The sequence below is a fragment of the Calonectris borealis genome, chromosome 1 (assembly GCF_964195595.1).
Source record: "Calonectris borealis chromosome 1, bCalBor7.hap1.2, whole genome shotgun sequence".
NCBI lineage: Eukaryota > Metazoa > Chordata > Aves > Procellariiformes > Procellariidae > Calonectris > Calonectris borealis.
In genome coordinates this window covers 200,179,066-200,398,861 of record NC_134312.1, presented here as the reverse complement: position 1 = coordinate 200,398,861, position 219,796 = coordinate 200,179,066, and the positions used below count along the sequence as shown (strand labels likewise).

Below are 219,796 nucleotides of genomic sequence, written 5' to 3'. Positions count from 1 at the left end.
CCTCAGCCAGGGGCAGAAGAGGAAAGGACAGGCTCACATCAGGTAAGCGGGTGTAGAAAAACATGGCTTTTTGCTTTTCGGGGCATGAGGCATTCTTTCTAAAAGCACGCAGGTGGGTGCTCTGTTAAGCAGCTTTCCTGCGGAGGCTGGCGTGCAGGAGCAGCAGCGTGGCCCCCGAGGGTGGCGAGCAGAGGTCTGCGCTCAGGCACTCCGGTTAATGAACTGAAAACGTTATTACCTAAGCCAATACCAGCCTAATGGGAAATCTGTCTCCACATATGTTGCATAACTTTCATATTATTGAACTGACAAGGAATTGTTTAATCAACAAAGCCAGCAGGAAACCTTCAAAGAGCAGGAGAGTGAAGAGACATGCACTTGTTTGCCAACTAATTTTGTGCATGCTGACGCCTCTCGGGTTTCCTGTCCTGAACAGGGCTTTCCACTTCTTGTTGGGCGACATCTTCAGTTTCTCGAGGAGGGGTTTCTGTGGTCAGCTGGGGGCTAACTGTGTGTGTCTGCATCCACCACTTCCATCTTCATGCTTCCCTTGTGACCAGCTGCGTGACAGGAGCTGTTGCTCGGTCAGCTTGGATCTCACTAATAATGACCACATCATCATTTGGACACACATTTTCTGTTCAGAAGGACTGAAGATTTTTTCTGCATTGGAATAGTTTCCTGAACCAGCTGTGACTTTTATAGGAAAGATTAAATCTGAAGGCACGAGACATGCTTGCACTCTCCCATGAGAACTCTTGCATGAGAAGAAAACTCTATTTTTAAATACCGATGTACATTTATTGATCCATTTCTATGCTTAAGTCAAAGTATGGTCAATATGCCTGAATTTTAAAATACTTCCTCTAAATACCTGGGTTTCTAGCCCTTTACTGGGCAGTGATCCTTTTTTGTTGTATGCGCTGGACATGTGAAGTGCCATGAAACCGCAATCCATGGCCTGGCTTGTTTATCTTATTGTCTCATCTCTGCTTTCTAGATAATTCAAGTGTAAACTCCTAAAGTGTAAACTTCCTAAAATTATAAAAACCTTACGTATTCTCCACTGAGAGTTTGAAATTAGGAATGAACATATTGTTCACCCTTTTAATAATACCTGGTTCAACAGACAAGCCAACACATCCTGATGACACCTGAATTCAGATCAGGCGCTGGCCTGTTTCCAGGCACCATCAGTGGCAACCTGCCTGAACCCTGAAAGGAGACAATACACTGGAGGAGATGGAGTAAATCAGAGATTTGCTTCTGACGCAGCCATAAAACATCAAGATAAAACTTTTTTCAGTTCTTATATGCAGAATATATACTCCTCATTGTGGCATATTTTGTTAAAACCCACCAACTCGGTTTGATTCCAGAGGGAGTTTTGCTTTTAGAAAGAGGCTTGCATAAATCGAGACACAAAAATTAATTTTAGAAACAACCAATGAGTTTCTCTTAGTTCTAGTATATCACACTGCATTTTTGCCTTTGCTTCTTTTAGAAATGAAGAATGAATGTTCTTAAACAATGATCTTAAACTAAACAAACTGAAAGAAATGTTAAAAGTGTTGTTATGGGGATACAACTAAAATTCCGTGAGTTATATGCTGTAAATGACTTGTACTCACCCTTGTGTATCCTTTTGAAATAAGTTAAATCAATCTTTGAGACTTCTGCAATGTGCAATGTATTCACCTTCATTCCACATAACATTCAGACACAATGTTGGAGATTTTTAAAAAATTAATTTTATTTAGTTTTTCTATATATTCAGAGGAAGAGTTCCTAACATTAAAAAAGTCATAATTGATAAGTTTAACTGATAGATTGGCAGCTGGCATAAACTTTTAACTAAATTGTGTTGAGTAATACTGACTGACAGGTTGCAAATGCCATACAGCTACTAAAAAGGAACTAAAACATCTAATGCTAAAACTACGATGAATTCCTTAGAAGACAAGGTCAATCTAAGCACTTACGTAAACAGCTCTTTCAACCTAAGATTATGAGAAATGAGAACATGAGAAGAGAACATGAGAAATTATTTTAAGATGGTTTGGTAAAGCCTTTTAGTTAAGACAAACAAAAATAAACTATAAAATTGAACAGAGTCTGATTCTTCAAGCCTAATGGACAAGCCTTCCCTGGCCTTCAAAGGAGTTCCTTCCTGGCTGTACTTTCAGAATAACTTCTGAAAAATGTTTTGTAACTGTATTTTAACTCCTAATCAATAATTTAATTTCTTTTTTTACTACAGAGACAAAGTTCATTTAAAAATAAGCATCTGTTCTCTTTTGCCTCTGAACTTGAGCTTTTTCTAAAAAATAAAACTTGAAATCCCATTTTTAGTAACTTGCTGCCGAAAGCAGATACTGCTGATTGCACAAACCCAGATACAAATGAGCAATGAGGAATTAAACTTCTAGATACACTAAAGCTAAATGAATTAATTTTTCCAAAAGAAAACCAAACAGCTTGTAGGAAGCAAGTCACTGGTAAACAAAAGAAACCACAAAAACAATAAAGAACGTAATAAACCTATTAACATTACACAGAATAAAATGTTAAAATAATAATCTCCATTCCAAAGTAAAAATGATTTGCCAAAATATTAACAGCAACAAGTAAAAGGCATCCTTGCATTAAAGGCAGGCTGGAACAAAGCACGCTTTGGGTGAACACACACACTTTTGTGAACCAGACGTGTCTTGCACAATTGCGTCCTTTACTATTTGGTGATGTGAAGCTGGCCGCGGTACTTTGATGCCCGTCCCACTACCTCACCTTTGCTCCCGTTAGCTATCTCTTTCTCGTAGCTCCCATCACCAGAAGCAGCAAGCAACTTCCAAACACACAACGTACACCAGCTACCTAACTTACTGTTGCGCCCAGAGCAGTGCATGAGTTCAGTTTGAGGGGGGGAGGCTGAGGCGTTTACGGCATTGCATTTTATTCTGATGGTTTCCTGGGGAACTAAAGGGATCCTTGGTGGTCACTGGTGCCTGATCTTCTAGACGGGTCACAGGACACCCACATAGGCATGCTCTTGTTCTGGTGGGTGACTCTGGGTGCATGTCCACAGATGACACGAATACAAGTGTTTTCGCTTTAACACAATTTAAATTAAAGCTCCAAGTGAAGGCCGTGGAGGGAAGAGAGGCACACTGCTGCTTGGCTAGCTTCTCACTCTATCTCCCTACATGAGACCACTGCACCAAGGCTCAGGTGGGAGGACACCTCCTCAGCACAAGCTTGCGTGACAGCTACAGACATACCAAATACATTCTCTGTAATGTCAGTACTCCTTAGGTGGCATCTTTGTGGTTTCCTAATGCAGTGTCTTCTGTCCCTCATTTGAGTGAGGGCTGCTCTGGTATCTATCATGGAAGGTTCCCCCCTTCTCAAGGCTCCCCCCATAAAGCCCCAAAGAAATTACAACAGAACACCTCCTGTTGAGCTTATATACAACTTTGAGAATTACATAGCTAGTGTAATCCTTAAAAGGGATGGATACCTCCCCACAGAGTGGTGAGATTTCTTGGTTGTTTTCTTGAGACATTTCCCCAGTCCATCTTTTGAGTCTGTTATCACAAACGTGTCTTGAAAGGTTAAGCTTTCACCCCAGCCAAGACAAGTCAAGACAACTGGTAGGGGGAAAGAGGAAGAACCTTGAAAGCTTTACAGATAAGTCTATCTCCTATATATAGTGGCCAACCAGGAAGACTGATCTGGACCTGGGACTATCAGCTCCTAAGGCTGTAAGAAAGAAAAAACATGCAACACGCACACCTGTGTATACACAGATGCACACTATGTTGTAGCTAAAAATGTTCATCTATAATTGCTAAATGTTAATTTTGATGTGTTCCTTGTTTTACTCTTTAAGCTCTTACGTCTAAATTTGCATTTTGGAATAATAAGCATTTTTATTTACTTTTTCATTGGACTTATTTTTCCCCCAACACTTGCTTATTATAACCTTGAATTCCTGAGATACTGCAGCATTCCCTGTCACAACCTTTACTAAGATAAAGCAACAATTTGTTACACATTTACCTTCTGCAATACAATTAAAGCAAGATAGCTATGACTCAAATTGTAGCTACTGCTGTTCATGATAGCATGAGGATTTTTGCTTCTCATTTATACTATTTGTTGAAGAGGTCTGAGAGACTCAATGCACATTCATAGATCAATGTACAGCTTTTAAAGCCTGTATCAACAGGCTTGTATTTCCAGTTAATATTATCATCATGAACGTAGACAAATCAGACATCCACACAGGATCTGTTGGAATCATCCACCAGAACTAGCACACGAGCAGTTCACAGTAATGAGGGCATGAACCACGTGAATTTTCCTTTTTGATTTAGGATAACTTGATTTGCATGGATTGTGCAAGTGGTTTCGCCTTTTGGACCTCTATCCTTGCCAGGGAAAGAGAACTGCTGTGTTGGTGGCTAACTGAGATGATGTCCACTCTTCCAACAGGAGATGATATTGCTGTGACGCTCCTGTCAGTGGCCACTATTAAATCCTGCCTATCCTGTATGCTACAGTGCAGGGTCAGATTCCACCGAGGAGTAAACACCACTATTCCCTAGAACAAGAGTACTTCCATATGGAGGTCAAAAGTGATAACAGTTCTGTAAACCAAACTGATTGCACTAGAACGATATAAAATTATTGCATTAGAAACTGGGTTAATTAAAGTTTAACTATAGTAAAAAAAAGAGTATTTTTGATTCAGCTATTTTTGATTTTTGATTCAGCTATTATGTAAACAGGACAGACAACCTCCCCTAAATAACAACATTTATAGCAAAAGAACAATGGACTGTTTTAGAAAGGACTTTTCCCAGTTTGCTTCCACACTTCTTTGGCTCCTTTAATGCTTTCTCTTTTCACACACTTCCAGTAACCTTGAATGCCTTGCTGTTGCGGTACCTGTTAATAAAGTTAAAGTATGTTTAGTATTTACACAAAAAAGACTCTTATTCACAGACTGTGTAAATATAATATGTAATGCAATGCTGCTGCTCCCATAGTTCACATGCATAGTAACAAGTTCTTGGTGGCAGCACTCCTCCCAGATTCATAAGCAGTAAGGAATCTTCAGTTTAAAATATAACTTCTTTCTATTCGCTATCTCTACTTGTGTTTCTACAAGCGTTAATGAGAAAGTTGTAGCAATCATCTGTGGTATTTAGAAACAATGATGTCAGCTTGTTACCCTCAAACCTCGATGAATTCGGTTCCTCAGGACTCCAAGAAACTCGCCATGGCTCAGGCAGTCATCTCCATCTAGATCAAAAATCTTGAAGATGGTATCCAAAACATTATCTGAGAGCTCCTGTCCTGTTGCCACCTTCACTGCTCTCTTGAACTCAGCTAGTAAAGACATAATATTACATCATAAGTGAATGTGAACTTGTAAAGAAATTGGAAAGCACATAAATAGCAGGATTCTGTACAATTTACAATGTCTCACGAGTATCCTAACTGGAGAATTTGGGTTGTGTGAACTAGTAAACTATTAGGAGACCTCAGTTCATGCGTTCTTGAGCTTGCTTCATCTTTCATAACACGATCTTTATTAATTGTATGACAAACTTTCGAAATGTACTACTTCTCAAGCAACAGTAAGAGTGATAATTTTTGCTAGAAATAGCTGCATGCTGAAAACTTACGTATTTTTGGCTGATCCCTGTGCATATGGATTATAAGTGTTTGCCTCACTACGGTCTCATAAAAAATACTACCATTTTATCTCAAACCAGTTTCATGCCAATTCATTCTGCAAGAAAACTCTTCTCAGAGAACAGTATTTTACGATATGCCACTTCAATCAACAATCTCCTCAGCAACTCTGTAGAAACACAGACCATCAAATACTCAACGCACTGTTTACAGCACATAGCTTCATATACCTGTAGTTCTCCTTTTTAAAGAAGTAGGCTGCCTTCTCTTAAATTACGATGGAAGAGTTTATGAGGATTTATGGCAGAAAAAGCTGTCATACCGCTCTGGAGATCTACCTTCCTCTTCAGCTTTTTGGCCTTCTCTCCTTACAGTACCATGTGCATTACAGTAATACCTACTATCCCCACTTTTGGTCTTGTGGTGTAAAGAATTTGGAGTTTTGACTCAAAGAAGATGAGGAAATGTGTGGAGTTGCCGTAAAACAGCAGATAGTAAGAGTGAAATGATTATTGTTTATTACAGCAAGCACAATCACAACACATGAATTGGATGCATTTTTGAAGGCATCATGGAAGTGTGAATTTCAAAGAGGAACTGGAGGTTATTAAAGTATAGCAGTATTGTAGATTGTTACAGCAAGTTGTCCAACTAAGTCATCAATATAGTAATAACGTGGTTTTGCTTTCATAAACAAGTGCTGTTTATAAATAGTGCTATAAATGTGATTAGTTCTGACACTTACTAGAGGAAAGAGCACTCCTGACTTAGCTCTCATCTTTGCCTCTTTCAACAATAAATGCAGTTGATTAATCTACAGTTGGTTTAAATATAATTAAGTTGAAAATCCTTCTGTAAAATCCTTCAATATACCACAATTTGAAAAGGACATGAAATATGGGATGCTTATAGTAGAGTCTTAATTTTGTCTTTAAAAAGATGTTAACTGTTTCAGCTCTTGAAGCTCAATATAAATCCAGAGATGGCACTGCACTTTTTTGAACAGAACATGAAGAAAAGGAGAAAGATCTTCTAAAATCGTGGAGCATAATAATCTTCGAACTAAGAAGGGCCACCTTATCAGAGACAAAAGATGAGCTGCTAACTTAGAAGAAAAAAAAGTCTAAAATAAAGGGAAGGACTAAAGGACTGTCTTATTTTTAGATAAATATTCATGTGTGTGATTACACACATGTACAGACATGCAAACAGCAAGACAAAGAACTTAGTGAGATTCAGGAAAGGATTAGACATGTATACATGTAAGACCAGTGAGTTACCTCAGGAGCTGACGGTTTTCGATCACAGTATGGTTCAGTGCATGAACACAGTCACAACTGCCTGTTGGTTAGGAATGAGTTTTTACATGGAAATATTACCAGAGTCAACACCAACTGTTGGCCTCATCATCCTTTGGCACTTAAAAATGGGATACTTAATAGAGAAGTGAGCTAAACTCTCGTATCTCACTTATGACTATTATTTCACCATCAATTCATCCTCTTTCCTCTCCACTCTTTGTACACCTTGTGCAAATAAAATCTGTCTCTCCCCACAGAAGAAAGATGTTGTCAAACCAGACAGAGGAGGGCCACGAACCCAGCTGGGAACTGGAGCACATGATGGAAGAAGAGAAGCTGAGGGAGCTGGGGACAACAGAAGTAAGGGAGGATCTCGCTGCAGCCTTCAACCACCTAAAAGGGGTTATAGAGAAGAGAGCGCCATATTTTTCTCAAAGGTGCATGGAGGTAAGACACAACCGTTGTAAGTTACAGCAAGGGTTTGACACAGAAAAGTCTTGATGATGCGAGTGGTTAAGCACTAGAGCAGCCGCCCGGAGAGGCTGTGGAAAAGAAACTCTTCCTGAAAGCTGGATTAACTAGTGATGAAAGTCACAAGTTGTAAACCCCCCCAGTTTTGGCCTTCCTTGGTTCAAACAATCTTCACATTTCTCTCTCAAGAATACTGAATTCTCCTCCTATCTTCTCACACCTCTCTCACCTTTTTCACATGAGCCCATCAAATATTTATTTCAATGAATGTTAATGTCTCATCAAATTTCCTTAGAAACTTTTTATTATTTTCAAATAACTTACGAGAGCTGTCTTTCAAGCATAACAAGCAAGTAACAACCTCAGGATTATAACAAAAAGCATTTGTATGTCCATGAAACTTCTGTTGCATTGCTCCTATTTCTACTACATGGAAAAGAAGCAACTTCCCTCCTCCAAATCTTTATTTTAAAAACCACTTTACTACATTGCTTGTTTTTCATAGCCATGATTGCGTAACGCTACGTAAGCACATGGAGAAGGCAGTATGGAGGCACAAGCAAAACACAGCAAGATGCTACAGACTCTGCAAAAGAAGAGATTTCTATTGCTTAGTTTGCTCAGAAAACTAGTTTCACTATGAGGAAAAAGCTTTGTTACCATGAACATCTACTGAAGCACGTATTGTTTCAATAAATACTTCCTAATCTAGAATTTAGATTGGACTGAGAGTAGCCCTATGGAGAAGAACTTGGGCGTACTGCTGGATGAAAAATTGGCTATGAGCCAGCAATGTGCACTTGCAGCCCAGAAGACCAACAGTATCCTGGCCTGCACAAAAACAAGGGTCGCCAGCAGGTCAAGGGAGGTGATTCTGCCCCTCTAGTCTGCTCTGGTGAGACCCCACCTGGAGTACTGCGTCCAGCTCTGGCGCCCTCAGCACAGGAAAGACATGGACCTGTTGGAGCGGGTCCAGAGGAGGGCCATGGAAATGATCAGGGGGATGGAACACCTCTCCTATGAAGACAGGCTGAGAGAGTTGGGGTTGTTCAGCCTGGAGAAGAGAAGGCTCCGGGCAGACCTTATTGCAGCCTTTCAGTACTTAAAGGGGGCTTATAAGAAAGACGGAGAGAGACTTTTTGCCAAGGCCTGTAGTGACAGGACAAAGCGAAATGGTTTCAAACTGAAAGAGAGTAGATTTAGACTGGACACAAGGAAGAAACTTTTTACCATGAGGGTGGTGAGACACTGGAACAGGTTGCCCAGAGAAGCTGTGGATGTCACATCATTGGAAGTGTTCAAGGTCAGGTTGGATCGGGCTTTGAGCAACTAGTGAAAGTTGGACTAGATGATCTTTAAAGGTCCCTTCCAACCCAAACCATTCTATGATTCTACGGTTCAGTCTGCTGTGAGCAGTTCAGCATATGATAGCACATTGGAACTTACAAATCAAAATATTTTGGGAACTTTATATTATTATTTTTTCATGAAATAGGATTAATTCAGAATAAAGAGCAGTATACTGTTTTTGGACTTCATAGTGCTACTTTGGGATAACTTATTTACATTAATTCTGTAACAAAAATACATTTTTTCTTTAAAAAAAAACCCATACAAAAGCTGTGCAGTACTTACCCCGTTTAACAGGACGATTGGCTACAGTAAACATCTGCATGGCAATAGAAAAGTCTTCCAGGTTGTTTGTAAACTTGCAAAAAGTCTTGAATTCTTCCAAACTGATATTCTAGAGTACCACAGAATTCAGATGATATATAATGAGTAACACATTCCAACCCCAGTAAATCTATTTCAGTAAATCTGGTGGGATCTAGTGTTTAGGTGTGATTGCTTACTCATCGTCAGTATTTGTATTTCTCAGCTGGCAAATTATCATTGTTCTTATTTGCATAAAATTCAAAAGCTGGAATAATTCACTTGGAAACTAGTTACATTATTAGATGCTTATATTCAAATGAAAACCTGTACATACAAATAAAGAAGTAAAGCAAAGCATGCTTTATGTACCAACCTCTCCTGCCTCAATTCTGTCTTTCACATTCTGCCAGTAAATTTCATTGTTTTCCTCATCGGTGAAGTACAGTAACCATTCTGCAAAGTCTTCTTTTCTCATGACATTCAAACCCTTTGAAAAGTTTATGAATTCCATTTCTTGGACTTCTGTTTGCAGATTTTCCATGAATCTAAGTGTAAACAGATATTATCCAACAGTTGATACTTGCATCACTGTATCACTACTACTACTTTAGCTACTAAATGCAGTAGACACTAACCCTTAATCACAGATACTATCGACATCATTGTTTAAAATGTCACTGGTTTAATTTTACCTGTGTGTGCAGATGTTTCCACGGCTGCATTTCAATAATGACACCAGTAGGGTGCTCTCTAAGTCTGCATTCATAGATTGCTGCTGCTAAGATAATTTACAGATACACTTGGCATATAGTTTTTACTAATGTTTAAAAATGTGCAAATAATGAGATAAAATGATTGGTAAGGCAGTATTATAATGAATGAATGAGAAAGGACATGGTAACTAAAGGCCTGACACATGATTTATGAAATTTCATATTAATAAGAGAGGAATGACAAGGTTGGAAAGTGCCTAGAAAGATGAGGCCCTAATAATCACAAAGGTGAAAGAAAAGAGGAAACTTGAAATCATCACTGCAGGAAAAGATGACTAAAAGCCTCAAAGATTATAACTGCAAAGAGGGGTTTGGCAAATCAGTTCTGCACTCACTAGAGGATGGATTAGGGAGGATTACAATTGACACGTACAGAGTTCGGAAGAGCACAGAGAATGATGTTGCAGGTGTTCAGAAAGGTATGAAGAGAGCTATCTGAAAAGGGGAGAGGTGAACAGCAAGTTTTTTAGGAGACACCCATTTTTTTAGGAAAAAAAAAAAAGTAGCACAAGAAGCAAGTAACAACCCGCACGTACAGAGCTAGAACTGTAAGCTTTGAGTTTCCCCAGTTTTGTCTATGTGGCCATTATCACAACAGAGAAAGCCCCTGAGACATCTGATGCTTCCACCCAGATGGAACTGGTAAGGAAGGAGACTTCAGTACAGACAATAGGTTGCAAGGACTGCCCAGACCCTTCTCCTGGAGAAAAGGTAAGTACCTGCAAAAGGTGTGCACAGGTTGATGATCTGTTGTGTCAGATGGCCGAATTGCAGGAAACAATTAAAAGGCTGACCAGAGATGTCAAAAACTACAAGAAAAAGTTTTTCAGGTACATAAAAAACAGGCAGAAGCAGAAGGAAAACATTGGCCCGCTGTGAAACAGGAGAGGTGAATTAGTCACCCACAATGCTGAAAAGGCAGAGGTCCTCAACACTTTCTTCACCTCTGCCTTTACCAGCACTGTTGGGCCCCAGGCCTTGGGAACAAAAATCCAGGTTGATGCAAACACAGACCCGCCGTCAGTGAAGGAAGAGTTGGTACGTGAACCATTACAGGAGCCTGACCCTTACAAATCGATGGGCCCTGACGTTATCCACCCGAGGGTGTTAAGAGAGCCGGCTGACCTCGTTGCGAGGCCGCTCTCCATAATCTTTGAGATCGGGGGACATCCCAGAAGACTGGAAGAAGGCTAATGTCACCCCCATCTACAAGAAGGGCTTAAAGGAAGATCCAGGAAATTATAGGCCCATCATTACTTCAGTCCCTGGGAAAGTTACGGAACAAATGCCCCTGGGGCTATCACAGGTCAAATGAAGCACGTGGTTGGGAAAAGCCAGCGCGGATTCACCAAGGGCCAATCGTGCTTGACAAACCTGATCGCCTTCTACGACAAAGTAACCTGCTCGGTTGATGTGGGACGAGCAGCGGACATTGCCTACCTGGGTTTCTCCAAAGCTTTCAATACGGCTTCCCACAGCCTCCTCCCAGAGAAACTGATGTGTTACAGTCTAGGCGAGTGGTCCGTGCGGTGGGTGGGGAGCTGGCTGACGGGCCGCGCCCAGGGGTTGGTGGTAAATAGCTGCTTTTCAAACTGGCAACCTGTCACAAGTGGGGTCCCCCAGGGATTGATATTGGGCCCAACGCTGTTTAATGTCTTCATAAGTGATCTGGATGATGGGATCTAGTGTACTCTGATGAAGTTTGCTGATAAGACCAAACTGAGTGGGGAAGTGGACCCTTCAGAAGGGAGAGCCACTCTGCAGGAAGACCTGGATAGGCTGGAAGAGCGGGCTAACAAGAACCTTGTGAAGTTCAACAAGGACAAGTGTAAAGTCTTGCACCTGAGAAAACATAATCCAGAGTGCAGCACAGGCTGGGATCTACCTAGGTGGGGAGCAGCTCTGTGGAAAGGGACCTGGGGGTCCTGATGGACAACAAGTTCAATATGAGTGAACAGCTTGCTGCTGTGGCAAGAAAGCCAACATGATGCTGGGTTGCATCAAAAAGGGCATCACCAGCAGAGATAAATAAGTTGTCATCTCACTCTACCCAGCGCTTGTCAGGCCACATTTGGAATACTGTGTTCAGTTTTGGTCCCCGCTACACAAAAAAGATGTGGACAGGCTGGAGAGGGTCCAGAGAGAGGCCACAAAGATGATCAAAGGCCTGGGAAGGCTGCCATAGGAGAAAAGGCTGAGAGAACTGGGTTTGTTCAGCCTTGAGAAAAGAAGGCTTAGGGGAGTCCTTCTCACCATGTTCCAGTATTTAAAGGGTGGCTACAACGAAGATGGAGACTCCCTTTTGACAAGGAGTCACATGGAACAGATGAGGGGTAATGGGTACAAGTTACTCCTAGGGAGATTCTGATTGCACACAAGAGGAAATTTTTTCACAATGAGAACCATCAGCCATTGGAATAATCTCCCCAAGGAAGTGGTGGATTCCCCAACACTGGACACTTTTAAGATTCAGCTGGACAGGGTGCTGGGCCATCTTGTCTAGACCGTGCTTTTGCCATGAAAGGTTGGACCAGATGATCCTTGAGGTCCCTTCCAACCTGGTATTCTATGATTCTATGATTATTGGGACAAAGCAGTTAGTTGGAGAAGAGGACAGCTAAGGGTCTATGTAGCAAATATCAGTAGAGGCTCATTTGCTCATCAGTGTTTGCATGGCCTCACTGGGTTTGAATTCTTTCCCCTGAAATTACGGCATTTTAGTCTGCACAGCTATCTTTAGTTCTTTAATGAGATCACTTGGACAATTAGTAGCTCAAAGCTCTGTGAAGTCTATGAGGGGTTAGCTGAAGACTGCTGTTGCAGCATAAGCTCTTTCTTGTATTTTTTCCTCTAATAATTAGAGCTGCACTTGCAAATAAAGAGCTAACAAATGCTTCATGGCTCAGGACAAGCAGGTAAATGAAAGCCTAACAGTGGAAGTGATTTTAAGTTTCAGGCTAGAGTTTTATTAGGGTAATACTGAGGAGTATGATATGCTCTCGTATTTTGTATGGGCATTTTTCTGGTCTAGTAAAGGGGGTTACAAGGCTTCCACAGCATAGTCAAACACTGAGGTGTCTTCCTCCACAGTCCACCTTAAGACCTGGCTCACTTTAAAGTCCCCCAATTCTCCCCCTCACAAGGGGATGAAACACCAAAGGACCTGTTTGTGCCACCAGTGTCAAGGGGAGGCCCCTTGTGTTACAGACCAGCGAGAGCTTACTTGCACAGCTTGCAAACCACTCTTCAGTTTTCAGATGCAGCTCCTGTCCGTGTAACTCGTGAGGTGACTGCTGCCTCTGGACAGCCCAGCAGTCAGCATGTGCCGGGGAAACCGGCCAGCACGGGCTGGCAGAAGCAGTCCTGCCGCACCGCCTGCAAGAGCCTCCCCAAATCCTGGGAAAGGAGGTCGAGCTGTGGGGGGAGAGGATGGCATGGACCAGGCATGTAGACCAGGCATGGACTAGGACCCCTTGGCTGCATTTTGGGTGTCCATCAATGGCAAGCAGTAGGTGGTATCTGGGATGTGTGGCTTGTCCTTGGCTGGAAGTCACAGCACAGACCATGCCGAACAGTAACTGCATCTTTGGCTGTCGTTTCCAACCCTTGTAACATCTGGTCTGGGGGAGGAAAAGCTGCTGAAAATGAGGTCATTTTTAGAAATATGCCTAAAATGTGGATGCAGGGAAATGAGACACCATGTGTTTTATTTTCTTGGCTTTTAATCTATGAAAGGTGGACACATTTTGCAACAGACTTAAGGTCTGTTATTGAAAGCATGAGTTATTTATCTTGGGGAGCTAATGCTCAGTCATTTGCTGTACTGGTCAGTAGCCACAGGTGATGACAAACTACATATTCTTCCATCTTTTCTAAATATTGCATTTCCTTAAGCAGAAAACCCGCAGTGACCTGTCCTCTAGCCATACCCAATAAAGGCAGGACAGCTGAAAGACGAAGCATTTCTACATGCTGAGGAAGGAGCGGGTGGCCCACCTAGCCACACATATCAGCCAGCTGAAAGGTGCAGCAAAGCCAAAGAGGAAAGTGAAGGGTTTGGCTGTGGCATTTGTGATGTGTTCTTGCTTCCACATCCTCTTCTAGTCGGACAGCAAATGAAGCGTTGTATTTCCCCAGCCCCACTGTGGGTTTTCCACTGCCTTTTCTCAGGCCTAGGTTCTTGCCCTCTCCAGTTGCTCTGGGGCAATGATACTGCATCCCTCCTGTGGCACAAGAGCTGTGCATCTTGCTGCACTGCACAGATTAGGGAGGGGAGCGGGAATTACTTATTTAGGTACAAAAAACCTAACGGCTATTTCATCTCAACTTGTAGGCTAGCTCCTGGCAAGCCAGAGTGGGAAGATTTCCTACTGTACCAAATGCTACTTGGAGCAGCAGCTGAAATGTGCAATTTAAAATTTATATGCGATAGTCTTCCATATTACAAAAATTAAAATACTATGAATCATCGCATCAGCATTCTAGGTCACTCTTATTCCCAGATGTGAGAGTTAAAAATCCTAATGAGGTTTTTTTTTTAAGTGAAAGTTATTAAAAGTTATTAAAAATAACTTTCTGGTTAGGAAGTAAAACTTGATACTTAAATGCCAAGATACCACTAGGGATACTTGCTTTTGTATCTTCTGGATCACGGTGTGATGAGTTTCAGCTGGAAATTCCTTAAAAATTTCTCCAGATATTAGGAAAAACAAGCATAGGAATGAAATTCCTGCTCTCCCAAAGTCAGTGGGAGCTTGGCCGGGGACTTTGCAGGGAGACATAATTCAACTATGGGAACAGGATTCTGATTGTAGATGTGCTTTACAATTCAAAAATAATTACACGGGGAATACTCTTATGCTATAGTAGCTTGAGAATAAGCCCTAAGTTTCCAAGTAACAGAAACGAAAGGTAAATCATAAATTTATAAGATGGGGAAAAGGCTGGGAACAGACAGTACTTTCTTTAAGATAGCCTGTTTTATCCACACTCTCTAAAACACCCACGTTGAGGGCTAATGGCCAAATTCGTTATCGTGTTACAACAGCATCCAGAAACCTTATCAGGATTTATCCCTCATTTATCCTTCATGTGCTTTACAGATCTATAGAAAGAGGGAGTCTCTCAAGACTTTTTGGCAACTCAGCTTTAATAGAAGTGAAAATGTAATAAAAGTGGGGAGACCTCAGGAATGCAGCTATTTCCCCTCCAACCTGAGATGTTGCAATGAAGTGCTAGGAACACAAAGCAGTAGAATGAAACACAAAAGGAAAGGTTAGGGAAAGTTTTCCTTCCTATACCTCTTGACCTGAAAGTCTGTGTAGAGCTTTAATACGCTAACACAGAACTGACTAGTTCTTGATGCACTGATTTATAGGAAGGAAACTTAACAACAAAGATAGTGGTGGATATACCACCCCGGCATTTGTACTCTGCTTCAGCTCCTCTTTGGACACTGAAGTCCTTTTGAAGACTTGATAACCCTCTCTGCACCAGAGGACTGTTGCAAACCAGCTGCAAGGTTGCCTTTCTGCAAATCTGACTTTCAAAACAAAAATACAGAAAATCTAGTGAAGGCTTGACCATTAACCTTTAGAGAACATTTAGATCTATGCTTGTAAATTCAGTTTTGCAAGTGGTAAGACAGTTAATCAATCTCACCATTTTCAGAATTGCAGGCAAAACCCCCTTTGATTTACTGTCCTCAATGTTTCCAAACCAAACATAACAAAACTACTCACTTTCATTTATAAGCATTCTGTAGAAACTAATCAAGCCATTCCTTTGCTAAGTATATAGGAAAGGAATAAACAGAGATTCTTCTCAACATCATTACTAAGTATTTGGGAAATATTCAGATTCAGTTATGACAGGAATATACAATCACGAAGCCAGACTTTGTTCCCACCTCCACTTCCTCACTGTTTGATCCTGCTTGCACGAGATGTAATCTCTACCTGTATTAGGGGTCTATATATATATACATACACATAGATACAAGAGACAAATAAGGAGGCAATCATACTCTATTTCTGCAAAGCACTTCCAAATCCCTAGATGAAAATCACTGAAAACGTACAAGCTATCATCACAGCACAAGCACTACTGGCTGATGATGCTACCTGAAAGAGATCCTGCATCCATGCATTGGCACAAACACAGAACAGCACCAGACAAATGTCAGCACTAGCAGTGTGGTTCAGCCTGGATCATTCTGGTTTCTTAAATGAAAGGTTTCAAATGAAATGTACCAAGGAATTCAAAATACTGCAGGACAGAAACAGGACAGGTAGGGAAAAGGCATGTTTTATGTATGGTTATACAATTTGTGGCCTTCAAGCTAAAGCAGAAAATAAAAAAGAAACCATGATTAAAGAATATTTCCATTGCAAAATTCTATTAACTGATGAGAAATTTGGAAGCAACAAATCAGATAAGAAAATGCCATAAACTGGATTTGAAATGTTAATTTTGCTTGTATGATTAAAAGATGCCCATTGTTTAACCATAGTGGGAAGTACTTTTTTTATAAGCTGTCCCAGAAAAGAAATATAACAATCAGAAAGTTTTTTGAATATTCTTTCCATACTCTCTGCACTTTTTCTTTTTTCTTCTTTCAAGCAGATTGCGAGAGATTTAAGCTTGCTTGGGGACAGATTACAGAAAAAAATAATAGCAGTCGTAAACTGTTTAGGGAGTGAAGTGCTGTCTCCTCTTTTATTTGGGATTAGACATACTTAAACAAGATCAGTAAGGGACTTTTTCAGGGAAAAAAAACAGTGGCTGTCAAGAAGAAATATTTGCTATACCTAGAAAACTAAGTAGTTTTCTACTCAGAATAAAAAATAGTACATACAATATAGCTAGAAATTAAAGCACAAGTGAAATATTTTTTGGAAGGAAAAGACCAAAAATTATTTATGTCTCAAAAACCAGGGGAAACTGCTATGCATAAGAAAAAAAAGCCTGGAATCCCAAAGAACTTCTCACTTCATGTTTGAAATCTGACATTCTATAACATGGGCCCTGGTATTAGAAGATGACATTATTGTTGAGGTGTAAAACTGAGTGGTGGTCATCTGAAACACAAATTTGTTCAGGTCTTCTGAGAAGAAAGTCTCACCTGGTTACAGCTTCTTGTATTAAATTTACCCTTCTTTGTTACATGATTTTAGGTTTGCTGCATACTGTTTTATGTTTTTTTAAACTGATACAGGAAAATAACGATTCCAGCTGCATTTGACCAGAAGGCACCACCTTTACTAGTGATGTACATAAATAATTTAGATTTAAATTTCCTAAGTTCTGCCAGGGAAACAGGCTGTCGCTTTTGAAGTTGTGAATTATTATTAATAATTATCATGTTGTCCTTATGTTAAGGACAATACAACTGGCAAGAAATCATGTAGCAGTCTCGAGCTGAACATGCGTGCCTTGAGTCCTACCTTAAGATCTCTGAAACCACCTTGTTACTATGGGAAAGACATAGGATGGTGGGCTTCCTGGATTGCTTCCACTACTTCTACGCAGTCCCTGCAGAACGAAGCGGGAGTCCCACCATCGCTGCTCAGGAGAGAATGAAAAGGAGCAGCTTTGGTTGCCGTTTCGACTATGTTCTGGAGGACAGTGAGAAGAGAGCTTGACTGGTGTAATGAAATACCTATGAAAAGGTTACTTCATTACTTTCATCCTCCCAGCAGCCCAAGAAAGGTTGAAAAGCGATCTGATATTCTGTTTCATGGTCTCATTCCTTATGTCCAGTGAAAAACAGACTGAGAAAAACAGTCCTTGTGTGTATCGCCTACCTATGATTTCCAAAGAACCATGCACCAGGTGGAAACAAATGGAGCACAGCATGCTTAACCATTTTCCCTCCCTATAATCAGTGTCCCTCCTGTGTTTGGGGCAGTAGGAAGGGAGGCACAAGAGCTGGTTTACATCAGCTCCACATTGCCTGAAGAGATGTAGACGGTTTCCATTTTCTGTGTGCAGAATGCAAAGAAAGGAGAACAAGGCAAATTAATTGCCCTGATACATTGACTGTGGCTGTCCAACATGTTTTAAATGTTTCGACTGTGGGCTAAAAGGGTCGGACATCACTGGTGTACATGTAGACACAGATGATTGCACACTTACAAAAGGATTTTTTTAACGTCAGCCAAACTGAAAAGGAGGAAGCATGAGGAAAACATATGTAAGTAATGAGGTGAGAACACTAGTCTCAGCTTTCTAAATGCCCATGTAAGCACAGTGAAATTTCACAAAGAAAGCATTCCTGCTCTTTTTTTTTTTTTAGTTTCAAGGACTCTACAGCACAGCAATATCTGTGTATTTAACTAATGTGACAAGTTTTAGTGTGTCCTAATCAAACCTAATCACCCCTACTTTCTACTAGGTACTACACTGATCAATGGAAAAGCTTTCTAGGCAAGAACTTGGAAAATGATAAAAGCATTTGCCATCATTATTTTCTGCTTTCGACAATGATCTATGTCTGTACAGCTCATCAGTCATCTCTTGTAAAAACAGCGTGGCACTTTGATCAAACAGCCAACAATAGCTTCCCGCGTAAGGTAAAATGTTATGAGAGGCCATCAGATAGAAATCACATTTTCTCTGAACAATAGGAACCCAGAAATGATGTGCTTGATTTACTTGCAAATAAAATCATGTGAAAGGTGATACCTTCACACAGGTTAAAAAGACAGCGATCCTTTTATTCACCTTTCTGCGTGTTAAACAAACTTCACTGTCATGTTGCAACTGAGATAGAGTGTCTACACAGTGATAAACATTCCAGCTCTACGAAACATAACTGCCACTGTTGAAAAATTACCTGCATTAAACCTTACACTTATCCCACAAATTTTAAGAGCAAGATGTGGGAGTTTGATTTTGATTACAAGCCTCTATCTGTGTGGTAGGCAAAGGTCTTCAACCTACACGTTCTGAATGTACTAGGTACATAGTTTCATCAATGTCATGCCTCTTTGGGTCAATGTAGGATTTTATCTAAAACCTGAGGCTTTTCAGTTTACACTGTATATGCAAACACAACCCTTTACTGATGCTCTCTGCCTTTTGTTTCATTGAGAGGATCTATGGTATTTACAGAAAAGGGGGCTGGAGACATCTTAAACTTATTTTACTCACTTAGATTCCTATTGAGTCGAGGTCTTCAAAAGAGAAATTTTGTTTATTGAAGACTGATGTGTGCCAGAGCCAGTGGAGCTGAACACTTTTTAGAGTTAGAAAAATTGCCACTCTTCCTTTTCTACTCTGGATTTCCCCAAACCTCTACTAATTGCAAGAACATTCATTTTTAAGAGGGCTGACACAGATTCCCCTGCTTCTGAACATAAATTGAAGTAAAACATATTATTATATTTTTGCGGTCTGTAAATGACTGATTATTTTTGTAGAAAAGGCAATACTGAGGTAATACTGATGTAGATAATCTTCTCTTGATGTTGTGCTACAAGACGTGTGTCAAGATTCACACAGGTATTTAGGCACTTAACTTCCATTTGTCTCAAAGAAAGATTGTGCATTTGGATTCTGGGCCCAAGTTCACATAGCAAGATGTGTCTGGAGTTCATACTAACAGAAGAAATTGATCTCCCAAGTAACAGAGAGTTTTAACCAGTTAAGTTGTGACGCTGTGTAGATGGTGGTCATCATTACTGATTGAAATAAACATTGGAAGAAAGAATCTCATCCAATTAAAATACTAACAGCTGATACCTGGTTGGGTTTTCAAGTCGAAAGCAATCACAGCAGAACTTCCTACTCTGATGTAGACAAGGATTACACCATCTTTCTGACATGTATATGATGTATAAACTGAATGATTCCCTACACCAGTCTCAGAACTTTCTATTAACTTCTGATTTTGCAAAGCTTACAGTGAAATACACGAGTATACAATGCTACGTTTCCAGGAGTAATGGCCACTTGGTATTCTGCTGCAGTTTCAGTCTGATGTGGTGTTTGCCATGACTTAATTCTCAGTTCTGACGTAAGTGCCACGAAGTATCTCATAGTCCCGTTGCAAAAGCAGTTCAAAGGGTAAAGGAAAACGCACAGGTAAAGTTTCAACAGAAGCCGGAATTTGAAACAAGCAGAGAAGTTGCCTGTAGCCTCCCATGACAGTTGTAATGGGGAGGGGGCTGTCTCAGGTCAGAAGAGTTTTTTTAATTGATTAGCAGTCACTTTTTTTGTGATTTAATCAAGAAAAAGAAAAATACTCATGAATCGTATTGTCTAAAGGTATGCTATCGCACAGCTGCCAAGAATGGTGGTCTCAACCCTCATGGCTTCCAGGCCCATTGCTGCTTTGGAGTTATCATGGTGCTCAACTCCTCCTGCAGACAGCAGACTAGGAGCTAAACTAGAAATTTAAACATGCAAAATCATGAATAATCTCCTGCTTGATTACCTGCTTAACTTTCTAAATCAGCTCAGTGTGAGGTCAGATCAATGCCAGTGTTGGTGCAAAGTAGAGGGGGTAGGAACAGGACTGGTTGTTGTTAGGCTTGCCTAGCTGAGAAAAATACCTGAAAAACTCAGTATAGCGAAGTTTTTCCTTTCCTTCTTTTCCAAAGAAATGTACCAGCAACATGGTATTAACACCAGAGCTTTCCAGTTCTGCTCCCTATAAAACAAAAAACTCTATGATTAATTATTATGCATTGTATGATTATTAATATCTATTCACCACAAATCTGGAAATATTTATTTTAACTAGAATTTCACAAGAGATACTTGCAATTTCATTACTGTTCCCAAAGCTATCACACAAGATCTCAGAGCTGAATCTCAGAGCTGAATAATTCTTTCACATCAACTGGTAACAGTATTATATGTTCTGCTTCTAAATATTCTGTATGAAAGACGAGTACAATTTACAACCACCTTCAGTGTATTTTATTATTAGAACTGAGAAGGTTGCTAGTTAAATCTTTAAAAACCTTTACGCTTCGGTGAATAGAGGCTTTAAATAAAGTTATCTTCATAAAAAAGTTTTTAGTCAGATATTTCTAATTTGATACAGCCATTTAAAAACATTCATGATAGTTTAAGAAACAAAACTAGAAAAATACGAACATTCAAAGTGCTCTATTACAATATTGTCCTACAAGGCTTCTTGCCAATTTTCAATGTTAGTGACTTTTCTATATATTTTTTAAATCTGATTAAGAGATTTCTGCAGAAAAAGGATGCACATTATTTCAACTCAACAGCATCTTTAACAAGCCTAAAACCACACATAATGCTGGATTTCTGTTCTATTCTTCTTTCAGCACTAGCGTACTGGCATTTCTTTGAACACAACAAAACACTAAGCAACATGAAGAGAGATTTTTTTTTTTGTAAGTCCGGAGGGATTTCAACAAACTATTCTTATGACATCTAAATAGCCTCTGTGTCTTTTATCTGGTTGAAGAAGTAAGATGAAAGACAAGAGTCTATTCATAAGATTTAATACTAATGGTTATTTAGCTTTCAGCATCATCAATAACAGGTCCCATTAGTCCACTGTGTGTTTCATGCTTACTGCATATGTGACACGGTTATTTTATAGTTAAAGAGGTAACATTCCTCATTTCTACTGCAAGCTGCAATTCACTAAATGCCAGTGATATGAGTTATGTATGAGTGAACCTAGAAAAAAAACTTTTCAAGCCATATGCAAACTGTACTTATTGAACTTTATCATTTAACTGCAGGCAAAGAATATTTAAATACCCACAAGATCCATCCTTCTAAAGTTTAAACACTTCAGATTACTGTGAAGACTGATGCATAAACATTGGTATATGCTTTTTTGAAAGTCAAAAGTCAAACATTCATCTATGCTTATTTGAAATTCAAACCCAAACTATTTATGTCAGAATGCAAAGTTTTTTAAGAAGAAACAGAAGAATCCACATTTCTTACTGCAGTGAGATTCTAATCTGCTTTTTGTGTTTTTTGCTTACATGTTTAAAAGACACTTGAAAAATGCAATAAATAAATTTTCTGATGTAATTTTAAAAACTGAACTCATGATTACACAATTTAAGGCTTCCGATTTAATTAATCCATATTAAAATCAGTGTTGTATTGAAAACAAACTGAAAAATTAGGTTTAAAATAACCTTTTAAAAACTAAGTCTGTGACGGAAAAAGTTTTTTTTCTTCTATTCATGTCTCTCTAGTGCTAGAAGATGACATACAAACAATACCTATCTCATCTTATCTAAGATGACAAAGCCTACCTCTGGATTTATAACAAATATGCACCTACTTGTTGGCTACCCTCTTTATCAGTTAAAATTCCAAAATGGAATTGGCAGATGTCCAAACACCATGTTCGTGAGAGTTAAATGTATTTTAAAACTACAAAACAGTACATTTCTTTAAAACAGAATATGCAACAGTGGACAACAGAGACTACAGCTTAAGGGTAAAATTTCAAAAAATTGCTTTTCCTAGAGTTAATGCTATTAAATTAAAGTACATGTTAGTACATAATTCCTTTTTGTCCACAGAATTATTAGGAGTTTTTGCTGCTGAACTGTATAAATTAGTACTGACATGACAAATCTTTGTTAGAAGATAATGAGAGCTCTATTAATATTTCCAACACCTCACCCTCCTGAGCTTAGGTAAAAGAATAACTTACGTTTGGAATGTCTCTCTTGGCCATGAGAAAGAAATGGTAACCTAATCCTGGAGCTGTAAAAAGGACCAGACTGGTAGCTTTGAGTCACAGAGCTACTATCTAAATTGAATGAAAGTTTGTATTCTGGTGTATCTAGTGGCTTCAGCCTGGGGGAGGGTGCAGCACAGCACCCTTTTGGGCTGTGTGCTTTACAGAAAGCTGAGGCACAGAGTGAAGAAGGGATGGTGATGTTCTGAGTCTCATCTTGATACAAGCACAGGATGGGGCGGGGACATGTATCTCAACTGGGGAGCTCAGACATGTTCCTGGGACTGTTGGTTCACACAAAGAATCCCAAGCTCTGATGGCCAAGCTCTGATGCCACACAAGTCTATACGAACTAATGAACGTGTGTACATATTACAAACATAAGCTTATGTTCCTAGAGTAATGTTAACACCTTGTACACTTTTCAAAAGCACCACGAACTGCTGAATTATGCAATTATTCCTTTTTAAGCAAGATCAGATAACACAACATTTATTTCCTTATTACATTACACAGACTGTTAACATAGAAGCCTGGTGCTGCAAACACTGAGTCACAGGCACAGACCTACCTAATCCTGTAGCTCCCCACTGAGCTTTTGACATTTAGGACCTGATACTGCAGCAAGTAGCAACAAGTGCCACTGAGAAGAAACTTATCACACAGTGAGACAGGATTTTTGGAATAATGTACCTAACAGATTTTCAAAACTCATCTGAAATGTTAATAGACTTACTGTCTCTAGATTCTTACCACCTTTCATTGCAGAATTTGCCTGAGGCATGACTGGAAAGCATTCATCATGATTAAAATCTGTAATACGTTCCTTGTTCTCTTACTTGCTTCCTGGGAGATGGTATTTGCTGTGCAATGTCTTGTTTCAATAGAAATTAAAAATAATACATATTTTGGGAAATTTTTTTTCGTTAAGATAGAAGAAGAATGAATAGATGAAGAAGAGGTGCGGAAAAGAGAGAAGGGTCAAGGAGAACAATATCTTAGTTTCTGTCTGCTAGGATGTCCCAAATCTTTCCAAAGGTAAGACTAAATCTTTGCAAATTTTTCTGAGTCCACTTCTCTGAAATGCTCTTTATTTTTCAGCTACTAGGTCAGTCAATTCATCATGCCAGGCTCCTATCCCTGGAGGTAATGTAGACTTCAACCTAAGCAGACTAGCCTCAAACACTGCTCAAGAGCATCAACCTTTCTGTAATTTTGAAAGTCTCCAAGATGTTGGGATATATCCTACAACTCAGTTCTGGGAAGAAGGTTTAAAAGATGTATCCATTTATGAAATCAATCCTGCCAGGTACAGCTAGTCAAAAGAACTGTGAACAGGCAAGCTAGTGAGACCAGGAGATCTAGATCTCCAAAAGCAGTCTCTTTTGGCAAAGCCCAGACAGCCTCAAGTGGATGCCAGAATGAACAATACATCATTTTATGATGAATCATCTTTAATCATGTAAATCCATACTAAAGTTTTTAATGTTTTGCAAGGCACTTTCTTACGAGGTACAATTCAAGAATACATCAGGTCTGATACAGACAGAGTAAACCGTGCACATTTTTTTTCTACAGAGGGTGTAGCAGACATCATCTGAGAAGAAATCCGATGGAGCATTTTCTAAGCAATAAACAGCTTATATCCAGCATTCAACAGCACCCAGCATTCCCATTACCTGGGGATTAGTTGTTTTTTAACAACAACTAATGCCATGGCATTGCTATGCTGTACCGTTAGTGCCTTTAGCAAGGAAGAAGATGCAACTTCATGGGCGTCCGCAGCTTTCAGTGCGTCACCCATGGTTCTGCATCAGTTCACGAGGAGGTACAAAATAAAAACGGTTTCCAGCCAAGTAGGCTAAAGCTAACCTGGGAGCAGACATTGTAGGAGATACTTTATGAAAAAAATAGGAACAGGTTGAAACTAGTCTTGTTGCCAGCAGGTTGAGAGGGACCAAATCCTGCTGTGTCAAGCAGCCGGGGAATGGCACTGTTGCACTGTGAAGGCTGAGGCTGCCTGACCGGTGCACTGCTGGCAGCTGGGAAAAGCAGCTTCTATACACAGTTGGGGACAGCCCCTCACAAGAATTCAGGCCCTGCCTCCCTGTCACACCATACTTTAAAAATATTAATTTCCGTGAGAGGTAGAGAATCCGTGGCGAGGGCCCCCCTCAGGAGGTATGATGTTCAGTGAAGCACGCTCTTTCGATTAACGTGGACTTGGCCTCAAAGGCAGAGCGCACCCGTTCTCAGCATGTGTAAACCTCCTTGCTCTCGGCGCTCAAACCGACTCCTGATGGACTGTGTCCAATTCCTTCACCCCACTCTCCGAACGCATCCCCAGGTAGTCCACGTTCAGGCTGCCATCCCAAGTTTCAGTTATCACAAAAAGCCAAGTGAGCATGCTTACGTGCACCATTTCCAGTTTATTCCAATTAATTTTACAAGCAAATGCACTAGGTAGGCTTCAGAGATTATGACCAGATTCTTACTGTTTTGCATCAAGGACTAGAGCTGTTAGTGCAAAGCCAAATCGTGTGTTTTCCCTGGCCTGTCAGGAGCCCACACTGCTATCTGGCTTCTCTAGCTATATAATTTAAAGCGCTTCAGACTAGGTTAAGTAGCAGAGATTAAAGGGGTAGCCTTGCCTCACACACCTGCGCAATGGAAAGCAATGCTATGGTGACAACAACAGGCTTCCAGATTAATTCCTTGTGGGAGGAATTTTTGGTCTCCAAGCCAAATTCAATGTACTAGCAAAACAGGTACCTAGAAAGATGTCAAAAAGCATGTTTCTTTGTCTCTCTTGAGGTTATAATGTCATCAGATCATGTGGAAAAATAAAACAATTTCCTCGTCCCTGAGGTAAACAATGACCCAGCAGTTTTTTAATAGCTTAATACTTTGATGCCATACAGCTTGGTTCTTTATGGGGTTTACCTCCTGGAAGAGTTTCCTTTAAAGCATGCAGAAACATTGCAATACTCCTTGGTTTAAAGTAACTAAAAGCTTTTCAACAGAATTCAGTGTTAATCTGCTGATACAAAACATACACATTTATGTTGGAGAAGACAGCTCAAGAAAAAAATGTGCATTCCATATGAACTGAGAGGTGACAAGATTAATGACACTCTTTTGGGAGGGATATTAATTTTAATCTTGGACCAGATTCTGGCAAAATTCAATATGCTGCACAGATATGCTGTTACAGAGTATTACTGCACTAGAAGAGCATAGCTGTCAACCACCATCTTTCTCCATTCAGTTTAGGCAGTCTTTAGTTATTCTGGGCCCAGGGCTTTACGGACTTTGAAGCTATGGGCAGAAAACTTTAAATTAATTAGAAATTCTAGGGAGCAGATGGGCAGATTACGATGGCCCGCACAGTCTCTGCGGGCATTACAATGCTGCAATGTCTGAAGGTCCAAGTATAAAACCTTGTGCTGATCAGCTAAGTGGTGATAAATGTGTGAATGAATAATGAAGAAAGAAAAGTAGACAGGTTAAAACAACTGATACACAATCCATAGGAAAATATCCATGGGTGGATCTAAAAGTATACTGCTTCTAGTCAGACTGAATTTTAGTTCAAAAGTTTTCTCTTTAAAAGAGATTAATAGCTGTGTTCCCAACTACTAGTTAAATGTTTTAAAAAAAACAACGTAAATGAGATACTTTGTATGGAAATGTGTTCATTATGGAATCCAGAAGCATATGTTTAATCATTTGGAAATGCGACAACGCACATATTATTTCCCAACATGAATTCCATTTTAAGAACAAATATAGAACAATCTGTATTGTCATTCCTTTCCTAACAATAGCTAAAATTAACTTTTAAGTTTAGCCATTACACAAAACATATTAAATTAGAGGTATTGAAACTACTTGATAACGCACTAATCTAAATTGAAGGGCCCAAGAGCAAAGTCCCTGGTCTAGATGACTGGGCTGTACAGTAGATATCTGCAACCATTAGCATTGTTTTAACTACCAGAACGCTAATGCTCGTACCACTATTCGAGTATCCTTTTAAGGAACTCAGGGCATTAATACAGAAGCAACTAGTGCTGTTCAGTGGGCAACACCGTTTCCAAAATACACCAAACTCTTCTAGCTCGTGCCCTTTCCTATAACACTCTCACCACTTCCAGGCAAGGAGTCTGCTTCTCCTCTTCTGCGAAGCATGGTCAAATGCTCAGCTGGATGTCTCACGTGGAGCAGAACAGTTGTGCTAGGAAGCCAGGTGCGGCATTTCCTTTGGCCTATGGGAAGGTGGGTGAGGTGAGACAGTCACTGCCTCTGTTGACTTCCGCACCATTTTCTCCAGTCCAGTTAGGAAGAACCAGATTGGCAGTCTTGTAAGTCTGCCTGCATCTCTCCTTCACTGTGTGCATGCATGCCTGTGCTAAGAGTAAATCAGACTGCCTGCTCTGCAAAAGTCAGCAAGGAACTTCCCAAAAGACTGGGCCGGTTAAGGCTGGGCAGATTTTTTGGCTTTTCTCCCAGCATCAATTATAATATTAGAAAAAGAAAATCCCTCAATTGAAATATATTTATCTGGATAACAAAGTCCACTGCAATTCCATTCAAGGACCATTACTAAGTGGTGGAATTCTGAATTTTAGATGTGTAAGTCAAAGTCTCAGTAAAAGAGGCAGAGATACAAGCACGCTGGGAGCACACCAAACGAACTGCTTTTTCTTTTCCTAATACAGTATCTCAATGAGTATTAAAGTGGTATCTCCATACAGTAAATGAATGACTAGGACCTCTGTCTACATACTGGACAGGGAACATACCTGGATATACCTGGTGGTTAAATAAAATTGCAGACTACCATTTATACCTTATTTTCATAAGTCAGTGACATTTTCCATCTGATATCAGAGACTGGGATTACTCTGAAAAACCAGCAAACACATATGCAAATTGTGAAAGTGTTGGGGAAATAAAGAACTATCCCAAACACCAAACTTCTGTTGCAGTATCTCAGCTTTCAAAGAACATAGTCAATTTAAAAAACATATTTTATGCTTTATCTGCTTTGCCTGAAAGTAATAATATGACTGCCATAATTATTAAAAATAAGGGGTAAAAAGATATGCACTGACTACATTGTATAGTCAGATTCACTGCTTATAATCAACTTCTTTTGTGAGAGACAGAGACAGGAAAGAAAATAAAAATTAGAAGAAAAGCGATAATTTGGACTTTGCCAAGTAGAAATACAGAGACCAAAGAATTTCAAGATAGCTGAAACTCCCCCCAAAGCTATTTAATTCTTCTTTTGAACAGACTATAATTCCATTTATAATCTGCTAAGAAACTCTATTAAATAATATTTTCTGGTAACAATAACTTCAGATTTTTCTCAATGGAGAATTCTGAAGACAAAATTTGAAGCAAGACAAAAAACAAAATAGAGACATTCAGGCTCAGGTATTTAATTAGCTCCCAATAAGCTTATGTGTTTATAACTAAATCTGTCCAACTGTATCAAAGTTTCTCTGGAAATATTATACTATAGCTGTGCATTCATGCAGAATAAAGATCCTTTTTCTTTCACTGTCATGGCAGTTAAGTCTCAATTGAGATTGGTTTTGAGGAGCAGACAACCCTATTAATCCTAGCTATTTTAATCTGGTGACTGATGAAAAGATTCAAGAAAGGTGATGGTTGTTAGTGAGTCAATTTTTAACTGAACTCTGGATGCATACTGAGGGAGCAAAACCTTTATGCATCAGAAGACAGTTTTTGTTTATGCCTAGTAAATATTAAAGGTGTTAGCAATACTGCCACTTCCATTTTTTCCCCAGGCAGGTGAAAAAGTAAAGAATATGAGCTGGATCAACTCTTTGTAGAAAGTGCTGATGCATGATAGGTTTATAAAGCAGAGCCCTGTATAAACTTCTTATTGAATGCTTCCAACACGAGCAGTTGCTGCCCCACGCCTGATTACCCATTTTCAGTTTACAACTGAAAGCAAGTTTGTGGTGAGAAAAATATCCTTCAGCTACACCATCCAATTTAAGCATGCAACAAAAGTAGTGCTGCTGATGCAAGCAGCACCTTATAGTAATAGCTGGAGATAACCCATCTGTACTGTCCCCCTCCTTCGCCCCGGTTCATCAGCTTCTGAGGTGTTTTCAGTATGCTCAGGACTTCCCCCTCTCTGTTTTCAGTCTCATTCAGTCTCATCTGGGCTACAGAATATCTTGTCTCTGTGCTAACTAGAGACTGAAAAAGAGATGGCAGCTAGCAAAGACTCCACTCGGGGAAGAAGGTAGGTTACACTGGCAGGATTCAGGGGAAAACAGCCAGAAGAGAGCAGGAATTTACCTGCTCCTTTCATTGACGAGCTGTATTTGCCATTTGCTAATGGTCTGCAATCCAGTGAAACTTCTAACACAGTTGGAAGATCATACTCTAAGGTTGTTTCTTCTTCTGGTCTGCATCTAAGCCATTTCTTTCTGGAAGTGGACCTAAATAAAGTAATCCTTGCCTTTGTCACCTCAATGACAGCAATTACATTTCAAACCAACTCAGAATAAGCTGATATTACTGCAACAGCACCATTTAGGTAAGTTTAAGGTATCAATTTCTATTTGGAAAGCCATCTTTTCTCATATGGTGATACAGAATATTTTCTGAGTTTTTCATAAATAGAAGAGAGTTACTTTGAAACAGAGGCTTACAGAAACTAAATAACGGCGTGATCACACAGTAATAAAATACATTAATTGCATACTTTTCATCAGGAGATTCAGAAATGACATTTTTCTTTCCCAGTTAGAAAGCAGTCAACAAATCATGCACTTTCATTTAATTAAAGCACTAATACTGATCCTTATATACTTATCTAAAAACTCTGAAAAAAAATAACAAAGTTCACAGGAAATATGACAATGCTTTTGTAAAGAAAAATGTATCTCTATTTCATACCTGAAATATTGTTTCGTCTCCAGCTGTTTTCAAATCATCTTCCTTCCCAATGATTCTCTGTAGCTGTATTTGTAAAACATGAAAAAAACACAGGAAAATTACAAATTTGGTCTTACAAGAGTCTCCTTTTTCAGAAATGTCCTGGTTTTGGCTGGGATGGAGTTGATTTTCTTCCTATTAACTGGTATAGTGCTGTGTTTTGGATGTAGTGTGAGAATAATGTTGATGACACGCTGATGTTTTGGTTGTTACTAGGTATTGTTTACGCTAGTCAAGGACTTTTCATCTTCCCATGCCCTGCCAGATGTGCAGGGGGCTGGGAGGGAGTGTGGCCAGGGCGGCTGGCCCAGCTGGCCAATAGGCTATTCCATACCACATGACGTCATGCTCAGCATATAAGGCTGGGTGAAGAAGAAGGAGGGAGGGCGTTCGGAGTGATGGCGTGTGTCTTCCCAAGTAACCGTTACACGTGATGGAGCCCTGCTTTCCTGGCGATGGCTGAACACCTGCCTGCCGATGGGAAGTGGTGAATGAATTCCTTGTTTTGCTTTGCTTGCGTGCGCGGCTTTTGCTTTCCCTATTAAACTGTCTTTATCTCAACCCACGAGTTTTTCTTACTTTCACCCTTCCGATTCGCTCCCCGTCCCGCTGGGGGTGGGGGGAGTGAGTGAGCGGCTGCGTGGTATTTGGCTGCTGCCAGGTTAAACCACGACAGTCCTTTTTGGGGCTGCAATCTCTAATTTTCATTTTCATTTTCATTTCAATTTTCATGCTGTCCTCCTAGACAGCTTTACATAGTTCTGCTACAGATGTGATCTTCTAGACATGAAAAACATACCTGTTCAAATGAGGCACTATACAACTAACAACAAAGAATAGTTTAATTAAATAAGCAAACGTATTTTCAGAAATGGCATTAAGCAGAATGTGGCTTGAGTTTCCCCTCCACCCCACAAATAAATGAGTCTTGAATGTGTTAGCTGAGAAGACTTTTAGAAGTACTGAAATGACTCACATTTAAAAACATAATTTCCACTGCCCCAAGTAGAGCTTTAAGGTAATATAGAAAGTGCATTAATTTGCAGCACCTCAAGTATATCTCAGCTGCGAGGTTTCTTTGACTGTATCTCAGCTTGGGAGGTCAACACTGCCACAAGAATGAGTGATTTAACATAGCACAAGGTATACCTACCTTTCACAGACATTTGCATGAATCCTCAAAAGGACAGCAAAAATGAAAGAATAAGGGACTTATTACATTTCAGGTATAGATATGGACTTCCACTGAGCACTCTGGATTTGGAGACTTTAGGAAAGATGCTTTTAAAGCTCAGGATTTTCGAAGCTGCTGGTTTGCTTCTCAAACATTTCTGAGTGATTCCTCAGCCTGCCCATTAAAACTGGGAAAAAAAATCCATGACCAGATTTGCATAGCCATTATTTTGTGGGGTTTTGAAATATCTTCTTAGAGCTTTATTTTTTTCCTTTTTTTTGTTATGTCGTTCAGAGAAGCAATATGGGCTTGTAAGTAGTGAGTAGGAAAAAACGGCTAACTGTTCCTGTCACCAAAGGTCTTCCCTTGGCGTTCAAATTTTGACTAATTCACCTGTTCTGTTTTTTTTTTATAGCCTCAGTTTTTGAGTTCCTCAGGATAATTACTTTCTATTATTTTTAAATGGCATGCCTTGATGGTATTTATCAAAATAAATACTGTAACAAGACAATTAAACAGTACCAGTTCTTCCAAGTTTCTCCAAATTCCTTCTATTTTTGATCACTTAAAGAACAATTGACTAGTACAGTAAAAGCATTATGAATTTCTTCATGGCAAAATAGCAATATAGAGCTCTGGATAAAAACACAACTGCTCGACCATATTCTCACTGAAAAATTAAATTTTTTCTTACCTGAAAAATCCATCTTTTGCTCACACACAAGAAATATAACAGCAAATACTTTCCAAACAAGAGAAAATATGATTTTTTTCTTTTGGATTTTATTTTTAAATGACTCTTAAAAAATCTGCAGAGACTACTAAAGAACACAGACATACACATATATAGTTCTTTTTCACAAGTGTTCTGGAAGATTTAGTTTATTGTTTTCTTACACTGTGTGTAAATCCTTATAGTGCTTGAAACTACTTCCAGTAGTTTGTAGATTTTTTTCCAGCACAGTGCAGCAACTACTCACAGAGGGAGAAGAATTCTGCCCTCAAGAAACGGACTCTAATACTCAACTGCTCCATGTAACATTTATCTGTATTTAATATTTATATCTATTCATCACTGGAAGATACTAATGGCTAATTCAAAGATAATGAGACCTATTATGCACAACTGATGTCTCTTTACTACAGACATACTAAGAAGTAATCTTTTCTGAAGCAGACAAGAGCTGGCAGAAAGGCTATGACAGTCCTAAAAAAAAAAAAAAAGGTTATTTTGCATCTTGCTGTTGTTTAAGAGAAGTTAGTGCTTGTGGATATTCTGGGACTGCAGAGGTGTTCTGTATCAAACCATCACAGCTGCTGACAGTGTTGGGTGCTGGTTCATTCAGCCCTAGATGAACCTCTACAAGTTTTTTGTGTATCTGCTGTCCAGGACAAGTATATAAAGACAGTCTATTTAGAAAGTTTAAACCACATAGCTCTTGCATGTGCCATCAGAATCACCCTACCTCCATTCCCAACAGTTTTGAACTGTCATTAATTTTACTTAGAAATCTTTCATCAGGACAGCGTTAGGGAAATTCCTCACTTGCTGGGGATTTTGGAATCTTTGGTAGCCTTATTCTTGATGGGAGGTCTCAGATTAATGTGCATGGGTTATTAAGTGCATGTCTGGAAACCCCCCTCACCAAGTCTCATGTGAATGTCTTGGAAGTGCAGAGTTCACAGAAGTAGCTCACTGTCCTCACAAAGGTGCAGATAATATGGTTCTGAGAAACAATTCTTTGCACTCTGGCAGGGGCTGATTATAGGATGGCAACTAACATCTGTGAACATGCCATTTCTACCATGTCTTCTTCACCCTGGAGTTGCAGGGCAAAGCAACAAATCCTTGTGGATGTCCACCTCAAAATATAGACTGCTGTGATTCTGGGCCCTAATACTGAAATGTCTTTTGTATTGTCAATGTTTACCATTGAAACATGGATGAAGCAGAAATTAAAAATAGACTGGCTTGATTACAAAGAAGTAGAGAGGAGAGAGAACAAGAGTCTGTCCCTGGGAAGGGACAGACTTTTAACTCCTACTGGAAAGGAGGAAAATGTGCATAGAAATGGAAACGCTATGGAGGACAAGATAAATTCTCTCCTTCAAAACACGGAATTGCATTCAAGATCTCCTTTCCTGAACATTCATTTATGTTAGCGAAGAGCACTGAATCTACTGGGAAATCCTGCATCTCGCACTCCTTCAGTGTCTGATCCGTACAGATCTGAACAGCCTGTCTCCATCATGTGCTGCAGGCACTCAGGACTTGGGTTGTAGAGTCTGCTTGTCACCCTTCTCCCTTTCCTGAATGATTGACGTGACACATCTTGTGCCTGTTTATCCAGTAACACGTGAGAGTTGAGATATACGCAATTCAAAGAACGATGGACATTTTGCAAACAAAAAGGCAAAGTTCTTACCTCAAAGAATTTACAGTCTAGATCAACAGATAATGTAGATGTACATAGATGTCTAACCAGTAGAGGTGACAAAGCAAGAGAATGAAGTAGCACTGGAATTTCTCTTCCCATCACATCCTGCCTTACAGTAACTGCCTCCTAATGACTGCTTCTTTGCTACTCTTTTCCACTGCCCTTTCCTTACATATGTTTCCTGATATTATTGTCAAATATAGTGTGGAAATAACTAATAGAATAGTTCAGACAAATTTTTCTGAGATGCCAACTGGGACAAGACAAGTGGCAAATTAGCCACACAGCTGACCGATTTATTAGATATACAGAAGCTTTCTATGATGCATACAGAACTAGAGTATACAGAGATTAATGCACACACATTTTTCCAGATTCTTACATTCTAGAAGTTTTATTTTTAAAATAACCTATAAAAATCAAGTTTTGCTTTGAAATAGTCACCGCTTATAAATGTTATGTAAACAGTCATGTGAGAAAACTCATCTTTTGACTAGCTTGCATCCTGTGGGACTTCTTTGAATTTAATAATTCTTGTGAGTTGACATTACAATTACAGCCCATAAAGGAAATGCAAAGTAACAATTTAACTAGAATAATTTTCATTTAATTTGATTGCCTCTACAGGAATCAAATTATTTGTAATGATTTGTATAATGTTTTCACCTCTACTTTTGATGACTTTCTGTTGTTCATACTGGCTGATTCAATCAGAATTACCTGAAATGGGTAACGGATATTAAATATATGACATACTGTACATCTCCCAAAGAGCGTTGTGCTGTATTTCTGCAAGAATCTCCTTATTTGCTTAACTGACACAGTACCTACTTAAAGGAAGTACTGCTAACATGGCATTTTGGTGCAGAGGCACTACAGGCTGAATATGTTCACTTGTGTTCATGGACTTACTTTCCCCTGTAACATACTGTTTTGTAGATGAACAAAACAGCCGTAACAGACATATTTCGGTGATCGGGGAACTGCTACTCTGATAACAATTCACTAGGATTGTACAAGATTTAGTAGGTTAAAAATAAAGGCTTTACTTAGAATTTGATTTCTTTTTAACCAGCAGAATAATTAACATTTTAACAGAGCAAATTCTTCAAGCTTAAAAGATTTTTTGTAGCAACAAATGAGTGCAGGGTATCCACAGGCTCAGTTAGGGGCTTCTGGGAACACCGTCTTGGGAAATGGTCTAATTTCAAGTATTATTTTCAAATAGTACTACTAAGTCGAAAAGTATTTAAAAATATTTTAAAATATATTTAAGTACAACTCATCCATTGTAATCTTGCTAAGGGACAATTCACTGAAAAAATGGTTATCAGTGCAAAATACATGCTATTGTATCATTAATTCAGAGTTTAAGGCTAAGTACACGTAAATAATTTTTGGTAATTCCTCTATCAACAGATGCATCTTTATGAGTTTTAGATTCTATGGTTCTCTAGAGTTGTTGCATTAACGACTATTTTTAACTTTATCCTAGTGACAGAAAATAATTTGCATTGTAGTAGCCATTTCAGCTTCCTATAAAATTCACCTCCAATACGGATGAAGGATCTGAATTAAGCTGAGGGAGTCTATTAAAAACTATGTTTGTTAATTTTACATTTTGACTTTTGACAAGAAGTATTTAGTTAACAGTCTCCTGTTAAATACTTAAAAGTTGAATAAGCTATATAATTAAGCCTATTCTTCTTTGAAACATCAGAGCAAGATTTGCTTTGTTTTTTAAGCATCTGCTTTTCTCCTCCATATTTTATACAAAATATGAGAAAAACTGCTGTTACTCTTCAAAGTGTGAATTGGTAAAAAACCTGTGCAACAGCAAACTAAATTAATAAAAACCAAGAGAGGATGGTGAATTAAAAAAAAATATTAAAAATATTTAGAAAATAAAAGACTTCTCCAGATGATTATTTAAATTAGCTCATGGGATTAAGGGATGCATACCAACTCCTACCTTCCCAGTAACAGATTTTTAGATACAAGTCAAAGGTAACATTTATAAAAGTTGATTCAAATATAAGAAGTACTTCTATAGCAATGCTTCGGTAGTGCTACTTTCACATAAAGTATTTTAGTAAGTATGTGATCATAGACTGGACTGAAAAATAGACTTGAAGATTTTAATGAATCTTCATTTAGCAAATATAACCCATGGAACTATTTAAATGCTTTAAAATTAATATGCACATAAATCCACATACCTTAAAGAATTCTTTCTTTTCGACTTGTTCATTGCCATCTGTATCCAACATTTTAAAGGCAATCTGAAATCCAGTCTGGGGTTCTGCAATAAATTGCGAAAGAACTTTATTGTACACACACACACACACACACGTCCTTAAATATTTAATGCAAAAGGAACATTGCCTATGGTTCAGTTCTCCATTGTTATGCATGTCCATGATATTTCCAGTAAGCCATATGTACCTCCTCCAATATAAGCAAACTTTTAAAACACCTTTTTACTACCATTTCAAGGGATAATTAATGCAATGGCAAAGCAGGAAATGCCAGCAGTGCCTAAGTACAGCCACGAATGTCCCTCTGATCCCAATGACTGTGAAAATGTTGTATGTCTTACTGTCCTGGTCTTAGATATTCTCTATACAGGTCTCCATAATTCCATGTGTCACTTCTGAAGTCTAGCTCTGCCTTGTTTATTAGAGCTCCTTTCAGGTGGGAAGACTGGAAAGTGCCTTGAGAAACCAATAATTACTCCCAAATTGCGTGAAAGAGCTAGTGTACTCCTCAGGTACTTCTTGCATGCATTACTGTAGGCCAGTATTTGCAGTCTTCCCTAGTCTTCCCTTAGCAAACAGACTGACCTTGTAATCGCGGCCAGCTCGCTCGGCTCCTGCTCCCGCTGCGTTAGCCCCAGGCCTTTTTGTTCTTCTCTTCTCCTCCCTCCCTAAACAATGTACTCAAATGTTACTGAGAAGTAATAAACCACTCTTTCTGGCCTTTTTGGACAAAAGCATGTTTTGTATGACTCCCATCAAGCTGATTTTTTCAGGAATTTTATACAATTTTACCCTGCATTTCCTTGACCGAGTGGATGTTTCTTTTCAACACAAAAAATGTAATGAGTTCTGAGTCTTGCAGGCGCTATAAAACCACAGTCTGTTTTGAGCTCCTTCCCACAATTTCCTGATCTTACTTTGCTTACAGGAGGTGGCCTTGCTCATTAGCAAGCCCACACAGGAGCAGCATGCCACTGAAATGTAGTTACAGTTCACTGCAGTAGCAAGCACTTATGCCAGTAATTTCTGGAGCAGGTGAATTAATTCCACAACCCAGTCAAGTCATTAATATGAAAGCCACGGATTTATCGTCTCTAGAATACGTTCATGTTTCCAAGAACAATGTTGGACTCACGAGGCCAGTGAAGCAGTATCTCTAAAAAACCCTAATGTCTTTAGAGTTTTTCTTTTGGAAATATATTCTTCCAGCTCCAGCCTGTAAAGTTTTAAGTCTTGCTTTTTTTTAAGAGAATCTTTCTGCAAGGGAACAAGTTAAAGAAATATCCTGTTCCTTTTAAGTGATAACAAGATGGTTAAAGAAAGTACTATTTTTACATTTTAGAAATAACTACATCTTCAGCAGCCAACTAACGTTCTCTATGGAGCAACCTTGTGATGCAGGGATATTTTATAAATACCGTTGCAATCTGCATAGCAGGGCCCTTCCCCAGCAACTAGGTTGTAATAATCAAAACTGGCTTCCTTTCCATGGAGATGCCACACACTAGATCTGTGTTACTAGTACAAAAGCAAGAAGAGCCTACCCTATAACATATTTAGAGAATGAAAGTAATTGACATATTTAATAGTAAATTCATACCATCTGTATTGCAATTTTCAGATAAGAGAGCTGTTACTGAAAATATAGGACCTAAAGCTGCTTATACTGTTCAGAGATGACATACTTATCTGATATGATGTAACCGCAAAGGTATGTGTTCGTAAAATAAGCATAGTTCAAAGACTACCTCAGATATATTTGTATTTAATTAGAATCAGGCAAAATTCCAAAATCTGAACAGAAGAGCTTCATCCTAGCTGTGAGTGCAGGTTAGACTTAGGTGCTTCCCCTGCAACCATTCCTATGTTGACCAAGCTGTCAACTTGTGTGACTGGCTAATTGAAACGAAGCTCTGAGTCAAGGTGATAATTTCAGTTCCTGGGCTCCTTCACCAGAAGCTCCATTAACCAATTGCTGGAAATGAAATTCAGTACAGCACTGGAAGAAAAAAGGTAACCATGACACAAGGCACACAGAAAAGAGAAAAGGGGATCACAGGGGGCAAAATAAAGCCATTGTCTGCTGCAAAATTACATTTTCAAGTCCAGTGTTGTTACAGATGGTGCTTTTGTATGACAGGCAGCATGGTCTGGTCAGCAGTGTCCTGGAACCAGGACTCTGGAAACCTGGTGACTCTTTTCATGTTTCCCTATTGCTCTGTTGGTGACTTAGAAGAAGTCATTTAAATATTAATGGCTGCTTTAAGAAATTTCACATTAATTCTCACTAGCGAGAGAGACAGGTTGTGTCACTGGGGGCTGACTGACATGGGATGCTTGTTAGGCAAAGATAGAGGAACTAACACTTGTTGACATTTGCTTTCAAATTGATTGGTATGATAACACTCTGTGTAACCAAAGCCGTTGTTTTTGCAGTTCAATACATTCCTATATAAATTCCGTAAAAAATAGTGTTACTTATTTGTCTGGAGAAGTGGAACAACTTTGTCTGACACTGCTTCAACTTTCTAATTGTTTCAGCCAATAAATCAGCATGAATTTACTTTCCACTGCCACAGATTTTTAAAGAAATAGAATCTTTGGCACCTATTTCTGCAACTTTAATTAACGTATTCTTCTGAAGTTATAACGTGGTTGTGCTTTTTTTTTTTTTAAAAAAATCCCTCTTCTTTGAGTTGCAACAAGTATTTTTAAATCAGCTTTCTAACTGGGCTAGACTCCTACATTATTTCTGGTTTTAAAAAGCACTTGAACACATGGTATAACTCATGTTCAAGTTGTGTGTAGCACTGGACAGTCACTACTGGTGAAACAGTACATTTGCATGGTAAATAGGTTATTTATATATACTAAGTAATAGTGTACTAGTTGAAGTTCCTAGTAGGAACCGATGCAGTTCTGCTGAGAAATGACGTAAGCTGTAAAAGGCCTACCTAAACTGTGCGAGAGGTGTGTACTGACAGCCGTTGTCTGTGAAGACTGGACTCTGGAGTCCAACACTACTTGTTCTTACTACACTGTGACAGAGTGGATTTCTAGAGCAAGGAAAATTTGACAATTTGTTTAAGCCCTGGCCATGGACCTCGCAGCCACGGAAGTGATGAGGCTCAAGCATCTACAGTCCATTGGGATAAGAACGATTGCTTCCTTCTCACCTTTCCCCATCCACTGATACTATGAGATCTAGTATGCCTGGTTTTGTCCCTTGCTTAAAATGTTAGACCTGTGTAAGTCAGTCAAACAAGAGTGCATGTAGACCATTACATGGACATGCACGTGGACTACTTCACTACTAGTCTATGGGTCTCACTGCATAATGCTCACTGCACACATCTTATCTCAAATCTCGGTATTTTCCAGCATCACCTACACTTCATCAGAACAGCACAGGGAAGTGGCAAGTGTGGCACAGAGTACATATGGGTGAGGAAAGCCAGAAATCCAAGATCACTTCCACGCACAATCAAAAAATGCCTGCTCCTTGCAGATACAGCAAGTACCAAATAAAAAATTTTATTAAAAAAGTGTCTGATAGAGAAAAAGGAAGGACGCAAAGGAGGGGGCAGAAATACATGCAAAATACTTGGAAGAAATAACGTCAAAAGGAATGGGGGGGGGGGGAAGCATTAAAAAGTCAAACAAAAAGACACTGCAGAAGTCTGCTGTTTATGTATATCATCCATTGCAAATGTGAACACATGAGTAATAGGCAACAACCTTTCAGACACCACAACAGCTTTTTACACCACTGCATGAGCTATAATGTTAATGTCTCATTGTTCAAAATGACTAAAACTACTATCCAGAAATCAAATTATTTATCCTCCCCCACTGTTCTTCTTCCCCTTATTATGTGGTCCTGTAACCAATGTCTCCCCTCTCTCAAAGTCTCTTGAAAGACTTTACTGATGCTATGGTGCAGGGACTATCATGATTTTTGAAGTACTGCTATGGACCAATGATGATGCTATGGAAGTAAGTTGCAATCTGTTAAGGCTATATCCATTTATATTAATGCTTTATCACTCTATATACAATAGTTCTTTATGTTTTACTATAATGTAGAAATTTAGAAGTTAAAAACTATCAGAAAAAGTTCCTGGAAAGCTGTTAGTAGCTGAGTATTTATGCATATGTATTTTAAACATATAATACTTACTTGTGAGGATTGTCAGCAAAAATAGGTACTCTGCATAAGATATCAACCCTGAAATAAAAGAGTTAAAAAATGACTTGCAAAAAGAAAATAGACTTATAGCAAGACTTGAAAGATCGAATCTTAGAAATATAAAAAATGTAGTTTAACATCGTATTAAATAGGTTATTAAAGTAAGCCACATTATTATTTAATAAAGTTTTTACTTTTGTTTTTAGTGCTCTGAAGGTAAAATTCCCTATCCAGAGACTCATCAATGTTCATGTCTAATCAAGAAATTAAAGTTTATTTGGTATTAATAAAAGGCCTACACTAAATCTTCGGATTCTCACTGAAAACATTCAATGTTTATATAAAAGGCAAATAAATTAAATGTGCTTTGTCACATTTAGTACCTGGGAGGAGAACTACTCTAACGTTACCCTGAAGGATCAAAGTCCTCCATCCTTTGGCAGGCTCGCGAAGGCGGAGAATAGCTTCCCTCTAATTCTCAAGGGGAACATGGCAACATGCAAAGCTGCCAAGCTGCTAGATTGTGCTGATAGTACTGCTGGGCCGCGTGCCAAGAGGAGGCTTCTATTTTTTTTTTACATAGGAACATGTCCTTTCTACAAGGTGAAAGTATTTTCCCCCCTTTTGAAGGAAAATTCCAGTGTTTTCCTTTGAAATACCGCCTTAAGTGAAAAGCCTGAACAAACACAAAGACGTGATAGCGTCAAAATAGACCGAATGAGCTAAAGATAGAGAGCGCATAACAAGGGTGGTTAAACAACAGAATCTGAACCATCTGCCCTGCAATAATATTTGGAGAAAAAATGTAAAGGGCTTTTTTATAAATCACTTTTCAAAATAACTGAGCTACTTTTAACTTGTGAGCTAAACATTGTATAATGCTGAAGCTGCTTAAAATAATGAAGTTCAAATATGCCTATCTGTGCAAAGATGAACTATTTTTTATAATTTATATTTAGTTAATTGATAGATAAGGAATCCACTTAAGCTTCAGTGATAAACAATTAACTTCTGATAAATTACTGTGGAGAGCCAACAGCATTTGTATTTGACCTCAGATAGTGACTTAACACTTTAAGTACCAGAGTTTAGAAACATGAAATTGCTGAATATAAGAACAAGTCTTAGCTAAAGACAGTTCTAATGCTGATCCTGTTGCCAACTCACTCTGGTTCCATATCTCAGTTTTTCTCTCCATCAAAATAGGGCTATTCACCCTATTATCCAGCATGCATCATGTGTAAATCAGCACAGTACTACAGTCATACAATACATTGTGGAAATAAAAAATACTTTCATCTCAAAGATTTAGTTTTGCGTATAAGTTTTAGGGTTACTGCCATTGCAAGAATGTAAATTATTATTTGCATTGCTGTAAAACTTGGAATTGTATTCCTAGACAAAGTGTCCAGGATTTCTACAAATTCGAAACCAAACAAACAGAGAAAGAACTCCTACCCCAGTTTTTTAGCTTATACGCCTAAGTATAAGACAAGATAAAAAATGGATAGAAACAAATAGGGGAGGAAAAGAAATCAAGCAAACAGTGTTATGGGCAATGACCAAGATTCCTGCTCCCTAGTTTTGTTGTGTGTGTGTCACAACAAAAGAATGTTTAAAGGAAGAATATAAAGAAAGACAAACTCTGTATAGAAAACACCTCCCAGCTGTGAACTGCAATGGTATCAGCACAAAAATCCCTGCCTGGGAATTTAACCAGCAAGTGATGAAGGCCAGCATCACTGGCCAGGGAGAAGCGGGAGTCTGCCTCTCAGCTCTCTGGAGATGTCCTGCACAGGGATAGCCTAGGGAAGACCTGGAAGGTGAAGACAAACAGCTTATGCTAGATGAAACAGAACAAGGAGAGCCCAGTGCTGGGATGCAAAAGAAGAGATGACACACTCAAAGGAATCATGTAGCAAAAACATCTTCATCAAAGCATTTGAAAGGATATTAACATGGCAGATTGTGTTTGTCAAAGTCACAGAAAAAAAAAAGTTGTAATAATTGAGATTCAAAATGCTGAGTGCCTGGAGAGTTTTAGCTATATAGGTAGACGGGGAACATTATACCTTGTAAAATTTTGCAGGAAGAATCTGCAAAATTTATATGGAAATGGTAGGATGTAAAGAAAAGACCCATTTAAAGACAATACCCTGCTTATTGGCTCAAGGGAGAAGCACAATGGCTCTATTCCCTCAAACTGCAGAGGGCTGGAAAGAAACGCCTTGCAAGAAATGGCAGGGGCAAGACACAGACTGTGTTTCATCATCTTATCGTAAGCTGATTGAAAAGACACTATAGTGAAATAGGTAAAAAGGTAAATATAATAAAAATATGTAAAAAAAATTCTTAATTGTACTTTAAAATCTCTCTCAGTGTCTTAAAGCAAATCCACAGCCTGTCTGACATTTTCTGGCAGACTGATTATACTACAATAATTTGAGATAAGATTTTTTTTAACTTGTGGACTCATTTCCATAAAAATTCTTCTTTTAATTTTATTGTCCTTTTACTACCTGTAGTGAATGGCCAATTTACCTTATCCATAAAGTAAATTAAATATTTTGGTAATTTTCTTTTTATTCTACAGTAATCATTACAAAGTTACTCAAATTTAAAGACGTAATGCAACAAATTTAAAAAAAAAAAGAAAAACAAACCATAGAAAATTATATTCATGACCAAGCAAATTTTAAAAGATAAAAGCTTCACATACTGTTGAATAACTCAGCCAAGTATCTGTAGTTAGCATGGGCAAAATACTGTGATTTTCTAACACTAAATAAGCCTTCCTTATCCCTCCCTGGAAATCTCTACCATCAAACTTTATAGCAAATGCTGACAGTACAATATTCTTATTGCTGAATAAATCCTAAGCATACCCATAAAATATGACATGAATTTTACAACTGCCCACTAGAAGGCAGAATTCCCTAGCATTACATTTTACAAACTGGACTGATGACAGTTTTCCCTTTACTTGATATTTAAATAACAACTTGAAGGTAGTTAAAATAATCTCAGCTGAACAGTGGAACAGGTATAGATTCATTATTCTGGTACTTGTAAAAGGAGTATTTAATACATGAATATTTACATTTTTAAAATGTAATAATAATGCATCTCAAAGCAAAAGCATCAAAGTCACTAAAGAGGCATCACGACCAAAAACTAAAAACTGTGTGCTGTGGAGCCATATGGATGACTGCACTGAATGTTTCTACACCATCTCAAACTCCTGCCTGACCTTTGAAGGACAGAGTATACGGACTCACAGTCCTAAGCAAGGGGAGATCAATGCCTTGTCCAGAATGCAAAAGATGTCAGGCTGAGCATATCACCGAGCCACTTTCTGCCAAGCAGTCAGCTGGGAGAGGTGCAGTAAAAGGAGGCTGTGCTGATTTGCTCTGTTTTCACTTTCTGGTGGTGGATTCCCTGTTTGCCCAGGCACAGTGCTTTGGAGATTTGCAGTGTTAACCACTAGAAACAGATAGGCTCTAAAAAAGCAGGGATAGAGAAAGAATGTCCAAGAATTAAAGACTGGGAATCCTTTAAACCCTAACCTGGGAAAGCACATGATGATTAGTAATTTGAAAAGCCAGGGAATGACTATTCAATACAAAATCCAGACCTCCCTAGGATAGGAAAAAACTGTTCAATCTGTTCAGAGATGTTTCAGGGCTGCTGGGGTATGCTGGGGCTTGCAGGAGTGGACTGAAAAGCAAGGCACCCAGCTGAAGACCCCTCCATGTCTGCACAAGGGTGCAAGAAAGGAGCTGTACGCAGAAGAGGCCATGAGGCCAAAGGGCAGGTGAAACGCTGCAGGCTGAGATCGAGGGTTGCTCTCTTGCACAAGCTGCCGGCCATGCCTAGGGATTTGCTGTGCATGGAGAGAGCGTGGCTCATGCCTGCCAAGGAACTGCAGCACTGCAAAAGTAGCTTTATTTTCCAGAAATGTCCACGGCATGAAGGATTCAGGCTGAACTTTACGACACAGAAAGTTTGTGAATAGATGCTGTTGGTCTTTCTCATTAGTTTGGGGATTTCAGTCTTTGTTACTGGTGAAATGGTTAATTACTCATCTATTTGGTTTCCTTGATCCTCTTGTTTGTTTTTCTCCCTTCAATTAATTTATGCTAACGAGGTGTTTATTTGGTGTTCTTTAATTCCCTGTTGTTATACAAACAATATCCCAGCTCTCAGAGTTTTCTCTTTATGTAGCCCGAAATAAGGTGGAAATGCTGGGTGAAAAGAAACCGAAGCACATTGATGCTGTGAAGGGCCACCGAGCTCCTGAAGAGGGAGAAATAAGTTCATCTGCTTTTGGAATCAGGGATGCCACTTTACATAACTAGATATAAATTTTATTTTTATTCTTAGTTGCCATGCATTTAAGTTATATAGTGAAACAGCAGCTTATCAACAAGAAGTCTTAAAAGTCCATTTTGTGCTGGAGTCATCCCTTTAGCCCCCTTCTCTTCTCCAAGTACACTTTCCGATTTCTTTCATGTCTCCTCCTGCACCTCAGAAAGCTTTCAATTCCCAGCCCTGCCTCTTTACTGTCTCTTGCATAACTGAGGGATTTGCCAAGGTGGCAGCTACTGGCTAGATGGGGATGAAGTCAAATCCATGAAACCCTCTTTAAAAATACACTGAATTCATACCATATAATGAAATAAAAAGCAAGATGTATTTTTAAGTTATCAAAAGTGCTCATTACCTTTATCACCAAGCTCTCTAAAAAAGGTCGGTCCTGGTTTAGCTTTGGCAACACACAGCAGTGCAGCATCTACCTCCTTCAAAGACACAAACAAGAAAATATAAAGCCAGTTTTGAAAGAGACGTCTGTTTAGCTGAGTAACAGAAAGAATGCAAGTTCTTTTGAAGAAGGAAAGGAACATTTTGCTTACCTTTTTTGTCAGTTTCTTGGCTGAGGCTTTACCTATAATAAAAAAAATCATCATCATTCAATAACAAACTGACTTTAAGCTTTGATCAGGTTCTGTGGCATTTCTTCAGATTTTTATGGGAAAATGCTAAGTAATATGAAACAGAGTATTTTGCAACAGGCAGTTTGTTTCTAATTCCCACAACGATCAAGAAAGGACAACATTTAAAAATAATATGAGCAGTCTGTTCAAATGTTCTTCCAACCTAGATGAAACCACAGACCACTTTAGTATCTATGACTGACTTACTACTGTGATTTTGCATACTGTGAGATACAAATGTAGTACAGATTCCAAAGCAAAATTATACAGAATTGTAAGAAACAACTGTAGTATTTACAAAGGGATTTGCATGCACACATAATAATCCTTCAAGTGCAGGCTGAGTATGCAAAAGCTAAGAAATATGAAAAAAGAGAAAAAAGAATGAAAATGTTGATGTTTCTATTAAGCAGAAGTAAATTGAACAACTCTGCCTCCCGAAACAGCAACAAAACCATGCAAACTCCTAAGTGTTTATTAGTTGGTTCAAGTTTGTACATTCGAATAGGGGAACCACTGGCAGCAGTGTAAGTTGTATTCCTGTGTAAATCACCCATTTGAGGAGCTGCGATCTATTATCAGTGCAACGGTTCAGCTGGTTAGGCAGGGACCACAGAAATCCTGTGGTCATGGACTGGCAGGAGCTGTGCTCCATCCTTTCTCAGTCTATCTGCCCTATCATACCAGTCTGCCTCCTCAGCATTTCTCCTCATACAGTTCTTAAAACCCTGTGTCCTTCACTAGCACCACTCTCAGCCCATCGCTCCCCTCCTTCATCACCAGTTCCTCTGGATTCCAGCCAGCCATTCCCTCCTATTTATTCACGCTGTGTAAGCACAAGCCGAGCTGCTTGCATTTGCTCTGAGGACTGGTGCCCCTGTGTGCAGCAGCCTGCTTTGCTCCGTGCTCAGACTCCAAGGTTTACTCTGCTGCTTCACGGGAATCTTGCATCCGAAGGCTCACCAGTGCAGCACGGCTGTTTGGAAACGGACGTGATGGAGGCAGCCTGGTAGGCAGCTGTCAACAAACATCTACCAAGCATCTTCACAGGCCCATAATTTAGCCAGAGAGAGGTGCATTCTCAGTAAAACAGTGAATTTCCATAATGCTGGCAAAAGACATGCCCAGCTGCAGGGGGTCTCCACTGGCAACTTTTGGCTTCTGAAGAGGGAAGCTACTGGAACCTCTCAACCAGCAATAGTTCATTTTTCAGCACAGGCAACCAGTGCCCTGGCTTCTGCCTCATGAACTGGCAGTAACAGTTTTGCTGATAAATTCCTCTCCCCACCCTCCTCCCCCAAATCAGCCTAAGGCAGACACCTGGCACATAACATTGCAACCCAAATGTTTAAGTTTGACAAAAGTTATAAGCAACTAAAATTAGGGTTTTAATACTGGAGTGTTGAGTGACCCCAACAACAGGTGTTGCCAGCACCACCTGTTACTGCGGATGAATACATTTTTGTGCAGTGCGTGTACATATATTTACACACATACACACACATATATAAAGCTACACAGATAGATACCTACTAGCTCAAAGGAAGTATGAAATCCGCTACTTTGCCTCATTTGAGATAAAAGAAGTCAGACTCTCTGGGAGAGCAAGTGAAAATCCCTACCTCCAGCAAGGCCCGAGTCCTGAGCAAGGCGATGTAACACGACAGTTCAACACTGTTCACTGCTGCAGAGCATATTAATGAATGGCTGTTTAGCAAATTAAGTGATTCAGATCTCAGCTTTGAAATTTCACCTCCTCTGTACAGCTCATTTCAATGTGGAATTAAACTACAGCAGCTCTTTTGGCTCTGGAAGACCCACATGGCGAGAAGCCTTACAAGAGGGAATGAATCAGGCTGTAGGTCTGCGAAAAAAAGTATCTGAAAGAAAAAAGGGAAAACCACCCTGCAGTGATTTTCACTGTAAATGCTCTCCATAGTTGTCTGTTTTGAAGCCAGCCATGCACTCATATTTGGTTAACAGTGGCTCCACTCATTCCTTTCCCCTGATGGCCCCAAGAGCATCACATCTGGGACAGCAACTGCTACCGCAACAGTGTACTGGGCAGTAGCCTTTTGCCAGCATCCAGGAGGATAATGAAGGGAGACAAGCTGAACTCTGCAAGCTGGAACAGCAAAGGCATGAATAATTGATGCAAAGTAAGGAGAAAGCACTGGGAGGTACAGTTGAGACGCTAGTTGCCCAAGTTTGTGAGGCTCTACACTTGGTTAAGTCCACGTTTCTGTTCTTCGTGTTGTATTCAGCACTTCAGCTAGCCAGTTTTAGGGAACATATCCTCAATGAGAATTACCCTACTGTGATAAAAATAAAGAAAAGGAAGGACAATCTGTTGCAGACATGGGGACCCTCTTTTCACCAGCCCGCAGTCACAACTGGAACTGCCTAGAGCTCATACAAATGGCTGCGGCAGCCATCAACATCTGCCCTCTTGCATTCAGCTATGGCCACCCTCCAGAGGACGCTGAAGATGTTGACATGCCGACTGACCTGTTTCAGAGATGAAAAGACAGTAACAACAATGATACAGAGATGCTCATGCTATCCTTGACTGGGGAATCTTGGCATGGGTGAAAGTACTAGTGGAGGAGAGGAAGCCTTTGCTGCGAGGCAGAAGAAGAGGACAGTCACATCACCCCAGGGACGTGGCGAAGGGCAGAACAAGGTGGGTGAGAGTCAGTCCCTACCACGGCTGACTGCACAAGGGGCTGCTGCTACAATAAAAAAGGAAAAAGGCAGGAGGGAAAGGGATAGATTGAGAGATAAACAAAGACATTTCTACTTTTCAAAGTAGTAAATACAGCAGAGAAATAAATGTTGAGCTTTTTAATGGTGCTCTTCTCAAATGGGCTTCAAAATCAAAAGATTTAATAACCTAGCCAAATGAAAATGGCATACAGATGTCAGCAAGCTTGTGTACCGGTAGGCCAGTAATTTTTTTGAAAAAACATGACATTTGGGACACTAGTGTTATTTTTCATATTGCCGTTTGTGTAAAGTACCAGAATACAATCTTATAATGATGTAATAATTTAAACTGCAGAAGAGTTTCCTCCAATAATTATTTGAATATTTTCTAAGAATGAAATCCAGTTACATTCTATTGGTACTGTCACCATATAAAATCATCTGTGAAAACTCAAATCTCAGTTTTCACTTGGAAACATTAGCTACTTTTACTGCAGCAATCATAATATTCCTTGAATACTAATTTAGCACTTGGTGCTTATTCTCTCCATTTATCCACTTCCTAACAATGAGATCCCTTTAAACACCGACAAGGAAAGCGCTGTTAATATCGCACACTACCGTATCAAATGTGCAGCCCTCTGAGGAACTAGGTCTTTTCAGGCCTTGTCTACAACAATTACGGAAAGAAGGTTAACTCCTCTTTGCAGAAAATGCACTGCAAAGGTATGAACAGTTTTCTTAGCCAGTTTGGACACTGAAAAAAAAGCCTCTTCCTTTCCATCAATTAAATCTTGGTGCTGTCATTCCTGATACATGTCTACAAATATATCAGGATCTAAGTCTCTCTCCGAGGAATACAGGCAATGTATTATACAATGCATATGCAATATATAATTATTAGGAACCATTTAATCTAATAAGTAAAAGATCTGTACGATGCACTTTTCTATAGTTTTATTCTTTTCCCTTGATAGATTCTCACTTATAGGTAAATTGATGACATATTAGAAAACTTGTTTGCAGCAGTAACAGTTTTACTTTCGTATCAGAAAAACAAACTTGGAATTTTTATTGTTTTGAACTTGAATGAATGAGAAGAAAAACAACTTTTTTTTTTTCCTACAGACCTGCCAAGACTGTGATGGAATTCTGGCTTAAAGGACAATGAGTATTTTCAAGGGTCTCTACATATTTTACAGATGCTATCATCTAATTTTTGCCATCTATAGCGGATCCATGAAACAACAACGAGGTACAGACACACCTTTCATGGACAAAAAGCCATTTTAGCTTTTTAAGTTGAATGAATACCAAGTCTACTTAGAAGCACACAAATTCTGTGCTGTTAGCCAAGAAAGTTAGCTGACAACTGTAATTAAGAAAACACTGCCAAGAGCAGCTACATCAGCCTTAATTTGCCCTCGGCAAACCTGGGTATTTTGTCACATACATTTCTTACAACAGAAGTGTTTCCATCACCTATCAGTTTTTTACACTAAGATGTAGAATGGACCCAACATCAATGTTAGGATTAACATCAGGAAAGGGCTGAATTAAACAAGTACCCACTTGCACTCAGTAACACCCATTTACACCTGTATAGCTAAGGAAAAGCTTACATCTGACAAAAGACGTTTAGAGCCAAAGAATGAACAAAACCACTAGGATCAGCCATTATAACAACAATAATCAAATGCCAAAGCAAAAGTAGAGAAGTTACTACTATCTGCAAAAAAGCATAATTTTACATGTCAGCAAGATTGCTCTATTTTTGTAATATGGAAATGAAAATTAATTTTTGAAACAACCCTTCTCCACAGCCTTAACTTCAAATGAGAACAGTATAAAATAGCTATCTTTTCCTAGGAGGACAACAAACTCCTGTCCTTTTTATCAGCAAAGTCACTGAGATGGTTTGACCAGGATCTCTTTTTAGCTCAATTTCAGACAGACACAGTGATAGACAAGTAAAAAAAAAGGCAATTGTCCTCCCGTTTTTTTAATTTTAGATGGCAATTATTGCTATCTTTGCTGAAGCTTGGTAAGTTCAAAGTCATACTGGGGTAGTAGGAAACCATTTTTTTCCCCCTGAAAAATTAAGAAGAGAACTGCATTAACTATGTTACAATTCAACCAAACTCTGATTCTGCAAAATGATGAGTGAAATGAACCTCTTAAGCTGGGAGGGATTTCAGCACAGTTGTAATCTGACGATCAGGGCATTTAAAAACCCAAACCCACTGTGCGCAGCTTATGCTGTGGCCTTTAGAGCAGAGTCCACCCTGCAAGCCTTGCCTGCCATGGGAACAAGAATTTGTATTTCTCCCTTTTAGGCAGCTGCCAGCTTTCACACAAGCTGAACTCCGGGAGTCCTGCCCCTGCGCCCTGGCGAGCTGGGTTAGATAAGAATCGTGTATGTTGATTTCCTTGGAGAGACCCCGTTAAAATTTTTGTTTAGATTAGCCTAAAATAGACAATCATTGAAATTCAATAGCTTGTATTTCATTCCCAGCTCTCTCTCAAATATTTTTTACGATACTGGACAAGTACCTTATCTCAACAAGGTGTCCTTTGTTTACGTTCTGATTTACGTTCTCGGCTCTTTAAAGCTCTTCTATGCATTTATAAAGTACTTATTGCTAATGAAACCAATAATGTAAAGGGCAAAAATTCAAACCAGTAATTAGTTCTTCAAGGCCTCCTTTGAAATATTGGTGATAGTGGAGATAAATCAAGGACAGCAAAAAAAATTAAAGCTTTTTGAAAGCATGACAAACCAAGTGGTCAGATTCCTATGATAGCTCCTGGCAAACCAATATCTGAATAATAAATTAGTGTGCCATTTAAATAAATTAAGAATCCATGTCAGCTAGAAAGCTTTTACTGAACTAGTGCATTGCTCCATTGAAAGATAATTGATAAAAGTCATTTCAATCACACGAATTAGTGAATTGAACCACCTGAATTAAAATCCACGTATACCCAGTGGAAAAGGCAATTTGCAATAATAGAAGCTTCTGATATGCTTTACAAAACAAGCTTTGCATCTGTCCTTCTTTATTTAGAGCAATCGTTCCTCTGAGGAAACGAGAAATATACAGTCCTGGGCCGAGGCCAGCGCTGGCAAATCTCCACTTCAGAAGAGCAGTTGCATCAGAGCCAGTCAATACCGTAAGGTTTCTCTGTGAGTAAGGCAGCCTGGGGTAAAAAGGGTGGGATGCTGATGTAGGGAGAAAACATCAAAGGATGACACAGTCTTTTAGGAAACTGAAACAGACTGAAAAATTAAGATAAGCCAGTTTTCAAAAACTGTTAAGGAGACAGTGGCACTGAGTTACCAGTGGTGCCGGGAGTTCCAGAACAACCAAACGCATCAGGGTAAAAGCAGATTTTGTGGTGCTCGCTACAGAGCACACGAGCAGCTCAGTCCTCGCTGGGACTATAGCAGGAGTCTGTGGGGATGGCACGGAGAGCAGGGGAACAACTTTTCCTTAGGTATTATCCAGATCTGCTGTCCTTCTAATAACATATCCAAACTGCAGATAGGAAAAGCTGAGAACAGGTTCAAACTTCCAAGCTTACCGCAAGACTTGCACGGCAATGATATATAGCATACAGGAAGTTATTTCTTCCAAAACACCAGAAACGTCTAACAGGCGTGTAACGGCAGCCCTTGGCTGCAAAAGGAGCATGTGATGCGAGTTAAGACTTCACGTGTAACACGCAAGCAGCAAGAAGCCAAGCAGAGAGCACAATCGCAGATGAGCATCTCCCCAGCAGGAGAGGCTGCCAGCCCTCTGGGCTGGTTCTGAGCTCAGGCCTGGAGGGAGCATCCAGAGGAAAAATGTGTCACGTGAAATCCAAGTCCTCAAACTCCCAAATAAGCACCTCGTGCTTGGTTCCTCTGGCTTCATTTAGATGTCTAAAAATTAGATGCCTAAATCTGAGTTAGTGATTGCTATGGTGCTTTGCTGTAACTATGATGGTGTAAGGACATACGTAGAAGAGGGTTTATAATTAACTTTGAAATCTGCTGCTCCTATTTCAGATCCAAAGAAGAGCTCATATGCCCAAAAGCTTGTCTAATTTTTCCAACTTACAGCAGCTGGTCTAATAAAAGATATTATCTCTGTCTACAAACCTCATCCTGACTAAATGACCCCAGGCTCCCTTTATAGTCAAGGGAGAGAAACAGACACAGCAAAAGAGGAATTTATTCCAGGTTTAGATAGGTGTCTAATACAGGCCTTGGACCTACCTGTTTCCTTCCATTAACTTTAAAGAGATGCTATAATCACTCGCTCTGACCTGACATTCAGCTTTCATATATCTAAACTGAGTAGATGAATCCTTCTGCACGCAACCAGATAACTCACACTATGACTGCTTTTTGTATTTGTTATATCTGTAATCTGGTTTTTCCAAACTCCTATCTATCAGCCCCATGCTAGCAGTGCTAAGGGCATGTATTATCTGTACTCAGACACAAGGGCAAAGTACACTACAGTTCAAGAGTGGCTGCATAATTGGAGCAATAAAGTATTACAAGGGACAATTAAGATTACCTGGAAGGAGCTGTATCCATAATACATGTTTCTGAGACCAGAAAGGTGGAGAATGACTCCTGCCAACCTACAGAGAACATTATGCAGTTCAGACTTCTGGGATGGATGGCATCTCCTGAATCTGCACAAAACCATGGACCTTCCACAAAGAGCAGGCAGGCAGCGCCTCAACTCAAGAAAAATTCTTAGTATTAGGCTTGAGATGGTAGTCAGTCTCATCTAGCAAAGAGAACAGCATAAGCTAGACTAAGCCTTCAAGAAGACTCAAGTAATGAACTTTGAACCTACCCTGAAATAAAGAAGAGATGATTTCTGTAGCATTGCTATGCTTTATGTTGTCATCTCCTATTGCTAACAAAGATTTTTTAAATACTGTGGTGCTGGAGCACATGCCAGGTTAAGATAGTAACAACAGATGAAGACAAACTATTATGATTATGATAGCCTCACAGCACTAGAGGTTTAATTCTGTTCCTCTACTAGACAGTGTTAGAAGTCATGATCCCTGGCCTAGGGGCTCTGTAATCTACTTTATGGCTAGAGAAGATAGGTATAACAAAAATTAGAAGAACAAATAAAGTAGGATAAGAACAACAATAATGAAATGCCACAGTTAAAAATCTAACTACATGCACAACTTGAGCAAATTGCATCTTAATTGTAAGCAGACATTAATTTGGATTCAGAACGAAAATGTGTGCAAATTAATTGTCCCACAACCAAAATGAAGGAAGAAAAAGACAACACCTTAGCAGCACCAGAAATTGATTCTTGACTGTGTAAGACTTGATTTAAGCTTATGTGCTCAATATAAAGCCACCATCACCACTGTAGCAACTATCCCTGTCGTACCCCATTCAGCCACTTCCCTTACAATTTGTATTCTTCCATATATATGAAGATCTTCCCTATCATGACAAACTGTTACTTTTCACATGGATCTTACAAAATATAAAAAAAAAAATAGTTAAAGACTAAGCAGAAGAATATTAAAGACCGTTAATTATTACGAATTGGATTCACTTGCTGGCAAGCATAACTGAGGTGCCAGGTGAAGAATTCATCCTTTGTGTGGGAATTTATCACTAGCATAAAGCTACCTTATTAACCCTAGAATAAGGAAAAAGAGGGCATGTGTCAGAGAGGACTGTCTTTTTCATCTTCTTGCTTTGATGCAATTTATTCCCTACGCAGGAACTGCAAATCATATCGAACTGTGTCAAGTTATATGAAGTAACTGTATGGTTTATTTATTGCACTTTGATATGTAACGAACACTCCAGCATGCAAGAATTGCAGATAACGAGGCCAGAAACGACCACGTGGGTCACCTACTTTGTCCTATTGCTCCCAAAAGACTTTTGCTCATGCATTATCTCATCAGTTTATGTGCACACAAATACATGTTCGCACATTTGAAAGATAGGATTAATACTAAACTGTAGTTTGGGGTTCAAAAGAAAATAGTTAAGATAACTGTCTAATGACAATTAATGTCAAAAGATATTAATTCAACTGCTTTTTTTATGAAATAGTTTGCTTTTTCTTAAACTTACTCATCCAAGTACAAACTTCAGGGTACTGTTGATATTGCTTATTCCTAGTGGAACAGAAAAAAATAAAATGTAGTAACTTGATATAATTTAAAAATTAAAACTGGAAATATTTTGTGAAAAAATTGAAGTTATTCATGGTATCAGCATGAAAAATGCAGTGCTGTTACCATAATTCTGGTCAGATGTAGGGCATTTATAGCACTTGTGTCCAAGCAGTAAATAGCTAACGTATTAGTGCATCAAGCCAATTTAAATTACTGCAGTGGGTAAGTAACCGGGAGCACTGACATTTCACATAAATTGAGTGGGTTCTCAAGAGTCCTGTAAATATAAAAAGCTATTTAGATCCAGTTTATATAGTACCTCACTTTTTTTCCTGTTTCACCCTATCACATATCAAAATTATTTACACCATCATTAATGCTTTCTTTTTTGTTAAAACAGTATTTTTCTTCTAAAGAGTAATTTACTTCCACAGCAACATGCAGTAAAAGTTCTTAGAAATATTGCAAAAAATGTTCCAAGAGGTGACAGCTGATTGGAAAAGTACAATGGAATTTTGCTAGAGGTATCAGTTTGGGAAACTTTTGCTCATCATATCCCAGCAACCCCTAGCCAGATCTTGGGGGGAAAAAAAAAAAAAGAGAGATGGCTGATGTCCTTCTGCACTGCTATTGTGAAATCTGGACATCTCATCAGCAGGATGCCCGATTTCTATTGCTGCACTCTTCTAATGTTGGTGGTAATCATTGCTCCTGTTTCATTCTCCTAGTGCCTTGTCCTTCCATCAAATATCTAGAATTTGACTCCTTCGGGGCTGCCCTACATCCTCCACACACTAAACACATCCTTTCCAACATCTTATTGTTCTTATTTCCTTCCCAGTAGGAACAAATCTAGGGAATATAGCACAAACAGCACCTTTTTGGTGATTGCGAAAGATGGTCTCAGGAGTTTCAGAGAAGCTTGCGGGAAGACCCATGAAGTGGGGCTCCCCTGTGGTTAAGGGAAACTGCCTCATTCGCAGAATAGCTGAAGTTGGAAGGGAGCTCTGGAGATCACTGTGGTAATTAGAATGTCCTTATCTTCTCATGGTGACAACTGGAAAAAGCTCAAAGCAGGGTCAGTCAGGGCAGGTTGCCCAAGACCATGTCCAGTTGGGTTTTGAATATGCTTGCAGACATTTATTTCTAGAAAGGCTATAAATACAAGGCATCTCTCTAATTTAATACAGTCACGTGACCAATTCTACAATAAATATCAGTTTAGGTGCTTTTGTAACCTACACTAATACCAAATACAAGCAATAGTTGGTAGGTTTCATATGGAGTTTTAGGATTTTTCCCCCTTGCTTATACCAAACGCAACAACATTCTTATGCAGTTGAAGACTGTATCCTGGCTTCAATTCTCACCAATGACCTATAAAGGAAGAGACAGCATTTTTGCCTTATTTGTCAAGACATGAGAGCACTAAGCACTGGATTTAACAGCGAATTTGGGTATTTTATTGAAAGGAAACAATTCTATGTTGGTAATTTCATTAATGAGAGCTCTGTTTTTAAGCTCAAGGCCTGGGACATTTTGTCTTGCTGTCCAGAGCACGGTAAATGCCAAAAAAATTCAGAACCTTATTATCCTTATCTTCCAGAACATAAGCCCCATTCGTGAAGACGCAATTTACAGTGACTAGATGTCTGAGGGCATTGCTATTGAGTTTACAGAATAGTTAATTTGTAAATTATAACCAATATAAATTCTGCTTAGGAATGAAAGGATTAAGTGAACACCCACTAGATGGTGTTCCGTTACTGCATGGGGTGACCTGGGCTAGTTACAGCTCTAGTTCCTATTCATCTCTGCTTTGCAGCAGACTTTTCTTGAAGAAACAACAAATACATTTGTGTAAGAGGACAGAAAGGGATGAAATCCCCCTCCTTACTAGAAATTTGGAAATGCTGTAGTAAATTAATTATCACCTGTGTTGAATGTGGGTAAGTGGAACTTCTAAAACATATGACAAATCTAAACAAAAGAAAGTACACAAGATTGTTTTGGACTTGCTAATACTCTATGGTTTTACTCAAGATACTTGTATTTTTGCAATTGTGGTGGTATTATCCATCTGTTCCTCATCCTCCCAAACTCTCCTGACATCATCCATTGAAAGAAAAGGGTGAATAAACACTCACCAAAGAAACGTATCCATTTTGCAATTAGTTTTATTAAAAGGATGAACTGAATTACCAGATGTCTATTCTAGTAGATCCTAATGCATCACTTTCTTTTTCAGCAGAATAGTAATAATTGCAACTAATTCCCATTAGTGATTAGTGAATCAGCATAAGGGAAAAAAAAAAAGAATAAAAGTACTATTTTAGGGGAAAAGACTTTTGGCATAGGTCAGTACTGTAGCACTTAACTTCAGATATTTTAGATTCCTGGAGATTACAAGGATGACTAGTGATAAAGGGAATTGCTATTCAGAGCTGAATTAAGCTGATCCTGACATGTCAGAATTTCCAGAAGGAACCTTTTCCCTTTATAAGGCTCTGAAGTGCAACCTTACATGAAAATTTTAGGAAGGCCATTTTAATGCAGATGACCCCAGTGATGACATTACTTTTTCCAATTGCCACCGTGAGAAGATAAGGACATTCTAATGACCATGTTTGGGAATTTTCCTACAGAAGACTCTGCCTACTGCTTTGGGCATTATACTGATCCTGCGCAGTCCTACTCCATTATTTCCACAACTCTCCAGGTTCAGACATTATTGCAATCTCCGGCTTTTCTTTCTTTCTTCCTTCTCATGCTTAATCGGAGTTCATTTCACTAGCTGACTTGCTTTCCTTCAGTTGGTGGTCCACGTCATTCTCACTTTTACCTTTAAATTAGCCAGGAGTTTATTTCTACTTCTAAGATTAGCTCATTCTGTTATTAGCACATACAGAAGCTCTGAGCAAACCAGTAACAGCCCCTGCTGAATCTGACTTGTTTATACATCATTAACATCTGTCACATAGCAATTAACAGATGTTTGGGAAGTTTTCCTACAGCAGGGGCTCCACGGGTATGTAAGTGATAACAGAATGCTCCTGTATTTTAAGATAAGAAAGGTTTATCCTATTTTTGCCACACAAAAAGACTACTGGAGCAATCTAGTTTTGGCTAGTTTCTGAGAGTACCAGAATGGAGAAAGTTAGATAAAACTAATTTGAAACGTTGTCTTTATTCAGAAGATAAGGTGGTAATGGAAAGAGGAGCAGGATCATGAAAAGTCTGAGAACTCCCCTAAAAGATTAGAGACAACTAAAGTAATGAGAAATCATAGAGAGCTTAAAAACAGATGTTAATCATGCCTTATTGCAGTGACCAAAACAGTTTGGTTAATTTGCAAGTTAGAAGAAAAAAAAAAAGCTGCCAATAGTATGTTTAATAATAAATTACTGACACAATGTCCATCAGCCTTCCCTATGAATAGAAAAGAAAGTCTCATGCACCAACTAGAACACCTCCTCCGCTCTAAGGGTGAACTTTGGAGACTGAGTAAGAGAAGCAAACATAAGCCGTCTCTTGACCCTGTAACTTCAAACTCCTCACATTCTAAAGAAAAAAGTTTGGCAGAAAGAAAAAAATCTAGACAAAGAAGATCAATAGTCTTTTTCAAAAAAATGAAGTTATTCTTTTCTAAAATTGTCTTATTTCCCGAGGGAAAAAAGCTTTCTCCCCCTGAATTCAAATCATCTGATGAAGCAAACCTCAAAACGACATTTGGCTTTACCCTGGCTTTAATTTTATATTCAGATTTTCTAAAGAATTCTGATCTTGTTAAGCACCAGAGGAAACACTGTATTAGGTCTGTCAAAACAGAAATAGAACAGAAATATTTGTTCAGTAAAGATAATGCAGGAGACAAATCTAAAAGCATAAATACTCTTTACATCAAAATTCCCACTAACATCTCATTTAACTTGGAGCAGCCTTCAGTATACTGGGCTTGTGTGTCCACTGCCTCTAATTATCCTTGCATTGTCTCCTTCCTGCCATACTCAGCTTCTCTGACAAAATTCATTGCTCCTCCAAGAGCAATCTTGGACTGAAAAAATGAACAATTTTTCCTGTTCCTGTGCAAAGGTGTATATTACCTGGGGGCATCAAGACCTTAACCTCCCAAAAGGATATTCTTTCCCAGATCTCTTTTTTGTCTTAATCACGATTCCGTGATTACATGAAAACTTTCTTCACCTAAGAACACAGGAAATAATTTGCTCTACTGTACTACCTGCAGCCTAGCAGACACATGGAGCTACAAATGAGGATCAAAGCACCTATGGTGCTGGAAGCTGTTCTGCATGTAGCAACTGTGAGTAAAGCACAGGCTAAACGAGTTTAAGTGTTTTGCTCTAGTGAGCATTGGTTTGTACCATTTTTCTCCTTGACTGAATCTGAACATTCAGATGTTTCAGCAACAGTATTAGTTTAGGAAGTTCCTGACTTCAATCCTTGTTCCATCCCTTAGGCCATAGAGATTGCTAGTGGATTGTACTGTGAGCCAGGGAACCAAGCTGGCTTTATAAAAAGAAAACAAATTCAGAAAAGCATGGAACAAAGCTACCTACATGAAGCCATGGAACTGATGGCCTCACCCAGCCAGAGGAGATAAAAATGAGCTTGGGTTTGCTTAACCTAACAAGTGCTGAGTGGTAATATAATTATCTATAATGCATCATGGGGTTAAGATTCAAAAGAAAAAAAAAACTATTTTAGGTAATGGGAAATGTTGGCACAAGAGCAAGTGGGTTTAAACAGATAGTGATTAATTTTAGGTTGGATATCAGAAGAGTTTTCAAGCAACAGAGGAGATGCTGTGTCACCATTTTCCAATATAAGCAGTGGTTATAGATGATTTTAAATTGAGCATGAAAAATGTATAAAAGGTCTATATTTTAAGTTTTTAAACTGCTAAAATAGGAGCTTTTAGAATACATATGATAAATTTTGACATAGTTAGCCATGAAATGCTAAAAACAAGTGCTAAGCCATTACTTATCACCCTAATAGAGGATACAAGTCCTTAAAAACACATTACAAGATATTACACGTTAACTTAGGTGAGCTGTGGTAATAAATACAAGTGTTCTTACAATGGTGTGACTAAGCAGATATCCTTTTTCCTCCTTACAGCAGTACTGGCCATAAAGAATAGGGACTGTCCTCCTGAAATGAGCATTTATTTTAGCTGCAGTGGAAAGAGAATGAATTGAAATTTGAATCAAATTTTAAGTAGGCTTTTTACAATTCCCAAAGCATGTGCAAATGAAAAGCAAACAATAGATCTCTTTCTTTTAGTGAAAGAGTAAAGTAATTTTATGTTGCCCACTGTACTTCTAAATTGACCATACTGGTTTAAAAGCCCCTCTTACTTTTTCAACAGCAGAGACTGCCTTTACCACCATACACATCTCAAAAAACGTTGCTCTTTTCTGCTAAATAGTTGCTCTCTTTTGCCAATTCAAACAAAGCCAGAGACGCAGATGAAATTTTTGAACATTAGGTTTTATATTTTCTCCCAAGAAAGTGACAGCAAAACAGAAGTGAGCTCTCACATTCTCTATCACCAAAAAATCCACAGAGAAGACATAATTGCTATGTCAGGGTGTGGGTGACTGTTCAGAAGTTGTCAGACACAGTAAATAAATACAGTCCCAATGGAAAAGCAGATGTCCATCCACATGAGACAAAATGACTAATTTTAGTATTCTCTATTATAAGAATCTGCTCTGTCAGGCTCACAACTGTTTGGATCCAGTCCACAGTTAAGAACAAATACACCTCACTCTTCCCCAGGAAAAACAAAAACAAAACGAAAAAACATTCGGAGAGGAACAAAAAAAGACAAAAGTCGTCTGTTTTCTGGAACTGGCAGTTTCTCTGGTGGGATACATGACTGACTTAGCACTTGCCAATACCAATGCAGCAGCAAGACTCCACTGTCCCAGAAGTTCCAGCAGCATCAGAGGTATTCGTGCAAAGGACGTGAAAGGACAAAGCTTGAAAAGAAGACTAGCACTTGGGAAAATGAGCTGTATCGTACTGAAGACTTTAAACGTCGGGTCTTTTGAAAGACAACTGAAATAGTCTGGATAAAGTCAAATGGCAGCTGGCTTGGCCATGTTTTATATTCAAATTCCACACAAGGAGCCCATTTCTTAATTTTTATTAAGCCAGGTAGGATCGCAGCTCTTGGTGAACAAAGTCCCAGGATACTGGCATTTTCTGTATACTGATAAGCTAACTAGAAGAAACAAGTATGGCCAATCAGGATGCATTTGGACCTAGTAACGATGCTGAACTACCTTTCATCTGGTAAGAACCAAGGCAGGATTTGTTGGAAAACGTGGTATCTTTCGTTAGCTACGGCTGAAAAATCCTTATGCTTTCAGGTGCACAAGCCTTTTCCAGGTCTGAGAGGAAAGATATTTAACTAAAGACATAGCCAGCAGAATGACCAGGTGCTGGCCAGCAGATGGTGGTGTGAGGACCAGAGCTCTCTGACGGACTCGACAACGTTGGAAGATTGATTTGATTACTAAGAGTTGGCTCTCAGCTGTATTCTGCAATAACGAAGCTGGTAAGCCCAAGAGAGGGCACTGCCATGTAAGCAGGTGGCTCTAACAAGAGAAACTTGCATGTTTTACACTTGGAAAAAAGTCTTTGAGCTCGGTATTTGCTTTTGTTTCATAGTAGATGAGAAAGGCTACTAAGTGCAATCTGTGCTATAACCCACTACAGGTGCAGGACTGGGGAGTAAAAAAGAGAGCATAACCCAGTAGTTTCTCCCTTAGGAAATCGATGCCAGTGTTTTCCAAACAGGGAGCAATGGAACTTCTCAAAGGTCTCCCTGGAGACTCCTTTGGCAAGTAAGGACAGCTCCTCTCATCTACCAAAGCAGACTGCACACCTTGCCTGCTATTATTGCCTAGAAGAAAAGTGGTTGATACTTGATGGTTCTACCTTAGATATTTAAAAAACCCCATAACATAACATTTCTTGTGAGAACATGCAGGGGAAAAAAAACCATGAGTCTATATCAAGATTACTCAAAAAAGGATAAATCATATGACTAAAATAATAAAAATTCAGCGTTGGCCTAAGGAAAAGCACAGAACTATCAGCACCGAAAGAGTTACAAACAACTGAAAACGTGAGGCTAGAACGCATGCTAGATTTTGGCAGGAGCCTGACCTGCACTCCTGGCACCTGCTACCGCCCACCGAGGGTCCGCCAGATCCCCATCAGTTCCAAATATCTGAATGCAACCCAAGGAATTTAAAAAACAGATTGTACTTCTTAGGTACAAACCAATACCTGTCTGTGCTAAGGACATATGTTGCAAGAAATTAAAATACATTTGAGTGATAAAAATTCATTGAGTCTGATTTTCACGCTACATCTGTTAAGACTTAATTGTCAGTTAAGCAGGATGTTTCAGAACTGATTAAGTTCCACTGAATTTATTAAAAAAAAAATACTGAAGTAATCTGTCAAAAAGTATTCAGAACCCGTGGCAGAAAAAATCCCAGAGATTTTTTCTGTGGTATGCCGACAGTATGTTATAAATGTAGTTGAAATAGTGTGTGGTGTTCTACAAAAATAAGAAATCTTTACAAATAGGAAAAATATTCAGAGACCAAAAATGATTGTACAAGTTCTTGAAATTTGCTCATATGTATAAAAAAAAGTGACTTCTTTGTTAAGCATTTTGAATATCACACTAGCATGTCACAAAACTGGAATACTTGACTAAAGCAGAAACTGTTGCAAGACTTCTGAAATTCTAAGGCAGCCGATGTTTATACAACAAGCAGACTCCTGTTATTAATAACCAGATCTTTCCATTACTTGCACTACAAGTATTCTGTATGTGCACAATATATTTTCATTCGTTTCAAGGAATCTGTTTTCCATTCAGATGCCATTAAATAACCAATAACTTTCACACTTTAAATAACTAAATCCTTCAAGATGTGTGTTGAGACCACTTGCCTCTTGCTCGCAACTCTGCTGAAGCCTGACCGATTTTATTATTGGTACTATTTTTGTGCTGAGTTTTAAAACATTGCTTTCATTCATTGAGAAGTTGCAATATATCTTCTCATTAACAATTGTTTTTCAGAAAGCTAAATAGCTAGTAATGTATTCTCAAAACATAACATCTTGCCAAAGTTTTTACCTAATCAGTAAGCACTGCAGTCAATCAAGATAAGAATTCTGATTCTGCGTCATTCTCCAGCTAGACAGCAATGCCGCAAAGCGAAAAATAAGAATTAATCACAACAAAGCCACGAGCTTATTATAACCTTACTGTCGTCTCATGCAGACATAACCACAAAAATACAAATGTAATTAATACAATGTCAGTATAATTTTAAGGATCAAAAATATATTTTCTTATTTGACCTCACAAGGAATGTATCCCAGGTACCTCCAGCATTGTCTCGTAACATGTTCAAGGCATGGAAATGGAACAGGGCAGAAAAAAAAGGACACCTTCTCCCTGTGCAATGATATGATAATTTCTTCTTAAGTGATTTTGCTCCATGGTTCCCTTTCCTCTGAACACCACTGTTCAACCCTTCCTCCTGCTCCCCCATCCGACTGTGCACGCTTCCTCGCTGCTGCAGCTGGAGGGGCGACAGTGCTGGGAGCCAGCTCTCGCCTAATGCCTCTGCTCTAATCGCAGCACCCCTGGCATCTATTTTTCGGACTCTCAAGCTAACAAGTTTTTCTGAAAAATGAGAGCAAGCAAATAAGTCAGTGCAGTGGCCAGTGGTTAATACGCCAAAAAAGCAGCCTGGCCAACAGACCAGACTTGATTGCTGTGAGGTGGAAGACCCCATTTCCCCTCAAGAATCCCATCTCCGATTCTGTTACATAGTACCTCATGATGCAACTGCTACGAAAATGCATGTCTTTATTTTGATTTCACAACAAAGCTTATGTCCAGACTTAAATACACATTATCAAGATTATAGGAATTTCTGCAGTATTTCTACTGTTTCTAGATAAAGAACTATTTCCCTTCAAATTAATTTTTAGATAAACCAATCCCATGAAGATCATTGGTGTTGCATCAGACAGCCTATGTAACTAAGTTATCAGTGTTAACATACTATTGACAAGGAGAAAAGAAGAAAAAAAAGATCTTATTTAGCTTATTTATTTACCAACAATGGGCTGAGGTACATCATTTTATCCAAAACGATCTAATATTTTATCCAGAACATCAATTTTAATGTTGTATTTGGACACTTAAGGGAAAGTAAAAGGCCAAGTGTATACAATATGTTACTTTATAGACTTTCTTAGAGTTGCGGTAGGATTTCCTAATGCTGTTTGGATGATGAAGGATAGCTGAAGATGAAAAATTCACAGTATGGGCTCATTACAGAAGCAGAAATTTTCAGCAATCTGCTTATCTTTGCTTATGTGTGCAGATCCCTCAACAGGAACATTACTTTCCTTCACTCATAACCCCACTTTAAGAAATGAGTAAACAATGATGATTAAGAAGCGTTGTCTAGAAATGGCTGATTTTGTTTCATTTCTCTAAAACTCAGAAGAGATTCATATAATGACCTTAAACCATCATGCTGCTTCTTTGCCTTTGCTTCGCTTTATCTACCATCTAGCACTGGGCAAGGGGCCATCTCTGTCCCGCACATCCCAGCTTGCAGAGTTCTCTACTGTGTGTGGAGGATTTGAGCAACAACAACAACAATCAGTGCTAAAAAATACTAAATGCAGAGATAGAGAGAAAACAATCTCTTTGTTAACATATTAGAAATTCAGGAGGATTGAATTCAGTTCCCAGCTGTGCCAATGGCTCCCCATATAACATTTCAATCCTCACTTCCCATACGGAGCTTCACCACTTACACAAGCTTAAGTCTTGGTCTTTGACTCTGAATCCTAGGTTTTAGATCTGACACTCATGCATGACTCATATCAGTCTGATAAGTTATTGTATATGAAATTCAGATCAAAATGAAGATACTGAAGTATAGGCATCTGAAGTCCCACTAGAGGCAAAAACTCAAGATCCAGAAACCAAAAGACTGACTCACCTCATTCTGAAGTGCCCATCTACTGGCTGGTCCCTCTTGGCCCTCCAAACCCCACCGACTGCACCAGCACCGATCTCCACTAAGGACAATGGAGAACTCAATTTTCTAGCCATCACAGTCTTGCACTGTATCCTTTCCTCAGATTCATTCACAGTCACGACCACGCTGATGCTGTGACAACATGAAGCCACACATCACATAAAACCTGCAAACATACCACAACCTTGCGCCAACCATGTTTTCACAAAAAGCTTAACCAACTCAAACAGCTTCTCCCAGCAAACTTACAACACACCAGTACTCACTGACAGATAGGACTCTACTGTGGAAATACTGCCTCTGGCACCCTGGTGCTATAGAACACAGGAAAATCTGTTTTACCGCAGATAAAGGAGTGGGATGTGAAGGTGCTATAATACATTAAATCTGGACTGAGTATATACAGAAGGATCAAGATCTTTATTTACCAGGTATCAATCGTTATCAGACAAGCTAACCTGAACGTTTGTCTTCTAATTGAGAGAGGAAGGTATTTCTGGAATAGAATAATCATCTCCAGAAAAATGAACATAAACGCAGTCCAGATTTAATGTACTGCAAAATCTTCATTTGCTGAAGGATTCTTGTATCTGTAGTCCTTTTCAAAATTTAATACAGATTTTCTTATATGTTCTGCAACAACAGCACACCAGAGATGATATTTCCATGAAGAAGCTCTAACACAATATTGGCTGTATAATCTGGAATATGAGCCTAAGTATGCACAACTGTTTAGAACATAAATTTTACATGAAGCTGGAAGGGTCTTTTAAAAATAATCCTGCATTGCAATGAAAATTCAGTATAAGTCAGCTGAGCTTTATGCTTCTTATACCTGTTATCTTAAAAATGCTAGAATTTCTGATGCAACAAAGCAAGTTCATATTATTCTTATTAGATATTACTAGACATTGAGAAGTTTTTACATCATAATAAGAAGAGTAACAGAAAACACTTTTTCACTAAACGATCATTGCATCAGATATGACAGTTTACATGAACATCCTGCAGATTACCCAGAACTTGGCTGGTTTTGCAACGGTTTGCCACACATCCCTGTGGTAACATTGTTTTAACACGAGATTACATGGCATATAGCCATGAATCCAAAAATCCCAAGGGTGCATTTAGTATGCACTGCGTTAACTGGTACAAAACACTGTCGTAGGTGTTTTGTACCAGCACAAATGCTGTGCCACACTACCACATCTCATTTACTGTTTGCCACTGTTTATAAAGAGATGGCTGCTTCCTTCCATAAAATAACTAACAGTAATAGAATTAGGCAAATATTTACAAAGGTAATCCAGTGTGAAAAACTGCATCTAAAACCAAGCAAATTTTTTTTGGACGGTGCCGTTGTCAATATGCAGAACAAAGTAAGTCTGTCAGGAAACTCTGCATTTGTTATCAGCTCATTTTCCTTAGATGGCAGGACTGTAAATATTTTTCTTCATTATCACCCTGACAGTAAATAACTTTGCAGGTGTGATTTAATCAACAGGAATGCCAAGACTTCACAATTTTTGGCCTATCTTAAAGAAAATGAGTAATAGAGAAACCCATGCATGGGGAAACAAATGAGCAGAACTAGTGAACTAAGGTCTGTCAAGCAGGGTTCAAGATCACTTGGGTTGGATGACAGTTGATATATTTGCACTACAGTTCATCTGTTTTCTTATCTAGGAAAGTGTTCTGTAATAAATCATAATTTATTGCATGTTTTGCAACGTTGTCAAAGGGCACACCTAAGATTTTTCCTTCAGTAATAAATTCTACTCAACTGTGTACAGGAATTCACTTGACAATCTGGACATAGTTAGAATATTTTGGTATTTTCTAACGTCAGCACTTTTGATCTAGCACCAACAACTCATCTAGTTTACACAACACCACATTTACTTTCTTCTAAATTTAATTACGCTTAAAAACTAACAGGAGATTTCAAAGTAATTCTCCAATGACAATATTATTATATACAGAAACCAACTGGCAAACTCCAAGCAAATATTTATGAAGATGAATGGTTTCTGCCAGGGTGCTTCAAATTTTTCCGAGTGTTTTTTTTCTTTTTTTGTAATTAGTGATTAATCAAAAATAGGTAGAGAATAATCAAATCATTACAGCTTTAAGTTCAGCATTATAAGACTTGCCATTTGTATGCAGTATCCCATGTTAAAATTGCATCTCAGTATGCCAGTAAGTGAAAGGCTTTCTAGGATTTTGTTTCTAAAACCACTGTTCAGGGCGAAAGGGAATTAATTTTATGATATAAGCAGAAAGTTTCAAAAAATAATTGATGCTTTGCTATGAAGTTCACCATCTTGATCTACTCTGAATATACCTGGACAGACACTTGAGATACATCTGTTTATTTTCCTTGTATGAAACTCTTCTAAACACAATGAACACACCACTGCCTTTAAAATACTTAAAACACCGTATTTCTCTGCTAACAAATGCTATGTTACAAGAAACAGTTACAAGAAAACCTAAAATCCCAAGCAATATGACTTGAAGAGAATTGCTTACCATTGTGTTTATGCTACTGGCCAAAGAACCCACACCAATGATGGTTAAAAAATGTTTAGGAGCATTAGATACAAATATTAATATTTTTCTATGAATTGTCTGTGATGCTATTGTTGTAAGTTCGATCTCAATTTGAAATGCTATATATGCATTAGTGCAAAGATTTTTTTTGTTCACGTGTTTTTTCTTGTCATTATTTTTTCTTTTCTGTTTAACGCTGTTTCCTACTCATATTAGCAAAGTAACTGAAATTAACTTGGCTGCATTACAAATAAATCTTACACGCATACCACTTCATTAAAAATCTGCACGTGTACTATTATAGTTGGAATAACCAATTAATATGTATGAACTGCTAAGACTGAAAAACACTTATTTCTCTAACCTTGTTTTCACAGACAACTGTCTGAAACCCACACCTTCAAAACTGAAAATTTCAGTATTCACTGCCGTTCAGTGTTTCAGGCTGGAAAACTCAAAAGAAAATCCCTTCTAGGTTTTTAACTTAATGACCTAAGTTTTGAAGGGGAAAGATCTCTTTCCATTAGCCATATATTAAAAAAAAAGTTATTTTGAGAGTGTCCACGACTCTCAAGGTCATAAAGTCCTTCTAAGGATTTATATTCAGCTTGGCATAATATTAAAAGTTGTGTGTCAGCAGTGAAGCCATGTATCCTTATGACCGATAGATTTTTGGCAGGCACAAGAAAATTTCTTTTATTACGATTCTTGTGTCCTATTCTTTGACCACTTGCAGCTCAGTAAACTCTGTTCTGCCCCAAGTTTCCCACAGGCTTGAATCAAAGTGTGTTCAGGTCTTCTTCTTCCTCCCTGTCTCTCAAGCCTTTCCACAGTACCTTGAACTCCCTTCTGTATTTCCTGTTCAATACCCCCAAGTCACTCGGACATTTGCTGCTGGCTGGGCAGAGCATCCCAGGCTGTGAATGGCTTTTGCTAGTCAACGTGTTCTCCTGCTCAGGATGTGCAGACTGCAGCAAACAACGATTGAAGTTGGGATTTCCGCCTCTTTCCCTCAGCAGACGTACTAACAGAGTATTTGTCCTCTGAGTGACAATCCTCTCTGAAACTCGGAGAACTTAACCTGTCTAAAGTGAAAAATTCTCGGGAAAGCTGTAAAAGCCAAATTTTTTGAGAAAAAAACATGTATCATTTAAAAAAATTAACGTGGAAATCACAGAAGATGATACAAAGACAGATAAAAGAAGCTTAAGGAATGGGGCAGAATTAATGAGGCCAGAAAACCAGGAGGAAAGGAGGACAACAACCTATGCACTTTTTATTTGTGTGCTGGTCCTATCTTCTCCTCAGAAAGCATGTAAAAGTACTTTTTAAAAAAGTACAATTTTTATTGTTCTTAACTAGCTTTTGTATAAACGAGAGGAGATTTGAAACCAGAAACCTAGAGCTGAGCTCAATGCTTCGTTACACTCATTCAAGTCACGCCCATCACTGCCTCTTCTAAGAAAAAAGGTCACAGAGTACTTACTGGTGAAGTGGATAGACAGATAATGGGGCCAGGAATGGTATGAACACTATTATATTACAGTCCTACTATTTTCTGTGGCATGTAAGTAATTGAGGAACTACATACTGATCAGACATGCAAATTATGCAGAGACGTAATGTCATCATCAAGTCACCAGATTTCTAAATCATTAGCCTCACTTCACTGGTGTAAAAGGTGGTGATGCCTGTGAGAATCTATATGCACAACATTTATAAATTGGCTTGTGCTGATTTATGTCAGATAAAAGATCTTATCCCAGTGATTTGTAAATTACATCTTCAAGGGGACTTGCAAGTTTCTTTTCCTTCACAAATACGATGATGAGAAAACAACTTACGTTCAACTTGATCAAACATTACTGAGAATAAGAAATCTCTTGGTGTCATGTAATATTCTCCTTCATATTCCAATGATGCAAAATGCATGAAGCGGTGCTTCCGAAGAGACAGTCTTTCGTCCCTTTCTGCATTAATGACATCTTCCTTCTGAAAGAGAAAAAAAAATCCATGCAGAAAGATGGTTGCATTTGTAGACCAACTCGGTAATCAGAAAGAATCCTATACCGATCTTGATTAACCTCAATATTTTGTGGGTAGCCACAACAAGAGACTACCAGGAATTAAAAGCTTTTATGGCATGGTCTTAATGAATGACATGCTTATATGACAAAGTATTTTTTGGCTTCACTGAGAGCATGCCCTAACAACACAGCTGAGCCAAATTAATGCTTGTTGTCACCAAAGGCTGCCCTTGCTTCCCACTCCCCTGCTCTTGGCCATATGGTCCTGCACCTCCTTGTTTGCCAGCTCTGCTACTTGTTGGACTCTTGCTGAGCCAAATTCAGCTCGCTAACTCAACAAAAAGCTAAACCAAACAGCAAATAGTATTTTGGCAGGTTAGTGGCTGGCTCATCAAAGTTTGAAATGTGCTCTGCATCCGTGCAAATGATCCACTCCTGAAGTTAATTATGGAACAACTCCTAAGATGGGAGAATAATAATGTTCTAGTTTGTATGGGCCTAATTTTCAGAAAAGTTAGAATAATGGGGAAAGCAATGAAAACACCGACAAAAGAGTCAGAGATCGTATCACCAAACCCAAAGATTCAACTAGTCAAGCAAACAAAAACCTTCCAACTCCCCCCCCTTATATATTAAGACTTATGATTGAAATCATACAAGTTGACAACATTCTGACAAGTAGTAACAGCACTTACTGGCAGCAAGAGAGGACACAGACACAGTGAAATTTTAGGATTTCAGAGATAGTAAGTGACCACAGGAAAACAAGACACTCTAAAATTCAGAACGCACTGTGTGTATTTGAACATTAATCACGGAACAATTTTACCGCCAGCAGTGTCATTCAATTTTAGGACTGTTCAAAGATGTGAGAAAGTGAAGGAAAAGCAAGAAAATCCAAGGCTAAGCACCAAGATCCCGACTTGAACATACTTGAAACAAGTCAGTAAACAGCACGATGGATCAGCAGCTAGGTCAGTGCCCGCGGCATTACTCAGCGTGTGATGCAGATGAGCGAGTACAGCCCAGGGCACAGCGCACCAAGGTTCTGCATCACATCTTCCAGCAAATGATCACTATTTGTTTATGCAGTTTTCAGTTTCTGGATCATTCCTACGGACTGCTTGGCATTTGAGCAGTCCAGTACAGGGCTGGCGTATGCTGCATTTTGCAAATTGGGTTACCCCTGAGACAGGGCAGTGTAAGCGGCTCCTGGTCACACTCAGAGCAGCTGCAGGTGCAGCAGGAGTCTCACCAGCTGGTGTTAAAACACAGGGTCTGCTGTGCTGAGTGTGTTTGTGGGGCGAAGCGTGGGACACGGACAGGTAGACAGTATGTGAATGGAGGAGGGGGGAGACCAGTAGGAGCACCTCACTTGGTTTTGCTGAAGTCAGCACTGGTTAAAGTGACAGGCAAGGTAACAGGCACCCAGTTGCACAGGAGGTTGTTACGAAAATCGGGAACGTGCACAGATATTTGCAAATGGCATAGCCTGTGTGTTTGTGTACACACATCCAGGGAGTGGGCAAGCGAGAAGGGAATGGGACTCTCTGAACCACTTAAAAGCTGTGATCAGGTGTCTGACACTTTAGTTTTAACGTGCTATTCCCCCAGGATGGGGACTGCTAATTCAATCTCCTCTGTTGAGTTGGAACAAATGCAGAATCAAGCGCTAGCAGTTACATTTCCTCCACCCAGCTGACAACATGCCAGGACTTTGGTATGAAGTGGCAAAGACCGCAGGGGAGCTAGCTGATATGATAAACATACAAGCTGTTTTGGGACGATGGCTTCTAGCTCTCAGACAGGGCTCTGAAGTTAAAACAAAAAACATTAGGTTTAGTGTCAGGCTTACGAGGCAGAGTAAAGAGATGGAGGACTGATACTGATACAGGCAGCTCCAAATAATGGTACCCAGTGTGGTCTGAGAGTAACGACCAGCTCCTTCGAAGTGAAGGACCCTGGAACAGGAGGGTGGACCTCAAGCTGTGGCCAATAACCAGTTCATCAAAGAAAGCGAGAAAAAACAGTTCAGTGGACAATGAGACTTCAGAGAGCATTTCAACTTTGTGTCATTAGGTTTCCTTCTATAGGGACCATATGTTTGTACAATTTTGGGATCTCAAGACAAGGGGCACAACTATAGCCAATTATTACCTATAGCCAATTATTACCATCATATATTATATTATACTTAATTATAGTTCTAAATAGAAGGGTGCAACTTGCCATTTAATCCCATGCCTTGCACCTTTGTGTTAGCATTAAGCACTTGTTAAAATACTTCACTGAATGATACAAGCACCTTGTTACAATCAATTTTAGTTTCCTCTTGTAGCGTGTTTCCTTCCCTCAAACCTTGGGTTTCAATGAAGGCCGGGGGGAGGGGACCAACAACAAGAAAAAACCCCAAAATACTCGTAATTTAGAATTAAAACAGTCATATTCTGATACGCAAGGAGAATGAGGGCTACTTCTAAGTATCTGAAACCAAGGTTTGCTTTGTTTTAGATACAACCATTTCATATCAATATCCCTGCTTCAAGCTTCTTATATAGTACGGAGCTTCATCATGGCCTACAACACAAGCTGCACTGCTGCTGTTCTATGTTTCAGATCTGTATGTTCTGGAAAACACTATTTAAAAATAAATCTAATGTAATAAGAACTTTAGCTTTATTCTTTTTAAAATGTTGGGGGACAAGTGACTCTGTAATTGCTTATTTAACAAGATTCAACAAACGTTGCAGATATCAAATGAATCGTTCATAGTTGCTGGGTATTAACATGCAGCATTCTTATTAAAATCATCCCCTTCTCATAATAACATGAGCAGCTTTTGCCTGACGGCAAATCTAAAAAAAAAATGGAAAATTGCTTCACAGTTGTCCTTTAACTAAAATTATGGAATGAAAAGCAATCTTTCTGCACAAATGCAAAATAAAAAAGTTTAGACAAGAAGAAAAGAGCTAATCCTACAACGTCTTCAAACCAACTGGATATTCAAGTTTCTGAAGTCTTTGTCTGAATTTTGTCTAAAGCTAAACTTGTTACTGATATCAAAGCACTGAATTTCAGCAATCCACAGTTTAACTGAAATAGATAGGTACAAGTTCACATATTAACTCTGAAGAGTGCCTTATATTTGAAAGAGAACGTATTCCCATCAGAATTACAATAATGCGTGACTGCAGATTCATCAAGCCCTTTTCTTTTCATGAAATCCCTGATTTGCAAAACAGCCTTGGGAACATGGGTCATTTCTTACAAAAGTCAGCTTCAAATACTGGCAGAAACAAGATAAGCAAACCTTACGGGATGAAATGCATCAGCTGTGCCATCTCCTACTTTGCTTTCAAAGCTTTTGCAAAATTCCTGACATCCTGTCACTGTCAGCATCTGCTACATGCACTCTGACCTCTCTGGACACCAGCACGAGCTCAGCATGAGCTACGCTAGGGCTCAGCTGCTCACGTGTAACTGCTTACTACTTCTACTTCTGAACAGCGCGTGGCCCTCAGACTGAAAATTCATGGCACTCCAATGGCAGTAAAACAATTTATATCAGCTACAACGCTGACCTGCCATCCTTATGATGATAGGTGTTTTTATTTCTGCTTTCCCCCCACATTTTAGTATGGTTACTGTGACAGTCTCTACAGCATACTCCAAAAGAAAAAAAAAACCAGACTGTGCAACAATCAGGAGTGCAGAAGTATAACATGAAAGCAAAATGTTTGCAATTATCTTGTATCCCATTATTTTGCGCTTTAATTTATGGAGAAGCACAAGGCAGACCTCAGTGAAGGTCTGGGAGAGAAACATGTATAGACAAAATAAAAAGCCTATCAAAATATTTCAAAGATGCTGAATAAGTTTTACCCTCCTGGACAGTTATGAGAATAAAGACTGAAATTTCCCCAAGTGGCTCTGCAATCTGCACAAAACCTAAGAAAAAAAATAATCTGAAAGTTTTTATTAAGGTCCTTTTTACTACAGAACATCTGGAAGCTGAGGGAACTGGCTTTTTTCAACCCAGAGAAGAGAAAGCTTCAGCGGGACCTAATAGTAACCTGCCAGTGCCTACATGGAAGTTATCAAGATGACGGAGCTGGGCTCTCCACTGGAGCTTCATACACCTACACTACCAGCACTTCCATTAAATGTGGTTAATCCAGGCCCCCTTTATAACAAGTGGCAAGAATGGCAGTTCTGGAGTGCAATTACAGGGACTTTTTTTAGCTGTCTGGACAGATAGTTCAGAAGATGCAGGGAGGGATAGAGCATCACAAAAAAAGTTGACCTTCCTTCCCACCAAACACGTTTGCACAATTTTATTGCATGAGAGTCTGAAAATCTGGGCAAACGTACCGGAGGGTGGAAGCTCAGAGGAGAAGAGGTGGCGGCAGGGGTGTTACATACTTCAGCCAGAATAGAAAGTGTGTAAGGAATATGGAGATTTTTATTGTCCACAGTGAAGGCAGGTAGCATCAGTGGCCACATACTCAAATAGCACATCATGATGATGTAGGGCCTTTTAATTGCCATCTTTCTCACAATGTTTTCCAAAACCAACAATAATACTGTTCAAATTGGTTTAATACCAACTAAGGACTTGACCACTGCTACATGTGGCACCAGAGACTAGAAATTCACAATCAAGTTGTACCGACAGCAAAAAAGTGATGACTCTTCAGGTCTAAGCCATATAATTTACAATTTGACAAAAATATTCAACACAATTATTTCTGCAATTTTAATCAAATTGAATGTAGCTGGATTTTTGTCCTTTAAAGATCAGTACTTATGATCTTATTCTTACTCTCCTTAATTTCTTCCTTAAACATACTGCCAGCATTTAATTAAGCTTTGAGTGACATCTTTCTCATATTTTGGTCATCACACTTTTGTTAGCCACGTTGCCAACTACGACCCTCATACTGCCTCAGTTCTTCTCCGTTTCACCACACAAAACCACTCTCATAACCTAAATAAACAATATGAGCATAACACTTTACTATGATTATTCTCAAAATCAAAATAATCATTTCAGAAGGTGTTCTGGAGCATAATTACCAAACTCTAAAGTTTTAACTATAGCACTTCTTTCTACCAAATTTTTTGCTGTTTCTGGACTACTATTGCCAGTGATCAGAGTTCCTGAAACTACGTTTAGGACAGTCCCTAATCCTGAGCCAAAGCAGATCTACTGTCTCAGAAAAGGGAACAGGGGCATCCTGAAGCAGGTACAGGCCATGTCATGTGGCTAAGTGTAAAATATAGACAAGTCTACAAGAGCAGCTTAGATGCTCTTTTAAAAGCTGTATCCCCCTCCTTCACCGTTGTTCTCTTCACCAATAGATCTCTCTCCATGTCTTCAGCAAGCAGGGATGCTGGACCCGCTGGAGACGGTTGATAAAGGAAGGAAATACAGGGGAAGAAGTAGAGCGCTATGCATTTTTGAAAAAAGATTAGAAGCATAACTCTTATTTGCTGTGAGAAGGGATAAGTGACTGAATAACTATTCTAATCACTATTCCAAACATCTAACCAAAGATTGAATAAAAATTATGTTTTGAAGAAAAGGCTGATTCAACCACTTAAAATTAAGATTGATCTTCTTTTAAAGCATGCATAGGGCAGCAAGCGCTCTCTCAACAATTCAGTATCCTTCCCACTTCAATTAAGTCCTGACTAATGCCCAAGTACTTTTTCCTGAGTCATCCAAAGAGTCCTTCAGATAAAATCTGACATTCCTGACGTTTCTAAAAACACTGTCAAAGCTCATTTTGCTCATAAAAATGCATGTACAGGGCAAAAAGCAGAGTTTTCCTCTTTAATTCTATTCCATGAAATGAGTTTCAAGTAAAGACAGGTATATTGTAGGAAACAATTATGTATTTAAGGCTGGACTTCAGATATTAAGGTATCTGTAATCTAACACCTCAGCAGTTTCCAACAGTGCAAACTCAAAGCAAGCAGGATACAAAAATTTGATTTTACTGAGAGGCAATGGGTGAGAAGAATCTATTACTATTGCTTGCCCAAGATTCTTGTAAGCATAATTTAAAATGACTCTGAGATTGACTAGGGCTTATTTTTGTCTTTAACAGTGCCATATTAGAAGAAATAAAACCAGAAAGACCTATGCTGCATTAACGTTAAGGCTCGGGCTGAAATTCCATCCTTAACTTGTTCTATTGTGTGTGGGTACAGCCGGGGCTTCAAACACTGGGTGTTCCCACACGCTCCACAGCACCCCCGCACAACCGAGTGAATTAAGAATGAAGTTTCAGCTTTAACTTGGAATTTAGTTGCCTTTGTGGTTTTATGTCAAGCTTCCAATGCCAATTTGAGCATGTCCATGGTAAAGCTATGATAGTTGATGGTAAATTAGAATTGAATGACATAAAACGGGCTCTAGAAGGATGCAAGTGTTTTCCTCTGCAGTCGACATGGCAAGGGATCAGCGGCTGACCGGCCACTGGCGTCTGTAAGCATTACTGAAGACTATGGTTTCCTTCTTGGCTTCCTGCACTGAGAAATGCCTAAGGGCAACAACATTACTTCTTACAATTCACTTTCAGACTGATGTAATGATTCTGTTTATCAGTCTCTTAATTTACGATGCTAATAAAGAATTCATGGTGTACAATTTTTGGCTTTGATTTTTTTTGGTATGAAAACCAGCAAGCTTAAGTCAAGTAAAAACCTTGTATTTACTGTATCTTTGAACTTTTTAAAAGAAAAATACATTACATAAAAATGAAAGGTTACATAAATAAAACCTTGATAACCCTTACCTGTGATTTTTGTAACACTGCTGATCACTGTGATGTGATTTTGGTAACACTGCTAAGCAAATTCTGCATCCATTCAAAATGTAAGCACTTGTGTACAAAGTCAAATATTTGCACCTGATTATGCATATACACTTATCTCTCCCTTAAATCTAAAATTATGTCTTCCACTTTCTTTCATTTTACTTTTTCTCCCTTTGCACAGAATTTGGTGGTTTGATATGCCTGCACTTTTTATATTTTTTCCATCTTAATTTTTTTCTGCTTATAAAATAGTTGACATTTTCCAGTTATTTTTTCCTAACATAATTTCTCTTTCTTCACTCTGCTCCTTTCCAGATATTTTACTTATTTTGCCTCTTTTTATCCTTTTATTGCCTTTCTTTCCTCTCTCATCTATATACCTTCCTCCACTTTCCCTTTCCCTTGGAAAAAAAATTAAGCTGCAAAACTTTCTTTTTCCCTCCTCTGAAAAGAGGATCAATGCTTTTTTTTAATTCCCTGATCTGGAAGAGTTAACTTGCAGCACTCATTTTACCTGCTATAAGGATAACTAAACCAATGTGTGGGATGTAATTAAAATCCAGTTGGTGCCAGCAGGCTCTCTGGGAGCCTCAGGTTTGGATCCATTAATTCACACTAGATCTACAGATGGATTTAGCAACTCTATATCAAATTTCTGTAAGACTGATGAAAACTTTGCAGTTAACTTGTGTCATTATTGTATCTCAATTTCAACTCAATCCAATTTGAAATGATCAAAATAACAGAAAATGTAATTTAACCTCAAACCCTGCTGCACATGTTAACATACCCAGTGTGCATGCTGAATGCACGGAGGATAATGCTTGTAGCTCAAGGTTTGAAAGTTTCGGATGATGCAATAATTTATAGATGAAAAAGGGTTTTGACAAGTAATCCATTTGATAGAAATATGTGACTTGCAGAAAGTTCAAGATTGTAATATTAAAGAAAGCTTGTATAACTATGTGCAAAAGTAGTTTGTGCTTTCACAATAAAGAATGTGAGCCTTGCATTATGCAGAGTCTCGATCAAATTCACCAGTTACCAAAACCAACATCAAGCTGAAGACATAAGATCAGAAGCAAAATGTTCTTATGAAGTGAACTGATCTGTATGACTTTTTTCAACCTTACATTTTTTGACCTTGCAGATCAAACTGCAAGCCTGGACATGAAGTAAGCCAGAAAAGAAGAGGGAAAAAAGTACCGATTTCTGTTTCGAAATAAGCTCTAAATATTTGAATAACTGTTTAGCAATGTGAAACTAAATAAACAACTACGTTACTAAAAGCTCTAACAGCCTTGAAATCCCTAAATATGAAACGGACAAAAGATTAAAATACCTTCTCAGGAGCTACTTCTGAGACAGAGAACAGACTGCTAAAAGAAGGACAAGCAGAGAATGAGAATGCAATAGCCTTATGTCTGGCTACTCTTAACACTGCTGAATATAAATACTCCGAAATTAGATGAAGCCCTTTCTGTGCACTAACAGGTGCCACTCCCCTTCTTTCTTTCAAATAGCTGCTCAGACAATGCTGCTGTGCTAGTACTAATTAGTGACGGTTTGAAGCAGCAGCTGAACAGTTTATTTGCATCTAAACCCCTGGCATTTTTGGTTTTAATTTTTCCTTCCCACTCTTTGCATTTCACTGAGTTCAGACTAAACTGGTGCACACAGAGCAGGTCTTCCACTGTTACTAGAACCCATACCAAATGGAGAATTAAACCAAATATAACGATAATACAGAAAACAGCCTCAGTTCATAAGATTTTTTAATTCCACTACTCAATTCTAGAAATTTCAGCCTTATTAGAGCTTGTTTTTAAACATAAACTTAAAAAGAAGTTGGAAACTAACACATTTCCACTAACAGAATATAACGAAGGCAGATAAGGTGCCCAAGCTCTAACAAGCCAGAGAACCAGTTCATTTAACAAACCATACATTTACACCTCAACTTGCAAGTTATCACAGCGCCCTGCTTACACATTCCCCTACTGAGGCTGACACACCGCTCCAACACGCTGGTGCAGAAGTACTAAATACATACAGAGTGGCAGGGGGACCACGTAGACACCTCAAAAGGCAACGCGCCCAGGAAACACGTTCATGCAGCTTTCTCGGAAAGCTCATCACACTGCTATTGTATTTGACAGGCAGTGGATTTAAGTAAAAAATGTGTTGTACCTACTTCTCACTGATCTTTTTCAGTCAATCGCTGCACATTAAAGTGCAGTTAAAATGTGAAAACAGGAATACATTTATCTTTAAAGGTAAGAAGAGCTAGGTATTTTTGAAAGATGCTACGTGCAAAGGTGTAATCAATACATGGAGCTTAACTATTTTTCTCCAAAAGGCTATAATATCTTTATTTTTCTTTCTCCTTCTCAATTCAAAAGATGTATGGAGTGTCTATCAGCACACCTTCTCAGGAGGAGCTGGGAGATGCTCTAAGCCATCTGAACTTTCTGCTTACCCTGGGCTTGCAGATCTTTAGGACTTTTCAAGTTTAGAAATAGAAGTTTACCTCTTATGTGTGCTTGTGCTGTAGAAGGAAACCATATGCCCTTTTCAAATAGCTTCGCGCTTTGTTTGGGTAACTCAGATAGTAGGTCTACTTGATCTGTTCTGAACTACGTCAAGAGATAATCCATTTGTTACATGGCAGTTCAGTTTAGCTGCACGCCCTTCAAAATGGGACTATGTATGTCTGAGTTTGAGAAGTACAACTTCAAACTGTAGGAATTTTTGCAGTTCAGCTCATGCCAACTGCACGGTGCTATATATTTACCTATTTACAGCTTTGAAAGCTTTTTAGTGTCCTAGTGCTTGGTCCTGTAACAACTGTACTGACAGGAAAAAAAGTTAATGGTTTTAATAGTAGGTAGTTGAATGCTAGACCAGTTTTTGTTCTGAAACAGAAGACAAATGAATTCTGGACTCATTGTTTATAAGTAAGAATTTAAAGGAGAAAATACTGTTTAATGGTAGATGTAGTAGACTGACCTAAGCACAAGGACTTAAGAGAATGCCTGTCCAAAACCAAGACTGGGAGAAGATGACAAAAAGGGAAGATGACTTCCCAATAGGTAAAGTAAGCAATACAGGTTCAAAAGAAAATCAAAGAGATGAAAAGATGAGGATAAAGGAGCTAGATTTGATGTAGCAGTATGTAAGAAGTCAGTCAAGAGTTACATAATAAAAACCCAAAGTGGTTAAACTTTCAAGAATTTTTTTTTTTGTAATTAAACAGATGTATTGTGTTAGCATTTAATGGTTGTGCAGATTTAAATATATCCATGTCTCCATGTATGAATAAAAGAGACTAGAAAGAAGATGACTACCATAATCTGTGTAAGGGCTCAGCAAGAAGCAGTAAATACAATGGAATGGGAATTAAGATAGTAGGGAGTTTAGTGATAATGGGAGCAGAAAAGTTAAAAAAAAAAAAGTATACCAGAAATGCATCAAAATTAGTCTTACAAGCTTTTTAAAACAACTTCAAAATGCCTCTGTCAATGGTTACATACACTTCCAATAGTTCTGTACATCCTACATTTGCAACGATGTGCCAAAAGCATTTCTGAAAAGGCATTACACAGGCATGATCTTTTACAGACAATATATGCACTTCAAGGGAAACACTGTGAAAGAAACTGCCTCCCTATCATCAAAGACTGTCGCTCGCATGTTTTCGAAACACGTTTCAGACTGGAGGTCTTGTTTAAGTGCTATTGTTAACATGTTTGCACATCCAAAATGTTTTAAACAGTGGCTGAATGCATGGTGCCTTCCATAAAAGTAGATGTAGAACAGCCTTAGATTGCCATATCACTCACTGAAACATGCCGCGTGCCAAATATAATTATGCATTAAAATGCGAATCCTGTTAATTTTTAACCTAGGTACTTTGGACTTTCCCTGCCAGGGAATTTTCATCACAACACTGGGATTGCATTACAAGAAATACACCCTGTGTTGCAGCTGCCGACCAGGCTAATGCAGCACTGATCAAAACCAACCACGCAGTGGCAGAACCTATGGACTTAGAACTGTTTCTCTACCAAGGACAAAAACCCCCAAAGCAGAAATACCCTGTGATTTCATCTTCCTGGACTAAGAACTATGTTTCTGTATAGAAGAGTAAATACAACTCAAAGCAAACCAAACAGGATGCTTACGTAAGGCTTAAAAATGCTTATATTATACTATCAGAGAATGAAAAAAAAGATGACGATCTTAAATATGCAAGCATCATATATGCTAGCTGTCTCTGCATCTATTTGGTCAGCCTGCAAATACTTTAAAAGAAACTTGTAGTTGTTATGAATTTATCCAAATTTCAGTGTCTCCCTTTTTGAAGGCTTTGACGTAAAGAAAACCCAGATAGTTCAAAAATGCGGTGAATCTTGGAAGAAAGTTCTGTTGGCTGGTGCTCAACTGAGACAGTAGCCCTGAATTTATTCTTCATGGAAAGAGAGATCTCCTTGGTCACAAGATCTACAAGGTGGTGCTTTAAGGCTCCTGTTTTAATCCATACATGTATTTAACAGTATCACAGGTTGTACACTGATATGATGGCTTTACACAGCAAAGCTACATAAAAACATTTACGGGTAAAGGAATTAGGAATTTTACAGTTTGTGTTTTTTTTTTTTAAATTAAAAAAAACAAAACCAAAACACAACAAAAGAGAAGAGGGCAGGCAACTACACAAATGCTTGCTATAAATATTCTGAAATAAAAAAAAAAAAAAAAATTTCACCGTTTAAAATAAAGAAGAGCCCAAATAGTAGGCAATATTAAAAAATATTATTCCCTTAAAAACCAATATATAAGAATCCTAGATGTGACAGATTGCTGGAAAGACAGGAAAACTGTGTTCAGAAAGAGCAAGAATTCCGTTCAGTGATAATGTGAACATTACAGAGCTAATCACATTACTGCTCCCCCAGAAGCTTGAAAATTTCCTGGGGCAAAAAAAATGTTTTCTAAGCTTTTCTCCAGCCCTTTTATAACAACATTTTCCAAGTTAAAGACACATGCAAATGGCAAAAAGAAACAAGAGAATGGGGGAAAAAAAAAGGTTCTTCTGCATAAGCAACCAATCTGAAAACAAAATAAATACTTAGCTGAATCTGTCACCATACACTCTTTACTCTACAAAAAGTCTATCAGATTTTAAACCCCATTATTACCTATGTTACACCAAGATGTTTTCTCAGTTCACGGAGAGCCTGGTACTTAAAAAGGTGCCATAAGTGATGGGGAGTTAACTGATTAGGTTGCCACAGAAAAAGACTACCACCACCAAACCTCCCAAAGCATTCAACAGCATCTGGGAAGTGTGAAATTCTTCACTTTTAAATACAGTGAACTAACACTATTAGATAAAATTTCCAGAGAAGTAAATTAATCAGACAATAACAATATATAAAAGAGAGAAAACAGGATCTCTTTAAAGCTTTTCTTTCTTTCTTTGTCTTTTTTTTTTTAATTTATTTATTAAAGGTTTAGTCACATAGATGAAAAATGGCTAACAAGTTAAGCTCTTTAGAAGAGGGGTCAGAGTTATGCTCAGAGGATTTAGCAGGTCCCAGGAGGGACCCGAAACAAACATCCATGTGTCCTGTAAGATTAATACAACAGTAACAACAAAGTCATTGCAACCACTAGAAATGTTTACACTGTAATTAAGTTGTAAAATTATATTTATTTCTCCATAAAGTTGCTGACTTCATTTCTAAACAAATGATTTTTTTGCTGTAGGAGTCAATGATCTTGTGACAACGTTATGTGTAAAACTTGCATGTCTTAAAACACACTATATTTACCAATGACCAGACACATTTTTCCTAGTCCTGCTTATTTTTTTAAACTTTCTACCTATGCAGAATTTTTCTTCTAAAGCATTTTCATTTGACGCAGAGATTACACATGGAAAGACTGGATGAAGAGAGACAGCTAAGAAACCTGCATGATGCACAGTTCTGCTGGGCCACTCATTGTCCAGAAAAACAGAAACCACAGTGAAAGTTTTATCTAAATTCTGATAGTCCCATTTTCTAATTGAATATTTTCATCAACATCCTTTTCCAAAACTACAACATTCACAATAAACTCAAAATACTCCAAACAAGAATCCAGAAATCTAGAATTCTGCTTATTCAAATTGACATATTTACTTTGAACCACGCGTGCATTATTTACTCAAAGATTTGTGTAGTATTTTAAGTTTTCAATAGACTGTAAAACGCACCATACTCATAATGGGTAAGAATGATCTTAAAAGTTCCAGCAGATTGCCGTGTAAATGAGAACTTTTAAAATCAGTTTTTGACAGCCCCTAATAGAAAAACCACAGAAAACGGAACAGATGAGAAGAAGTTAGGGCATCAACAGCAGGTGACAGAAGTCTGCATTCATAAATTTACACACACGGTTTATTTGCAAAGAGAGACTGTCTTACTACCTCTAAACTGGGCATCAAGGAGATGATTGTCCAGGACATTAGATTTACATCAGAGAAATTTAAAAAAATCCCTTTTACATTCAGTGGTTTCAATAACAGTTATCCTGAAAGTTGAAATTAATTCAATATGAAACACTGTGAATAAGGTAACGCTGACAAATATTTATTTTAATTGGAGCCATTGCAGAGTGTAAAACTCGTGTATTCCTGATTACAGCAGAGTTACAACGACCCTTCATTTTTTACTAGTGTTTATAAATTCCATCCTCTAATTTTGAACTTTCCTTCTGTAATGAAAGTTCAAGTATGTTTTCTCAATCCTCCCTTCAAAGCCCATCACTGCTGCACCTTCAGCGAGACAGCAAGGTCACAACGCAGGACTACAATTTTCTTCTCTGCAGCATCTGAATCTAGCAAAAACCTGTACCTGGTAGGTCAGCCATTTTTCTGTGCTACATTCCTTTGTACTGGAGATAAAGTTGTTTTCAGTCATCCTGGCTGCACCTTAAACAGCTTTTGTAGAGGCTGTAGTACCATCCAAGCAGATCATCAAGCATCTGCGATTTTCTTTTTCAAGACCTCGGTGGTTATCAGTGTTGCTTCATTTATCAAAGCTGCCATATTCTTGGAAGCAGACTATTAGCACAAACATTACATTTCTTTAGGAGGTCCAGAACTCCATCTGATGCAATTCTCTCTTCTCCTCCTCTTCAAAGTTTTTAAGATTATCTTTATCTCAGACTTCTTTTATGAAATTTTTTGACTACAGCATTTAATTCAAGAGGGACGAAATTGTGTAAAATTAATGCTATATTCCAACTCCAATGCTAGAATCCAACCTCTTTTAACAAAAAACAATTTCTTGGACATACTAAGACCTCAGGCATGCCTACATTTTTCATAGACAGACTGTTTATTTGTAAACGTTTACAATTGTAACTAAAAACAATGCAAGTTAGTTTTCCCCTGCTCTGCTTGAGAAGATTCACTAGCCAGTGCTATGATTTCATGATTTCAAAGTGCAAATCGATGACTTGATGATGGTAGCTAGTACTAACCATCATCCTCGAAAACCAGATTCATTCTGGATCTGTAGCTGGACACCTATTCCAGCACGCATTAAGTAAAAGAACATATTGAATCTTCCACTGATTTGTTAGTGTCTTATAAAACTTACGCTGGAAATAACTCACACAACCAATAAAGAACGAACGTTTACCATGCTAAACATATTTTCTAATTCAAGACACTGCTGAAATTCTCCCCAATATCTTTTCAGAGAGAATGACTTTCATGTGCTAATTCACCATTGCCACAAAATTTCAGGATGACAGACAGAGAAAGAGCTCAGAACAGCTTAGGAGCAAAGACCAGGCTAGTTGGACCAACCATAAAAATGCAGAATTGGCTTAATTTTAAAAATAAGGATATTATGCATTTATCTATAGCATCTGAGATAGTAATGCCATTTCTGTTTTACAATACTAAAATGTGACAATGCAATCAGTATATTATTAGCAATACCACCAAACAATTCTTCAAACCCAACTCTGGCTTTTGTTAATTGGCTTATTACTAAGAGAGGAATTAATTTTGGACAGACAGAACAGCTTAGCTAACGGTTTTACAATGTAACTCACTTCAAGTAAGTTTATTTCTCTGCGCCACTCTTTTCCATGTTTTCCCAACCTTACTGGAAAGAAAAAAAAGAAGGGACGTAAGGTTAACTGGTGCTCAATCTCACATTGCACAACAGATTCGGCTTTTAAAGATTTAAAATACGAAGCCAAATGTTTCTCCATTAAGATCTTCAATAAATACAGTCTCAGTTTGCAGAGAAACTTGAGGCAAATATCATCAAACACTGGGCTCTTGAGACCAACTGTCAGAGACGCTCATTCTGTTAAATCTGCTGGTCTGCCGCATTTGCCAGGCAACTGAATGGAAGAAGAAAGGAAAAAGAGGACGAGATACCTAGTCGTGTCATGTCCCCCCCGACCGCCCCATTCTCTGCCCATCTAAGACTCCTGCTTCTTGATGTCAGAAGATCACAGGTGCCCCATATTTGTCAAGAATATGGAGATGTATTTATTCTGCAACCACCAAACTTGAAAACAGTTCCAGGGGGGAAAAGAATTAGCACTGAAGCCAGTAGTGAGATGGGTAGAAACTAGTTATAGGGTTGCTCTCCCTGTGCTTAGGAAACACCTAGTTCATTTTGAATGACAATGAAAGAGAAACGCACATTGCTTAGGTCTGTATCTAGGGCATGGTCTCAGTCAAGCTCAAACTCTCCTTGCCAGCACCTGTATTTAGGCAGGTGACCTCTGGAGAAGATTTGCAAGGAAGAACAGAGTCCCAGGGTACCTCTTACTGCAAACATACAGGGTTGCAAAAACTCCACAGCTAGCTTGGATGTCATCATGTTTTAAGATTTTATTGCTCCTGAAAATTAGAGTGAAAACAGAAATCAGTCCAAATAAAAATTGGTTGGTAAACTAGCAATATTTAGATTTTTTTAATGGGGAAGTCTTTGGAGGATATATATGACATCAAAGCTTATTCCACTATAAAATATTCATTTAGAGTAGTTACACTGATACCCTGCTTCTAACTGCAGAAAGTTAGCACCCCGTTGTCGAAGGCTCTGTAGTGCTTCATAGCCTTGACTTGCCAGTGGGGATATTTCAGTTTTGTGACCTGTTAGCAGATATACATATTTCAAAAACACTTCTTTCAGAAAAAGAAAAATGCACAAATATACAGTAGGACTTAAGCTCATGCACAGAGCTGAACTCACACATGTGTCTAGCCCTATCTTGAAAGTATTTAGAAAACATTTAAATGTCTTCCTGAATTTGGTTAGAGATGGTCTCAGAAGAATGGAAGAATGACTGCACTGGCCATAAGCAAATGCTTAGGAAGGAATAAAAATATTCTCTCAATACTAATCTATTTTGAGCTCAGGGACATCCTGAGCTGGATGTGGTTTCTGTGTATTTAACAACCCTCCGTTATATCACTTTCTGGCACTTACCCAACATCTCCTTGAGTCCATGCAAACTTTAGTGACTTTAATGACTTTTGGCATGGAGTTTCACACATCTATTGCCTATTGTGAAGAATTGCACAATGGATAATAGACCCTGGGAATGTCAAGTTCATGTCAAATTATATGCTAGTTTTGTGACTGAGGCAAACTTAAATATAGTTGATTATTTCTCCCTCCAGGATAGATGTTTAACACACATAAGCTTTTCAGCCTCACAGTAGAGGTGAAAAAAACCTCCGTAAGTACAGTTTCCATATCACTTCACAAACTGTACTAAATAATAAGATGATATCACCACAATCTTTTTCATTAATGACCTATCCAGGGACATAAAACTTTACTTCTAGGAGAAAATGCTATTTCTTTATTCCACTAACCAGTCCTTTAAAAATTCTCTTTTACAGGCCACCTCTTAAGTCCTTTCTCATCCATTTTAATAAACATTACTTAATAGCTCTGCACACTGCCAAAATCCATTATCTTAAGCTGTAAATTGATAGCTGGAAAAAAATGCTTGAACTTTAAACTGAATAAAAGCATTGTGCTTGCTATACATTTTGTTTTCTGCAAAACTGCAGCTGCACATTTCAAATTAAACTATACATGGTTTTACTCAAAACTGATCTATTTTCTCACACTTCATTGATCTCATTGATGCAGCTAGAGCAGTTTTATGATTGCCAAACCGTTTTTAAAGTAACATCTGAAGCTCTTCAGACCTGAGTCTAATGATTATATATGCCACTCTTCTCTAGCTCTTGGAAACAATCTGAAGTGACATTGCTTTCAAAAGTGGGTCAAAAGCAAAGTGGTTGAACAACAGTTTTTCTTGTATTTCATTATTCAAGATTAACATTTTAGAAGATATCTTTGATTTAGATTTGTTCTTGAATTCAACCACTAATTGGGAGGGGTGTTAATAACAGAATACATTTTTGGTATCTAAACTGAGAGCTCCTCAGTAGGAGACTGCTTCTTCCCACTGATTCCAGAGTGACTTAACGACCAAGTTCCTCAGTTAGGTGTCTAAAGGTATGTAAATGCAGATGAGTAAAGTAGTATGAATCTCTCACACAGTACCAGTTTATAGTAAACTTCAGCAAGGTTTTGACTACACTCTGGGGTATCAGGACACACCGACCAGGGGAACTTTACCTAAAGAAGCGGTTCTAATTCAGCACTGTGCCTGCAACGGCATGAACGGAATAACACATTCCCAGAAGGGCTCAAGTCTTCATGCAGGAAATTCTTGTTGGCCAGAGATGTTTTGAAGTGTAGTTAGAAAAACAGCACAGATATGGCCGTTCGGATAGACCTTCCTCAGGACTAAGCAGGGAAGAGGCAGAGCTTGCTGCCTCTTGGTCATCAAGCTTGCTGAAAGCAAGCACCCATTTGCAAGGACCCAGATATCTGTGTACAAATATCTTCGTTTTGTCTCCCCTAGTTGCTTGAATTTTCTCTGTTTAAGTCTCTAGTTTTTATTCAAATAAAGTCTGTTTGCTCTTTTTGTGGAGCCTCCTACAGAAGATGTTCCAGAGGGTTCCCTCTGAGACCATGCTTGACTTGCTGTCCCATCATTATAAATGATTAGACCATTAAAGATACTGAATAATTAAAAAAAGGTACCACTGGCTTGACGTTGCTTCTGGCAAATGACAGTTTTTAATGACCTGCTTTAAAGCGATTCTACCTGTATTTAGAAACCCATATTGTAGAAGTTGCTAGTTTAAAAAATGAGCGGAAAAAATGTAATAGGAATTTGGTTTATATTAACTTTATCCTCAATCCTAAAATCAAACTTTTGTACATATAAAGCTACTGTAAATACGATCTGGTTGCCGAGACTGTCTTAATATGGAGCACCAAGTTTTTCCCATCGACAAACCAATCTGCTGACAGTTCCTGATCAGATGACTAAAGGCAGATTTCTGACATGGCAGAGGAACAACACTGGGAAGCAAACCGCTCAGCCTACGGGAAAGTCAAAATCAGCTTTTAACGCAAAAGTGACACCTTGCTTACAATACAGATGACAATGTCACAAAGGACCTTTTCCATGACATATACAAAGTCTGTGTCTGTGTCAGCATTAAGCACAGAAAGGCAATATATTTGGTTATCTTTGAGGACTACACTGGCAGTTTAGGAGCCATCACATAAATGCCCTAAGCCCTGTTCTAACCTATATTTTCATTAGTGACTTGGATGATGGAAACGGAAAGGGAAATAAAACTGAAAGTAACAAGTATGTCTAGAAACCACGATCTATGAGGAAAAGCTGGAGAGGCCTTTATACTGCAGATAGCAAGGTTGCTACTTAATTTTTGAAGTCCTTCAAGTTCTGTTTCTGCATGCTGCCAGGAGCCACCTAAATCGGCCTTGCCATAAGCAAATCGGTGTCTGTGCCTATGCCACTCCACCCCAGCTGAGATGAGTGAAGAGGCACTGTCACACCCCAGCAATCAGAGCAGCATCTGGTCAGATTTTTGCTGACACATGGCAGGACTTGTATTGAGCTGCGAGATGAAGCAGCTCCATGACCCCACAAGATCTCTTTTAACATGCACACACATACTGTTACATGTCAGCAGTATGTGTATGGCAGGGTCTTTGGTGGTCTGGAAGTCAGTGGGAGCTGAGAAGAAAGGGTCAGCTGCCTTTCACAGAAGTATGATACTATCCAACACTCAGCGACTTGCTTTAATGAGAGGCTACCTTCCAACTTGCACTAAGTTATCATTCAGAGTTAACAGCAGAAGCACTACTGCCATTCACACTGGTTTCGTTTTGCTGTCTACAAAGCTCCCGGGCTTCGTAACTCCTCTTCTGAGCTCCTCCACTGCCTTGGTAAAGTATACATAATGCATATGGAATGTGGGCGCCTGCCTCACAGGTAGTCTATTCCAGTCTCATACCTAAAGAGTCGCCTCCTAAAAAGTAGAATCACAACATCAAATATTGAGTGCTGGGCTCTGTTGTGTACCTCCACAGAAGTCTTGAGAGAGAAATGCTCCCAGTACATTGAACGCAAAGACCACAGCAGAACTGTCCTCATCGCCGCAGCCGTGTGACAACAGAGAAGCAGCTGGGACCGCTGCTTTGGCCAAATAACGCCAAAATTTTCAAAGCAACGTATCAAAATGGAAAAGGCTCCCAGGAGGAGTTAATTTACACCAAGTTTGACAAGTTGCTTTCTCAAACATCAATCCAGTGACCTCTGCATTTGGTTTAGATCCAAAGATGCAGATAGCTAAGTTCAAATCTGTGGAGCAATTTTCTCCACAGAACTGAAGTCTATGGAGTTATCCCTTACATTATTCACATGCTGTCTTACTGCTCCTGCAACAGGTAGCTAGGCATTAAGGGAACAAAAAAAAAAAAAAGAGCTAAGCATCCCACCCAGCCAAGTGCTGAATCCTAAAAAAAAGGTAAGTTTTATGACTTAAAATAGTTTAATTGCTTTAGCGTATTTTCTCATCTTAACTATAATTTTACCACTTACATAAACTCTGAATGCCATATTCTTTAATAAGCTTGGCTTTCTCGCCCCCAATTTTTTTAATGGAAGAACCAAGTTTGACAAAACAGCAACCGCTCTAAAACACATTTCCAAACCTATGGCATACTGTGTAGGTGCATCATTATCCTGAAATGGCATTACAGAGGCACTAAAGAGTCAGCCTTAACTTCTAGTTGCGGGACTTTGAAATACAGAAAAGCAAAGAATGAACATGTTATTCCTAATACACAGCATGAAGAATTCGGGTGCTCCCCAATGTACTTGAAAACAATCTTAGCAGACACAGAAGCATGATTCATAGATACAAACAATGTGCCCCCCTCCCAGTTACAAGCTGTAGTAAGCCTGAAAACTATGGTCGTCCAAGTCACGAACCTTAACAGGGGAGGGAAGGGAAAACAGCTTAACATACCTGCCTTCAAATTTAAAAACTCAATCACAGATTTATCACTGTTTGTCATTCCCTTTAATTCTCTTTACAAAGTCTATAGAATTTATGCATATTTTGTATACCAACAGACTTTCTGAAATAATTTATTCCAGATCTTTATTACTCTTTCTATGCAGTTCTAAGTTGTCCGTTTCTATTTCCCCATTTTTAAGATTACTTCAAATTTTTAATCTCATACAGAGAAAAGGATATATGTATCCATTTTACTAGATCATCTTCCCTAATCTTTACACATAAAATACTTATCTTTGTTACTGCTTTTGCACTCTTTCCCAGACGGTATCTTCCTTGTGTGGCACAGTGACCAATACTATATACAGTATTCCAGATGGAGCCTAACACTCCTGTAACCGTATCGCCTCTTATTTTGTATTTTATCCCTCTGATACAACCTAGTAACTTACTTTCTTGCAGCTGTGCAAAAGGCTCATTGTTTCAATGATTTTTCCACAATAACCTTCAAATCCTTTCCTAGTCAGTGTGCTGAATGATTGTTCCATTGCAGCACACACTATGTTTCCTTTGGTTTCTTGCTCCCAGACTAATTATTTTACATTTTTCCACAGTGAACCGCGTTTGCCAGCTGTTGGCCCAGTCACCTAAACAGTTCTAAATCCTTTTATATCTGATTGTATCGTTCCTAATACACTGCTCTGAATTTTACTACAAAAAAAAGGTGGTGGGGAGGATAAATCTCTGTGCACAAATATACGTTACTTATATGGGGGCCATATGCATGTGATCAGTATAATTTATCATATGGTTTTGCAATCTATCAGGCAGCTTTGCCCACCTTACTTGCATTTTCCCAATAATCAATCTCTGCTGGGACTACTTGGAACACTCCACACTTCTGAGCAGCTTCATATAGCTGCAATGAAAAAAACCTGCCACAAAAACCCCCTTTTATATTCCCAAATGTAATCCTGCCACTTCAAATCACACTTACCTGAAGTTCAATATTCGGTTTTGAATAGTCAGCGATATTCTGTCTGGGATCTGTGACAGATTCATGGCTTGTTCTTGCGAACCCTTGAGGATGGAGGTGGGAACTAGGTTCACCAAACATCCACAAACTCTACCTATTTAAGATAGACCAACAGCTGTTTCCAGATTCTAGTTGCAAGAAAACGACCAGAATTTAAAATAACAACAGTGTGTGTTATAAGACAATTTTTAGCAATATTTAAAAGATTTTAATTTTCCTCCCTAATTATACTACCGATGTAATGTTAAAGGAGTCTCTGCTCATCTCACACTAACAGCAACTCAGAACATTGACCAACTCAGTGTGTGTACGTGCGGAGGGCAGATAAATCACATAAATTGCTAGCACTCATACAGCCTGGTCTTTCCATACATTTGTTCCTCCTCTAAAGAAAGTCCTAAATTCCCACTTCCTCATGAATTTTTAATCTCTGGAAGCTTGATGCAGAATTTTGTGTTACATTAGTGCAACAAATATTTCCATTTCAAAGCTTGTGGATATACAACTCATATTTTAAATGATGCTCTACCACCTTCTACCCCAATGGGCAAGTCTACTGAACTCACCTAGTAGCTGAAAGCCTCCAGCATCACTATATAATCACCCTGTTCTTCCAGTGTGAAAGAACAAAGCTGAAGCATCTGCTAATCTTCAGGCTATCAAGCGAGGGAACATTTTACCAATGCTACAGTGCCTGTTACTTGCTGCACTAACAGCTCAGAGAAAGCTTTAACAGAACTTGCAGGTTTCCGTGATTTCTTCCATCCAATCCCTGTTCTTTGCCATTAATTCCTCTTTCATAAAACAATATTGCTGTTATAGTTTTACACTTGGGACTATCAAAGACATGTTTTAAAGAACCATAAACGATACGTCTGCGATGCCATTCCTGTGGCATCCCAAAAAAATAATTTTAAAGGAACAAATACTAGTTAAATCTAAAACCTGATATAAACTTGTACTGATTTGCTGACAAAAACGGTGTGGACTATGAATTAGCTTTCAAGACTGCATGAAGTGAAACATCAGTATCTGGCAACATGCTAGTTCTACCTACGCTACAGAAATGCTGCAGAATAGTAATCTTCAGCTCCCAAATTAAATGTGCTCTGCTTTTTATTTATAGAAATTTGAAATAGCAGTCTGTGCTTAAACAGACTGAAAAAAATTACTTCAGAGGTTTTTTTCTTTAATTATTACTTATGGTTTCTGCCAGAAATCCATTAAGCCTACAGAATCTGAGCCACCTGACTATAATCTTGTCAATTGTCTGATATTTGATGAAGCAGTTTTCTCCTGCATTTTTTTAAATTTCAAATAGGTTTTTTTTTGTTTCATTTTGTTTTGGTTTTTTTTTTAAGTATGAGCCAACACGTCAATGTTTTATTAGAAGCCATTAAGTATAAGTTATCTCCAAATAGGAGTTGTTCAACCATCCTTTATAATACAGAACACCAATGAACAGAGAAGTTGACTGGTTAACATCTCCTTTTCTCTTCCTCTCAGTTTACAAACTGCAAAGACCATTTCCTCTGGCAGGAGCACTGAAGTGTTACATTAGTGCCATTTTTTAAATTACTTATGGTGTTAAATAAAAGTGCAAGAATTCCCAAAAAGGAGTTGAAAGCCATACTGAGGCAGAAGCCTCACCAGAGAAAGCTAGATATAAATTCATTTCTCAGAAAATGAAGTATAAGGAGAGGAGGTAGAGCCAGTCATTTCTGGCCACTGCAGCAAACAAGGAGAAATTAATTAGTTTGAGATTAGATTAAATTTCTCTTTGGATGTTGAACAATAGTTAAGCACGGTATGTCTGGGATGGCAGACAGGGCCTAAGCTCAGAGACCCCAGAACACCGATCACAGATCGCTGTCTCCATGCTCATGACATGCCCAGATCCAGCCTAAAGAGTGAGAACTCTGTTATCGTAGACTCCTCCTGGCTTCAGCAGAGAAAGATCTGTGTCTCCTCATCATATTCAGACATGTAAAATTTGATTTATTGTCTGACAAATCTATATCTGACTTAACTCCTTGCTAACTAGGTGTAGTAAAAATGGGACAGAGTGCAGAAGTCGGCAATAACAGTCATATGTAGCCTATGGCTCACATGAATAACTCCAACTGCAGGGAAAGGTAGGAAACCTTTGTTGAGGAAACTAAAAATCACAAGGACTATCACTTTCTTGCCATAACTCAGGAAAAAGACCAGAATACCCAGCTCACAGCAATCACAGCAGTTGTTGCTCTACGGGCAGAGAATAAAATGAGAAATGCCTATTCCAACCCGTTCCCGCATTAAAAACTAGTTTTGCTTTTCTTTATGGAAGCGTAAATTGAGGACACATTCTAGAAGCAAACACGACTCAATTATGGACAAATTTGGACAAAACCCAAAGGAATGATATCAGGAATTAATGTTGTCCTCTACTTTTCTAATCCCAAAGTTATCAAAAACCACCAGAAAATCTTGCATTAAGTTCTACATTCATTATCCAGAGAAAAACACAGAGTTTTGATTTTTCTGAAAGGTTTGGTTTTGTTTTTTTTTTTTTTACTATTATTTTTAAGGTCATATACATGCTATATTTTTTAAAAGTCTAAAATAAATATATGAAAAGTTATATGTTGACCACTATGATTTTTTTGTTTAAAATGAAATAGGTCATTCACTCTTTTGTAATTCTTTTCCCTCAGATGTTTGCTCATAAATATTCCCGATGTCTTGGACTAAAAAGTTGTCTTCATTTTCATTCTTTTACTCTATTTGTCTGGAATTCAGAGTAAACACAACTCTTTATGACAGTCATCAGCTGCAACTCCAAGCAATGTGCGAGATGACTAAATGTTTCGGTTTTCACTGTGTAGCTGGAAGTGTGAACATGACCCATTATACCACCGTAAAAACACATCTCAGCAGAATACGCAGATGATGATTGTCCTTCCAAACTTGAAGATGTCAGTGGACTGACACAACTACAGCCTGCCACTGCACACGAGATCACTGCACCCTGCTGAGTACTACCACCCCAGGGACCCAGGCAATGAAAGGAAGGGATACCCACTGACAGGCGGGTGGTACCACTGCTCACTGTCCAACGCGACTTACCCCTGTCTCAGCTGTAGTAGAAACCATACAAACTGCAGACACTGGGTTGCACCCACTGTTTCACACCGTGATTTTGTAACTATGAACAAAGTAGGTGTACAGATTTCAAGCTTCACATATGACTGACTTAAGGGATTTTTCAGGTGCAGCTATTGAGCGAGAGCGCTCCAACGGTATCTGCGAATGCAGTGACAACATTCTGTTGTTACACCTATGTCACTGTCAAAATAGATGCACTTACAGCTTATTTGGTAAGGAATCAACTGCTTCAAATAGGATGCTGTTGAAAGCAAAAAACTGGCTTTGAGACACCTCACTTAGCAGGACATTGCCCTTTACCAAGCCTCTAAAAGTATACACAACTTCATCAAAGCATACTTACTACGTAAGCGTTTTTTTCATTGGAGACATGTATTAGGATGCACCATAATGATTATTGTGAATAACATATTTTGTTTCCTTTTTAGTTCATCTTTGATAACAACAATGCATTTTCTCATTTTAAAATCTGACAGATCGTGCATAGTGCAGAAAGCATGCTGTCTGCCAAAGTCCCAAGGGACAGAGCTAAGATTGACATGCTCGTTGTGTTTAAATTCTTTTCTGTAGCCAATTAACGTTTTATAATGGGTGAAAAACTGGAGAGGAACTCCTTCTTTGTTTAGCATAACAACTTGCAAGCACATCTCTGTCTTAAAAAACAAAACAAAAAAACCCCCAAAGAACCCAAGGAGCACAGTCATAATCAGGGAGGGAGAGGGGAATCTCCATTCCATCTGAAGCATTTCTAGCAAAAGCAGAAAAAGAAGAAAAATGTAACTGTGGAGAGAAATAGAAAAATTAGGAACATATAGGACTGGAAAGAACCTCTTAGATCATCAAGTCTAGTCGTTTGCTTATCTTTTCATGAACCACTAGGTGCATCTGAAAAAAAAGTAAAAATGGAAAACACAGGGTAAGTTTACATGTGTTCAAAGTACAATTATCTTGCATGATTAAACCTGGGGCTCCTGGGGACTTTATAACAAAAAAAATCACCTGAGTGATTATAGGACTTGCACTCTCTCTAGTCACTTTGATCAGCAACCACATAGTTATCACTCACACTTGTATTTTCAGCATTCAGCACTTCATTTAAATGACTAAAAGAGCAACCATTCCTGCAGATTTATGGCTTCAGAAAATCTGGAAAAATGAAAGATAAGCAGAATTTGCATATGTTTATATTTGGAGACTTTCTTCACAGTCATAGGAGATAGAAATGAATACTATAGAGTTTCTGCATGATCTACGGAAAAGGTGCTTTGACTCTTCAGCTGAAAAGATAGAGATGGAGTTATATCACATCTTTTGCAACAAATTGCTACTTAAAATGTAATAAACATTTTACTATTTGAACACACTAATAAGCCATGACAATACAGCTTTCAAACTTCATTTCAAAGAACTTTATCTGGAGGAGTAAACAACACTTTACAAACTAACGGTATCAATACTTGAAAATAAATTTCAGATAACCCTCACAATGTAAGATGCAAGAAGCTACTAGAGTAAAGGAAACACGCCGAGGAGGGAATAAAGATCAGCTACGAGAAGTGGTATCGGGACGTTTTCAGAAAGAGATGTACTAAGATAAGCCTCTCTGTCTGCATCCACTTACAACTTAGGGCAGTGCTAGGGAGTGAGACTTTTAACAGAAACAGTGAGCTATATATTTGAAATTTGTTGGCATCAAGGTAGAATCTTTAAATGCTGAATTAACTCAATTACCTCAACATAGACCCAACCTGACAGACGTACAGCACAAGTGGTAGCTGGGCCATTTGAAGTGCGTAGGCAAAGCTTTTTTCACACGGGCAGCTACCACCTGTCAACAGATCAGGGTAAGTACAGGTGTATGAATTTGTAGTCCTGAATTTGAAGGGTAGGATGCTGATGACATGCAGCAACGAGCCCCTCCTGCGGATGCCCATGAAGTAGCACAGAGCCAGAAACTCCTCCTAAGGCCACTGCTATCTCAGTTTCTATTGATAAGAATTTTGGGAACCCTTCATGTAGGGGAATATATATTATAAGACATTGGCAGGTCATTACTTGAATGACAGCAAAAAGGAAAGCAAACATTTCTCATACGCTGCAACAAGGGAAATTTCACTCTGTGACAGGTGTCCTGGTTTCAGCTAGGAAAGAGTTCATTTTCTTCCTAGTAGCTGGTATAGTGCTGTGTTTTGGATTTAGGATGAGAAGAATGTTGATAACACACTGATGTTTTAGTTGTTGCTAAGTAGTGCTTACATGGTCAAAGACTTTTCAGCTTCCCATGCTCTGCCAGGTGCACAAGAAGCTGGGAGGGAGCATAGCCAGGACAGCTGACCCAAACTGGCCAAAGGGGTATTCCACACCATATGACGTCATGCTCAGTATATAAGCTGGGGGGAGTTGGCTGGGGAGCAGTGATCGCTGCTCAGGGATGGGCTGGGCATCGGTCGGCGGGTGGTAAGCAATTGCATCGTACATCATGTGCTTTCTATATTCTTTTACTATTATTATTACTACTATTTTACTTTATTTTATTTCAATTATTGAACTGTTCTTATCTCAACCCATGAGCTTTCTCACTTTTACTCTTCCGATTCTCTCCCCCATCCCACCAGGGCAGGGCAGGAGTGAGCGAGTGGCTGTCTGGTGTTTAGTTGGAGTCCTTTTTGGTGCCCAACGTGGGGCCTGAAGGGTTTGAGATAATAACAGTTAACCAGAGCGTATTAAGAAATTTATATCTATTAACAGTTGCTGGTCACAATATTGATTCATCTGTTCTCGATATTAGTTTATCTGATCTGCACCATGCTCTTGTTTTTTGCTGTACATGTTAAAGATTGGTGTTGGTTTTTGCAGTTTGCTGTGCTCTGCAGTTATTAGTGATGTTTTGCCTGGGAGATTTGTTATTAAAACACTGGCCTTGAGCTTAATCTGGCATTTGAGCTTTGTACTGAAGCCATTACTGTACTTCGGGTACTACCTCATGGAGACAATTAGCAATTATACCTCTTCCTCTGAGAGGTTTTTTATGGAGGAAATACAGAATGGCACCCTTGCTACCTTCTTCTATGATGTTTCCTCCTTCATTACAGTAACTTTTCAGTATCTTGAACATCCTTTGGTAGTTAAGATACTTCTATTGGTATTTCTTGGTAATACTGTTTCAGTTTTGTCTAAGGTTAATAAGCAATTTAAGAATATCGTCTAGAGATCTGCCCCAAGGCTGGATAGTTATGAGTGGCAGGGCGAGTTGGATAGTATGGGCAAGTACCTAGGACAGTATATTATAAGAGACTGGCAGGTCATTACTTGAATATTTTATTGCAGCAAAAAGGAAAGCAAATATTTCTCATACACTGCAACAAGGGAAATTTCACTCTGTGATAGGAAAGGTAACAACAGACCATTTGTGATAGATATGACCCCAAGCATGAGTGCTGAGAATGTGAAAATGAATTTTGCTGAGTTTGCATATAGTACTTTGAGAGTGGACATACAATGTGTCAGGCAGCTATTTCAGCTTTTCTATACTGGAGAGATTCTGCTACATCATGAGTCATATATTACGTTTCTCTAAGAATCAAATTGTTGTGCAACCAAAGCAGAAAATCATAAATTTTATTGTAGCAAAGAGCTAAGCCTTCAATTACAAAACTGACAATGAAGTTACAATGCACAAAGTCTGAAATAAGAAAGTATAATCTGGAACTAAATTTGAAGCTAATCCCTTCTCTGAGCATCTGTTAAGCTAGAAGAGCTGAGATCCTGCCTCAAAAGGTGGTCCGCTCTGCAAAGACAAGAAGATCAAAGTCCCTTTTGTCCCAATTACACCTGATGGCTATCACGATGCTACACTGTGTGCAAGCAAAACTTCAAAGCAGTCTTAAGGGCTCTTTCTTTTTTTTTCCAATAAATTTAACAAAACTCATTGTGTTAGCAGTTTTGATTACCTCTGGATTTCTCTGAGAATACAAATGAAACAGTTTCATGTTACACATTATCTGCACAATCCTTTAAAATGCCCAGACCCTGCGCTATGCTGAGCTTTTTCTCTATCAATCTTCCTGCTTAGGAAACGAAGGGACCTATCCTGTCATCTGACTTCTCCAAGTGGGGTTTCTCTGTGGTGTTTTCTAAAGCTTTATCTCAACTTCCCTACTACAAAACACATTATCTGTGTATTTTTGTTAACTATGGAAAAGTTGCTGCACCTTTTTTTAACCTACTAGAAAAACAGGAACATACTACGTTGGGATACTTTTTTACTCAAGAGAAAAAAATATAAATTTATATGTATCTGTTATACTGAACACAGAATCTCTTTTTATATATCTTATATGTTAAATTGAAAAAATGAAAATCCATTTTTCTGGATTAATTTAGTTTCCATTACTAACAGTTACATTACAAAAGAGCCAGCATGTTTTAGCAGCTTTTAAGGGCCCAGTCACCAACTGTGAATTACTCTCCAAATGACTGTATAGTTTGACTAATTAAAATTTGAACTATTTTTAAAAAAAACTTTCAAACCAGCGTAATATCCTGCCCGAAAGAATAACTTTTTAAAAATTCAAGTAAGTGAACTTCGCACATAGTGGCACAGTAAAGAAGGCATTCCTTGCAAACGAGAGTTTGATTTTGAGCAGCACACCTCCATGTGGAAACCTGCCTGACCAGTTTACCCCAACTTTCTCAGGCCAGTGGTTTCAGCTGTGGCAGGACAGCAGATTTTTACAAGCATTGCAGGCCCCGCTTTGGTCATTCTCCTGTCCTGTGAGAGGAAACTGACCCCAGTTTACCGGCGGTTCACAGAAGACGCAGGCAAATACTGCGTATCAGAAACACTGTAACGTATTTTTTCTATTTTATTAATTCCATTCCTCCCAAGCAATTACTAGCCCAACAGGCTTTCTCATCTATAACTGAAGGTCTCATGACATTTGCAGTTTCTCCTAAATTTGTGAACAGGAATATAAAAAAGTTATTCTTGTAACACCCCAAGACAGAATGTTTTGTTTATAAAATAAGGGTGAAAAAAACCTCTCGGGGACGGATTGAGCCAGGCTTTAACCCCATTAGTAAGAGATACTGTAAGAACTGAAAAGGTCCCTCCTCTTGCACACTTAGCTTAAGGCTTTCCAAATCCTGGCTCAGAGTTAGGCAGGAGATGGTCTTACACGGAAGCAGGCAATGAGGATGGGCAGAAGTGTGAGTCTAACTGCCCGCGGTGGGAGAGAGGGGCTCTGCGCCGAAAGGGGCTCAGGAGAAGAGGAGCCAGAGAAGCAGCAAGCCTCACAGGCACAGTGCCTCCCCCAAATGAGCTTGACACATTTGTAATCTCCTGCAAGCTGAAAAAAATCTACTAAAAAACTAGTTCTGATGGACACATACCAGTGTCCCCTGAAGAATATAGGAAGCTTAATTAAGTATGAGTGAAGAATAATAGCTATTTTTCAAACACACTATGAGGAAAACTGACAGGCAGATAAAGCCCCAGCTTGGAAAATTAAAAAATAAAAACCAGACTCATGTGCCTGACAGACACCACTGTGTTTCCTTGTAAGTATAAAAACCATAGTATCATTTCAAATAAAGAACTTGAGGCGATTCACATCCATTCCTCCCTTCCTTGCAAATAATTTCGTACCTGTGAATCATCAGGACTCTTTTCACACACTACCACTATTTATAAGAATAATAGACTGTGCTCTAGCAGAATTAAAACTTACTAAACTACAAAACCTGGCAATTAATCACACTGCATATGCGATATATTCTTTTGTAAAACAGAGAAAAAAATATTCTACTTGTCATCAACAGTAAAGTGAATCTCTGCACTGATTGATCATTGAAAGTTGCCTTTCTGAGTGTTTGATAGGAAGTATTTAACTTAAATATTAAAATGTAAACTTGACACTGCATTAGCTTGAAAAAGAGTGTCTACTTTAATGATGAGAAACACTTCTAGAAATTTAAAATCTCTAAGAATTGGGACAAAACACACCTCACCACAGCAGAAGCTATTTCATAATTTGACATTTCGGAACAACAGCTTGTGAGAAGTGGATGCAAACTTCCTACAAACATAGCATCTCTCTTTTAATGAACCAAAAAAGGACACTGGTTAAAGTCAGTTTCTTTAAGCAGATTTGTGAGTTAGTTCATCTTAGCAGGAGTTGTCTAAAGACCACAAGCCAACTGTGTAAGCCCACACAACTGGCTCTCTAAAGACAAATTTCAGTACAGGAAAAAGCCATTGAGCTGTCTTTATAATTCACTCAAATTACTAATGGGATATTGTAGCTTCCATTATTTTCAGTACCCTACAGCAACATAGTTACTTTCAAAGGAAGTTTACTTAATTATTGAGTTACATGGCAAGTTAAAAACATACAAGATCCCTCCATTAAGAGTATTTTTTTAAGACATCAAAGCACATTTTCAACCATACACACTTTATTTTTTGCACAGAGGGAAAGAAGCTGCATGTCACAGATTGTCTCCCTTTTCTCAGAAGCATGGTTCTCCAGCACAGACTCATCAACTGGTGAACAAACTGAAACGACATTTGTTTTAGGACGATGAAGGTGTGTGAGATTTCTTTCTGCGGCTGAGGCAAGGAGAACTGGTTTTAATCTACAATATAAAATATCCAAAATGCATGCTATAAAAGCCTTTTACTCAGACTTACATTTATGTCTGTATCACGTTTTATTTTAAAATAAAATTGTGTCAGTGTAGTTCTTTGATCCTCTGTTATTAAGAGTTAAACTTTTGGGCTGATGCCTTGCATACATTTCAAGCATGTTATGACTACTGTGCTATTTAACTACACAGGGATTATATGGGAATTATTACAGGAAGTTTGATCTTTAAAGGAAAAGCACAAACTCAATCACCTTTGTAGAATTGATTTTTAAGGTTCGGGTGGATTTCTTTTCTTTAGACAATTTTCAACCTACTGATCTTGACTTAGATTCACAGAAATGATCTGGCAAAACAAACTTTATTAAAGTAATCAAGATTGAGGTGTGGTGAAAATTGCAACGTAGACTTTTGTACCAAACCAAACATTTATGAAACACAACTAAAGGGAATGCCAACATACAAGTTTGTAAAATTAAGTATTTTACATTTCAGCTTATAGTCACAATTACATTAGAAGACAAGTATTTTGTTTTGTTTATGATGAAATAGCAGATGCAAGACACTACTTAAAGAAATACGTATTCTGATTTTACAACCTGTTGAAGATTCAGTTTATATTACCAGGTTGTAAAAATTAGTGGAAAGAACATGAATGCTATATATATATTTCATCTTTAAGACAATGTTAGCCTAATTGTCATCTGTAACAAAAAGAGAAAATAAAATAATAATAATAATAAAAAAAGACAAGTGCATTTAAATTCACCAACAAGGCTCCTCAAAAACAACTTCTTGTATAATACAGTCCCAAATTATGGGGGATTGGTTTATTGTAAATTTTTTGCAACCGTTGGTCAGTTACTCCATCCATTGCATTAACATATTGTAAGAATGATGGGATTATGTAAAAAGAACCCTTGGCCCCAGCTAGAGATTAAGTAGTCATGTCACACTCTTTCTATTCTGCCACCTTGAAAACTATTTCAAAGCCATTCTAAATCCATGCTAGGGTTTTAAATACAGAGTGCTTTCAAAAGCCATCTGCAAAAGAAAGCATGCTAGAAATAAGCCAGCTAGCTATTTTAAAAATTTCTGTGATTATTAATCTTTAGACACTCACAAAAGGCTTCAGAAAAGCTCAACTCTAACAGCTATTTACAAATTAAAAAAAAAACAAAACCAAACAACAGTACTTAATCTAAAGCCATAAGCATGAATCCAATTTGATAGCTGAAAAAAGTAAAATATGTGTTCACCTGTTCTGAGCTTCATAGTTATCGGTATTTAAATCTTTATTAGAGGTTACTTCATGCCTGAAACTATGTAAGAGCAGAATCAGTGCCTGTAATCTTGTTCAATATTGGTTAATTGGAAAGCAATGCTAGAAGTAAGAGAAGCCTTGCAACTTAACCTAGCCTTCCCTGAATGGACAGGAAACAAAAGGTAGATCTTAAGAGTTAGCAAGAAAGGAGTTATGCTAAAGGTATTTCAAACAAGAACAGAGTATGCAACTGACGGGAAATACTCTGCAGCTTATTCATCATTTTTTTTTTGTAATTTCAGATTTTAATAAAACAAACTGCTACACAGCTTATCTCCAGCAGGGCTCAGAAAATCAGTTATTTTATGACGTCCACTAGTTGCACTAGTACATGAGTGCAACTCATTGGTGGGAGTCACCTTCTTGGCATCCAAGACTTAGTGCCAAGCAGTCATCCTCTTCTATTATCACATCTGCAAAAGCCATTTTTCACACCCTCTAAGGCATAGAAATCAGTAATCAAATCAAAGATTATCAACAGTTTTCTTCAAAACACAGACCCCTGAACAAACCTGCAATATGCCATTTCTTGATGGACCACCTCAAGAATGACTTTCTAGGTAACTGGACTAGCAAAATTACACTATAACCAGAGCATACAAAATTACTTTCTCCATCATCTGAATCAAAACCACAAACTTCCTCACTGATTTCTACTGCAAAGATATCAGCTTCCTCCCTTTTGCTGGTTTTGGCTGGGGTAGAGTTAATTTTCTTCATAGTAGCTAGTATGAGGCTATGTTTTGGATTTGTGCTGAGAAGAGTGTTGATAACACAGGGATGTTTTCGTTAACTGCCGAGCAGTGCTTACGCAGAGTCAAGGCCTTTTCTGCTCCTCGCACTACCATCAGCAAATAGGTTAGGGGTGCACAAGATGCTGGGAGGGGACACAGCTGGGACAGCTGACCCCAACTGACCAAAGGGATATTCCACACCATATGACGTCATGCTTAGCATATAAAGCTGGGGGAAGAAGAAGGAAGGGGGGGATGTTCAGAGCGATGGCGTTTTGTCTTCCCAAGTAACCGTTACGCGTGATGGAGCCCTGCTTTCCTGGAGATGGCTGAACACCTGCCTGCCGATGGGAAGCAGTGAATCAATTTCTTGTTTTGCTTCGCTTGTGTGTGCGGCTTTATTAAAGTATCTTTACCTCAGTCCATAAGTTTTGTCAATTTTACTCTTCTGATTCCCCCACCCATCCCACCGGGGTGGAGTGAGCGAGTGGCTGTGTGGTGCCTAGTTGCCGGCTGGGGTTAAACCATGACAGTCCTTTTTGGCGCCCAACGTGGGGCTCGAAGGGTTCAAGATAACGACAGCTTTGATTAGAACGTGCTAGATTGAATTTATAGCTGTTATTGCTGTTTAGCTATTAATCGGCAGGCTCCTGTGTTTGCCATGGGGCTTGCTTGCCTTACTGTATATTACAGTCTAGTGCTCATTAGTGGCTGCTTTTTGCTTTCGCTGCTTGCTGTACTGCTTATCATCTTACTGTGCTGTGCCTGGGAACATTTTGATAACAGCAATGGCGATGCGCCTGGGCTGGCAGATGGCCAGGGCATCGCTGCTGTTCCTGTGCTGCTGTGCTGGACAGGCTGGAACTCCAGTGTGAACTTGAGTTGAAGGGACTGTGACCTGTGGATGAGTCCGTGCGGGAGTAGGACACCCTGTTTTGCCCAACAAAAATAATCCCAGCGGAAAAGATCTTGCTCTCAAACAGGACACAGATATTGCATAGTAACCTCTTGCAGTACAAGAAGATTTCTGCCTCACGTCCTTCCTGCAAACACGTCCCTATCTGTCAAACTACCCCATGCTGGAAACCCTACAGGGCAGAAAGCATCAGAAAACAACTAATACATACTTGGAAAAGGGTGTATAATGGAAGGTATGTTTTCCAAATCCCATTCTTACGGCTGCTTCAGCTTTACCCAACTCATCATCGGTAGCAAATCTCCAGTGGTTTGTGGAATGGAAGAAGATCTTGCAAGACTTAACCATCCTTGTCGCTGCCTCCCAATATAGATTCATAGTTCACAATTCCTATATGAGTACATACCAGATGCAACAAATGATTTCATGGAGACCATAAAATAAAACCACTAACCAATGCACAGCAGAACGAACTCGCGCAAAGAAGAACAGAAACAGCCAGTTGCCAGCAGACCATTTCTCAAAACAAAAAAAAACCCCAAACCAGAACCCCTCCGTCTCTGACCTTTCAGTCTTGACCTTCAAAGGAGACTTACAAAATATTTCCAGAAAACGGGCTTGCAAACTAAAATTCGTAATTTTACTGTACACTAAATAGAACAATGTTAATATCAACACTGGTCTTACGACTCTTACAGTCCTCCACACACCTATGGTTGTGTTATCCATAGGTGTAACTCACTGCTTGCTTCTCTGTTCAAAGCTAGCCAGTAACACTCTCCCTGTCAACACGTCCCTCTGCCCTGCAGGTACCAACCACCCTTTTATCTTAATTTGTCTAACTGACATTTTAACATGTCTTTTAACTGCTCTTCAGTCATCTTTCATTTTCATGAGATCTGAGGAACGCCTTGTGTGATCAAGATATCACATGAAAAACTGGACAAAACACATCTATACCATCAGCTAATGCACCTATAAGCACCTACCATCATAGACAAAATGATATTTAGGAAGAAAAATGGTAAAATCTACTCATCTTTCTGTACTTGTTAATAGAAAAACTGATTGTCAATTGTTTTAACCATGTAAGATGAAAACATCACTGTAATGAAGAATCTGTATATCCCTGGCACAGAATACATTCCTCTGCTCATGAGATGAAAGTAATCCTAAAGACAATTACATCAATCTACAATCAGGACAAGAAAGCAACAAATGAGGCTCCCAAAAGTCTTCTTTTAGTGTAGCAGGCCTCACCTGCAACTTTTGCCTTAGGAACAAGGAGAATCAACAACCTAACAAAGTTGGTCACAGGTCTTTAACTGGAAGGACCAAATGAAAGAGTAGGGACCAAACACAGCTAACAACAGAACAAAGGATTTTTAAGTATAGTATTTAACAACTGGAATCTGTCTTCTCATTTGATTTGAACATTTAGATTCTCTTATGCAAGGATCTGATCATAGCCTGAAATTGTCTTTTGTCTAAAACAGCGTACTAACACATGGAAAATACAGGTTTGTAGTGTGATGCTTCAATAAAAAGCATTAAGCTGCCAAAACTAGAAACAGAATGTAATTATCATAACAAAGTATTCTTGAAAGAGAAATGTGGGTTTTAATAGACTGGTTACTCTTTGCAGATATAAATCATATCCCAAAAGGCAGCGAGATACATAACCAACTAAAAGGCATTCTTAATTATATCTTAATGTGAAGCGGCCTTTGTTCCTAAACACCATTTTTACCACACAATTATTTTCATATCAATGATGTATTAACATTTTTGACAGAGCAGGATAGGTGGACAAAGTACAAAGCGATAAAAAGCTACATATATAATGGCTGTTCTGTAAGCAAAGGTCAAGTTGGGGAGCTTGCAAAAGTCTCAGCGTTTGAGATGCCTTGCTCCGTACTACCTGCAGCGCTAGCTGTAGTCAGCGGGCAGGCTTCTGGCTGCAGCCCGCTTGGTGAGGTCTGTCCAATCCAGGCAAGGTGGACGCTTCCTCTCCTCTGTCACTACAGAATTACCATGTCCCTCCACTCTTTTTTTGTTAAATGCTTGAGCTGCTCTTTGTCTGTTGTGTCTTCAAGTATCATGGTATGCTGATGATGCATAAATTACCTTTCTGCCACTAACCTTGACTAATTAAATCCTCAGCTCAGTCCCAATCTCCGATAGCCACTCTTGGATGCCTACCCATCTTCTTATGCCTGAAATGACTCAGACCCAGCTCCTTCTCTTTTTATATGAATTCTGCTCCCTATGTCATTCTTTGCACTATTGTTATCAATCCCATTGTTCAAATTTTCAAACAAGGAGACATCCTCTAGACCCATCTTTCATGTCAGGCAACTACCTTTGCTACTTCTTTCTTTTTTTTTTTAGGGAGGGCTTTATCCTTCAAAATTCAGAGCTGCCCTCCAGGAAAATGACAGCTAAATTCATGAATTGTGCTCAATGTTTTGTTTAGTGTCATCTCCTCAACTCTTCAGCTTTGCACTCAATTTCTAGCATCTGGGCTACTTCACCTTTCTAATAACTACATTTTATAGTGTAACTGTTTTTCATCCTTCCAGTGGCACTATTTTCGAACAGTCCAGTTTGTTGAACATTAAAGCCACAAAATCAAAGTCTCAGAAAATTGCCTTAATTGTAACTACTAGTTCAGTCATAACTTAGCCTTCCCTCTTATGTATATAATGTAGTGATACAACTCTAAAAGTTCTTTCAGTTGTTTCAGGACTCTAAAACACATAATGAAAAGCCCAAGTTCTGTTATATAGCACCATCTGTACTCCGTAACTGTACTTAGTTCTCACTGCAGCATGTGCCTCCACCATTTGAGCTGAGGAGGTAATTGGTAGATTCAATAGGATCTTATCTTGATTAACTGAGAAGAATAAAACCCCACACCTCGTATTTTACAGACAACAAAGGAACGTACAAGACCAGACTTCCCAGAACCTGGACTCGGCAGAGACTGTCCTGCCCCAGTTACTGCCCCATCCCCACTGCCCAGACCGTCAGCTCTTCAGTCTCCCCTTTGCTAATCCCTCTACTAACCCTGCAGCTACCACCTCAGCAGCTGGTTTTACCCTTCCATCTCCTGATCCGAGTCTGCCCCATTCCTGCCTCCTGCACCTAAGACACTTCCCTGAAAGCGCCTGTACCTTCCATTTCATCTTCACTGAACAGTTTCAGAAAAATTCAGCCTAAGGCTGACTCCTGGCACAGAGAATTTCAGAGTGAGCAGTTATGTTTTGACACTTGTGAACAACTGGAAACAGGCTTGTAAAGAAAAAAGGTTGAGTAACCTTATCTATCAGCAAAGTCACTGGAGCTACCTGGAAACTGTAAGCATCTGCGGCTTCAGAAGCCCATTAACTTTTACGTTGCCCAATACAAGTGTTGGGACACAACTGTTGCCCCAGCTCCTAAAAGCATGAATATATGTGTATATAAGTATCCATGCGTGTGTAGATGCGTAAATAAAATTTCACAATTTATCTGTCCTCTCTCCAAGCTAAATATTTATTGGCAAAAAATGTCAAGTATTTTACCATGTTGTATCAGAACACCAGGGTTTAACCATGGAGGCACTAAAAGCGCATCCCATTCCCATTTCTGTTGGGTTTGATATAAAGCAAAATCATTAAATCGCCAGTAAAGAGTTATCAGCAGATGAGGATACAATGCTTTGACAATTAACTTCTTGCTTCAGCAAAACATGGTTTTGTGGGGAAACACTTCTTTCTAGCGGAGAGGTGCAAACATTATGGTGAATATTTCAAGATATGGTTAAGAGTTGTCCACATGGACTCATCCTCTACTGTCTGCTAACACACGACCTAAGTGGTTATTACAATCTCTTTCAGGAATCTCCAAAAAGCACTGTAAGTATAATGATTTAAAAGTCCATACAAGTCCATACGACACTGTCTGCCTTAGCTACCTTACTTGATTTACTTGATAATACAACTATTGCTAACAGCTGCTTTACAAAATAATTTCAATGAAGACTGTACCTCTCAGAGGCATTTGCTTGCCCTTGCTGTTTCTTGGACTGCCACTGTCTACGCAGACAGAAGGCTGTTTCAGAAACATCAGTGATAAAGAGGCAGTTTCAAAATAAGACAGGTAAAACACAATGTGTTTACTTGGTCCAGCAAAGAAGTTTATTTGTAAAACACGGGATGCTGAAAACAAGCAAGACTTCTACCCTTGTCTCTGAGGGAAGTGTCTGTTTCGGGAGGCCAAAAGTAGTTTGCAGTTGGTCTAGCTTTGAAAAGTGAAGCCTCTACCCGAAAAGGGTGTCCAAAACACATCCTTTGCAGCAATGCAATGGCTCACCACTGCCACAGGGTGTCACAAGTTTAATAATGTTTAACAGAATTCAAAATGTTACAAGTGAAGATGACAGGGAGGGTCCAGTTACAGCTTAACACAGGCTATTACCTTAGTTAACTCATCAACAGCAGCTGTGAAGTTTGTTATAAATTTTAATGATCAACAGCAGCTACAAGCAGGGCTGGGAGGCAGTGAAACTACCACTACCACATTTCACAGTATGTATCCACTTGAATCAATTACTTCTGCTAAAATATTCTAAATGTCTTGCTCCTAACTGAGTTTTTGCTCCTACTGAGTCTGGAAAATGCTACCATTAAAAATAAAAAGATGTGCTTCTTCAGAACAATTTCTTATTTCCAAAGGTCAAAAGTAAATAAATAAATAACTGATATATGCCACAAATTATTAATACTTTTGACAGTTATGTTACTTTTTCAAAGCAATCATCATTATTTTCAGTACTTGCCCTTTCCTGGATTAGATACATTTCATTTGGTGATACTGAAGCATGAAAATACTTGGCGGGGGGAGGGAAGAAGGACATGAAATGGACTCAGGAGGGTAAATTTTAACTATTGGAAGAAAAACCCCACGTATCCAGTGTGCGATTTTCATATACGTGTGTGTATACACACCCCCACACACACAGCCACCCACCCCTACTATGTGTACTGCATTTTACATATGTATATATACACACACATACAGATGAAGAGAGAGGGGCAACATTCAATACATGGTATCATTTTATCAGTTTAATATTTGAAGGAATAGCAGAATTCACCCGAACTTCAAATTATTACAGTTTTTCAGGTTTCTTGTGAATATGCTCCCAACTCCATGCCAACCCTTCACCCCATTTCTCTAAGTGGGACCATTTGCCCACATCAGGCTTCACCAACAACTCTACTGCTTGTGTGCAATCACAGCTCCCTAAATTTTCTTTTAGAGAAGGTTTTAAATGTCAGAGGCTGAAAATGGATATTAAACTCTTCTATTTTTCACTCCATAACTTATTTTGTACTTAGCTCTGTAAATACTGACATTTGATGATGGTAATTTAGTTGAGAAGTGTTGAGGGCAGCAGTTTACAGGAATACCACACATTTCTCCAGGTTTCCATTTCTGCACTTTTTAATACTACAAAGGCAGCCTACTGCTACAGGTTGTGAAAAGAACATAAGACATTAAAGCCAAACATCTTTGATCCTACATCTCTAACCTAACAGACCGTGCTTTTATTAGACTCAGAAATACAGGTAAGAGCAGCAGATCATGGCAGCTCAGAACATTTAAACACATGCAAAACTTGTTTAAGTCTCTTTCCATTTGACAAAACACTTAAATCTGTGCTCAGCTTTATGGACATATTTATGCTGAGTTAGTTTAACCAGGACTTAAGCAAACAGGGGTTAAGCACAATTTGAAGATCTCTTTTTCAAAAAAGTCTTTAGCCTGCTTTCTTCGTATAAAAACGATACTCTGTGTATACACACATATTGGTCTCTCTAAATGACATAGCCCAGAGAAATTCCTAGGCTATTTTTGCATTTTCCCCATATTCTGCATTCTGAGGTTAGGTCAGGGAGCATGATTTCACGACTTAACTTTCTGCTTTTTTATATTTGATCTTCAAAGAGACTGTAGGAAATTTTCATTTTTCCCACCTGCCTTCTCCCACTTTTTGCTATCTAGTCTCTGCTCAATTTTTCTCTTTAGTAAACCAGGTGAAGCTAGTATAGATCAGAAAACTCAGATGAAGTCAGTGGATTTATCCTGATTATAGATCAGAGAATCTATTTCATTTTTCTTAATGTATAAAAAAATTACAAGCCTGACTGATTTTGAAGTAGTACTCTGAGATTACTAAGCACCAGCCTTAGCTACAACATACACATTTGGACAAGCAATGATGCTTTTATTTTAACATATATACACACCCATACATAGACACACACTACTAAGGGAAGACAGAAAAATAATCCTAATAGTCTTAAAAAATGAACACATGGTAAATTAATTGTGGATTTTTAAATAAATACTTTAAGTCTTATTGTCTGGATTAAGAAGGGTTTTTTGCTTACATATTCCATGATTAAACTATTCAATGCTAAATTATAAACCTGCTTCTTCATTGATGTCAAAAATACGGAAGAAATTGTAAGATTTTTCATAGCTGTCTGCCATAGGTTTTTGTTGCTCTATGAGAGCTTTCTGCTGATGATGCAAGCTATAACACTCTCTGAAGCTACAACTAAATTCTCTTCCCTTCGTGCAGTTTTGAACAAGCCAGTGATGTGATCAGACTTGTGTCACTAAGCTTTTCTTATAAAACACATAAGGGTTTTCTTTTTCTGGTTAAAATAGATTTAAGACAAGTATTGCACATTCATGGAATGAGAAAAACAGTTGTTACCATGCAGTAGCAAACTCTTCTACCCCTCACCATTAGAACTAAGAAAAGTAACACAATGAAAAGCTCCTTGAAAGCTGAGAATACACACCAAATCTATGTGAAACACAGACAAACTTCACATCTCTAACGTCGGAGATGCTGGGTCTCTGTCTTTTTTCCTTTAATTCTCCAGGGGGGGTTGGAAAATCGTGACAGGAAAATGCTGTAACAAAACCTGTTTGCAGCATGGTCAGAAGAGAATAGATTCTCTCTTCCCTAACAATAAATCCTCTCTTCCCACAAATCATAACCCTAATCAAAATATTGGACTGACAGCTTTCACAAAGAAGGATGAACAGATGCACAATAATGAACTTCTAATCTCCCAGGAAGCACAACACAACTGAAGAAAGCCAAAAATAGAAAGTCAGGCCATCAAGGTATCACCAGAGATGGTTATTGTTCACATTTACAGCAGTCTTTCCCCAGATTCTGTAAAGGACTGAAGTTAATGGAACACAAGCAATGGCCTATTACATTAAAAATAACAAAGTGAGAAAGGGTTTAGTGACTTGCATGGCCAATATAATATCATAATTTGGGGAAACGTATTTTTCTTCCCTCAAATTTAGACTACCTAGAGAGAGTTTATTTTCTATAATGTTTCTAAATTTGTCTCAACTTTGAGGCTTTAATTTTTTGTGCTCATCGAAAAGCTTCTATAACATGAACTACCTCCAGGCAGACACAGGAAGGCATATACTGGCCTTTTATTCTTTCCTTCTCTGAGAACTGCCACTTTTCCATGAAGATGAGAATGCAATTACACCATTGCCATTTTCTAATTAACATTATGGCATCTAAAGCTTTTAATAATCAAGCTGATACAGGAATGCTCAAAGAAAGGAAATAATTGCAACCTCTACAGCGCATGATAAACAGTAATATGATCATAAGTTCTTACTTCAAATCAGCAGAAAAGCTTTGGCATTCACTTAAAAAGAAAATATAATAAATTGAAAGGCCCTCTCACTCCATTAGTTCATCTAAACAAAATATGTTAAATTAAGATTGTGTATTAACTGTTCTTCTGAATTCAACATTTATTTCAAACTGGAACAGCATCCATGAACCAGCACAAATAATGCAATAATTGTTTACATGATATTTTAATAGAGAAAGCCAAGGTATTAACAGTCTTTTGTGACAGTAAGGATTTACTGCACTTCCTTTTAAGAATTATTTTTTTTCGATAAAATAAAAGCATAAATAAGAAATCCCTCACAAATAAACCACTGAAGAGATTCCAGCTCCCCACCCCAAAGCATTCTCAAGTCAGACAGCATTTTACAGGGAAGATACAGAGCTTCCCTTTGAGTAAAAAGGAAAGAATGCCAATAATTAGCCACCCAGGAGGCATTTGTTTCACAATATTTTTGTTACTCCATGGCTTCCATTGTGATAGGATTTGTGAAGACTTACAAGCAGGCTTGGAATATAGCTTCTAATTCAACAATGCTGGCTTGCCATAAGTAACCCTTATTTGTTTGTCAGAAATCATCAAGGTCGTTACGTTTTCCTCGACGCTTTCAATGGCCACAGAAAAGCTAGGATTTTATTTGTGGCGCACTCCAGAAATTTAAGCTAAAAACAACAGCAATTATATAATGCGGTTCTCACCTCCATTTAAAGGGACAAAATTTGTTATTGTTTTAAAAAGCAGAATAGAATACTTGATACTGGCACACACGAATAACTCAGTAAAATGCTAATTCTGAAAGCTGATTTTAAAAAGACCTAAATATCATAACCTCAGATGCAAAAATCTCATGAGAACTCACCAGGATTCTACCCAAAGACACTGGAAAACAAAAATTACAGAACTACAGGAATAGGTGAAATGACAGAGATACATAGAGGTGCTTGCTTTCTTTCTGGACTGATGAAAAAATTTTTCTCATAACCAAAACAAATAAAAGGTTCTCTGAAAGGACTATTATCAGTACGCTTTTACTGTATTCAGGGTCACAGTCTGGAAGTAGAAGACGCTGACATCAAAGCATGAGAAAGCCAAGTTATAGCCTACTGAAAAAAACATGGTACAATTTTCATACAAAAGTTTATGTTTCTAAAACAGGACAGGATTTTTATTTAAACAAAGACAACCTAGCCCTTTTGTTAACGTTCTCAACAGGAAAGGCAGAGACTGAGCAGGCAAAACAACCACACCGATCTATCCTCAATTAGGTAGGTGCTTCCTCCGTGGGAGGCACATTACTGGGACAATGCAAAAATGCCATGGGAAGTTTCTTGCCTTTTTTCTCAGCAGATTTCGATGTGGAAGCATATACACCTACAAGTGTGTATATACATATTTATTGGTTTTGCTCAATTGTCTATATAGTACTCAGACACTTTAGTATATGAATGTTCTGAAATAAATCGCATCTTGGTTTTGTACAATTTCATTTCAAATCTCTAATATTATTAAAAAACTAAAAAACTGCAACACATTTTGGAAGAATCCTTCACACAACCCAAAATTTTCAATTATATTTGTTTCAAAATGCTTACAAATGCTTTCAAAATGTTTAAAAAATGCTTAAAAATGTTTCAAAAATGAATTTTCAAAAAATTCAAATATTATATAGTTTCAAAAATGCTTACCTGCCCCAGAACAAGTATTTTGATTTTTTTGAAATCAGTACACTTAAGAAAAACCAAACTATATCTCAACTGTAAAACTCCATACCTAGAACTTTAAGAGGATCAAATGCATCCTTACTCAAATAAACTTTTACTGCACTTTCTCCGCTACTTAATCTGTAATGCAAATGCACACCTAGCATTACAGAAAAGATAAAGTGAAAAGAAAAAACACATGAAATTATCCTAACAAAAATTTGAATTTAATCAATAGACATTAAATTTTACTCATCAAATCCACAGCTATCTGCAGTGGTAAAAATAAGTTACTACTGAGTCACCCACACTCCTGCAACTCCTGCTAGTCTCCTCAAGTACACACCTTCCGTTCCTGGGCCTAAAACAACTGAGTCTTCCCTGGTAAAGAGTAACTTAATTCCTTACACTGGGCCAGGGACTGCAGTCCCCATCTATTTGATATGATGACCTAAGCAGGTTTGATTTACAGCAATCATCATCTTTTGGACGGAACTGATTTGCTATGACAATTGCAGCCACTGACCTAACCACACTCTGAAAGTACCATTTAGAACAGAAGTCATCATCATTTGGAACAAAAGTGCTTTAAAGAACACAAATCTGTCTTCCGTCACTTCCAGATGATAACATCCCCATACGTCCTCAGTTTAAACAAAGGCAAGGCTTTGACATCCATCAGATTAATGACTCAAAAAAAAAACAGACCACCAAAAAGACACAGAGAACTCCAGAACTGTTATAGACTCCAGAGAGAGAACAACTAGAAAGAAATATTCTCCTATCTATAAATCTAACATAACTACAGTTAAATATTTGAAAAAGGATAGTTTATCCATTATTCTAGTTTTAATCTACATACACTTGTTCCAATCATTATCAAAAAATATCTTTGTAACCACACATCTAGATTAATCTTACGATTTTTTTTTTTTTAAAAAAACATTAACCAAAGTCTCTAAGCAAACCTACAATTCTGTACAGAGGGAGTCCAATTCTCCCTTCACCCTAAGGCATCTTCCCAGTTCTCAACAAGTAGCAGCACCTCAACAGAGTAAGAGGACAATGGAAAGAATCAGTTTTAATAGTGTACATTACTATCATACTGTGTATATACCAATTTAGGAAGAAATCACATGAAACTTTCAACATCTGAAACCAACACTTCAGATGTACATACTAGCATTTTTTCCAAACAGCAGAAGTCATACTAAAGTATGCTTCTAAATTCCCACTCCATACCCTCATTTTTGAAAGAAAACAACTCTTAATTCAAAATTAATTATCCTTTAATTTGAAATGTCTCCACTAAAAAAAAAAGCAAAAAAGTTCTGGTTTATTTTTTTGAGTTAGAGAGAAATCTCACAAACTCATTCATTTCAAACAAACAGAAAACTTAGAAAAAAGAATTTTCAGATTTTTTTCCACAACATAATGAATTTGGGCAATTGACAGGCAAATCAAATTCTTTACAGTAAGACTACTTGGAAGTCCCAAATAAATTACTAGTCATTCCTCTGAAGTCATACAGACTTGCTGGGTTTGACTTGAAGAGTTGCAGAGCAATGGCATCTGGCTAGGAAGCCATGCTCCGTGTACTTCTGTCCTTCTGCTAACTGGACCATCTTGGCACAAAGGTGGCAGCTGGCACGACCGGGGGGGTCACGGCTTTGCTCAGGCTGTGAGGAGTACCACGTACTGCCTGCCTCATGTCTCCACCCCTGCTGGCTGCTGTGGGAGATGGTTCAGGTGAAAACTGAACCTGGCTTGGGATACTCCGCAGAGAGCAAGAGCCTCAGTTCTGACACATCTGGAAAGTTGAGAGTCATGAAAGAAGTTTATAAGGAACGGGGGGGGAAAGAGGAAGCAGAAGAGGAAAGCAAATAATGATCAGAAACACAAAGGGAAAGACCGACCCTAAGCTAGGGTACACTGTTATGACTATAGACCGTGGGCTTAAGAAAACTAGAATTGAGTTTGTTAACTAAATGTGAGTTTTCATCTGGTTAGGAGCAAACAAGTGCCAGCAGTTCAGAAATCATGGTAATTTTCAACAAGCGCCAGCAATGCAAGAACAGCAACAATTGTGAGCAGATATTTGGGTCCAAGAAACAGATTTAAACAAGTCTGTCTGGGAAAGCTTAACTCACAATGTTAGCAGGAGAAAAGACAATGAGCTGAGCCATTTGGAGCACGGCTCTACCACTTGACTTATAAGAGAAGTACAGGTCACATCTTTTCATTCCACTGCAGTTAGAAAATGCAGCTTAAAAGCTACAGATAAAATTAAAGAGTGGATCTCAGTGGGAGGAAAAGAGGAAAACAAAAAAAGGCTTTAAGTAACCGATCAGCATGAACCACACTTACAGAACTCTCCTGGAGATCAGCATTTTCTAACTTCTGAGTTTATGTAAGAAATATTAATCCACGTGTCACTAACAGTATCACATTTATCAGAAAAGATAAATCCAATAATGATCAGAACACATTTAAAAAGACAGGGTGGTTTTACAGTAAGGTAGAAAAATGTGCATCTTTGGCACTTGTTGAACATACACAGCATAGAGGGTTTTCTAAATTTTTCTTAAAGTTTTAAGGCTGCAGAAATCCTGTGGCAATGCGGAAAACTAGTTTGAAACCCGTCTACAGGCATCTACTTTTATAGCTACTAAATCACTGGACTTGTTATTGTGTTTCTATTAAAAGTTCTACTCTCGTCACATCTCACAGGGGTTTGGAATTCTACTGAATCCCACCCAATCTCAACAGAAAAGCTGAAGTTACTTCGGTAGCATCCTGTTCATATACTATGACTTCTCACTTAAATGTTCTGAAGATATTTTAAAGTACTGACAGCATGGGCAGAAGTTGAAATTATACCGTTTGAGGATTTACTTTTTTTTAATTTTATTTAAGTAATATCCCACATAGGCTTCCAGAAATTTTAGCCAATCTTTTTAGCTTACCAAAATGTGACCTCTGAAATGAAATACTTACATAACTGGTTTTGTAACAAGAAGATTACTCCTTTAACACCAGGAGCAGCTACAGACTTGCCAAATCCTTTTGCCCAATACAGCCCATAGCAGTTCTGGAGTGGGGTATGACACCAGGAGGAAGAGAGGCATATAACAGTGTCAGGGGTGACACTGGGGTGGGAGGAAGGAACCCTCACCGTTCAATGAGCACAGACCTCCAGAAGGGAAACTGCAGCCCCCCTGGCCCAAACAGAAGGGAAATGTCTGAATCATCAGAGACCCCTTTTCCCCACCAGGGAGTTTGTCCTTCAAGGTAGAATTCATGAAAAAGGCTTCATGAACTGGAAAGACAACTAGAAAGAAAGGGGTAGATTTATGCACTGCAGTGCAGTACAAGCACACACCCTTTCAGGGATGCACCAGAAGACAGAAGGATACCCGCAGGAGGCGGAGGGCCACCTCATGCCACCAGCGAACACTGACATGCAACCACACTGCAACGTTCACAGAAATAATTTGAGAACTTCTGAACATGTCAGACTCAAATTTCAAAAAAAAAAAAAGAGATGTTGAAAACAAAGCAAAATACGTTTAGGTCAAGATAAAAAGGAATCGTACTCATTTTTGATTTTCTTTCACACGTTTTCATGTATAAGAGAAATATAAGCTTCAGCAAGTGGTTTTGCATTGCTGGAGCAGCCAATTCTTGCATTGCATATCATGAATTTACAACCTTAAACATGTAACACAGCTAACCGAAAGGTGCTCTGTGAGGGTATTTCACATCCCACCAAATGAGAGTTGTGAACTTCACATCAGAGAGATTAAAACCACACATCGTGGCAATCTCATAAAGACACAGAGAATTTAGCATATCTAAAAATACAATAATTATTCCTAAACAGGGAAGTTTAAAAACTGATACCTGTACAGATATATAGCCATTAGTAAAATCTGCAGTTTTCCCCAAATCAATAGACTTCTTCAGTTTCTTTGCAACGTAGAAAGTAGAAGAAAAGATTTCTTTTAAATTTTCATGGTGCATGGCAGAAAGATATGGTTTTAAAATAGGTTGCAGCACTGAAAATTTGATGTCTCATGCAAAGATACCATAAAACAAAGACAGGAATCAATTAAGTTAAATTATTTAATTAATAGCAATTTGTTCTACAACAGTTTAAAATATGGATGAGACAGCCAATTATGCAGCTGCTAAACAGAACAACTCATTAAATAATTTAATTGGATTATTAATTTTCTAGTTTTGATGTAATTTACTTGTATGACATATAAGTCTGTGATTTATACCTAAGACAGAAACTAATTTCATGATTTCATTGCATTTTTCTAAAATTATTACTTTGTTTCTAGCTGTAAGTGTTTTATAAACACTCAGCTTATGATTATTTTCAAGTACTAGGAAGGGCAAACCGCCTGTAGTACTCACATAAGAGGGGATCAATATGCATGCTGCTTTCAAATACTTCTTGAAAAAAAAACCTAGGGAGGTTTGAAGTGGGATGTGCCCGTACTGCAATTCTATTATACAGGGACAAGAAAACATAAGACAACCTCTCATTCATGCAGGACAAATAGCTGTGCCAAAAGCACAAATTACACCTAATTACAGGGTATAACTCTGTCATCTTTCTTTTTATAACCTAGCCGTTTACACACTTTGATTTTTGACTTCCATTTGGGTTTATTAACATCAAAGCTTTGTCATCACTTATCTGTTTCTACAGACTTTTTTTACCTGAGGCAATAAATAAAAACTTCTTTCCATTTCAGCTTTTCGGATGCAAGGAAGGTTTAGTCTACATTGTTCTTATGATGTTTCATGCTTATTAAACTTTCCAATGCTGTTGTAAAGTTTATTGCCCTTGGCATACCAATCTTAAATGTACTATAATTAAACCTTCTCTCATTGCATATAAATGCATTAGTACTATCCTATGATAAATTTTATTCTTACTGTTAAGGCTATTTTTCATGTAATTACACTGCCTTGTATAAAAGTGTAATGGACAATTTAGTCTAATGCATTGTTTAGCTCTTTGTCAAACATAAAATGGCAATGAATTTTTAATTAAGCTATACAGGTCTTCTTCTGTATATACAGATTACAGCAAAAAAGCACATAGATGACCACCCTTGAAGAAATGGAGAACGCAAAGTTAGTGTAAGAAGGCTAAAATAATCTTGACAATCATGTTGAAGAGATCCCTCTCAAATACAAATCAGAGAAAAGTGATGGACAGACTTCTGCCTGAAAGCTATGATTGTACAAACAAAAATATATTGTCTAAAACTAACCTGAAGATATCAACTGCTAGAATTCAAATTCTTACTAGAGCATTAAAAAGATATTTCAAAATAAAATGTCTCTTGAATCAAATATATTATGTTTGAATCAAGAGAAAAGTTTACCAATTTGGCCAATATGAATAAGAATCTTCCTGAAAGAAAGATTTCTACAGTTTGAAGCAACTTTTTTTTTCCTCCTTCTCCCCCCTGTTATAATGGAGAAAAGGTTTCCTTACTTTCCTTCTCAAAGAAGGTGAATTCAAGCAGGGGGACACATAAATGTAACTGCCGACACTATCTTGCCTCAACTTTAGTACTTCTGTTCCAGGCAGTCATTGAGTCAGAAACTTTTAGAAAAATACAGGTTAAGGAAACAAATTTTTTTTTAAAATGCATTTCTATCTTACTTTCAAAAGGGGGAAAAACTATAGCTACACGTCTTTAACTAGCTCTTGAAAGCCTAGCAATGATAAAAACTCAAAGCCTTCTCACGCAATCTGCTTTATTACTTAATTAATCTGACATTTAGAAAGTTTTTTCTATTATCTCCTTTGAGTCCTTCTTGATTGAGTTTGGACCCTTCTTACTTATCATGGTCACCACTGACACAAGAGATTATTCCTTTATTTCTTCTGCAACAGCCTTTTACATATTAGAAAACCACACTCTCCTATGTCTTCTCTTCTGCAGGCTAAACAAATGAAAATGGTTTACTCTTCCTCCAAGGGATGCTTCCTACGCTTCTGATCACCTGCAGGGCCTTTGTTCAGCCTCCAAGGGGTCCAAGTCTTCCTTGAAATGTGACTCCCCAAGTGGAATACAGTGTTCCAGCAGAGACTGCGATAATCCTGAATTAAGAATAAGGTTGGCTTTGCTCATTTTACTGGCTACACTTTTATCTGCACATGCCACTGGAAGGGTTACCTTTTGCTACAGTATAGTGCTATCAAATAAAAAAAAAATGCAAATCCTTTTCTGAAGGACTGCTATGATTTATTCATGAATAAGTGTCACACCTTCACACCTCCACTGAATTTCATCTACTGGTTTGCAGATTATTCTTCCAGATTTGCAAGATCATTCTGAAATGTGATCTTGTTCTCCAGCACAATCCCTTCCCAGTTTTGTGTCATCTGCAGAATGACTCCAGTTACTCTCTATTTTATGATTCAGTTCACTAGGTAAAAAACAGAAAGGACCACGAGACTCCAGGCAGGTCTCTAAAGAAAACCTGCTCAATGTACCTTTTCATTTTGAGAGCAATTCATTGACAATTAATCAATAGCAATACTAATCCAATCAATTCTGTACTTACTGTACATTAGTTTCTCCTAGACCCCATTTCTCTGCATTACTTACGAAAATGTCAGAAAATACAGCCTCATTAAAGCCTTTAAATAAAGTCAAAATACATGACAGCTACTGCTTTGTTCCTATTCACAGGTTCAACTGTTTTATCATAGAGAGAAATTAAACTAGTTTGACATTATTTATTCTTGATAAGCCCATGCTGGCAATTATTCATCTCTTCATTGCCTTGCAGATAAATAAAAACAGTTTGATACATTTTTTTGGGGGAGGGACACGTCAATATTAAGATGACTGCACTCTCTCTCCTTGACTCCTCTACCCCCTTTGACAACTGGCACATTTATCCTTTCCAGTCCTCCAGTATTTAATCCATCCAGCACTATTTCTCAAAGATAAGGCTGCTATTAGATGACTTAGGAGGTGATCTGGTTAACTCAAGTAGCAAATGCTGGCAGTGCTGCCCCCAGATGAGTTAATATGGCTTTATGCTTCCTTCTCATATTTCCTACCTAGACACCAACTCGGAAAAATCTCAAGAAAGGGAATTTGGAAGCCAGAACTTTTCCAAGGAGCAGTGTATTTGCCTCCGTACTACCAATAAAACCCCTGTAAAAATACTGATAGTCTGAAGTCATCTAAACACGGTAAGTTCCTTGTATTTTGTCATGTGTCTCACCTGCACCTATATTCTTAATGACTTTTTTTCACTTAAGTTTCTTCCAAAAATCATAAACTGGTGAGGCAAATCCAACAGGATTATAACCACCTGCACTTTTCCCACTTAAGTTCCAGTGTTAGGAGCATACAGTCAGGTACCAGGGGCATTCGGATACAGACAATTCTGGTAGGAGCATATCAAGATTTGAACTTTGCTTCCGTTTTGAAGGTGCTAGTACATATAGAGACCTCCTGCCTTTTCTATCACATCTTACTGTATTTTTCTAATCTAAGGTTGAGATAAAAATTTTCACGTGAGTTTTAGCCAAGTGTTTCATTTCAACATTTTAAATATCTAACACCAGCCTTTTCATTGTCTTCAGACAAGAGGATCTTTAAATACTTTTATAAAGCTTAATTTGCTTGACTTCTAACATGCCTCACTATCCCCTCTGACCTTCCATGCAGTCAAGCTCCTGCTCTAGTCTTCTGGTTTTTGAGGTGCTTATATTTTCCCTTATGTTTGGAGTACTTCCCTGGAAGTTTCTCTTTCTTGTTTGGTATTAAAATTCCAAATATTTTCAGCGCTTCCTCCATAACCAAGCTCCTATGCTCTTAAATCACTGCTTTATTTAATTTCTCAAAGTTTGTGTTTGAATTAGAAACAAGATCAAACCAAAACTCTTATGCATTTTTAAAAAAATTTATTATTATTTTCATTCGAACTTATTTTTACATCTATATACTGTTAGTCAAGCTTCTACAATGTCCTCACTGACCAAGATCTAGTCTACAATTAGCATACTCCTTTGCAGGCACACAGCTATTTTGTGAAAAAACACAGCAGCTGTTACACCCGGGAACACACAGGCTTTACCATTATTATTAGCATTTGTTTGCCAGTTTATAATTGGGGAAAATGATTCTATCATGATTTCTGTTAGTATTCCTTTCTCAAAGAGATATTTCCATTCAAATCCAAATCAAACTCTGAGGGTGTGAAGCACATTTTCTGATGTTATAGGCTATGATCAGAAGAACCAAGAATGTATTGAGAGAGAAATACATTAAAGTAGTTTGGTTTTCTTGGTCTAGCAAAACGAAAGCTAAAAGAGATAAAACTGTTCCATATAAAAATATGAAGTAGTGAGGGAAAGGTATCGATTATTAAGAAGAATGATTATAGTTTTAAAAAATGGTAATATTAGGGCAAAACACTGACCAGAAATAAAGGTAGCTTAAAAACAAAACGGTCCCAAACAACATGAAGTTCTGGAACAGTCTTCCAATTAAAAGATTAGGAAAACAAAAGCTACAAGCCATAATGAGTTAAAATGAAGATTGAGCAATTTGTGACTTGAATTATATACGATATGCTTACCTGCTACAGAAGGGTTTTAGATTGACGTCCCAAAGGACCCTACTCAGCTTACAGGTTCTTAAAGATCTACTGATCTTTCCAAATTGTTTTACTTTTTCTGACATTCCCTTTCCCTCTCCCCAGTTTGTACCTCATACACAAAAGATAAATACACTGTGTACCATTAGCATCTCTTTCTTTACCTGATCCAGTAGCTCTAGCTCTATTTTCTCACTCCGTGCTTTGGCCTATGGATATTGAGGGTCTCTCTTTTGAAATTGATACAGTGCCCTTTCATTAACATCACAGACATCCACTCTGCAAACAGATGTTTCAGCTGAAGGAGGCTATTTTCCTTCCCTCTTTTCCACTGTTTGTTACTGTTTTATCACCAGTGATAGGCGCTAATGTAGTCAATTTTGCCTGAAGCAGGATGGGGAATGCTCACATAGTTTGGCTGTGGGGAGAGCAATCACCAGCTGATGAATGGTGAAAAAATCATTAGAGGTGGTGACATTTCCAACAAACTTAGTACAGAAGAGAAAGTCTGCCCATGAAGTAAATCTTACCTATCTATTGCTTCTGTATTTTCCTTGCTTTCTACCATTTGTGTCCTACTCTCATCTCTTCCTTTACAGCTATATTCTCATTTGTTTTACTTTTTCCTCCAGGGTACAAAGACCAGGCAAAGAAATTTCTATGTCTTTCTCTCAAACTTTCAACTTATTCTTTGCTCTTAGTTTATATTGGACCTTCTGTCCCAGAATCCAGAAGCAATTTGCCTCAGGCCTTTAGTTGGGACCCATCCATCAAAGAGTCATCTTCCTCCAACTGTTTTCCAGTAACTGAAGAGCCCCAAACCTTCATCATTACCACCACTGACTTCCTCATTTTGTTGTTTCTTTACCCTCCCTCTCTAAGATGTAGAAGGAGAAGAGAAAGTCACCAGAACATCTGCCTCCGACCATCGTCCACAACCTGCACTAAGACTTGCTTCATCACTTCAGCAGAAATTTGGCAGTGTCATCTGTCACAGCAAAAGGTAACTAAGATACTTCCACCCCCCACACATAGTACAATGCTTTTTTCCATCTTGTGTCCATACATACTATTCTCATTCTGCACAAACACTATACCTTTCTGATTTTAAGTTTTAGATCCATTCACTTCTTGATATCTTATATTGAAAAGTTTCCTGGTGAGGAATCTGACATTTTGATTCAGGTCTTATTATAGATATTTTGCTGAACATTTTAAATTTAAGATTTTCTGCCAATGGGAATTAAACAAGAAAAATCCTGACTAGGAGTATGGATATCATGTTGCCTTCACACATGAGCTCGTGAAACCACAAACACTTGAGTTTAATTTTGGAACTCATTTAAAAAAAAAAAAAAGCAGCAGATAAGGTTCAAAGATGAGCTACAACAATGATTCAATCTTGTAAAACAAATCTAGAGCTCAATCTATTTCTCCCATCTAAAAAGATCAGAGTGTAATTTATTTTAGTGTTGTTCTTACCTAGAAAAATATTAAAGCTTCTTCGTTTTGACACGTATAATCTACAAGCATAACAAGACTAAACAACAAGAAGATGCAGGTTTCAGATTGGGGAGGGAGCATAAACAACAGTAAACAGGTGAACTGACAATATCTGTAAGAGCAATAAAGATGGCTTTCTCAGGCTCTACAACAAGCAAGTAAAAAAACACAAGGTGTTTAAGATGGCAACATATACCTTGCTCTGCTCTTTCATGCCTTGCAGAAATAATTTAAGACAGGTAACTCTGGAAAAGACCATCACTGGAACTGGTTAAAGCGCTTATAAATCTAGAAGTTAACACACACTAGCTGCCCAGGACCAGGAGCCTGAAACGTCAAGCTTCATGCACGAGCCAATCACTGTACGTAACGTCGACGCTGGATGCACTACGTCACAGCCAGCCTAAAGGTTGAACACACACAGCTGGAACCACCCCAGGCAGCTGCCTTAAGCCATGAACGACCTTACCTGGGAGTATGTCTCTCTACTTCTCACAAACTGTACGAGAGACTTCTTGAAGCTTGTGTTTTCTCAAATCTGACAAAGTAGAGTGCTTAGATATATGAAAATTATTAACATAATATAGAGCCAATTGATGGGACCTCAGGAACTAAGGGCTTGGGCCCAACCTGGTGTCAGAACTGCTTGTGAGAATAAAATGCAACATAATCTCTATTCAAAATTACATGCCTGTTAGTTGTAAAGAAACATGTCATGATTTCCCTTTCGTGTGATAAAAATCAGTTACCTTATTCTCTGTGTGTGTGTACATGCACAAACACAAGCACACTTACACAAAGAGCTATAGATTAACAGCTGTACACAGCATTCTGTTAACTGGAAAATAATGGCACTGGTATAAATAAGCACCTTACGAAGTACATAGTGTTAAGTATTTTTGTGTGTAGATTTTTTTAATAGCATAGAAATTTTTCCCATATGATGGAAAATTTAAAAACCTGATATTTAAAAATATCTACTTGCCTTCTAACTACCTCTTGAAACAGAGCAGTAAAATTCTATTAGAAATAAAATTTGTGGAATGAAGTGCAGAAAGAGAGAAGTTATAGATACTACTGCTTTATAACTGACATTTGGCAAAACATCACTTGAATTTTAAATGGACTCTATGTATATTGCTTTGGCATACATAGACGAGCAAATTGCTAAGTTTTTTCACCCATTTGTTCAAGGGAACCAGCAATTTCTTACTGCCAGACAATTTGTGTTTGAGAATATTTCAAGCTTGGAACAGCAACATACCTCCAAGCACCAGCATACACATAATCCCACAGAAACCGCTAACCTGGAGATCTCCCCGTATAGTTTATCTGTATTGTCTTCTCCACTTCACTGTAGGACCAGGCAACTTATACATTTTAACTCCTACAAAACTGCTATAATCTTACATCCCAAACTACAGACTTACATATCATTTTCTCGGAAGATCCATACACTAAAAATAGCAAATGTGCAACAAAATATGTTTGAAACGTTACTTTTGTTGAGTCATCTGTTCACTACAGATGAGGGTCTGGAAAACAACCACAGTAACAATGACAGACTAAATGTACTTAAGGACCATAAAATATTAAATGAAAACACTAAACTGTATTTTCTTTCTTTGACTTCTAACAATGGGAGTACACCTATTAACGTTATCCACTCTAATTTGATTAAACCATTGTCATTGTTGAGCAGGAACTGCTGGAGCACAGAATTAATGACAGCTATAACAATTCCAAAAGCTATAAAGAAAGGCAGTAAATCAGACCAAACAATACTTGAAAGAGAAGACAAGTGGAAAAATTAGAAGTCATTGAGGAACAAAATATGCCAAAAGATGAGAACAGATCTTCAGAAATGTTAGGACAGATCCCGAGGGAAATACAAGGGGGAAATTAATGAATTAGACATCCAAAGTAATACGAATAATAGGAATACGTAAACAGTAAGATTCTATATAGGTAGAAAACTAGTAGAGAAATACATGGACACTGATACACATTTTTCCATAAAAATTTTAAACACAATAGTTCTAAATGATAAATAAAAAACAGAACTGCAACAAAACATTGTATGGCACAAGAGGGATACCAGAAAAAGAGAATCTGTAGGTAGTGGGTCGCATTCATGGTTAAAGAATGTGACTAGAGATGTAAATGTCTGAAATTTCACAGGTCATAAGCCTTGCCAGCAATGTAAATTCTCCACACCAGACTGCAATAAGGACAAGGGAGTTTGAGACACACAAATTTTCTAATGCCCCCCACAAGCTAGGGCTAACTGTACATCAAGGAAAAAAAAGTTTCTAACAGCTGAAAACCAATGTAAATAAGCTCAGTGTAAATTAACCAAGGAGGATGGAAGGAAGTCATGCATAAAACCAGACAGAAATAAAAAAGAGCAAAGAAAAGGAGATGCTAAGTAATCTGAAAGCACAAAGAGAAGGTTCACTAGTGGTCACTAATAATACAAATTGCTAAACAATGTACCCAAGGACTGATTTTAACTAAAATACAGGTAGAAAATTCAGTTCTTTTGTTTACTCCTCTATTTAAACAGAATAGAGATGTGATACCTTATGAAAGTGGTATGCTACCAACTAATCAGGATCCACAAAGGTACGCTATTCTCAAACTGACCAGGACTACTGCAGCACAGCCATGCAGCCACCTCAAGAGCTGATTGCTTCACAGTGAGCTGTGATCCCTTTCCCCACTTCTGATCAAAAGGCTCCCTAGTTGAAACAAATCATCCCAAGACATATCTGCTTTTGAAGAGCTTCAGGTTTTATTCACCAACAAACTGTAGTATAGCACCAGCAGCCTCATAGCTTTGACATTCAACAAAATGGTGCCAGCAACAGCCTGCTTTTAAATACCACTGACAAAAGAAAAGAAAAAAAAAATCCAGGCAAATTAAATGGAAGAAGAAATAGCACAGAATCATGCCCAGTCCTAGAGAGGTAAGCTTGAGTGTATTTCTTTCCCTTCACAAGTTATGCCTTGGAATGTGACTGATAATCAGCAAATGCCAGACCAAGGAGTGTCATTGAAAGGGCAAACAAGAGCAATGCAAAAAGCGTGCTTCAGGACACAGAAAAGACGCTTTAAAAAATAAAAAAGAGAATGCATGGGCTGCAAAAAAAAAGAATTAATGCATTCAGCAAAAGCACTAAGATTGCTGGGTATTGAAGTAATGGCAGGTAAGTTTATAGATGGGTCTATAGACAATGACAGATAAGTTCTTTTAGAAGAAGAGCTATTTAAAGGCAGGGATCTTTTTCATTAATATAATCATTTTCTAGCATACTGGTGGCCTAATCCTTATGAGTATTTTTTTTTTTAAATATAGATGGTAACAAACTGGCGAAAAGAGGAAATCTTAGCATCAGAATATCACTTTTAATATTAGAGAACATGCATTTCTTAACAAAATGAGAAAATTGTTCACAGAAATTTATGGAGAAAGACCATTCATTCAACAACATGAAACCATTACTGGCTCTTACCAACATAAGAACATTATACTCATCAGAGAAAGCTCAAATTCTAAGACACCCTTAAGAATATATTACCTAATGCCCAGCACAGCTTGACAGACTATATCACTCCACTCAGTGTAGTATGCTCACTGCTGTCCCTTTTCCTATGGACCCCTCGGATGCAGGAAGGCAGCAGATTATGGGCCACATAGATTTTCAAAATAGGATTAGAATTTATAATATATCCTTGTTCACCTCACAACACAGAAATGATCATTCTTGCTTCCCCTACAAGTGCAGGTGTATTAGCAAGGCTACAACTTAGTTGAGAAAGCTTATTGTTTAGGTTTGGTTAACTTGACTTTAACAAAGGGCTAGGTGAACTGTGCTGTACTGCAGGTAACTGCAATCCTTCCTGGCTTTGAAACCTTTACCAAATTTAAGAATTATTTGAGCATTTCTGTTGAAAGTATAATAGAAAGTAAGCATAATATTTGTGCTCTTAGAAACTACCAGAATCCTGGTAATGTAGAGCCTAACTGGAACCTATTACCTGCTTTTAAAAAGAGAACATGTTGGCTATTGTGCTCTCGACATTCATGGCTGGAGCCAAAATCGGCAACTGCTGCCTAAAGCTTACAGAGGGACAAAGCATCCTTTAACTCATATAAAGAAAAAGGTTTTCAGCACAGCATACAGTACTCCCCAATTCTAATGCAGCTGTTTCTTCATTTGTTAAATGCAATTAAAGACAATTCAAACTTCCCCCCAGTATAACTTTTGCTGAAGGTGCTCAGCAGGACCAAACAACCATGCTGTGGTGATAAAAATGCTACTGAGCCACCAGTGAGCCAGTTCAAAATTTGCTTCTGCATCTCTTGATTAGTCTGCAATTTTGGGATCACAATGTAGACCAACCTCAAGAAATCCATCATTTTCTATATGTTGTATAAAGAACACAAGAAGTGACCTTGTCTTGCAATGGCAATCTGTGTTATTTCTTGCTCTAAGAAAACTGCTGAAAATAGGATGAAATGACTAAGCACATCATTATGTTCAACCAACCTGTATGGAACAAGTATATTCACAAACAGAAAGGAACGCTGCATAAACATCTGCTGTTGCATATTTCTGCAATCAGTTGTGCTAGATTTCCGAAAGATTTCTGTATCCACAATTCCATTAGTTATTACAAATAGGATTCATTATGAAAGGTAACATTCCTGTTACAAAGAAGCTTTTAATTTCACTTTATACTTTATAATTAAACACTTAAGATACTTTGTACTGTATTCAATTGCAAATACAGAATTTGGATAAAACATTAAAGTCTGTTTCTAGCTTCTATTTTGACTTATACCTGAAACATTAAGAAGGGGTAGCTGTCTTGGATACCAAATGCTCAAAACCAGTAAGAGATGGTTCATGACATAACCAGCCATCACATGCTGCCATTTTATGCTGTAGACACTAAAATTTTTGCATTCAAGTGAAATCTGGAGATGTTCATTGAAAACAACAAAATAAAACCCCTGAAAGCCAGTAAATCCTGAGCCAAAGATGGTTTCTCCTTAGGCTGCCAAACCACAACTGGCCAGAATACTAGAAAAAGTGCCATATACACTTGCCCGATTCCTCTGTTCTTCCTTGGTTGAACCTGTAAGGCTGTTGTCATGTTTTTATGAGAAAAGGATCAATTTTCAGCCGTGAAATCAGAAATGTGAGGGAGTTCAGTTAGCAGAGCACAAATTAAAAAAAGCTTTGATACACTTTAGCTATATGTGTCACTCTCTTAAAATTATCAATAATCAAAATAAGTCTTACAGAGAATTGCAGGTGATAGACTTTTGTTAAGGCAACCAAGAACAACAGTGAAACCCATCTTACTTTTTTATTCCAAGTTTAAGAAGGCTACCATCTAGTGCAACTATAATCAGAGGTTAAGAGAGCTTCCTCAGGAGCCTCTATCGTATAGTACCAAATTCCAATTGAAAAATATGTTTAGGGATATAACGGAGGAAATAATACTGCCTCTACAAGTTAAGAACAGTTCAGACAACAGCAACTTTTCACTAATAGTCTGGATAAAGTTTCTATATTAAATGAAAGATTAAATATTATGTGATTTTCCACAACAAATAAAGGTAGGGCTCCTGTGTATTTGACGTCTTACTGAGATCTAATGATATTTTTCATCACTTTTGCAAGTCTGGAAGTGCCTGAAAGGAATTGTTTTTACCTATACATATTTTCTGTTAAGATTTTGTTCGCACGTCTGTATTCATAACTCTCTTTCTAAATCTGTTTTCAGAAGAGCTGGAACATTAACGCTGAAATAATGACTACCTGTGCATTCCATAATTCTAAATGTTATTACTCTGCATCAAGACAGGTAAGCTGCAAAAACCAAACCCAAAAACCACAGGACCAGATACAGTCCAACAACACTAGATTGTACCTCTTGAACAGCATTCTAACTCAAGTACTGTGAAATGGGAACACCATCTAATGGCAACAGCAGCAGCCCAAAACATTCCTTTCTTTTTCTAGTACCTGTTCCTTTTATTTTAGGAAATACAATGTCAAAAGAATGTTAGAATTACCATGTCAACCAGTTCAAACTTAAAGGGGGCAAAAATTCAACATTAACGCAAGAGCCATAAAATCCCCCTGTGCACCTCCACCATACTTGTTACATTTATCTTTTTCTTTTTTTTTTTTTTTTTAAATATCTGGCTATATTGTCTTCGTTTCAATTTATGCCCACTGTGTCTTGTCCCATTCACCATTCACCATTGAGAAGAATCTGGCTCTATTTTCTTGATGACCTCCTCCTAGGCACTGGAAGGATGCTATCAGGTCCTCTTGAACTGCCTCTTCTCCAGGTTTAAGAAGTCCAGATCCCTCAGCCTCTCTTCACAGAGCAAGTGTTCCAGCCCCCAACCATCTTGGTGGCTCTCCACTGAACTCACTCCAGCTTCTCGATGCCTTTCTTGTACTGGAGAGTCCAAGACTAGAAGTGGTGTTCTAGATATGGTCTAGAGAATGCCAAGTTAAGGGGGATAATCCTTTTCCTTCCCTCAATCTACCGTTAATACAGCCCAGGATACTCACCCTCTTTGCAGCCAGGGCACACTGCTAACCTATGTTCAGGTTGCTGTCCACCAAAACCCTTAGATCCCTTTCCATAGAGCTGCCCTTCAGACAGTATTGCTGCAAGGAATTCTTCCTTTGCAGGTGTGTAACTTCGCATTTGTTTTTAGAATTTCATGAGGTTCCTCTTGTCCCATTCCTCCACCCTACCTAGGTGTTTCCAAACGGCAGCTCTGTGTATCAACCAGTTCCCCTCAATTTGGTGTTGTCTGCAAACTTGACAAGTGAACCCTGTCACCTCCTCTGGTTCATTGGTAAAGATATTAAACAGAACAGGTCCCAGGTCAGACCTTTACAGTACTCCACTTTCATTGCCTCCAGGTCAAGTATGACTCGTCAACCATTACCCTCTGAGGCTGATCATTCAACCATTTTTTCACTCATCTTGTCCACCCATCCAGATTGTAGTATCTTAACTTGGAGGCAAGAATATTGTGAGAGACAGCGCTGAAGGCCTCACAAAAATTTGAAGTAAATGGCTCCCACTGTTCTCCCCTTATCCACAAATCCACAGGAAAGCCAACAGGTCTGTAAGCACAGCATCCTCCAAGCAAAAAATTAAGAGCTGTACTATAAACCATGTGACCAAGAGTTAATATAAGACTACACACTAACGAAAACTGCAGAAGTTATGAAAGTAGAAAAGCAACTACTCAGTAGCTGAAATCTCTCACTATTAGATATGTAAATATGAGACAACTGTGAGAACTGTAGTATTTTAAACACCATAAATTACTCCTTCTCCAAGCTGTCATAAAAAGTAGAAACAACTTTTGATGCAGGAGCAAACGGTTTACAAAGCCAGTTACATCTTGAATCAAAGAGCCACTAATAGAACTGTAATATATTCATATTAAACCACTTTGGAATAACAAAAAAAAAAATCCGTTCTTATAAAATGAAATTTCACAAAAGTAAGCTACATGAAAATGAAGAGGCTCATTAAAAGGAGCACCTCAAAGTGTAAATGCTTGCATGTGACAGGGATCATTTGCGAGATGGTTAGAAGCTCACAGTAAACACACATCACTTATTAAAAACAAGCAAGCAAAAATTACAAAAAAAACCCAGAAAAGCCAGCCTGATTAAAAAAAACATTGGAGAAGGCTATTTTAGGTAGAAAAGCATCTTTTTAAAAGTGGATGTTTCTCCTAAACAGTGCAAAGGGGTGGGGGAGGACTCCCCATAAACTTTAGCCAGTTAACTAGAAACCGTAAAAAAGCAGAACAAAAGTTAGTTTTAAAACCAACTTTCTAATAACTCTCTCAATGCGCAATTAAAACCTGTTCCAAGAACAAGCACGAAGATAAGAAAGAATCAGTAGGGTAAATGTGATTGAGACATGAAGGAAGAGCTCAAACAAAAGTACTAGAAAAGCTACACGGATTTCCCCCTGCCCCCCCGCCGATGCTCACTATAGAAGAGCTGATGGAAGTTGCTGCAACAGTCTTTCTCCAGAGGGGCAGAACAGAGAAAGCATTTTAAGCAATCATCAGCAGAAGATAATCTACATAAAGCCATTAACAACAAGACATCAGGATCAGACTATTTAGCCAAAATTTTCAGATAAAGTAAAATATGAAACTGATGCTCTAACAACTGTGGTGTGAAATTTATTCCTTAAAACTACGCTATAAGACAGCAATGACAGATTCAAATATTGTAGCATTTAAACAAACAATTAGCTTTCTGGGAACAGTCAGGGAATTTTAGTACAGATAAGTCAGGCCTACGCTAAAGCAAACACTTTAACAAAACCAGCAAGACTAAGCATATGGATAAATATATGGGAAGAGTCAACAACTTTTGTAGAGGGAAGTCATTACTACTAGAAGTACTTGAAGGATTGAAAAGCAGCTGCGTAAGTGTGATTTAGTGACAGAACAGATTTGAGTTTTGAAGAAGTTTGGACAAGCTACCTAACAAAAGGTGAGGAATCTCCTAAACAAACTGTGCTAACACAGGACAAAAGGGAAGGTCCTCACAGGATTAAAACAAAGCAAAGCAAGAGCGGAAATAAACAGTTTTTCATATGAGAGATTTTGCCGGTAGAGTTCCTAAAGGGTCAATGTGGTTCAGCACACCTAAGATCTGGAAAGCTAGTTCAAAAAAAAAAAAAAAAAGTCAAAAGGCTTACTAATTATACAAAATCATTTGGTGTAATCAAAAAAAAATGTGATCAAAAGATATAAATGATTGAAGGATAAAACTCCATGTAAATGCAAAAGAAAGCACATAGAAAAAGAAATTATACATGATGAATGATACCAGTTCTGTTACTAGTCGGGGCGGGGGGAAATGGAATCATCATACATGGTTCTCTGAATACATCAGCTAAAATCCCAATAGTGATCAAAAAGACTAATCTAAGGCTAGGATCATCAGGAAATGATGAAAGAATAAAAAAAAAAGAAAATCACTACACCACTAGTGTACCCACATTTTTGAATACTGTACACAATTCTCATCATTCTTCTTCAACATCTTAAAAATGTGAACGAAGAGTCAGAAAAGATACAGAGAAGACAAAGACAGGTGTGGGTTAGCTTCTACATACAGAACAAATAAACCAAACAGAGCAACACGACAGAAAGAGTTAGGTTAACTACGTTTACTGTTCCTAGCTCTGAACCTATGATCAAAAGAATTGGTAAACTTTTAAAAGCTGCAGCCTCAAAATGAGAACATTAACTTCTATTAATTACCAAAACCAATTCAACTGAACATGCCAAAAAAGAAATCATTAGATTGACATGTCTCCCAGTTTCACGATACAGCAAAAGAGACTGGACTGATGCGCTCAGAGGAAAGGTTAATGTTTAAGTCCACGGAGCAGAAAGCCAGAGAAAGTGAACCCAGTTATCAGTGTACCCTCAAAGTATGTGTGTGGCAGGAGGGAAGAAACGCACAGCTTTCTCCTAATGGTGACATTACAACTTTCAAAAGTTTATAAACAAATATTTTCATTTATTTGATGCCAACTCAAGAGTTTTGCTAATGCCTTTTACAAAATAGTAGTGTCTGGTATATACCATGAGTTGCACTGCATCAAATACACTGACACCTCCATGGACAGACAAAACCATAGAATGTGTCTTTTTAAGTTACTAACAAGAGCATATAATACACAACAGGCTCTAAACACAGCTTAGGACTTGTTAGGGACGACCATTTTTTTAATATAGATAACTTGAAAAAGTAATTTGAATATTGATATTTAATAAAGACATACAAGATAAAGCACAATTCTAATGAAAATTGCATAATCAGGCAGCCAAGCAATTAATATGAGAAATTAAGTGTACTTGCACACTTCTGCTCAAAGTGTAAGTCTTTACCATTTTCTAATGCTTACATATTAATATAGCTGAAAAATAATTCTTGCAGCTGGTATGTTGATATCTTTATTGCTACACAGCAGGGTACTAGTCTCTTACAAAGGCAGACTTCCAGTAAATAGCTGTCAACAAGTCTATGCATGACTGAAGTCAAATTACAAATAGTAAAGGAACAGGTTTTTAAACTTAATGCCAGCAAAATATCATGTATCTAATCCATGAAAGAATTACAGACCTCAAGACTGCTATTATTTTATTATCCATACCATTTACTTTTTGGTCTACTCCACAGCTTTGTTTGAACTTACTAAATCAATGGTACTTACCACTGCTACTTTACCAATAACAAGTCTCTACGTATATACAATAGGAAACATTTTTATTTTTAAATTATCTATGTATTTCATTACATCTAAAAAAATTCTAAATACCTAGAAATGTTACTAGCAAAATTAAATACACCTTTAATAGCAAGCAACTTGGTAAAGTCTTCTGAAATCTCTGCATCTAATTTTTACAGTTGCTCATCAAGCGCAGGTCTTTTTTGTCAATGAGCAAAGGTATGAATGACTGGAACTGCTTCCTAAGAGTAAAACTAGGAGTAAAAGCCTTTGCATTAAAAAAAAAACCAATAAAACCTACCCAACCCACACACCACACAAACACTAATTCGCCCCTCCCACAAGTACAACCCCAATTTCATATGCTATGGTCTGCATAAGAAAGGCCTTGCTCGCTCCCAAGCACACATAACACGACAGCATCAATGCTTCTTCTTGTCTTTTGGAATGACATGCAGCACCAATTTTGGCCATCTTTATGCCATACCAGTTTAAAGCACTGTAATTTTACTCATAATTAAAATGAAACCACCTACATATTAATCTTTACTTAAATTCCTTTTTTTTTTCCATTTCCTAGTGGTTTTGAATGGATGAGGAACAGACGTAGAAAAATTACGAATCACTTCACAGATTCCAATTAAATCCATTAACTGTTGCTAGGAGAGTGAAGTAGAACAAGTGATTGTAAAAACAATGTAGGTTTGGGATTTTTTTTAAATACACACAAACCTGATAAGAATCACTGTACTTTCATAGAATGGTGATGTCTGGAAAGCCTGCAATTATTTGCGATTTTATGTGAAAAACTAGGAAATAGAATTTGACTGTCTGGTCTGAAAAAACAATCAAATGATTAAGATGAAAACCCAGATCAAGAGGAACCAAGACTGCTGTGTTAATCCTCCCTGGGCACCACATTATTCACAAATTCCACGTTCGGTATATTTAAATATGGACTCCAAGTAAGGAATGATCACAGGCAAAAGATTTGAAGCAAGCATGACATGGAAGATTAATGATAAGTAATGAAGACTATGTGAATGGTCTGTGAATGGCCCGGCATAACACAGGATTAATGTGTCAGAGAACAGCATCTTCTCTCACAACTGCTACATGCCATCACATCACATAACAATGCTAATAAAATGTTAGTAATCATCAAGCCTTATCCTTTTTCAGATGCAGGCATCAAGTACAGACACATATGGACAGAGTAATTCAAGAAAAGCAAGAACTTTCAGTTTATCCCTGAAGAAAAAACATGAATGATATAGTAAAAACTCACCAATTTTTTTTAGAAGCATGACAATACTTAAAAGATTGAGGAAAAAAAAAAAAAACACCCTGGTAATTTACTTCATTTATACATAGAAATTAAAAGCATTCTACAAATGAAGCAACTTCATGGTTTATATATGGTTAGGGATAGGAAAGAGGTATCCCCAAATAAACACTCAAGGCCCTGCCATACCCAGCAGTAGTCAAGGAGCATAACTGCCTTATAACCAAAAGCACCTCATTCAGACAGGTAGCACAAAACTTGCTTCGCTAGTGAAACACCAGTGAGCGTGACAGCTCCTACTACACAATGTTGGCCATTACTAAGCTGGGTCATAGTTTTGTTTCCTCTTTGATTAGAAGAAAGTATAGAAAGGAAAGCAATTAGTTGGGCTGAGCAGTAGCCTAAGCAATTTACTGATAATTATAAAATACCAATTCTTACGGTCTCTACCCGGGCTTTAGATAAAATAGTCAATTTGATTACAATCTGTATGTATAATAGCATCTGAAAGCATTATTTAAATAAAGTTTAGCACAGCTCTTTCACTGTAGTTTTGCTGTCTGGCACCTCTAACCCTACAGGTCACATGTCAATTAAGCAACTACTTATTAAATCCATTCTTCTTGAAGTAATCTTCAATCAAGTTTTTCTAAGCTATTATTTTTTCCACTTCAAAAGATTTAACACCAGAGATCAGAAGCTTTGGGATGCCACTCCCACATCAGTTAGCAATGTCCATTTTTTATAATGATTTGGAAGACCAGAAAGGAACTTCCTAAGTACAATTATGAATTTGGAGGAATACCAAACTACAGAAAGTTAGGTACAATGTGCATGCTTAAAATATCTGTTGTGCTTCTAGTTTTTCTCAGGTATGAATGTTATCAACTTAGTTCAATTCAAACATCAACAGAGCGTGCCAACCATGATGCAAGCATTTGATGTCCACTCTTGTGAGGAACTGGTTTTGGCACAAAACTCAAAAGCCCATCTAGAAGCCCATCTCCCTCTCTTTCCCCTTCTCCTCACCAATACACACTAAAAGGTGAAATATTTATTTCTTATAAAACCAAGCAAATCCAATCACAAAATAAAATGAGATTTCAGAGGTTTTAAAATAAGCAATACCAAATGAGATTTTTTGAACCTTTAGTGTATTTGCTTAGAGAAAAGAGTAAATTATTAATCCAGGCTTGATTTCAATGAAGTGCCAAATCAAATGGAGCCTACAAAGAAATCGCAGCAATATTTTTCCATATCCTGTTCATTAAATAAAACCAATTTAGCATTTTAATTAGCAAAAACCTTTAAAGAAAGCTTCAAAAGTTGATATTAGGCAACGCAAATTACAGTCCTTGCTATTTTATTCATTAATTATTCTAAACCTGTTAATTACCCCCATAGCTAACGTTATGTCTAAATATTAATTCCTTAAAAGAAAATGGCTTCAAGCTAGTCATTAAAGCTTCTACTGAGGGAAACCCAAGCTACCTGTAATACGGTAGCTAAAAAAACCTAAAGCATTATAGAAGGCAACTAAACAGAACGTATATAATTACTTTTAGTGTCAACACAAAGTAATTCTTAAAAAAGACCCATTCCTTTCCAATTAATATTTTTTGTGTATTTTCATTATTTATATTTAACATTTTGCACCTATTTACTAAGATACACAAGTTCTCTTTATTCATTCTACCATAAAAGAAGTTTGAAGTTTATGGTTCTGTATACTGTCCAACCTGTAAATCACATAATGCTACATTTTGGTTGGTACAGCAATATCTGTACAAATCAGGTGCAAGAATTTTTAAAAAGTTAACTGCTTTGGTTACTACATGGACAACTTGAAGCACATATTTTGGCTCTTTAAAATGATACTCTGCTATACTACTTTCCGTAGAAAGAAAACAATTCCATTGTCTCTAACTCACTTTTCATAGTTATTTTTTAGTTTCAGAATAGGATACTGCTCTTCTTTCTTCCTCAAATAAATGCTTCTTTTAAATCAAAATACACAAAGACAGACTGGAAGTTCAAAGCGGGAAGAAGGCGGCTGAGGATACTCTTTAGAGACAAGAGGAAGGCAACATAAAAGCCAACTGGAAGAAAGAATTAGAAAATTCTTACCTGGGAAGAAAAAACAGTAGGCCAGAAGTTCCAGTGGGCCGTTTTCCCACTCTACACTACACAAGAATACCAACATAAGATTCAGATATTTATTCTCTTATCTTTATTTTGTAGGTTTATGGAATGAATAGATAACAGAGTTGAGAAAGAGATGACAAGCTATTTCTCTGTGCTACATTTTTTTTCTCTTAATGTAAACACTACTGCCTTTGGTTTACCTTCATATTAATTTCTCTTTAGATACCCAACACTCTAAATGCTTGGGAAAGCTCAGTAAAAGTTAGTAGAAATGTATAGTTAAACAGCTGGCACAGGGTAGTTCAACTACAATAACAAAAAAGGTCTACTATCAGAACCAGAGGAACTTACCAAAAATGAAGCATGACTCTCCTGTTTCCGCACTAGACTATCTAGCGTAAGGCATATTTTACACCATTTCACACTACTATTGCTGAATTACATCTATTTGTTCTTAAAAACTCTTTGTCTTCTCAAGTGCTTACAGCTCTCCATATTTAACAGAGATGAGCTTAATGTCAGTTCTCCTAAATGTGTGAAACATGAACAGGGTTAGACAAGGGCTCTAACCAAGAAACACACTGTTCATCAAAACACTATATTTAAAAGAAGTCTCTCCAGTGTTAGGGTGAGGAGCTATAACCACACCAGGGTATAAGCTGGCAGCAGCTGTGAACGGCTATTTAGGTCCCACGCGTAAATAGCTTTGTTCCAGAAGCATGGAGAGTGTTAAATGACAGCATCAAATTAAACACAAGGTTTTTGGACCTTGGCTTCTCTTTGAGCAAGGCTGTGGGAATACGACAGGACAGACGTCAGTGCACTACATTCCCACTGCTAGAGAAGGAAAATGCCATCACTTCCTATATGCTTTCCACTGTCCAGTGTTTCTAGTTCTTTGCATCCACAACTATAAACAATATTACGTAGCACTTAAAGTAGGAAGAGTTTCTAAGGCGGCAGGACAAGCGAAAGGTAAATCAAACAGTTTAATTTAACGAGCTTAGCTTGTCATAGCACAACTTTGAATAAGGATTAATTGCTATCAACATGTCAGAAAAACAAGCTATTTTAAAAATAGATTTTAGCCATTAGGTTCTTAAAAGTGAATATAAACACTCATGCTAGAAATGCAGGTCATTTTACATTTTGAAGGCACAGCATCTCAACAAAGTGCAGGTCGCAGTTACCTTGAGCATGTTAATATATTTAGATTAATCTCAGCCCAGCTTGACATTAAATAATTATCTGAAACTTCTTGTAACAAATCAGCTTTTCAATAACAATTAAAAGTAATCATAGCTGTTAGCATGAAAAGTTGATATTATAAACATTTATATTTTAACAAATGCTTTCATAACATTTCTTTTTTGTAAACGGTTGCACACAATCAAACATACAAAGCTACAGTCTATACATTGAGGCTCGCTCTGGTCATTCTGTAAAACAAGTGGCCAAATAATCCTGGTAGTCAAAGACAACCTTGGAGGAATTCATTTCACAAAATGGTGTATGTTTGTCATCAGGAGATCTGAGGTAACCCATCCCTCTGAGCATAGGAAAGAGCAGGAGGCCAACCCTGCAAACATTTCTGCGTGTCTTCAAAGTTTTTACTCTAGGAGACATAACAGGGAATTGTATGCCTAATTCATCTTGCTTTTAAATGGCCAAGAAAATAGGAAAAGGTGGAAAACTAAGCTGGTGGGGAAAATGGGAATGATGCTTCTCAAAGGTTGGAGGATGTAAACTTCCATCTTGAACACTTTTAGGGGGTGAATTTTACTGGAGTGCTTGGTTACTTGTTGAAATATACAGGTGCCTTCCACTGCTGAAGAATTCCTTTTTCCTTCCATTCTTCCTCTTTGTGTTCACTAAGATGGATCATAGTTTTTTCCTCCAGTGTTGCTATAAGATAGCAAACAGCTGTAGTATCAGAGTAAGTTGCTAACATGACACAGAGGTTAAAAGGAAATCCCACCACCACTTAATTTTGCATGCTAACACCAATAGTACTTATAAATTAAAAAATGTAGATTAAAAAGTAATCTTCTTAAGACAATTTGCTTACAACCAGAAATTTAGAGCAGAAACAAGATTCCAATATCCTATTCAAAGTAACAGCAAGTTGAAAGATAGTGCCTGCATAGTAGATTCAAACGGAGCCATCCATGTCTAAGAGTTCAGAAGTCAAACACTGCCCTGAATTGAGAAAGTGACTACCAAGAAGTTGCACCGGTAATGAAACTGGCTAAGCTGTATGCCCAGCCCCGGCAGACTGGACCGCAGGGAAGATAAATTACGCAGAGGGCTCAGCACGCTCGGAGAAGGGATTGCACTTAATGCTCTGGAATGTGCCTCGGCAGAATGCCCGTGTCCGGCACCGCTGGCTGGAATCCAAGGAGATCCATTACCTTCCCTTTATACATCAGCTCACCACATGCCTCGCTGACACCACAGATATGCCTTTCCTCCTCCCCTTTATTTTTAACTTTTGTATCTTTAACACAACTGAGATACATACTTCAGGCTATACCATTAAGGAGCACTTTAAACCCAGTTTAGCACTTGGTAAATTATTGCGTTATCTTTCCAACTCTTTAAAAAAGGCAAATTAAACTAATGATACAGTTCACACAGATGCTTACATGAGTTACACTGAACCAACTGTACTTTGAATACCAAGTTATCTGTGCATGAACCTTTTAAATACTCCATAAAAACAATTATTTTGACTCACAAAAACAATTATTTTGACTCTAAGCCTCAGAAAAAACTTAGTCCTTCTTCAAGAAGTTCTTGGTAAACTGAGAGGATAGAGAAAAGCTGATGATACATTTCCTTTCAAAACTGATTTGTTTTTTTCTTCACTTGTGAGTATTTACTGTATCCACTTATATCCAAATCTGGTTGAGAAATAGCGTACCTTTCAAATTCTGTGCCTCTCTCTCACTCTGGCCCTAAAGGAATAATATTTTTATCTCAGATAAACAATACCATAAGAATCTAAATATTTTTACTTAATTAAAAAAAAAAAAAAAGACAACTCTCCAGAAAGCTTTTTCTTTTTATAAATTGGCCTTATATATACTTAATGTAAGACTGGTTTTAACTCCTGAAGTATCTGGACTGGCAGGAAAAGAAGATCACAGTTTCAGTACATCTGAGAATTTTTTGTTGTTGTTGTTCAACTTTAAAAAAAAAAAATCACCCTAGAACACCTCATAAGTTGGTTGATAAGACACTTACCCGTGATATGAAAGATGCAGACTGAGCTTTGTGTCCTGCTCTATCCGGAACATGCATTTGAGCCTAAATATTTCATATCCCAACCATCAGACTCTCCTTATTCTGAAAAATTACCTCTCCTCTCTCTTCTTGTCTTAGGCAGTAGAAATCTTCCTAATATTGTCAAAACAAACACATTCCTATATTGTAGACTACAACAACTTGCTTTGTTTTCAGTGGGGAAAAAAAATTAATTGAAAAAAAAAAACCCTCTGCCAGTTCTCCAGCAAACTTACTACTACAGGAAAGTCTGAAGCTTTCTGTACTCAAATGCAGATGCCCAGGATTTCCTAGCATAGTTATCATCATGCTCAAGTGCAGCCTTGTTACTTTTAACACAAGGCCGCTAAAATTCCACACCAAACTTGGCATTATGAACACAGCTATTCTGGTAAGGAGGAGAATTGGAAAAAAATGAATTGCAACACTACATCCCTGCAAAAAAAAGGGGGGAGCTTTTACTCCCCCAGCAAAACACAACCCAGAATTCATGGCTCAGGTAACGTATGCTTATATCTGTTGTGCTGCAGTGCACGAGAACCCTGTCATTAACAATGATCTCAACATACAAGGCACTGTACAAAACCAACCGACACAAAGATAATCCAAGGTTATATTTGCTACATAAATTATTTCCATGTAATGAAAATTCCTCCCCCCCTCGCTCTTTTTTTTTTTAAACTTAGAATTTTCTCAAGTTTCTTCTGTGTAGGAAGTGATCCTTTCCCCCTTTCCATCTGGAGGAACTTGAAGGTCACTAGCCCTCAACTTAATAAATCAAGAAAATAAGCCATACGGAGCAAACTTATAGTATAAGGAAAGGAGATAGATACGAATACCCAACAAGGAATTCCACAAGATGAAAACAGTCATCAGTTTTTACAGCCCTTTTTCTATTATTAAAGGCTTGTTTTTCACTGTGGTAAGTAGTGCAACTTGGCACTTCAATAAAGTTTCTCACCTCGAGATTTAACAAATGCCACCAAAGAACTTATCAAGACTCTTGCTACTCTTCATTCTGAAGTCAAGGGCATACAAAGCATATATATGCATTGATCCTGCCACTTAGTTCCACCATGAATACTAGCAAAGCATTTGGTATCATTAAAGTCACATTATTGTTCATAATACTGATAAAGAATCTCAGCTTTCACTGAAAAACTTCTAGCCCTTACAATTCAGAAGGTTCAAGCCTGGAGGTTCAAAACCAATTAAAAAAATCTACATGATCTTAAATAAAAATCTTACATTTTCAGCCAGTTCAATTTTAAGGCTTGATTTATGATTTCTGAACACTTATGACGACTATATCACCCTAGCGTGAAGTTCAACTTAGTCTCTTGTCAAAGCATTGTTTTACCATTAACAAGTTGGTTATGTGGTAGGTAAATTGCTTAGAAATATATATAACAGCAATTTAATATCTTTGAATGCCAGACATTTCATGGACACTTATTTTATGAATAATGGAAAATTAATTGTGCTATTGTATATACTTACTGCATAAAATACATTTTTTTGAGACAACTACAATAACACAGGGTGCTTTACTCAGTGTCTTATGCACACATCAGTTCCAAAAATATAGTAGAGCAAACTCTGGAGGAGAGCAGATCTACTTTCTCCTCCCCTACCTCCCCTACTATAAAAGTATTATATTAAATAGAAAGATTGCAGGACCGAAACTGAATAAAGGACATTTTTACTGCAAAAGCAGAACTACTGCTTTTATGAACTGCCTGTAGGGGAAGTGTCTCACATTCAGCAAAATATATGAATATGAAAAATTATTCAGCTGGTGTATAGGCATGAGCGTTGCTAGCATGTTAACTTCAAATTCTTAGGAAACTATTCATGGACTCTACTCTTGGCAAAGTATGGCCTCTAGGACCAATACCCTATCCACAATCAAAAGCACATCACTATTGTCTCATGGCTACCTCAACATAACCTGATCATCATCAGTAATGATGTCTATTATCTGTCTATTCAAAGTTTACTGACAGAGAAGACACATTCTGCTGCTTGGTGTGGTAACCAAAAGCTTCTGTAATCTTCCCAGTTAGAGCAGCTGGTCTAATAAAGGATATTGCCTCTATCAACTTTGGTTTGCCAAACACATTCACAGGGACACTAAATGGGCTAAAAGTGTCCCTCAAGCATGCAGTGATGGGAAGCTTGACAATCTCCAGGTCTGAAGTGGCAAAATAACAGCACAGATATGACCTCCAGGATGACAAGGAACACTTATACATGAAGTGCAACACACCTCAAAGAACTGGGAACAACTTTTAAATCCATTTGCAGTGGTCTAGTCAGATCAACTGGGTATTTCTGATGGCTAGAAGCAGATGTACATAACATGAATTTATAGAGGTAATACGCAATCACACACACTCTACTGAACCATACGGAAGGGTCTGATTCCATCATATTGACACCACATCCAGAATTTAATCCCTACACAGCCTGGCCCAGAGCCACTGTGTTTACTTCCCATTACCCGCCACCTTCTAAGTCTGTATTCAAAGCAAAGCCCAGCCCAGCCCCTCTGCTTCAGCAAAGGAGGGAGTAGGAGCAAGCACTGCTTCCTGCTGGCATGCGGCAGTGCAGAGCAGTCCCACATGTGGAGTTGGCTGGTCCTGGAGGTGGTGGACGGAGAGTGACCTAACCTGCAGGCTACGCAAAGGGGAGAGGACCCAGGACCCTCCGTACAACTTCATCCTGCAGTGTCTGCCATGAGGAAGGGAAGACTCCCAGATCCCCACAAAGATCTAATTAACAAGCAATTAGGGGATGAAGAAGCAAGACAGATTCCCCGTTATTCCCACAACTACAGTCTCACAAATCCTTCCCCCAAAGGATTCAGCCATGTGATGACGCTCAGGATGATCATGCCCTGTTTGCTGTCAGTATGAGTACTCTGCAATGCTGGAAGTGGAACCTCCTACCCCTGCCACAGAGCATGACTGTACAGTGCAAAGAAAAAGCTATCTGTAGTGGAACGTTAACATTAACTACTTTAAGAGTCTTACACCAAGGAATCTGACTACGAGTCACTATTTCTGACAATACATCTTGATCGCATTGCTGTCATTTCAAGAAGCAGTACTGTCGAGGGACCTCTTCACAAATTATGAAATGAGGTACCCGTGATAAACTTACAGTAAACAGATGGCATATTAACAGATGAAAGTGCATTATTTTTTATGGAAGTGTTCACATAAAGAATCCGGTATTTATTGCTATACAAAGTCTGCTCAATTAACACATGCAACATTTCTGGTGCACCTAAATCTTTAGATTTTTCTTTATATTTTTCACTTTTGAGGCTGAAGAGAATTACAAACATAAATCTTAAAATTAAAGAATAACAATGCAACACCATTTGGCAATATGACACTGTCAGTTTTCCAAATTTAACAGCAGCTGGGAAAAAAATATGTCGGCAATTTCCTACAATGTTTTTCTGGGAGATTGAGTAGGAACATTCCATACAACAGGCATATTCAGAATAAAAGAAAACACTGTGTTCTAGGAAAAGTAATTTTATACACTTTACACTCTTTATTGTCCATGATGGTTCTTCAGCTAAGCTGAAAATTTAAAGTTTTAATGGATTTTTTAAAAATCCAGAAACAGAAGAGTTCCTTTAGTTTTTGCCGTTTTTGTTTTCCATGTTGAGTCTTTCACATAGGTCACAGCCTATATGCTGTTATTTATGACTTTTAGGTCTTTAGTACTCTTTTCAAGAAAGTTGCTGGAAAGAGCTCAAGACAAGCACAAATTTCTTTACGGAAGTGCTTAACAACACAACAGCCCCAGGTGAAAAAATGAACAATTATTTTTTCCCAGAAGAAGAAATACTGCAGCAGTAACACACACATGCCATAACCACCGAGCTATAAAAACAAACTCCAGCTCTGATATAATACAGAAATTTATTTACTTTGAATGGCAAATTAAAATACACATTTTAACTGTATACCACAAAATAGAGCATGTTTAGCTATTATAAATTAATCCTAACATATTTTAAGATTTTGTTGAGAAGCTTCCATATGGGAAGGTCTGGCTACATCCAATTTGAATGAAAAGAGTCTGTAGAGCTTAAAAAAATTGTCACTTAAGTAAAGAAAATGTAGCAGCATGCACTGTCAGATAATCTGGTGGAGTGTTACAAGAAAATAATTTCACAGCCCAAGAAAAGCATCTGCACATTGTAGAACTCACCCAACTGAGCTCAAACAAATGGAATCTGCATATTGTTTAAGTACCTCTATTTCCATCACTCATTTGGTTCTCACGTGCTTATAAACATCCCTGGCCTAACCACAGGATTTCTGTAGAATGAGAATATGAAAGACTACATTTCTCTGACTGCAAACTTACTAAAACATGTCCACATTTCTAAGCAGCTGTTGTAACTGCACCATTAAGGGAAAAAAGGGGGGGGAAGGGAGGGTAACGGGGGAGAAGCGGGCAAACAGGAAGGGGCAAAGAGGGGAAAAAAGGAAAAAAAAGGTGTCTTTCTCTGAATTACATTAGTGACACAAAAAATTCAGGAAGACAAACCAGATCTTGCACTTGTCTGAAGCACTGAAAAAATGTTTTCTCTGATCTATGCATGTTATTACTAAAACTGTTTTTTTAAAAAAAAAAAAAAAGAAACAACTTCCCAGGATGTTCTACTGTGGACACAACTCTCTGCAAAAAGTAGAAAAGCTACTCTTAAGTGGAGATGGATCTCAGGAAGAACAATTTTGCATTAAGAACCAGAAGTCCATCTAATATGAACAACGAAGTCAATCATAGAATCATAGAATCATTAAGGTTGGAAAAGACCTCTAAGATCATCGAGTCCAACCGTCAACCCAACACACCATGCCCACTACACCATGTCCCTAAGGGCCTCATCTACACGTCTTTTAAATACTTCCAGGGATGGTGACTCAACCACTTCCCTGGGCAGCCTGTTCCAAGGCCTGAGAACTCTTTCAGTAAAGAAAGTTCTCCTAATGTCCAATCTAAACCTCCCTTGGCGCAACTTGAGGCCATTTCCTCTCGTCCTATCACTTGCTACTTGGCAGAAGAGACCAACACCCACCTCGTTACAATCTCCTTTCAGGTAGTTGTAGAGCGCGATGAGGTCTCCCCTCAGCCTCCTCTTCTCCAGACTAAACAACCCCAGTTCCCTCAGCCGCTCCTCATAAGACTTGTGCTCCAGGCCCTTCACCAGCTTCGTTGCCCTTCTCTGGACACGCTCCAGCACCTCCATGTCCTTCTTGTAGCGAGGGGCCCAAAACTGAACACAGTATTCAAGGTAGGGCCTCACCAGTGCCGAGTACAGGGGCACGATCACCTCCCTGCTTCTGCTGGCCACACTATTTCTGATACAGGCCAGGATGCCATTGGCCTTCTCGGCCACCTGGGCACACTGCTGGCTCATGTTCAAGTATCAATTCTCCTCATTTGTTCCCTATTGAAAAGTACAGATTTTATATTAATGCTTTACATTTGATAAAAGCATCTAAATTACTCTGGGAAACCCTGGTTTTGAATTGATGCGTGTTTTGTATCGGTTTTTTTGTCTTTTGGAGATTACAATGTTTATTCCTGCTGTTTCACATCTTCAGCAGAAGCCTGTCATTTTTTACTTATTCCCAAATACAGCAGTGATAATACTGTATTCCCTTATGCCTAAGACCATCAAGCGTATTTTTCAGTACAAAAGGTGCCAGATGTTTTATCAATCAGCTTTACTGCATTCCGCAGTAAGAACCATACTCTCATGCCTTCCCCTCAGGTGAATGAGCAAGGGAAAACATTTCATTTTGTGACAATTCCAGACTACTGAGACCACTGTCACTTTGCATTTAAACAATTTAAGGTTATGAAGTAAAGGTAAAAAGCAGTATCTTAGTCTCCATGCCAAGTATCATTTTGATTTTGCATTTTCTTAAAAAACACCAAATTACCAGACAAGTCCACAGTTGCTTCAAAAACAAACCTAGAGAGAACTGGTACAGAAGCAGCTCCAAACCAACTCTTCTGTCAGTTATGGCATTAAGCTCTGGTGTCTTCCAATTTTCAAAGTTTTAGAAAAGGAGAAGCAGACTGTCAAATAACGTGGTCAATACGTAATCGTTAACACTTTTGTATTGAAAAATAAAGTTCATTTTGGCAACTTTGTGAGAGAATGTACTACTATTACCAAGTCCGTTTCACCATGGTGAGCAATACGACAGCACAGAACTTTCCACTTTTCTCCTTGGCAAGATTTCACATCGGCGTGCGCACGCAGTCAAGTTCAAAGCCCGGCCTGACTTGGCAGCACACAGCTGTCTGTCTCTTACAGGGCCACCAGAAGGAGCCTTTGATGGAACTTCAGGCAGAATCCATCCTTTAAATTCTGGGCATATCTGACAATTTAGATTAGAAACTTTCAAAATAAATCCCATAACTTCATTATTAACGCACTATTATATTTATATTTTATTACTGCGTTCACACAGACTGTATTTTAAGTATATTTTATACATATGCATACTATTATATGCTTACTTATATATATAAAGCATAAACTTACATTATAAATACATATGTATATAGCTTTACATGCAGTTCAATGTCTTTTATTTTAATATTGCATTATAATTTGTTAATAGATTATAAATGGCAGTTTCCAATAATAGGTATTATCAAAGAAAATGCCTACTTTTAAAAAAAGAAAGAATAAGGGAAAAAAAAATTTCTGGAAACACTGATTTCCTTCACTTCATGTAAATTTTTCATCTATGCTAGAGTTAGTCTCTGCAGTTTTTAGAGGCATACGAAGGAGTTTCTCTGCTGATTTGGCAAAGGAGCAGGGAAGGTATCAGTGCTGATAAGATAATATTTATTAGCTGCATCTGCTATAACTGCTTTTTATAGACCCCATCAGTGCAAGACAGTCACTCTTGAAACTTCTCCTACCCTGAAAGGGACATAAACCTTGAGGAACTACTTTAAATCCTGTTTGGTGTTCGAAGTTGACAAGACTCCCTTCTCTTGTCTTCCAGTTCATAGTGTAATAAAAACCTCCAGGAGTAGCAGAACAGAGATACAGTATTCTGAATAGCAAGGAGACATGTATTCTGAATGAGCATTTCACACAGTTTTATCTGTCATTTATCTTTGATGATTATTTTAACAAGTGTCTTTCTGGAATATATTCAAACAAAATTAAGCCTAGTTACGTTAAGTAACCTTATTACAAGAACCATAGTAAAAAGAAAATTAGACAACATTAAAATGTACCAAAATTTAGTGACCTAAAAGTACCCAATGCAGAAAATGAGGACATGGAATAAATAGCCCTAATGCTATTGTTACAGCTATCCCCAGTGAAGTCTACATAAGTTTCTCCACAGCACAAATTAAACTAGATTCTGAGTTATTTCTTCTTTTTCTGGCTACCCTATGTTTCCAAGATGCTGACTCGCTTGTGAGGAATAGCCATATTTAGTCAGCCACAGTCTCTACACAAAGGTCTGCAAGGAAGCACAATACAGAGGTGTCGTGCTAATCCAGCAAACACATGTGAAAACAGTACAAAACAGCATCAACGGGAGAATAGATGCTACTGCTTGTACACAACAGATCATTTCCTACAAAAAAAAGGCTAACTATCACTATGTTCAAAGTTTTTAGAAAAAAAAAAAACAACACAGCTTCCATCTAAGAAAGCAGATAAAAAAGAAACATTGGAGTATCTGTTTTGAAACCATCTAGAGTATTTAGTGGAGGAAAAGTCTCATATCCCCAGTAAACAAATATTAGTTTCTTCTCTGGGATCTTTGCTAAAAATCAGAATATTATTTTGTGCAATTCTTTCTCTTCAAAAGCATATTTTTTTGATTTTCAGGCAAGCTATTTTCTTACCTGTTTATGTTTGTCCATTAACACAAACAGCCAAAGACTCTCAAACACTAACCTTTTATTACATTGCAATTAAAACAGTAGCTAAAAACACAAAACCATGCAGCTTAACTCACCCCACCTGTCCACATGTATCAAAGTGCCTAGAAAGAATGTTAGTTAGATTTTATTTAATCATTGAAGTCGTATAGCAAGAGTGAATTCAAGTAAAAAGTGACAGATCAGATGAAAGATAGTTAAATTTTAACCTCGACCCCTAAGATTACATTTGACATCATGTTGTTTTAGTATCAATGAAGACACCTGCACAAAGAATCTCCATGCACACAGAGAAGGGGATAAATGTAAATATTTTCAAAGCCAAAAACTTCAGGATATAAATATCTCACACTCAAGAAGCTGAAAAGGATACCGTATATTTAAAGTTGAGAAACAAGTGCACATCTATAAGTAATATTTAAGTCTATAATTAATTATAACATCATGGTCCTACAGATTCCATACTCTCTATACCACATTCTATTTTAAGCACACAACATGACAATGTCTGTATGTCACTAATCCTGAGAATGATGTCTGTGATATATTTAAATATCTCAGTTATTGATTTAGACTGCTTGGTGGATACCCGATACATACAGTATTTCCATAACACAGTGAAATACAGTATTAAACAAGAGGTAGCTAAGGTTACCCTGGCTGGCTGCACAAGAGGAACAGTTTCAGAAAGACTTAAGTATATTTAAGGTAAAGAAAAAAGATTAGGGTAGGCTGAGCTGGCAATCTAATTCCAAAGAGCTCTTCTTGCAGGGGAAATTCATATTTATTGATGCTTAAAAACTGGAGGAATGTTGTTTTAAAATGCATTTTTTGAACACATACTATTTTCATAATATTTTGGGACTATTAACTGAAACTCATTGATTCTAGATAAATTAGGAGGCAACAATGTTATTAAGGCATTTAAATACACAGAACCAAACCAATTATATCGTAGTACTTCAATTTACTTCTAGATGCATGGTGAAGAAAAACCTTAATAGGAATATATTCACACGATACACCAGAGTTAGAAGGCACATGCATGAATTGTGTTAAACTGTCTCGTATGTAGCCATAGACTATTGATATCTCAGTCACGTAATAAAAAATTGACTACTCATTTCCTGTTCAAAAATAGGAATTATTTAATGTGTTTACCTACAAAGTTGACTGCCTTGTCATGATCTAAGACAACATTTTTTTGTACTATTTATCGAGACAGTAAATAAAGCAGTAAAGATACAGCAGAAAGTAAAACACGAAGCTGGCAGGGGGATGATACCACATGCTGACAAGAGCACTACCTGCAGCTCGCTGTACCTCAACAACGAGCCTCTCCTGCGCTGGGCACTGCTGTACAGAAACGTCACGGGTTCAAAGCACCTTGAAGCAAATGGGCCCCCCCCCAGGCTGCCAGTTTTGCAGATTCTTCAGTGGGAAGAAGATTTAAAGGCACCGCCTTGCAGATGGTTCAAGGACCCAACCTGAAGATACAGTAAGGAATCCTCTAACACCTTTCCAACCGTGCTATAACCAGAACAGAAATCTAATGCTGTCCAGGGGACCACTGCCTGGCTCCATGCGCCGCATCCTGGTCCACGCCGTACAACGTATTATGTATTACGTTCTGTCACGCAGAGAGAACAACGGCCAGCAGCAAAATAAGAAGCAAAAAATGGCAGGTCAACATTTTAAGGAAGGGACAAGGTAAAGCAGGGGAGAGATTTCTTTTTTTAATTATAATCCTTACTTAAAGATGCTCCAACCCGCAACAGCAATGGTAATTTTAATGATTTTTACATGGCCTTGTTTTACTACATAGATTTTAAGCATTAATGATCTGACCATGTGGTCAGGTTTGCACCAGCTCAATTCAAATATGAGGCTTTTCTGAGGCCTGCAAGCTATCACCGAGTAGCATGTTTGATGTGGATTAAAAACATTTGCATTAAGTTTCAAAAGCCTGTTAAAGCATTATGCTGCAGACTTATTTTATACACACTTAATTTTACTTTGTGAGCATCCTAGTAATCTATTATATGTGCTGCTACATTTGCATTCTCAATTAATTTCTAATCGAATAAAGACTCAGAGATAAAGACTTTAAAATATTGCTTAGGACACAAACTATTCTAGGATTTTGATCCAACAAAAGCGGGCAATTTTTTTCTTTTTATGACAGAGTAAACACAAGAATCTTCCTGTATATTTCTCAGATTAGACTGCACATATTCTTTCTGGTTTTATTTTAGAACCACATTCTTCCCTCCAGGCAATTCCATACATCACTACAAATCCTTATGCAATTTTATCCTGGGTTCTGTATTTATCAAGACGCCTCATCTTAATAGCAATGTTCTTTCCTCAGCATGAACCAGGTTTTTAAAACAGATCACAAAGAAACCCCCACCATTGTAATTCCCATTGTAACAAGACTCACCAATGTCTCACAATTTAAAGCACTTACACATAACTTATAAACAATGGTTCCTACAAAGAAATACGCTATTTTTTTTCTATTTGGTGACCGAATTCAAATGCCACATACGTACTTTTTATCTGCCAATTCCAAAAATCCTTCACATGCAGTTATTATGCACAGCTTACCTTCCTAAATAACATCATCTATTACAGAAAAACATTCAGAAATATACTGAGTGAGAAAGTGTGGGCTAAGAGTACTGTAAGCATAACTTAAGTCACAAAGTGGTCCTGAATACAAAGGATGTGTAAAAAACCATCAAAATCCCAAAGCTATGCACTTCTTCCTTCCACTGCTCTGAAGAAATTACTTCAAATGATTTAAACAAAAGCTGTTTTAACACGCATGCAACTGATTACATTTGTTTTCGAAGCATATAATGAGGGCCACTGACACCACCATGAATATATTTTACACATTTATGCCAGAAGTTACCAATCAAGTAAAAATACGCTAAACAGGTACCATGCTTATATTAGACATTATTTTGCAAATCACCTATTGATTTGAGTTGGAAATTTTAACTGAGTGAAAACCGTGCACAATATATCAGAACTTGTCTAAAACAACTCTAACTCAACATTCACCTCTTTGGAGACACAGTGCACATCTCAAAGTGTCACCAAGGAACACAGACAGGACTTTATAACTTTCAAAACCATTTCTTATCAGCTTCCAGGTCTTGTAGTCCAGAGAATTCTACTAAAACCCTGGTAAACTTACAGTTGTATTTCATATAAGCACTCTCCCTAGATTATCCTACGAACTGTGGCACTTCCCAAATTCTCTGTACCCCTAGGATTTGTGAATAATCCACTGTACCTCCAGTGGATTATTTTGCCTTTTCTGTAGTGCCAGAACCAAAAGGGTCTTCCCTGAACAAAACTGGTGTTTGGGGAATCCTTTACAGTATTCTGGGTTCTTTAAACAGGGTTAGGCAATAGTTCCGAAATTATATCTTTTTAAAATAAATTTTTGTGGTGGTTACACATGTAACCCCAGAAAACTAATTTAAGCTCCAGTTTTGATCATTAGAAGTATTTTACACACAGTTGCTTAGAATAACAGTTTTCATATCATTGCAACACACAAAGTCACCACTACCATGTGTGGCTATCTTTGCTTCTTTTAAGAATCGTTAACATTGGAAAACTGGAAAAGGGTGAAACGTTCAATGTAGTTCAAGGTGGAATAAAACATTTAACACAGTCCAAAAGAGGACTGTTTCAATAAACACATTTTAAACAAAACGAGAATTTCAGAAATATCAGACACACACACACACGAAAATGGCACAAATGGTTTGTTAATCATTGTTATAAGTATTATCTTAATATTTTCAGTATGATCAAATACAATTTATGTATTTGTATAAAACCTCCAGGACAGGAATCTAGCCTCTTCTTATCTGGAAGAATTGTAGCACATTGCTGACGCAACACAAGCAGTAGTAGAAAAGGTATGATAAAGAGAACCAATTAGACTACAATCATGTAACAGAAAGTATTTGTAAGAACTGACCAAAAAAATGCTGCCAGTAAGTTGTGGCTTCCTCTTTACCTCAGGTAAGCAGTATCAAATATTTAAGCAACAACTAATGCTCCCACAATCCTAGAAAAAGAATGCCAAAACAAACTCACGTTTATGGGCACCAATAAGACAGGGCTTTGCACACGTATAACTTAATATACATGCTAGTAACAACTCCAGTCAGTCTCATTTGGAAAACAGTTACTTAGACTCAGCACAAAATGTAACACACTGCAGGGATGGCAACTTTTCAAGGGTGAATCAAATTATATTCTTCTTTCTGAGGCTAGTGACTAAACATGTCCATAAAAAACTCAGCAGGGCAGGAGATGCTGCCTCTGGCAGCTTGCTGCTTCTCAGAGTTTTCTTATCATTTGCAGTATGTGCGCATACGAGATCAACACCACGGTCACTTGGAAAGTTCCAAATTTAGTGGAGTGGGGAAGTGGGAGTCGTTGCCTCTCACACAATGCTACAGCCTCCCAGTGCGTGCCATTCCAAATTCACTTGCACGCTCTTTGGCAATCACGTACTTGATTCTTGACCCTGATAAAGGTAACCTAACTGACTGCAAAGCTGACTTGCGATAAACAGCGCACTTTAACCAAAGAATTCCAACAGCTTTAGGCCATATAATGCCACATTAATATTGCAAACTGCAAGCTCTGAGATAATAAAGACACAGTAGACGATACTGCAACTCTGACCAAGGTTACAGATTATATAGCATTGTGTCATTTGAATTACACTACTAAAGAAGAAAAGCAGCCTGTATAGTATCACTGCAGTCTGTACATTTTTGACCTGGCTGTGTTGGTTTGGGTAACAGAAGAAACACTTTTAGTGAACTTCAACATAAATCCCCATTCTAAGTTACACTGGTAGAACAAAAGCTCTTACCCTCCCTGCTTTTTTCCCTCCTTTATACAAGCTGACTAGCTCATTTCATTTGAAAAAATTGATCTAGTTTTTCCCAGCACAGGCTACATCTGGTCTAGGATATTGTCAATGTAGCTTCACTGGTAAATAATAAGTGCGGATAGAACTAAAACCTAGCATCTATAAAAAATAAAAAAAGATTATGTTAATTTTTCTGTAAAAATCTTTGTTCAGTAGAGATTTAAAATCAGCACTAAGGACTCACTCCAATATATATATTAGTTGTACTTTTTCAAACAGTAGGTCAGCAAATGAAGATAGAGAACGAAAATAACTCATAAATCACTTACTGAAGCTCTAAAGAGATATCTGAGGTAATCTTACATTAAATATAGAAAGTTTTATTATGAATATGCTACCCACTTAATGTAAGCTGTCAGAACAGATAAGTGGCAGTGAAAATGCTGATAAAAAAACTGGGCCAAAAAAAGATTTAAAAAAACCCCAAACTGAAAATTTATTGCCAGAATAAACAACAATTATATTAGAACACAATAACCAAACATAAGCCACTACAAAATAAAACAGACACTATCCATATTACTCACAAAAGGAAAACAGATTAACTGACCCTGCAGGACCTTTGATTCTGCAAAGACTTGTAGACAGGCTTGATTTCATTCACTCTGAGCAGAAGTCAGAAGTGCCAACAACCAATATGAGCAGGATTAAATCCAGTGTAGCAGCACGCGAGGACCAGAATTAAATAAGGATTTAAGAAACTAGGTGCCAAAGGTATCAGTCTTTGATTTTAAAATAATGAATAGCTTTAAAAGAAAAAAATAAAAAATACTGAATTTACAGAACTTTAGCTTTGACGTGTTGTTTGCCAGCTTCAACAGTAACTTGTATCTCTGAAGTTGTCTAGAACAAGGTACAGCTGAAAAATTTCTGACTGGTTTGATGGAGACTAGTTTTATTGAGACTAACAGAAAATCTAAATAGAGTTATCAACTTCAACTACTTAAACTAAACAAACAGCAATGAAGACTTTGATTCTGCAACAAAGCTATTAATGGTTGTTATATCTCACTTAAGACAAGAATGAGAATTTCCTCAGTGGCTCAAATTATGCTTACACCAGAGTCCCACACATATATGAAATTGGTCTTAACGACAGGACTTTTTAAACATAATGCAATGCTGCTGAAAAATGTCACATAACTAAACATAAAATCATATTCTGTTGGCTCTTTACAACATTGTCACTTCGTCAGCTTCACTTTCTCTTAAATAACTTAAATAACTACCTCCCATTTTGCAGCAATTCATTCTTACGATTCAACAGTAAAGACTGTATTACCAAGGAAAACTGGGAAGCACTGTAGCATAATCTCACTGCATTCTCAAGAGCAAATGCTAGACCTGGTTGACGAGACAGAATTATAAACATTTCCACTACATATTCCTTTATTACCACAATGATAATGAAAATTATGCTGCTTAATGTCAAATACTTGCCTTAACCTGTAGTATTTCACATACCTATGCTGCAACATTTCCACTACATAACATACTGCAACATGAACAAACAGTTCAGAATTGTTTGCCAGCACAATCTCAAGCAAGGCTGCTTAAGATAATGAAAAGGAACAATAATAGAAAGTAAAGTTATCCACTGTTATAATGTGAAAAGTATCTCCATTTAACAGGATTGCACAAGCTCTGAACTGAAAAAGATCACTCCAAAACATAAAATAAAGGTGATATACTTGTTTCAGCACTCTTGTTTTGCTTTTGAGTATTTCCTATTTCTGTCAATAAGAAGCCACAAGTAGCATCTAAACTGCTTAAAAGACTTGCAGCATGTTACTTTGGCTCTATCACTCTGCTCCTCATAGCTTTTACAATCCAGTTCCACTTTCAGTTTATTGGCCTTAGTGTCACGCTCAGCATGGCCAGTTCTTAGGTAGTTTTAAAAAGCTCAATACATTAATTGCAGCAACATGGAGTACAAGACATATGGAGAACTTTTGCCTGTAACTATGACAGCATCTCCAACAGTCTTTTCAACTGGAAAACTAAAAAGTTTAAATTGAATAAACTACTTAATATTTGCAGAGTCCAATAATTTACTGCCTCCAAAAATGAATCAATTAAATAAGCTGTAGACTTTTGGAGTTCCCCCAGAGAATTAAAAAGTGTACTTGTAGGACTGTCCATGCATTACATGGAAGCTACTCCACGAACATATCAGCACCAGAACTAATTGCTTCACTCAACACCCTTTAGAAGTGATTACTTCCTGCATTTAAAACTTTTTATATATAACTGCATACACGTCTACTTATGCAAGAGTCCCATACATGTATGAAATTGGTCCCAATGACAGGACTTTTTAAACATAAGGCAATGCTGCTGAAAAATGTCACATAATTAAACATAAAATCATATTCTGTTGGCTCTTTACTACAAGGAGATACATTTCCAGTAGGATTTATAGTGGAATAACAGATGCCTTTCTCACTAGGAGCTGTATACAGAAACCCAAAGTTTTAACATGAGCTGTCCAACGGATCGGGACTAATAGTTAGTCTATTTAGAAACATGCTTATTCAAAAAAATTGGAGTTTCCTAAGGAGACGCAGCTTAGAAATTCTCCACAATTAAGACTACACTATAAAAAAAAAAAAATCATTCTTTGTTCTTGACTCAAGAATAAAGGTTGCTATTTACCTGCCTGCAGTTCAGTATGTTCAATATCTGTTAAGAGACATCAAAGCATACAAAGTGTTGAATACTTCCAAAATTTTCTAGATATAGGTAGATGAACAGTACTGCAAGCATACACTGACCTCCTCACCCCATCCCACCTAAACCCTCTGGCCAAAAAAACATTTAGGTCTTCCAGTCTTGAAATACCTAACCACCTCTAATTGACAGTAACTTCTTTTCCAAAGGAAGAACAGGAAAAAGTTCACTACCTCCATGAAAAGAATAAAGTTGGGAAGCATAACCGTATTTTGGAACTTGCGAAGATTGTTTTGTAAATAATGACTATCCATCCTTGAACATAGCCTTCTGAGCGTGCACTGATGCTCCAAAGCAAACTACATTTCAACATCCATAGCACACACTTTGAACATACTAAGAGGAAATCTTCCTAACTGTTACATGTGATGCATTTCAGACAAGTATAAGATATAAAAGCACTATTTTCATGAAATATTCTTTTTTAGGGGGAAAAAAGGTGCACGACTGTCTAACAGCACCTGACGTGTAGACCAGGCATTGTGGAAGGCAGACAAGCTCTGAAAGTTACCAGCAAAACGAGGAACTCGGTACAGGCCGTGTGCTCGTGCAAACCGCGCAGGTTCATCAGGTTGCACGACCAGGGCTGTCAAGTGAACGGGGGAAACGCTGGGTGCTAAGGCAACGCCCCGCCTTCCGCCACTGAAGAAAACGGCGAAGTTCCCGTCAATGAGGTGAGGCAGGATTAGTTTAAGTGACACGGTGCTGATCCGGCTGCTGCCAAGGGGCCCGGGGACGTGCAGTACCTGCTGGACGACCTGAGCGATGAGGGCTCCCGCAGCCGGGTCCTGCCGCACGGCGTTGAGCAGACGAGGTCTGATCACCACGGACACCGGCCCGCTCGCAGGCCGCTCCTCCGCGCCCGCCAACAGCCGCCGCCGCCCCCGGGACCCGCAGACCTGCGCCCGCCCCCGGCGCCACGACCCGGCCCTCCCCCGCGGCCCACCCGGCCCTGCCATTCGGCGAGAGGCGAGGCTGCCGGAGCGGGGATGCTGCCGCCTTACCTGAGCCAGGACCGTAGGGAACACGCCCGGCCGCCCGATGTAACACGCCGCCAGGGAGCCTCCCCCGACCAGGGCGGCGGCGGCGACGACTCTCCAGCTGGGCGGGCGCCGCTGGCTCCGAGGGGGCCGCAGCCCGGCGAGCCGCCCCCTCAGCGGAGCGCGGGCGCCCGCCGCCAGCGCCGCTCTCCACGCCGCCATCTTCCCGGAAGCCGCCGTGGCGCCGCCGACATCGAACCGGCCCCGCCGCCGCCGGGCGCCGCGGGGCGCATGCGCAGCGCCGGGCCCGAGGCCGCGGGGCCGCTCGCTGCCCGCCCGGCGGGGCGGGGGCGGCTCCGACCCGTCGCGATCGTGCTGTCCCCTGCGAGAGCGCAGCGCGCTGGCCCCGCTCCGCGAGCGGGAGGGAAGCTACCCGCAAATCGGAGGGGACGGTCCTGGCAGAGAGGTAACGCAGGCAGAGGTGCGCAGGGTCTCATAGCTGTGACCGGCGCTGCAGGGCCGCCTTCCCGTCTTGGAAACGCGCCCGGCTCCCGGCCCCGGGCCGGGCAGTCCCCTCAGGGGTGAGGGGAGGCGGCAGGGCCCCCGCTTCAAGCGTTTCGCTGAAAACAGCTCAAATGGAGGGGCCGGTGGGCGGGCAGAGGCCCTGCGCGGCCGGCCCGTGCCCCTGGCCCCTGGCCCTCCCCCGGGAAGGGGAGAGGGCCTGGCCGAGGATCGGGCTCGCCCGGCGTGTTCCTGGTGGAGAGGGAAAGCGGTGGCAGGGGTCAGGCGTTTTGTTGTTGTCAGAAGGGACCACCGTAAGGCCTTGCCTGTGCGGTAGGGAGTGAAAAGTGGCGACGCTTGTAACGGTCCTCCGGTCCCGAGGGTGCCCCTCGCTGCCTCCCTCACAGAGCTCAGCTTCACAGTGTTCATTGAGGTGACTCTTCTTCCAGAGCTTAAAAGTGGCTTAAAAGCCACTGCTGACTACATGAAGAGCAATGGGTCACGAACTGGGTTTGAGACCCTGCGGGAAGCCCAGTGTACAGAGCGAGGCAGGTTCGGTGAGCTTGCACTAGCGGGGCTGACCTGGTGCTGTGTGCTGTGCAGTTGGTGTTTTCTGTGTTGGAGACGTTGTGTATGGATGCATTGCTCTGCGTATGTTCCAGACGAGAAACAACAAAAGCATGAATAAGTTTAGAACGTCCTTTTCACCAGCAGAGTAGAGTTTCTCATGAAATACAGATGACAGAAGATACTGGTTACAGAAACCATCATGGCAGAGGTGATAACTGAAAAGCATTACAGATTGACTTGACCAGCAGTAATCACTTGCGTCAAAGACAACTGTTCACTGTGAATGCTTCAAAGTGCTTTTTTGTCCACTACCACAGTTTTAACAAAGCTCTAACCAAAGGCCTTGGTTAGATTGAGTTAGTTGATCACACTCAAACATTAGTTAGTTGATCATGTTCAAACATTGGGCCACCTGGGAATGAATGATACAGTCACATGAAGTAAAGCGGAGAGGAAGCTAAATGTAATTTGTAGGTTGGCAGTGCCAGTATCCATATTTTCAGAGTAGTTCACCTAATGGCTCCATGTGCATGTGGAAAAAGACTGGAGAGAGAACCGATGCATGCAATTTCCCATTATTTTGGTCTTTGGTTAAAGGCCTTCAGAAAGTACTCAGTCCATTTTAGCAAACTGTATCTTTCACCTCTTTCTGATACTACAAGCGGTACTGTGTTGTCAACATTACAAATGCTGTGGTACAGGCTCTGAAACATGGAAATGCCATTTTGCCCTCTATCCACTGACATACGGTGATCATCCATCAGTGCCACTAAAGTAATTTTAGTTCACTCTCCTTCCCTGATCTGAATTTGGAGTCGTGAATTCAGTTTCGTAGATGGTAATTTCAGTCATCTAACTAATGGCATCTCAGAATTTATCCAGTCTTCCATTAGCATGTGTTGTTCACTGAGTGTCATTCTGTGAAGTGTTTGGGACATCTTCAGGAATGTGCCACCTGAGTCCTTAGCAGGATACAAACCCTTCAAAAACACCTTCTCTGGGGAACACAAATGGCTGCTCATTGCAAAATCACCCAAGAGTGCAACATGCAGGGTGAATGGTTTCCATCTCCACAGACTAGTGTACATTGCAAAATCTTTTTCCTATCCCCAGAGACCTAGAAAGTAACTCAAACAGGAAAATCCTTTCTAATCCCCAGATACTGTAAAACATAGCAGCAAAATCCCTCTATCGTCATACACAAACACACACTGCAAAATCCCACTTCTGCTGTAGAGATATAAAACTTGCGGCAAATTCCTGTCCCCTATTTCTACCTCCCTCTAGACAGACAAAATATTTTCCATCCCAGTCTTACAGTTTGACACAGAATATTTGCACAAACACATTAAGAGTACTTCCCTTTCTGAGTCAGCCAATAACAAGCACTTCATGAATGCTGGCAACATCCCAGAAACATTGTAAAGGATGGCTGAGAGATTTGAATTCTGAATGCCAGATCCCTTGATGTTGAACATACGACCACAACACAGGTAAGCGGGTTTAGTTCAGCACTCTGCCAGGCATTTTCAGTTTTTCTTTGAGTAAAAACGAGTAAGTAGGTCATTTGTCTTTCCTCAGATGACATTCCTGACTGGAACAGATACAACTGCAATGTGAACGGAGAACTATTCTCATATGACTGCAAGCACGCAATGCTGATGGGGAGGTGTCCTTAGCTACCCCTTCTCTTCCTGCAGTAAATTTACCCTGTGTGTGCAGTGTCCAGGAGTGCAAAGCTACTGCTGTGCTAACGTGGCTCACACCTGTGTTGCAGTAACCAGGCTGGTATGTTTGTGAGTGCTAGAACATATGCCTAAGTAGCTAGAAAACCCTTGGCTATTAAGACATAGTCCTGTTTCATCTCATGCAGTATCACTGCAGGGGTAGTTTATGACAGAAAGCAAAGATCGCTGTAGTCTATAGAAATGACACTGACAGTCTGGTAAATATAACAGGAGTTTCATCAGAAAAATTGAGCTACATGGTGGCAAATATCATCAACTACTATGCCCTGTGGCAGTAAAATGTTAGTTCAGAGGCTCCCTTTCCCATCCTGCACAGCTTGCTCTTCCTTGGCTCTTGTAAGAAGAAATCATTACATTTAGCAAGCTGACATACCTGCTTTTTTAACAAGTGCTTTCTACATGTTGACTTCAGACTTTGTTCTAGAGATGTTTGCATTGCTGAAAATTTGCAAAAGCAAATGAAAAGCCTAATAAAATATTTTCTTAAATGTTTAAGAATGTAATTTTCCTGTAAGATTCAATGTTCCACTGAATTGTTACATAACAATACTTAAATGCTGCCATTTCTTGTTAGGCATAATGAACATAATGTGAAGTCACCTCAAAAGATGAAAACACACTACCATGAATTAAAACCCTTGTGACTCCAGTGATTGTTAGGAAATGAGGTTTGGCAGAAACTTAATTTCTTCCAAGTTTTGTTACAAAGTTACAAAATTAAAAAACCCAAGTAAACCGACAGCTCCACATACCTGAAGGTCCACTTCCACATCTCAGTGTCTTTTAAGTGTGTTAGGCCAAGTTCCAATAGGGATTCACTCTCTGCTAGAACTCCAATCCCCTCAACAGCATTAGGCTTAGTGCCAGCATTCATTTACTCTTGTAACAGCTTAAATTAACTCCTGTTACTTTCAATATAAACCCTTTCTTACTATTTTAGATAGAGTAAGAGTTGAGAGATGGATTCAGTCATCCAGTCTGAGGGCCACCCATCATGCTCGTCTGTCTTTTGGGACTTCAAATGCTGCGTAAACTGGATTGGGGAAGGTGACAACCAGCCAGTTGTGAATTCAGGGAGGGGCTGGCAAGCCACCTTTTATATACATGACCCCATTTCACGACACATAGCATGGGGGTGGTCTGACTGACTTACCGTATGTACATTTGACAGTAAGCTCCAATCAAAAGTAAAATTTTAGTGGGCTAGGCACTGTGCTAACAGTATTTTGGGTATTTTCCTGGAGGAGCCGAACAGACAAGCTAATTGAAAGACAGGAAATATCACTGCTTGGTTTTGTAGGTGAAGAACTGGACCATAGATTAAATTCTGCTCAAAGTCAGACAGAAGACTGAAACAGAAGGTCTCACAAAGCCAGGCCTTCTTTATCCCCTTCAAAATTATATTGGTCCTCTTAATAATATCACTTGTATTTTACTTTAACAGATGTGAGAGCAATCTCTCTGCTTATGATTACAAGGAAAACACTCTGAAGCAGATAAGGATATAAGCACAGGGAAGACAAGTTTTGTTAAAAGTGATAAAACGAAATAATCTTAGTGCACTTTGAAAACTACAGGGTGATTGGATAAAACTGGACAGTCGTTAAAGTTGGCCGGCTTATACCTTGATCTCTATCCAGAATCTCAAAGGTCCTGTACCGAGGTTGTTTATGGTGAAGGTTGGGAGTTGACTTCAGGGATTTCCAAAGCTGCTTTGTATGCATAGAATCGTAGAATCATAGAATAGTTTGGGTTGGAAGGGACCTTTAAAGGTCATCTAGTCCAACTCCCCTGCAATGAGCAGGGACATCTTCAATTAGATCAAGTTGCCCAGAACCCTGTCCAACCTGACCTTGAATGTTTCCGCAATTTCTACCCATCCCTCCTCCACAAGAAACAAAACAAACAGCAAACAGATGAGAGATCAGTTTCAAGGAAGCTGAAATACCTTCCTCTGATGAAGAAGCCTTAAGATGACAATGTGCTGTTAGTTTACAGAAAGTCCAGTTATTTTATAGGCTTTGGAGATGATGGAAATGGAACCAATTACCAGACAGTCAACATTGATCCACTAGTAAGACTGAAAATAAATGTGAACATTTTGTGGCTAGATAACACCCTTCAGCTCATAAATAAGAGTTCACGGCAATCTTTGCATTTAGGACCTAGGCCATAAATATAGCTTATCTTCAAATATTTTCAACTTGCTAAAGTTACTTGAAAGCTTGTCATGATAGAGCCCATTTAAAAGGAAAAGAATTAAAATTTATCCAAGATATGTGTCCCCAAATACCTCTCATAGCATTAATTTATATTGACCTTTCTAACACACTAACTGTCTTCCCACACTGTTCCTATGCAGTTAGCTGAAAAACACCTTGCTGGCACATGTAACAAGTTCCCTCAAATTTCAGAAGAATTACTTTTTTAAGTCAAGTTGAAAAATCAGAGAAAAAAGTTGAAAGCAAAATTCTTATTTAAAAAAAAAAATTTTGATAATTGAAGATACTAGTAATGTAATTGGAAAGATTTTAAAATACAGTTTCTAAGATGGCAGTGACCTTTCTGTGATTAATATTTGATTCATAAAAGAAACAGTACGCAGACTGTTGAAATACTGCTTTTATGTGAATAAAAACATACAGGTCAAAACTGATACTCTCATGTGAAGGAACACGCATTTTTTTGAATTTGAAAAGTATATTCGTTATGGCTGTCCAAGTTAGGCTGTAGGTCTCAATTCTGTGAAGAGTTACATACATTATGCCTAATTTTAAGCATTTTGAAAAGTTCTGTGGTCTGAAGCAAGATACTCCTACTGCATAAAATTAACTGTATAGATAAATCTTTGAAGACTGGGGACTTGCTTGCTATTAGATGAGAACTGTGGTTCAACTGCTGTTTTATCTTTTAATGATAAGATCCCATGGCACTTTTGCAACAATAATAGAGGTCCCATGGTCCCCTGAAAACATTTTAAGTAATGGAATTACATTATGTGCTTTAGCAGTTAGTATTTTCCTCATGGTTCCAGCTGAGTAAGTTATACTTCATTTTTCCTCCCTTCCAAACATTCTTCTGTAGCGTTACTAGCACTGATTAAAAAGATAGACCTATATCTAAGTGAAATCCTATAATTTTGACTTTTTACCTATATCTTTATATACATACATATATATACACATTTATATATGTATTTTGCCTATAAGATATTAATTGTAGGATTTTCTGAAATCTTATTACTAGTGCTTCCCATGTAAATATAAAATTTTATTGTGGGTACCTTATTGTATTTCAGGGAGCGTTTCTTCTCTTTTCTTTCATTCTCTGAAATCAGTGTGAGCATTGCCATCAATTTAATTATACCAGTATTTCACCCTAAGTTTTATAGGACGAGCTGGCAGCAATAACTATAGTTAAGGTTGCCTAACACTTTCCACTGTATAGATTCTGTACTTAAAAAGAAAGAGGGATAGAAATTGTACAGAAGGTTACAATAAAACAAGTCAAGATTAGCAAAGTTAATTTTATCTGTGTTACTTGAAAAAACAGAAGGATTTATTAGGGACTCAGACTCTATATTTTTAAATGCAATGTGACTGATATAATTTTAAATAATTATTGTTATGTAGTTCAAAAAATACAATAAAGATGGCAAAGACATTACTTCACAGTATTACTACAGAAACAAATATAGAATTGTCAGTATTTTAACCTGTAAAATATTTTTTAAATATATGTTTTCTGGAAATGTTGAAGTAGAAGCAGCATTGTATACCTTCTTTCTTGTTTCTTTTTCCAGACTGCTGTCTAAAACTACTATTAATAACACTTTGTAGTACTACTGTGATTGTTAATGAAAGTTATCTTAAATTATAACATCTTTAATATTGCTGAAGATGGTGAAGTGTATATAATTATTTCTTTGAAAAAGAAAGGAATTATAAAACTCTAAATTACTGTTTTCTGTAATGTATTCCATTATTTTAAGTAGTGTTTACTTCTTTTGCTGAGAATACCATTTATGATCTTTGATTGCACCTATTTTTGTATAAGCAGGGGAAGGCATGATTATTTTCCAAATATGTGTGTTTAGTAACTAAAATTAGTATAGGGTCTGATCTAAGCTAATAGCACGAGCGTGTGGTAGACACATACCTTCACTATAAAAGGTTCTGCGATCCTTTCATAAAAAAGTTGAAAGTCCTACTACAAAGTTCATTGTGGTCAGCAGAGTCTTTCTGTTTCCATTGATGTCTGCATTTGGCTCTTACAGGGTTGAAAAATAGCTATACTATTTGTGTAAATATTGTGGGCAGTCTTGGTATATTTGCTAGTGAGGAGTTCCTTAGTCTGTAGCTACATCAAAAGGGACTGTTGGAGCCACTCATAAAGGCATAGTAATAATGGCACTAATAAAAATCCCTGAAGAAACTGTGGACAAAGCTGCTCTTTGGGGAACAGTCCCCACTTGGCATCATTCAGGCAGGAGCTGTTGGCTGAGTACACCCAGAGAGGATTTCCAGTCCATTACAGGACCCTCCTCTAGGAAAGAGAAGGGTCTTGAGGGAAATTGAGGGAATTGATACTCTGCAATATCTGAATTGCATGTGTCTAAGGAGGCATAAGCTATACCAAGAGCAGAAAGTCAAGATACAGAGACTGGCTCATGTTCGCAAGGCTTAGGAGGCCTCCTTATGTGGGATTCATGGCATTTATGGGTCTTCATGTTCACACAGCTTAGGTATGGCCTCTCTGTATCTGGTCTGTAGAGGAGAGATTTAGTTGGAGCAGCCCAGAGCACAGCCAGGACACCTGTATGGTGCTGGTTCCAGTCCCTGAGCTCAGTCCCTCTCTCTCTTTCATGTAGCATGAAAGATGTACCCATACAGTATTAGTCAGGATCCACAGCAAATCAGCTGTAACTTAATTTCTGGGAAAAGGGGACTGGTGAGACTAAACCATGTGTAACATAGGTTTGTGCAGAATGGCAAGGGTATGTAGGACATGGCTAGGATTCGTATGGCTAAAAATAAATGTCTACATAGAGGTGCCTGCACTTGAATTAATTGCCTTATGCTTTTGTTATAGTCAATGGGGAGAAGTTTGCACCTCTGCGTCATGATTCATCTCATCCTAAGATAGATGTTTAAAGTGGCTCAGATGAATCTCAACCAAAGAAATACCCATTCCACTCTTCCTGGCTGTAGGGGGAACTGAGATGATTGTAGTTCAGCGGTAAATATCTACACTGTAAGCTGCTTTTATTTACTGCTTACTGTTGCTGCACATATTCTTGAAAAGGAACTTTTGCAGATCTGGATATCAAAATTGTTGGGCACATACACTGTCGGGGTTGGCAATAAAGGAGATAGTCGACACGGTTTAATCATGGGGTGCCACCCTGATGACAGGGGGAAGCATGGATGTGTTACTTCAAGGTGCAGCTGAGGGAAGAATGTCTTACTGCTGTTGTATGTGAGAAGTTGTGATACCCTACCTAAGTACTAACTTGCTGCTAGGCTTATGAACATCTGTATTTGGGAACACTGGAATTTACGGTCTTGTGTGTCTTGCCGTGTAGGAAAAATATGCTTATCTTCTGTCAGTTCAGACATCACGCCTATCGTCTGCTACAGAGGGAGCTCAGAAAGAGCTCACAAAGGCAGATGGTCCAGTGTTGCAGAAGCTACCTGTCTACTTGCCTGTGGTAGTTGAAGGCACTTAGGAGTGCTAGGCTTACCATGCTAGGCTGCCCCTAAGCTTAGCTGGGTGGGGCTCTGTGAGTAGGGAGAGGGTGGCTGATGAAAGCAAGCTGTTTATTGTTCTCCACAGCAGCACGGAGACTGCCATTTTGACTCACAGGACCTGAGGTCAGCCTGGAGCCTCCCACTCCATAAGCCCTGAGAAGCTCCAGGAAGCTGTGGCAGCAGTGGAGGACTGAGGACCAGCAGAGCCTATAGGCCACCTGCTGGAAACCAGGGACTGTCCATGGTGTGATCTTACCCCAAATTTACCCATGACAGCTGTCTGTCATACCTGATAACATCCCAGAACCCAAAAGAGCACACTACTCTTACCAGACCTGGATGGACGAAGTGGAAGGCAAGTTTGAGGGATAAGTATTGCATTTTTATATTGTAGGTTTTTAAATTGTAGGTTAGCAGTTGCTGTTACAGACTAAGTAGGATCTAAATGACTTAACGCCCATGCAATCGGTGTCTGTTCTCTTCTCCTCTTTTTAGTCCACTCTGCTCCTTATTCTCTTTTTATATAATCTGTGTTTTATTATAAATCATGTTGTGTGTATTCAGCAACTAGGTTTACTTGCTGATCACCAGAAACTCAGCTACCACTGGTGGTTGGGGAGGTACCAGACTCCCTGCAGGGAGAGCAACAGGAGACTGTTACTCTGAAAGGTTAGGGTACCTCATCAAGAACTAGGTATTGCAGCATCTATAGAGGGTCACTAGAGGTTGATTGCCTTCTTTTGGTACCATGAAGCGCAGTAGGCTGAAATGACTTGTCTAAGACCTTAAAGCAAGGCAGTGACAGAACTGGAAATAATCCCTGAAGGCAAAAGCTGTAACATATTTTCTGCAAATACTGCATTATTTGAATGGTTTCCAGTTGATTATTGCAAATTTAAAAAAAAAATAAAATTTCTGCATTACTGAACTTTTGGGGTCCACATTTGATTTTAAATCCAAGGCTGTCTGTGTCTTTCTTATGCTACTACTCATCTACTGTCTTACATCCATCTTACACGTAATTTTAAAATTTTCCTAGCTATAACTCCACTGATTCTAATTTGTTGTAACTTACATTCTGAAGAGACAGGACAGACTATGGTCCAACAAAAGCAAGTAACAAGAAGATGTAAGAAAGCAATGGCTAAAGCATGGTGGGAACTTCTACCTTATTTAGTGCACCTTATTCTAGTTCCTTGGTATCTGAATGACACAAATTTAAAGTCTCTTATATTCCCTAAGACTCTGAGACAATTTCTAAGATTTTAATCTACTTGAAGTCCCTGGCAAAACTATTCTGGACTTCTGTCCAGAACTTATCTTTTGTATTTTTAGGTACACTTGATAGCCTAAAACTTCACCCGCCTTATTCATCATCTTTGTTTTTCCCCTAGCCTTAGAAATAGCTTAGCCAGAACAAATAGTGAATGTCCTGCAGAAGTGGTTTTAGATTCCAATCATGTTTTGACCCCAAACTAGCAAAACCCCAGATCATTCTGTAGAAGCATTAAAAAAAATCACTAGGTTGCAATTGCCTCTTAAGGATTATGTTAAACATTTTAATTAGTTAGCATTTCCTTTGGTAACTTACTTTTTTCAAAGCTGTAAACCTGTTCATTAGCCAGCATACCACATATCTGGCTAATTTGGATGTCCACATGTAATAAATATTATGGATATCCTGCAGACAAGCCAAAGTTTCTAACACTTCTCAAACATCAGATAGCCTTCAAAACTCAGAAGAAAGGTTACTGCTGTCTGGAAATTTAACAAAATAATTTTTAAGAAAGAGAAGATACTTGGGTAAGATAGATACATTCACATTTCCTGCATCTACCTTCTGAAGTAATTCAGGAATTAGCCCAAGTAAGCACTGAATAGTTGCCAGGTATTTCAGATATCTTTGAAAACTCATGGAGGACAGAGGAGACAGTAGACTGAAAAAGGGAAACATAACAGCTTTTACAAAAAGAGGTAAAAGAGAACCCAAAGTAGCTAGGTAGCCTAACTAACTTCTACCCCTGGATTCTGGAACAAATTATTAAATAAGCAGTTTCTAAAGGCCTAGAACATGATAAAAACTTGCTGACATGCCTCTGTTAAGAACATACCATGTCAAACCAAACTAATTTTCTTCTTCAATATACTGCCTAGTAGATACAGATGAAGCAGGAAAAATGACTTATGTAGATTTTAGTAAGGCTTCTGACTCTGTCCCCTGTTGTTTTTTATAAGTAACTGAAGAAGTACGGCCTAGATGAAATCACTAGAAGGCAAGGATGGATGAGGGCAACTGATCAAAAAATACTGTGTTGGAGAAGTGGTTATTGGTGGCTTACAGTCAATTTGAGATGGCATTTCATGTAGGCTTTAGGAATTTGGAGACAGTTCTCTTCAATGTGATGGAATGAGTGACTAGACTATATGCTTATAAATTTCAAAATTTATGTTAAGCTGGAAGAAGTTGGAAATACGCTGGAAAAAGGGATCAGAATGGCAAAATGATCCTCCCAAGTTGCAGACATGGCTTAAAATCAGTAAGTGCAATAAATACAGGTTCTTACGCTGATGAAGGAGTAATCAATTGCACAATCAAAGCAAAACAGACACAAAAAACCAGATGGGACAGGAAGACTGCAAAGAAGACTGCATAGATCTGAAGAAACTTACGAACTAAATGAGATCCATAAATGCGATCATGTGACCTAAAGCCAGTTCTCATGTATGATATGTACTGTCAGGGAGATAGAAAGGTTGAATACTCCACTACAAATGATAGAACAGCTCAGGTTGGAAGGGACCTTGAAAGATCATTTGGTCCAGCCTTTCGTAGGAAAGGAAGCCTAGATGGCATGCTTTCCAGAGGCCTGAACTGGTTTACTGTATCCAGTTTGGGACATTAAACTTTAAAAAATACAAATAAATAGAAGTGAGTTCAGCGAAGTGCACCAGTACAAGACGAGGAAAAACTGCAATTTAGTTTACTCTAGACAGTGGAAAATAGAGGAGGGAAGTGCTGACATCTCCCAGTATGGAAAAGACTTTTCTAAGAAGAATAGTGATCAGTTGTTCTTCAGTAAAAAGGGAAAAGCAAGGAGAACCAGCTTAATTTCCAGGTTAGAAAAATCCTTTTCGTTATGAATATAGGGAAGCAGTGGCACAAGCTGTGTAGAAAGGCTGCAGAATACCCTTCATGGGAAATTTTTTTCTGGACAAATTAACTATCTCTTGGGACTGTTCTTTACATGTCTCATTCTGCCCCAGTGCTGTAGTTTGAGAAATTAATCTCTTGAGATCCTTCCAGCCCTAAATTTCTGTGATTCCATGAAATCTGTACATAGATGAGCAAATGATACAAAATGGATCTTTAAAGATTTCTTCCCCTGTGAAAATGGGAAAATTCTGGATGATAGAGTCTATCATCCTTAGTTTAATTTCTTATATTAAATCTTGAAATATGAAGATGATAATATTAATTTTTTTGTTGTTGCTAGATACAGTTGATTTTTTTTTAATCTCAAGCTTTGTATCTAATTGGCTTAAATAAAAAGTTGCTCCCCCTAGATGTCCTGTAAGGAACTCCAGGACATCCATAAACAGAAGTGATGCAGCTTGGTTCAGGCGATTGAGTTCTGGGCAAAAGGACAAGAATGCCATTATTTGTACTTTACATTTCCACTGGTTTCTCTGAGTTTTTTAATATGTCATTAAAGTCATCTGCCCTGCCTTCTCCTATGAATCCTGGAGTTATAATATTGATACTGTACAACCCTAATGTCATATAGGCAATAATATTATGTGTCAGGTTTATGAATACAAAGTAAGGGTTTACTATCAGCCACATCTTTCATTCTAGCAAATCAGAAAAATGGTAAGATTCTTACTCACAAAAGGTATCTTGCCTGATTTCTCCATACTTGATATTACCTTGGCAGTTATGAAGGTAGAAATTACTGCTTTTGTTTTACACAAAACCAGAGATTCTGCAAGAGAAAATTTAATGTAATTTGGAACCCTTTGTAGTCTTCAGAATCAGCCACATTTTCCCTGCCACCCAAATTATTTCAAATTGTAAGTAGTTTTGCAAAGCTGTTAGCATTATTTTCTCAGCTCACCCAAATTTTTTTCGCAAGACATATTATCTATGATGAATCACAACATCTTTTATTAAAATAGTTATACGAGCATTAAAGCTGTCAGGTATAATTTGCAGCTTTTTCTCCTTTAGATTCAGCACTCTTTCTGAAAGGAAGCTAATTTAATAACTAGGGAATCTAAGTTACAATCAAATTTGTTATATTTACCAGACTTGAGTTTCAGATAAGATACCATTAAAAAGTACTTGAAGAGGAAGGAGCAGAACTGCCAGTGGGCATTGAATTAGCAGCCTGAAAAATGGCTAATAATGTTGTGATCAAGAGTGTTACGATGATGAGAGAAAGAGGAAGAGGAATTCTGTTTGTCTTTCTCTGTATCTTTTACATGTTGCGCAAGCTGAAATGAAGCCTAGAACCTCAGCCCAGAGCTTTAGTTGAGGGGAAAGAGTATTCTTTTTTTAGATTTTTCTGTGACGTACAGTATGCTTTTATAACCCAGCACTGCAATTCTGCCTACAAATCTCTAAATTACTGCTAGAGAAGTAGATGCTGTTGTTTATGTGCATCTATGAGCACTTGCCACTGTACGCTGGCTACCGGATATCATCCTGTGAGTTCTGCATCCACAGAATTTCTGCTGAATTCTGGGTGAAGTTTGTGCTTGGAAGGCTTCCGGGTCAAGGTTTTCATGTCAGAAAGAGCTCAATGAAGGGCCTGTTCAAAAACAAACAAAAAAACTCAACAAAAAGCAGTTGCTGACATTAATCTCCTCTGAGTCTCAGTCTCCCAACCCCCTTAACCAAGTCTGTGACATAGATCGTATTTTATTTACAGATATATGTTAATCTGGCCTGTTATTTTGTGATCACATTAGTTGCATTTGTACTGTGGAGATTTTTAATTCCAAAAGGTGCTGCCAGCTTTTGTGTATGCAATTTAAGCTTAAGCAGAGTTTTTGTTTTGCCCAAGGACTTCTACTGACTTTCATATATTTAAAATCTGAAGTTGTGGTTCTCTTTGATTTATTGTCTGTTAAAGAATGTTGGCTGTACTAAAACTAGCAAGGGGGTTAAACAAGAATAAAAAAGCAGTATTCCAGAGAACCAGGATACCAAAACCTATTTCTTTCCTGAAGGTACGTTGCCACCTAGCAAACACTGAGAATAATGGTCACACAAAGAGAAAAAAGAAAATCCAAAAGGCCTAGGAAATTTTGGTTGACTTAGGAAAGCTTAACTTGAAGAAAGAGCTTGAGGCTTGAGCACTCCTACTGAGCTCTTTGCACAAAGGGGACTGTCTCTGTATGGATGTGGCACATCATCGGCAGGGCAGAATAAACCAGCTGTTCACCTGGCTCTGCTGTAGCTCTAACCCTCCATAGCTGAGAATGTTCATATCAGGAAGGGTAGGAGGAGAAGGATGCATTAACTCCTTCTGGCATTTCAGAAGATGTGTACGCTACAATGCAGAGACCTTGCTACTGAAGGTAGCTTTGATAAAGAGGTTATGGCATAGGGGCCATAGCTGGTATAAAGATACAGGGTCTCGCTCTAGAATGCCATATTCTTTTAGTCTCTGTTTTACACACATAGTTCTTTGAGGAATCTCATCGTTTGAGGATGACAAATTTGATAAGAATAATGGAAGAGGATCAGATTGTTACACAAGCAGAACTAAATGAACTTTTAGTAGAAGGATAGGAACAAAATGAAATGTCATCATACCCAGTGCAAGGTCACTGGGTATTATTATTAAGGGCAAAACACTAGGATTTCTGCTCTAAAAATGCTCAGTGATTAAGAGCTTGAGGACTCCATACATGAATGAGTATTTCTTGCTCCAGTCATCAAACTGCCACACCAAAGCATGACTAAGATGAAAGGCAAGGCTGTGGTGGAATGTGGAGCTGATGAGATAGCTCCATACTGAGAGCAGAATTGGAGATGAAATCAAAGATGACTGAATTGAGTTGATTGCACCTTCCTGAAAAGGTAAAGAAGCAGAGAAGGGTAAGAACCTTTCAATAATTATAAGAAATCAGAGAGAAAAAACAAAACCCAGAAGACGTGAAAACAGCTCACATGACATTGCAATCTTACAGTTTATGCTGTCAGCAAAAAGAGATTGGAGGGATTTCTGCAGACTCGACAGTAATTGCCATGCGGCAGCAGTTAGTACTATTGAAATGCTGGAACTGATGGGAACCAACTAGGCTGTAGAGACTGGGAACAGATGTCCTCAGAAGAGCATGAGACAGCATTCTGCAATATGAGAGAAATCCTTGCCTGTCAGTCTAAACTGATGGTTGGTTTTGTGGACTGGGACACGTATCTCTCATTAGATAGGAATTTTAGCTTTTCCCTTCTTTTGTGTCAATAGATACCCTTCACTGATCCAGTGAAGCTGGAACAGTCTTTTTTGTAAATGCAGCCTAATGGATATTAATTTTCAGCAGTTACATATGTTCTAAACATCAGCATTAGGATTAGCAGGGGTGCCTGCATTTGTGAATATATTCAAGGAGTGCAATGTGAGGAACAGTTCCTCTCCAGCTCAGTGTGAATTCATGTTTTGTCATGATCTAGGCATAATTGACCTCGAGTTGAGCTGTTTATATTCCCCTTCGGAGTAAGACTCAAATTGGTTAAGCTCATGCAGTCCTATACCATTGAGCACTTGCAACTGGAGCCACTTGTGTGACGCTTCCCTCCATGACGTTTAAGGTTGCTGCCTAATATTTGCCCAGTGGACAGAAGTAGGATTTGAATTTGCAGCCTGCCAAGGGTGGCTGAAGTCCTGAGGGTCAAAGCACCCATGTTCAGCCCCAGTCAGGAAGAGTCCCTGAACATGCAGTAGCTGCGAGCTTTATGCCCATGCTGCCCATCTGAAGTGAGGGGAGGAGGAGGCAGATTGCGGTGTTTAATAGGGAAAGGAGTAAAGACTGTGATCTCTGTGCTTAAATGCTGTTCAAAAGATGCAAAAAAAAGGTCATTTTACAACCTTCTACTCAGTAGTAGTTTATCTAAGGACTACTCTTGAAAGGAATTGCTAGTAAGGTCAGTCTGGAAGGCCAGTTACAGGCAGAATTTAGTATTAAACTAACGTTCTTTGTCTCGTGGTGTATATTGCACGCAGGCTTGCTGTTGTCTTGTTGCGTGCACGAGCTTTTCTTCTCGGTTTGCTTAAGAAGAATCATGTGAATAAAAAGGTACCATGAATAAAAAAGTACCATGCTCATCAGCCTTCTTGGCAGCTCACGTCTGTTCTCCATAACCTGGCGGGACTACCCCGATGACTACCCAAATACTCTAAAGCAAAGATCATAGCTGTATATCCTATGAAATAGGAAACCTTTAGTGATTTCTGTATATCCTATGAAATAGGAAACTTTTAGTGATTTGGACTTGGTTGACATAATTTTCAGAAGGGCTAAGGAGGTGTGAAGTGATATAAAGCAAGTATTTTAAATTTTCACATGTGAAAAAATGCCACAGGTTAATGAAAGTGTAATCTCACTGCAGAAAGATGAGGCCAGGAATTTAAAATAGTGCGAGCTTAAAATCAGGCACTGAAATCCTTATCCTTACTTAGGACATAAGTAAGTAAATAGTTAAAGACATTGAAGAGATCTTAACGGACTTTATTTTCTGTATGTACTTTCTGAAGTTCACTTACTGAGCACTCATATGAGGCATATTCAGAGTTTTTGAATGTCATTGCCCAAAAAGAGACACCAAAGAGCAGTTCTAAGAATCTTAGCTTTTCAGTCTTAATTTAAGCTCTGTTTTTTGAATATTTGCCCTTGGCCTTATAAAATGCATAATTTCAAAACATTTCAGTAATGCAAGTTATTTGATTCTCTGTTCCTGAAGAGAGACTCCACTTGTAAAACATCCTTATAAATGACCGACTCTTTTCAAGTATATTACCAGTATGCTGTTATTTTTCAAGTGTGGCATTTGTGTGTCTTACAGATTTATTTTTACCTTTCAGAAATGCTAAGAAATAAGCTTCATTCTTACTGTTAAGTTAATAGACAATTCTAATGCCTCAACTTTTTAAGAGCTTTGGCATGCAGTAAATTTGAAATATTTGATAGACGCCGAGTTATATAAGCTTTGCTTACACCCAAGGGAAATTGCAAATATAATAATAGCGACAAGATTCGCTCTTGTTGTCTGAATACTGCACAAAGATGTTTAAAATGACTAGACAAAAAATTATGAAAGCAGCATATGACTCAAATTATAAATAAAATATGGGCACTACTGGACCAAAATCTGCATGTGGGAAAAACTTAGTGACAGTCAAATCTACAGAGAGGATTATTCAAGAACATTTACTAAGGACTCAGTCCTCACACTTCTACAGTTGAGAGTCAAGTATTTTGAGCAGCTGGACTGCAAACAGTCTTTCCAGAAATTCACTGACTGATTCTGTAAATGTTTAAGCAGTTCTCCTATCTTTTACTCATTTCCCTGTGCTTTGTGTACCCAGGCTTTGCTTTCATCTATCTTTCTATGGTGACTTCCACAGTTTTCCATAATTATGGAAGCAGTGGCCAAGAATGGCCCACAAATTCTGAGGGTTTGCAATGAAGAACTGTAAGAGGGTTTTTTTACATAAGGGAATAAAAGACCCAAATGTGCTTATCTTCTGTTCGTATCAATTGTCAGAGCTCCAGCAATGGGGTGGTATTGTGACAGTTTACAATCTGCTCCAGTTTTTTGGAGGAACGGGGTTTGCAGTGTTGTCACCATTACCTCACTGGAAGACACAACCAGAAAATACGTACCCTAAAGAAGGGAGCAAGCTTACAAGCTCTGTGTATCAGAGGTCTCCTTAGCAGCCCTCAGCAGAGCAGCAGAACCAAGTTCCCAGGTACAGAGCTGGAACAATCAGATGATTACAAGAATACAAGGTATGAATTCCAGAAAGTTCAAGCAAATTCCTTCTGCTTGTTCATATCAAGATTTGTACAAATAGCATAACACAAGGCTTGGCAAGATAATTTTCCTTCAGTTTTGCCATCTGTTTCTTCACAAGCCTGTCCCCCATTAAAAAAAGCAGGATACCTAATACTAGAGACATCTAGTATCTGCCTGATGTCTCAAGATTTGCATGCGTAGTTCTGTTGGCTGCAGTGCTACTGCAGTAAGGGCACAGTAGTCAGAGCCAATTTGTCCCTATCTGCAGAAGAAGTGAGTTCTCTGTGCTTGGTTGTGCTATACAGCCAGTCCCTGGGAATCCCTGATGGTAACTGCAATTCTCCTCCTCAAACCCAGAGCAATGTTTAAAGCGGAGGAAGCACAGGAACCCCCTGAATGGTTTCTTCCCCCGTTGCCCGTCAGTGGTTTCACTGCAATGCCTAGAAAAAGCAAAGCAGTTCAGACGGCATCTATTTCTGGTGTGAAATCCTAGTTGTGGATTCCCAGTGCTGATGTGGTGAATTTCTAAGCTTTCTTGGAATAACAGCTGCTGGGAGGGGACTGGAATCCTCATGGAGGACTTCAGGTTCGCAGACTTTGATGAAATCTCTAAACAGGGTGGGAAAGCTGTTTTTTATCAAGAGCAGCTATGAAGGCAGAGGAGCAAACTCTTGTCAGTAAAGAGCTTTGAGCTTTTCATATCCTTGTCCCATTTTGCTGAGAAGTGAAGGGTAGGATGTGGAAACCTAGTATGAATTTTGAGGGGTGGGGGCAGAGGAGTAGAGACTCTTTTCTGTTCAACTCCTCCTTAGGGAGGTATCCCGGGTAGGGATAAAGATACAGCCTGGTAGTCAGAAGTGTGTTGGTGACCCTCATAAAAGTGGTGCCTTGAGAGCCAGAGGGAGGGAGGAAGGGAGGGAGGGAGAGTCACATTGAGGGCTGTGTAGTAGCTCGGAACCAGTGTTGGTTTCTTTTTCCTTTTCCTGAAAGCCTATTTCTCATGTATTTTAAATCTGGAAGAGACTACTGTTACCATTGGTTAACTCACTGTGTAACATCAAACATAGGTTGCAGCTGTGCATGGCAAAGATCTGGAGGAGAAAAACTCCTTATCTGAAACACCTTACTAGTTGCTAGGTCACAGGCATTTCCAATTCTTCACCAGCACATGGGATAATATATAAAACACTTCTGGTGGCTCACAAACAGCATGTGAAAAGATTACACTGATGGCAATTTGTACAGTGCAATCCCTTCTCTCCCCCTTCACCTTGTCAGTGTAGTAGTTCGCTAACAGTTGGCAGTGTTAGAACTATAGTCTGGCCACTGATGGAAGAGCACTGAATGCCTTAAAATGGTGAATACCATCAAACGTAAAAAGTCTAACCCATGTCATTTAATGGCGTGTGACGTTGGTGTTGTCTGAGGATCAGCACTCCACCGTGTTAATGTCTTGACCGCCATTGAATTTTCTACTAGGGTCAAACTTAAACATTTTTAGTTGCGCACAGAATTAGCACAGTTAGCCAAGCAATCAAGACTTGAGATAAGCTTGTGATATAGTCTCCGTGGTTAAAACTATATTCACCAGAGCTATATAATGGTCAACACCTGGATACTTCTCTGGTACACTATAAGATCCATTATATGAAAGGTCCACTGCTTGCTGTATCTGTGATGATGGTCACATTGCAGATGTTGTTAAGGAACTCAGCATTGATTGGTTCCACAAAACATTTGCCATACTGTACACAAAACTTAGGTTCCTTGACCAGCTCCTGGAGAACTGACCTGACAGTGAGCAAATAAAAGCATGTCCCTGGGATTCTTCTAGCTGAAATGATTTTGATAATCTGCCTCATGTGAGCTGTACATAACACATCGCATAAGCCCACTCACTGAGCCCATTTTCTATCATCCCTTAGTTTAGCTTGATATTGCCTAAGTTTCCAGTAATGTTTATAATGTTTATTGTCTCCTTAAGGGAAAGTAAGACTCTTGCACCTCCTGGATGCCTGACAGGAGGCTACATAGACCATGACTCTTCAGTTTGGAGAGGAGAAGGCTGAGAGCAAAGAATAAGGTTTACAAAATCACGAAGGGAATGTATCGGGTGAATGAGTAACTATTATTCACCTGTTATTCAACAGTGACAGCACAAGGATGAGGAGGTATTCAATTAAACTAATAGGAGACTGGTTTGAAACTGATAGAACAAAGTTCTTTTTTACACAGAGAGTAATGAACTTCCAGAATTTGTTGTCATAGGAGACTACAGAGGCAGGGTCAAAGCAGTGTTAGGCAAATTCAGGGACAGCAGGTCTATAAGCAGATATTAAAGGCAGTATGCAGGGTAGTACCTTCTAACATCCCTAATCCAGTGATTGTAGTTGCTGGGGGAGAACAAGCGGATCAAACAGCACAAAGTGGCCAGGAACATACGTACTCCCTAAATGGTGTTTCCCACTGCCACTGTCATAGAGAAGGTAGTGGCATAGCTGTACCCCAGTCTACTATAACCATGTTCTTATGTTCTTACGTTAACTGGAGAATCAAACAGATCAGACACTGTCTTCAAACCCAAAAGATGGTGTGCATTTTCCATGACCTTCCACTCTCTCCAAAATGTAAAGCATTCATTCTCATACTTTTGCCCAGTTCCTTTATAAACTTCTTCAGATTGGGCAAACAGAAATAGCTTAATCAGAAGATGGCAGTCCTCGATGGGGAATGGCTTAGTAATCTTACAGTCCCTCAGCTCCCTACAACTACTGACTTCTCCAGAGCAGCCCCTTTCCTCCCCATACAAGAGGGAAAGGTCTCTGGTCTTGCTGTAAAAGCAGGAAGTTCAGGAGAAACAAGCTGAGATTTTAGTCAGAGATGCTTTTGTCTTGGCCAGTCAAAAGGAAAACATCAGTACATACCCAGGGTAATTATTTGAAGAAAATGGTTATATTATTTTCTGTCCCTTCATATCACTGAATCAGAGTGCAGTTACGTACTGTTGAGTTATTGGTGAAACAGCAGCAGAATGATTAAGGAAATCAACAGGCAAAACCATGCAAAATATGTTAGTTATCAACAAAGTTTAAGCAAATGAAACAAACACAGGCATGCAAAATATTACGAAGGATTATAACAACTGTAGCAGAGAGTGGAGGTTTCCAAGTGACTACATTCCAAGTGACCCGACTACATTCACTACTGGCAAACAGAGGACTTTCTCATCACTACCCTGCTTCAAGGAACCACAACGAGGGGGGATGGTCACCCCAGAGGTATCAGGGTTTCCCAAAGAATGGGAAATTATAAATGAGAGTGAGAGGAGGAAAGCTTTAGAGAGGAAGAAAACAAACTCAACTTCTGAATTCTGTTAGACGGCTAACAAGCTGTATTTCATAAAAAGGATCATTTTTAGGCCTGTTGTGGTTCAGTAGTTACAACAGCAGTCAGAGCAAAAATGCAATATATAATACTGAAAATAATTTTAAAAATCGGGAGAGAGCAAAAGTATAAAATTGATTTACAAAATGGGGAAAAGTGATAAAGTCAAGCTGAAGACTACAGGAAGAAAGTCAGTCACTGACAGGCTTAAAAAGAAATGCAAATTTTCTAAAACGTATTTGTAAAGCAAGAATTCCTAGTGATGGTGTAAGATCTTTTGTTAGATGGAGATAGTACATTTAAAATAACGTAGGAAAGGACAAAGTTTTTACTGATTTGGATCTGGGAAGGAAGAACATGATGGAGATGGCGATACTGAAATATTTTCATTAGCAAAAAAAGGAGAATTTTTAGTAAACACAGGCTAGACAACTTAAAGAACAACTTCCTACGGTACGCCAGAACACCCCACACAAGCACGGACGTCCTCCCTTCCCCAAGCACAGCCTCCAGCTCCACTTCCACCCCCACTCAGCCGTGGGCTCACTGCAGAGCTGCCTCCATGTCCCTGCGTGGCAGGGCCATGCCTGGGGCACCCTTGTCTTCAGCGACTGCTCCCTTCCTCAGCAGCAGCAGGCACCCGATGTCTGCCCAGAAACAGGGGTGCGTAGCCCCATGCTCCCCTGGGGGCCCATCCATTGCTCGCCGGCTCTGGTCCTAGCAATGGGGACATGGTCAGCCACCAGGACCAGTTGAAGGAATCACACCCATCAAAGACGAATGGTGCCTCCAACTGCCCCATCATGCTCTTGCTCATCAGCTCTTCGTGCTGCTTGTTGGGGCCGTGGCGCTGGGTCCCTCTCCCCGCTGCTGGCTGAGTGGTGGTTGTGGCATCTTGGACAGGCGCTCTTCATGGCACGCTGCTCTTGCGGTGCTCCCCAGCCAGGCCCTCCACCAGCCGCAGCATAACTGCCCACCAGCCAGGGGAGCAGCACGCCCGGGGCTGGGTTCGGCTCCCGGCCTCCTGCCCCCGTCAGCCCGCTCGCCGGTACGGTAGCCGGGGCTCCCGGGCGGGCTCCGGGCTCTGGCGTCGGACGGGGAGCGCTGGCCCGGGGTGGCGGCGGCGGGGGGCACGGCGGGGCCGCCCCGCTGGCTTTGCCCGCTAGAGGGCAAGAGAGCCCCGCACAAGCGCGGCGGGGCGGCTGCCCCTGCTGCCCCGCAGCCCTCGGCGCCCGCCGCGCCCAGCCCCGCTCCTGCCACCGGGGGTTCTGGGGCCGCGGCCCCGCGGGGAGCCGCCCCGGGATGGCTGCTGCAGGCCGCCAGGCGCGGCCCCGCCGCCCGCTCCTCGGCGAGGAGCCCCCGCGGAGGTGCCTCCTGGAGGCGACGAGAGCCAGCGGGCCTGAGGTCTTCGCCTGGGCTCTGGGCGATGCGGGACGAAATGCCCTGGCTGGCCACGGTGCTGTAGATGGAGAGGTAATCGCTTCCATCAGGAAAGTTAGCGAGGCCTTTGGCCATTCCAGAAAGGGGGCATGGAGCCATCATGGAGCTGGCATGGACCCCCTTCTCCATCGGGGTGAAGGCACACCGGGCTGCTGCGCCTGCCGCAGCGCACGCAGAGTGGTAAGTGGGGGCACGCGCCCAGCTCCTGCCGAGCTGGGCAAGCGCCGAGAGGCACCTTCTCCCTGCCCCTGGGAGGTGACGACGAGCTGGTTGCTGGCTGCAGCTCTGGCCTAGCACTGGTAAGTAGCATCCAGCTGATGGTCTGGGTATGTGCCTTGGTTGGTACACGAATGCCACCTCATCTTTCAGATAGTGAACTATCTACAAAGGAAGTGTATCAGACAAAGGAAGAACTGCAGGGACACCCTGCAGCCTGCTGGTAAACCCTGCCAAGCCTGCAGTCGCAAATGAGCACCAACAGTACCGGAGCATGAAGAAGGCAAGAAACCTCTTTGATTAGACGCCGTGTGTGCTTGGGGAGGAAAGGTGCACAAGGCAAAGGGTGGGCAGTGATAGACCCGTTCTCACAGTGAGCAGTCCTGTGAGCCATGCCGCACAAATCACTTGCCATGCAGAGGCCTCTTAGGTCATCTGCACACACGGCAACTCCGATTTCTTCCCCTTTTCTCCTTCCAATCAATGGCACTTTGGCTCTTGAGCTGGAGGGACTTGCAACATTATGGACAATCAATTCTTTACTAAACCCAGCAGATACAAGGTAACTACAAATATACGCATCGGAGAAATCTGAAACATATTCGGCAGCTTTCACACTTACATCACCCTATCCACCTTCAAGTATCAGCCACAAGGACATGCATTCCAAAAGAGTGTATCAACACTAGTGTCAATGCACTCAACTGTATCTGACCGATAATGGCATTATTACTTTTGTACTTAAATTAGGTATCTTAAAACATGTAACCTGATAACTCCTTCCCTAGGATGGTCACAAAGATTGTATTCTGCCAATGCTTATTTAATGTAGATTCCCTAATTCCTGTATGCAGCAAAATACTGTAATGGCCTACGAAATCCATGTCAGATACCCTGCTGTGGCTGTGTATCACATGGTGACACTCATGCTGGTGTTTTCTTGGAGTTTTCCATCTAAACTGCATGTTTTACACTCTTCTGGTCTGAAAATTTGGTGAACTGGGAAACAGGCCCTTTCAGTTGCCCTCTGGGATTCTTAGAGGTAATTTTTTTTGTCATAAACACTGCTATTTTTTCTACAGTTTCTGAAGTGAGAAAGCAAATACATTCCTCTAGCTCAAGTTTTCTAAACTTGTGGGCACTTCTTATGCTAATCCAGTTAACTTGAATCACGTGGCTAATAGATTTTCACAAATGTTTTATTTGTTTCCAGGCAATCCAATGTTTCATAATCATGACTTTCAGTAACTTTTTGTTGCTGAGATGACATGGGTTTTCTTTGGAGGATTAATTTGTGCAGCTATATTAATAGTTTAGTGCCCTCACCAGCCACTCTGGGGAAATGCTGAATCACATGTATAGCGCAGCAGGTGGGATCCATCCAGTCCTATCTAGGCCTCTGTCATGTAGAAGTCTACATCTAATATAGGCTCCCTTCATACACAAAGAAGAATTAAGCATCTTTAGAGCATGAGTCATGTCATCCTAAAGTAGACGCCTAGAATAGATCAGATGATTTGTGCCCTAAAATTGCTCCTATTTTTCTGCGTTAAAGTAGTTTAGATCTCGATGTCTCCATTGTAGCCGCCTCAAGAGAGGTGAGATGAATTAATACTCTTATCATATCCAGGTTTATATCATGCTTCAAAGTACCCTAAAAATTGTTACTTATAAAGAAAACTGAAAACAGAGTTACTTTCTATATTATTCTCGATTTATAAAAAGGCTTTTAAAAGTTTGCTGACTCAAGACATTTTAGTAAAAATGGCAAATGCCATGTGTTTCACGGGAAAGTCGTAGCACCTCTCTTTTTAATAAGTCTTACAGTTCTCCGTCTGCAAGGTTGGGAAATAAATGAGTTAGATATATTGTAGGTCCAGAGTACGATCCTGTACATTTGGTGAAATTAAGCCATCTGGGGGAATGAAGAAAAAAAAAAAATTCCTGTGGCAGGCTGATTTATTTTTTTAAATGACACTCAAAAATTGATACGTGAAAAGTTCATGTAAAGCTGAACTGGTTGGCAGAGTACAGGTGAAACAGTTTTAAAAAAAAAAAAATTCATAATGTCTAAAACTTGCCAAAGATGTCACACTAGTGTGGTACGTGTGAGGAGAACATGTACCAGGAACTCCTCAAGAAATGCAGGATCCTTCTGACCAGCTCTGCTCGCAGGAGTTAAAATCCTGCATAAAGCTGATGAGTAAGCTCTTGATGAGTCACTGTGGCAGATGCAGTCTTTAATTCCAGGAGGGTATAAGGGAAGTGGGTGTGAATCTCAAGGAGAGGGGAGCTAGGGGTAGGGATGTTCCTGCCTCAGTGTCTTGGGGATAGAAGTGTAGGTTTTGAATACAGCCCCAGCTATCAGTAAAGCCAAACTTCTGTGAGGGGTAAGCTTGACATTACACATCACACATAGATTTTATGTGAAGCAGGGTTGGAACACCACCTACTCACAGATGGGTATAATTTTGGGGATGTCCTGCATAATTCATGTGTGGCTTTGATACTTATGAGTAATTCAGACATCAAAGCCTCAACTTAGATAACACTTTTATAGCACTAAACTTCCTATAGCCAATAATCTGTGGGCTTTCATTTAAGTTCCTTTAAAAAAAAGCAACTATACCAATACTTCCTTCTTTACCTTCAGTTATTTTTCATAAGGTATGTTGGTGTGAAGTACAAGATAGAAAATACTGAAGCCTGGACTAGAGAAAAAATTAAAATTCCATATAATACTCTTCACTGGGAATAGAAATGTAAATTTTAAAGCACTGGAAAGAAGCTGGGAGTCTCTTTCCCAATTGTTTCTAGACTGAGAGCACACCAGATACCAGGCCCTTCAGCCGCTCTGCAATATTCCCTCTGCTTTGCCAGTGGCACAAACCTTCACTTTTCAGCAGTCCAATTTCCTAACAAGCAATTTTATGTTCTCTTCCAAGTTAGCCATTACGCATGGAAAAACCTTCCCATTAATAACCATAAAGCTCCTTTATTGTTCTCCTTCAAATCTCCTTAAAACTTCCTTCTGACACCAAACACTTGTCATTGGCCAGGCCTGTTGCTTTTTATTCTCGAGGCTGGTTTTCCCTTATCCTTCCCCCATGGGTCTGTAGTATACACCTGTTGTCTTTCATCATGGGTTAAGATCATAAGCTCTTTGGGCATAGACCATCTCTCTTATTACATGTGTCTACAATATCCGACACAATGGGACTGTGAGCCCTCAACGGGGCCTCTGGGTACTGCCATGATCCAGCTGATAAAGAATAATTATTTCTGACATGGTTAGTTCTACACTTTTTCCCCAAGTCATTCTGCAGTTGTTCACGCTGATACAACCAGTGTGCGTCTGTGCGCAGTGTCTTTGAACCCGATATACGGGGTAAATGCTATGGAACTATTTACCGGAGAGCGCTGACTTTCCTGCTTTGGAGTTGGGGGGGCTCGTCTGCTCTTGCACATCAAAATGCATGGACTGACACACAGCAACTGTTTCTTTTTGTGGGTTTGTACTGAGCTAGCGTGATGGGACCCTGCTCTGAAGCTTCTGCATCCCATCCTTCAGATAGTAATAAAGACCGATGGAGTCAAATGAAAGGGAGGTGGCTCATGCGCCACTGGCATGGAGTGTGTCAGTTCCCTAAAGGTCCGCAGGGATTCAGGACACAGCCTTTCCCTGCAGCAGTTTCCCCGCTAGATGTGGAAACTAGAAGTCTCTTCCCTCCTCTCAGTGGCAAGTGGAGGGATACAGAAAGGCTGCACCAGTCAGAGCTGGGTTGCTGGCTTTTGTGGTGGGGAAGGCAAGGAGAGCTGCTCCCTCCGCCGCATGCCCACCGAGCAGGGGGACATGCAGAGAGTCAATTATTTTTAATTACCCCCCTTGCAAAATTCTCCTTCTCCAGAGCTCTGTTTCCAGCCGCCACCAGTGACTTTCCTGGGCCTCGCCACCTCAGAGATGCACACCATCATTCACACCATGCAATCTCTCCCCCCAACCCCCAAGATATTATGTTTCTGCTCCTTTTCTCCCTGCCTCTCTCCCCCCTTCACACCCCCAAAAGAGCCTGTCTTCAGGTTTTGCATTTAATCCAAGGGGCTGCCGGAGCCGTCCTCTCCCTCATGCAAGCCTCTGCATCGTGCCCGCTCCTTGAGCTCTGCCCAAGCAACCCTTCTGCAAAGAGTCCTTTCTGTCCCTTTGCTAATTAATGCAGCTATATCAGAGCGCGGCAAAACCACAATAACATCAATCCTCGGCATCATAAGAAGAAACAGAAATCGCCCCCCCCCCCCCCCCCCCCCGCCGGGTCTCTCCTGGCGGTTTTAAATAACTTCTTTTTTGCGGGGGAGGAGAACACGTACTGAGCATCGGCACCCCCACCTCCCCCCATGCCACCTCCTGCCCGCCTCTCCCTTCTTTCCACCGCGCTCTTAAAAACTTGGGCTGAGCCCGGGCGCGGGGAGCCGCGGTTCGCCCCGGAGCGCCCTGGGCGGCGGCGGAGGCGGCGGCGGGGCCCCGGCGCTACCCGATCCCGCAGCGGCATCCCCGAAACTGACCCCCTGGCAGCGCGGGGGCAGAGCGGGAGGGCTGCGGGCTGCCGGGGCGGGGGGCCGGTGTGGCGAAAGAGAAAAATGCGGCGTGGGCGATAATGACACCCCCCCCTCCCCCGGCTTCCAAACTTCCCGCGACCCCGCCGGTTTGCCTGCCGGAGCTGAGTTTCAACCCCGCTTGGGACAGCGGCAGCCCGGTTACCTGAGGCGCGGTCCGGCCGGCCGCGGGTCGGGGCCGGGGCCGGGGCCGGGGCTGGGGCCGGGGCTGCGCTGCGGGGCGGCTGCGCCTCCGCCTCCGCCTCCCTTGCGGCGGGGCAGAGCGCCGGGGCCGGGGCCGGGCTCCGCCGGCAGGGCGCTGCCCTCCCTGCTCCCCCCAATGTCAAGGGGGACTCGGGCTATGCGGGCATCTCCCGAGGAGCCCGCTTCCCGCAGCGGGCGGGCTCGATATATTTAGCATCGCGCCGCTTTTTTCCTCCCCCAAAGTTTCGCCCACTTATTTATTTATTTGCCTGCGTGCGCCGCGCTGCCGCAGAGCAGTAAGAGCCGCTCCACGCCGTGCCTGGCGTTGGAAGCGGCTCTGTATTGCAGCAGGTAGGGCTGAGCGCTAGGACCTCGGAGAATCCTTCCAGCAGCAATCAGGACTACCTTAAACCCAGCCCAATGCCTCTTCCTGCGCCACTCTGCGTGCTGGATGGAGATCCACAGTCAAGAGCTGCAGCTCAGTGCTGGAGTACAACATTTCACAGGGAGCCCTGCAGAAGCAACACCTGTTTCGAGCCAGCCAAGAAAGACACAAGCACTTGTATGTTGCTGCTTTGCTTGTGGATCGTCAAAAATCCTAAACCAGTGGACATCTGCTGAGCCTCCTGAGAATTCTGGATAATAGATTTGGACGTCAAAAGTTTTTTTTCCTTTTTCTTTTTTCCTTTTTTTTTTTTTTTGGATTTATCTCAGCCAACAACGTGAGATTTCCCCCCTCCCCCTTTGCAGGATTCATGCTGATGTATGCAGTCTGTTATAGAGTAAAAACAGCGCATGCCTTTCTGGAGTCAGAATCCATAAATCCTGACGTAGCCTGTGCATCTTAAAAAAAAAATCCCTATAACGCCTAGGTATTTAAGTTGCTATGGTCATTCTTATCTTAAACCAAATGGAGAAACTACGGATTTTTTTTCTTTATTACAGTTGGATGGGCTGAAGACCGTATTGCTTGCTAAGAGCTGGGGATATATGCATTTATATAGATATACACATCTATATGTTTATAAATATGTCAGTGTGTGAGTATAAAGTGGTGGTTTCTTAGACTAACTGGTTTGACCTTGAACCTGTACCAGTCAAAACAGAATATTACTTTTATTTATGCGTTTAATGGATTGAAGAAAGAACATTTTCTCTGTAACTGCGCTAGGGAGGGGAGAGGAGTGGAATATACCTAATCTTATATCTCCTGGGTTTGGCACCATCATTATTGTTTATTCTTATTCTCTAAAAGCAGAATCTTCTGATGGCTCCCTTAGGTGAAGTTGGGAACTATTTCGGTGTGCAGGATGCAGTACCCTTTGGGAATGTGCCCGTTTTGCCGGTGGATAGTCCGGTTTTGTTAAGTGACCACCTGGGTCAGTCTGAGGCAGGTGGGCTACCCAGGGGGCCTGCGGTCACGGACTTGGACCATTTAAAGGGGATCCTCAGGCGGAGGCAGCTATACTGCAGGACTGGATTTCATTTAGAAATCTTCCCCAATGGTACTATCCAGGGAACCAGGCAAGACCACAGCAGATTTGGTAGGTATTATCCTTAACCCTTTAGTGGTCATGTGATGAAATAATGGGGCAGAACTGCGGGCGGGGGGACGGCGGGGGGGTGCGAGGCGGGCGGGGAGGGGGCTTTGTGCTGATGGCTGATCCGCCGAGGGAAAAAATGAATGTGTCCGGGATTGCAGATGTACACAAGCGGCACCACCGCAGCGGAGCAGCAGCCCTCGCCGAAGTCGCCGGGTGTTTGGTAGCGATGTTGGTGTAGCCCCAAGTTCTGCTTCAGAGCAGACACGTACTGGGAGGTGGTGGCGGTGGTGGTGGAATTTTTGCTCAGGACGTTTCTGCCGAATGATTTGATTTCGCGAGTTTAAAGGGGTTTTAATCATTAACCACTACAATTTAAAATTCACCGAGTTTCCTGAAGGGAGTGGCTGCCGTCCTGTACGCAAATTATCGAGGGCTTTTCTTTCGTTTTCTCTGCCGATTACCTGCCCTAGTAACTGCCTGAATTGCAAACCCAGCCTCTTTGGCTTCTCGGCGAGGACTCACCGGCAGCGCCCGCCGGTCCGCAGCGGGACTCGCCGCCCGCCCCAGCCCGGCCCCGCAGCCGGCAGCCGCGCGGCGCTGCCGCTGCCCGGCGCCCCGGGAGGGAGGGAGCGCAGGTACCCGCCCGGGGTCCGCGCTCCCCCGTGACCCGCCGGGGAGCCTGCGCCAAAACCTGCCTTTCCCGAGCTGTGTGGCGTGTCAAGCTGGCAGCGAATTTGAAAGAGCGTTCCCTGGATTTCATTTCCAGGGGACGCTATTTGTGACTCAGCAGCGAGGGCTGGAGGGCTCATGGCTTCGGCCACTCTGCAGAGCCTGTGCATGCACACACGCACACGCGAGTCAAGTGGGCCTGGACCTTCTTTGCTGCCAGGGAGACTGTTAAAGGCCCGGCAGACGGAACGTACGAAAGTAACTAAAACAGCCTGGATGAGCCGATTCTTTGTTTTTTTTTAAGGAGGGGAGAGGAAAATATGCCAGGTTAGCTCGCCACGCTCCCAGCTGTTGGAAGGAGTTAACTTGTGAGTGAACCAACGTGACAGCACTTAAATTCAGTCGTAAAAACAAAGTCCTGTGGTGATTTTTTTTTTCTCTCTTCGTATTTTAATGCCAGATGTTGAACGATATCTAAACTGTATTTTATTGCTTTGTGAAGCTGTTTAGATAATACCGGTGTTGTAGGAGATGATCTCCAAAGGGCGCAGAAGGGAAGGGGCGGGGGGGGAGGGAAAGGGAGAGGGCTGAGGCACGCATGGTCGCAGGTTTATCCTCCATCCCCCGCCAGCCGCTGCTCCCTGACACGCTCACGCTGCTTCTAGGCTCTGCCTCCCTCCCACGCCGCCCGCCCGCCCGGGGTCGCCGGGGAGGGAAGGGGGGAGCGTCGCGGGTCTCCCGGGGGCGCAACATCCACGCTTGCTGGCGAGAAAAAGTGCGGAAAGTGTTTTAGGCAGCCGCGCAGTGAGGGGAATGGGGGACCCGTGCATCTGGGCATGTTCCTTGACACAGGCAGACGCCGTGCCTAGCCGCTGAGCCACAGTCGCAGGTTTCCCCCTGCCCGCTGCGGGTGCGGGCACACAGCGGCGGGCGCGGTGCGGGGCCGGCGGGGAGGCGCGGTGCGGGGCCGACAGCAGGTGTAGGGCGTCCGCGCCGCTGCGCGCACCGGCAGCCGGGGCTGCGGGGGGCCGGCACCCCGCGGGGCCCCGCCGCCCCCGGAGGAGGGCCGCCAGCTGTTCCCTTCGCAAGGCGGCGGTGACCACATTATTCGCGGCGTCTATTTTTAAAAATGGCTTTCCAGCCGCGGTTGTAGGAAGCTGATGATTCCGGGGGAGAGCTCTTGCAGCCCCTGCAGCGCCTTGGCTTTAAATAGATTAATTTTGCCCTTCTCGGGTTGATCGCCCTCTCCTCCCCAGGATGCACCCTTGTGATAACTCTTCTCCCAGGGAGTGCGCCGGTGACGCCGCTGCTCGGTCCGGGGTCGGGCAGACCGGGCACGGCAAAGGCACGGGGTGCGTCGGGGCTCCCGGCTGATTTGGGGGCCGGGAAGGGATCTCGGTGCTTTTGTATCGGTGCCGTGATATTGCTGTTGTGTTTGTCGCGAGGTGACCGAATAGCAGATGCTATTTGGGTTTTGGTGATTGTAAAGTCTTTTGATTATCCTGGGAAGGTCTGCATCCTGACTCGGGAGCTGCCCGGGGGAGAGCGGGCTAACTTGGTCTCCTCTGAGCGCGTGAGGGAAACCTGCGTGTGTGTGTGTCGATGTGGGGGGACGAGTCAGAAGGAAGTTTTCCTCCAGGAATAAGGAGGACAAAGAGAAAACCCCGGGGGCTGCGCGTAAACTCCTCTCTGGGCTCTGCCCTGTGGGAATCCCCCTCCCCGCACACACACACACGCACACACCTCTGGAGAGACATCAGATAAGAGTAATTCTTTTGTGATGCTATGTTGGATGTGTGCCTATTGCATACAATACACCGAGCCATATTGTGTGTCTATACTCGCCCGGTTCTGGGAGCCCTGGCATTTCGCAATTCCTGCAGGAAGATGTCCATCTCTAAAAGAAGAGCTCCCCGGGAGAGCCCGGTTCGGTCGCCCCCGTAATGCGATCTCAGGTGATCAAAGCCTTATCTCTCCTGGGTGACAAAAGAAAATTTTTTTCATGCAGTCTCCTTTAGTCTAGGGCATTTGCTAGACAGTGGAGTCATTGTAAATTCAGGAACTCTGTAACAGCGGAGAGGCGTGCCTCTGTGCGTCAGCACAAGTACTGCATGCACAGCATTAAAAAAATAGGAGCATGCAGGAAAAGGAAAAAAAAAAAAGCTTGTCAGCAGGTGACCTCCGCTCCCCGGGACCTGCTGCTACAAGGAACCGCTGCGTTCATCATCTGCGGGAGCCGCGCAGCCGCCCGCCCTCCCGTCTCTCCAACTCGCCCTGCCTGCTCCGGCTCTCGGGCTGGCGAGGCGGGTTCAGCGCCGGGGAGGGCGCGGGGGGCGGCTCCGGCCGGCGGGGGGGGGAGGCCCTGCGGCCGCCCGCCGCTTCTGCTGCTGGATGCGGGGGCCGGAGCTGCCCTCCTCCCGCCCCCCCCCCGCGCGGTCTCCGGGGAGAGCCGGCAGTCCGGGGCGGGGGGGGAGGGTGATGCATGCGGAGGGCTCTGGCCCCCGGGAGTGAAAATTGGGGGCCAGGTTTTAGTGGGAGGGAAGGGCCCCGAGCAGCCCCCGCAGCCTCCCTCGCTATTGAGCGTTGGCAGCGGGGAGGGGATGCGGGGCGGCAAGGGCGCTGCTGCCTCCTGGGGGGCTGTGGCTGTCTGCGCTCCCGTCTCTTAATTGGCATCATGTGGGGGAGCGGGCGGAGCGGTGACAGCTGCGACAGGCGGGACGCATCCCGGCGGAGCCCCGGCCGGCGGGCGGGAGGGTCGGGGTCGGGGGGATGCCGGGGAAGCCCCTGCCCTCGCCCCATCACCGGGCTGACCTCCCGGCAGCTTCTCAGCCACAAAGGGCTCTGCTTTCCGCGCCCCTCTGCTCTTCCCCGGGTGAACGATCGCTTGCTAAATAGACGGCAGCACAGCTCCAGCGGCCTGCGCCCTGCCTGCGGGTCCTCCGCCGCTTCCCTTCTCTCTGCTTCCCCGGGAAGTCGTACAGAGAAGTGGCTGGCAGAGATGCTTGTTTACCGTATTCGTTGATGGTGTGTTAGGGTGCTAAGTGGAAGCTAAACTGCTTCAATCCAGCACTACAAAGAGAGCCTATATATAGCCAAAGACAAAAATGTGCAAAGGGCGGAACACCAGCAACAAAAAGATCTGTAGTTGCAAAAACGTTCATTGCTTAAAGCCGAGGCAAACGCTTCTGCAAGTCTGTTCTTCACTAGAGCTAAACTACATGAGAGTTAAAATTTCACGCTGTGAACGACCCTGTGAGCCCAGCAGGAGAGCAGGACTGGCCTTCACGGTCAGGCTGGTGTCCTGCTGCCATTCAGCCTGGTCAAAGTTGGATCATGTGGAAGAAGGTGCGTGAAGGGCTGATGTGGACATGTAAGGAATAACTTTCCCCAAAACTTTCTTCCTAACCTCTTTGTGGAGGAGCAGGTCTTTGCCTTGAAGTGGTTTCATTAAAGAAAATGTTCAATGTCCGACAAGAAGATATTCAGCATCCCATGTACTGAGACAGTCATTTCCTCTCTCCTTTTCTTCTCTCCCCCATTTTTAGCTATAAATAGGGCTCTGGCTTTTAAAGTTTGGAGCTGTCCTGATTTTCATTTGGTCCAGCCTCATTTTGAAGAGGAATATCTATTTTAATATCTAGTTCAGGTCCTAAGTACTATCTGTATATTATAGAAACTATACAGTGAAAATATTCACAGGAGTGTTGGGCCAAATCATGCAATCCTTAAACTGGCAAGACTTGTGTAAGACTGCATGCTTGGCCCCAGATAATCTCTTGAAGGACTTAACAGCATGGCACATAAAACTTGCTGTGAATAGGCTTTTGAAAATTTCAAATGAACAAGTCTCTATTCTGATCTCAAATGTGTGGATGTGTTTTGCCAAGTACCTTAAATTCATCTTCTGCACTTAAATAGGATGTGACAGTGATTTTTTTGTTCTTTTGACACACTAAGCTGCATGTACCCACATATTTGAAATGAGGACAGCAATTAAAGTCTACATTTATACTGATGAGAAAGATGCCAGAATTACTAACCTAGCTGTAGTATTGGTATATTACACCTCTAACATAAGATTTAACCTCAGTTAAAATTGCTTGGTAATATCTATCAGGTAATATGATAGTTTGGTAAAAGCTTTACAGAAGAAGCCTTAGTAAAGAAATCTGGGAGTATTTCATGGCCAGATATAATGGGAATGTTTAAATTGTCTCAATGGATTGATTGTATCTGAGATACGACTTATACCAGATAAACAGCATGGTACCACTTTTTATTACTCCAAAAAAAATCCATAATTACTAAATATTTCCTCCCAGTATTTTTGATTTGTGCATATGTAGAGAATAATTTAAGATGCCCAGGCCTTAAAACAGGGTTATCAAAACAATAAGACTATGATGTTTGTAGTACTGAATAATATATAAGGTAATGATCAATAGTCCTTTACAGGGAATACATTTCATCTTTACATTAGCTTGGCTATAAATTTTCCCTATTGGCTTCAACTTGTGCTGTGTTAGATTTATGTGATTCATGCCTGTTATTGATTAGTGCTCAACTATTTTGCGGGAGATGCCAAATTAATTGTTCAAAAAATCCATGAAAGTGCTTTTTTATTGGCCACGGGAGGCTCGACACGTACTATACTGTTATTTTATTATTTCATGTAAATATAGTTTCCAATAAGCTTTAAAAATAGTTACGTGGTGTGCTTAGACATGAAAATTCACAAAAGCTATTGAAAATGCTACTCTGTGCTTTATTTTGTGGCTCAGAAAGTAGCACAACACAGCAGCGTGCTTCTGAAGGTTGCTGGATAACTCCTGTGAGATCATTACCATCTTACACGAATGCTCCCAAATAGGAAGTAATTTTGATTTTTTTTCCACAAGACTTCGAGGTTTATGCAAGATTTGGCTGGTAGCATCCGCATTGAAGGAGGTAAGCAATTTGCAGGGAAGGCTGCCAAAAAAACCCCAAACCCTCAGAACCAGATGAGCTATTTGATACAGACCCTTGCTGTACCGTGCACATTGATGCTGAACCTAGGAGCTTTGCCGAAACAGTGCTTCTCTGCAAAATGTTCTTACCTCTAGAGCACAAATGTCTGTGTGAGCTTGCTGTTACGTGCACAGGAAGACTTAATCATTCATACACTATTAGTTAAGTTTAGAATATTTTAATTTTCAAATTTGAGATGAGTAAAAAATAGCACACCAGAGAGATGGTTAATATCTAGACAGAAATGTGTGAGACTCTGGACCATACTAAGGATTTTCATTTCTCAAGCCTCTGGAAGATCATACTGTGAGTAAATCTTTCCACATATTCCTGATTCATTGATGCCTGGAAGTAGTTCTTTTGGTTCCATGTGTAACATTGTTTCCATCTCACAATTCTGATTCAAATGTATTTTTTCAGAATTTATTTTGCAGGGCAAATTTCATAGGTTCTTTAATACTGCTAATTTTGGCAATCTAAAAACTTGTGTTTTTTTTTCTTTGAATGTATTATTTGTTGTGCAAATCAGAATATGACCGAGCTTTAGATTTGTGTTTAGAAATGATGAGAAAGATTGAGAGTAATCTTTTAATTTGGGATGTTAATGCTGTCTGCAATGCATCATTCTAGCAGAGACTCAAAGGACTTCACTGTTCAAGTATCGTACTTTAAGATATATTCATTTGTTCCTCACCTTCCTCCAAACAACTCTGAAAATGGGAAAACATCTTTGAAAATAGCTGCTTGTTGCTCAGGGATCAGTCACATCTGAAAAAAAAATCTTTCAATGGAAACAACATGTACATTGTTTGTTTTTTCCTGCATTTTATAGGTATACTGGAATTTATCAGTATAGCAGTGGGCTTGGTCAGCATCCGAGGAGTCGACAGTGGACTTTACCTTGGAATGAATGAGAAAGGGGAACTGTACGGCTCGGTAAGTTCCCGCTTGTCTTGGGCAGTCACGATCCTTAACGTTGTGTGGGAAAAATACTTGATGGCTCCTACAAGCCTCTGTTGCACTAGGCCTGTACAAGCACTGTTTCTGCTTTAAGTATCTTGCAGTCTAATTAGAAACCAGACCCTGGGGGTGGCATAATGAATACGGGAGAGGGAAAAGGTGACAAAATCAGGAATGAGTAATAATGTGGACGGACGACAATTTAGATACAAGCAATGGAGACTGATGGCCAGAGCAGGTCACTGAAGACTAAAGGATGTACTGTAAGATTTGTAAACCTGTCCTTTCACTAGAGACCTCAGGTGAGACAAAGTTGCTGCCTTTTGTGTGTAGGCAGGGAGCTTTCTAGGAATTGACAAAAGAAAGTAGAGGGGGAGGTAAAGGGTGGCATATGTGGATGAGAAAATGAGAAATAGGAGTGGATAAAAGTTATAAAAAGTATAGGAATGAGGGCAAGAGGCTTGGTGGTCTTGTCCTGAAAGTTCAGCTGGTGCTCCCTGCGGGATGGCAGCAGGAGTGAGTAATGGGTGTGAGGGAGGAGTAAAACTTGGTATTTCAGATGTGGGTTAGACTGGCAAACCAGCCTACCTGCGTGTGTGTGTGCGCGATGTGAGCCTTACCTGGGAATACCTGAGACATCTGACGTACACTTGGGTAGATCGTGGGCAGGGGGAACCTGAAATCGAGCAGGTAACTCCTCAAATAGTAGAAGGCAACCTCTTCTAGTAGTGAAGTATCAACCTCCAAAGTTGACAAAGACTAGAGAAGTCTGTTGTATTTGAGGAAGAGGATGGCAGGTTCAAAGGGTAAGCGAATGTCTAAAGTGAAGGGAGGCTGCGTATTCGCTGGGGTTCATTAGAAGCGCGGAGGAGAAGATGGCAGTGGTCGACTGATGGTGTAAATGTTGCAAAGAGAGACACTCAGAGAGGAGTTAAAGTGATAGAGAGTGGCTTTGGGTGTAGCTGAAGATACCTGTGTCAGAGAGGAGTAACGGTAACAGGGAAAAGGATGGGGAGGGAACTGAGTGGGACAGCAGTGAGAGTGGGAGGAAACATGAGAAGATGGTGATTAGCGGGCAGGTGAAAACAGAAGGAGTAAGAGGGAAGTCCAGCTTCCATATATGTGATCCATGGAGGAGTGTGAGGAAGGTCCTGAAGAAGTGTTTTTATTGGGGTGTCCAGGTTCACTGATCCCTTTCTAGTAACATTTTGTGTGAGAGAGAAAAGGTAAAGAGGGGAAGGGGACTGCCTTCTGAGCAAAGAGCAGGCTAGGGGAGGAAGCCAGAAGGTATGGATCTTGACAGTGTATGTGGGAGGCAGAAAAAGAGGTTGTAGAATGAGAGGCAAGGCTGGGATGGAGAATGTGTGGACATGGGAGAAGGGGAGACGCAGAGATGGTGAGAACCAGTGAGTGGAAAAGGCCAAAGAAAAGGGATTTAGCATAAATGGCAATATGGAGGAGGAAAAGGTTGGCAGGATGGAGAGGAAGAGAGAAAGGGAATGAATGCAATGGCAGACGTAAACAAGTTGCCTGTGAGGAGTGAGTAAGTTATCATAAGTCACAATCCTTGTGCAGCTGATGAATGGGATAAAGAACTGCCAAAGTCATGAGTACTTTTATGGTTCAGTTAGGCAGCAAAAAGGCAGAACAACAACAGTAATATGAATCAGTAATGTTGATAATCATCAGTAAGAGTAATCGTTTAAACAGATAAACATAGTGAATCAGTTACTTTACACTTCAGATATTCAGAAAAAGAAAATGTGGTTATTGCTAGAGCTTAAATGCATAGACTTGGGAAAGTGAATGTTACATCACTTTTCTATGCAATTTATATTTTGTATTTGCAATATGTTTGACTGTCAGAGTGAATTACTCAAAACATTCTTTGCTGAAGAAATATGCACAAGAAATTCTTTGTAAATTACTAAGCTCACTGCTTTAATAAAATAGTTGTTCCAAGAACAGAAGGAGCCTGCTTTCCTAGGGGTTTGTGTCTCACAGTCCAAGACATGGGTCTCCCTGGCCTTCTGTCCCTGCAGTAACACAAATTCTCCAGCCTTTTGTGTTTCTTGCATGGAGAAAGAGACAGCGTTAGCTGTCCATGCTCACCGGGTTGTCAGTTTGCAGATATTACATAGCTCACCACTCCCAAGTGGGACGTGCAAATGATTTCTCTTCTTTACCCTGCCTCTGATTAGTCGCAAAACTGATAGGAACTTAATTTTCTTGAAGACCTTTGCCTCCTGATTGAAACTGGTTGAAAAGCTAAGGAAGGACAGACAGGCAGGCAGATGGATGTGCAGTATAATTGGATAACCTCTTTTCCCTAAGAAATGACGCTAAAAATATGAAGCCATTCATAATGGAGAACTGGCAATCTATAGGGCCAGAATGCAAAGTTCAGGTTAAAATCTGATGGATGATATGGCTTATTGTCAGCCCCCAGAGATGAGACATACTAAAGAGTGATGGTAATTGAATTACATTGCTTCCAATGAAATATAACCTCTAATGGCTACTCAGTGTGATGATGCTTTAAAGCCTTGTCAACGCTAGCGATCCTAGTGCCTATATTTCAGCAACTGTCAGCTCTCGTAGAAACACTGAGATAAGCAGGCCTCAGAGCAGATTTTCATGTAGAATTGGCTGGACATTTTTAAGTGACAGTGTTTTGCTTTTGGTTTTGGTCAAAAAAATGCAATTAATTGAAAATGAAGTTGTCTGATGGGAATAAATGTTGCAGTTTGAACGAGAAGCAAGGCACAATTCAGCACAGAATTATCTTTCTGGCGAGAGAGAAGATCAGTTTAACTGAAATTAATTTCGAGACTGATACATGATAGGCTGAGGTTCAAGTCTATCACCTGAATTGAGTGGAGCAGTCACTTGAGTTGAAGAGTTCTGTAGCACCAGCAAGTTGTCCTTGTGCTGCCTGTGCTGGGAGGTGGGTCTCTCAGTCTTGGTTTCTTCACTAAGGGCCGTGAATAGCACCAGCTTTGTCATGGAGCAGGTACACTTACGAGGCTGTGAACATGTTTTCTAAGGTGGGAAAACTGTTCCCCACGCACAACTGAACAGCAACCTAAGAAATACCTCGTCCTGCTCTATATCAGCATTGTGGATCTAAGCAGGTGTGTTTCTGGAGCCATTCAGTACTGCAGCCCTTGACACTGCCGGAATAGATGCCCTGTGTCTATGACACTATCGTATTTATATTCAAATTACTGCATGAAAAATATATTCGGTGTGAATCAAATCAGCGACCTAAAAGACTTCTATCCTTCTATATCTGTGTTTGAAACATTTGGCACAGGAAGATTTTTCCCAGCATATTTGTGGTGCCACTGGAGATGGGACATATGGCGAAGCAGAGCAGCCAGGGTGGGTGATCGTTGCCAATTTTAATGAAAGGCAACAGAAAAGGCAATTTCAGCGTATCTTGATCCAGACATGTTCCTCTTGGCCTTCTCAAAGTGCTGCTTTCCTCCAAGATTAGCTGCCTGACAAACTCTTCCCAACTTGCCGCTGTTACAGAGGACAGTTCCTATTGCATCTTCTGGTTAAAAGAGCACAGTGACTCTCATGCTGCTCTCAGGCAGCAACGTCTAACAGAGGGTGGCTGTTCTCAAGTTCCTCCCCATCCCACAGATTTAGCCAGGGAAAGCTGAAGATAAATGTATCTGGTGCTGCAGAGAAGCCGGTGGTAGCAACGTAGCGATGGCCTGGAGGCTGGTTAGTGACAGCAGCTTTCCCTCCTGTCTTGCTCTGATCCTGCTCTCCCTTTACCTCGCCTTCCCCTTGCAGCCTGCAGCTATGACTCATCATGTTTCACAACAGCTACTGTGCTTGTCACTGGAGAGGAGGAAAAATCCAAACTACAGATAGGACCTGAAGGGTGTTAGGACGAGACATGAAGACCTTTTTCCTTCCTGAGTGCCAAATGGCTCTTGCCAGCACCTCTGGCAAGAGTGTTAGCAAATGTGTCTTAGCTCTGCTCCTCGGTGCCATGCCATGGAGTGAGGGAGGTCCTTCTGATCAGCCCCGCAACCTTCACGCCTTCATGGGCTGTCCCCACCCTCACGCTGCCCTCCACCGCTGCCCTTGGGAATATCAACAGTTGGCACCCACATGGCAGGCAGTGATGAGCACCCACACCACAGGGTGCCCATCGTTCACACTGCAGGCTGTCCTCTGAGGCAATCCTGTGCTACCTTGAGCACAGCAGGACCATGGGACACCCTCACCTCAGCTGCCCTTGCTGTCCCGGGGCTTTCCTGCAGTAGAGAGCTCTGCTACATCCCACTGCTGGCATCTCTGCCCCCCCGATCTCCCATGGACACAGACCTGCTCCACTCCTCTTCTCAGACTAGATATAAGGAAGAGATTTTTTATGATGAGGGTGGTGAAACACTGGCACAGGTTGCCAGAGAGGTGGTAGATGCCCCATCCCTGGAAACATTCAAGGTCAGGTTGGACTGAGCAACCTGATCTAGTTGAAGATGTCCCTGCTCATTGCAGGGGAGTTGGACTAGATGACCTTTGAAGGTGATTCTGTGATTCCACGATTCTATGAAATGCTGGTGTCTCCATTGCTCCTTGTCCTTGGCAGGTGGCAAAACGCAGCTGAGGTGAGGTTGGATGCTCAGGAGAAAAATTGGGAGTTGGAAGATCTGGAGCAGCTACAAGGGGAGCTGTGCAGGGGGCAGGAGGGAGGCAGGAGGGGAGATGGTGGAGTTGTTGGGAAAGGGGGAGAGGGCTAGGAGTGCTTGGAAGGAGAGGGGAGGGGAGAGAGGGAGAGGCTTCATGTGCCCACAGAGCAGCTGGGACAGAGCTGAAGAGCCCGGATCTGGAGCCAGGGCGGGAGGCTCCTCACCTCTGGGTTTCAGGCTTGCAGGGTGTGTGCAGCAACGTGAGATTTAGGACTGCTTATAACAGGGTAATAAATTGCTGTCCTTCAAAAAATTAACTGAAAACTTGTTTGTCCCAATGTCTTTGGGACACTAAACCTGCCTTTTGCTCCTAAAACTACTTGGGGAGAGGGTGGAGGAGGAGAGAGAGAGAGACAGTACTGTCCTTGAAGAAACATGTTTTCCCGGTAAGTGCGCGGGGAGGTGACGATATGCCTCTTTATTGTCCCAGCAGGGCTGCACCTGCAGTGTTTTGTGCTTTTGTTTGGGTCCCCACAGTCCTGGAAGGACTATGCAGCTACAAAGACGTGTGAACAGAATTTTTTTTGACAAAAAAGGAACAATTTTTCATAGTTTACTGAAAATTGCTTGGTGTAGATAAGGATTTGTTTTGCTGCATTCTAAAAATATCTTTTATGTTCCGTGCAAATAAGGGAAGGGAATTGTTCAACCCTTCAAATGGTAGGTCAAGGTGCACGGAAACAACATGAAGAAAAAAACAGGTTGAAGGTGCATGTTGGGAACAGCATTTGGGCCAAGTATGTGGTCACTACAGATATCCAAGAATAGGATAGATAAATAAATTACCCTGCAGTATCATTCACACTTTCCTGTTAGTGTTAAACACCTCCGATCTAAAGCGATTCCATATGCTTCTGATTGATTGATTTTTTTTTTAATAATCTGGATTATCTGTCCGTCAGTGTACACGCAGGCGCCTGTGGCTGAGGTGAGCCTGAAAACAGGACAGTTGCAGCGCACAACAATTTTTGGAGGGAGAATTGAATGCAATTTCCCCAAGTGAAGGCGCGCGCAGACTTCTAGGCTGAGAGCGGTCAAATCCCAGGAGGGATAATGGCTACGGCAGCAGGTTTAACACCCTTCTGCTTGTGTGTAAAATTAATAACGTGCCTTTTGGTAAACGGTACAAATGGTGGAGAGGCAGAGGGCAGTTCCTGGGGCGGCTGAGTTGCGAGGAGTGGTCAGGCTTTCTGCCCCAGCAGCGTTGCTCAGGAAAACCTGGCACTCCCATGATCAAAAACCCGATGGTGTCTTTTAGCAGTAACAGCAACTCGCGTCTTCCTGAGTAAATCCCCTTTAAGCAGAAGAGTTGCAAGAAGCAGGCCTGTAGCTAATTTGAAAGGGCAAACTTTGAGATCTGAAGAGGACCAGTTCAAAAGGGTGCTTATGGCTCTGAATGTGAAGGAAACTTGAAACTTTGTCTGAGGTGCAGAAATCCTGTGGAAGCGGTATCCCAGCAAGGGTGAAACTGCCGGAAAGGATTTGGAGACTAACAGGCTGTGGGCGCTTGGCAGAGGGTCTGCGAGGAATGGGAGAAGGGCAGGTTGCAGAAAAGCATGTGTCTTAGAGGTGTAGAAGCACGGGGATAAAATGGAAATTGCTGCAATAAAGCTGACTGGGGCCCTGAAACGTATACTAAAATATAAAGCAAAAACTTTTTAAGCTATATAAATGAAAAGGGAACAGGAGTCTTTACAAACACAGTGTATTCAGGCGGGAGTGTATGCGGTATATTCTGAATGTGGCTGCCAACTGGGCTAGCCAGTATTTCTGATAGACTCCTTGGGGTGGTAACAGGGGGATTCCTGTTGTGTGATGAACAAAGGGAGCAGGGGCAGCTGACACCACTGCTAAAAGAAGTGGCTATTTTCACTCCAACTATCCATCCCCTCCCTTTTGCTGGCACAAGCGTTTCTGTTGCTGCCCAGTCAATTGAAGCGGGGAACTGGAAAACAACCTGGCCAAGCAGAAGGGCTGTCTTCAGCCACAGTGGTTCCCCTCCAGGTCACTGCAAGATAGTGGTACAAAGGTGGGAGAAAGCCCGGGTGAGGAAGGGATTGCTTCTTTCCAAGGCAATGCAGGTGTTTGCCAGCCTCGAGTGTTTGTGGACCTCTGGCCGCATGGTTTGTGTTTGGCCGGGGGCACGACCTAGGAAGCTGCAGGGCTGTCAGTCTGACCTGGGTTGTGCTTGGGGCGTAAGAACACGCTTTTGAGTGAAGGAGTAGAGGAGGGCCTGAAAGTACATGCAGGATGAATGTACTGAAGTCGGTTGAATAGTTTCAGGCAAGCCTAGTATTTTATTTTTGGTAGGAATTTCTTTTTCTACAAATGGGAATTATGGTTGCGCTGATCTGCAGGGCATGACCCAGCAGAAGAGAGCATTTGCTACAATGGGTAAAATGGGTGTTAGGAGATTTGTATGATAGATGGTGAAAGAACTGAAGAGAAGACAGCAGTGGGGAGTGTTGAAAAGTATCAGACAGGAGTGAAGCTATTAGTGGAGATTTTATGGATTGGTCCTTGGACTGGTTTTATTCCCCGTTTTTATTAGGGACATTAAACATCTTGTAATAAAAAAATAGTAGTGTGTTACTGAAATTTGCAGATGTTGCGAAGTATTTTCAGCACAAAAGGCTGCCTTGCAGAAGGGACTTGGTGACCTAAAGTGCCCAAAATATTTACACATGGGGCTCATGGAGAGCTCTACCAGTGCCACTGTGTACAGCACTGGTAGGATCCGTTCTAAACGCGAAGTGCAGTTACGGTTACTTGTGTTAAAGAAGATTAGTTGAAACTGGAACAGGTGCAGAAAGGGCTTACTGGGATGATCAGAGGGATGAAAAGACTATCAAATGATAGAGTCTAAAGATCTTGGCTTATTTAGCCTGCAAAATGAAAACTGAGAGGGTACGCTCTTGGCCTCTGTAAATACACTGAGGTTTAACGCCAAGGAGAGAAAAAAAGTCCTTGAAATAGAGGACAAGAACAAATTGGTTTGAATGGGTCACAAGAAAGCTTAGGCTGGATAATGAGGAAGTTTCAGGTCATGAGGAAGAGAGATTTTGAGCTGGGCTGAGGAATTTTTGCAGGGAGGTGGGAGATGAAGCATAAAGTGCTTTCTCTCTGCACTGTATGGTAGGAAACAGCTCTGTAATTGTGGACATTTTCTTTGTGGAAGGCGTGGGTCTGAGAAAAGCCCTGACACTTTAATTACTTGGGAAGATTTGTCTACAACCTCATCTACTTCACCTTTGTAGATAGCCTCTCTCTGAATTTGGATGGGCAGCCTTGCTGAAAGCTGGGTACTGTTAAATGGTGTTCCTCACAGGTACCAGAAACTGCAACCCCGTCAGCAAAATGATAGCAAGGTATGAAGGACTCTGTAGAAAAGAAAGGTCTTTTGAGATGTGGGTGCTGGTATAGGAAGAATTGGTAGGTGAATTCATACACTTAACACTGGGTAATCTGGGAGAAAGCTCTGTGTGAAATTGAAGCTACTGTGTTTCTTATTAAACTGAGACTTCAGTCTGTTTTTTAAATCAGAATTTCACAGATTATAACACCTGTCACCAAAGAGGGATACCTGCTAGTAGTGTCCTATGGGATAGATCCTACACTTTTCCTCAGGTCTTTGATTTTCCTCAGAGGACTTCATTCCAGATGCTTACTAGGTATAATTTTATATGAGACAAAACCCTGAGTGATCTCCTTACCTTGGTCTGCAGTTCTGTGCTGCACTTGATTCTCACTACATGCCTGGGACAGGAAAGTGTTATAATATCTCCTACATAAATGAGATATATATGTGTGTCTGTATATATAAAGCTAAGCTTTGGTAAAGCAAGATCCTACCTGAACCTTAATTTAATGATTTGCTTTCCCCTAATCAAAGATGTCTGGAATTTTGTATTCTTACAAAAACGGGAGATTAGAGGTGCTGCTTGAGGAGGCAGCCAAAGTGATCTAACACCTTGCAGAAACCCCCTTCCAGAAAGGGCAGTCCTGGTTCCCTGCCTCCACTGCCTGCTTCTGCTTCCTTCCTTGCTCCAACACCAGCACTCATCTGACCTGTCAGGAGGCTAATTTAGGGATCTAAAGCCACAGAAGAAAGCTTGCCTTTTTTTTGCAGGGTTGCTTCTCTGCCGGTTTAGCTCCCCGAACTGGCTTGTTGCCTGTTTGGGCAAGGACTAGCGCTCAGTGGAGGAATCAGCTGCAGCGCAGGGTGGGAGAGGGGTTGGGTACAGCGCTCTCGGCAGTGGGTAGTTGTTAGAGCGGCATAACTGCATCGCAAACCCGAATCCTACCCAGCGAGCAAGTGCTGGGCATGTTCAGTTTGAATGTCTTCAAATTCACTTCTTTGCAGTTGTGTAGCTCCCCAGTTGCTGCAGCCCTCAATGTTTCTGGAGCCAGCTGTGTTAACGATACGGAGGTGTGAAAAGCTTCAGCGTCTTCAGTTGATCAGAGAATACTATGTTGAAGTGACATGCTAAAAGAGCATCATCAGCAGTGACATACTGAGATGTGCTTGGGGATTATTCGCTGCATCAGATAAAGGTCTGATGTGCTCTGTTTCTGACTCAGGAGCCAGTGGGATGTGAACGTGGCACTCTTTCCCTCTTTACCATTCATCATTTTCAAAGACAGAGTAGAAACAGTCTGCCCTGCGGGGACTTCGTTACGGATTTTGTCTAGGTTGAGATTTGCTTTGCAGTTTGAATGGGCTCAGGCTGATTTGGTGATGTGCAGTACCGCAGTTCATTTGTGTCACATTCAAAAAGCTTAAGAAATAAAGCTTGTAACAGTGCAAATCCATTTTTTCCCCTTTTATAAAGCCCTTTGGTTTCTTTTTCATTCCTTTTATAAAGGCAGACCTCTGCCATTACTTTTGATTTGAAGATCAGATTTTACATCCATGTTCCACGACTGCTGCTGAGGAAAAACTTGGCTTCTGGTGCGGATGCTGCGTCCTTTTGAGGTCTGGCCCAGGCTGTGCATCTTTAATCTGCTAAACTTTACTCTTCTAATTTAACACAATTATGGAGGCACTGTAACTGTGACTCAGGAGAATTTTTGACTTGATTCTATTATGGTTGAAATGCCATTGACTTTAATGGAAGCAGGATTGGACCTGCTCCTGTAAAACCACTGATTAATTTTATGGTCGTGTCAGCAGACCCTGATCAAGTTAAGAGCTCTACTGTATTCATAAACCGAAATCTAGACAGGGTTCCTGCCTGTAAGAGTCTGCAATCTAAAGGCAGTCTTTTAACATGTAAGTGTTTAGGGCCTTTCAAAAGCAAGGGAATTTTGGCCTGCTGATGCCTTCGTTAGGACAGCATCTAGTGTATAATCTGGTCTCAGAACAGGAAACTTACTGGGGAAGACTTCAGGAAAATGCTTTGAGTCATTTTGGAAAATACAGATGTGGTAAAGCTTAAACCAAATCATTAGGGTTTTTTTTCGTTTATACTTTAAAAATCTGAATTCTTTGGAAGGTCCGTGTGCTGCTGGTACCTGGTAGACCAACTGCCTGGTCTTTGAGCTCTTCAATCAGCAATTCTGTTGAAGTTGTTACTATATATCTTTTTTTTTTTTCAGACAGATTAACAACTTCTTTCATCAAAGCTGAAATTAACTGCATGGCTAAAGTTTGACCCATTGAAAGACAGGCTCCACTGATGTGTGTGCGAGGAGCAGGGGGCTCATGGAGAAGCAGAGCCACCCGACTTCCTCCAGCGTTTTCCAAAGGCTGGGTCAGCTGTATCACTGAGAACCTAAGTCAGGGCATAGCAGCACCGAAGATACGTGGATTTTCTGAGAAATCTCTTAGGGAAGTCTTTTTGGTCCTACTCAGAAAGTGAAACACTAAAAATTGTGTATCTAGATCCATTACTTTATGGTGGGTTTGCCTCTAGGAAAAGGAATGTGGGAAGTGTCCAAAGAGTCATATCTGGAGAGACCGCTTATGAGAAATGTTTGCCAACGGAGGAGCACTGCTGTCTAAAAGGGCAAACGTGACGCGTTTTCTTCATCAGCAGCTCTTTGAAATGCTGCCCTTCCTTTGTGTCTAAAAAAGGTGGGAAATTAAAAGGCCTCATTTTTAAACAACTTAAACCAAATATGCAATTGAGTCCTGCTGGGTAAAGATCTTAGAGTACCACCAGCCCTTTGCTGCACTGCCCACCAAAGCGCTGTAGATTTTTAAAATCTCTCTGGTGAATTTATTGGTTTCCAAGACTCCAGTGGATGTTTGGCATTTCAGTGAGGAAGACTGGATCCTTCCAAAATGCGATAGCCTGTGATGCTTTGTTTGTTTGATGATCCCCATCCAGAATGACACGGTGGTCAGTAATGTCCCTGTCCTCTGAGCCAGAACCTAGCAGGTTTACATAAAATCAATAACAAAATATAGAGATGGGCGTTTGTTCATCAGTCCTTGACCAAACCATCTTGCTGAAAGAATAAAACATGAAGAACTTTTATAGCGTACATTTTTATCACTACATATGTATTATAATTATTTGGTCCCTGTGGCAAAGTGTTTTATGAAGGGCCTTGAGTGTTCTGCTCTTTTTATCCCACCTTGTAGCTGAGGGATAAGGTGCTTCTCTAGCAATGGATAAATCCAGTTTGGGTGGTACTCACTGAGTGTGGGGACTCATGCGATTAAGTACTTTTTATCACCCACTTTACAATGTCTTTCAGCATGTGAATTTAGCTGCTTGTTCTGGTTTTGGCTGGGATAGAGTTAATTTTCTTCCTAGTAGCTGGCATAGTGCTGTGTTTTGGATTTAGGATGAGAAGTGTATTGATAATACACTGATATTTTAGTTGTTGCTGAGCAGTGCTTACACTAAATCAAGGGCTTTTCAGCTTCTCATACTGCCCTGCCAGCGAGGAGGCTGGAGGTGCACAAGAAGCTGGGAGGGGACACAGCCAGGACAGCTGACCCAAACTGGCCAAAGGGATATTCCATAACATACGACATCATGCTGGACAAAAAATCTGGGGGGAGTTGGCTGGCGGGGGGTGGCCTCTGCTCGGAACTGGCTGGGCATCGGTCAGCGCGTGGTGAGCAATTGCATTGTGCATCACTTGTTTTTATATATTCTTTTATCATTATTATTATTTTCCCTTCCTTTGCTGTCCTATTAAATTATCTTTATCTCATCCCACAAGTTTTACCTTTTTTCCAATTCTCTCCCCCATCCCACTGGGGGGAAGTGAGCAAATGGCTATGGGGTGTTTAGCTCCCTGCCGGGTTAAACCATGACACTGTCCCTGCAAAAGGCAGCACTTTCTGCTAAAGGCGGGCTGTCTTTCCTTTAACCCAGTGTTCTGTGCTTAGGGAACCACAAAACAAAGTAAAAAATACTGACAAAACCCTTTGATACTATGCTCCATCTTACTTGTATTTAAGAAAAGCATGTTTTAGTTAAAAATCTCTATTTGGTTAAAAGCTTAACTAGTATTTCAGGCTAAAGAGTGTGTGTGTAGCTGTAGGATAACAGCCCTGGTTTGACATACACGTCTTTTGATAGAAGAGAATTTGTGGAGTGGGAAGCCGGGGTAGGTCAAGTTACAGCTTTCAGTAAATCTGAGCGTGCCTGAAATGGTTCTTTTAGTGGTTTAAAATATTTGTTGCCTTTTTATCATTGCAAGCCTGATCCAAGTTCCATTTAAGCTGATGGGAACTTTTCTCCTGTCTTCTTTAAAAATTGGCTCTGGCCCCCGTATCAGATTGCATACCACCTTGCTTTCTGATTCTTGGAAGGGTTCAGCCAAGCGTTATGAATTAGATGCTTAGATAACATTGATGACTGCAGTTCTTGATTGTGCCAGGGAATCCAAAAATAAAATAGAGGTCAGAAGTGTGACTGGGTAAATGGCACAGTGTGGGCCCGGTCCTGCTGGCGCGGAAGGGAGGGCAACACACCTGCCTGACTGTTTGGTTTTTAAGAGTTGACTTCATCCCCGTCCTTCTCCATTGTGGTGCAGAGAAAGAAGCTCTTCCAGAGAAATGGTGCTGTGGCAGCATACGTGGCCCGAGGCCTGTCCCTGGAGCTTTGTCATGACTTCCAACAGCAGCATGGGCAGACCCTGGGTGTTTAGGTGAAAATGAGTTTTCATCTAATGCACTTGGGCAATCTGGTCCCTCCAGAGGAGGTCCATGATGGTGCAGAGGGCATGGGAGCAGGAAAAGAGGGGCAATGGGGCAAAAGGGAGAAGCAAGGAAATTCCTGCTGCACTGGCAGTCTCCAGGGATTTTATTGTTGATGCTGAAGTCCGCTTGCTTTGTTCAGGAAGCTCTGCTTTTCTGTTGCCTTCATCGGGACATGGAAGCACCACGGTATCTGTATCTGTGTAGCTACTGCGGCTTTTGCTGATAATGCTCCCAAGGGCACCCGGTTCTCCCAGGTCTTGGGAACTTTACAAGCTTTCGGTATGAAAGATATTAATCTTTAAGCACTCTCATAACTGCTCCATGGCAGCAGTACAGAACAGTCACACTTTTTTTTTTTTTGGTAAGTGGGGATTTATGTATAATAAAAACTTTATACAAATTAATTAGAAGTTTAGGAGGAGAAACTAAGATGAATACTCCATCTCTGTGAAAGTACAAGGTGACCTCAGGTTAGGAGAATGCAATTGCCCAACTGTGGTTTTGCCAGGACACCTTGCCTAATTTCCGTCATCTGATAAAAAGTGCCATGGAATATGAAATGTGCGTGAGTGGCAGCGTGGGTGCCTGGCTATTTGCTTGGTCTCTCTTCTGGCCCTGCAGGGTTTCCTGCTGTCTCTCTGAAGCGCCCGTGGAGAAGCACTGACACAAACACAAAAAGAAGTCTGCTAGTCCTTTTTGCAGACTTTTTTTTCTTCTTTTTCTCCCATGTTCTGTCAAACTATTAAACAAACAGCATTCTGAAAAAACACTGCTTGGAGAAACTGGTCAAAGAAAACTCTGTGACATTCACGAAGTGAGGCACTCAATGTGCAGGACTTGCCTTGCACTGCTGTCTAACTTGGAAAGGAAAGTTGCTCGGACACCGGTATTTGGCTTCTCGTTGTGGCTGGAGGTTGTTGGCTCAGCTAGAGACTAACAGGCTTGGCATGGGAGACCAGACAACACCACGGCAAATGCTAAGCTACACCTTTATTTATGACAACTCTGGATGAGTGTTAATTATTAGCTGAAAGTAGTATGTTCTAGAGGCTGTTTGCATTACAGCATGGGAAGGGCCAACTGCGTGTAAAATGTGCGTGTTTGTAGGCAGAGCAGCAAAGAAAACCGCTCCGGAAGAGAATAGGGTTTTTTTTTGTTCTTTCTCTTCACTACATACGCAGTTTTTATTAACGTCATATAACCATAATGAGGGATGTGCATGAACTTATTTAGGAGACTATATATTTAAACACGATTTTATTAAAACAGGGTGGATTAACATGGTGATAATGTGCAGCAGGTATGTAGGAAGTGCTGACTACATCAGAGATACTTTTTGTTAATAGTTGTTTGGACTTCTCGATAAGGTGTTTTCTTGTGAAGTGTCTCTACTGCATCAGTGTAGCAGTTTGCAAAAGGGAAAACTATCTGTGGCATAGAACAGAATAGTTTGCTAGACATGAAATATATTTGTTGTGATTTTAGGAATGATGGTCTGAAGAGGTTTCCTTTTGTCAGGTTACAAAATAGATTGGAGGTTTAGCTCTGTAAGGTTATTTAAAAGAAAAAAGAATATTGATGTGTTTTATACAGGACCCTGTACTGTGCTTTCAACTAGTTACCATTCTTTAGAAGTCATGAAACCATTCTCTGGGCAGTGTACATGTGCTTTGCCTATTTCCACTTATTTCCAATTAGCTGCTTCACAGGGATATCTATTTTTAAACAAGCTGGCAAATCTTTCATTGTGATGGCTGTAACTACCTACTTTATTAATTTACAATCTCACTTTTAATCAATCTACCTGGAAATAGGATAACATCATTATTTTTCTCCCTGGTTAGATGGTGGAGAATGTAAGAAGGGAAAGGGATTCTGGGTTGGCTAACACTGACCAGGCGCTAGCAGACTTCTGAGTTAAATCTGCCTTGGGTTTCCAGCCTTGTGATATGGGCATCTTTGCACAATTCAATTATTTAGAATCATAGAATCATAGAACAGAATCATAGAACAGAATCATAGAATGGTTTGGGTTGGAAGGGACCTTTGAAGGTCATCTAGTCCAAACCCCCTGCCGTGGGCAGGGACATCTTCAACTAGATCAGGTTGCTCAGAGCCCCGTCCAACCTGACCTTGAATGTTTCCAGGGATGGGGCATCTACCACCTCTCTGGGCAACCTGTGCCAGTGTTTCACCACCCTCATCGTAAAAAATTTCTTCCTTATATCTAGTCTAAATCTACCCTCTTTTAGTTTAAAACCATTCCCCCTTGTCCTGTTGCAACAGGCCCTGCTAAAAAGTTTGTCCCCATCTTTCTTATAAGCCCCCTTTAAGTACTGAAAGGCTGCAATAACGTCTCCCTGAAGCCTTCTCTTCTCCAGGCTGAACAACCCCAACTCTCTCAGCCTTTCTTCATAGGAGAGGCGTTCCACGCCCTGATCATTTTTGTGGCCCTCCTCTGGACCCGCTCCAACAGGTCCATGTCTTTCTTGTGCTGAGGGCTCCAGAGCTGGACGCAGGACTGCAGGTGGGGTCTCACCAGAGCGGAGTAGAGGGGCAGAATCAACTCCCTTGACCTGCTGGCCACGCTTCTTCTGATGCAGCCCAGGATACGGGGCTGCGAGCGCACATTGTCGGCTCATGTCCAGCTTTTCGTCTACCAGTGCCCCCAGGTCCTTCTCGGCAGGGCCGCTCTCAATCCCTTCATCCCCCAGCCTGTATTGATACCAGGGGTTGTCCCGACCCACGTGCACGACCTTGCAAGGTCCAATTTGAACATTCCAAGTTAAATAACAGGTTAAATAAACCAGGTAAAGTGTGGAAAAGTAGTAAAATGAGAATCAATCACTTTGTAGTGGAATACTCTATGAACAGTCCTCAGAAAACATGTGGTATGTGGTGCAACATCTGATTTATATAATTTTGAGGTCATCTCCTTATTTGGCCCCTGAATTAAATGATTTGATCAAGGCAGGCAGCCTCCCCTTTCACAGGAATGCAGGTTACTTTCCACAGCTGTTCCAGTAGGGTATGTTTGGTATTTGTGTCAGCCTTCGACAAAGATGTCTAGTGATGTTAAGTATGGTGCAAGGAAATACTGGCACTGGAAAAATGATAGAGAAATCAGTTGCTAGAATAACAGTATGGAAAAATTGCTGTATTCTAGGGCGAAATCTTGCCCTTCGACTTGTGTACAGGGACTTTGGAAAAGTCACAGCCAGAAGGGGAAATGCAAGCCACTTGTGATCAGGAAACACCATGTCCTTCCCATACTGGGAGAGTTGGCTTTCAGCAAGACTTTCCCATCCCAAGCTGGTGAGGCAAGAAGGTGCTTGTTGGCAGGATGGACCAGCCTCACCCCTGTATTATGCTAATTTCTGGCTTGAATAAAGGCATGTCTGCTCAAAACGTGAGTGTAAGCTAGTGCTGTGGTAGTACATAGATGACCATCCTAGTAGATACTGGTTTCTGTCTGTCGTGGTACTAGATGAGTCATTATCGTAAGGATCTCCCAGGGCATGGGAAGAAGGATATGCTGGGATTTTGGTCCCCACATTATTTACAAGGCCTGATGCAAAGTCACCGACACTGATTTACTCCAGTGGTCTCTAACTACAACCAGAATTTCCAGGTGTCCTAGAAGGAAATAGTTTGATAAATTTATAAAAAAATTATTTCACTTCTCTGAAAGTGTGATTATTAGCGTCCCTACAAATCTGAACCTGCATCCTGATTGCTCTGTCAAGTTCATGTTGAAGTATTTGCCTACTGTTTATACATGAATTTCTGAGAATTTTGATGAAGGACAAAAGAGATGTAGCTGTGTTGTAAGAGGATGAAAAATAAAAACAGCATAAGCTTGTAAAATAGAGAGTGAATTTGTAAGCTTGAAATCCATTGAACTCATCCAGAGCGCAGTACAATGCAAACTCCCTTATTCAAGGTCTGCTAGTTAAGGGTACCACAGCACTGTCATGATCCATCAAACCTGCCAGATAAAGAGAGGCTATTTTAAAATTTCTCCTTCAGGGCATGGAGAAGTACTGTTCTTGCAAAGATAGAAATTTATGATGATGCTAAAAAAATGCAGATGAAGTGAATAATTAATGAATTCAAGACAGGACTGAAATATCTTCCTAAAATGTTGCTATTTTTAGCAGGGAGTGCTTCTGCAGTGCTTGTCATGTGATCCTATTGCCTTTTGAGAGCAGAAAAACAATTTGAATTAGTTTCTCTTTCCCCATGGACCTATAGGCCCAGCATATAATACCCCTTAGCATCTGCTTCTGCCTTAAAGCAAAGTGATTTTTAACCTCATGCAAAATAAAACACTAATGAAAGCTCTACTTAAAAATAATCTTTATAGCAGCGAATAATTTTTATAGTAGTTTGTAGGCTGAGGCTGTACAAGGGGGCTACTGCAATGTGTCTAACTTTCAGCTGATGCTGAGGTCCAGTGATGTTCATTACTGCTACAGTTTCTAGCTGTCAAAGGATATAGAGGCAATTACCAATAGGAGGTTGCAGGATCTGGCATATATATAGATATCCATAGATAAGGATTTAATGTAAAGGGATTTGTGCTTCTTTTCCCTATAACCAGTATGGAGCGTTGCTGTTTTTGAGCTACTTTGCACATTAAAAATGCTATAGTCAGAAACACCTCTAAAATAAATATACAGCCGGCCTGCGCACGCGCCACGTTTCCACACACGCTGCTCAGCTGGACCCGCAGGGAGGGAAGTCTCCTGGTCGACCTGTGGGAGGGGGTGCGAGGGATGGGACTGCCATCTCCTCCGCCACAGGCTGCTGCTGTGACTGTGCGACTGCTCCTGCGACTGTGTGGCTGCGAGCTGCAGCTGCCCGCGTCCACACAGGGACATGGCCACTGCTATAGCGAACGCTCAAGCGTTTAACGTCCCACACCTGGTCTTGTAGCAGATTTCTCCTTCCTGGGGGGTGAAGAGGTTCCCAATGCCCATTTGAAAGAAAGTCAGAAGCTGCTTGCTTGCTGCCTTTCTTGCCTGTTGGAGTTGCCACAAGTTGCATTTAGAAGAAACCTCCAAATCCCAAACCTTTAGGCACTGAGGAGGACCCTGGCTTTGCAGCCCAGTACCCAGTTCGTAGGGGTGCAGAAGGGCTTGCTCTCCCCATGTGTGCAGGGGTTGCTCTCCCCACGTGGGATGGTTCCTGGGTGACTCCTGTAAGGTGCGCAGGGCTCCTTGGACCTGGCTGGGACCCCGGTGCCCAGCCCCGGCTGGCTGCAGAGCTCTACCCCGGGAGCAGTGTGCTTGCCATGCAAAGCAGCAGCAAAACACCTGGGCTGGAGCACGTTGCTTTGGGAAAGGGCTGTGAGCTGAGTCCCGAGCAGCAGAGGTGGCCCCAAAGGCACCTGCAGCCCCAGGGCATGGTGACTTTTGGGAAGCTCCTGGATTAAGCCACGGATGGTGGCTCCTTGGGGGGCACTGGAGCTTGAGCTGTGGCTCCTTGGTTGTGTTCAGGCACACATTTACGGCTTAGGTGCTGGAAATGCTTTGCTGTGTCTGGGCCTTGGTCTCTGTTTTCCCTTCTCTGTGTATCTATCTAAAAGGGCTGTTTTAAGATTTAATGTCTGTAAAACACATGCACAGAAGTCTGCATTGTATGGAGCTTTGTAATAATTAGAAATTGATCCTGAGTTGGAAGCTGAGTTTGGTAGATGTGAGTGCTATTCAAGTCAGAACTCTTGTTACGAAAAAATATATTAAATTATCATTATTATAATTTTTGTGCCAGCTGAAAAGACTGTTTTTCCTGACTTATTTTTCCCAGCTTTCCCTCAGCTCTGCTGTGCTTTTTTCACCTTTTTTCCAGTCTTCTTGCTCAGTCACTTGTGTGAGTGCTTCCTAAAACGAATCCGGTTATCGGGCGGCTGCTTTTTAAGCAAACACCATCTATTTAGACCAAAAGGATGTAGAGGGGTACACACAGACTGAGTAAGTGGGTGAACGGGAAGGAGTGGGAGTCTGTGGCAGGGGGATCTGATGGATGGTTGTTGTCTTCAGTGGGTCCCATCAGTAGGACAGGACATGTGGACAACCCTAGTAAAGCAAGCCTGGAGGAGTTTCCTCGCCCAACTTCATCTCAGCACGTGGGGTTTGTGTTCCTGTTTGAAGCTCTCTTGGGTTGTGGTTCCGTGATACAAATAATAAACCAAACAAAGGGTAGTAAATGGTATCTTTTTAAGTTAATGAAATGCATCAAGTTCTCCACGCAATGAAAGGACTTAGAGATGTTAAGGCCCTAAATTGTATTACAGCCCTGCAAACCAGTTCTAGTTTCTGTTTGTTCAAATGCCTGCACTCACAATTGAAGCAATTAGTTATACAAGTCCAGTAATGTCTTGTGAGCTGCTTGGGAATGATCAGAGATTAAAGTATCTGTTTTCAGTTTTGTCGTCGCTGTTTTGATTTGGGCAACGAGGCTTTTGGAAAATAATTTTTGCTTCACGTAGAGTTACCCGCCCTTGTGACTGCTTAATGAAATACCCAGCAATACAGCTTTACTTAGCTAAAACTGGGAATATTGAAATGGTTCATTTTGCGAATTGAGCAAGGAGAAGGTACTGATTTCAAGCTGTGAAAATAGTAATTCTTTTAAAAATAGCTTATTTTTGTGGCTATCTATCTCCTTACTGCTTTTTCTTTTCTTCCCATAGGAAAAATTAACCCAGGAGTGTGTATTCAGAGAGCAGTTTGAAGAAAACTGGTATAACACATATTCATCAAATCTATATAAACACGTGGACACTGGAAGACGATACTACGTTGCGTTAAATAAAGATGGGACTCCAAGAGAAGGGACTAGGACTAAACGGCATCAAAAATTTACACATTTTTTACCTAGACCAGTGGACCCTGAGAAAGTACCGGAACTATATAAGGATATTTTAAGCCAAAGTTGACAAAGACAATTCCTTCACTTGAGCCCTTAAAAAGTAACCACTATAAAGGTTTCATGCGGTGGGTTCTTATTGATTAGCTGTGTCATCACATCAGCTCCACTGTTGCCAAACTTTGTCGCATGCATAATGTATGATGGAGGCTTGGATGGAACATGCTGATTTTGTTCTGCACTTAAAGGTTTGTCCTCCTGGAGGAGAGCCTATGCCCACTCGCTTGATTTAGTACGAGAGGGAGCGCGAGAGAGTGAGTGCGAGAGAGAGAGAGAAAGGGAGAGGATGAATGGGAGTGAGAGCGCGAGAGAGAGGAGCCAAGGGGAGGAGGAGGAGGAGGAGGAAGGCCTGATGCATGCTGGGGAATAGACACGCTTTTAAATTTTTGATCAGTTGTACTTCGTCATATATCAGCATAGCTGCCATACTTTGATTCATCAGGATTTTTGGCTGGTGGCCTGCTCAAGTGTACGCTGCATTTTACAAAGGCATGGAGGGTGCAGTCTTACTTAAACAAGAGACTTTTCAGTTAATCGCTCTCTGGGTCTCATCCCACTGAGTTTAAAGCAAAGACCTCTTAGTAAAAAAATAAAAATAAAAAGTTAAATTTATTTATAGAAATTCCAAAGGCAACATTTTATTTATTTTATATATTTATTTATTATATAGAGTTTATTTTTAATGAAATATGTACAGGCCAGATAGGCATTTTGGAAGCTTTAGGCTCTGTAAGCATTAAAATGGCAAAGGCCACTATGAACCTGTGGTAAATTCATGCAAGTAAATATAAAGGTGCATGGATAAAAAAAAAAACCCAATAAAAAGGTAATAATAATAATAAATTCTAGTGACCCTCATGTACTAAAGGCGACAATCTCTTTTGTGCCCGTATTATTGTACAAATATGCACACCACTCATGACACTGAGTCCTCACTCTTCTGACTGCTTGTTTCATAGCTTACCCCCAGAGGATTAAAGAGAAAGCTGGGTCGTCAACTTTTTTTCTGTGTCTGTAATATTTCCTCTCTGATAAAACGACTTCTTACATCGTTGTAAACTTCACAGCTGTGGAAAATATAGGGGTTGGAATATATTCTAGTTGTTAAAACCTATTGCAGATTATACCAAAGCTAAATGATAAATATGCTTTTTTTTTTTTTTTCCTAAAGCAGAATGCCAGAAACAACATAAGTAATATCAACAATTGTACTAATTTTAAGATTCCAGAAATAGCAGATAGCGGTTTCAGAGGGCAAGAACCAGGTTAACAGGATCACTCTTGTAAACATGTTTATTTGTGCACTTGACTATCTACTATGAAATTATACAAGTTCCATAGGGGTCATTGTAACATCTTTTATGGAAAATTGCTTTCAGTGTGAACTGTCATAATACATGATATTAGCACCCTTCCTAAAGTAAAACTTGCAAAATGAAACTAATAAATCTCTATCAATAATGACAATGAGGGGGACAGTATTAGACTTGTTTTTTTTTTTTTTTCCTAAAATATGTTCAAATATTCATGAACTGTGAGTGAGCTGACAGTATGTAATATTTAAGGAATTGTAGCGTTTTATGTTAAGCACACAAACACGTTGATTAGCAGTTACCACTTGGGAATTAACCCTTAGGAAGAGGCATTTTTCCCCCCGTACCCTGAAGGAAAAAAAACAAGAGAGAAAAATCACCTACGGTCCAGATGACAGATGCATTTTGTAGTTGTTGTATCCCTTAGGATTTGAATCCGGTGCCATTAAGTTGAGTGTAACCTTTGCCGTTGGATCTGTTGGGAGCGTGGCTGGTCCTGGCACCCCTGGCTGCCCACAGGGGCACGGAGGCTGAGCGGAGACGTACTTTGGAGGAGCTATGCATAAGTTTGTAGCCTATTCGTAATTAAGTAATTTTTGCTCTAAGTCACTCTTGTCCATGTGATATACATTATTTGAAACGTAATTCTGTTCTGGAATAACCTGGCTTGGTGTCCTGAACGAACGTGACCTTCCTGTACTCGAGCGGGTAGGAGGGGCCACGTCTCAACCGGCGATATCAGTAATCTTAAATAAAACGTGGCATTTTATGATAATTGTTCTTGAATGATAAAGATATGTAAATTACGCTAGTTGATTTGTAGGATAAAATTAGACATACTTGTCTAGGGACTGTTACTGCCTGGGAATTTACAGCCCACGCGTTTATTGTGAACCCTTCGGACTGCTGGGACCTGCAGGCGGTTCGGCTGCTGCGGGTTGACCGGGTGCTGAATCACTGAATCCGGGCGGCGCAAAGCCGCGCTGGACCGTGGGACGAGAAAGCGAGCTTCTGGGGAGGACTGGGGTTCATCGCTCACTGTTAACCAGATCAATCCTACCGCAAGGAAGGGAGGTTACAGTAATCTGACATACACGGGGAAATTAATCGCAAAGGTTAAAAATACTATGAGTTGAGGCCACAATACTAGGCCACGGTTTGAGTCTTAATGTTAAATTGACTTGGATTTTTAGTCATAGGCAAATCATTACTACTAGTTAACATGTTTTATTTAATTTATTTTTTTGTATTTTTCTAAAGAAAGGATTAAACCCAAGAAAAATGTTATGAGTTTATGGCAGTCCATATAAATAAACTGTAACCGATTTACTCAAATAACCCGTAATGGTGTGTAAATACTGACTTTATGTAAATATAGAAACATGTAATTTAACATAGGCATTATTGCGAGACTGGATGGTCCAGGAGTTGGCAGTTTGCCACTCCCTGCAGGTTCACTGGGTCAAATTCAGCCCGTTTCGGGTAGCGAACAACAGATTCTGTTCAGTCACTTGTGTAAAATGAGTTATTTCTGTTTGTTTTCTGGTGGGGGATGGGCAAAACCCTCGTCACCTGGGTGCTGCTTAGCTCCTTTGCCAAGGCGTGAAGGGGTATGGATGCCCTCCCGCTCCTTACGTGATCCTGGTAAAACAGGGCTGGAGAGAGCTGACATGGCAAAGCGGGAGGCTTGCAGTGCTGCTCCTCCTGTGCTGTGGACAAACAGAAGTCTTCATTTTCTACTGCCGTCCATCTGGCACCTTTCTTGAGCACTAAAATTCACTTGAAGAAAAATCTGAGGGAAAAACAGAAGAATAATTGGTGTTATTTACTTGATATTCTGTAATGGTGTGTAAATACATACAGAATTCTGTAATTTCTATAAATACATTGCTATAGAATTTTGAAAATTGGTATTATTTGCTTGATGTCCCTTCAGACCGTTTTCTTATAAGCACGCACATGTGTAATGACGGGATTGCAAAAAGATGTCCTTTCTTATTCCTAGAAAGGGTGTGAGAAAATTCCCAGAAGACTAAAACCATCAATATTTTCTGTGTCTTTTTGCTAAATTGGAAAAAAGCGGGTGGATATCTTTTTGGCAAGGATTGCATTAGCATTTCACCTGAAGCACATACGTCTGGGCAAGCGACATGGGCAAAAAGGTGATGGAGATCCAGAGCAACGTCATTTTAGGGGCTGGTTTTGAGCTGTATCTGGTAACGTGTCAGGCAGTGCTCCCAAACTTCAGTGGGGTGGATGAAACCTAGCAGAGCTGGGCAGTGCAGAGAGTGGAAAGAGAAAAATCAGAGGAAAATTGTCTTAAATTGTCACCAATCAGTGCAGAACTTAAACTGCCTGCCAACTGGAAGGAAAAAAAGATGCTTTTCATAAATGACTGGGTGTAACGTGGAAGCTGGAGATGGGACTCTCTGGTGCAAAAAGTCAAGCATTGCTATTGTCCCCCTGGAAAAAGATAAATGTGTGTTTAATAGACACAGAAATAGGAGTGAGTTGACGAGACTGCTTCTAAGGCAGTCTCTAAGTTTCTTTGGAGACAGAATATGGCAGGAGGTAAGAGAAGATGCATCTGCAGCATGTCTTTCGGAGTCCCTTACATCTTCTTCCTAGCTTATGCTCTGCTCTGCATACTCTTGTATCAAGTAAAGAAGTGAATATAAGGTCCAGCTCTGTTACCCATGATTATAGGAATAGAAACAGATGGGCTGTGAGCCATGCTGAATACCTTTTTGTGTGAACTCCTGTCCCAGCTAACGAATTCTCACAAGGTCCCTGTGAGGTACATTAGCAAACATGGAGATGGGGATATGGCCAGGGTCCTTACAAATGCAGTTTGTTTTGCAGAAATGTGAGATTCTGGGTTCTTCGAAATTTTGATGAGATCTTGGAAGCTCAGATCCTGCTCATGTAGCTGTGTATGTCTAGGCAGCCGTATTTGCAGGTAGGGAATCTGGGAGGAGAAGAAGTAACCAACAAAATCGTCCTCAATATTTTTTTCCACATGGCATATCATTCACCGATTTGAGAATAGAAGCCGGAAAACTTCTGTTTTCCAGACTTTTACCTCTGTTGTTAAACTGTTAGAGCTCTCCATGGGTTGCTCACAGGTCAATTCTGTCCTGCCTTGGTGTTGTCTTTCACCTTACCGTAACACTACAAGGCGGTTTTGCCATCTGGCCCCTAAATAAGTACCAGTAGTATAACCTCATCTCCTTTTGTCAAGAAGATGGACTGGCTTGCCCTAGAGTTTGCTGCTGAACAGTTTGGCATTGTGAAGTGAGCAGGGTATGGCTAATTAGCGTCCTAAATTTAGGATTTATAAAATTTATCCATCAAGGATAAAAAAAACCATTAGTTATTAAAAGCAAAGAAATGCTATTGCGCAAGGTGTCTTGTCAGCTCAGTTGTGTGCTTGACATGAAGTTTGAAAGCAGAAAATGTTTTTGTAATGGTCATGAAATTTAAAATGAGAATAATAGTCAAGATTCACTTGCAAAGGAGTTTATAAAACCCAGTCTTGTTGCCTTTTGTCCCGATGGTTATATATCTTTAATAGCTTGTGTGCATTTTCTTCTACCTGGTGATATTGGAAAAGACTCTTTTATTTTTCATTCATTATTTCTGAAGTCCAGCTGCCTTTGTATAGTTTTTCAGAGTTGTTCTGGTCTGAACCCCAGGGCAGGAAAGTCGCCATGTGATCCTGGGTTGGGACAGAGGATCTCGTGTGTTACAAAGATGCTGCTGTTGTGCTTGGAGTAGCTGGTATAGTCTATAGGATGACCTTGTCTTATTGTAGTTATCACACAGAGGGCTACAACATTATTTGTTCCTTAATACATTGTATGCTGTTGTTATCATAGGAAAGATCTTTTCAAATGATCCTCAAGTATTTCAGGCTTTATTAAACACGTATCTGTCTCTTGAACACACGCTCACAAATATCCTGTCATGAGAGCAGTGTATAAAGTAGAATTTAGGTCCATATTGCTTAGTGATGCAGAGGATTTTCACCTCATAGCAAAAAAAAAAAAAAAAAAAAATCCCTTTTTCTTTAGGTTGAGGGAAGTTGTTTTTATGTGCAGTACTCACAAGTAGCAACTACGGCATAGTCAAAAGAATTCTGGAATTAGACTGAACTGTCAACATGTTTCTCACATTTCTGTTTTCTTGAGAAATCGCAGACCATCAAATTATGGTGATATGCAAAATATGCCCTGTAGATGTTTTTTCCATGTCCGGGAGCCTGGATTTGTGTATATCTTACTGTTGGAGGCAGTAAGTCTAGGTGAAAAGAGCGTTTTTGTAATGTTGTAACCCATTCATTTTATTGACAACCTCCCCCCTCCGCCCACAAAGTGTAGCTTTAATTAAAATTATTATTATTCCTACCCTTGTTGAGAGAGTAGATGTAAACATTGAAACAGTGTCTTGAAATATTCCCTCACAGCATTGCTCTTGAACGCATACTTCTTTCTTTTATATTTCTTATGTAATATAATTGCTATTGCTTTTTAGAAACCTTTGTGCTTGTTATGAATGTCCTACACATGCTGGCTTAGTTACAGCCAAATTATGTACTTCTGTCTTCTTTGGTTAAGTCAATTTTCTCTTTCTGGTCCTCTTATGTTTTGGCAGGCAAAGCAGTAACTTCTCAGCTAGGACCCTTATTTTTTCTTTTCTCTTCTTCCTGCCACAATGAGTCTTTTTTATTCCTGGACTGTAGTTAGTTTTGCAAACCTTCACACAGAACCTCCGCGGTAAGACTGTGAGTCCCGTCTTTTCATCCCAGGGAAGCAAAAGACTTGCTGGTAACAATCCTCTGTGCATTTTCATCCTTGAGACATTGTTTGGTTTGACTCCAGATGGAATCAGTGCTTGTATCTTCCTCTTCAGGATGGTTTGGGTCTTTATCTTCCCTGTGTTCCTAACAGGGTCATTAGAAGGTTGTTCCATATATAATGTCAGTTTATTCAGATGTGGCACATCCATTTCCATTTCTCCTTCTACAGAGTGTTCTGCGTAAGCCCTTGTTTGTTATCCATTAAGATCAGTTAATATCTAAAGTCCATTGTAGACATCACCTTACTAGCTTGAAATCTCTTCATCAGCCGCTTTGTATTACTTCATGTTTGCAATTCATTTAATCACAATGATTTGACATGTGTGTTAAAGATGCAAAGTTTGGTTGTCAATCATCACTTGTAAGACCTGAACAGTTTTCTGAAGAACGGAAGTCATGTACACATCCCCAGTTCCAGTGAGGATATTCTCCTCACTGGCACCAGTCCACACCACTGTCCTGCAGAGGAAAGCAGTTCTTTTGGCCTCCTCAGTGTGCGTGTAAATCACTCCAAATGGCCTGCTGTATCACCCGCTCTTCTGTATTAGCTCTTTTCCTTTTTATTCTCTTCCAAACAGGGCTTTTTAGCGGCTTCTTCCTATCACCTTAGTCCTCCTAACACAATTTGGTATTTGTGGTATTTGTGTGTTGAGGCAGATACTCTCAATGAAAGTTGTATTTTGTAATTGCTGTGGTTGGGTCCAGTGTACTCTCATTTCTAATCAGGCCAGTCTTTATCCCGTAAAAAAACTGGAAGAAACAGTGAAGGAAAAAAACCCTACATGGTGTTACCCCTTATCTCAAGTGGGTTTGAAGGAGAGCTAACACGAACTTGCTCATGCTAAGATCCCTCTTAAGAGATTTCCATACTCTTAATTGTCTTTCTGGGGTTCTGTAATGACCCATTATTTTCCAAGTGCCTTTCTCTGTCATCCTATCAAAAACTTCTTTCAATATCTATAAAGTTCATGTACAATGAACTCCCTGAATGCTCTGCTAAGGGGCTGTTCTCACACACTGCCATGGACATAGACAATTTCTGTTTCTTGAGATCAGCCTGCTCTTTTCCGAGCCAAATATCTCCTGCTTGTTTCAACCGCTGTAACAGTGTTCCTGCCAGGCTGCTGCTTGGTATAGAAAGGAAGATGCTGTCTCTTTGTTTCTTGTACTACACAAGGGGTTTCCTCGGAAAAGGACCACCTTTGTCGTTCCAGGACCACATGAAGGAATTCATATTTGGCTTCAGCAGAATTTGCACTTCTTATCTTTCCCACCCCGGCCTGTATTCCACGCACTTAATTAATGTTTCCATTTTTATGGCCTTATTATCTATCTGAAAACTGCACTGCTGGTGTATGCCAGAAAGCAGTTCTGAGCAGACTGGTGTTTTCCTCCTGGACTGTCTTCCTATCGGTACATACACACACAGGTACACTGCATCTTCTCCCAAGGATGGCTAGAAGCATCTCGTAGCCTTCCTCCTCTTTAAAACAAAAACAGGCCTGTTTGGTTAGATTAAGGTAGGAAACTCCATCCCAGGAGTATCCCCACTCTCCTGCAGCAGAAAACAGGCAAAGTTCTTATCTCAGCGGTCAGTGACTCTCGTTGCTCTATGAACTTGGTGGCTGTGACATGTTAAAACAATAAAAAAAAAGATCTAGGTGAACAACAGGCTTGAGAGTACATGCGAACCAGTTTTTTTCCAGTTCGTCTCTTGCATTACTTAAATAAGCAATTAAAAATCAGCTGAGATACTCTTGAGCTGAAATTTTTAATTCAAAGCCGTGTTACTTGTAGTCATAGTTTCAGTTGTGATAATAGTCAGGTAACTGCTCCACAGCTTATGAAGCAATGTGCAGCTGAACGCTGGTTTCTTTCTTGATGGAAAATGTGATTTGTTCACAGAAATGTAGTCTTGGAGACCATATTCAGCTGTTACATGGGTATGTGGAGCCTCTAATGCACAGTAAAAGTGCTTACTACCCACCTGCTGCAGATGCCCATTAAACCTTCCCCTCAGCTGCCTGTCGCCCAGCTGCGAGGTTGAACTTCCACCAGGGCAAAGTGCTTGCTCAGACAGGCTGAGGCGCTTGCGCCGCAGGGAAAGTCTCTCTGGAACAGGAGAAGCCATGTCCCTGCGGAGAGGAGAGAGAGAGGCAGCAAAGAGAGAAGTAGGGTACATGTAAGAAGGGGTGTAAGGAAGGTCCTGGGTTTGCCGGGGGAAAACTAGCACAGGCTGGAAACAGACAGAGACATGCAGAACACAGAAATACAATTTTTTCTGTTTCTTCTCCCTGCTTTGCCTGTGTGCTGCCCCTTTTCCCCCAAACACACCCACTCTTCTTCACTTTCCAGCTGTCATGATTTGTAATTGAAGTAACTGGTGCTTCTCAGCAACTTTAGAAGATCATGCATTGCACGCCTTTAATGAGTGAGCCATCTCAAGGGTTAGTTCCATAATTTAAGTGGCACTAAAAAGATTCAGACCACAGAAGAGGGTTTGGTTTGCAAGCAGTCCTGCCTTGCTGGGGGTAGGGGCCCTTCTTCCATATGCTGAGGTCTTTAACAGCCTCGCAGTTGACATGAGCGGGTGCTGCAGAGCCTGGTGTGCCAAGGTGTGCGCTGGGCTGTGGTGATGACAACGAAGGT

The 219,796-nt window shown here is 40.0% G+C and overlaps 2 protein-coding genes and 1 long non-coding RNA gene across 3 annotated transcripts; 2 read left to right on the top strand and 1 right to left on the bottom strand.

Moving 5' to 3' along the window:
* Window positions 1–1,728: 1,728 nt before the first annotated feature.
* Window positions 1,729–155,812, bottom strand: MICU2 (mitochondrial calcium uptake 2). Its single transcript, XM_075139933.1, has 12 exons — window positions 155,584–155,812; window positions 68,034–68,181; window positions 44,558–44,589; window positions 44,368–44,443; window positions 39,636–39,683; window positions 35,417–35,499; window positions 29,547–29,609; window positions 20,461–20,558; window positions 9,505–9,676; window positions 9,111–9,219; window positions 5,237–5,394; window positions 1,729–4,950 (listed from the first exon to the last, which is right to left on the bottom strand). The coding sequence occupies exons 1-12, from the start codon at window positions 155,779–155,781 to the stop codon at window positions 4,846–4,848; spliced, it is 1,290 nt and encodes a 429-aa protein (XP_074996034.1). The 5' UTR covers window positions 155,782–155,812; the 3' UTR covers window positions 1,729–4,845.
* A 236-nt stretch (window positions 155,813–156,048) lies between these two features.
* On the top strand, window positions 156,049–159,631 carry LOC142077796 (uncharacterized). The gene is made up of 2 exons (XR_012672006.1): window positions 156,049–158,123; window positions 158,212–159,631. It is a non-coding gene; the product is annotated as an uncharacterized LOC142077796 (long non-coding RNA).
* A 23,799-nt stretch (window positions 159,632–183,430) lies between these two features.
* On the top strand, window positions 183,431–213,766 carry FGF9 (fibroblast growth factor 9). The gene is made up of 3 exons (XM_075139934.1): window positions 183,431–184,531; window positions 191,040–191,143; window positions 210,741–213,766. The coding sequence occupies exons 1-3, from the start codon at window positions 184,255–184,257 to the stop codon at window positions 210,984–210,986; spliced, it is 627 nt and encodes a 208-aa protein (XP_074996035.1). The 5' UTR covers window positions 183,431–184,254; the 3' UTR covers window positions 210,987–213,766.
* The last annotated feature ends 6,030 nt before the right edge of the window (window positions 213,767–219,796 follow it).

Excerpts from the sequence above, each read along its gene's own strand:
- FGF9 (XM_075139934.1), top strand. The coding sequence starts at position 184,255 with ATGGCTCCCTTAGGTGAAGTTGGGAACTATTTCGGTGTGCAGGATGCA. Across the intron at positions 184,532-191,039 it reads GCAAGACCACAGCAGATTTG|GTATACTGGAATTTATCAGT; the intron begins GTAGGTATTATC and ends TGCATTTTATAG. Across the intron at positions 191,144-210,740 it reads AAGGGGAACTGTACGGCTCG|GAAAAATTAACCCAGGAGTG; the intron begins GTAAGTTCCCGC and ends TTCTTCCCATAG.
- MICU2 (XM_075139933.1), bottom strand. The coding sequence starts at position 155,781 with ATGGCGGCGTGGAGAGCGGCGCTGGCGGCGGGCGCCCGCGCTCCGCTG. Across the intron at positions 44,444-44,557 it reads CCAAGAAACTGACAAAAAAG|GAGGTAGATGCTGCACTGCT; the intron begins GTAAGCAAAATG and ends GTGTCTTTGAAG. Across the intron at positions 9,677-20,460 it reads CGCTATACTGAGTTTTTCAG|ATTCATGGAAAATCTGCAAA; the intron begins GTATTTTTCTCA and ends GTTTACACTTAG.